Raw genomic sequence first — 218988 nt, forward strand, 5'->3', positions numbered from 1 at the left:
CGCTATTCATTCCGTCAAAATGATGGAACCCTTAAACAACAGTGAAACATTTGAAATCAATGGTGATGCAAACAGAAACCTATGGTTTTCGTTTGTTTGGATTCCGTTCATGGATTTTCCTGACAGAAAATTTCGACAGAACCCATGAACGGAGTCCTGACGCAGATGTGAACGAAGCCTTAGTCCTGACGCTGCTGACTTTCCTAGGGATAGACGTTCTGGCAAAAGAGAAGTATCCAATCCAAACTAACCTGACTGCGCACGCACGGTTTTATAAAATAAAAATGCCCGGTAACGTTTTTTAATCTTAGTGGGCCCCCAGTGTAAATGGCGGCTGGGCCGGGTGTTTACCCTACTATGGGTGTAACTATAGATGTAGCAGCTGCTATGGGGCCCGGAGGTTGAGGGGGCCCAATCAGGTGCAAGAACATTGTTTCTTTTTTGTGGGGAATAACAAGTTGTTGGTTTTCTGCGCCTTTACATGGGTTCTCTGATATTTGGCGCTATTATCCATACTTTTATTTATTGTTACTTATGCTCCTGTTTTCGTTTCCAGTCACTAGGTGATGGGGCCCATCTTATTTTGCTATGGGGCCCAATAAATTCTAGTCACGCCCTGTACCTTAGCTAAATCTACCCAACAGGACAGGGGTTGTCTTCATGAAACAAAGAACTGAGCGCATGTGTACGTAGTTGGCCATTACATTACATGTACCTTGCAATCTGAAAAGGGGTTTTTATTCGTGAAATAATAGCGAGTAAAAATAGGACTGAAAAAAATGAGAAGATTCCCTGTGTAACCTGCCATTCAGAAGTCTGGTAAAGCTGGGTGACTACCCACGTGCGGGCTGTAATGGTGGCCATATTGGTTGTCACCCAGCTTTCCCAGGAACAGATATAACTCAGATGTTACTTAGTTCTTTAAGTGAAAATGTAATTTAAAACCATAACATGTATTGAATGAACTACACATAAGGCCGAGCTATGGGGACTTGTGTGGTAGAGCCTGAGCGTGGTGGCTGCCGGGATTTGTAGTTCACAACGCGCGCAGGGCGGTGCTTGCGTCATTCTGCCGGCGGGTGGAGCTGCTGAGCTGCGGAGACCCGGAAATAGAGGAGAGGAAGGAAACCGGGGGAGAAGGAACCGGCGGCGATCGGACCGGTCCTGGCAGTCCCCAAGGTAGGTGGCATATAATGTGGATGAAATCACATTACTGATAGATCGGTCGTTATCTGTGCGGCTGTCAGGTGGATCTCACCTGCGGGTTATAATGATGACTCTGACTTCACCTTCTCGTAGCATAACCCTTGTATGGAGTATCCCTATCACCCCCACCCCCTGAATGCAAGACACCCCATGACCCCCCACCCCCTGAATGCAAGACACCCCATGACCTCCCACCCCCTGAATGCAAGACACCCCATGACCTCCCACCCCCTGAATGCAAGACGCCCCATGACCTCCCACCCCCTGAATGCAAGACGCCCGTGATCTTCTACTCCCTGAATGCAGGTTCCACATCACCCCCCTATATATAGGATACCCTCACTTCTTCCTCACCCTTCACCCCAATCAATTTACCCTGTTTTCATTACCATGTCCTATGCTGCGTCCCTTGCTCCTATGAATGGTTTCTATATTGTGTATATATACTGACCTGCTGTGTGACTTGCCCTGACATTTTATGGACCCCTGTATGGGTAAAGTTCAGAGAGCCATTAAAATCTTTGCCGAAACTCGGATCAGATCCAAAAGGAAGGCAAAAGTGTCAAAACCGAGGTGTGTGCCCCAGACCTTAGCCGTCCGCAGAGGTGTGTGCCCCAGACCTTAGCCGTCCGCAGAGGTGTGTGCCCCAGACCTTAGCCGTCCGCAGAGGTGTGTGTGCCCCAGACCTTAGCCGTCCGCAGAGGTGTGTGCCCCAGACCTTAGCCGTCCGCAGAGGTGTGTGCCCCAGACCTTAGCCGTCCGCAGAGGTGTGTGTGCCCCAGACCTTAGCCGTCCGCAGAGGTGTGTGTGCCCCAGACCTTAGCCGTCCGCAGGTGTGTGTGCCCCAGACCTTAGCCGTCCGCAGAGGTGTGTGTGCCCCAGACCTTAGCCGTCCGCAGAGGTGTGTGTGCCCCAGACCTTAGCCGTCCGCAGAGGTGTGTGTGCCCCAGACCTTAGCCGTCCGCAGAGGTGTGTGTGCCCCAGACCTTAGCCGTCCGCAGAGGTGTGTGTGCCCCAGACCTTAGCCGTCCGCAGAGGTGTGTGTGCCCCAGACCTTAGCCGTCCGCAGAGGTGTGTGTGCCCCAGACCTTAGCCGTCCGCAGAGGTGTGTGTGCCCCAGACCTTAGCCGTCCGCAGAGGTGTGTGTGCCCCAGACCTTAGCCGTCCGCAGAGGTGTGTGCCCCAGACCTTAGCCGTCAGCAGAGGTGTGTGCCCCAAGACCTTAGCCGTCAGCAGAGGTGTGTGCGCCCCAGACCTTAGCCGTCCGCAGAGGTGTGTGCCCCAGACCTTAGCCGTCAGCAGAGGTGTGTGCCCCAAGACCTTAGCCGTCAGCAGAGGTGTGTGCGCCCCAGACCTTAGCCGTACGCAGAGGTGTGTGTGCCCCAAGACCTTAGCCGTCCGCAGAGGTGTGTGCGCCCCAGACCTTAGCCGTCCGCAGAGGTGTGTGCCCCAAGACCTTAGCCGTCCGCAGAGGTGTGTGCCCCAGACCTTAGCCGTCCGCAGAGGTGTGTGCCCCAGACCTTAGCCGTCCGCAGAGGTGTGTGCCCCAGACCTTAGCCGTCCGCAAAGGTGTGTGCCCCAGACCTTAGCCGTCCGCAGAGGTGTGTGCCCCAGACCTTAGCCGTCCGCAGAGGTGTGTGCCCCAAGACCTTAGCCGTCCGCAGAGGTGTGTACCCCAGACCTTAGCCGTCCGCAGAGGTGTGTGTGCCCCAGACCTTAGCCGTCCGCAGAGGTGTGTGTGTCCCAGACCTTAGCCGTCCGCAGAGGTGTGTGCCCCAGACCTTAGCCGTCCGCAGAGGTGTGTGTGTGCCCCAGACCTTAGCCGTCCGCAGAGGTGTGTGCGCCCCAGACCTTGGCCGTCCGCAGAGGTGTGTGCGCCCCAGACCTTGGCCGTCCGCAGAGGTGTTTGTGTGCCCCAGACCTTGGCCGTCCGCCTTATTCTAGGGTGCTAAGAAAATCCATTATACCAAACCCTTAATCCTCCCCATGTTTACCTAATCCACACCAAATTCTTCAGAGTTGTCCAGAATTAAAAAACAGGCTCTGCTTTAGGGCTTGTCCACACGTAGCAGAATTGCGGACGGAAAATATGGGTGACATCTAATAAATCTCTTCCACGCGCTGCGTAAAATTTCCTTGCAAAAATTGACCTGCGGTGCGTATTTTTTGTCCCTCTTGAGGATAGTGGACTGACTTGCTGCGTTTCTCAGAGGAGATGTCACCATCTCCCAGCATTGTGAAAAACGCTTAATTCATTATTTTACTATGAGATTAGAGGGGTCTTTTCCAGAAACAGCGCCACTCTTGTCCATAGGTTGTGCCTGGTATTGCAGCTCGGCCCCATTTAAGTTGTAATACCAGACATATCCTATGGTCAAGAGTGGCGCTATTTCTGGAAAAGACCCCTCTAATCCAATACAACGCCTTCAAGCCCTGGTGCACGTTCCAGCCAACACTTCTGTCTTCTTGAAAGTTCTACAAGATGTAATTCTGCTTAATTGTTATCATTTTGTTGCCTTTTTGCCCCACGATTTAAGATTTAAAAATGTCATGTGGTACCAAGGGTTTCAGTAGGTCAACTACGTCGTAAGTGCCTCTGACCATGTGCTTCTTGCTCTGTCTCCTCATCGTGAAAGTTTTTGTATAGATAATATTCTGTTACCGGCGGATATGAAGGGGTTATCAGCTCGCTACAGGCCGTCAGTGGGTGTCTTTCATCTTCGACCATGTGCGTTCTCTGTCGGCACTCTTGGAGTTTTCGTCATTGTGTTGCTCCTTTTCTGGGCTTGAGTCAGTATCTTGGTCTTTACGGTCAATCTATAGGAGCGGTATTCTTATCTATCTATCCTGGCGGACAACGGGGCATTTTTATTAAAGGGCTTTAATATCAGACCCACAGTGACGATCTTCGGGTCCAGCCTCCGATGCCCCCACCAAACAGCTGGCTTGCTCGTAGAAGTTGGCACTGACTGCTCGTATGCTCTACAGCGGCCACTATAGGGGAAACGTAGTATTACATGGTGTCCATTGAAATTAATAGGTGACCATGTAATATATAGTCGTGCCAGTCTTCCAGAGCGGGGGGGGGGGGGTCACTCTTTGAAGCAGCTCTTGTTAAGAGAGGGGTACCTTGTTGGGCATTTGGTCAGGGTTGTCCTAGGCCTGTTAACGTTGGACCTTCAAATCTAGAAGTTGGGATGTGGGGAGTTGTTTAGCAAAGTCATCGGAGAACTGGTGGTCAGCGGGGGTTTTCCGACCAGTGACCGTCAGTTCTCCAGTGTGGGGGTCCTGCCAAACAACTCCCCATATCTCCGCTTCCTGGACCCCGTGAGTGTAACATAGTGGAAAATGGGATATAGGGAATTCGTTTTGTGAGGATTTAAACATATAGAGCTCTGCTATACGAACAGGAAATGTACTCTACATATTATCTGTCTTCTATAAAATAACGAGTCACTCGTGGACTCAGCTGACATATGATCTGTGAGTCCTCAGGACGTGTCTGCGGAAGAAGCGTAAATGAGGCTACTAGTATTAAAAAAAATAGTAAAAACATCTTTATTCCGAGTTCACGCGTAGCATAAATACTGCGGATTTTCCGCAACAGCATTCGTTCAAGAAAATCTGCAGCATAATACAGTAGCAGCAAAGTGGATGAGATGTGAACAGATCTCATCCACACGCTGCGGAAAATACTGAGCGGAAAAATCGCTCGGAAATGGACCTGCGGTACGAAGTTTTATTCCGCAGCATGTCAATTTATGCTACTGAATTGTTGCGGTTTTTCCCAATTAAATTCAGTCTGAAGGTAAAACCCGCGACAAATTGAAAATATAAAAAATGAGAACTGAAGGACGTGTCTCTATGGCAACATCTGTGAGGTAAATATTGTCTTTTTTGGTTTTTTTCGCAGTGGCGATTCCGGACAGAAATCGGCACCACAATTTGGTGCAGTGTTTCAGCCGGCATTCCCTGTGGGTTCTAGGTCGGATACGCTGCGTAGTTTTACGCTGCGTATCCAACCTGTGGGAACATACCCTAAGGGCCAGTTCACACGGCTGAAACCGCCTCCCATTCATTTCAATGGGGGACGGCAATGTTCTTTTTTTTTTTTTCGTGCGGTGGCTTTTAGTCGCTCGCGGGGGAAAAAAAGCAGCATGTTCTTTCTTGCTGCAAGTTCCGCCTCTGACCTCCCATTGAAATCAATGGGAGGCATTGAAAGCTGTCTCGGCTGCTTTTTTTGCCCGTGGCCCTCAATGGCCGCGGTTGAAAAGACGCTGCGAAAACCGCGGCAAGAGCGTGCAGGCAGGTCAAAATCTGTCTCAAAATTCCTCAAGGGCCTAAGGGTATGTTCCCACACACAGGATCCGCTGCAGATTTTCTGCAAAAAGAAAATCGACAGCAGAATTGCAAAAAAAAACGCTAGGAAGTGAGTTTTTGCTGCGCATATTCCTGCAGAAACGCTGCGTTTTTCTTCTCCGCGGTTTTACTAGCAGAATTAGTGTCAAGCATTGATTATAGCAAAATATGTGCACCTGCGGATTTCCAGCTGTTTTTACTGCGTTACCGCTGCGTAAATGCTGTAAAAACCGCAACAAATTTATGCTGCCCATTGTCTATGGGACAAACACGCAGCAGCTCCGCACAGAACCCGCAGCACAGTTGCACCGTAGAACACTTTCCACACGACTTTTCTGCGTTTTGTTTTTGCCCGCAGTTTGGGCATATGATTTTCTGAATCTCGTTCACTTTGCTGCTACTGTAAAGGCTGCAGAATTTCTGCAGCGTTTTTGCTACATGGGAAATCAGCCCAAAAGTAGAAAGTCCTGAGGAAAATGGACCAAAATAGCGTTGAAGTCATGTGCACACGTTTAGCTAAAATTTTCTGAAAATACGGAGCTGTTTTCAAGACGTTTCAGACGTTTTTTTTTTAAGCAACTTGCGTTTTTTCGTGGCGTTTTTTACGGATCTGTTTTGTTTTTTTTATAGTCAATAAAAAACGGCTCAAGAAGTGACATGCACTTATTTTTAGCGGGCGTCTTTTTACGAGCCGTTTTTCGAAAATGAGGCGTAAAAAAACGCCCCAACAGAACGCCGTATTTCCCATTGAAATCAATGGGCAGTTGTTTGGAGGCGTTCTGCTTCCGATTTTTCAGACGTTTTTCAGGACGTTTACGGCCTGAAAAACGTCAGAAAACAGGTTGTGTGCACATACCCTAAGGGTATGTTCACACAGAGTGTTTTCAGACGTAATTTGGACGTTTTACACCTCGAATTACGCCTGAAAAAATGCCCCTAATACGCCTACAAACATCTGCCCATTGCTTTCAATTGGAATTACGATGTTCTTTTCCCACGAGCCTTTATTTTACGCGTCGCTGTCAAAATAGGGACTGCCGACTTCTGAGTGGGCGGTGTTTAACCAATGGGTGTGGCTTAACGTTCCTGGTCTCCTATTGCAGACAGAGTAACGTGGGAGGGACTCCTCCTGCCGCCAGACACAATACAGCATGTATAGGATTGTGAGAAGGAGGAAAATGGCCGATCTACTGAGTTAGATATAGAAGAAAACTTTATGTATTTCTCAGTTTTAAAGAGGCTCTGTCACCAGATTTTGCAGCCCCTATCTGCTATTGCAGCAGATCGGCGCTGCAATGTAGATTACACTAACGTTTTTATTTTTAAAAAACGAGCATTTTTGGCCAAGTTATGACCATTTTTTTATTTATGCAAATGAGGCTTGCAAAAGTCCAAGTGGGCGTGTTTAAAGTAAAAGTCCAACTGGGCGTGTATTATGTGCGTACATCGGGGCGTGTTTACTACTTTTACTAGCTGGGCGTTCTGATGAGAAGTAACATCCACTTCTCTTCACAACGCCCAGCTTCTGACAGTGCAGACATCACTCACAGGTCCTGCATCGTGTCGGACGAGCGAGGACACATCGGCACCAGAGGCTACAGATGATTCTGCAGCAGCATCAGCGTTTGCAGGTAAGTCAATGTAGCTACTTACCTGCAAACGCTGATGCTGCTGCAGAATCAACTGTAGCCTCTGGTGCCGATGTGTCCTCGCTCGTCCGACACGATGCAGGACCTGTGAGTGACGTCACAGCGTGATCTGCCAGAAGCTGGGCGTTCTGAAGAGAAGTGGATGATACTTCTCGTCAGAACGCCCAGCTAGTAAAAGTAGTAAAAACGCCCCGATGCACACACATAATACACGCCCACTTGGACTTTTACTTTAAACACGCCCACTTGGACTTTTGCAAGCCTCATTTGCATAAATACAAAAATGGTCATAACTTGGCCAAAAATGCTCGTTTTTTAAAAATAAAAACGTTACTGTAATCTACATTGCAGCGCCGATCTGCTGCAATAGCAGATAGGGGTTGCAAAATCTGGTGACAGAGCCTCTTTAAATGTGACAAGAGACGAGATATAAATTGCTTAAATTTTTTTACGAATTTGTGTATTTCCTTTAAGATACTAAATTAACCCCGTCAAGCAAAATTCCTATTTAGCTGAATAACATTTACATTGATAGATTTGCGGGAGATCCACTAATTCAAATCTCTTTGTGGCTTTGCCCTTCCTCGTGTCCTCACAATGTCCCGTACTTCAGCACATCCCCCAGTGTAAAAATGAGGTAGTAAATAATGATAACGCAAGCAAAAAGCCCAAACAGGAAAAGAACAAGAGCTGCAGAGCGTGGAAAGCGGGAGTCAGGAAACAGTCCGAGGTCTTGACTGATTTATGAGGTGTAAGGCCGCCCCGATTGTTGGATGTAGACAAAGTATAGGCCTTATTTATCAACTCTCTAATAGAAAAACTGGTCATGTTGCCCATAGCAACCAATCGGAACACAGCTTTCATTTCTTAAACTACTCTGGAAAAATGAAAGCTGCACTGTGATTGGTTGCTATGGGCAACAAGGCCCAACAGGTCTTGATAAATGGGGCCTAGTCTAAGGAGCCTTCTAAAAAAAAACGTGGATGTGTTTTGGTCACAAGGTTTCTTCAAGGAATGATGCTGTCTCCGCATCTAAAATGTGGGCGCCATGGTCTGAAGAGGGAGAGGAGGACACACAGATGCCCAAAACCTTTTGCCTGTGGTCAAGAGGGAGTGTTTGTTGCTGTATCCTTCTGTTCACCACTTGGATGTGTCCTGATCTCCATAGTGACAGTTTCCAAGCCGAAGGCCCGTCCTCCTGACCACTCATTTTTGTTCGGTCTGCTCCAACTTCCTGCGGGGGACATTAAATTAAATCCTGGGAAATCACGCATGGACATGTCACGTAATATCAGAGCGGCTCGTAAACTAAGCATTGAGCTTGAAAAAAGACTATAAAACTTCAGTAAGTCTCCTGACGTTCAGATCAGAGGTTTCCAACAAGGACCCACTATAACGGATCCTGCTTTTGGGCAAACCACTTGAAATAATTCACTCTCGAGATATACAGATTGTAGAATGAATAGGGTATTTCAGCAGCACAGAGTGTTTCAGGAGAAGGAAACATTTCTCTTGTGCGAGGCAGTGACCTACCCACTTGAAGGGATTTTGTGAAAGGCCCTTTTACACAGGCCAATGATTGAGCGAACGAGCAGGCGATCATTGCCCTTTGTAAATAGGGCTGCGATCAGCCGACAGGATGCAAAAAGGTCGAAAAATCATATTGACGATCGTTCGTCCACATACGTTCCAATCATTGCTGCGTCTAAATGGATCAAATGAGCGCCGATTGACATGCCGTATTGTCGGCGCTAGTAAAATCTACTGTTAAAAGGCGTTGAGTGCGGGTGGGGTTGTATATGACGGGTAAAAGCAATTGTGGAAAAATTTGACAAAAACACACAAGTTTTTGCTGAATTTTTTTTCCTTTTTCTAGCTTTTATAGGGCATCGTACGGATACCATAATCTGAAGAGCGCCTGTCCGGGTGACAAGATATTTATTGCTTGACTCTCCCTTGTTTCTCTTGTTCTTTACAGTAAAACTGCTATTTAAAGGCACAGATACCATCTAAAGTCTGGTGTGGCTATTTCTAGATAGCAGTTGCTGATAACTGTAGACTTGTAGGGTCATAGGGTGCTGTACGCCGGGATTCCCTCTCACTTTTCCATCTCATTTCAGCTAATGCCCCAGACATCTTGGGTGTGTCATCTCCGTGCGGTTTACAAACGAGTTAAAGGAATAGTCCAGGCAAAGCTAATACAGTGTGTTCTGCCCAGCATAGGGCCTAAGGGGGCGGAGCATGACACAGGAATTCTTAAATACCAAAGAGATAATCCCTGTGTCATGCTCCGCCCCCTCAGGCCCTGCTCTGGAACGGAGTATCAGTTTTGCATGGAGTGTTCCTTTTGTTTTGTGGACTCTAGGAAGGCTGAGACCTCTCATCGGTGGTCACCCAGCTTTCCTAGAAGCAGATATAATTGTTATCCAGTTTCTTGAATAGAGACGTTTATGGCAAGAAGGGAAAAACCGTGCAGGTTTTTATTACCTGTAAACTTCCTGACACCTGATAGTCTGAGCAAATCATTTTTCTCACGCCCACACCTTTTACTATCCTTGGCTTCTAGGCCGTATGTAGCGTTAGGTGTACAGTACAATAAAATTCCTGTTATTTGGCATCAATGGGACCTAATTAGTGCCGGATTGTAAATTATGAAACAGTCTGACTTTCTGGTTTATCGGATTCCAGAGTAAAGGAATCTAAATAACATTACTTGGGCTTTGATGGAACCTGATAAAAGTCGGATTATCAGATAGTCTGGATTATCGGACAGCCCAAAACTGCTGATAAACTGCATAAAAACCACCCCAGAAGCTACATAACAAGACTAATATAAATGGACCAATTATGAAAGAGCTCCCCTTATGAAGAGGTTCTGCAGCAGCCAAGAGAGGGTGTGCATTGTAAGGTATAGTATAATTCCTAATAGGAATTATAACAATATTTGAAGTTGAGAATTCTACTGTTCCTACCCTTGTTGACGGAAACCATCAGCAAGCAGTCTAGCTGCTACTGGCAACTCATGAATATTCAGTCTATCATATCAGCAGCTTTTGGGATGCTCGATCTCCGGGTTTTCGGATGACACTCTATTTTGTCTGAACTGCGACCGCAACGTATGACCTTGCTCATAGTAAGGATTGAAGATCTGTCAACAGCAACTCGTTGACTGTTTCCATGTAGCAACCAATTTAGCTATTCCATTTATTTTTCTTTGTTTTTTTTTGTTTTTTTTAACACCAATCTTACCTAAAATATCTGATAAGTTGTACAGTGACACGTCGTCCTCCTTTCTGCTGCATGTGTAGGCAGATTTGACGTTCGGGAATAGGGATAACTTCGTAGCAGGAGTGTCGTAGACTGGGACACTGGCAGAGGGGGAGATATAATTGAGTGTGGTGATTGCTATCATAAGAGACCCGGGGCACGTGCCAGACGCTAGGAATGCCACGGCAGGGTAGCACACCTGGGAGTTGGCACAGAGTATAGTGCAGTAGATCGATCCCGTACATATGTGTCTGGTAATCCAGATTCCCTAGGAAACTGATTTTGGCAGTGAATGGAGTCGCACATCTGCCGTCGCTGCTGAACTAGCTGGGTCCCTGTGTTCTGAGGGTCCCGTAAGTTTAGGAAGACATCTGTGCCTGGTAATTGTAAGGAGTGCAGCGAGGGGTCAATTCTGTGAGTTGTCGTCTTACTGATCCACATTACATGACATTTCCAGCATTCATGAAGCTTTCTGGGTGTATTGACCCCTGTACAGATGATTGTGCCGGCTGCCTGATGCCATAAATAAAAAACTTGCCCTTTAAATGAATGTATGTCCTTCTATAAGTGTGGACCCCATACACATTTTAAGATTATACTCTGTGTCGGCTGGTGTTTTTTGGTCAATATTTATTTTATTTTTTTATTTTTTTTATTGCTCTGCATTAATTTGTTCTCGGACATCTGTATGTAAGAGACACGTCGGCTGCAGACCCAAAACTTGCAGCGTCATTACACAGAGGGCAGTAACATCTCCAGCTATGCCAGCTCCTGTCATACTTCTGTCAGGGGGTAATGCCAAGCTCTCTATTCTAATCGTGCTTATGTTGGCATTCCCCTCTACATGGCAGTTGACATAATCGTGTGACGCTGTTTTAGTTTTATATTTGTAGAAGGTCTGCCCTGGGCATTCCCACAGTCAGTGCCCACTCTGCAGGACGGGTGCTTTTAATTTGTGGGTTTGCAGACCTGGTGCCAACCTGTACATATTGTGTATCCTTGCCGGAATATAACGACTACTAAACTTTTAAAACGAAACTATCTTCAAGCCACTCTCCTTGGGGCATATGATGTCAGCAGGGCTCTCCTCTAGATACGTCCCCAGATGGCATAAGCAGCTATGGCACCTCTGAACCTTTAGGAGACTGTAATGCAAGCAGTTCCAGTCTATAATGATTATGTATCTGCTGAAATATAAATTGGGTCCCTATTTAGTGATTTCCTGATGAGCTTGTGCCAGGATTGTGTTTATAAACAGCCAATCTGAACAATTGTGGCTGCAGTGTAAAGCATGGGGGAGAAACAGCAGCAGCCTTAGTCTCTGGTGAGGCTTTACGTGGAGTTTAGACTGCCTCGGACTCTTAGTAGACAATGCAGCTAAGCTGGAGTCACTGGTCATAGCTTAGGGCCACAACTGGATGTCCACTTTAACGCTTTATGGTCATCGAGTAGGTCGCACTTCTGATGACAGATATGAGGACATGATTCATAGATATACGATGATATAACTGCAAGCTTTAAAGGGGCGTTCCCCTAGTATATATACGCTCTTAGATCTGCGGTGACTGGCGTTTATTAATGACAAGCCGTGGGATGTTTTGCGTACTTTAATACATCTACATAAGACTTTCCCATCACTCCCCATAGACTATAATGGAGAGTGCCACGCGCACGTTAGACTGGTCCGTGACTCCTATTCTTCAGAATAGCGTCTCACCATCAAGACCCCCCCCCTCCCCCATCAGGCATTACCTTGCTACGCCCCACTGAGTGAAATCTATGATTAACGCCGGTTTTCTGGCATAAATTATAAAAAGTTTGTTGGGCTGCAGTTGTCCCGCCCCCTTTTGTTAAGCCACTCCCCTTCCCCAAAAGCGTTTAGGGCGGCATAAACTGCTCTAAAGTCACAATTTTTAACACAAATTGCGACTTTTAGGTCTTTTGTGACTTTTCTACGCCAAAGATGTTGATGAATTCCCTCTGTAGAGTTAAATGATAAAATGTTGGCTGCCATCAGCCACCACTAGAGGGAGCTTACGGCATACTGTTTTATTTGAGTTCAATGTATAAGCAGTATGCTGAAAGCTCCCTCTAGTGGTGGCTAATGGAAGCCAGATGTTCATGAAGTAAATACCCAAAAAGTAGCAAGAGCAATGTCACCAATATAATAACCTTTAGATTAAAAGGGTTTTCCCGTAATCATAAATTGTCACCTTTTCACAGGATAGGTGATCATTTTTTGATTGCTAGTGGCCCCCACCAATTGTGAGAACAGGGGGTCCTGAACGCCCTTTCCTTCTCGTTGCTCAATCGCATTGAGGAGGACTTTGTATAGCGCGGCGGTCGAGCGTGCTCGCAGCCGCTTCATTTAAAGCCTATGGGAATGTTGGAAGCAGCCGAGCGCTGGAATATGGTGTTCATCATAAATGTCTTGTTGAGGAGTTTCCAAGGAAATCATGATGTTACAAGGACCCTGATTCCTAACATAAGTATCTGTGTAAATGACCTAATGCAGACAAGAAAGCTTCACCGCAGACCGCTCCACCTGTCTATAAAGATTGGGGGGGTTGGCTTGTGCAACAAGACTGTCGTTCACTTTGCACATAGGAGCTTTGGACATATAGTTCAGTTGAAAGGAGTGCTGAAATGGCACTGCTCATACTGGGCTTCCATGAATAGAATGCCACAATTGCAGTAAAGACTGACTGACAAATGCAAGGCGGCATGTCATTCAGGATGTCGTTGCTGGCACTGTAATTGTGGCCATTAGTGGTCATCTCCAGCATAGATTAAACCAAGATAACTCGGAGGTTGCTGAATATTAAAAGATGTCACACAATAGGACAACTCTATGGGAAGTGTTGAACATTGGGAGCTTTGGTGTTAGGATAAAAATGGCCGCTGTGTTGCTTCCGAGTATATACATTCCCGGAGACGAGAACCAGTCCCTGCGGTTGCTGGCGTGTGTGGGCACATTTTATTGTTGCTTAATGACTCCTTTTTATGGGTTCGTCTGTGGCCAAGGAAGTTCTATGTGTAGAGGTTTTTATTTGATTACACGTGTGACGTAATAATGTTTCAAGTCTTATAATTACATGTGAATGCCGAAAGACAAGTTCCAAGTCTTGCCCGTCCATCGCCCTGTAATAACATGTGGAGTACATGCCTTAAGTCCGTGTCACACTGTCACCTGGCAGCGCCAGAGCCGGCGTCGTCCTCACTACCGTATATTCTCGTCTCACTTCCCTCCCTCCCTCCTGCCCTGCATTCATAAAGGTGATCCCCTCAGCCTCGTGCCCTCCTTCACCCACCCTCCCTTTCATACTTGTCTGTCCCTCCCTCCCTGACAGCTGTGCCCTCCCTATGTTCGCTCTCACTCTCTCCCTGTCTCTTTCTGATGCCCTCCAACACCCCCTGGCACTCTCTGCTTGACGGATCTAGCCCTGGATAAGTTGTAACACATCGGGACATACAGATGGGGAGTTCGGCATCTTCCCTGGCATCAGAGGGCAAGTCACACCATGGCTCCATGGGAACTGCCTACCCTGGACTTAGCTTGTTGGGCTGGCATAGAAACGAGCACCCCAGGTCTGTATGCCAGGGCACAGTCATTCCAACGTACCGGACCCACAGGTAAGCGGCCGCTGTGCGTGGTATTTGCAGCTTTGCTTTGCTTTGTAGTGTCTTTATTATAGTCCCCTGTTTATTATATATAATTGGATGTAATCGTAGTATTACCTGGGTGCTGCGTGTAGTTTGTCATTAACACGTTACAGTAATGTGTAGGCGCCACGGGAGCTTGGCATGGGTGCCCGGGAGGGGGTTATTGACTGATAATAATGGATACGTACAGCTGTTAATGCTTTTGTTGGCCTATTTATAAGTGACTGACACATCCGATCGTCTGCGGGCGCAGCTTTGTTATTAAATATCAGGCTCTATTTAGTACTTGTTATTCATATGGCGCCAAAATATTCTGTCGTGCTGTATACAGAATGGGCACACATCAGTCATCTGTGGTCCAGTGCCTGTAATACAGCAGCTGAAAACTGCCCATACACATAAGGGTTTCCACTGCACACCCCATCATATGGGCATTAGGATATATCGATGATGCAAAAAAGTATAAGTGGCTCTGGAGGTGCCTGGCAGACTCTCCTACCCCCTGTAGATATTGACTGTGCCAACGTGCACGGCTTCAGAGATGATAGTTGTGATATAATGGGTATAGCAAGCTTAAATCTACCCATAGATTTTTGGTACCTGATCCCATTTCTCTCCGTACCACCCATTGGAAATCTGACGTGTGCGGAGGATGGCAGCCGTTTGTCTTAAGCTGGCAATACGCAAGATATGCCAGAGGAACCTACCTATCTTGGCTGGATTGGTCAAAGGTGTAATATGAATGGGTGCCTTCCGACCGCCCCCAATGGCAGATGTCAGAAGTAAAACAGATCAGGCATGTTGGGTTTCACCATGCCCGATTCTGTGCCCCTATAGGAGGGTTCTTGCAGCTGCGAAGTCCCCTCTCCCCATCAAATAAACCTGCTCGCTCGGCCGAAACAAGTGTGCATGTTTAGGTGGAGGCAGGAAAAAATAGATCGTTGATGGCCCAAACGATCATTCGGCCACCAGCAATCTAATATGTATGGCCAGCTTGAAGGGGTTGACCGCCTTGGACAATATCTACTTGTTAGAAGGGTCTCTTGACAATGGGTAGATCACAAAGTGTCCTACTGCTGGGATGCCCAGCGATCAGCTGTAATCCATGGAGAAACCAGGCAGTAAGTGTTGATTTTCCCTGCAGCGCCACAACAGGGAATATTAGGCATTACACAGTGCCCATTGAAATAGGTGAGCTGTCTGTGTAATGCAGGACAGGACAGGTCCTCCAGAGAGAGAGACGCTCTTTGTAACCGCTCTCCACTCTGGCCAAGAGATGAGGATCCTGAGCAGAAGACCCCACCCCCCCTCTATTAGCTCCCTTATAGGGTGGATGAAATGGGTTTCCTAAACTGGACAATCACTTTAAGGGGCGCTCTTGTTGGATTTACAGATTTGGCTGAGTATTTTTTTTTCTGTCCAACTATATTGTTCCTCTCAGATGGGTCTGTTCCCTACAGTGTTAACATACTGAGCCGTCTATGCACGCTAAGGGGGGGGGCACTATCTTTTTCTATTGACAACGATGGTGTTTCTTAAGACGAGGTCAGACTTCACTTGAGGAAACAATGAATCTTGTGTACAAGTGAATTATTTTCAGTATGACTAATCAGTGCGACGGACAACTGCCGGCTAAAGAGACAGCGTCCAAAATCAACAGTTGGTCTGAGAGTCAAGTGTGTCATTTGCTCCCATAGAGAGTAAGGGGAAACTACTACACCCAACATCACAATGCCAGCTGTGTAGCCATAGCCTAGAACAGTGGTCCGCAACCTGGTCACACTCCTGCTGTTGCAAAACTACAACTCCCAGCATGCCAACTGGAGAGCTACTGGTTGGGGTCCACTAACCTAAAGTCAACGGGGGAGATTTATCAAAACTAGTTTAAAGTAAAGGGAAGTAGTTGCCCATAGAAACCAATCAGAGTCCACCTTTCATTTTTCAAAGGCCCCTTTGGAAAATTAAAGCAGTGACCTGATTGGTTGCCATGGGCAACTACTCCACTTTTTCATTGCACCACTTTTGATAAATCTCCCCGCCGACTACGCCGAGTAGGAAAGTTTTCCAATTGGTCACCTCTGGTCATAAGAAGTCCAAAGTAGTTCACCGTACCCGGTGCGGTGCGGCCAGATCATCTCCTGGTAAATTGTGGGTTATGGCCCCCATGTCTTGGCATCTGAACATGTCTGTGATAGAAGATGATGATTAATTGAAGGGTAATTATAAATGTTATCAATATATAATCTACTTTAACGTTATATAATTCGAAATCTGAACCGCTGCGCGGTGTTAACCCTTCCCTCTCCCAGCTTCCATTTAATCTGATTATTCTGATCCCTACAATTGCTTACGTTAGGAGAAAGTTACACTAAGCCGTGACACGTGGGATCAACAGGTGCACACGAAGCAGTGATATTAGACTCTGATCTTCTTCTCATGTGGAAATATTGCTAAAATAGTAACTACGAGTTAGTCACTTCTCACAGGTGATTGAGGATTGGCTTAAAATTAACGTGTTCGCTCTCCTGACATGTCTGTTTTAGTAAACACTTATATTCCCCGGGAAATAACATTTCTGGATCATCTTTTCTTAGAACGTTGCATCGTTCCGTTCCTCAGTTATTCTTCCTGGAAATGTATGCATTAATCAATAAATAGGTATTACCATTCCCCTTGTAAATGTGGCGCGTCCCTACACAGTCTGACACTGACAGCACTAATTTATTAATACTTTTCCAGGAGGAATAACAGAGGAACAGCAGAGTACAGAGGTGCTTTTGTTATTTCATGGGAAATACAAGTATTTACTAAATCAGACCTGTCCGGAGAGGGGACATTTAAAGGGGTTGTCCACTTACAGCAAATTAATATTATTTTTCTTGGAAATGTTACACATTTTTCCTATATACTTTCTGTATTAATTTCTCACAGTTTTCAAGATCTCTGCTTGCTTTTATTCAGTAGGAACATTCATTGTTTACTTCCAGTGGATACAATTCTGTCCATGGTCATGTGATGGACACAGGTGAACAGCTCGTTACAGTATGTGTATCAGAGCTATGTCTTCTAACATTCCCAGCACCTGTGTGTCCATCACATGACCATCGACAGAATTGTATCCACTGGAAGTAAACGATGATTGTTCCTACTGGATAACCGCAAGCAGAGATCTTGAAAACTGTGAGGAATTAATGCAGAAAATTTATTGGAAAATTGTACAACTTTTAATCATACAAAAATAACATTACGTTTCGTTCACATCTGCATTGGGACTCCGTTCATGGGTTCCGTCTGAGGTTTCTGTCAAGGGAACCCATGAACGGAACTCCGACTGTCTGTCACCAATGTTTAGGGTTCCGTCGTTTTGACAGAGTGAATAGCGCAGTCGACTACGGTATTGATTCCGTCAAAACCCTTAAACAACGGAGACAAACGGAAACCATACCGTTTGTTTGTCAAGGCTCCATTCATGGCTTCCCCTGATGGAAAGCTCAGACGGAACCCATGAACGGAGTCCCAACGCAGATGTGAACGGAGCCTTAATTTGCTGGAACCGGTTAATTCCTTTTAACGTTCATGAATTTGGGTGCTATCCGTAATGGTTTTCATTCAGTTCAATTTCCAGGAACGGCCATAAGGACTGAATGGAGTTTTAACTCAATGACTGATCGTCAATTCATTAGGAACCAGTATTATTATGGAGGCACCGAGTACCTCATGCCTCAGTGATGCCCATTGTTATTCAGTACACAGTCATGTGTAGGTGTTTGGCTTCTTCCGGTTATTCTGATGCATTGCCTCCACCTGAAGAACGGCTGACTCTTAAGATTGTCTCGCTACAGCAGAGATGACCCATCCCGTGATATCTCACAGATCTCGTGGTTGAAAAAAAAAAAAAAAGACACCGGTTATTCAAGTTTGACCTTTTGGTATCTCCTTCTTGCTGTTGATTCTCAGGAAATCGTGAAATGCCAATGATGCCATTTTCAGTGTTCTTAAGGAAACGTACGCTCCTCCGTGCAGGGTTTATGTTTCTTTAAATTAACCCCCGAGGACTCACAGCTGTCGTGGTTGAGCTGTGCATATGGTGAGCACATAACGTTATCTAGTTCGGCTATCCTTAGGGAGTATTTACATCGTTTTTACCGCTGTGATTTTCTTCATTGCAAAAATGGCGCAGTTCTGCCGCGATTACAAAAACAGTGGCAAAAAAACGCAACCAAAAACAACTCCTGTACATACACCCCAATACAAGCCGGCCGCCTCGTATGTTTATAATATACGGACAAAACTATACTATAGGGTCACTGTAGAATGCGGATGCTGCAACTATTACCGGTTTTGCCGTCGCATTTTTCGTCGCAATGAGATCACGTGTACATATTGGATTTTTTGAGAACCCCATGTTAGATTACACAAAGCGCGATAATCTTTATGGAGTCTGGCCCTTTAAGCAGTCCTAAAAAAAAATGCCAGAAATCTTTTCGGACGCTGCAGTTCACACCGTTTCCCTTTGCACAAAGGAACTATTTTCTGCCGATCTCCCGTAGTACTAATTATCTGCTGTTACATAGCAGAAGAAGAATATCGGAGACACTCGGTCATAGATTTCCATTAAGCGTTCTGCCAGGAATAACACGTCAGCATTCCTGGAATATGAAAACAATTCCACCCAAGCGTGACATTCAATTAATAATTCCTTTCTAATGAATGGCACAATAAGGTTACAAAAATAATTAATAATTATAATCTATAGATTTAAATTCTTTCCCCTTTACTTTCCACCTATGGAACGTTAAGTTTGGGGAAATATGGGCGGGGCTTAATCTACTATGCCTGGGAAGCAGCTTGCTGCCGCAGAAATCTTCTCCACTGTTCTGTTTTCAGTTAATAACAAGCCACGCCCCTTTGGGTAAGCTCCACCCTTCCATCTCTTCAGACAAGAGGTCAAGGACCCCCCAGATTTCTTTAAGATTTGGTTTTGTTGCGTACATAAAGTCTAGACCGGTTTGTCGTTCAGGAGTCTCTGAAATCAGTAAGATCTGGGCGATATTACAGCTCTCACAAAGAAACGGCTGATAGAGTTTTTAAGACGACTGAAGGATTTTTTTCTTTTTTAGCTAAATATTCTGTAATTCCCACGGTCAATGTTGTACGGTGCCAGAAGTAGAAAGGTTTTTCTCGTCATGGACAACCCCTTTAATATGAGAGCCGCCAGGCCTGGCTCCCGAGGAAGTTGCTGTTGGCTTCATTTTTCCTGCAGCGACTACTACAGGGCAAATGTACTATTACATGTGGCCATTAATTTTAGTGGCCGCATGTAATACTACAATTCCCCCTAGTAATACATGGACGGACCAGGTCAGCTAGAGTTGCTGCTGCTTGTTAGCGGCTCTCCGCTATGGATCATGACCACCCCCCCCCCTCTATGACGTCCATATACCCTGGTAGGACATATGGACCGGGTTTGTCGAAATGAGACAACCCCTTTAAATGAAATACAGATATCTTGTGAATATCAGCAGCCTCATGGGAAAAACCTATTTCCTCACGCTACGTGTGAAATCCTAGTGGTTCAAGCAATGTTTGCCAAATCCTGCACCGTCCACACCCAGATTTATCTTATGGGATGACTGTGAACATGTAGATTAAATTCAATAAGATAAATAGATCTGTTTCTATAGACTCAGCGCGTGTTCCACAATGCCAAGTGCACTCGTGTGACGTGTCAACTGGGAACTTCGTTTCTAAAGAGTTGGAAACCTAAGATACGCGTTGTTCCTGCTACTTAAAAAAAACCTGACAGGCCTCTTTTCGCAAAAAGTCTTCTTATCGTTTTGTGTCTGAAACTCCAGTGCAGGCCTATGTGTCCCCATGGTTACAGACTACAAACAAAGCCCGTGTAGTCTGATTCTGCAGTTCTACTCCGTTTTATCTGCCCTACTTCTTGCTATCCTACATTCAGTGGATTACCAAAAAGTAGGGGACAGGTGGAAGATAGTAAGACTGCTGGTTCAGACTGCAGATAATTCTATGTAGTCTGTTACCAAGGAGACACATCGGTCTAGGGATGCATCTAAACTTCGATACCATTTAGATTCTATCCGCACAGCTTACTATTGAAATACATGAAGAGAAGATGGCGCACGCGCAGTACAGCGCCTGCGATTTTCTCTTCCTTCAGTGACCGCCCCGCTCCTCTTTAGTACTGGGCGCGTCACAGTAGGAGGGAGGAACGCTCCTCCTTCCTTTCCCACTGCCACCAATGATGAGCTGAGTCCTCCCTCCTTTTTTCCGCTGCCACTTCTGTGTGTAGGGGCAGGGAGGAAGTAGAATGGCGCGAGTGGCACAGGCAGTGGGTTCCTGTTGACGTGCCTGTGTCGCTCGCACCCTGAGCTTGGAATCAGGACCGCGCTGCTTAGTAGTCACTGAGAGGAAAACCACAGGCAGGTATTAGAGCAGAACAAAAGCCTAAAATAAAGGCACTAGTATTTGTATCAGCCAGCATTGAGGAACATTGGGGTTAATGTGACCCACATTAACCCTAATGTTGCCATTACTATTAAAGGGGTTTTCCCTCAAATCACATGAATCCCCTATCCACAGGATCGGGGATACGTGTGATTGCTGGGTGTCAGCCACTGGGACCCCCAGCGATGAGGAGAACGAAAGTCCCCCAAAGTGCTCCATGAGAATGGATCATTTGTGTGCGTGATCGGCCAGCGCTCCATTCATTTCTGTGGGTCTTCCGGGACCGCTGTCTCTGTAAATGGAGATCTGGCTGAACATGCTCTTTCGGTCTCCGTTCGCCTCATTGCTGGGGGTCCCAGTGGGTGACATCCAGCAATCACACGTATCCCCTATCGGATTCAATCCAATAAAAAAATTATGTTCAGAAAATGGAAAGTCTTTATATTTTTGTGTTTATTTTCTTATTGTTGGCATTGTTTTGGTATGGAGAATCGCAATACTACACGAAGTATCGGTATTGAAGTCCAAATTCTGGTATCGCCACAACCCTACATATTTATCATGGGTGCATTGGAGCAATAAAAAAATTAATTGGTTACAAAGGTGGACGTAGCCTTTAAGCCTATGAATCTTAACCTTTGGCAATACTACAACTCCCTACATGCTTTGACGGCTGTAGGCTTTAGGGCATGCTGGGAGTTGTAGTTTTGCAACGACTGGAGTGCCACAGGTTGGGGAACACTGCTTTATGCATTTATAGGGCATCTTAATATACCCAAATTTGTAAGAACCTTCTACGGGGCTCAGTTTCCTTAAAGGGTTAGTCCCATTATAGACATTTTTGGCATCTCTACAGAATATGTCATAAATGTTTGTTGCGGGATTCTGTAACTCCAATAGAAATGAATGGAGAGAGCTGCGGACCTCTATTTATTCTCTGCCTGGATGGGGTGGCCGATAACTGCTTCACCATAGGATATGCCATAAATTTCTATGATGAGTATACCCCTTTAAGAAAACCAGAGTATAAGCCAGTTACAGGTTTTCTTACATGTACCTTCACTTTTATAAAATATGCAACATAAATAATCGCATTATCCTGTATTTATAGCGCTGGAAGATATTGTAATCCGGAAAGTTCTGTATCACTGATTTATTATTTTGTGTAGTCAGCCGGATTATTACTCTGCACAAGGCCACGGAGATATGAACAGGAATGATATCTGGTCGGTCTTCATTCATTTCTCACATATTGTTAGGAGTACATTCACATGGACGGTTTTTTAGCTGTTGGGAAAAAGCTGCAACTCTCGGCATGGACAATGGGAGTTGTAGTTTTCCAGAAGTGCAGACCACAAGGCAGACAGTTTTTATATTTTATTTTCATGTGTTTTAGTTTTACGTTGTTGGTCCTGTTTCTATATTGGCGTTCGTTCGAGGCGATTTCCAGTATATAAAGTATTTTTTTTTTTAAGAATTGAATCGAAGAGTAAAATTTAGGGTTCATAATCCAGAAAGCTTTTTGTCCAAAATGTGAGCACAATTGTGAGTCTACTGAAACCGCTAACACGCTGCTGTTACTGGATCCTTTTCTGGGTTGTGTGTCTCTACTTAGAATAGCTCAGTCGCGTTGGGGTTGAGCGGCAATACCAGATGTAGCCTTTGGACAAGAGAGGCACTGTTTCTGAAGGAAAAAAAAAAAAGCAGACCCTTTTATTTCTACTCTGGGAGAACCCCCGCAGCCTTGCTCATTAATACCAGAATCTTCACACGTTGGCTCATTAACACATTAATACCTAGGGTATTATCGTATGTTAGTGATTCTCATGCATAGTCTATTCTTGCCAATGAGCCAATTGGATCCACAGACCACATCAGAATAATTCACCCTTGTGCACTCAAAGTACTAGAGATACAAGCTACACTTTCAAATGAAATAAAGTCTTTATAAGATCTGTCAGAAGAAACTAGCCTGCTTACTGACTGTTTCTATGTGGCCACAGGAAACCTTTCTACACCCTATAGAGTAAAAAAAAAAAACAACTGACTGTGAAAACCACAACATAGGAATTGAAGATACATTACAAGGAGGTTAGATGTCATGACTGTATAGCTAATGAGCAGGCTTTTGTGCTGACGCCATTACTAACTCTGATATGGTCAGCCATTTATTGCGCCGCTTGTCTTTACGACTACTTTTCGTGCAATGCGTTATGAGTGGAAAATATTTACCATTAAAGATAACGCAACTTATCAGTAAACTTTTGTGTATGTGTGAAGTCCATGGGTTAACCAAACTTTCTTCTGTCGTTCTCACCCTTAGGCTTCCAGTCCCCATGGCTGCCCCCTCCTGTGGGGAGTGGTCATGCTGCCGTTGTACATTCCTAAATCCCCATGGGCAGCGACATTGCTCTATATGTGAAGCTCCTCGCAATCTACCGGATCTCAACCACATCCTACGACTGAGCTCCGCTGAACAACATTGGTCCTGCAGCCGGTGCACCTTTTCCAATCTTACTCCAACCAACCCTTCACCTCCTCCAACCGGCTGTCAACTTTGCGGGTTCCTTCCACCTCCAGCCGTTCCCAATGGTATCCCCCGAGGACCGCAAGAAGAGGCAAGATCACCTGTCCAAGAATCGGACCCGGAGGATGTAACTAGTCCTACTCTCCAATCTGCATTGAACGCCGGTTGGAGTTGTCCTCGTTGTACTCTACATAACACTCCTGTGTCCACCTCGTGCTCGGCTTGTGGTGGACCGCGCAAATTGTCCTTGCCGAAAATTCCACCGGAGGCATTGGTAGTTCCAGAAATACTCCCACCTCCTGCTGCTTTTCAAGGCTCGGATGAACAAGCAACAGCTCCTCTCCGTGAGCCAGACTCTCCCAGACCCTTACCTGCACTACCACTTTCACCAGGACCACATAATATTCCTGTTCCGAGAAGCCGGAGAGAGGTGGCGCCAGATAATCCACTCTCTCCTCCTTCTGTCCCAAGTCGTCACGCTAAACGCCTCAGCGTCTTAGAAGAAGAGGTTACGGCAGCTGAAACTACTCCATCCGTTGCTGAGCCGCAAAATCCGGACACCAGTTGGTCATGTGGAAAATGCACTTTGCGTAACATTGGTAGTGCCGGTAAATGTTGCGTTTGTGGAGCGGTGCGGGCAAACGAGAGTGACAATAGTACAACTGGAACGGAGAGCTTACCGTCACCATCCAGCACGGTAGTCCTCCCCATGCCAGCTCCCCGTAGGACAGAGTGGGCATGCCCAGCATGTACCCTTTTAAATGAAACTCGTTGCACTAACTGCGTGGCATGTCACACACCGCAGGGCTATGTGGCCCAGCACCGGAATGTAGGGGCACGGATGCTGCGGCGCAGAGAAAGCGTTAGAGCTGAGACCAGGAGGCAAACGGATGAAGGCGAGGCTAAGGAGCTTTGGGAGAACATTGTATGCTTTTGTCGAGAGGTGAGCTCCATTATCTACAATATAGGCTAAGAAGTGAGCAAAAATGTCAAGTTTACCTGCTGTTCTATTTTTTTTCTCTGCTTACAAATGATGTCTTATCGACAGATTGGGCAGGCAGCCAATTTTGTGGAGTGGGTAGGTGTACTTCTATTGTGAGACATCTATTGCCCTTCTTCAAGAAATAGCGCCACTCTCGTCCATTGGCCAGTCCTGGTATTGCAGTTCAGCCCCTTTCCAGTAAACGGGGCCCGTGTTACAATACCAAACGCAGCAAATAGACGAGTTGCGCTGTTTCTGAAAGAAAATAGCCATGTTTTTCTAATCTCATGCAACCCCTTTAATTCCATGACTATATTATGTAATTGCTGTACTACTGCTTGTACAGCGGGATCGGTCACGTGACGAAGAGTCGTATCATCATCATCAAAAAAGAATGTGCAACTAGACTTCCGGTCCCCCGGGAGCGCTATAAAAATCTATGAAAATCTCAGAATCAGCGCGACGTGGGACCGGAATGTATATTAGCGAGTGTATCACATACTGCAGGGAATACACGGATGATAATTTTTGGTCTCCACACATAACCCCTTTAAATTTCAACATGCCCGATACTTTTGATTGTTAAAAGATAAGCCGAAGGCAGAGGCGTCTGGCGGGGACTTTCTCCCTGAGAACACCTGCTCGCTCGGCCGAGCTGATAGTGCATCTGTATGGGGGAGTCGGGAGGAATAGCTGTCGGTCAAACATGTATTTGTCCGACCGCTACCTAAGATGTATGGCCGGCCTCATCCTCTAGAGCAGCAGGTTGGGGTGTATTGTAATGATTAATGTAATGTCAGCAAAATAGCTCTCCCTCAATTTCAAGGGCCCTTGATGTGTCGGACGTTCACTTACAGGGGTGTCACCTATAGAGAGAGAGTTTTTGCAGATTTTTTATTTCCCAGGGAGCATTGCCCAAAAGACCAGTGTCCGTTACGGGTCTGAGTGGGTTACCCACATCTGCTGTGCCATCATCTCACCCCGAGTGACCAACCAGTGTCTGTTCTGTAAGATCATCATCTCACCAGTCAGTGGTAACGCATCCCTGGCACCGTCGGCTCTTGTTCATTGTTGCGAGCAGCGATCTTGGTAACAATCGTGAATGTGGCCACGTTTCTGTAAAGCTTCGTCACCTGCACTGGACGACATTGTCAACAAGGAGACGTTAGACCCTGACACCAAACACAAACCCGACGCTGACGTCTTCTAAAACCCTATACAGTACAGGACACAATAACACAATGGTTTCTATTTAAAGTGCACCTGCCCGTGTGACAAGTGACGGAGGCGTGGGGGATTAACCCTATGAGTACTCACGCAAAAATCCATCAAACTATCATCCTCCGAGAACAGCAACCGTCATATGATTTCTGCTACACCCCCAAATACTGATCCTGGGGACCATGGCTGAAGGAACGCAGGTTTTGTTTACAAGATTGATTAGTCATGTCTGTTGTATCGTATATACAGTACGCCTGAACTCCGGCGGTAAGATGAAGTGCCCAGAGCTTCAAGCTGTGCCTTTACCCACTCTATGACTTACCAGGGGTTCCCTCCTACTACAAGTATTCATCTCCAATCTTAGTGCCCCCTCAGGTGGCACTTGGCCATCTTGAAGTGGTTAACCGGGCTATTAAAATTGATCAATTCATCAATAGTAGATCGGTGGTGGTCACTCTGTCGGCAACCCTGCCGATTAGCTGTTTCAAAGGGCTGCGGTACCCGTATGAGCGCCGCAACTTCTTCATTCATTGTTTACATGGTTCTTCCGTGCCGTTAACTTTGTAGCGGCTGTGCAAGGTATTGCACCACCTTTCCATTTACCGGAGAGTCGCGGCCCCTATAAACAGCTGATCTGGGGTGCCGACAGTCAGACCCCCACCAATCTAATATTGATGGCCATCAATTTTAATAACACGGACTACCCCTTTAAGTATGGCTATGGGAACAGGAATATCCTATTCAGCCTATTTTCTTGATAAGGCATCATGCACACGACCGTTTCTGTTTTGCGGACCGCAAAACTGATCCTAGTGGCTTCCATGTTCTGTCTGTGTTTTGGTGGTTTTTTTGCGGACCCATACACTAAAATGGGTGAGGCGGACAAGAATAAGACATGTTCTATAATTTTGCGGAACGGACACACAGATCCGCAGAAGAAAACAGATGTGTGCATCAACGGTTGTGTGTATGAGGCCGAAGAAGCGTACAGCGGTCATGACTCCTGATTTAAAAAGTCCAAATTCTTTTTTCAGCGCAGTCCGTCTGTGTGTATGGATCTCTAGGACGCGAACATTAAAGGAGAACTCCATTCTTTTACACTATTTCACAGTTTACATCTACTTTAAATATATCAAATTCCATTGCTAATCTTGTACTTTTAATAGTTCAAAGTTCCATTCAAAATGGCGCCGGTTTCCTGTTACCAAGGAGCAGTGTATTGTGGGAGGTCTGGTGACGGGAAGACAGTACGACATAGGTTGTAAATTATCATGATACAGAATCCAGCAAATCATCAGATTGTTTCAACCAGCAGAATCTTTGACTTTGGATGTGAAGGAATCCTGATATTAATCATGATTGGTGTAAGATAAGTAAAGCATCGTATTTGCAAAATAAGTCCACTTTTTACATCCATTTGAACTAAAGTGTGGGAAAAATATTGTATAAAAGTGGAGTTCCCCTTTAAGTAATGTTTTACATTGTATATACTTGAATATTTTGCTGTAGCTATTGGGTTTTGATCTGGTATTTTGTATTGTTTTTATACCTTCTCATCCTTACCTTTGCTTTCCTCAGTCTTCCAGCTTTTTGTCCTATTCTGTAGACGTCTCGATCCGTCGATCGCTGCAGTCATGGACTCAGGTGCTCCAAAGCCGCATTATTCCCCGTTCATTGCACGCAGCTGTACGACTCTCGGTGGATCTTCCTCTCCTCCTGTACTCACCATCTCTCGTTCTTTTCCTCCTCCTTCCCCTCCTAACACAATATACTAATACCCTTCCTGACAGTTGTCCTCTTGGCTGTCCCCATCCCAGAACAGAGTGAATTTTGTGGATGACAGCTTTCCTCCTGGCCCTCATTCTGTCGGCTTTCCGGACTCTGATAGCGTCCAACAAAGGGTGAAGCAGTGGCTACGACCGCAAGTGATTAACGGTAGCATCTTCAAAGAGCACGGAGTGAAATGGTCGGTCTTTCGTACACCGAGACCTTCGGACATACTGCAAGGGCTACTGGGAAACTGCTGGTAGGTACATATATACATGACATCGTCCTCAGGGTTATTATCTTAAAATCTGGTAAATGGCACCTTGCCAGTCGTGAAATTACCAGATTATCAGTTTCCCAAAAAATTGGGATCCAGCCTAGTTAATGCGAATCCTTGTTGGATTTGCAATTGGCCAAGACTTAAAGAGGTTCTGTCACCACATTATAAGTGCCCTGTCTCCTACATAAGGAGATCGGCGCTATAATGTAGGTGACAGCAGTGCTTTTTATTTAAAAAAAACTATCTATTTTCACCACTTTATTAGCGATTTTTAGATTTATGCTAATGAGTTGCTTAATGCCCAAGTGGGCGTTGTACAGAGGAGTGTATGACGCTGACCAATCAGCGTCATGCACTCCTCTCCATTCATGTCCTCAGCGCATAGGGATCCTTTTAGATCGCTATGTGCTGTCTTATCCTAACACATTAACGATACTGAAGTGTTTAGACAGTGAATAGACGTTCCATGGGATGTCTATTCACAGTCTCTGCACTTCATTACTGTTTTTGTGGTAGTTACAGCAGAGCAAGCGTGATCTCGCTGTAACCTGTCATTTACTTCGTAATCTCGCGAGATTACGAGTCCTCTGTTGTAACTACCACAGAAACAGTAACGAAGTGCAGAGATTGTGAATAGACATCCCGTGGAATGTCTATTCACTGTCTAAACACGTCAGTATCGTTAATGTGTTAGTATAAGACAGCGCATAGCGATCTAAAAGGATCCCTATGCGCTGACTAAATGAATGGAGAGCAGTGCTTGACGCCGATTGGTCAGCGTCATACACTCCTCTGTACCACGCCCACTTGGTCTAAAGTAAAAACACGCCCACTTGGGCATTAAGCAACTCATTAGCATAAATCTAAAATCGCTAATAAAGTGGTGAAAAAGAATTACTGCCACCTACATTACAGCGCCCATCTCCTTATGTAGGAGACAGGGCACTTATAATGTGGTGACAGAGCCTCTTTAACCCCTTGAGTCACTATAGCTTTAAATGTATAATAATCTTTGTTGGGCCACATGGATGATTGGTGATTCTGCTTTCAGTTATGCCAATGATAACGAGGACTTTTCATTCGTATAGGTTTCTCAGTGCGCTGGCCGTGTTGGCAGAAAGACCTGAACTGGTGGAGAGGGTGATGATCACGAGGACAATATGCTCAGAAGGAGCTTATCAGGTGCGACTATGCAAAGATGGCACCTGGAGCACCGTCCTGGTGGATGACATGTTGCCATGTGATGAAGCTGGGTATCTACTCTTTTCTCAGGTGAGTGGAAACCAAAACCCTGCTGTACGTGATATAGAACTCCGTCTTTGTTACGTATATGAGCGGCATGTGATATGTCTCCCATACAGGCCCAAAGAAAGCAGCTCTGGGTGGCCCTGATTGAAAAGGCGCTGGCAAAGCTTCATGGCTCCTACTTTGCCCTCCAGGCAGGTCGTGCCATAGAGGGCTTGGCCACCCTGACTGGAGCACCCTGCGAAAGCCTAATGCTTCAAGTCAGCTCCACTAATCCCCGAGAGGAGACGGTAGACACAGATCTCATCTGGGCCAAAATGCTGAGCTCTAAAGAAGCTGGGTGAGCGCAATAAATCACTAGCAGAATTCTATCCTTGTCCTTTTACCATACACTTTACCATATTACTGCCCGCTGGGAAGAATGGCCACTTCTATGCCAAGCGTGCACTTTAAAGGTGGGGTTTCATAAAAAACATTTATCACCCATCCTGTCTGATCGGAGAGGGTCTGACCGCTGGGAACCCCACCGATCCCAAGAACACCGATCCCGTAGTGCCCGATGTGAATGGTATGGGACTGCGCACGCTCCATTCACTTTCTATGGCGCTGCCGGAGAGAGCGAACCTCATCGCTCGGCAGCCCATAGAAAGTGAATGGAGCGTTGGCCGAGCATGCACAGTCCCGCTCCATTCACATAAGGCACTCTGGGGCCCCCCATGTTCTCAGGATTGGTGGGGGTCCCAGTGGTCAGATCCCCACCAATGAGACATTTATCACCTATCCAGTGGATGTGGTTACATTAAACTGAAGCAACCATATACCCATCAAACTGTGTGTATTGGATCCTTTCAATTGCCCCAAAGCTTTGAATCTGGTACGTGAAGCTCATTTGTGCTTCTCTCATGTTACTCCAGGTTTCTAATGGGGGCATCGTGTGGAGGTGGGAACATGAAGGTGGACGATGCGGCTTACGAAAGTGTCGGACTAAGACCTCGACATGCCTACTCCATACTGGATGTTCGAGATGTTCTTAGTCACCGGTAAGGATACATTGATTTAAGAACAGTGAAGACTGAGACTTTGTTTTCCTCTTCTTCTTCTTATTTGGGCTCTTCTTTTTTGGCAGCCTTCTCCGTCTCCGTAACCCCTGGGGTCGCTTCTCTTGGAACGGAAGCTGGTCAGACGATTGGCCCTTGTGGCCCACTCCACTCAAACATGAACTGATGCCCCATGGTAGCAGTGAAGGCGTCTTCTGGATGGAATACAGTGACTTTATCCGGTAAGTGAGCGCTCCTCGTCTTGTATCTTCTTTCATTGATTTTGTCCACGTTTGCAGAATCCTGGAAATCCACGTTTAATGTGTTTGGGCAGGTTATGGTTTTCGATCTATCCTGTAATGAGGGGAGAATAAGAATGATCTTGGTCAATCCATTGGCATCTCACTGTCACGTTTGCCAGCTACATTTGAGCCGACCGTCATTTCAAACACGGCAGTCGCCTGCAGAGAAATGTCAGAGCACGTGATATACAGTCATATATATCCACTCCGCACACGCTTCATATGAGATCCCAGCATGAGAAGTAGTGAACGAAACAACTGATATATTAAATTCGTTCTCAGTTTTCATTATGCATTCAATTCCTTGAGATGCTTGTGAATCCTACATTGCTTAACCCCTTAATGACCAAGGTATTTTTTTAAGTTTTTCCATCGTCGCATTCCAAGAGCTATAACTTTTTTTATTTTTGCGTCGACATAGCTGTATAAGGTCTTGTTTTTTGCGGGACAGGTTGTATTTTTTAATAGAACCATTTTGGGGGACATATTATTTATTGATTAACTTTTATAGTTTTTTTGGGGGGGAATAGAAAAAACCTGAAATTTCGCCACTCTTTTTTGCGTCCTAAATTTACGCCGTTTACCGTGTGGTATAAATAACACAATCATTTTATTCAGCGGGTTGTTACGATTGCAACGATACCAAATTTGTATAGATTTTTTTTATGTTTTACTACTTTTACACAGTAAAAACGCTTTTTTTTTTTTCAAAATTATTTGTTTTTTTTTCTCCATATTTGAAGAGCCATAACTTCTTTATTGTTCGTTTTTATTTTTTGCGGGACGACTTGTAGTTTTTATTGGTACCATTTTGGAGTAGATGCAACTTTTTGATCACTTTTTAAGTCAGGATTCACAGAAAACAGCAATTTTTCCATTGTTTTTTATTTTATTTTTTATGGCGTTCACCGTGCGGGTTAAATAATGTAAGAGCTTTATAGTCGGGGTCGTTACGGACGCAGCGATACCAAATATGTGTAACTTTTTTGCTTTATTTAGATTTTTTTTTAATAGTAAAGCAGTTTGTAAGGGGAAAGAGTTTTTGTTTTTTTTTTTCACATTTTTTTTTCACTTTTTTATTTTTTATATTAAACTTTTTTTAACATTTTTACTAGTCCCATTAGGGGCTATGACCCACTATGGCCTAGCAGGCATTCACTACAGGCGGAACTGGGGGCCTTTATTAGGCCCCCGGCTACCATCTGAGACATAGACACTCGGCAATCTTCTTGCCGGTTAGATGAGAGGGAGCTCCCTCCCTCTCTCCAAAACCACTCAGATGCGGCGCTCGCTATTGAGCGCCGCATCTGAGGGGTTAAACGGGTGAGATCTATACTTCTATCGATCTCACCTGTTGGAGCAGGGAGATCTGACAGCTCCTTGCTCTGTTGATTTATTCTGATGCAGCGACGTAAAAAGGCTTATGCATCAGAATAAAGCCCATTAGTGGCCGCCGTGAAAAGGCGTATTGGCGGTCACTAACGGGTTAAAGATGTACTCCCATCTGAAACATTTATGGTATATCCATAGGACCCTGACCGCCATCCCACCTGGTGAGGCTGCCACCGCATGCAGATGGAAAATTGATGGAGAGATGGCCATGCATGTGCGCCTCTCTCCATTCACTTCTCTGGGAGTTACAGAAACAGCCAAACAAGCGTGGGGCGGACCCCCTTTCTCCTGTGGATATGCCATAAATGTTTGAGATGGGAATACCACTTTAAAAAATAAAGTTCCCATGTGAATTCTTACCTGAAACATGACGTCTGAACTCCAGGTGGTTTCGTCTGCTTTCCTGATATCTGCTGGGATTTGCTTTGGCTGTTGCATAGCAACAGGCCATGAGTGCATTGGGTGACTACATCAGATCTCCATCCAGCTGTGTGATCTGTTGTTGTCACTGAGCGCTTCCAGGCCACGTTCTTTCCCTGCAGATGATTAAAAAAAAGAGCTGAAAAACTCTGCCTGCAGCGTGCTTTAAATATATAAGAGCTAATATTCTCAAGGGTGTAGGAAAAAGTTCACATATGTTGGCAGCCTGCCCCATGATCACAACTTTTCTGCTTTTATATCCCACTTGGACATCAGGGAAGATTTATCAATGTATTTATATCAGTTTCGTATTGAAAAATACATTTTAAAAACACGGTGAAGCCCTGTGCCGCTTTCTGACACGTCGGTGTGGCTTCAGATTCATGCCAAGTACGACTCATTCTCAAACATTTTCCGAAAACGCCAGGCCCAGCCAGGTGTTTTTAGCCTACCTCGGTTTCGTGAACCGGGCGAGCTCCCTATTGATGAGTCTCCCCCAAAATTCTTAGTGTTGCTGTGTTATGTTGTCCTAGAAGCATGATATTAATGAAGACCGCTGACCATAGACCAGATGTCTCGCCATCATTGCCAGTGAGACATCTGCCCACGCTCTAAATCCTCCACAGTGGTATAGCCGATCCTTCAGTTTTTTGTCATTTTATACCTAGCGATGTAAAAATGTTACCACCATGTAGTTATGTCACCATTGTCCCATATGTTTAGCTAATGGGATAGAAATTATACACAGTCGAGTCCCATTATTATGACCACCTTCTAATTTAGACGTTGGCAGCGCTTAGCCCATGAAGGAAGTGACGTGTCGTGGGCTGGCTTGGTGGGTATGTAAGGTGTGCGATCGGCTGTCTGATCACAAATCACTGGTTGTTGTCATGGCTAAAAGGGGCGGTTTCCTTGATGATTCACGTTTTCTGCTTCATCGAACGGATGGACATTGGCGTGTCAGGCGAAAAATATCAGAGAACAAACACCCGGCAACCATTGCTGGAGGAACACAAGCCGGTGGCGGCAGCGTTATGGTCTGGGGAATTTTTTCATGGTGTTCTCTGGGCCACTCATCCGCGTGGAAGGCTCTGAACCAATCTGGGTATGAATCCATCGTTGCAGGTCACGTCCCCCCATACATGCTGTTTGTCTTCCCTGGGGCAGATGGAATCTTCCAGAAAGACAATGCGACACGTCACCCGGCTAGAAATGTCCGACAATGGTTGGAAGAACACGACCAAGACTACCAAGTACTTCCCTGGCCCCCTAATACGTCAGACTTGAACCCAATTCAGCATCTGTGGGACCTCGATCGTCTTGTTTGCTCTATGGATCCTCCCCCACGCACCCTCCAGCAAATGTGGGATGTTCTGCAGTCAGCACGGCGCCAGATACCGGAGACCACCGACCAGCACCTTATTGAGTCACTGCCCGCCCGTCTAGTGCTGTCCGTGCTGCACACGGCGGTTACTCTGGATATTAGCTGCTGGTCATAATAATGGGACTCGACTGTGTATAATCTTAATACTTTCTTTATTGGCTATTCTAATCTTCCTATTTTGACACCCGCAGGTACTTTGACTCTGTTGATATCTGCAAGATCCACACTGACTGGCATGAAGTTAGAGTTCAAGGCACTTTCCCAAACAAAGCCTCAACCCCCGTGACTATAACATCCCTCACAGTGGTGGAGCGCACAGCCTTGGAATTCTCACTTTTCCAGGAAGGCAGCAGGTAAAAGACAATAATGATGTACTGAAGTTTCTTAAAAGGGGGATTCCGTTTTGTTCAAAGAGTCTCCCGATAATAAGCTAATCATACGTTGTCCCGTTGCTCCGCCCTGTAGTAAGCGTTTAATTTCCCTGCAGCGCCGCCACAGGGGAAGTGAAGCATTACACCGTTCACGTTAAAAACCATGAACTGCACATGTAGTGTACGAATGTATTCTGCTGACAACACAGGAAGAACATCTGCAAGGAATGTGATTTCTCCATGACTGTTCTTCCCTGTGTTTTGCTTCCTCATGTTCAGAGAGAGATTCGAGTAATAGAAGATATTAGACAATGGCTGATAATGCAGCTCCTTAATATGCCAGTGCAGACATCACCAAAGCTAAATCTCTGCATTAATAATAAATAGTTCATACCTCTCAAAGGTGTGTTGGGGCACACACCCAAATGGCATACAGCAAACATGCATCATCTAAGCTTTCCTGCCACTTTACGTAGCTTAAAGGGGTATTCCCATGATAAAGGGGTTGTCCAGTGCCTAAAAATTGATGGGCTATCCTAAGGATACGTCATCAATATCTGATCGGTCGGGGTCCGACTCCCAGGACGCCCGCCGCTCAGCTGTTTTGAAGGGGCCGCAGTGCTCGTATGCCTTCCCCTTCATTACTGTCACTGCTCGGACCGGCGATTCACAGTACGATCAGATAAGCAATGAAGGGGATGCAGTGCTGGTACGAGCGCTGCGGCCCCTTTAAAACAAGAGTTGGACCCTGATATTGATGGCCTATCGTGAGGATAAGCTATACATTTTTAGGGACTGGACAACCTTTTTAAGTATTTATGGCATATTTACAGGGGATACGGGCCTCTACATTGAATTGTATTGAGCGTGCGACCCCCTGTTCCACTGGTTAGGGTTCAATAAGTGGGACCCACACCTATCCGATAATTATGCCATATGCTTATTTATAGTTAAAAGTTATGCACTTTTCTGATATACTTTGGATTAATTCCTCATGGTTTTCAAGATCTTTTTATTTTAAGTCCTTTTTATATCTTTTTATTGATATATTTTCCAATACAAAATGTTCATCTATAAATTTGCGTCACACATAAAATAAATCACAATACAAACAGTAGAACAATTTTTCCCCCTAACCCAGAGCGAAGAAGGACATTTTTAAAAATAAATAAATATAAACATATATTTATCAGTTCACATTTTCAACCAAGGAGCTTTGTCACACCTGTGGATACCTCATTGCACCATCTTCCCCATCGCTGAGAGAATTTCTAGTTGCCTTCATATTTTTACATGTGACTCCCTCAAGATGGATATACCTTAGGACCGCTGCCTTCCATTCTTTCCGTCTCAGGGGCTCATTAGAAATCCAATGTTTCAGTGTAATTTTTTCTAGCAATATATAAACTACACCCAAATGATCTCTATTGTGAATTCTCCAGAGTTCTACATATAACTGGACTGCGCTCTGTCGCAACGTTATAAATTCTATTCAAAGCTTCCATAACCCTATTCCAATATCTTCTTCGCTTTGGGCAGTTCCACATCAAGTGGATCTAATCTCCCTGCAGGCCCTTACATCTTGGGCAACCACCTGTCTCTCTGGAACCCATTGTCATCATTCTAGTCGGTGTATAATCAACTCTGTGTAACAATAAGTTGAGAAACCCTTTGGGCAGGAAATATGGACAACAAGGGAACCACCTCACACATATTTAGCCACTGTACGTTCTCAATTTTCCCCACATCATTCTCCCATTTACCCACTAGGGGTCCCCAGTTCACCTCTGTTTCGGTTTTCAAGATCTCTGCTTGTAGTAATTGAATGGCAAGCTTTGCTTTCTTCCAGAGAATGGAAATGTGTCTTGGTCATGTGATGTACGGCTCATACAGTTATCAAAGCTTTGTCTTGTAAGAAGCATGCAGCTGTGTGAGCGTCCCATAACATTATTCTGGAAGAAACCGAGTGAATACAAGTTATGCTATAGCCAAACTAGATGTGTATACTCTGCTGGGGCGTACGATCCTATGATTTATTAAGTATTCGTTCTGAATGTTCAGTTTATTCTGCGGCATTTCCTATCGTACATGGTCTTGAGTCCTTTCCTTGCTGTCTAATAACTGCTCTGCCTGTCTATAGACGGTCAGACACTGTGGACAGTCACCTACTAGACCTCTGCATCATGGTATTCCGGGCATCTCATGGCGGTACGGGGAAAGTGATGTTGGGGCGGCTGATGGCGCACAGCAAAAGGGCGGTAAAGAAATTTGTGGGATGCGACGTGATGCTGGAACCTGGAGAATACGCTGTGGTGTGTTGTGCCTTCAACCACTGGCAGACCTTAAATCTGGGTGGTTCATCTACAGTTCAAGGTAAGGACATGTCTGCTTTGATAGATTTGTGCGAGGAAAGACTTTAAGGACTTATTTGCAATCTGACCGATCACATTTGTCTTTGTATTTTAGCGTCCAGTCCCACAGGTAGCAGTAATAATCGCCACTCAGCTGCAGACCCCATGGGGTATGTCTTGGCCATTTTTAGTTCCCGGCTTGTCATGGTTGAGCAAGTGGAAGCACAACCAACAACGCTGGCCGATGCCGTTATCCTGCTGACAGAAGACAAGGGGGACCGGCACGAGGTAGAGACTTGCCGTGATAATTTACTGCCTCTCGGCAGAAATCGATAATTCATTATTTCTCACATCAGTCACTTTATTACCTCGCTCTATTTGGCCTTTACCTCACAGCCACTTTCTTCTGTCTGTCTAATCCTCCCTATGTGCTGCATGGAGTTTTTAGTATTCTTTGCTGAGGTGTTTTCTTTCCACAGGGTCGGGAGGGGATGACCTGCTATTATCTAACGCACGGATGGGCCGGGCTTATCGTGGTTGTAGAAAATCGCCATCCCAAGTCTTTTCTGCACATCCAGTGCGATTGCACAGACAGCTTTAACGTCGTGTCCACTCGAGGCAGCCTCAAAACCAGCGACAGCGTCCCCCCACTACACAGGTGAGCGCTCTAAACCAGCCAACCTCTTCATCTGTCTTCATTTCTTCTCTATTAAACGCCTCCTCGTCAATATAGGTGTAATATCAATGTGTATTGTATATACTGTACCCTTGAACAGTGCAACGAAACTGGTAAGCTGCCTCTGTGACACAGTCCTAAACCATAGCTAATGTATAAGTGGATCGCGCTAGGATTGGATGAATTGGATTTTATCCCATCTGACCCTTTGTTTTCCTAAAGGATAGGCGGCACCTGCTATGTCTGGCAGTCCCTTATCTAATTCACCCATCCCCCATTGATACAACAGGCCTGTTTAATGAACTGTATGGATATGCTATTGATATTTTATTCCAATTTTTTTTTTATATTCTTCTTTTCCATCTCAGGCAGGTGCTGGTCATTTTGTCTCAGTTGGAGGGAAACGCTGGCTTTTCTATTACTCATCGACTGGCACACCGGAAAGCTAACCAAGCTTCTCTGAATGACTGGATGTCCAGCAAAGGGACCCACAGTCCTCCATTGTCTGCGGAGGTGTCCGGCTTGCATGGTCCCCGACCTCTATGACAAATCCAGAAGGAGATATCCCCTGGGGGGGCTTGATTGCCCAAGTTCAGTGGGAGCACTTTACAGACTAATATACAATTCCCGGGAAACTACACTTGAAATCTACTCAGGACTTTTATCCTGTGTTGACAGGGACCCTATCCCATCCTGGAATCCTTCACCTGATACCTTTACCCCCTTTTTGTTTGCTTTTAATGTACCACACTGTAAACATGAAATTGGGACGATCTTGCGTTCTTACGCCTCAAAATTAAAGATTTGCCCCGTGTTCGCTTACAGTGCACACAGTAGAAGGTTTGGTCAGTATTCGGCCTACAAAATATGGTTGCGTTCTCATAGATATTGGTTCCATCTCCAAAATGCCTGTCTGCACTGTAAGTCGCTGAGTAGTATACTTCTCTCACTTTGTACTTTTTCCCTACAAGATACAGATACATTGGCTCTTCTTTTAAGATGTGCATTTTAATTTTTCTTGGATCTCTAAAACAGGATGCTATGGCTGCTAGTTCCCTTTCATGACCCTAAAGGACACCCCATTAATTCTTGCAATATGCATGGACGCAAGCTTTAACTTAGCAAGTGGTGGAAAAACGGAGAAAAAAAAAAAAGACTGCTGCAACAATTCTGTACTCGAAACGCACAGTGTAATATTCTGCCACATTCCTGTATCCGCATCCTACAGCCTTACCGAGTCTTAATGATCACATGGAGCTTACTTATCATACATCAGAATAAGGGCGATATTACCCACCGTCATGCAATAAATCCAAAATCATCATATTTTTTTATAGTCCAGTAAGGAAAATGCAGCCATTTTACCAGAGATACAGAAATCCTGCACGTTTGCAAAACAGGGTAAGTATGGAAACAAATCTGTATCCTGAAGAAAATCCATCTTTTTATCATGTCAAAAAGAAAATATAGTCTTTAAATGCAATTTCTGTATAGAAATTATGAACGTAGGCCTTTCCACCGCATCTTATAGTCATGTGACTTGTCAAGGCGGCGGACAACGAACTTATAGACTTCTGTTCTGAGTCGCCACTTGTCAAAGCCCCAGAAGGGAGACAATACCCCCGGTAGTCCGCTCCCCCTCAAATGTTTTATTCTTGGCTGCAGCTACCAATGAGCATCTTCATCTAGCTGCAAATGTGCTGGTTGCCTATGACCAAAAAGCGCCCTCCTGCAAACAGAGAAAATACAAATATTCATTAAGGAGGTACTCCACCAGCATGATATGGCAGAAGGAGAAAATGTCTAGAATTGCAAATTTTCTGTTCAGCGGCAATTCTGCATTGAGCTAAATACCCGAGTAATCTTGAGACAGACTAGTTGCTAGGGATGAGCTGCCTGACAACCCAGTATAAAAAGCTGTGGTTGTTAGGCAGCATATCCTTAGCAACCAGACAGTCAGACTTGACAAAACTGCTTGGCATTATGCCTGGCAGCAGTTATTCCATACTGATTTCCCATCTCGGCCTGTGATATTAACCAGATTTTTATATAAAAAAAAAAATCTCTTTAAACGTTTCAAATGAATAATTACAATGTGAAAATGCTGTTTAATGGAGTTTCCCTTAAAATGAATGTTATATGTACACCATTTAACCAAAAAATTGCAAGTATGCCCATAGGTGCCAGTATTGAGAGCTGTCGTGGTTTATCAACTGAGAAATGGAAGGGCCTCCAGATTCTGGACAGCATTCATAGATCCTGGGCAACACGTGGTGGCTTACAAGACTACGAACCCACTATTTCTATACTTTACAGGGAATTGGGGGGGTTTGCTACTTCACGCTTTAAGTCTCAGGGAAAGAAGGGCTGCTCACTCATTCCCATCCCTTATAGATTGACCCCTGGTCCGCCTTGTGCTCCCTAAAACATGCTGAATTCTAGTACACTGGGTTGTGTTTTTTTATACTATGTCGTGTTCATGAATATGATTTATGCTGAAGAGAACTGTAATTAAGGTACTGTATATAATCTGAGATTACGCCTGCCTGGTTTGAGACTGCCAACTGTGGGCACTTGATCAGTGCATTCATTGCTGTGAACCCAGGATTTGGGGAGGAACCACAATTTTTTTTCCTTTGTACAAATCTCATTCATTCCATATCTAGGCTCTGAATTTCACCACGACAAGTCTGTAGTCATTAGGGACTATGCAAAAAAAAAAGTCTGGACCATCTCGATACTTTCTTGGGTTGACCATGCTCCGATCCGTATGATCTGTTTGTGGCCGACCCATGGTGTAGGGGGCATTTCTTATGCATAAATAACGGGCTGCCTTAGGGACTTGTGCACCCTTCAAAATTATTTCCCCCTAAAGTCAGAAACAAACCCAAATATAAGACTCCTGTGAATGGTGACAATTTCTGTACAGTGCCGCAGAATATGTTGGCGCTATATAAGCAACAATTATATATATATACAAAAAAAAGTAGGCGCTTGCATTGTTCTCCACTTTTGAGGTGTTTAAAAATTTGTTTCGGCCGTCTCTTCAATATATCTCTTTCTGGGTGGCATGACCAGGCAAATGCGCCATTCAGAAGACTGAGAAGCTGGTGATGACCCCAGCTGTAATAGGGGGGCATATTTCCCAGAAACCGATATTACTCTGAAATGGATGAATAGAATTTTTAACAACTAGACAGAGGTAGACAACTCAAAGACTTTTATTTAATGTTGACTTTAGGGAGAAATTTCCCTTTTATCGTCTACTAGACCTTCCAAAAATGGTGGCACGGAATAAATGCCCATATTTTCTCAATGACAAGTAACCCTATAGCGCTTCTGTGTCATAAAGCACCTACTGCACCTTTAATAGTCGAGTGTCATTTTTTTTTCACCAGCAACGTATATTTGTCGCAAAAACAAAAAATAACATTGACTGACTAAATCCATTTTCACGTATTTCCGCTTTCCTTCATTTTCTAGAGCGCCAATTCAGTGTACAAACCCATCCCTACATACAATTTAACGTATGATAAAATATACATGGTCCCATGTGGTCTTGTAATTCATTCATTGGAGGGCATTTTTTAATAGTTCAAAGCAAAATGGTCACATTGCCGTTGGCAGCAAGTCTGATCACCAACTGGGCAACATAATTACTTTTAAAAAAACTGCACATGAGCCCAAAGGCCGCGATTTTATGCACAAAACCTCTTGTTATTACACAGCCTATTAATTTATTAAAACGAAGGAGTTTTGCTTTTCAGCCATCAGTTTCATCCCACAAAATGTCTGCCATTACTGTGTTTGGATGACAAGTGGCCCTGTTGCTCATAGCAACCAATCAGAGTTCAGTTTTCATTTCTTCAGTGCAGTTTATAAAATGAAAGCTGAGCTCTGATTGTTTGCTATGACTACAAGACTAGTTTTTCTGTGAGGTAGATTTGGTACATGAGGCCTAGTGTTTACTAAGAGTTTAGAGGGGACGTTTCTTGTATAACTGATATAATTTAGCTGATTTTAAATGTTTGTTTGTCATTTCTACCAAAGCTGCTAAATAATTTTGGGCTGTGTTCATTTACTTTCATTTATCATTTCAATCAATGGTAATGTTACAGTGCAAATGTAAAATTCAGTACATGTGATGCCAAAATGGCCCCTTCTTGTAGTTTCCTGTCGGAGTCCAACATGAGTCAATCCCATATCTATTGTTAAAGGAGTTTTCCGACCCCCTAAAAATCAATTCAAGATGTTTAATAATTTTTTTTTAGAGCTCGTTAAACCCTTTTAATCTAAGGGCCTTATGTCAAAACTGAAAATAATAATTTCCCTGTTGCCCATAGCAACCAATCATTTGCCAGCTTACATATTCCCATTGCAGTTTAGAAAATGGAAACTGCAATCTGATTGGTTGCTATGGTAGCACATAGGGCCCAGTGTCGTCCTGTAGCACAACTTAGGGGTTAGGAAATCCAGTGGTCGGCGCATCGAATTGTTACCGTTTTCCTTTTTTATGTTGAGAATTTTTAGAACTCCCTACAAAGCCTTTCTTCTCCCCTAAAGACATTTCCCTCGTCTACCCTGTCAGCTGTATATTAGGGTCCCTCGTCTCTCCGTCTGCCACAACTGGGAAATATTTGAAACTTGTATATATTGTTCAGCTGTAATAAATCAGAATGCTATTTTATCAACTTATATACTCAGATTGTATAGATAGATACATTTTGGGTGGCCTACGCTCCCATCTCAGGTTCTTTCGGACCAAATAAAGATTTTGTTTTTTAAAAATGTCTCATGGGTTTGTATTGACACATACTAAGTTACTAAGAGAAAGAGAAAATGGTGGGCCCTTGAAGGGGTTTGACTTTTAAATGATTGATATGGTGTGATTGAGTGGACTGATCACAGGGACCACCCACTGATTGAGAGGATCCTGATCGTCGTTCCTGCCTTGCTTCTTCTCTTGTGAACTCCTAATTAGTGCACAGGGAAAAAATGCAAGAAGGCTGAAATCCGCTTGTAAAGTCTTGTGGTACAAGCTACTGTCGTGTTTCTTTAGTCTAATGCCTCATGCACGTGACCGTTGTGCCACTCGGACCGTTTTTGAATCGGGTCCGTGAAAAATAGTCAGAGTCTCCGATCCGGGGAAAGATCGAACATGTCCTATCTTTCCTCGGATCACTGACGGGACTCGGACGGCGCAAGAAACAGAAGAAAAAAATTAACGAAATAATCAAAGAGGTTGGAACCTCTGGTGGATCACAGATTTTATATTCCCTTTAGGGGGGATTCACACGAACGTGTATTCGGTCCGTGCGGGCCGCGTGGTTTTCACGCGCCACGCAAAGACCAATACAAGTCTATGGGGCAGTACAGACAGTCCGTGCTTTTTGCGCAGCGTTTGTCTGCTGCGCAAAAAATGTGACAGGTTCAATATCTCCGCGTATTTCGCGCATCACGCACCCATTGAAGTCAATGGGTGCGTGAAAACCACGCAGGTCGCACGGAAGCACTTCCGTGCGAACCGACTGAAACAGCGCACCAGCTGTCAAAAGGATGAATGTAAACAGAAAAGCACCACGTGCTTTTCTGTTTCCAAACATCCAAATGGAGTGTCTTTGAGATGAGCGAACCCGGACAATCGAACCGAACTTCACCGGGTTCGGCCGAACTCGTTTTGGCCGAACCCGGCAAAAAAAATTCCGGTACGCGACGTCAGGAGATAGTCACTGTCCAGGGTGCTGAAAGAGTTAAACTGTTTCAGCACCATGGACAGTGACTACCGATCCCAATAAACATGAACCTGTAAAATAAAAAACCAAGTTCTCACCGATAACTCCCGGCTTCTTCCTCCAGTCTGACCTCCCAGGATGACAATTCAGTCCAAGTGACAGCTCCAGCCAATCACAGGCCAAGCACAGGCTGCAGCGGTCACATGGACTGCCGCGTCATCCAGGGAGGTGGGGCCCGATGTCAAGAGAGGCGCGTCACCAAGGACGCGTCACCAAGGCAACGGCCGGGAAGTTCTTGGTAAGTACGAACTTTTTCTTTTTTTTAACAGGTTGCTGTATATTGTGTTCGGCATTCACTGTCGAGGGTGCTGAAAGAGTTACTGCCGATCAGTTAGCTCTTTCAGCACCTTGGACAGTGACGGGCGTCGACTAGCCTCATCTCTATGATGGCGGCTGCGCGAAAATCATGCAGCCGCGCATCATACACGGATGACACACGCAGCTGTCAAATGGTTTTTGCGCGCGCAAAACGCTGCGTTGTTTGCGCGCGCAAAAACGCAACGTCCGTCTGTATCTGCCCTTACTGTGTGAGGAGCTTTCCATTGTTCCCATTGTCACCCCCTACTTAGAAATGCTCTTTGTATGGCCTTTCCAAGACAAGTGGGGGATGGGAAGTGAAAACTCTTCCGAGCACAATTCTGGTTCAGAACTTTGGGTGCCATGTATATGGCACAAGCTCTAACTACTAGAATACTACCCTGGATCTGAGCCGAATTTTGAAACGAACCAGAGTTTTTGAATGTATTAAAGGGGTTGTCTGCTTTTGACGATCCTTTTTGTACTCTGTGAGGGAACGTGTCAAGTATTCAATTCTTCTGCAGTGCCCCCATATGGAAAATTAAGTATTACACATTTAAAAACAATGCACATGTTGGATCCTCCAGAGTAAGAGATGCTCTTTGTAGCTGCTCTAGCTAATAGATGATGGTCCCTGAACAGGGACTCCGTTTTCTCTACTAGGCAGTAGTGTATTTCCAATGGAGGCAAATCTTGGAGCCCATGGACAGGGTGGTCCAGGGTCGAATGGCCCCGACCTGCCTCTTCCCACCCCAGTAATAGCTACTGGGCCCCTAGATTCAATTGTATCGGCGTCCCTAAGACACGGATACAACATTTGATAATGTTCTAGGCTCCCTGCACCACAACAGCGCCTACATTGTGACGCAGGAAGCACCATAACATTGCGGCGTTCTGCCGCAGCAGAAGGGCACAGAAGGCCAGGCCTTACCTGTGAGGCAGCAGTGCTGGATGCTTGGCCGGTGACTATTCCATTTCTTTCTAGTAGGGGGGGGGGGGTAATTCGGGGGGTATAAAGTGGGATGCTTAATTCAGGGGGCACATTGAGGGCCAAGTTTTATTTATGGGTACAGTGTTGGGCAACTTTTATTAAGGTGGCATATTTTTGTATTCAGGGGCACATCGTGGGGTATATATTTTATTCAGGGGCACACTGTCATTTTTTGTTCATGGGTGCTATATGTGAATTTTCAGGGGCACAGTGTGAGGATATGCAGAAAATGTCAGGAGTGGAAGACATCTGGGTGGTAAACTCTGCAAAGAAGTCTGGGGAAGCCATCATGGCGGTCTGGAACAGATGGAGAAGAAAAGCAAGGTGAACGGCTCCAGTCAAAGAAGAAGTCGCCTGTGAGTCACTGAATATAAATATTTATTCTGCCTCTGATCAGTGCTGTAGTCACCCTTATGGTCTACAGCGAGATGATGGGTTGTAGCAGTCGGAGGATGCAATTCTGACACATGCTATGTGATCCTTTTGATTTCTATGTACGCCCCTGCTAATAGGGTATTGAAAAACATGTCAGAAGAGTCTTAGAAATGCTTTTTAGTAGATTCTTGTAGAACTGGTTCATCCAGGTCACTCTGGATTTGTTAATGGCTGTAATAGATCAGATGATGGGCTTGTAACCATTAGAAAAATAATCCTAGCTAGGTACGCCGCTATCTAGTATAATCTCCACAGCGACGGAATAACTTCAGTATTCGAGTTCACCGAGCATCTTAAAAGCCTCTAAACCTAAACTAGGCTCTCTATATAAAAAAGTGGTCATCCAGTCGTTTAAATAAAGATTGCTAATTGTACAATGAAAAGTTCTGCAACTTTCTAATATACTTTGTTTCGATTCCTCATCTTTTTCAAGATCTCTGTTTGCTGTAAGTGAGTGGAAAAAAACTGTTTATTTTCAGAGGCTGAAAACCTGTACAGTCTTAATATTTCACAGCTGAGGGTTTGCTACAATGTGTTTTTTAATGTCACACTGCTAAAAATGCCCTGTTGCTTAGGCTTTACAACATATGTGATTCTGCATCTTCCCAGCAGGGGGAGCACTTGTACCGCAGAATATATTCTTAATCCATAGACAACCCAGAGTAGTCACAGACAGCATAGTATTGGAATTACTAGTATATCTGATCGTTAACCTTTTCCTGACTGGGATATAATGAATATAACCTGGTATTATTATGACGGTTAGCCTATGTCCTGTATGTAGACATGGTGTCATGTATGGCTTTGTGTCCATCTTTGCCATCAGCGGTGTTCCAGTTTGGTTGGAGGACAAAAGTATTGATTTTAAGGACATGGCTGCCCATGGGACTGACTGCCAGACTGGCATGCCAGCCTGTCCATGCAGCAATTATAATTGCAATGAGTGTGTTGAGTACCTAGAGGAATAAACGGAATCAACTTAAAGGGCGCAATTCACATCGGTAGAGGTGTTTGTGACTCACTATGCCCAGGAAATGTGATCTTTTGCCCACGGCACCTAGTAAGAGGCCAAATGCTATTTTGTAAGTGCAGGTTGGCTGCTATGGGCAGTACTACTTTAGCTGAGGATGTTAAGTAATATACAATTAAAGGAGTTGTCGGGGATTAGCAAAGACATGGCTACTTGGTTCTGGAAACAGCGCCACTCTTGTCCTTAGGCTGTGTGTGGTATTGCAGCTTCATTTGTTAATGGCGCTGAGCAGTAAAACTACACACATCCTTGGGACAAGAGTGGCACTGTCTTTGGAGGAAAAGCACTAGTATGAAAATTCCCCTTTGCCGATACCCTCAGCTGTAGCGCTTTGCCTGGCCGGCGTATACTTTTTCTAATCGTTTGAGGTACAGGTTCTGTATCATGTTTTCCGACTTGACAAAGCATAGCCCCCATGCTACAGAGTCCCAGAACCTGCTGCAAGTAGGAAAGTAGTTAGGTTAAATCTGGATTTCCCCTTTAAATAAGGCCCCATGCACACGACCGTAGATTTCGTCTGTAATTACAGTCCGCAATTACGGATCCATTCACTTCTATTGTCCACGGACACCTTCCTGTATATTAACGGGAAGGTGTCCGTGCCTTACAAACCTGTCCTATTTTTTTATTTTATGGACCGTGCTCTATACTGTAGTGTTTTCCTAGAACCTACAAACAACTGTGTATGGTATTTGCCTGGCAGAACCAAATCGATGCTTTAGTCAGGACTTAGGAATTATTTATACTATTGTACTAGACAGTATATAAATAAGATCAATCAGAAGATGAAAAAGAATCACCCAGAATAACCCTAAACTTCGAGAAGGTGAAAATAAGACGAGAAATGAATGCGGCTGAGCTGCAGTACCAGACACGGCCTCTGTACAACAGTGGCTCTGTTTCTTTAAGAAAACCGAAAAAGGACACCCCTATCTGCAAGAAGGCGCTCTGTCCATGCTATATATCTGGACACAACCACATACAGTCCGCATAATGTCTACAGGTCAAAGTTGAAACATTTTCTGAAAAAAAAAAAACATGACACCTGGGCACTCTCAATTAATAGAGAGAATCGCCTTTCATAAGTGCCAACAATTACCCGGAGCAATGAACAGCCAAAAAAAGCGTCTCTGTAATGCTTTACTTCTCCTGTGGTGGCGCTGCTTTGGAATTCAACACTTCCTGCTGGATTCCTGTACAGATTACAGCTGATCGCTAGGGGTCCCAGGAGCGGGATATCCTGTGATCACCTTATTGTCTGGGGACCTTTTAAAGAGAACCTTTCACCTCCCCATACATGTGCAGCATGTAATGGGCACGGCTGCACAAACCCTGGGGCACTTTACATTTTTTTTCTACCCTCCTCCGTTATCTAGATATCGGTGCCGTTATATTTGGCACCCGATATTTAAATAACTCCTTGAACTGCCAATTGGGCGTGTTACTATGGCTGTGACAGTGTCCAATCAGATATGGACAGTGTTACAGCAAGAGCGAGGATAGAGGTGAGAGTGTGCGTGCGTGCGTGCGTGCGTGCGTGCGTGCTCTTACTCTTCAGCTTTCAAGATCAGTCTTCTGCCGAACTGGCAAGGGGGCGTGTCACTGCTACGGACAGTGTAAGAGCTGGGGAGAGGAGAGCGCGCATGCGCGCTCCCATCTCTTCAGATCTTGGGAGAGATCAGTCTTGTAATTTGTCTGCCGAACTGTCAAAGAGGCGTGTCACTGCTACGGACAGTGTAAGAGCTGGGGAGCTGTTACACTGTCCGTAGCAGTGACACGCCCCCTTGCCAGTTCGGCAGAAGACTGATCTTGAAAGCTGTAGAGTGAGAGCGTGCGCGCTCGCGCACACTCTCTCCTCGCTCTTGCTGTAACACTGTCCATATCTGATTGGACAGTCACAGCCATAGTAACATGCCCCCTTGCCAGTACACGCCCCATTGACAGTTCAGGGGGTTATTTAAATATCGGGCGCCAAATATAACGGCACTGATATCTAAATAACGGAGGAGGGTAGAAAAAAAATGTAAAGTGCCTCAGGGTTTGTGCAGCACTGCCTATTACATGCTGCACATGTATGGGGAGGTGAAAGGTTCTCAAAGAGGGATTGTCTATTGTGGAGGACCCCTTTAAGAAAAAAATGTTTTAGTCATATACCTTCTGTGGAACATTTTGAGAAATATATAAAAAGCACATAAGGAATAAGGGAAGGTGGTCAAGAGACAGACAGAGAGGAAAGTCACAGGGAGCGAGGGAGGATGCTGGGATAAAGATGGGGTCCATCCTGGGAATGCTTGCGGGGTTCAGCAGACGGAGCTATGTCCTGTCTGTCTTAAAGCAACTTCTTCCCATGTTGTCTTCTTGAGAAAACAGATTTCCTGTCAGAAGCCTCTGTCATCTTCAATTATGATTAGTGCGAAAGACGTCCAGCTGGAGTCGGCCAGGCTAGGACATGAGAAGTTTATACGCGGAGTGTAGCTGTATATTAATATCATTATTATGCTCTTTACGCGCAGTAAATCATGGCCGGCGCTCATACAAATGAAGCCCCCTGTGTATACACCTGGGTTCCTGCAGGGTCATTCATAATCTGCATCTGTATACAGAATTTATCATTTTACAGGGCTGCAGATATAATTTCTTACATACAACTTCCTGTCCCAGGGAGCTTGCAATCGGATTGTTGGTGCTTGGAACACAAAGGAGGTTCTTAAAGGGACAATACAGTCAAAAATGATTACAAAATTGGCAAAATGGGGGAGATTTATTAAGCAAAATGCAACGCAACTCGTCCTTTAACATTATGCAGTTTTTGGTCCAAATTTCTGTGGTCGCTGCCTGCAGCCGCCACAAGATGGCGCATGGGAGCTTACTGCATGCTTTTTTATTATGTTCAATGTATAACCGTATGCAAATAGCTCCTAAGCTCCCTCTAGTGGTGGCTGCAGGCAGCCAGAATGTTCTCTTTTAAATCTGCTGAGCAGACGCCCCCATTGCATGTGAAACGCTTTGCGTCTTTTAGTGTACAGCACAGGTTTCCAATCCGCCTACAGCAACTTCTGAATACAGGGGATAGCAGAGGAGCAAATAGACCCATAGCAGCAGCAAAGGTAGAATGGAAGATTTATTATATGTTTGGCATAAAAATTAGTTCTGTTCTCCAGTCAATTAATTTTGAATAGAGAACAGGGGTGTCCGATGCTCGCTGTCACACTCCATTAAAGTCTATGGGAAACATGGAAACAGTCAAGCATGCTCCATGTTTCCCATAGTATGCGTGGCCACTTTTCTAATGACAATTGGAGCTATAACAGTCCTGCCTCCCTCTTTCTCGCCGTAAGTTAAGGCATGCACGGCCACTTCGCTGCCTGGAACTTGCGACCACTGGGTCTCTGACTGCTGGGAGAGTACTGCCTCCCAGTCTCTTCCTATAAAAGATAAAAATATAGACAGTACTTCCTCCTTGTGACTAATGTAAGCACAGATAGTACTGCCTCGTGTAAATGATGTAGGTACAGATAGTACTGCCTCCCTGTCTCTCCCTGTAAATTATGTAGGTACAGATAGCACTGCATCTTTGTCTCTCCCCGTAAAAGATGAAGGTACAGATAGTACTGCCTCCCTGTCTCTCCCCGTAAATGATGTAGGTACAGATAGTACTGCCTGCCCGTCTCCCCCTGTAAATGATGTAGGAATAGATAGTACTGTCTCCCTGTAAATCCTGTTGGCACAGATAGTATTGTCTGGTATTAGTGAGGTGCAGTCAATGGTGCCCCATCTATAAGGTATGGTGAGAATTTTGCTTCAAGTTGTACCCTTTCCTGGGCGCAATGGGGCAGCATTTTAAGGCCTTATTTACATGAGCGTATTTCACTTCCGTGATACGTGCGTGAAAACAACGCACGTCACACGGACCTATGCAAGTCAATGGGGCCATTCAGACAATCAGTGTTTTTCACGCAGCATGTGTCCGCTGCGTGAAAGTCACTGCATGTCCTATACTTGTGCGTTTTTCGCACATCACGCACCCATTGAAGTCGATGGGTGCGTGAAAATCACGGACGGCACACGGACGCACATCCGTGTGCTGTGCGTGATTTACGCAACAGTTGCTAAAGAAATTATGAAAAATAGAAAAACACCTCATTTAGTTTTTTTTGCTGACGTGATACACGTGACATACTCATGACATACGCGCGTAAAAAACGCAGACACACACCATACACTGATGTCACACGGAACTGCAATGAAGGAAAACCGCTGCGTTTTTTACATGCGCAAAACGGACACGTTCGTGTGAATTAGGCCTAACATCTGGTACATTCCTGCATTTTTCCAACCAATTTAGGGAGAGGAGATTGCTACTTCATCCTTTCGACTCAGGCAGTAAAATATCCATGAGCGCCCATATTTGCATGGAGTTCACGGTTTGGGGGAAAGCTGGATGACAAACTCTTTGAGCACTATAGTGGTGGCTACTAATAATCGTTTTCCCTGTCGCAGACTAAGGCTGCTGAATGGAACATACGTACATAAAATAAGAGTTAAGATTCGGCTGTGGGTACAAGATGTGTAGCACTAGCCTCAGGTGTTATATACATAAATGGATGATTTTATGGAAAACCATCAAATCCTGAGTAAATACTGTTCTATTCATAATATGATACTACAACTAGCGGCAGGTTTGCTCACCGGCACGTTTTTTTTTACTTTAAAGTGGTTGTCTACTTTAGAAATCCCTTTTTGTCAGATGGGTCCTCCAAATTTAAGCCCATCAAAGGGTGTCCTGCTGCTGGAACCCTTAGCGATCATCTGTAATATGTGAGGGCGACTGTTCAATTTCCCAACAGCACCACCACAGGGGGGGGAAAAGCACTGCATAGTGGCCACTAAAATCAATGCGATATCTGTATAATGCATGTATGTCCTGGGTCCTCCAGAGTGAGAGCTAATAGATGAGGATCCTGACCGGGCTCCCCCTTTATTGACTCAGAATTCCGTATTTAAAAATGTGTTTTCTAAACCAGACAACCCAAATCTAATCACCAGATAGATCTCTTTAAATCATCTATTATAAGAGTCTGCAACTGGCACCTCTCCAGCTGTTGTTAAACTACAACCCCCAGCATGCAGGGGGTTGTAGTCTCACAACAGCTGGAGAGACACTGGTTGCACACCCTCATGCTGGGTTCACACGTTGCGGTCGAAATTTGTTTTTTGCCTCATTTTGCTGTGATTTAGCAAAAATTGAGGCAAAAGGGAGCGGTTTCACCCAGTTAATGAATTATTGAATGCTCCCTGTTTCCCAGAAAACCCTGATAACGCGTAAAACAGTGTGGACCTCCCAGCTGATTGGCCAAGAGGCATCACATGACTGCTTCCACAGCACCTTTAAAAGGGGTTTTCCCATGAGAGAGATTTATGGAATATATACATAGGATATGTCATAAATGTCAGATAGATGTGTGTCCCACCTCTGGAACCCGCACCTATCTCTAGAACGGGGCCTCCTATACCCCGTTCTGCCGCTCTGTGTTGCGGCAGGAGCAGGTGAATGCTGACCATGACTTATGAAACAGCGTAGTTCGCTTAGCTGCGCTGTTTTCGTAACTCCCGACCATAAAGTTAGGCCGGGGAAGCAGAGAAAGGCAGAACATCCTTTAGGGGGCCCCGTTCTAGAGATAGGTGCGGGTCCCAGAGGTGGCATATGTCATAAATGTCTCTGTTGGGAAAACCCCTTTAATGGAATAAGTCATTACTTTCTGTAATACTGCCCCATGTTCAATCTCCGTTTAGGCGAAAAAAATAACTTCTTCCATTTGTCTAACAAATTATTGGGAGATTCATCAGATGAAGAAGAACCTTATAAACAGATGTAGTAGGGCTGAGTTTGTAATTTGGCACAACTAAGGGTATGTTCACATGGCAGCGTCCGTAACGGCTGAAATTACGGGGATGTTTTCAGGAGAAAACATCCCCGTAATTTCAGCCGTAAGGGCATGTGCAGGCGCTTGAACGCCGCGTCCATTACGGACGTAATTGGCGATGCTTTTCATTGGAGTCAATGAATAACGGCTCCAATTACGCCCCAAGAAGTGACAGGTCACTTCTTTGACGCGGGCGTCTATTTACGCGCCATCATTTGACAGCGGCGCGTAAATATACGCCTCGTGTGAACAGACAAACGTCAGCCCATTGCTTTCAATGGGCAGATGTTTGTCAACGCTTTCAAGCCGCATTTTTCGGACGTAATTCGGGGCAAAAACGCCCGAATTACGTCCGTAATTAGTGTGTGTGAACATACCCTTATTGTGATTATCAATGGTTTTGCATAGGACTGCAAGTAACCCTAATCGGTGTGATATGTCAATGCACAAATGTCGCAGTGCCAAGACAAATTCAGCTCTGCTACATTCATAGCTTGATTTTCCGCAGTCCTAGGCCTATAATGTATGACTGTGATCTCGGTATGGATTGTCTAGCTGTCTTCCCTATAATATTTAAACATGATTGCACTCTCAATCCCACGTACATCAGTCTATAACCTTTCCCATGTCTGACTGTTACACCGAAGTCTATTTCTGTCTGCTGCGCTCATTACTCCGGCCTGTTACTCCTCTTTTGGAGGCAGCAACTCTCGCCGGTTTGAGTTAGGTATGTTGGGGGCCACGATGTTGTGAGATGCACCCCCCCTCCTCCCTCTTGCTTTGCTCAGGTAGGGGTGCAGTGCTGTGGGGCGAAGCACAGCCAGTATGAGGCGCGGGGCTGCGGATTGGATGTGAAAGCAATTAAAAGGGCCGTGTTGTGGTGGCTGCAGGCTGGCTCCAGGCGCTGGGGGGAACTGCCAGGACCGATAAGGTGCTTCATTTCTCTGTCCTAAACACTCCCCTCTGAGGCCAAACTGCATCTCGCAAAGTCCTAGAGGTTCGCTAGTCCTAGACAAAGCTGAAATGTGGTCTCATTCACTCAGCACCTCTCCCCTGCCTTCCTTTTAATGCGGCCTTTAATTTTAACCATTTTGCTGCTAGGCCCCTATGTGTACAGCCCAGCGCTGCAGGACCCCCTGACAGAACCACTATTTTCGAAACCTTTTATATAGGACGCTCAGGTCCCTGTGTGATTGATTTACTTCAGCCGATGGGTTAAAATGAACTAGATTGTGAAGAGGTTATTTAGACTGACCGCCGAGTACTAAAATACGGGGCGCTATTTGAATGCAACCAACTTATCCCAATGGAAAATAACGCCCTTATATTCTCCTATAGGGTGCTAAAGAGACGGAGATCAGTAAGGTCAATGGGAAAAATTTACCAATAGTGTTCTAGGATGCGTGGATTTAGGCAGAAATTGGTGAAAATTGCGACAAATTTATCAAAATTGCGCACGGGCCATAATGTATTTGGTGCAGCTCGCCACCTTAAGGCTGTCTTACAGAAACACCAATATTTTGCGCTAAACCAAATGGCACAAGTCTTTAGGCCCCATGCACACGACCGTAAAATCGCCCGTAATTACGGACAAGTAATTACGTTCCGTAATTACAGGCCCATTCGTTTCTATGGCTGACAGATACCTTCTCTTATATTTACGGGAAGGTGTCCGTGCCGTAGAAACTTGACGAAAAAAATAGGACATGTCCTATTTTTTTTATTATACGGACCATACTCCCATATTCTATAATGGCCCATATAATTGCCCATGGTGCCTTAGTAAATTTAATACATTTTACAACTTAAACCCCCTATTTCCAGAACGTTTCCAGCTCTAATCTTTTAGGGTCCATGCACACAGTATTGCCACATGCACGGACCCTGTAAGATGGCTGACAGAGTCCCTTTGGGTTCACAATATGGACCTATAGGGCTTCTGTGTGCTGCCATAATATGACAAGCAATGATTATGGGGCATACCGTGGTTTGTTTTTTGTGTGTTTAATTTCTTTACTATTTTTTAAGATCTCTGCTTGCTGTCCGTGAACGCTAACATTCTAATTTACATTCGGAGGTGGAAAACTGTCCTGACTTAGATCTGCTCACACAACTGTTGGATTTGTTACAATGGTGCCGTTTAGGCAATCTTCTGTCTGACAAACTTGGTGCTGGTTGCAACACAAATTCCTCTCCTGTTCTGGCTTTCAGACTACACTGATACATTGTAACAAACCCTCAGTGAGGGTGAAAGCAAAGAGAAATCTTGAAAACGATAAGCAACTCGCACACAAAAAAATACGTCCCTGAAAATATAAGAGGAATTGGAATAACTTTTCCGTATGGACTTGACGATTCCGGCAATCAAGCGTTATTGCTATGGAAACCGTACATTACAATATTCATGATGTTTCTTCTCTTTTCACACCCTAAACTGAATCTAAAATATGCAGATGCAGAATATAACCGTGCCGCGGTTTTGCTGAGATTTCGCAATAAAACACAGTATTTTGCTGCGTTTCCGCGACTGTCGCTGTACAAAAAAACTTGACGTGACCGCACCGTCTGAATACACGCTAAAGAAGCTCGGTGTAGGAGGCTATGGCATTGTACAATTCTTGCCTAGCGCTATATTCTGCCCCAGATGTGTTGACTGCTTTGCCAAGGATCCCTGAGATGGGTGAATGTAGTCCATCCCTACCGCTGCTTTCTTCTGACGAACCCCTGACCAGGTTTCAGGGAACCCCGGTTGGAAAAACCTAAGCTTGGGAAAACACTTTGCCTACATTCAGACGAGCGTCGTCAACCTCGGACATGAAAAACACAAGTTTTTCACGTCCGAGGTGCACCTATGCGGGACGCGTTGTCACGGATACACGTGTCCTATTTTTTTTACAGACCCTTCACACACTCAGTTGAAACAACGGTCGTGTCCCATTGAAATAAATGAGCCCCTAGGGTATGTTCACACGCAAAATCAAAAACGGCTGAAAATAATGGAGGTGTTTTCAGGAATTTTGTAGCCGAAAACGTTTTTTGAGCCATTTTTTTGTAGCCGTTTTTTAAGCTGTTTGTCCATTGACACAATGAAAAACAGCTTCAAAAACATCTCTAGAAGTGACATGATCCTTCTTTTTACGGGATGTCTTTTTACGTGTCGCTTTTTAAAATAGCAGCGTAAAAAAAAAGCTCTGTCTGATCTAAATGCTGTTTTTCCCATTGAATTCAATGGGCAGATGTTTGTAGGCGGTTAGCTAGCTTTTTAGCTAGTGCATTTCGAGATGTTTACGCCCCAAAATACGCCTGAAAACGGCGGGTGAACATACCCTAAGCTAGAGAGCTATTAAATAACATGTCTGACAGCAGCTGGAGCTAAACTGTAGTCTGTTTCCAAGGGCAACCAGAAGAATTTTGAAAGCAGCTATATACATGAATGGAGCAAAAGTTTGCTGCCCCATCCCTGTATTTAAATGGTCTGGCCAAGGCAAAGTGGTTTGTTGGCAACTCCCCTGGCACCCAGCACCCAGGTCTCATGCCTTGGTACCCACCCCTAGATATTCTCCACTAATGGGGGCCATATTATAGATTTTTACAACATGCGACTGTGATACAGCCATGTGCGTCAGTCCTTATGCTCAGAGACTACTCTCTCCTATTAGTTATAGACTACTACAGTCCCTACTTTCGAGACCTGATCATTAATAAGAATAGGGATTCCTTGCAAGGCCAGGACTCCACGACAACCTTTCGCCATGCGCCGGTCACGCAAGTCGCCATGGAGACCTAGTCTATGATGTTTTTCACCATGATATTTTTAATCATTAGATAATTTGCTCATTATGGCAGTGAATACTTTGCAGCATGAATATACACGTCCTCTTGCCAAGGTGTTAAGCAGCAAGTGTAAGTTTCCTCCGGCAGGCAGAGGGTTAAGCAGAAGTTCAGGCGCACTGACTGTTAAACTCTTTCTCCAGGCGCACTTGGTGGCTCTTCACTTGTGAAATGTCCCTGTCACTTGACGTTAGGCTCCACATTACCAGAGCAGGCCGCGCTGTGCGCTCGTTAACGCCACCCCTGCTCTTGTCAGCGCTTGTAAACGAGAGGTCAGGGGCAGCGGCCTCAACAACATGGAGCCCCGAGGGAGAGTGAGAGGTGTCAGCGAGGATGCAGGAGAGGTGTGTGTAGAAAACGTCTAAAGTGAACTAATCTGTATTCTCTGTATTTGTAAAACAGCCGAGAAAACATGGACTCGTTTCTTACCACGCACCGTGTGAGTGTGTTGCATCTTTTTGGGAACTAAATATTCATTGGCGTATGAAGAAATCGTACCCCATAGCAAATGTTTTAAATGGTCCCTCCTGAGCTGTGGGAATAGCGCATACACACCTGCATATGTACAACACACATCATACACACACACACACACACACACACACACACACATTCATACACTTGCAACACACATCATACACACACACACACACACACACACGTATACACATACATACCCCTACCTACATACCTACACACTGACTTAGGAACACGCATATACATAAACCCATTATACATACACAAACATCATATGCATACTTCATACACATTCATAAGAGGACGCATATGCATACACACTTGTACATGCACAATACACATTGTGTGTACACACACACACACACACACACGCGCACACGCACACGCACACATACATCCATTTACATACATGCACATACTTAGGAAGACGTACATATATACATACACACATGCATATAGCACACACTCAAGAAAACACTCATGCAAACATACATACAGTTCGGTCCAGAATTATTTGGACAGTCACACAAGTTTTGGCATTTTAGCTGTTTACCAAAACGTATTGAATATACAGTTATATACTCAATATGGGTTTAAAGTGCAGACTCTCAGCTTTAATTTGAGGAAGGGTATAGGAATTACAGCTCTTTAAATGAAGCTGCCCCTTTTTTAAGGGACCAAAAGGTAATTGGAAAATTATCTCAAAAGCTATTTAATGGGCTGCATGGGCTATTCCCTCGTTAATCCATCATTAATTAAGCAGGTAAAAGGTCTGGAGTTGATTCCAGGTGTGGCATTTGCATTTGGAAGCTGTTGCTGTGAACCCACAACATGAGGTCAAATGAGCTCTCACTGCAAGTGAAACAGACTATTGTTAGGGTATGTTCACACGGCAACGCCAATTACGTCTGAAATTACGGAGCTGTTTTCAGGCGAAAACAGCTCCTGAATTTCAGAAGTTTTGACAAGTGCACGCGTTTTTCGCGGCATCTTTTACGGACGTAATTGGAGCTGGTTTTCATTGGAGTCAATGAAAAACGGCTCCAATTACGTCCCAAGAAGTGACATGCACTTCTTTGAGGCGGGCGTCTTTTGACAGCGGCGCGTAAAAAAAAAGCCAGTCTGCACAGAACACCGTAAGACCCATTGAATTCAATGGGCAGATGTTTGCAGACACTTTGGAGACGTTTTTTCAGCCGTAATTCGAGGCATAAAACGCCTGAATTATGTCCGTAAATAGGGCGTGTGAACATACCCTTAGGCTGAAAAAAATGAAGAAATCCATCAGAGAGAAAGCACAAATGTTAGCAGTGGCCAAATCAACAGTTTGGTACATTCTTAAAAAAAAGAGCGCACTGGTGATCTCGTGAACTCCAAAAGACCTGGACGTCCACGGAAGACAATAGTGATCGCAGAATCCTTTCCATGGTGAATAAAAACCCGTCACAACATCTACCCAAGTGATGAACACCCTCCTGGAAGTAGGGGGATCAGTATCTAAGTCTACCATAAAGAGAAGACTTCATGAGAGCAAATACAGAGGGTTCAACACAAGGTGCAAACCATTAATCAGCCTCAAAAGTAGAAAGGTCAGATTAGACTTTGCCAAACAACATGTAAAGAAGCCGCCCAGTTCTGGAACATCATGAAAATAAGATCAACCTGTACCAGAATGATGGGAGGAAGAAAGTATGGAGAAGGCTTGGAACGGCTTATGATCCAAAGCACAACACATCCTCTGTAAAACATGGTGGGGGCAGTGTGATGGCATGGTGGGGGCAGTGTGATGACATGGGGGCAGTGTGATGGCATGGTGGAGGCAGTGTGATGGCGTGGTGGAGGCAGTGTGATGGCGTGGTGGAAGCAGTGTGATGGCGTGGTGGAGGCAGTGGGATGGCATGTTGGGAGCAGTGTGATGGTGTGGTGGAGGCAGTGTGATGGCATGGTGAGGGCAGTGTGATGGCGTGGTGGGGGCAGTGTGATGGCGTGGTGGAGGCAGTGTGATGACATGGTGGAGGCAGTGTGATGGCGTGGTGGGGGCAGTGTGATGGCGTGGTGGAGGCAGTGTGATGGCGTGGTGGAGGCAGTGTGATGGCGTGGTGGAGGCAGTGTGACGGCATGGTGGGGGCAGTGTGACGGCATGGTGGGGGCAGTGTGATGGCATGGTGGGGGCAGTGTGATGGCGTGGTGGAGGCAGTGTGATGGCGTGGTGGAGGTAGTGTGATGGCATGGTGGGGGCAGTGTGATGACATGGGGGCAGTGTGATGGCATGGTGGAGGCAGTGTGATGGCATGGTGGGGGCAGTGTGATGGCATGGTGGAGGCAGTGTGATGGCGTGGTGGAAGCAGTGTGATGGCATGGTGGAAGCAGTGGGATGGCATGGTGGAGGCAGTGGGATGGCATGGTGGAGGCAGTGGGATGGCATGTTGGGAGCAGTGTGATGGCGTGGTGGAGGCAGTGTGATGGCGTGGTGGAGGCAGTGTGATGGCGTGGTGGAGGCAGTGTGATGGCATGGTGGGGGCAGTATGATGGCATGGTGGAGGCAGTGTGATGGCATGGTGGAGGCAGTGTGATGGCATGGTGGGGGCAGTGTGATGGCGTGGTGGAGGCAGTGTGATGGCGTGGTGGAGGCAGTGTGATGGCATGGGCATGCATGGCTGCCAAAGGCACCGGGTCACTAGTGTTTATTGACGATGTGACTGAAGACAGAAGCAGCCGGATGAATTCTGAAGTGTTCAGGGATTTACTTTCTGCTCAGATTCAACCAAATGCAGCAAGGACGTCACATCACAGAACAAATGGACAATGACCCAAAACAAACTGCGAAAGCAACCCAGGAGTTTATTCCGCAATGGCCAAGTCAACCACCAGATCTCAACCCGATCCAGCATTTCACTTTATTAAAGAGGCTCTGTCACCAGATTTTGCAACCCCCATCTCCTATTGCAGCAGATCGGCGCTGCAATGTAGATAAGAGTAACGTTTTTATTATTAAAAAACGAGCATTTTTGGCCAAGTTATGACCATTTTTGTATTTATGCAAATGAGGCTTGCAAAAGTCCAAGTGGGCGTGTTTAAAGTAAAAGTCCAAGTGGGCGTGTATTATGTGTGTGCATCGGGGCGTTTTTAATACTTTTACTAGCTGGGCGTTCTGACGAGAAGTATCATCCACTTCTCTTCAGAACGCCCAGCTTCTGGCAGTGCAGACACAGTCGTGTTCTCCAGAGATCACGCTGTGTCGTCACTCACAGGTCCTGCATCGTGTCGGACGAGCGAGGACACATCGGCACCAGAGGCTACAGTTGATTCTGCAGCAGCATCAGCGTTTGCAGGTAAGTAGCTACATCGACTTACCTGCAAACGCCGATGCTGCTGCAGAATCATCTGTAGCCTCTGGTGCCGATGCGGCCGACACGATGCAGGACCTGTGAGTGACGTCTGCACTGCCAGAAGCTGGGCGTTGTGAAGAGAAGTGGATGATACTTCTCGTCAGAACGCCCAGCTAGTAAAAGTAGTAAAAACGCCCCGATGTACGCACATAATACACGCCCACTTGGACTTTTACTTTAAACACGCCCACTTGGACTTTTGCAAGCCTCATTTGCATAAATACAAAAATGGTCATAACTTGGCCAAAAATGCTCGTTTTTTTAAAATAAAAACGTTACTGTAATCTACATTGCAGCGCCGATCTGCTGCAATAGCAGATAGGGGTTGTAAAATCTGGTGACAGAGCCTCTTTAAGACAATAAGAAAGACCCACAAACAAGCAACAACTGAAGACGCTGCAGTAAAGGCCGGGCAAAGCATCACAAAGGAGGAAGCCCAGCGTGTGGTGATGTCCATGGGTTCCAGACTTCAGGCCGTCATTGCCTGCAAAGGATTCTCCACAAAGTATTAAAAAAACCAACATTTTATTTATGGTAATGTTCATTTGTCCAATTACTTTTGAGCCCCTGAAATGAGGCGGCTGTGTGGAAAAATGGTGGCAATTCCTAAACGTTTCACAGGATATTTTTGTTCAACCCCTTGAATTAAACCTGAAAGTCTAAACTTCAATTGTATCTCAGTTATTTCATTTCAAATCCAATCATATGCATATATACTTAAACATTCATGAGCGCACACATTTACATACACAATAAACATACACACACGCACGCATATATCTATCTATATAAATGCACACACTCAGGAACACGCACATATATTTACATACAAACACACATGAATATAAGAACACACAAGAAAACACTCATCCAGACATACATATACATATACACACACGCATATGTACAACACACATCATACATAAGCATACATACATACATAGAGATATACACATACTGCACACACTTTTTGTTAGGTCTCATGCACACAACTGTATTGGTTTTGCTGTCCGCAGGTCCGTTGTGGTCCATTGGACCGCAAAAAACCCTTGTTGTGCATCCGTGTGTCATCAGGATTCACAGATCCACAAGTCACCAGTATTGGTGAATCCGCAAATCCGGACTGTAAAAAAACATGTCCTGAGTTTTTGCGGTCCGGATTTGCGGCCCCCGCACTGATCCGTGTAAACCACAAAAAATGAGGATAAATTACGGCTGCAAAAGCACGATCATGTGCATGAGGCCTTATTGTGAGTACTGATTATAGAGCAGACAGGCCGTGCTACACAGTGTTCCCTCTAGGCTTTGATGTAGTCATAAGGGGGCACGGAGCAGGGTTGCCAACCTGCACTTCAGTAATTTCTGGACAACTGAGGAGTGACTCACCAATCAGCCCCGCTTGGAGCTTTCCCCTCACTAACGTAGCAGGGGAAAAGATGTAAGTGGGGCTGTAAGTGGTGAGTCTGACTCACTCACCCCACTCCCTCACCACCGCTACGACATGGCCTGTTTTAGACAAAGTGTAGCCCAAATGCTGAATTACTCTATGAATAATGCTGTCAATTCAGAAGGTAGAGAACTGCATCTCTGATGTGTAGCGCGTCCAGGAGTGTTGTAAGCCCCAAAGCAAATGTCCCCCCTCTCACACAAAAAAAATCATCTTTATACAGTTATTAAATCATACAAACTATAGCAGATGAAATAATACCCCCATACTGTTACTGAAAAATACCGCCACACCATAACCACATAGTGACTGAATAATACCCCCATACTGTTACTGAATAATACTGCTACACCATGACCACAGTCACTAAATAATACCCCCATACTGTTACTGCATACTACCGCCACACCATAACCACATTGGGACTGAATAATACCCCCCATACTGTTACTAAATAATACCGCCACACCATAACCACAGTGACTGAATAATACCTCCATACTGTTACTGAATAATACTGCTACACCATAACCACATAGTAACTGAATATTACTACCATAATGTTACTGAATAATACCGCCACACCATAACCACATAGTGATTGAAATATCCCCCATACTGTTACTGAATAATACCGCCACACCATTACCACATAGTGACTGAATAATACCTCCATACAGTTACTGAATAATACCACCACACCATAACCACATAGCGACTGAATAATACCTCCATACTGTTACTGAATAATACCCCTGCACCATATACATATAGTGACTGAATAATACCCCCACACTGTTACTGAATAATACCACCACACCATAACCACATAGTGACTGAATAATACCGCCACACCATAACCACATAGTGATTGAATAATACTGCCACAACATAACCACATAGTGACTGAATAATACCCCTATACTATTAATGAATAATAACACCACACTATGACCACAATGTGACTGAAAAAAACCTCCATACTGTTACTGGAAAATACCACCACACAATAACAAAATAGTGACTGAATAATACCGCCACACCATAACCACATAGTGACTGAATAATACCCCTATACTGTTAATGAATAATAACACCACACTATGACCACAATGTGACTGAATAATACCCCCATGCATTTACTGAATAATACCGCACCACCATTACCACATAGTGACTGAATAATACCTCCATACTGTTACTGAAAAATACTGCCACACCATAACCACGTAGTGACTGAATAATACCTCCATACTGTTATTGAATAATACCACCACAGCATAACCATATAGTGACTGAGTAATACCCCCACACTGTTACTGAATAATACCGCCACACCATAACCACATAGTGACTGAATAATACCTCCATACAGTTACTGAATAATACTGCCATACCATAACCACATAGTGACTGAATAATACCTCCATACTGTTAATGAATAATACCGCCACACCATAACCACATAGTGACAGAATAATACAGCGACAACATAACCACAGTGATTGAATAATACCCCCACACTGTTACTGAATAATACCGCCACAACATAACCATATAGTGACTGAATAATACCTCCATACTGTTACTGAATAATACCACCACACCATAACCACATAGTGACTGAATAATACCTCCATACTGTTAATGGAAAATACAACCACACAATAACCAAATAGTGACTAAATAATACCTCCATACTGTTACTGAATAATACCGCCACACCATAACCACATAGTGACTGAATAATACCCCCATACTGTTACTGACTAATACTGCCACAACATAACCACAGTGACTGAATAATATCCCCATACTGTTACTGAATAATACCTCCACACCATAACCACAGTGACAGAATAATACCCCTATACAGTTACTAAAAAATATCCCCATACTGTTAATAAATAATAACACCACACTATGACCACTTTGTGACTGAATAATTCTCCCATGCATTTACTGAATTATACCGCCACACAATAACCACATTGTGACTGAATAATACCCCCATCATTTTACTGAATAATATCGCCATACTATAACCACAGTTACTGAATAATACCCACATAATTTTACTGAATAATAGCGCCACACTATAACCACAGTTACTGAATATTACCTCCACACCATGACCACATATAACCACCACATAGTGACTGAATAATACCCCAAATACTGTTACTGAATAATACCGCCACACCATGACCACAGTGATTGAATAATACCTCCATACTGTTACTGAATAATACTGCTACACCATGACCACAGTCACTGAATAATACCCCCATACTGTTACTGCATACTACCGCCACACCATAACCACATTGGGACTGAATAATACCCCCCATACTGTTACTAAATAATACCGCCACACCATAACCACAGTGACTGAATAATACCTCCATACTGTTACTGAATAATACTGCCACACCATAACCACATAGTAACTGAATAATACCTCCATAATGTTACTGAATAATACCGCCACACCATAACCACAGTGACTGAATAATACCCCCCATACTGTTACTAAATAATACCGCCACACCATAACCACAGTGACTGAATAATACCTCCATAATGTTACTGAATAATACCGCCACACCATAACCACATAGTGATTGAAATATCCCCTATACTGTTACTGAATAATACGGCCACACCATTACCACATAGTGACTGAATAATACCTCCATACAGTTACTGAATAATACCGCCACACCATAACCACATAGTGACTGAATAATACCTCCATACTGTTAATGAATAATACCCCTGCACCATATACATATAGTGACTGAATAATACCCCCACACTGTTACTGAATAATACCACCACACCATAACCACATAGTGACTGAATAATACCTCCATACAGTTACTAAATAATACCGCCACACCATAACCACATAGTGACTGAATAATACCGCCACACCATAACCACATAGTGATTGAATAATACTGCCACAACATAACCACATAGTGACTGAATAATACCCCTATACTGATAATGAATAATAACACCACACTATGACCACAATGTGACTGAATAAAACCTCCATACTGTTACTGGAAAATACCACCACACAATAACAAAATAGTGACTGAATAATACCGCCACACCATAACCACAGTGACTGAATAATACCTCCATACTGTTACTGAATAATACTGCCACACCATAACCACATAGTAACTGAATATTACTACCATAATGTTACTGAATAATACCGCACCACCATTACCACATAGTGACTGACTAAAACCTCCATACTGTTAGTGGAAAATACCGCCATACCATAACCACATAGTGACTGAATAATACCCTCATACTGTTACTGAATAATACTGCCACACAGAAACTACATATTGACTGAATAACACCCCCATACTGTTACTGAACAATACCACCACACTATGACCACATAGTAACTGAATGATACCTCCATACTGTTACTGGAAAATACCACCACACCATAACCACATAGTAACTGACTAAAACCTCCATACTGTTAGTGGAAAATACTGCCATACCATAACCAGAGTGACTGAATAATACCCTCATACTGTTACTAAATAATACCGCCACACCATGACAACATAGTAACTGAATAATACCTCCATTCTGTTACCGAATAATACTGCCACACAGAAACTACATATTGACTGAATAACACACCCATGCAGTTACTGATTGATACCACCACACCATGATTACATACAACTACCATAAAGTCACTGAATAATACCCCCCATACTGTTACTGAATGATACCGCCACACCATAACCACATAGTGAAAGAATAATACCCCCATACTGTTACTTCATACTACCGCCACACCATAACCACATAGTGACTGAATAATACCCCCATACTGTTACTGAATACCGCCACACCAAAACCACACAATGACTGAATAATACCCCCATGCTGTTTACTGAATAATACCGCCACACTATAACAACAGTGACTGAATAATACCCAATACTGTTACTGAATAATACTCCCATACTGTTACTGAACAACACCGCGACACTATAAGCACATAGTGACTGAATAATACCCCCATACTGTTACTGAATAAAACCGCCACACCATGACCACAAAGTGACTTACTAATACCCCCATACTGTAACTGAAGAATACCGCCACACCATAACAACATAGTGACTGAATAATACCCCCCATACTGTTACTGAATAATACCGCGACACCATAACCACATAGTGACTGAATAATACCTCCATACAGTTACTGGAAGATACAGCCACACCATAACCACTTAGTGACTGACTAATACCTCCATACTTTTACTGGAAAATACCGCCACACCATAACCACATAGTGGCTGAATAATACCCCATACTGTTACTGAATAATACCGCCACACCATAACCACATAGTGACTGAATAAAACCCCCCATACTGTTACTGAATAACACTGCCACATCATGACCACAAAGTGACTGAATAATACCTCCATATTGTTACTGAATATTACCGCCACATGATAACCACATAGTGACTGAAAAATACCCCCATACTGTTACTGAATAATACCGCCACACCATAACCCGAAAGTGACTGAATAATACCTCCATACTTTTACTGAATAATACCGCCACACCATAACCATATAGTGACTGAATAATACCGCCATACTGTTACTGAATAATACCGCCACACCAAAACAATGTAGTGACTGAATAATACCTCCATACTGTTACTGAATAATACCGCCACACCATAATCAAGTAGCGATTTAATAATACCTCCATACTGTTACTGAATACCCCCACACCATAACCACATAGTGACTAAATAATGCCCCCATACTGTTACTGAATACCACCACACCATAACCACATAGTGATTGAATAACACCCTCATGCTGTTACTGAATAATACCGCCACAACAAAACCACAGTGACTGAATAATACCCCCATACTGTTACTGAGTACCGCCACACAATAACCACATAGTGACTGAATACCCTCATACTGTTACTGTACAATACCACCACACCATAACCACATAGTGCCTGAATAATACCTTCATACTGTTACTGAATAATACCGCCACACCATAACCACATAGTGACTGAATAATATCTGCATACTGTTACTGAATAATACTGCCACACCATAACCACGTAGTGACTAAATAATACCCCGATACTGTTACTGAATAATACCGCCACACCATAACCACATAGTGACTGAATAATACCCCCATACTGTTACTGAATAATACTGCCACATCATGACCACATAGTGACTGAATAATTCTTCCATGCTGTTACTGAATTATACCGCCAAACCACAACCACAAAGATACTGAATAAAACCTCCATACTGTTACTAAATAATACTGCCACACCATAACCACAGTGACTGAATAATACCCCACATACGGTTACTGAATAATACCGCCAGACCATGACCACATAGTGACTGAATAATACCCCCATACTGTTACTGAATAATACCACCACACCATAACCATATAGTGACTGAATAATACCCCCATACTGTTACTGAATAATACCGCAGCACCATAACCACATAGTGACTGAAGAATACCCCATACTGTTAATGAATAATACCGCCACACCATGACCACAGTGACTAAATAATCCCTCCATACTGTTACTGAATAATACCGCCAACCCATAACTACCTAGTGACTGAATAATACCCTCATGCAGTTACTGGAAAATACTGCCACACCATAACCACATAGTGACTGAATAATACCCCCATATTGCTACTGAATAATACCCCCAAACTGTTACTGAATAATACCGCCACACCATAACCATATAGTGACTGAATAATACCCCATACCGTTACTGAATAATACTGCCACGCCATAAACACATAGTAACTGAATAATACCCCCATACTGTTACTGAATAATACCGCCACACCATAACCACATCGGGACTGAATAATACCCCCATACTGTTACTGAATAGTACCTCCACACCATGACCACATATAACCACCACATAGTGACTGAATAATACCCCCCATACTGTTACTGAATAATACTGCCACACCATGACAATATAGTGACTGAATAATACCTCCATACTGTTACTGAATAATACCGCCACACCATAACCACATAGTGACTGACTAATACCCCTATGCTGTTACTGAATAATTCCGTCACACCATAACCACATAGTGACTGAATGATACCCCCATACTGTAAATGAATAATACAGCCACACTATAACCACATAGTAACTGAATACCTCCATACTGTTAATAAATAATACCGACACACACTAACCACATAGTGAATAAATAATATCTCCATACTGTTATTGGAAAATACCACCACACTATAACCACATAGTGACTGAATAATACCCCTATACTGTTACTAAACAATACCGCCACACCATAACCACATACTGACTGAATAATACCCCCCATACTGTTACTGAATAATACCGCCAAACCATGACCACAAAGTGACTGACTAATACCTCCATACTGTTACTGAATAATAGCCCCACACCATAACCACCTAGTGACTAAATAATACCCCCATACTGAATAATACCGCCACACCATAACCACAGTGACTAAATAATATCCCCCATACTATTACTGAATAAAACCGCCACACCATGACCACATAGTGACTGAATAATACCCCCATACTGTTACTGAATAATACCGACAAACCATAACTACATAGTGACCGAATAATACCCCCATGCTGTTACTGAATAATACTGCCACGCCATAAACACATAGTAACTGAATAATACGCCCATACTGTTACTGAATAATACCGCCACACCATAACCACATAGTGACTGAATAATACCACCATACTGTTACTGAATAATACTGCCACATCATGACCACATAGTGACTGAATAATTCTTCCATGCCGCTACTGAATTATACCGCCAAACCATAACCACAAAGATACTGAATAAAACCTCTATACTGTTACTAAATAATACTGCCACACCATAACCACAGTGACTGAATAATACCCCACATACGGTTACTGAATAATACCGCCACACCATGACCACATAGTGACTGAATAATACCCCCATACTGTTACTGAATAATACGACAACACCATAACCACACAGTGACTGAAGAATACCCCCATACTGTTAATGAATAATACCGCCACACCATGACCACAGTGACTAAATAATCCCTCCATACTGTTACTGAATAATACTGCCAAACCATAACTACCTAGTGACTGAATAATACCCTCATGCAGTTACTGGAAAATACTGCCACACCATAACCACATAGTGACTGAATAATACCCCCATACTGCTACTGAATAATACCGCCACACTATAACCATAGAGTGACTGAATAATACCCCATACCGTTACTGAATAATACCTCCACACCATGACCACATATAACCACCACATAGTGACTGAATAATACCCCCATCCTGTTACTGAATAATACCGCCACACCATAACCACAGTGACTAAATAATACCCCAATGCTGTTACTGAATAATACTGCCACACCATAACCATGTAGTGACTGAATAATACCACCACATAGTGACTGAATAATACCTCATGCTGATACTGAATAATACCACCACACCATGACAACACAGTGACTGAATAATACCTTTGTACTGTTACTGAATAATACAGACACTCCATAACCACATAGTGACTGAATAAAACCCTTATACTGTTACTGAATAATACCACCACACCATAATCACATAGTGACTGAATAATACTCTCCATACTATTATTGAATAATACCGCCACACCATAACCACAGTGACTGAATAATACCTCCATACAGTTACTGAATAATACCCCCATACTGTTACTGAATAATACTGCCACACCATAACCACAGTGACTGAATAATACCCCCCATACTGTTACTGAATAATACCGCCACACCATAACCACAGTGACTGAATAATACTTCTATGCAGTTACTGGAAAATACTGCCACACCATAACCACATAGTGACTGAATAATACCCCCATACTGTTACTGAATAACACCCCTGCACCATAACCACAGTGACTAAATAATACCCCATTACTGTTATTAAATAATACCACCACACCATAACCACATAGTGACTGAATAATACCCCTATACTGTAACTGAATAATACCACCACACCATAACCACATAGTGACTGAATACCCCCATACTGTTACTGAATAATACCGACACACACTAACCACATAGTGAATAAATAATATCTCCATACTGTTATTGGAAAATACCACCACACTATAACCACATAGTGACTGAATAATACCCCTATACTGTTACTAAACAATACCGCCACACCATAACCACATACTGACTGAATAATACCCCCCATACTGTTACTGAATAATACCGCCAAACCATGACCACAAAGTGACTGACTAATACCTCCATACTGTTACTGAATAATAGCCCCACACCATAACCACCTAGTGACTAAATAATACCCCCATACTGAATAATACCGCCACACCATAACCACAGTGACTAAATAATATCCCCCATACTATTACTGAATAAAACCGCCACACCATGACCACATAGTGACTGAATAATACCCCCATACTGTTACTGAATAATACCGACAAACCATAACTACATAGTGACCGAATAATACCCCCATGCTGTTACTGAATAATACTGCCACGCCATAAACACATAGTAACTGAATAATACGCCCATACTGTTACTGAATAATACCGCCACACCATAACCACATAGTGACTGAATAATACCACCATACTGTTACTGAATAATACTGCCACATCATGACCACATAGTGACTGAATAATTCTTCCATGCCGCTACTGAATTATACCGCCAAACCATAACCACAAAGATACTGAATAAAACCTCTATACTGTTACTAAATAATACTGCCACACCATAACCACAGTGACTGAATAATACCCCACATACGGTTACTGAATAATACCGCCACACCATGACCACATAGTGACTGAATAATACCCCCATACTGTTACTGAATAATACGACAACACCATAACCACACAGTGACTGAAGAATACCCCCATACTGTTAATGAATAATACCGCCACACCATGACCACAGTGACTAAATAATCCCTCCATACTGTTACTGAATAATACTGCCAAACCATAACTACCTAGTGACTGAATAATACCCTCATGCAGTTACTGGAAAATACTGCCACACCATAACCACATAGTGACTGAATAATACCCCCATACTGCTACTGAATAATACCGCCACACTATAACCATAGAGTGACTGAATAATACCCCATACCGTTACTGAATAATACCTCCACACCATGACCACATATAACCACCACATAGTGACTGAATAATACCCCCATCCTGTTACTGAATAATACCGCCACACCATAACCACAGTGACTAAATAATACCCCAATGCTGTTACTGAATAATACTGCCACACCATAACCATGTAGTGACTGAATAATACCACCACATAGTGACTGAATAATACCTCATGCTGATACTGAATAATACCACCACACCATGACAACACAGTGACTGAATAATACCTTTGTACTGTTACTGAATAATACAGACACTCCATAACCACATAGTGACTGAATAAAACCCTTATACTGTTACTGAATAATACCACCACACCATAATCACATAGTGACTGAATAATACTCTCCATACTATTATTGAATAATACCGCCACACCATAACCACAGTGACTGAATAATACCTCCATACAGTTACTGAATAATACCCCCATACTGTTACTGAATAATACTGCCACACCATAACCACAGTGACTGAATAATACCCCCCATACTGTTACTGAATAATACCGCCACACCATAACCACAGTGACTGAATAATACTTCTATGCAGTTACTGGAAAATACTGCCACACCATAACCACATAGTGACTGAATAATACCCCCATACTGTTACTGAATAACACCCCTGCACCATAACCACAGTGACTAAATAATACCCCATTACTGTTATTAAATAATACCACCACACCATAACCACATAGTGACTGAATAATACCCCTATACTGTAACTGAATAATACCACCACACCATAACCACATAGTGACTGAATACCCCCATACTGTTACTGAATAATACCACCACACCATAACCAAATAGTGACTGAATAATACCTCCATACTCTTGCTGGAAAATGTCGCCACACCATAACCACATAGTGACTGAATAATACCCCCATATTGTTACTGAATAATCCTACCACACCATACTGTTACTGAATAATACCGCCACACCATGACCACATAGTGACTGAATAATACCTCCATACTGTTACTGAATAATACCGCCACACCATAACCACATAGAGACTGAATAATACCAACATAAAGTTACTAAATAATACCACCACACTATGACCACATTTTGACTGAATAATAGCCCCATGCTGTTACTGAATAATACCGCCACACCATAACCACATAGTGACTGAATAATACCCCCCATAGTGTTACTGAATAATACAGCCGCACCATGACCACATATTGACTGAATAATACCCCGATACAGTTACTGAATAATACCGCCACACCATAACCACATAGTGACTGAATAATACCCCGATACAGTTACTGAATAATACCGCCACACCATAACCACAGTGACAGAATACCCCCCATACAGTTACTGAATAATACCGCCACACCATTACCACATAGTCACTGAATAATACCCCCATACTATAACTGAATAATACCGCTAATCCATAACCACACAGTGACTGAATAATATCCCCCATACGGTTACTGAATAATACCGCCACACCATAACCACAGTGACTGAATAATACCTCCATACTGTTACTTGAAAATACCGCCACGCTATAACCACATAGTGACTGAATAATACCCCCATGCTGCTACTGAATAATACCGCCACACCATAACCATATAGTGACTGAATAATACCCCCATCCTGTTACTGAATAATACCGCCACACCATAACCACAGTGACTAAATAATACCCCCATGCTGTTATTGAATAATACTGCCACACCATAACCATGTAGTGACTGAATAATACCCCCATACAGTTACTGAATAATACCGCCACACATTACCCACATATAACCACCACAGTGACTGAATAATACCCCCATACTGTAACTGAATAATACCTCCAAACCATAACCACGTAGTGACTGAATAACACCCCCCATACTGTTACTGAATAATACTGCCACACCATAACCACAGTGACTGAATAATACCCCGCATACGGTTACTGAATAATACCGCCACACCATGACCACATAGTGACTGAATAATACCTCCATACTGTTACTGAATAATACCGCCACACCATAACCACATAGTGACTGAATAATACCCCCATACTGTTACTGAATAATACCGCAACACCATAAGCACATAGTGACTGAAGAATACCCCCATACTGTTAATGAATAATACCACCACACCATGACCACAGTGACTAAATAATCCCTCCATGTTGTTACTGAATAATACCGCCAAACCATAACTACCTAGTGACTGAATAATACGCTCATGCAGTTACTGGAAAATACTGCCACACCATAACCACATAGTGACTGAATAATACCCCCATACTGCTACTGAATAATACCGCCACACCACAACCATATAGTGACTGAATAATACCCCATACCGTTACTGAATAATACCTCCACACCATGACCACATATAACCACCACATAGTGACTGAATACCCCCATACTGTTACTGAATAATACCGCAAAACCATAACCACATAGTGACTGAATAATACCCCCATCCTGTTACTAAATAATACCGCCAAACCATAACCACATAGTGACTGAATAATACCCCCATCCTGTTACTAAATAATACCGCCACACCATAACCACAGTGACTAAATAATACCCGCATGCTGTTACTGAATAATACTGCCACACCATAACCATGTAGTGACTGAATAATACCACCATATAGTGACTGAATAATACCCCATGCTGTTACTGAATAATACCACCACACCATGATAACACAGTGACTGAATAATACCTTTGTACTGTTACTGAATAATACAGACACACCATAACCACATAGTGACTGAATAAAACCCTTATACTGTTACTGAATAATACCACCACACCATAATCACATAGTGACTGAATAATACTCCCCATACTATTATTGAATAATACCGCCACACCATAACCACAGTGACTGAATAATACCTCCATATAGTTACTGAATAATACCCCCATACTGTTACTGAATAATACCGCCACACCATAACCACATAGTGACTGAATAATACTTCCATGCAGTTACTGGAAAATACTGCCACACCATAACCACATAGTGACTGAATAATTCCCCCCATACTGTTATTAAATAATACCACCACACCATAACCACATAGTGACTGAATAATACCCCTATACTGTAACTAAATAATACCACCACACCATAACCACATAGTGACTGAATACCCCCCATACTGTTACTGAATAATACCACCACACCATAACCAAATAGTGACTGAATAATACCTCCATACTCTTGCTGGAAAATGCCGCCACACCATAACCACATAGTGACTGAATAATACCCCCATATTGTTACTGAATAATCCTACCACACCATACTGTTACTGAATAATACCGCCACACCATGACCACATAGTCACTGAATAATACCTCCATACTGTTACTGAATAATACCGCCACACCATAACCACATAGAGACTGAATAATACCAACATAAAGTTACTAAATAATACCACCACACTATGACCACATTGTGACTGAATAATAGCCCCATGCTGTTACTGAATAATACCGCCACATCATAACCACATAGTGACTGAATAATACCCCCCATAGTGTTACTGAATAATACCACCGCACCATGACCACATATTGACTGAATAATACCTCCATACTGTTACTGAATAATACCGCCACACCATAACCACAGTGACTGAATAATACCCCGATACTGTTACTAAATAATACCGCCACACATTAACCACATATAACCACCACATAGTGACTGAATAATACCCCCATACTGTAACTGAATAATACCGCCAAACCATAACCACCTAGTGACTGAATAACACCCCCCATACTGTTACTGAATAATACCGCCGCACCATGACCACATAGTGACTGAATACTACCCCCCATACTCTTACTGATTAATACCACCACATTATAACCACATAGTGACTGAATAAAACCTCCATACTGTTACTGAAAAATACTGCCACACCATGACCACATAGTGACTGAAAAATACCCCCATACTGTTACTGAATAATACAGCCACACCATAACCACATAGGGACTGAATACCCCCATACTGTTACTAAATAATATCGCCACACCATGACCACATACTGACTGAATAATACCTCCATACTGTTACTGAATAATACCACCACACCATAACCACATGGTGATTGAATAATACCCTCATACTGATACTGAAAAAAAAAAAACACTATACAAAGACCAATATTACCACCATGTAGTCACCATATAGGGGAAGATTCCAGTTTTACATAGGAGCTCTGCAGACCATATACTGTAAGTGATTACAGCCAATTTATATCCAGTGACTCACAGGTGATATTTTCTCTGATTAGTCATTTACTTTCCCTTTTTTTCTCTATCCAGCCAAGACCACTGTGACGACTTATTCCAACCATAACTCGTCTCTGCAAAAATTGACACACAGACATGTTGGTTTCTCGCTTTTCCAGCACCCTCCACACCTATACCCCATCCTCTATACAAACTCGTAATCCACAGTGCCCCAGTTGGTAATAATGATCCCTCAGTGCTTGACACAATTAAAGTGCCCCATCAGTATCCGTGCCCCAACACAGTAATAATGCCCCCTGTATATAGTGCCACACACCCCGTCTTGTAGATAGTGTCACACACCCCCTCTTGCAGATAGTGCCACACAGCCCTCCTTGCACTTAGTACCACACAGCACGTCACTGACGTGAGGTCAAGTAACAGATCAGGTAACTGGACTGGTCCACTCCCGGGCCGGCACTGACCTCTCTCAGACTGTCATTCACCTGGCGATCTGTATACTTTCAGATTCTGCAAAAGTCAAGCGGAATCTAAAAATATGCCCACGGCCTACTCTCCCTTTGCTCTGCGCATGTATATTTCGGCGCATGCGCAGTGCAAGGTTCTGGGAGAATGAGAAAAAATCCCGGATGGTGCTTTTTTCTGCCGGACACTACGGACGGCAGAACTAAACACCCTTTTTTGCGGACTGTCCGTAAATTTACGGACGGTTGGCAACCCTGGCACAGTGGCTGCAGTCACTGACAGGTTTTGGAGCCTAAGGTTGCAGTTACACGCGTCAGATTTTTTTGCAGAAATTTCTGCGACTGAAAATCAGCTCCATTTATCTGAATGTGGTTGTTTCTCCAGCAAGTGCATGGATTTCTTCAAGTTCCATTCAGGTCTGATCTTCTAATCTAAGGGGTCCATGCTGAGGGGGAATGGGGGCATTTTAAAGTGTGGCATGGGGCCCCACCCCGCACGGTCTAGTTATACCACTGCTAGGAAGAGAAATAAAAACTTGCCCACCAGCAATCGCCAAAGACTCATATCACAAGTTTGTTGTGTTTACATCTGAGTGGAAGAATACATGTTCATACTGGGAGATCACTCAGGAGTTCAGGCACAGATCAATTTTGTCAATTTTTGCAATGTTTCTATTATTCATGTTGAGATTTTTATAGAGTTCCTATAATACATTAGATGACTACACATCCCAGAATATAAATCACTAGAGCAAGGTCTACAGTATGCAGATACAGATTTAGCAGGGAAGTCCGAGAGATTTTAGCTCTGAAGTCAGCAGAAAAGTGAGTGCAGTTCTGGAGGATAATAGGGTCAGTACACGATAAGTAATGTCATATATGTACACAGTGACTCCACCAGCAGAATAGTGAGTGCAGCTCTGGAGTATAATACAGGATGTAACTCAGGATCAGTACAGGATAAGTAATGTAATGTATGTACACAGTGAGTCCACCAGCAGAATAGTGAGTGCAGCTCTGGAGTATAATACAGGATGTAACTCAGGATCAGTACAGGATAAGTAATGTAATGTATGTACACAGTGACTCCACCAGCAGAATAGTGAGTGCAGCTCTGGAGTATAATACAGGATGTAACTCATGATAAGTACAGGATAAGTAATGTAATGTATGTACACAGTGAGTCCACCAGCAGAATAGTGAGTGCAGCTCTGGAGTATAATACAGGATGTAACTCAGGATCAGTACAGTATAAGTAATGTAATGTATGTACACAGTGACTCCACCAGCAGAATAGTGAGTGCAGCTCTGGAGTATAATACAGGATGTAACTCAGGATCAGTACAGGATAAGTAATGTAATGTATGTACACAGTGACTCCACCAGCAGAATAGTGAGTGCAGCTCTGGAGTATAATACAGGATGTAACTCAGGATCAGTACAGGATAAGTAATGTAATGTATGTACACAGTGACTCCACCAGCAGAATAGTGAGTGCAGCTCTGGAGTATAATACAGGATGTAACTCATGATAAGTACAGGATAAGTAATGTAATGTATGTACACAGTGAGTCCACCAGCAGAATAGTGAGTGCAGCTCTGGAGTATAATACAGGATGTAACTCAGGATCAGTACAGTATAAGTAATGTAATGTATGTACACAGTGACTCCACCAGCAGAATAGTGAGTGCAGCTCTGGAGTATAATACAGGATGTAACTCAGGATCAGTACAGGATAAGTAATGTAATGTATGTACACAGTGACTCCACCAGCAGAATAGTGAGTGCAGCTCTGGAGTATAATACAGGATGTAACTCAGGATCAGTACAGGATAAGTAATGTAATGTATGTACACAGTGACTCCACCAGCAAAATAGTGAGCGCAGCTCTGGAGTATAATACAGGATGTAACTCAGGCTCAGTATAGGATAAGTAATGTAATGTATGTACACAGTGACTCCACCAGCAAAATAGTGAGCGCAGCTCTGGAGTATAATACAGGATGTAACTCATGATAAGTACAGGATAAGTAATGTAAAGTATTTACAAAGTTACTCAACTTTTTATGTAGATTAATTCTAAATGGAAACTGTAAAATAGTGATCTATGGTGGACATACCCTTTAAACCTCAATGCTGTAATAATTCCACAAGGCCCTCGAATTACTGGGATACATTTTTTTTTTAGATTTAAAAAAGGCAAATATTACTAGTTACACTGATATACAAGATCAGAAATGTATGTACAACATAATGCTGGGTGACAACCCCTGTGGGAGTTGTAATGGCACCCTTATTGGTTGTCACCCACCTTTCCCAGTAACAGATAGGATGTGTATAAGTTTTTTGCCATTTTCCATGACCGTATTAAGATTTCCTCGCCTCTGTTTTATAGGGGCTAATTCACCAAGGTTATTTTTGACCAGTCTATAACAGTAACAAATCTTGCAGTAAAGTGTTACCCCAACTGCTGCGCTGTTTGCCAAGCAGGTTAGTGGTCCCTCTAAACACATCTAATGGGTTCTGGCTGGCTAAGAGAGATATTGTTGTGATTTCATGCAATGCTACCAGCCAGGCAGGGAATGAGCACTGACAGTCTGACAAGGGTGGGCCCTCTGAATCCTCCGCAGGCCGCAGACCTCAGCTACAACATATGGCACCGCTCAGCTGCCCCCAGCCCAATAATTACTGCTAACCACCAAGCTGTAGAGGGGTGCGCCAAGCTCAGACACACTGCTATAGTGTGCTCAGAGCAAGAACACGAGGGGAGGGGGCGAGAGACGCAGAGCTAACCTATAGTGACAGAAATATATGTATGTGTAATAGCTTCATGTTTTCTAATGTACCAACGTAATCTGCAAATCTGCACAATGGGATGACAAAAATAACCATGTACAGCGCGCCGGGTACAGCACCGTTACTTAGGGCATGTGCCCATATAGAGGAAAATACGGAATGCAAATTATGTGAATAAATGAAAAAAAAAAATGGGAAAAAAAACCTCAACGTAAAGGGAAATGACACATTGATAAAAAAATATTTACTCTGCACAATCGTCCAGGGCCTGATCAAGGTCTGGGGAAAAGATAGCCATAGTCTCATCTATTTTAAATGTGCCAAGTGTTAGGCTGCTTGGCAGTGACTGATGGCGAAGAAGAAAGTGTTTCATTTCCTATTGCTTATATAAGGCCAACGTATTCGGCAGCGCTGTACAGAGATGATCACTGACATCAGTCCCTGTCCCCAATAGGGCTCACAATCTAACCCTGATATCATACGCACGCACTAGAGCCAATTTACCTCAGTTTTTGGCGTGTGGAAGGAAACGGGACAAACCCACGCGAACACGGGGAGAACATACAAACTCTACGCAGATGTTGGCCTTGGTTCCATTTGAACCCGGGTTCCCAGTGGTGCTAGAAAACAGGGCCCGTGCTACCCATTCTGCTATCAACTTTATTGTGGTGGTGGAGGTATACCCAGGCAACTGCCCATTCGGCACTCGCGATACTCTGGCCCTGTATGCGCTATATTTGCTGATCATACTTCCATTGTCCTCTCGGTTCTCTCCATTCTGTTCTATGGGCGTTCAGGAAACAAATTTTCTGCATAGACGCAGCGGCTGGCGGATGCTTCACAAGGCGGGTTTATGGCATAACCCGTGAATATGCCATAAATGTCTAAGATGAAAATAACACCTTAAAGAGGCTCTGTCACCAGATTTTGCAACCCCTATCTGCTATTGCAGCAGATCGGCGCTGCAATGTAGATAACAGTAATGTTTTTATTTTTTTAAAACGAGCATTTTTGGCCAAGTTATGACCATTTTTGTATTTATGCAAATGAGGCTTGCAAAAGTACAACTGGGCGTGTTTAAAAGTAAAAGTCCAAGTGGGCGTGTATTATGTGCGTACATCGGGGCGTTTTTACTACTTTTACTAGCTGGGCGTTCTGACGAGAAGTATCATCCACTTCTCTTCAGAACGCCCAGCTTCTGGCAGTGCAGACGTCACTCACAGGTCCTGCATCGTGTCGGCCACATCGGCACCAGAGGCTACAGTTGATTCTGCAGCAGCATCGGCGTTTGCAGGCAAGTAGCTACATCGACTTACCTGCAAACGCCGATGCTGCTGCAGAATCATCTGTAGCCTCTGGTGCCGATGTGTCCTCGATGCAGGACCTGGGGAAGTGACGTCACAGCGTGATCTCTCGAGAACACGCTGTGTGTCTGCACTGCCAGAAGCTGGGCGTTCTGAAGAGAAGTGGATGATACTTCTCGTCAGAACGCCCAGCTAGTAAAAGTAGTAAAAACGCCCCGATGTACGCACATAATACACGCCCAGTTGGACTTTTACTTTTAAACACGCCCAGTTGTACTTTTGCAAGCCTCATTTGCATAAATACAAAAATGGTCATAACTTGGCCAAAAATGCTCGTTTTTTAAAAATAAAAACGTTACTGTAATCTACATTGCAGCGCCGATCTGCTGCAATAGCAGATAGGGGTTGCAAAATCTGGTGACAGAGCCTCTTTAAGGTTTGTTGCACCGGACTAAGGAGTCATAGGCACTGCCCTAATGCCCCCCAACGGTCGGTCCGCTCCTGAATGTTGCACACTTTTTGATAAAGGTCTGTAATATTGCTACAAAATGGTGCAAAGCAGGCACAATGCTGTACCAGGTCCATTCTCTGTTTTATTAATACAGAGCTAGACCCTCCCAGGACTTTGTTTTTCCAGTTTTAGATCTGACACATTAATAAATCTCTCTTTCTGTGGCCAGTTAGATCCCTGTTTTCATAGGGAAATGCAGGGATGACAAAGATCAAGTCTCCCCTGCAACTTCCCAGCACACAATGACATCACAGGGTTTTCATAGAAACCTGTGTAAGCCCTTATTCACACGACAGGGTTTCCTGGCCAGGTGACGGCCGTTCATAAATCGGCCGTCACACGTCTGCATTAGGAACAATAGACCCCTAATGGGGCTATTCACACGACCGATTTTTTGACGGCCCGGGAAACCTGGCCGTCAAAAAATGGGACATGCCCTATTTTCGGCCGTTTACCCGGCCCGCCGGCTCTCATAGAAGTCTATGGGGCCGAGTAATACACGGCCATCTCCGGAATGTGCCCCGAGTGATTGCCATGTATTCCGTCGCTCGTGCTCTCTCTCCTCCTCCTCACAGTGCAGAGTGCATGTGAGGAGGAGGAGGGTCTTTTTTTGCTCCCTGTAGGAGTCGGAATCCCCAATCCCCGGCCGGGGATTGGGGATTCTGCTACGGGAGAAGTGAGTGACTACACTGTCCATATATGGACACAGCGACGTCACTCACTTCTGAAGCGGAATCCCCGACCCCATGGCCGAGGATTCCGCTACAGGAGAAGTGAGTGACTACACTGTCCATATATGGACACAGCGACGTCACTCACTTCTGAAGCGGAATCATCGACCTTGTGGCCGGGGATTCCGCTACAGAGGAAGTGAGTGACCAAACCGTCCATATATAGACACAGAGACGTCACTCACTTCTGAAGCGGAATCTCCGACCCCGTGGCCGTGGATTCCGCTACAGGAGAAGTGAGTGACTACACTGTCCATAAATGGACACAGGGACGTCACTCACTTCTGAAGCGGAATCACCGACCCTGTGGCCGGGAATTCCTCTCCAGGAGAAGTCAGTGACAACACTGTCCATATATGGACATTGAAGTCAGTGACTTCTCCTGGAAGGGGGGATGGGTGCAACCTACTGGGGGCTGTGTGGCATTACCTACAGGGGACTTGGTGGCATTACATACAGGGGGCTGGGTGGCATTACATACAGGGGGCTGGGTGGCATTACATACAGGGGGCTGGATGGCATTACTTACAGGGGGCTGGATGGCATTACATACAGGGGGCTGGGTGGCATTACATACAGCGGGCTGGGTGGCATTACCTGCAGAGGGCTGGGTGGCATTACCTGCAGAGGGCTGGGTGGCATTACCTGCAGGGGACTGGGTGGCATTACCTACAGGGGGCTGGGTGGCATTACCTACAGGTGGCTGTGTGGCATTACCTACCAGGGGGGCTGTGGCATTATCTACAGAGGGCTGTGTGTGGCAACAAATTTAAATTAAATTCATCCGATTTTAAAATGGACAGGGAAAAAACGGATGCAAAACGGGTCAAAATCGGCCGTTAAAAACGGCAACACGGCCCGGAACGGAATCGGAACGGATGCAAACTGGCCGGGAAAAACGGCCCAAAACGGGCGTTTTTATCGGCCGACACTCGGACCCTGTTGTGTGAATGAGGCCTAAGGGACACACAGGGCGGATATGTTGCGTAAAAGTACACAGCGTATCTGTCTTGGATATCACAGGGAATTCTGTTTGAATTTTTTTGGGGTCGGGATATCTACTGCGGAAATTCTGCAGAAAAAGAAAGTTTATACTTACCACCCAGGCGTTGTCATGGTGACATGTCCCTCACTTTCTGAGCGCAGCTCGGTTTCCTGGGATGACGCTGCAATCCTTGATTTATTTTTTTCTTATTTGCGATTTTTTTTTTTGCGGCCGATTTGCAGCGTTTCTGTTGCAATAGTTGCAACACGTAGGTCTTTGTTGCGGGTTTTAAACGCCCCCCACCCCATTGAGTTCAATGGGGAAAACCCTCAACAGAAGAGCAGCGATTCCGCAGGCCAATTTATGTATGTGGATGAGAGCTGTATATACCTCATCCGCACTGCTGCTACTGTACTGCACTGCCGATATTCCACAATGAAATCCGTTGCGAAAAATCCACAGTGTATACGCTGTGTGTGAACATACCCTAAGTCATGTTTCTTATTCAACATTTGTAGCATTGTGCTGGCTATTGGTGACATTGAATATATTACACTTTATTTTTATTTATTTTTAATTTTTCAGCTGATTTTCCATGACAATTTAGAGCTAGTTCACACGGTGGATTTTTTCTTTGTGGCAGGTCCCACCACAAAACCCGCTGCGGAACTATTCCTGCCACTGGCACGAAGATTCCTCCCTCCCATTGACATCCATGAGAGGTTCGGGCGGAAGCATACGAATCACATTAAAAATAATAGGAGGCGGAATTTTGCGGCGGAATCCGCCTGCAAAATTCTTTCGTGTGAACGTACCCTTACAGTGCAAAACTTGTGAATGTGTTTTCAATACGCTACCCACATAGTGGAAAAAAATTTATTCAGAATTCAGGGCATGCCCATTCTGTTGCAGATTTTATCCACGAATTTCACCCTTTGCAATGAAACAAATACAGATTTTGCCATGAATTCGCGGTGGATCCGCAACGTCGGGCCTCAGCCTAACGGTTACTGCACAACTTAGAATATAGGATCTGCCATCATACCGGGGATGTAGTTAACTGCCCAATTCCAGAGGGACACCTTGTTAAGAAAATCTCTCTCTTGGGTCTCTCGTCTATTAGCCAGAGAAAAGAGAAGGAGCGTCTGTCACCCTAGAGAACCCAGCACATTCATGTATTACACAATTTCCATTAAAATTAATGGGCTGTCTGTGTAATGCTTAATTTCCCCTGTGGCGGCACTGCAGGAGAATTGAACACTTGCTGATGGGATCCTGCGCGGATCACAGCCGATCGCTGGGGTACACAGGATGGGGGACACTTTGTGATCACCTTATCTAACAAGAAGTGATTGTCTAAAGTGCGTTCACAACTTAAATATGTCCATAGATCACTAAATCAAAATTTAGAAAGACAAACTAAAAATCCCCTGTTCTCATTTGTAGTATTATGATAGAAATCCTCTGAAATTGTCTTTAAATAACTTTCCTAATCAATTGCACAGATTTCCGGTTATTTCTGTCATGTTGTCACATGTCGGAGAATACTGCCCCACTTCAGAGGCCAGCCCTCCACCAATGGATGCATGCGTCTGCCCAGCCTGCCCTGAATCTTCTTCTCTCATAGAGCTGATAGAGAGTGACGGCAGTTTGTCTGGAGAGAGGTGGCTCAAATAGACAGCATCATTGGACGGGCCTCCCAACACTCAGCGCCCCCTCCACCGCCACACTCTGCACCCGCAGGAGAGATCATTTCCATTGAACAGATGTTCGGTGTCAGAGCGAGTCACTGTAACATTGCAAGACACACGGCACACAATGCATTGAGATTCCCCAGCAGCCATGATGCACCTCTAACACGGAAAGGTTCACATTCACCCAGGGTAAAAAAAAAAATAACCCCAGAAATGCCGGAATGTGCAACTTTATAGCACCGTGTGGTATTTATAATGCCATGTAGTAATACATGCCAACCATTCAAATGACTATGTAACGCATAAACGGACTGGGTCCGCCAGAACAAAATCTGGTCTTTGTTAGTGGCTCTCCTCTCTGGCTAATATAGGCGGTTGCTGTGTGAGATACCCCCTCCTCTATGACATCCATTTACTTTTATAGGGCATATGGAAAACCCTTTCAAGAGTGTCATATAGTCATTATGTAGGTTAAAAACCTCTTCAGACGTAACACTTCTCACAGCTGAGGGTTTGTTACAATTGTATCCAGTCTAGACAATCCCCTGTGAGGCCCCCTGCACACGACTATGCCCGGTCCGTGATTATGTGCACGGCCGGCCGCGGACAGCCACCTACTTTTGCGGCCCATGCTCCCATTATAAAGAATAGAAGAGCGGTCCGCAAAATAAAAAAAAAATAGGACATGTCCTATCTTTTGCGGAGGCTTTCTACAGCCCAGACACCTTCCCGTAAATATACGGGAAGGTGTCTGCGGGCAATAGAAGTGAATGAGTCCGTAATTACGGACAAATTCTACGGTCGTGTGCATGGGGCCTGAGCGAAATTTTTTACCTGAACTGATACATTGTAGTAACTATCAGGGCAAGAGAGAGATGTGCTGATGCTGAGGATTTCAGAGACTGGATAGAACTGTAGCAGCTTGGAGAAGTATTAGCTCTGTACAGGTTTTCAGTGGATTAACGTTCCCATTCACTGACAGCAAGCAGAAATCTTAAAAATAGTGAGGAATCGGGGCAGAAAGTTTATTAGGAAGTTGCAGAACCTTTCATCATCCAATCATTAAGCTTTATTTACATACATGGCTATATTGTAACAGGTTGTAGTGTTAGACTTCGCCAGACTTCTGTCTTAATTTGCGCCCAAAAATTGGAGTACATGCCTTGCACCACATTTATTATGTGTTTAAGACACTTTTTGCACCTCACCAGACAGTTTTGAAAAGTGTCTAGAAAATAGGGGATGGCTTAGTAAAAAGGGGACGTGACTTAAAATTTGGTGAAAAATATTAGTCTAAAGTAGCCAAACAAGAGCTGTCATAAAGAAGAGAAAAAGTCTAACATATTTGGTACATCTTCTGCCTGCCTGGTCTAGTTTTAGGCTGAGTTTAAGACAGTCATAATAAATCTGCTCCAGTGTATTTAGTGCAATGTATAATCAGTAAGCAGTAAGCTCTTAAGCTCCCCCTAGTGGTGACTACAGAGACACACAATTTAATCTATGGCCATGCGTGGATTTGTATCAGAAAAACATATAATAATATAATATATATAATATAATAATGTGGTGTTTAATAGTTTGCATTTCCTTTGATGTAGCTTCCAATTAACAGCTCCTCAGGGGCGGGACTTAAGTAAATAAATTCCTCCTCTTTTGTAATGTCGGATGTGACGATGCTATGTGAGGAGCAGACAATTACATACAAAGTAAAAAGTCTTTAGACTGTTTCTATATTTGTCTTGTCCCACAATCCTGCCTCAGACACACCAGATGGACCCTTACATATTTAAAGGACAGGGACCTGGCACACATCCCTTTGTATTTGCTATAATTCACTGAACCTGCATCCAGCACTGACGTACAGGGAGTTTGTTAAACTTTTCCCGATCTGCACCGAGTACACGGCCCATTAAGAAATGAAAATAATTCATTTTTCTCACAGAAATGCATGTTAAAAGTTCATTTTTGAAACTAACCTCAGTTTAAATTTTTCTTGTGACTGCATTGTTGTACTTACACCCGTCCATAAGGGGCAGTATTACCGGATTTACAGATGCAGCAGAGCTGAATTAGTCATTGACTCTTTAGGGCTGTATAATTTCTGCATCTCAAGTTCAACGGAAATCTGACTGTGGGTTATATAAAGTGGGAACACCTTTAGAATAATAAAGTAGCTATACCTGCAGATAATACAACATTATATCACAATGACGTGTGCCAAATGACAAGCTCATCTCTACTACATCAGACAAGTGAAGCCCTCTATCTATCTGTCTATGAACAATATCTATTTATAATCTAATCTATCTGTCTCATATCTATCTATCTATCTATCTATCTATCTATCTATCTATCTATCTATCTATCTATCTATCTATCTATCTATCTCATATCTATCTATCTATCTCATATCTATCTATCTATCTCATATCTATCTATCTATCTATCTATCTATCTATCTATCTATCCCATATCTATCTATCTCATATCTATCTATCTATCTATCTCATATATCTATCTATCTATCTATCTATCTATCTATCTATCTATCTATCTATCTATCTATCTATCTATCTATCTATCCCATATCTATCTATCTATCCCATATCTATCTATCTATCTCATATCTATCTATCTATCTATCTATCTATCTATCTATCTATCTATCTATCTATCTATCTATCTATCTCATATCTATCTATCTATCTCATATATCTATCTATCTATCTATCTCATATCTATCTATCTATCTCATATATCTATCTATCTATCTATCTCATATCTATCTATCTATCTCATATATCTATCTATCTATCTATCTATCTATCTATCTATCTATCTATCTATCTATCCCATATCTATCTATCTATCTCATATCTATCTATCTATCTATCTCATATCTCTCTCTATCTATCTATCTATCTATCTATCTATCTATCTATCTATCTATCTATCTATCTATCTATCTATCTATCTATCTCTATACCTCTGGCAGCAAGAATCTGAAAAGAAACTTTAGAATAAACTATTGCTCTTCTGTTTAGAATGGGTTAAAACAATGGTCACCAAGGACGGATGAGCATGCCCCCCTCATTTTCTTTTTTTTGCCAAACTCCTAAAACATGAAAGGAGGGCGGGGGGGGGGGGTCTTGGGTTTATTTTGTACTGCAAGGGGGATCCCAGACCCTTTTTTTCCTGTCTCAGACCCCAGTGCATTATTTATGAGAAACAGAAACCTTTACAACACGCTCCCCTTTATCTTCTATGCTCCCTAAAGCGTCGGTCCGCTCCAGTATCGATCCGGGGGATTTGGGATTTTAACATAGGCCTGTACATCGCAGATTCCCTCCCTGAAAAACGAAGAAACAAGATTTTGCTTCCCTGCTCACCTTGATGTTTGTGCCTCCTCCAATTGGCTGCGAGCATGAAATACTTCTTACAAGTTTCATTGAGAAATGCACAGTGCACTACACGTCTCAAGATGTCTGGAGTGCTGGTACCTAATAGACAGTCAGACACTCTCACATTCCCTGATCACTGTTACTATATGCAGATCTTTATAATGTGAACATTGTTTATAGCATTTCACATAAATATCAATAGAGTTTGTTATAGACGACCTTCAAAACTGCTATATAGTGCTCTGTGTAGTGCCCAAATAATAACGCCATACAGTGCCCCAATAACCGTGCCAGAACTTGCCCCGAAAAATGCCACAAAATTCCTGATAACAGCGTCATACAGTGCTCAATTTTAAGTTTTTTGTATTGCAGTAAGTTTTTTTTGTTTTTATTTGAAATGAGCAATGAGGGATCCTATTCATTTCTATGGTATCAGTTTAACTTTACTTAAAGGGGTTGTTCACTTTGGACAATCCCTACTTGTTAAGGGGATCTCACACTGGGTGAATTATCGGGCAGACGAGCGTTCATAGAACGCTCGTTGACGATAATTGCCCTGCGTAATCAGGGGAACGATCAGCAGATGAACCAGCAAACGCTCAATCCTCTGCTGATCGTATCGTTTTAAAAAACAAAAATATTATCGTTGTTGGCACCACATCTCCCGCTGTAAACAGGGAGAGGCGCTGGCGATATAATAATGTATGGGGACGAGCGATCGGAGTAACGACTGCTCGTCCCCATCCATAGCTCAGTGTGACAGAAGCAAACGAGAGCCGATCAACCAGCTGTCTCATTGATCGGCGCTCGCTGCACCGGCCAAAATCAGCCAGTGTAAAAGGGGCTTTAGAAGCGTCTGATAAAAATAAGCAGATTACAAAGATTCTTCCCTGCTGGGACCCCTAGCGATCAGCTGTTATCTGTGGGGAAATCTGGCAGCGAGTGTTTAATTTCCCTGCAGCGCCACCACAGGGGAAATTAAGCATTACACAGTGTCCATTTATATCAATGGGATGTCTTATAATGCAGGACAGGTACTTTGGAGCAAGGGAGACTCTTTCTAAACGCTCTCCACTCCGCTTGCCCAGAAATAGGGATCCTAAAAAGGGGACCCCCCTCTATTAACTTAGAATTCCCTCATATAGTATAGAGAAATGGGTTGTCTAAACTGGACAACCCCTTTAAAGTGATACCCTGAGCAAAAACAGGCTGATAGAAAATACCCGTGGATCCCTCAATCAACTGAAAACCATGTAAGCAAAAATGTGGTGCTGGGTTGGGCACCTCCAGCATTTGCCTGGAGTATCACTATAAATAGTGCCATATAGTGCCCAAATAACACCATCATATAGTATTAAATAATACTAACATATATGCTATAATGCCCAAATAATATTGCCATATAGTGCACCAACAATAACGGTATACAATGCCACAATAGCAGAGGTATATACTGCCCGAATAAGAGTGCCATATAAATACTACAGTGCATAAAAAATAGCTCTGTTTCCTATTAAAATAACAGTGCCATGCAGTGCCCAAATAGTGCCACGCAGTGCCCGAATAACAGCGCAATATAAATACTACAGTGCATAAATTATACCACTATTTAGAATTCAAATAACAGTGCCATGCAGTGCACAAATAACAGCGCTCGTTCCCCAAATTTACAAGTTTGTTAGTCCATGCTGTAAATTGTCCTTAAAGTGGACGCGGGGTCTTTTCCCCATTTTGCCCTCGCTATAATCAGGCCCATGACTATACCATCCAAATGCGTAGGGTCACATTTATGAATAAATTTGAGAATTGCCCAACAAAATCTTATTTCCAGCCCCATTTGTCGACACAGACCTATATTCTTCTTCATTTTTAGGAAAACGCCAAATCTTAAAGGGATTGTCCGGTTACAGCAAATTGTTTTTTGTTTTTTTTATCTGATGCCAAATTGTACAATTCTCCAATATACTTTCTCTATTTATTTCTCATTGTTTCAAGATCTCTGCTTGTTGTTATTCAGTAGGAACCTTCATTGTATACTTCCAGCGGATACAATTCTGTCCATGGTCATGTGATGGACACACAGGTGAACAGCTCGTTACAGTATGTGTATCTGAGCTGCGCCTTCTAACCATCGTAGCACTTGTATGTCCATCACATGACCATGTAACGAGTCGTTCACCTGTGTGTCCATCACATGACAATGTAATGAGTCGTGCACCTGTGTGTCCATCACATGACAATGTAATGAGTCGTGCACCTGTGTGTCCATCACGTGCCCATGTAACGAGCCGTGCACCTGTGTGTCCATCACAATACCATGTAACGAGCCGTGCACCTGTGTGTCCATCATATGACCATGGACAGAATTGTATCCACTGAAGGCAACAATGAATGTTCCTACTGAATGACAACAAGCAGAGATCTTGAAAACCGTGAGGAATTAGAGAAAGACTATTGGAAAACTTTTCATTCTAAAAAAACAAATGAACATTTATTTGCTAAAATGGACAACCCCTTTAAGCCTTGAAGAATCCCACTTATAGCTATAAGAGCGTGTTTCTGACAATAACATTATATTATGGAATTGCTATTCATGTAATGTCCTCATATATTCATGTAGGCTCCCCAGAGGTAAATGTTTTTGATAGACCCCCCCCCCCCATGTACAGATGTAGCCATCTTTATCATGCCTTCTAACGTATTAAATACAGTGTCAAAAAACTTTAACTTGACTTTTTCAATAGCTTTTGTTGTGTGATATCACGCTGCACGCTGAAGCAAGTTATCAGAGTCAAGATAAACTTGGCTACATCTGTACTTACTGTTAATTTTACTATTAGGGTGATCGACAGATCGTGGTGGGACTTTCGTTAATTGTCGTCCTGGATCATTAATTTTTATTTTATTTTTAGTTGCTGTCCTCTTGTTATTACACTCGCATTCGTCCGACCATGGGGAGGGTGTATTTTGCCATAAACACGCTCACCCATGCAGCTTCCCGTACATTATTTGTCCATGTGTAGAGATGAATGTATGCGGTGCATACACAGAGTAAGGTGAATAGATCCCATACTGAATCCCATGCCGGATCTTGAGAAAACTAGAATAACGCCACTTACCGCATGTCTGTGCCACGATCATTGGCCCATGGCGCTAAACTGCTGAATTTTTCGCTACACATAAAATGTATATTAAATTTAAAAAAAGGCTACAAAGGTTTACCTAGCCTTTAAATTCTTTAGTATGCATTACCTGCAGCTGCCAGTAGGGGAGCTCACTGCATATACATTTATACTGCTCCCAAAAAATTCATATGCAGTGAGCTCCCTCTAGTGGCAGTAGCAGGCAGCCAGGATTTTATCCTTCAAAGGCAATGTACACTTTTGAAAAACCTTTTGGGGCATTTTTATAAAAAAAAAAATGTATATCAGTGTGTTTAGTGCAACTTTGTAATTACTTTTTATTAAAAATAATTTTTACTTTTTGAGAACCAGTTGCTTTGTATCCTGTATCTAGCGCTGAGACCTGAATCTGGCAGGTTCAGTGACAGCGGGTCCTTCGTGTCTCCGGCATGCAGGATCCACCTGTTATTGATCAGATATAAGTTCATAACAGATGTGATCAATAACCGGTGGATCCTCCTGGAATCTGCCTTGTATACTGATCACATGATTTGCATTGTAAACTGCGCAACTAAATTGTATACTATTCACAAGGGTTGAAGTTCCGCATGCTCAAATTTTAATGGAATGTGATTATGGATTGTGAATTTTGAACGTCTGAAAAAAATTGGGGTTCCGCATTGTATACTGATTGACAATTTAACCAGGGATTGTATACTGCTTATACTGAACTGTATACTATTCACCATAACAGGGTTCTGTGCTATACAATAAAATCCAGAAAAAGTCTTTGAAGTATCTTAGGCCCTGTTCACACAGTTTTTTTTTGCAGGCAGAAAAATTTGCTTCAAAATTAGATTTTTACCTGCCTGCACTTTTGCGCCACGGGAAAAAAACGCAGCGAAAAACGCTTTCTCTGCCCCCCATTGATTTCAATGGGAGGTCAGAGGCGGCACCACGGCAAGAAAGACCATGACACTTTTTTTTTTACCCCAAGAGGCTAAAAGCCGTCGCGGAAGGAAAACATCTCCGCCTCCCATTGAAATCAATGGAAGACGGTTTCAGCAATTTTTTTGGGCGGTTTCCACATCAAAATATGCGTAAAAAAACTGTGTGAACAACATAGAGCTGCAAAAAAATCTGGAATCTTTTTCTATCAGGTTCAAATGAAACATTTTAACTATATAGTTACTGGCTATGGTTATATCCACGCAAACCGCTGCACGCCAAGAGCTATCAGTCCTTCACTGTCAGGTTACAACAGGTTCAGTTATCACATTATCAAGGTCAAAAAAGGAAAGGAGGGAGAGCAGACCCCCAGGAGCCTGGAGCATGAAGGTTTATGACCTGGACAAGTCTTGTGGAGCCGACTGCTGAGAACTACTCCATGTAGGACTGGTTATTCTCATTCTTCCACATCTACAGAACATCTTCCCCATTGAAGTTCATAGTAAAATAACTTGAACTTGGAGCGCCACACATACAGTTGTGGCTGTGTCTGGTACTGCAGCTCCATTCCATTCAAATGATTTGGACTGAGTTGCAATACCAGGTACAGCCACAACCATAAGTACGGCGCTGTGCCTGTGTAAACAATGCAGTGGATGCCGCGCTGCTGTTCCCTTTAGCTGCCCATAGATATTAGCAGATAGACCGAGTGAACTATTGGGGGTAAATGTGGATCTGACAGGATTGAATACATCAGAAATAAGTTTCTATATCGTAATAACATGATGAGCGTGTTAATTCTATGTTTATGGGCCCCTTGAAAGGTTGTGTAAACTTTCGCAATAATTATTAGTATTGCTCCAATTAAAAATGTCCTCCTATTTTGTGTATACAGTTCCTATGCATACCTATGTCTCTCCATGGTTACAGACTACAAACAAACCCTGTGTAGACTGATCCTGTAGCCAATCTACCTTATATCTGTTACATCACTGCAGGATCAGACTACATAGGATTTGTTTGTAGTCTGTAACCATGGGGAGACATAGTTCTGCATAGGAGCTGTATACACAAAACGGTAGGATATTTTTAATCAAGACTATCTGCAAAGTCGGTCATTCTTTTCTTTTTTTAAATGCATTGGAGCAATAAAAACAATTAGTTGCAAAAGTGTAAGGATCAAATAACCATCAAATCACAATGTAAGAAAAAAATTGGTCCAATCGAATCTGATTGATCGTTACAGATCGTTATAGCACCACAGATGTGATGATCGTCGTTTAAGAAAATTATTACTCCCCCCTCAGTAGATAATATGTAGAAAAGACTCTTATGTCGTCAAAGATCTCATTGGATAAGGGAATTAAAATGACCCTATGGCCAGCTTTATTTATAAAAAAAATGACAGTCCACTTTACAAAGATGCCTCCCTCTGACCTGCCCCCTACTGTACAGTCAGATCAGGACAAGAACTAGTTATGTTCTTAAAAAGTCCCTGAGCGAGAGTTAAAGAGTTATATATATATTAGCCAAGTAAATGATTACAACGCAGATATAATATTTTATAAACAGGGTTTTTGTTTTTTTCTCGTTCCGCTCCAGCTGCCGGTTGCAGAGAAGTGGAATGCTGTAAAACACATCATTTTAGGTGACCGGCCTAACAGAACAATACCTAGAGAAAAATAGGTCAGCAAGTCCGCCGGAGGAGCGTCAGCAGGTAAGTGCCAAATACGATGGGAAAAGCGGCAGGTTTTTAATATAAATTATTCCAGACCTGATATCCTCTTTACTATCTCATTCCGCACGGCTTTATTTAGATCAATGTTGTCTTAGTATTTCTATGGGAAAAGCACATCTACCTTATAAATGGTCAGGGATTGAATTATACTATGTACACCTTTGAAAACATTTATATATATATATATATATCAGTGTGTTTTGTGCAACTTTCTATACAGCTGCTTTGTTTCCTGTATACAGAGCAGCTGTATCAGTTCAGCGGCGGCACTGACGTGTTCAGTGACAGCGGGTCCTCCCTGTTATCGATCACATCTAAGTTATGAACTTAGATGCGATTGGTAACAGCTCGATCCTGGGTGTCAGAGACAAGAAGGACCTGCTGACCCTGAACCCGTCAGTCCCGTTGACCTGACAGATACAGGATTCAGCCCTGGATATAGCTGCTCTGTATAAAGGCTACAAAGCAGCTGTATCTCAAAAAGTGAAATAATTTTTAATAAAAAGTAATTAGAAATTAGCACCAATCACACTGATTTTATGAAGAAAAAAAAAGTTTTCAAAGGTGTACATAGCCTTTAAGTTATTTTGGTCAGAGGTGAAGGGGCAGAAAAGCATGGGGTCACTAGATCAATGGCCAGATCTGACGCCACCGCATACGTTTTCTATCTACATGATTCAAAACATAAATATTGTAATGCTTTATTTTTGCCGCTCCCTTTTAAGTCGTAGTCAAAAATTTCCAGCAGCTGAGATCTAGACTGCTGTTTAATAAGTCCTGACACTGTCTCTGTTTCTGCCTGTGGCACAGAGGGGGCGCTGTGGTTCATAGGCCTTTTAGTACTAGTCTCCCGATATGAGTTGTTAAAAAAAACCGATGTACTCATATGGGGCAAAGAGACATTTGGGCCCCACTCAATCTCCGCATTTCTATAGTTACGAGCTCTGCAAATAGAAGCACAACTCTCAGCATCCTTCACCTCCAAATCAACTCTCATTATGGTCATACAGTTTAGAAAAATTTTCCCGGTATCTAAACCTTCCCTGATGTCTACTTTTGGGGGGAAAAAATTATTAATAATGTTGGATCTTAAAATGTCAAATGTTTTATTTATTTTTTACAGATAAGCGGCATCAAATGTATTTTAGACGCATATCCCCTCTCTTGCGGCTATCAGTCACACCTATGAATGTTAATATCTCTAGAGGTTTGAGATATAAAGTACTGATCATGGGTGCAAGGATTTTTCAGGACCTCCTGTCAGTCAATCCATTGGAAATTAGTGCAGTCAGCCTCCCCTCCTACTGATGTGGCTGATAACAGGGAACAATAGATTGATTTCTGCAGCACAGCACACGGAGATAAGATAGACTTTAGGTTTCATGTCCATTTAAATGTCGGTGTCGGTGGTTATTACAAAACAACGGTTTATAAGAGCACTCAGAAGTTACTCTTGGCAATGCTGTAGTATATAGGGGGGATCAGCAGCCTCCTCCTATAGGTAGTGGATTGGGCCAACCAGCTGCACAGAGGGAGGCTCCACGCTTGTCCGCAGCTATCTTTCTACATTGAAAAATGAGCACATTTTTTTGTAAGGGAGAGGAGCCAGGGAAGGACTGAAACTGTGGATACAGCCGGCACTGTAAGTACTTAGACTGTCACTTTTTCAATCTTGTCAAATTTTATGTAACGTTAATACTGAGGAGATATCTGGAACATTAATAGGATAGGAATGGATAAATCAAAGTATGTGCATTATTCCGCAGTATTATAGAGAATCGTTTCTTCATGCTCATATGGGTAACACTTTGATGCTGCAAATTAAAAACATTTCCGGCTACATTTAGTCATTGTTATCAGATGTTCAAATTTGTCTATGTAAATATATCAACAGGAGTTATTAATACTTATTTTTTTTATTATATAATGATTTATTACAGGTTAACATTGGTGGTTGGCATAATAATAATTACAAATATTTATAGATTTGAAATGGGAATGAAATCGATAAATGACAGATATGAGATAGAAAACTTTAAAATAGAGAAATGTGAGACAAAAAAAAAGATAGAAAGATAAAAAGAAATAAAAAATGAAAAGATATGAGAAAAGAAAGAAAAAGAAAAAAGAGAACCTAGATAAAACTAAATAGAGAGAGATGAGGATAGATAGATAGATAGATAGATAGATAGATAGATAGATAGATAGATAGATAGATAGATAGATAGATATGGGATAGATAGATAGATAGATAGATAGACAGACAGATAGATATGAGATAGATAGATAGATAGATAGATAGATAGATAGATAGATAGATAGATAGATAGATAGATAGATATGAGATAGATAGATAGATAGATATGAGATAGATAGATAGATAGATAGATAGATAGATATGAGATAGATAGATAGATAGATATGAGATAGATAGATAGATAGATAGATAGATAGATAGATAGATAGATAGATAGATATGAGATAGATAGATAGATAGATAGATAGATAGATAGATAGATAGATAGATAGATAGGATATAAGTTTATTTTCTCACTCATATTCATGAGGTATCAAACAAATATTTCCTCCACTTTTATACTGACTTATATTTCATGAGAAAAGTGTAAAATATTATTAATAATAAATGGTGGTACCTGGAACGTTCCTCATCCTCTCTAGTATGAGGCAGTGGGAATCGTCACTATTCTCAGTTGACTTGTTTGAGATTAGCAAATGCCAATTTAAAAGATCTGATTGCCAAACAATCAGATTTCATGATAACAAAGTGTTAATGATTTAAATAGAATGAGTTTAATTTCTAAAGTTGATGGATAATTAAATTCTTAATGGATTTTTATTTTTTCTTTCTTTTCATATATATATATAGATTGGTATGGGTGATTAGTTATGGTCTCCACATCCACCACTTTGTGTACATGGAGAAGGTGCGGCTGGTGAGGATTATTATAGGGTACACCCTACATGAGAACACAGTCCTTACATTTATTAGACATTATCCTTTCTTAGTTATTGGAACAATCAAACCATGATCAATCTGCATATGCCACATGATCCACGTATAAAGGGTTCACTGAAATAACACAAATGGAAAATTTGGGTGAGACTTATAAATCAAATATTAACCAGTTCTGCTTATCTGAACATTTATTTTGTTGCGTTAAAAGTTAAATAAATAATAAACCTGATTATATAATTTAATCTAGTTATAGGTCAAAACTTTATATAACTATTCAAAGATAGATATGAGATAGATAGATAGATAGATAGATAGATATGAGATAGATAGATAGATAGAGTGGATGGTTGGTTGGTTGGATGGATAGATAGAAGATAGATAGATAGAAAGATAGTGGACCGACGGTTGGTTGGATAGCTATTAGATAGATAGATATTAGATAGATAGTTGGATGGATAGCAGATGATCGATAGATAGATAGATAGATAGATAGTGGACCGACGGTTGGTTGGATAGATATTAGATAGATAGATATTAGATAGATAGTTGGATGGATAGCAGATGATCGATAGATAGATAGATAGATAGATAGATAGATAGATAGATAGATAGATAGATAGATAGAAGATAGATAGAAAGATAGTGGACCAACGGTTGGTTGGATAGCTATTAGATAGATACGGTATTAGATAGTTGGATGGATAGGCGATAGATAGATAGCTATTAGATAGATAGTTGGATGGATAGCAGATGATCGATAGATAGATAGATAGATAGATAGCTGGTTGGTTGGATGGATAGATATGAAATAGATAGGTAGATGATAGGTGAGATGATGGATAATGGATGGTTGGATTGATAGATATGAGATGATAGAGAGAAACAGAGAGTTTCTACATTTCTGTCGGAAGATCTCAAAGACTAGAAGTTGCCTGGTCCCATAGCTGTTCTCGATAGATTAGTCTCAGTGTAGCACCAGCACTGGCGGCACACAGGATCATAGAGACCCGGTCTTGACACCTGTTGGCGGCAGCCGCACAATCCTGCATGTGTGGTGAGAAGCTCTTGGCGCGTGGATCATTGGTAGACATGTAAATGGATTGTTTGACATTGTTGGAGCTGCTGAGATCTTAAGTAGGTCAATTGTGAGATCTCTGATAATTATCTCTGCTTTGCACCAAACATCTCCTTCTGACTATCTCCTGCTGCTTGGGTTCCTGCCCCCCACTCCAATATATATAAAAATTTGGGCTAACCACTTTCTACCAATATGTTCCCAGAAATGGCCCAACTGTGTCCAGGATGATCATATGTGTAATTAATTTTTTTTTGTAAGTGCTCTGATTCGTTATTTAGTAGCTGAATCATCAATGGATTTTAGATAAATAGATACGATATTACACACACACACACACACACACACACACACACACATACATGTATATATATATATATATATATATATATATAAAGAAAGATAGTTAGACTTGTGGATATGAATTAGATAGATGGAGATATATATTAGATAGATAGAATGACAGATATTAGATAGACATTAAATAGATAGATACATTAGATAGATAGATAGATATGAGATAGATAGATAGATAGATAGAGAGATATGAGATAGATAGATATGAGATAGATAGATAGATAGATAGATAGATAGATAGATAGATAGATAGATAGATAGATAGATAGATAGATATGAGACAGATAGATAGATATGAGATAGATAGATAGATAGATAGATATGAGATAGATAGATAGATAGATAGATAGATAGATAGATAGATAGATAGATATGAGACAGATAGATAGATAGATAGATAGATAGATGAGATAGATAGATATGAGACAGATAGATAGATATGAGACAGATAGATAGATATGAGATAGATAGATAGATATGAGATAGATAGATAGATAGATAGATAGATAGATAGATAGATAGATAGATAGATAGATAGATAGATAGAGAGATAGAGAGATATGAGATAGAGAGATATGAGATAGATAGATATGAGATAGATAGATATGAGATAGATAGATAGATAGATAGATAGATAGATAGATAGATAGATAGATATGAGATAGATAGATATGAGATAGATAGATATGAGATAGATATGAGATAGGTAGATAGATAGATAGATAGATAGATAGATAGATAGATAGATAGATAGATAGATAGATAGATAGATAGATAGATAGATAGATAGATGTTTGACATAGTCTTTCCCCCCAGTTTAATGTTTAACCACACTCACATTTATTTACATATATTTATTTTTTTCACTCTTCTATTGACTTAAATCTAATAATAGGGGGAGAGAAAGAGAAGAAAGTCCATTCATCTCCGAGAAATATCTGTTGTGCTTTGTCATGGTGGGAGCCGGGTCTTCAGGTTGGCTGAGGCTTCCACCTCGTATATGTGGCGATCTTGAGAGGCCAATCTACTTGCTGGATTTATTACATCCCATTTATACGATTTCAAGTTCTCCTACCTAAAAAAGAAACACTGGGCAAGAAATGGCTGCTGTGGAATTCTGGGAAATTCATAATTTACAATATTTAATTAGCAACACAGCAGATTAAATAGATTCAGTGTAAATGTTCGCTCTCTTTCTGCACCCTGGATATGATGATTAGTAATTACTGGCAGGGAGAGGGTTAGCAATGTTCTCCGTTGGTGCTCAAGATGTAACCAGCAGTCTGTGCTCCCCCGGGGGTCTTTGTCTGGCCCTCAGGGGTCCCATACACAGGAGGCTGCACCATTTGGTTGTTGTTGGGAGCAGCCTGTAGCATCAAACTGTGGAATATGAAAAATGGGTCTGTACCAGGCTCTCTCACCAGCAGCTGCTGCGGGAAATGGGCATGTCCTCCCCCACCAACATCCGTGCCATCCCCCAGGGTGCAATCTGTGTGTACCAACACAACCCTCTACCAGGCTGCTCTAAGACTCCCTGCATTCACAACCCTTTACTTTCAGTTCATATTCCACTCGCTGTGTTAGTCCTTGAAATTTATAATCAACCTATATAATGACCTGGTAAGTCCTGCGTGGCCTATGCGGGCACTTCATTTGTCCCATCAAGCCTTCTACTCTGACTAGACATATGAAACATGGGCAGAATTTTTATGAAAATTGTTTCCAACCTGTAACCCGCAGCTGTTGCAAAACGACAACTCCCCAGCATGCCAACACCCAAAGAGGTGCCTCACCCAAGTCTTAAACTGGCCATACACTAGAGACTGGTCGTTCGCGGTTGGTCTGTGAAGATTGTCGTTTTAGTTGTCAACTCCATAAGTTAAAATGTGGAATTGCTGATCAATATCTCCGTTGATCTGTGACCTTGGCTTTTAGTGATCTGACGATTGGCATGAATAACCTTCCTGGTATTGCCAAGTACTGCACCCAACAATGACCCAAAAAATAGATCATGGCAGATAAACCTTTCCACAAATATCTGACTTCGGTTGGAGTCTGATGTTCTTAGAAGGTGCCAACAATTGGCAGAAAATTGTCTAAATCGGCCATCTCAAATCTCTAGTTTATGGCCAGCTTAAGGGGGTTGTCTGCAATGGAAAATCACGACATGTTAGAAGGGTCTCTTGACAATAAGTTGTTTACACAGTGTCTCCCTGCTGGGACCCCGAGCGATCAATGTAATCTGTAGGGAAAACTTGCAGTAAGTGTTACATTTTCCTACAGCGCCTCCACAGGGGAAATTAAACATTACACAGAACTCATTCATATCAATGGATTGTCTGTGTAATAATGGACAGGACAAGTCCTCCAGAGCAAGAGACGCTCTAATCACTCTCGACTCTAGCCAAGAGATGAGGAGAAACCCACCTCTATTAACTCAGAACTATGAAAATGGGTTGTCTAAACCAGACAACCCCTTCAAGCCCTAAGAGGAGTCCAGAAATGTACCTAAAAAAACTACAACAAAAGGCCAATAAGAGAACAAATAAGATGGGATGACGAAGACGTCTTACACTATGAGGTCCACGTGGTGTTTTCTTGGGTGTTCTTAAATTATCATTTTCAGATTTAACCAGTCATTGGGGGATAGATAGGAATAGGAAGAACTTTAGTGAAAACTTTCCATATAGACAATGAATAAACTTGACCTGATATTTATCATGGACTCCATCCTCATTAGATCACGGACCATCTCAGCACCATCTTGTCTTCATTTGTAACTTTTGTAACCTTCAATTTCTCCCTTATATTTCCCATGTTCTCAGCTTTGATATATTATGTTACATTTCCGCCATCATTTCTTTACACCTCGTTTTATCTTTCTCCTTTTTGTAACTTTTTGTCTCTCTCGACCTCTCCTGCTGCATGTTCTAGTCTTTTCTGTCTCTCCTCTTTCCATTTCTCCTCTCGCCTGTCTCTCCCCCCGGCTGGTTAGAGGCTGCCCTCAGTGTGAGACTGTGCAGTGATACAGTAATTCCCATGCACAGGTGCAGGGTCCCTGATGCTGTGTTACCCTGAGGCACGTCCCCCCGTGCCTTGCCTGACAGACCAGTGGAAGTAATGTCTTGTGGCAGGTAGAGGAATCCAACAGACCAAGAAGATATGTTAAGAAGTGTTTTCAGAAACCGCAGCTCAAACACCTGTCTCTTCCCCCTCCGTCTTTCATCTCTTCACCGTAAAACTCCATGAGGGATATTGAAATCAGGGGAGTCAAAAAGAAGTTCAGTTATCAAAGAATTCCATAGTTCTTGATAAATCCTGTGGGGTTGTCGAGTTTAAAAAACCCATTCTCATACACACACTTAGGGAATTCTAAGTTAATAGAGGGGGGTCCCCTATTCTGAATTCTAATCTCTTAGACCCCGTTCACATGGAGGATTTTGGAGGCAGACCAAATCTTTTGAACATTTTGACTTTCCTGCACTTTCTTGCCACAGTTTTTGCTGCAGTTTTAGCCTGCGGCCATGAAGGACAAAAAAAAGCCGCGGACAACACTTTCTCTGCCTCCCAATGATTTCAACGTGCAGCTTTTTTTCCCCCGTGTGTGGCTAAAAGCCTCCACAGGAAAATAAATGCCACCGCCTCCCATTGAAATCAGTGGGAGGTGGTTTTGGCAATTTTTTGGCGCTGATTCCAATGGTTTCTGCATCAAAAAATTCTGTGTGAACTGAGCTTTGCAAATAGCGTCTCTCACTTTGGAGGACCTGTCCTGTCCTGCATTACACAGACAACCCAATGATTTGAATGGGCACTGTGAAATACTTAATTTCCCCTGTGGTGGCGCTGCAAGGGAATTGAACAATTACTGTCAAGTTTACCCACAGATTACAACTAAGTGTTGGGGCTCCCAGCAGAGGGACACTTTGTGATCTGCTTATTGTCAAGGGACCTGTCTAATAAATTGGGATTGCCCAAAGCTAAGAACCCTTTTTTTCAATAGTCTTTTCCACCATCTTTGTTCATATGCACCTTTTTTTTTCTTCACCTTGCTAAATTCTACTTCTTTAATTCTAATTTAAGTCTTTGTTTTCCTTGTTCCATTTTTTTTATTTTTTTATCTACAATATAAGTTTCCATCTAGCAAATTCAATTTTTTTTGTATACTACATGTCCAGAATCTTATCTTGTTCCATTGTATTGTGTATAGTCTTGTTCATACAGACCTACCATGCTGATACAAATCTGCCTAGATTTTTTGGAAAAATGGCTCTAAATGTATTCATTTTCTCACTGCAGGTTAGTTCTTACTGAAACAACACAAAACTTCTAAATTTTGGTAAAGGAACTTTTAATTCATAACGTGATAGGCAACCACATTAGAAACAATGTCGAAAGATGAAGAAGCTGGATGTAAGTTGAACGCTACATGTAAACATAAAGAGCGGAAGCCAAAAAAACCTCATTATATCCCCAGGCCATGGGGAAAGCCATATAACTACAAGTGCTTTCAGTGCCCCTTTACTTGTATGGAGAAGTCCCACTTGTATAACCACATGAAATACAGTCTTTGCAAGAACTCCCTATCACTTCTTATAGAGTCCGACTGGCCCTACAAAAAGAACAGTTTCCTTGTCCCAGAAATGAACCTACATGAAACACATACAGATGGAAACCTAGACAAACAAGAGGCTTGTGATTCCACAGGAGTATCAACCAAGTCTAGACAGGTCGGTGAGAAGACTTCTTCGGATATCCAGAAATTCCTAGAAGAAGATGATGAAAGGCCAGAAGAAGAAGAAGAGGAAGTGGTGGGTCAAAGTCAAAAGGAAAAAAGCAGGAACATCCCATCTTCACATGCAACCATAAACAAAAATGAACCTGGACCAAAGGCCAAAAGAGAGACCGTGAACAAAGATGGAGAACCAGAGTTCATCATCACTGATGTGTTCTCATTAGATGGACAGTGTGAGAAGGAGAGGGAGGAACAAAGATTTGTCAAGGCTTCGCGGAAAACTTCAACCAATCTTGGAGGTTCTCGAGTGGATCAGTGGAAGCTATTGACCAGTACACTTAAGAAAGCTGGAGCAGATACTCCAGTTGGGTGTAATGGAACCAACATCATTCCTTGTTACCCACCACCAACATATTCTGATTACCAAGAACATCAAGGTCTTTCACTTTTGGGCCTTAATTACCCACTAAACACCAACCTTTTCTCATATCTGAACCCCACCATGACAAGCAGTACAGCTCAGCTTCCTTTTCTAGCTTCCACGGCTCAATTAATGCACACTCCACACTCCGCTCACTTCCAGACTTTACAAAATACAGAAAGAACATCATTCCTTCCTCGCTTCTACTATCCCTTGCTGTTCGAGCATGCGTTTAACACTGATGCGAAAGTAGCCGCAGGAAAGCCAATGAACCAAGGTCAACCAACAAACGCATCTATTGGTACTCCAAAGGCAAAGACACCTGTGGAACCTCTAAAGACCTGCGTACTCAAATCAGGAGAAGGTAACAGCACGGTCTCTTGGGTACCTGGAGAAAAGTTGCAAAACCAAACACTGGCTCATAATAAGTCAGAGGGAGAAGGAAAATGGGTTCCCCAGACATTAAGAGACATCATTCAACATCAGAAAGATATTTTAGGAGCTTATGGGGTGCAAACCACCAGAAATAATGAAGTCTCTACACACCAAGGTAATGTTGAGGTGTCTCCCTGGGAAAAAAGCCCTACAAGATGTGTGAAGAGGAAGCCTCGGTTGGACAGAGATGGACCCAGCGTAGCGAGTGAACAGACAACATCTTTGGTGGAAGGTGAAAGAACTTTCCATAATAGGTAAGAAATATATAGGAACTCTGGTTCAGATCTGTAGGACCAATAGAAGGTTACTTAGCCCCCCGCCCCCTTGGTTGCAGTTGCCAACAGGTCCAATAACCATCTCACCAACATCATTGATACTGTTACACACATTTTATACCACGTAGGTTGACTCCCATAGTTGTAGCTAAGAGAAAATTCAGTATTCTTGGAACACAATGAATTTGTCTTATACGTGTATGTATCTCGCCCCTAGAAAGTATAAAAACTAGTAGAAGACAATTTTGACTAACTGAACACATTAACTTTTTCTTATAATAGTTGATTGAAAACGAACTTAAAATAATCTTCTAATTTTCTTTTCCAAAGCACTTGTTCTCCCATTACATCTCCTGATCTCTGGAGAGAGAAGACTCCAATTATAGAGATGACTCCTTGCAAGAGAAGAAGAGCATCTGAGCCTTCTAGTGAAAAGTCAGAACCTGTAGTTGTCAATGCATCTCTGCTTATCGGGGACCTCTCAAGAACCCTGGAGGAGTATGGAAAAGTGGAGAGAAAGCTGGCAAACCTAACGTCCGATGACAGTGGGCGACAGAAGACGCTGGGAGAGCAACTTGGTAAGATTCGACTAGAACTCCTTCATATCCACCAGGCTCTAGAGAAGGCTACATGCTCACATGATGGGCCATTAGACCTCTCTATAAAGAGGGCAGAAGATATGGATAAAGAAGATACAGAAAAAAATATACTGAGAGGAGATCCCGAAACATATCCACCCCTTCAATGCCCATCCAAAGAGGTGGTAAAAGTGGAACTGTTGCCCGCAGAGTTGGTGACTTGTTATGCTCGTCCCACCAAATGTGAAGCCGACTCGAGTGTGCTACTCTGTCCAGATGGAAGAGTGGTGAGCACTGGGATTGCACAGACACAAGTTGCTCTTCAGGAGGAAGGGGGAGGTGTTGGTGTTGGATTTGGAAGAAGCCGACTACAAATGGAGAACGTCTGAAGTCAACAATCCTTCCACGGTCATCTTCACGCACTTACCCAAGCAGTTGTCACCTGATCTATGAATACTCCATCTGCTTTCCACCGATCAACTCAAAAGGCATGAGCTCGGCAGTCTATCAGTTCTGCATGAGTAAAACATTCAGACACCTCACTGTGACAGATTTGCAGAACACTGTGTTGATTTACTCGGCAAGAGTTCTGGAGATAATTCCCTTTTCCCAGGAGAAACTCTTCCCTATTGATAGTATGAGGCCTACAGAGGTGAGAGTGTACATACGCCAGTAGTGGCCCCTGTGGCTACTATGGGCCTAAGCTCAGGTTAGCGACATCCCCATCTCCATGGACAAAGTGAACTTATGCAAGGATTCCCCGCTCTACATACACTTGTCTAATGGTTATGCTACCCTACGTTCTTACAGGGATGGGAAGTAGGGACTAATAAACCCTTGGTTCTTCTGGAAGGTGTGCTGGCATGACTTAGCCTCAGGTCGGGGCCCTTTTTTTATTTTGGTCTACGGGACTCCATCTTCTCTATGTACAACCCTATTTAGAGATCTTTCCAACCTTTTTGAGGCCTCCTCAGACTGCAACTATATGTAGAAGTTCTTACTGGGTAACGTCCTCAAGAAAAGACACTACTCCAAGTGACATTTTGATAGTCCTCACACAAACAAGGTCCATTGAACGCAAATGTCATGCAAGGCGTTGCCGTTATTGTCTATTTATTGTTAAATAATCGTGGAATACGATATTACTGAGGTCTTAAAGCTACAAGTGTAAAAAGATATTTATCATATGTTGCTCACAACTAAAAAAAAATAAATCTTGGTTGATAGATATTTAATATTTGTTAGTGATCTGACCTATTAAAACAGTGACATTTCAGTGAAGACGTGTTATTTATTAAAATAATAATGACATTAACTCTATGCCCGCATTGTCTAAATGATAGGTGCCAACAGTCCTGATTTTCGTGGGACTGTCCCATGAATCTTACCACGTAGGGGGCAGATTGTATAATAAGATGTCCCATTTGGAGACGTTTCTGATCGAGTTTACAGGTGGAAAAGGGCGGGGCTTAAAGGGGTTGTCCAGGATTAGAAAAACATGGCTGCTTTCCTTCAGAAACATCTGGCCATAGTTTGTATCTGGTACTAAAGCTCCGCTCCATTGAAGTAAATGGGACTAAGCTGCAGTACCACACCCAACATGTGGACAGCTGTGGCACTGTTTTTGGAACTACACCGCCATGTTTTTCTAATCATGTACCACCCTTTCTATGTAAATTCTTAGGGATGGATTTAGTGACCGGTTTCTCTTGGTTTCTTGAGTTGTCCTTCAGAAGAATAGTCGTATCTATAGGTAAAGAAAACAAACTACTACTTATAAAGATAGAGAAACTATCCTTGTTGCCCATAGCAACCAATCACAGAGCAGCTTTCATTTTACCAGAGCAATATAAGAAGTAAAACCTGAGCTCTGGTTGGTTGCAATAGGCAACAAAGGCAGTTTCTCCGTTAGACAGAAAATTTACATAAATGAATGGCGCTCGCCGCAACTCTGAAGCCCCACCCACTTTTTCTGACACATTAGTAAGGAAAAAGTAGCGCAGGGGCCTTTATAAATACGGAGTTCAGGCCACAACTCATATTCTTTCATGTATTGTATGTAAGTTTTATACCTTATAGGGGTTATCCCACAACGACTATTGTTGTTAGTTAAATAAAGCACCAAATTTTAATGATATTTTGTATTTAATCCTATAAAAAAAAATTCTATCCAGAAATACAGTATTCAACAAGTTATAATAGCGCCACCTACTGTTTGAGTATTCTTCCCATAGGTTCTTCCACATTCCTGAATGTGCGGAGATGGACTCGCATGCGCCGTTTCTCTGCTCTCATCGGCGTAGCGGAGGGATCCGTGCCACTGCATCTGCAGCGTCTTCTCGGCTTGTCAGCGCTGGTGGAGTACTACTTTGTGCGCGGCGTGGGGGATGGATACTATTATGGCATCATGTGGCTTCTAGGGGACGGAATCATCAGTACAGTACCGTATAGAGAGTCCCACGTGGGACGGCGCTGCGTCCTGTCCACACTCGGAGTGTAGAAACTGCCTGGCGCACAAGATATTAGAAAATTCTGAACTAAAACAAGATTAAAGTTGTTTTATTGCTTAACCCCTTCCTGCATTTTCACGCAAATGAACATCACAGGAAGGTTCCCCATCCCCACATGCATGTATGGGATAGTGATCACCGCGGGAGCACAGTTGTGGCTGGTAGCCGAGCTCCTGCTGCAATGGCCGCGATCGGAGAACCCTTTAATCCCGGCCCTTTAACCCCTTAAATGCCGCCATCAATAGCACTGCAAAAGCGTCATTTAAATGCTTTAAAAGAGGGAGAATGCTCTATCCGTCACCTATCGATGGCCTGCGAACGCAATTATCGTCCGCCAATAGGTTGACATGGCAGCTGGGGGCCTAACAAAGGTCTGCAGGCCTGCCATGATTGTATGCCTATTACATTGCCGGTCACTTTTAGGGTATGTTCACACGAGGGCGTCCGTAACGGCTGAAATTACGGGGATGTTTCTGCTGAAAACATCCCTGTAATTTCAGCCGTAACGGCATGTGCAGGCGCTTGAACGCCGCGTCCATTACGGGCGTAATTGGCGCTGCTATTCATTGGAGTCAATGAATAACAGCTCCAATTACGCCCAAAGAAGTGACAGGTCACTTCTTTGACGCGGGCGTCTATTTACGCGTCATTTGACAGCGGCGCGTAAATTACGCCTCGTGTGAACAGACAAACGTCAGCCCATTGCTTTCAATGGGCAGATGTTTGTCAGCGCTATTGAGGCGCTATTTTCGGACGTAATTCGGGGCAAAAACGCACGAATTACGTCCGTAAATAGGCCGTGTGAACATACCCTTACACTGACAGTATACCAAACCATGACTGCCGGAGTATACCGAAGCAAAATATAAGCGATGAAAATATTGCATTGTGAAGTCGCCTAGTGGGACTAAAAAAAATTCTTAAATACAGCTAAAGAAAGTTTATTAAAAAAAGTGCACAGCAAAAAAAAATAAATAAATATTTTGTCTTCCATAAAAAGTGGGTTGATTTTTTAAAAGCATAATAATTAAATAAAATTACATATATAATATTGCCATGATCCGAACGACCCGAAAAATAAAGTTAACACGATATTCAAACCACATGGTGAACCCTGTACAAAAACCCGCAAGTATCAACAATAGAATTTATTTTTATTTTCAATCCCTAAAAAAGATAAAATTAAAAAAAGTTAATCAAAAGTCTCATTTACCCCAAAATGCTACCAATGAAAACGACATCTTGAACCCGTAAAAAAACAAGCCCGCATACGTCCAAAAACTGAAAAATACAAAAGTTATGGCTCTTGGATTGCGGCGATACAAAAACAAAATTATTTAAAAGTGTTTTTATTTTCCAAAAGTAGTAAAACCTAAAAAAAAAACTGAACATATTGGGTATCGCGTTAATTGTACCGACCAATAAAATAAAGGTAACACGTTATTTATGCCACACGGTGAGCAGCGTAAATTTTAAATGCAAAAAAAGCCACGGCATAATAGCGGTTTATTTAATTTCTTCCCCCCCAAAAAAGTTAATCAATATATTATATTATATATACCCAACAATGGTGCCATTGAAAAATACAACTTGTGGAATGCGACGATGAAAATACGGAAAAAAAACAACTTGATTGTTAAGGCCAATACAGGCCTGGTCATTAAGGGGTTAATGGCGTTCTGCTGCCTCACTATGTGTATGTCTGTTCTTTGCAGTCTAAGAGGGTTCGCGGTTTAACCCTTTAAATGCATTAATGATTCAGCCCCATAGACTATAATTAGAACGTAATAATAAAGAGCGCCCCTAGTGTTAGAACATGTGCTTTGCAAGCGCTACCGTCTGCTGGAGGTAATAAGCCGAATAAAAGAGGTTATTACGTGTTATTATGTTGCCATGCAGTGATGTGTGACATAAGATTACAGATCCTAGAGCTATGCAAGAATCTAGTGATCCACAAAGGGCAAAAGTTTGCAGAGATACGATAAAACTTTCCAACAGAAGACCAAGGGGCATACCTGTGGGCGTAAAAGGCACCAGCTCAGATTAGCCCCACCACCTTATACATGGGCCATGTGAATCTACACACCGCTCCTCTCTACTCATGCACCCCAACATTAAGGGTCAGTTCACACGTAGCGTAAATACTGCAGATTTTCCGCAACGGATTTTGTTGCGGAAAACTTGCAGCAGAATACAGCAGCGGCAGAGTGGATGAGATTTTAACAAATCCCATCCACGCGCTGCGTAAATGATGAGCGGAAAAAACGCTGCGAAATTGACCTGCGGTGCATTTTTTTTTTATTCCGCAGCATGTCAATCGTATTTGCGTAATCGCTGCTTTTTTGTTGCGGGTTTTCCCCATTGAATTTACTGGGAGGTAAAATCTGCAACAAATAGCAGATGGTTGCAATTTTTGAAGCGGAAATGCTGCGACCCGGCAACAAAAATCGCAACTCAGAAAAATAAATCTTATACTTACCCAGAATTCTGTGCTTCTTCGTCCGGGCCGGCCTCCTGGAATGACGTTTCATCCCATGCGACCGCTGCAGCCAATCACAGGTCACATGTGATGAAACGTCATCCCAGAGCTGCAGAACGTCAGGACGTCGGAGGGATGCGTCGCCACGGTAAGTATATTCTTTTTTTTTTTCATTGCAGGATTTCCACAGCGCACATTCCAGGCGAAAAACTGCAGCACAATTTGGTGCGGTTTTTTGGCCAGAATTCCCTGCGGGCAACAGGGCAGATACGCGGTGTACTTTTACATAGCGTATTCGTCCTGTGTGAACGTAGCCTAAGGCCTCATTCACATCACGTATGTGCAATCCACCGAGCGTCTAATTTTTTTTAATAAAAACGTGAACCATTGAAAACATATACAAACGTGTACCATTTTCGGTTTACGTCTGTGTTTTTTATAGCGTGTACGTTTAGCGTATACTCATACCTCGGTAAACGTTTGTCAGTTTTTTACCTAAAAAAAAAGGTATACGTTTTTTGTTTTTTTTAAGTGAACACTGATAGAAAAAAAAACAAAAAAGACGGATAATCTACTGTATGTAAACGGATACAAACGTACTCCATTACAATCGCATACGTCGTCCATTGAGATCAATGCTAAAGAAAAAAACACGTTACATCGCGTATACCTTTTTTTTGAAGTACAGAATAGCGTAGCAAATTAAGCTTTTCCGTACTTTCAAAAAACAGTATCCCAACATAAACCATGACAAACATGGACCAATCGGATGATATTTTGGTCTACGTTTGACCCATTATAGTCTAGGTATGCGCCGAGTTATACGTTTTCAATACTTTTTTTTAGTGTTTAAAAACGTATACGCCCGGCGGATAGCACAAACACAATGTGAATAGGGCCCAACAGACATTGGAGGAACTGGACTGAAAGTCATATCTCCCATAACCCCCACAAGGGAAGAGATGAGAAGGAGGTGGGGGAGGGTACGAGCTTCAGGCTCCGTTATCCTAGCATGAAAAATTTGGCAGTAGCGTACTTACAGAGGCAGAGCATGGCCCAGCACGGAGTCGATTCCTCTCGGTAACCTGTAGCCGCCACTAGGGGGAGCTGACTACACACAGATTTATATAGTTTTCATTGCGAACAATATTAGGGGGCAGATTTACTAATACTGTCTAATGTTTATACAGGGTAAACTTAGACCAGGCAGTCAGAAGATGCGCCAAATTTATCAAAGTGGTGCACGATGTATGATAAATTTGTTGCATCTTGTTAGACATGTTGGACACTTTTTTTTCGTTGTACCGCAGTTATTTAAGCCAACATTTGGTGCACATTTTAAGCCACACAAATATCTATTATTTTCGACTAATTCTTGTAATAGATGTCTAAAATGAGATGCAACATCGTGTAACACTAATGTGCCACGCTTAGTGCAAAATTTAAAAAAAACAAAACAGCCACAATAATACATCTGCCGGCAGCTGTATAAATCCATATACAGTTAGCTCCCCCTAGTGGTGGCTGCATAGAGCCAGAATTATATCATTTATCTGTCAGAAAAAGAGCACCCCTATACAGATATATCATGAACCTAATCAGCACAAAGTTTTGGACCTGAAAACGCAATGGTGGAAATATGGCCAAGCTTTCAGGGGGTCCATGGAGTTCGGCTATGAGGCTTTATGATTGCTGTGTAGGCCCCAGTCTATGGATCATCCTCACATATGAAAGAGGGAGGGTTGGTTGTTCTATTGGTATGTTGTAGGCTCTTGGGAGGAAGCGGGTGAAGAGGATGCCAAAAAATACTAAGAATATGCAGACGTTGCCCTGGTTAGATTCTCTCTCAACTCACCGATGCTGCAAGACGACTGAGCCACCAAGAAGACCCTCCTCACCCAGAGACGTCTTGTTGTTAACAGGTAAGAATATACCTATAGTCGCTGACAAAGGGAACAATCACCTAAACTATTCATTAGAGTTTTATTTTACATGCTATAGAGCCGTGGAGAGGGAACCCCGGCTCATGTTGGCCCTATACTTGAGAACCTACACAGGGCTCTCTCTTCTATAGACACCACAATGTTACCCAACATGGGGTAAGTCATATTTACCCGTTAGGAGCAGGACAGACATAGAGGAACGTGGGCCCCAAAGCAAAAAAAATAAAATACAGCCCCCTTCCTTGTGGTTGGTTCAGGTCATCGTGCCACCCTGTAACAGTCTGGTGCTTGTTGATCCATTCACCCATCTCTTGCAGAACAAAAAAGGGACTTGTGGCCGAGAAACATAGGGCAACCGGATTTTGGCCCCCTTCCCACATGGGCCCCATAGTAGCCTCCATGACTGTGTCTATAATATGTGCATGTGTTTGGAGCCCCAATAATTGGTGGGTCCTCTTGATCCAACACGAATATTTTAAGAAAAATGTAAGATTCGTCCTTTTATAAAACATTTCCAAAGTTTTCCCCGTAAGACAGTTCATGTGCTGATCATTAGAAGCGTCTTAGCCCTGGCATTTCTGAAATCAATCACATTGTGTTCAGTCACCAACACAACACCCCCTGACTCTGTGTTCTGAGCCCCCTCCAGATCACCATGTTATCTAGAGAGATCCTGCCTGCCAGTAGGATGTGTGCTTAAGCCGTGGCAGAGCCTCGCACCAGCGGGCACCGCTGCCAGCCCATGCAGATGAGTAAATAAGTAAGCCAGCAGAGTTCACATAACCCTGGGGACAGCCATAGGACACTGTCACCGCAGATCAACGTCACTGTCATTGGACCTCACTGCTGCCCCATTAAACACAGCTCCGGGCTCATGTAATTGGCTCAGACTGAGGGTTACCCTTAAACACAAGAGCATGGCTACCAGCACTCATTTACAGCAGGTCCTAGACTCTTAACCCCTTTCATGCCAAAAGGTCTGCAACTCGGCTGGATCTCATAACAAACAGGATATTGTGTAACACGACCGATCAATTCCAAGTCTAGATCTCCACACGACGCCTTGTTGCAAATGGTCACACTACTCACGTCGATCAAGTACAAGGGGCAGGTGTTGTCACCCTTCTAGCTGCCCCAGCCTAGATAATTTGCAAACATTGACGTAAAGTGGAACTCCATCTTCTGCCACATGATGGTATCAATTGCGGTTTGTGAGCTGGGACCATCCCCCCAAAGGTTTCCAGAACCAAAGGGTTTTTAAAGGAATATCTCATCATGACAATCACTTTCCATAAAGCCTATTAGGGTAATTAAATGTCGTAACAAGCAGTGGCTCTCGCTCTAGTGGACCTGCTTCATCCATGTATTGTATTACATTACAATGGCCACATGTAATACTACATTTCCCCTGTAGAGGCGCTGCAGGGGAAATAAGCAGCTGATGGCAACATCAAGTATTTACCAGGGGTCTCGAGAGTACTCGGTCAAGCATCCAAACCCCTTTTGTCATATTGATGATATACATTGGTACCAATGACGTCCTGCATGTGCAGATATATAATGGCACAAGAGAGCCTCGTTTCTTAAGAATGGTTGCACTGAAATTGTTTGTGCGCTTCATGTAAGACTGGTCTCTATCTACAGTATTAGACCAACGACGTCTTACATTTCCGTTCCGCCACTTTGAAATTCAACCTTCTTAAATTAAACTTTTCAACTTCAAGAGGGCACTGCTCCTGACTTACTGTATTTGGTCATTGTATGGCATATACATTATAAACTCTTTTAGTTCCTATTTATTCCAAGCTTTTTCAAGACTGGAAATGAATGACACAATGTGGGGTGCTGCTTCAATTTGTGCAAGCGATGTACGTCTGTACAAAATAAAAGATGATCGATAGATAAATAGATATAGATAGAAAGATGGACTCACATAATTTGATCAAAATGTGCGCTAAGAACCTCCCTATTTTAAGTAGATTATCAGTAATGCATATTTATTTATATTTAGTGGCTCAGGTGGCATTAGTGTTCGCAGTGTGCTGTCGACATTTTCTTGTGTGCTGTAGATAGGACATAGTTGATAGATAGCATATCTCCCAACCGTCCCGGATTCAGCGGGACAGTCCGCTCGCCGAGGACTCCCCGGGCACAGCGCTACTTTAAGCGCTGTGTTCGGGGAAGCCCTTGACGTTACTGTCCATATATGGACAGTGACGTCAGTGGCTACTCCTAGAGCGGAATCCCTGGCCAGAGTAAGCAAAGGGGATTCTGCTCGAGTAGCCACTGACATCACTGTCCATATAGGGACAGTACAGTGAAGGGTTTCCCCGAGCACAGCACTTAAAGCAGCGCTGTGCCCGGGGAGTCCTCGGCGAGCAGAGGAGCTCCCTCTGCTCCTCCACTCTGAACTAATTCTGAAAAAGGGAGCTGATGATTCCCTGGTTTAGAGTTAGTGGCTACTCCTTGAGCGGAATCCCCTGAGGTCATTGTCCATACTTGGACAGTGATGTTAGGGACTCCTCCTGGAGCGGAATCCCCGGCCAGAGTCGGCAATGGGGATTCTGCTCAAGGAGTAGCCACTGAGATCACTGTCTATATATTCACAGTGACATCAGGGCTTCCCTCTAGGAGCGGAATCCCCGGCCTATGCTCTGGCTGGGGATTCCGCTCCTAGAGGGAGTCCCAATGGCGCTACCTACAGGGGTGGTGGCGCTATCTTCAAGGGGGGTTTGGCACTATTTACATGGCCACTGTGGCACTATCTACAGGGGACACTGTGGCGCTATGTACATGGACACTACCTACATGGGCACTGGCACTAGGGGCAGCTAAGGGGGCATTATACTGTATGGGGGAATTTGGCCATTATACTGCATGGGGGCATTTGTATGGGCATTATATTGTATGGTGGCAGCTATTTTGTATTATACTGTGTGGAAGGCACTGTGGGAGAACGATACTGTCTGGGCTGAATCGGGTGTGTAAGGGCGGGGATTTGGTGGGATTAGAGGAGTGGCTTAAAAGAACCACAGATCTGTTGTCCCTCTTTGTGATAGTTGAAAGTTGGGAGGTATGTAGATACATAGATAGGATAGATAGTCTATACTATAACTTTTAGCTTGTACTTTTAAAGTTTCAGAACTTTTTGGCTGCACTTTTACATTTTCGTTACTTGGATAATTCCTCGGGATCATTATAATGGCAGCAGAGGTTGTGGGCCCCCCGGATCCCTATAATATCTTTATTACTATGTATTTGCTGTGTTTTCTCCTTCACGTCGTCCTCTCCTCCTTACCTCTTGCTCTCCCTTCGTCCCTCCCGCTTTCTCTCGCCCTCTCCTCTAGCTGGATGGATTGGTTGTGTCAGACTCAAACAGCCGTGTCCCTTCATCCCCCCCAGCTTGGTGCTATCATTTATCCCGATCACAGGAGAGAGGGGACCTGTCACATTGTGCTCATGTCTTTATTTGCAGGTCTGCACTGAGATGCAGTGACAGAGCTGTGAGTGTGTTATTATGTGCAGCGGGTTTAATGTGCGTCAGTATGTCTGGGTAACGCACTAAAAATCGCTCGCTGGTTGACATCAATCCTAATGGAAGAAGCGCGAGAACCTACATTTTCTTACCTGGCGTAAAATCTCAGGGGTGGTGTCATACCAGTATTGTGTGCCACCCGGTTCCAAGGCTCATAAAGGAAAAAAAAAAAAAAAAGGGGGACTTTTGGGCTTACGTAGGAGTTTTATTTTATTTTGCAATTTTGGATGTGCTTTAGGCTGTGTTCACATTTGAGTCAAGGCTTTCCATTGTTCTGCTTCGTCATAGGAGCAGGAGAACGAAAAACTGGAGCCGCCGGATCTGTCGCATGACGAAAACCAACGGCACCTGATGGAACCCATTGACTTTTGTCCGTAGGGGCTATTTTGTCTGGCGAAAGACAGAATCACCGACTAATCGCTGAGCCTCCAACATAGATGTGAACAGAGTCTTAAAAATTATTAGGCTATGTTCACACTTGTGTTCAGAGCCTCCCCATTTCACATTATGTCAAATCTAACGAGAAACATAGCGATTATTTCCGTCAAAACAATGGACAACTCGATGGAACCCAATGGACCCTATTAGAAGTCAATGGGGTCCATTGGGCAGCGATGGTAAACGGAAAACAGGACTCAAGTGTGAACAGATCCTTAGCTTTTTTTGCACTGGGCAGTGGCAAAAAAAAAAAGAGGGGCCCCCATAGCAAAGATCAAACTGGGCCCCCTATTATTGTACGGGGGTTCTGCCACCCGGGACAGAAGGTCCTATTATCTGTGCCCCCATCAACCCGCTTTCCATCACCCTTCTGGCAAGTCCTCACCTCCGTGCTTGATAACAATGCAGTTTCCTCTGGAGAGGGGAGGTTCTCCTCATCCAGTATCAAAGACGATGGGACCACTCAGGCCCGGGACCCTTCTCTCCAAATATGCAAAAGTTAAAAACACATGTAGACTCTGTTGGAAAATAAATAATCTTATAGGTAGTCCTATAGCGAAGGCTGAATTTACGCCGCGTTCGCAATTGTCGAACGGATTTACGAACATAAAAATATCTAAAACACAAAAAAAAAATTTTTTACTTCTCTTTGTTGTTACAATTTCAACTACAATAAGTAGCACCTTCATATAGTTAAAGGGTTTATATAAACAGTAGAAGTATTTTTTTCCCTTTCATAAACAGCGCCACTCTTTTCACTAGGTTGTGCCTGGTATTGCACCATTCAATTCAATGGGCCTGAGCTGTAATACCAGACACAGTCCATGGACAAGTGTTCAGGACAAGATATATAAGATTATAAAAATGGATCAGTCCCCCCCCATGATGTAATTTTCAAACTGAATGATACGTCCAAAAATATTAACTCCTTTACACCAGGAATATGGGATAATGGCAGTCGCTGCGTATTAGCTGTGAGAAGTATCTTGTCAGAATATCGCATTACCTATAGTAGAAGTTCCCGACTTATTACTAATCACAGCTCTGGTACAGTGTGTTTCTTCACATCCGACAAGCCTTCAATCCATACAATACCTTCCATCCAGGAGACATGACGAGACTATAGCTGACTGTTCACTACATGGATTAATGGTCATGATCAGAGTAGGGGGGGGGTCTATACTTTAGTGTATTATTTATAAATGCCGCCTGGCATCAAACCATAAATCCAGACTACTCTGCAGGGTGCAGCATTATTATGTCAAGGGACTTACAAGAGATAAAAGGAGTAACGAGAGGATTAATGGATATTAAATATAATGGTGAGCTTTGTGGGAACACTTGAAGTGGACCTCTAATTTTATAAAACTTGTGGCATGTCATAGAGACAGAACTTTCCATAATTGATGGGTCTGCAATCTCTGACCCCCATAGTCACTAGAACACATGGGCGCAAACGCTCTTCCGAGCATCATGCAAGGGCCTGGAGAGCAACCAAGCGCTCCTCTGGACACGATACAAGAGCCCAAGTGCTCTTTTGGCGACCATACAGGGGCCCAAGCACCCCTTTGAGAACCATACAGAGATCCAATCGCTCTTCTTCGCAGTATACAGAGATCCAAGTGATCTTCGGAGGGCCATACATGGGGCCAAGTGCTCTTCCAATCACATACAGGTAACGGAGCACCATACAGGGGCCCAAACACCCTTCTGAGCATCATATAGGGACCCGAGCAACCTTCTGGGATCCATACTGGGCCTTGAGCAACCTTCTGAGCACCATACAAGGGCTCGAGAAAAACTTCTGAGCATTATACAGAGGTTCAATCGCTCTTTTGAACAGCATACAGGAGTCTAAGTGCTCTTCTGGCCGTCATACAAAGGTCCAAGCAATCTTATGAGCACTGTACATAGGCCCAAGTGCACCTCTAACCACCGTACAGGGGCCCAAGCACCCTTCGGAGCACCATACAGAAACCAAAGTGCTCTTCGGAGCATCATACCCCTTTGGCTTTTAGGACAGTTATTCCGGACCTACTTTTTCTCTTGTATCTTGGTCTAGGAGGCAAGTTGACGCAATAGTAGCAATGGAGCTTAGTCACAGAGTCACTCAGGCTTCATAAAAAAAGCATAGCCCCTGCTCCATCTGTGGATCCTTGTCATATTAAATCAATAGAATGCCTAAAAGTAAAAGCTAGAAAAATCAGGTAAAACATTAGCATCTTACAAGAAAACCATAGCGTAATAATACAGCACCCTGAGGGACATCCCCACAAGAAGTCTTTGAGGTCTACCTCAATATAACATCAAAATGTTAACTGGATATTTCTACGCGCCGTATTACAGTCCAGTCCCAGTCATCGGCTCCATTGTTTACTGTCCACACAGCAGCCGCCGATCCTCTAACATGATATCAGTAGAAGAGCGTATTCTCCAATGTGACCCGAGTGCATTATACTGGTTCTGGCAGGGCTGGAGCAGCAGGGCGAGACCCGATAGTCCCAGAATAAAAAGATTAATGACCCATGGCAGATGCCTCTTCTCTGCCAGGCCCCTAGGCTTGATCTACTAGATACTGACTGATAGTCATCTGAATAGGTTACAGGTGAATTGCGGCATGATGCTGTATGATCGTTTTCCCATCGTTATGAATGCTTATTAGTGTGTGCGGATCAGTGCACCCTTCCCTGGCTCACGTCCACAAGTATTGTGAACAATTATACAGCATTTGCCTCGAAGGTCAGAACATCACCAATAAATACAAGTCCTTGACTAAAGTTATCTAAAGATTCCATGCAGTTCTTCCTAACTTAGATCGGTTTCTGGAGAATAGGGTGACCACCAAGATGACGACGACTACAGCGATCGTCACCCAGTTTTTTCAGACTCCTGAATCTAGTCTCGTTATGAAGATTCGTCATTCGGGACTTTAGGGAAGCTGGGTGACAACCCCTATGGGAGCAGTATTGGCGGTCCTGCTGGTTGTCACTCAGCAGTGGCCACTACAGGGGAAATGGAGAATTACATTCGGCTATTTAAATGAGTTAGTGGCTCTCTGATTTGGCTCATAGTTGGGGGGGGTGGAACCCCCCCATTTATAGTTATATGCACTAATAGGGCATATGCAAAAGGGTGGTAGAGCTGAGACAACCCCTTTAATAAACACCCACATGTTCTGGCTGCGGATTTCAAGCCCAGCTCAATGCACAGAGGCTCCGGGATATAAGGTAGAAGCAACTCGACTACTTGTACCTCTACTTCTTTCTATGTAGCATTTCTGTACAGCATATTGCCCGTTCTTTTGTGATCCTATAAGTATGTAGACGCCTGACAAGGTTATAGCGCTAAAAAAAAATAAACAAAATCGCCAACCTCTGCCCAGCCAAGGCCAAAAGTATATCTGGTATTAAGGGGTCAATACCGTTTAAAGTCAATCATTGAGAGTCTTCTGGTCTCATATATTCCTACATAAGTTCCCACTTTCACCGCCCTACATATCTCCAGTTCTTGGTTCATTTAACCTCTGCTGAGCCGGAAGACGGGATTTCTTACAGGGCGAGAGTGGGAACTGGGTGAGTGACAAGCGCATCTTCCTGGCTGAGGGGATTTCTGTAAAGGTCAATGAAGAGGGTGGAGTACGTGGTAGAATGAGGGAAAGCCCGGATACAGCCCATAGGGACAATCAGTTATTGTCTACAAAACACTTTGACCTTTTCAGCACAAACGATGCGTCCTATGGTAACGGGTGGTGAAAACCACGACATAAGGCTGGAGTCGCTGGTGGTTTGGACTGGGTTGACATAAATACATGAAACGATATAATATCACACGATTAATAAGGCTATGTTCACACGGGGTATTTTGCCGAGTTTTTTGACGCGGAAACCGCGTCGCAAAACTCGGCAAAAACGGCCCGAGAACGCCTCCCATTGATTTCAATGGGAGGCATCGGCGTCTTTTTCCCGCGAGCAGTAAAACTGCCTCGCGGGAAAAAGAAGCGACATGCCCTATCTTCGGGCGCTTCCGCCTCTGACCTCCCATTGACTTCAATGGGAGGCAGAGAAAGCGTATTTCGCGCTGTTTTATGCCCGCGGCGCTCAATGGCCGCGGGCGAAAAACGGCGTGAAAATCGCCGCGAAAATCGGCGTGCAGGGAGAGGAATATCTGCCTCAAAGTTCCAAACGGAATTTTGAGGCAGATATTCCTCCCCCAAAATACTCCGTGTGAACATAGCCTTAATAAGAGCGGTACGGTTTCTGGAGAAAAAAAAAATATTATAAAAGTGAGTTTTCAATCTGTATGCCTGTCTTTTTTTGCTGATGGGTCTCGGCCTGGTGATCTTTCATATGATCCGGGTGCCGGGTTTCAGTAATGTTATGACACCCCTGCATCTGTCAACAGGTAATGAGCCCGAGGGCCACAAGTGGCCCTAAAACCAACGCGTGGAGAGCACCGCCCTTCACCTTATGTCTTACTGGAGTTTGTGTTTTTCTATTTTGTCCTCCCCTGGTAGATTTACTAAAACTGCTGATCCAAACGGTTTTATGGAGTTTTGTCTTACGATTGTGTGATGTAAAGATCTCTGCTAGTAGTCATCGAATGGGAACCTTCATTTTTTTAAGCTGCCCACACACTTAAAATATCTGTCGGCCAAACACCCATTCGTCCAACAGCTATTCCTTCCGATGCCCCCATGCACATGCAGGCTCAGCCGAGCGTGTATTTTCAATATGGAGAGGCGACAAAGCCGCTGCTAGACTCCCGCGGCAACGGCTGATCTCCTACAGGAATAAAGGATCGGGCATGCTGAAATACAACAAGCCCGATCCTTCTTTCCTCTGCCGTCGGGGTAGGGTAGGGTTGGGACACCACCCCCCCCCCCCCCCCCCCTCCACCCCCATACACATTAGATTGTCGGACGGTACTGCAGAAAATGGTGGGTTTGGATGACTTTCATCTAGTGTGTATAAGCACCCTCAGATTTAGAGGATGAATATCTGTTCGGGTCATATGCTGATCACACGGGCACACGGCTCATTACAGTTACTGTACGTTATCAGATCTCTGTCTAGTAACGAGCTCTGCAGCTGTGTAAGCATCACATGACCAGGAGAGATTTCCAGCCCATGGAAATCAAAACAAAGTTTTCCATTCAATGACTACAAGCAGAGATCTGAAACTTTCTAATATACTTTTTGTGTTAAATCCTCACAGTTTGAGAACTTTTTATTATACAATAAGCTTACTTATCTGAAACTAGAATACCCCTTTAAAAATAAACGTTAAGGGGATATTCCCAACTTGTAAAGTGATGGCATTGCCTAGCGCTATGCTATCACTTTATGATCGATCTCTGGGACCCCCAACAATCTGGAGAATAAAAGGAGCCGCATCGCTGATTTAGCGCCATTGCTATACAAAGATGGGACCACCTTGTTAATGATTGTAAACCCCCTTGATCAGTCCTGTTACTTATATGGATTCTATAAGGGAGTAACGTCGGCCCAAACCAAATGTACATGTATGATACGTCTCAGGCTCTGTTCACACGCTTAACAAAAAACGTCTGAAAACACGGAGCTGTTTTCAAGGGAAAACAGCCCCTGATTTTCAGCCGATTTTTAAGCAACCAGCATTTTTTGCGGTTGTTTTTGGAGCGGTTTTTCTATTGATTCTATGAAAAACGTCTAAAAAAAACCCAGCAAGAAGTGACATGCGCTTCTTTTTACTGGGCGTCCTTTTATGCGCCGTTATTTGAAAATGAGGTGTAAAATAACACCCCGTCGGAACAGAACGCCGTATTTCCCATTGAAATCAATGGGCAGATGTTTGTAGGCGTTCTGCTGCCAATTTTACGGCCCGAAATACGACTGAAAATAGCCTGTGTGAACATATCCTTATTATTAGGTGGGTCAACATGTAAATGCAGTTTTACTGGATTTCCTTGACAGTCTTACTACAAACACAATAACATTCAGCTCCACATGGAGTTTCAGTCCAGTTTATTCTCAGCTGATCACTGTAGCAACACACACATGATAATTGTTATCGGGGTTGTCCAGGATTAGAAAAACATGGCTTTCCTCCAAAAACAGCACCACATCTGTCCACAGGTTGTGTGTGGTATTGCAGCTAATCCCCATTTACTTCAATACGAATTTGGCCTTGAATTGGAGACCTGACATATTGGATGCCAAGGAAAACAAAGATTGGTTGCTATGGATGTAAAAGAAGGACTGGTTGCTAGGGATGTAAAAGAAGGACTGGTTGCTAGGGATGTAAAAGAATGACTGGTTGATCGGAACGTAAAAGAATGACTGGTTGCTAGGTAAATGTTGACTGGCAACCGTGAAAGACTTGTTATGCAGTGTGTATCCATAGCAACCAGTCCGTCGAACATGACTTGGCTATTCTGATGAAAGTCAGATTGACACTGGTAGTATCTGGAGTATCTAAGTTTATCTAATGATGAACATCCTAAAGGAACAATTTGGTTATGTGAGCGTCACACGTTTTCAATCTTCTTTTACCAATCGCGGAGAATTAAAAAATAAATAAATATCTGATTGTAACCAACAACCCCCTCCTGTCCCGTGGTAGCCATTCCAGCACACAATAGAACAGCCATCCTCTGGTCAGAAGGACAACGTCTTCCTTGTTAAATCAAGTCTTCAGTGATAGGTCTCACGTCTACATGACTTCATCCAACCGGTGAGCAGAAGACATAACATGTGGTCTTCTGGGAGGTCAAGAATACAGGATCCTGGAGAGTTGGTTCCCCGGACATCGGTTTTTCTGAGGTATCTAATGAATACTAGAGTATCTCGCACATATAGGAGTCATGGCCGTCTGATACACTGTGAAGGCAAGGAGGTCTTCAGTTGAAGACCGGGTCCACCCCGAGAGACGACATGGAGGGTCAAGTATCCAGTTGTAGCGAGGTGGATCCAGCAAATGTAACAGTTGTGACTTTATTGAACACACGTCTGTGAGGAGATGTCACTCGACAAACATTTTTGTTGTAGGAGTATACCGCCATAGTTGGCACCCCGTTAGGCCACACCCGGCTTAAAAATGAAGGTGTGGTCTAACCAGGTGCCAAGTATGCCGGTAATCTGATACAACAGAAATAATTTTTGACCGTACCCGCCAACTGTAGTTTTGAATATAGTTTTAACTTTTCCATTTTTCTCCTGCTGGATCAAACTTGCTGCAACTGGATACTTACCTTTATTCGGAGTCCACCGAATTATCCATGCGCCCCCCCCCCCATGTACTATGACGACGCCGACACCCGTGGCTGAGCGGTGATCCAGGCTGAGCTGATAACTTTTGCTTCTTTGTATAGATGGTCAATGTTCTTCTTGACATTTTTTATGTCTATTCAGTGCAACAGGAGAACATAGTCCTGTATGGATTTAGGAATAGGCAACTCGGTCACCACCTGAGACAACTGGCAATCACCAAGACTGCCCCTCACCACCCGCCTTGCCAAAGATTTCAAAGTGCCCGGGACTGAGCACAGTTTGACAAGACGTTGACAAAGTTGGGTATCTCGGGCAGCCTCAGGGGGCACACCTCCTTCTCTTCTCAACTGGAGGGTACCACAAGCCCGGTGTAGCAGTTCAAGGCATTCGTCCTCCCTCTCACCGCCCAGGCCTCTACCCATCAGAACCGCAAGCCGCCCAGCTGGGTACTGACCTTTGAGGTTAGCGGTGTCGGGCTGTGCCCCATACTCCAGGAGCAGACGCACGCTCTCTAGGTTGCCTTTCATGACTGCCCAGCTCAGTGGAGTGTCCTGGTTGTAGTCTTGGACATTGACCTTCGCACCCCCCTCTAGTAACGCCTGCACACAGCCGTCCATATTTTTGAAAGATGCCCAGTGCAGGGGGGTGTCCTGATTCCCATCCGGAGCATTGGGGTCAGCGCCGTATTCCAGGAGAATCTCAACACAGGTCTCGTCTTTTTCTGCTGCATAGTGCAAGGCTGTGCGCTGGTAGCCATCGAGTACATTCACCTGCAGGACAGAGGAACAGTCATTGACTAGAAGAGCGTACAAAGCTATGAAAAGAATATGATCTTTTTGACATGTTCGCAGCTGAGGATTTGCTTCAGTATATCCAGTCTAGACTATCCTCCGTATCACAAATCCCTCTCCTGTCCTGATAATTTGTAACAATGTATCAGTGCAGGTAAAAAGTTAGCCTTGAGTCCAAACTATCTAGATTCTCTAAACTGGATACATTTAATGCAAACCCTCAGCTGCGAGAAGTGTTATGTTTGGATTTAAAGAAGAATGTTTCTATTCACTAACAGCAAGCAGATATCCTGAATATGTTGAAAAGTTGAAACAAATATTTTAGAAAGTTGCAGAAATTTTTATTACAAAATAATTAAGCTTTATGGGAAACGGGAAACCGTCTTTAAGAAGGTAAAGTCTACCGACCTGAGCACCGTTCTCCAATAGCAGCTCCACGCAGTCGGCATCGCACACCATACAGGCGCTGTGTAGAGGCATCAGGGTATCATGAGGACTATTGACATCGGCCCCCTGTGGACGGAGAGAAGACGGGTTTATTGAAGGAAATTTTGAAAAACTGGCGCACAGAAAAAACGGTTTGTAACGTATCACGTTGCCATTTCCACCCACCTGAAGCACATCAAGTAACAACATTCAGAAGTTCAGGAAAGCTGAGTGGCAACTGCAGGCGGCCATATTGGTTGTCACCCAGCTCTTCCAGATGTAACGAACAGAGACGTTTGCGAGTGTGTGGTATAGTGACAAGCGCCATGTCTCTGCCCTCCTGGCATCACAGATCACACACGGCTCCCTGGTCGCTCTACTCACCTTGCGGATTAGGGACTCTACGGTGTCTCCAGGGAGAGATCGGATGGAGGAGATCGTGCGGATCAACCTCTCGGAGAGGGACGACTTCCTGTACATGTGGAGCATGGCCGGAGACCTAGGAGAGAACATATACAGAAAGGGTTAATTATAACTTAGTAAATATGGGCCCTTGACATCGATCCTATCTGTTCCTAGGAAAGCTGGGTGACAACCAATCTCCTCCATTCCAGCATACACTGCTTTCTTAAACCCTGAATAGCAAATCTGCAGTAAACATGGGAACTTGACTTACTCCTATTTGTTATATCTGTTCCCAGGAAAGCTGGGTGACAACCAATATCTGATCCATTCCAACTTAGGCCCCGTGCACGCGACCGTATTTTGAATCAGTAATCACGGACCCATTCGTTTCTATTGGCCACGGACACCGTTCAGTATTTTTACTGATGGGTGTCTCTGCCTTCCATTGAAATCAATGGGGAGAAATTTGGGCCGTTTTTTGGCGCGAGTTTGGACAGCGCTTTTTGTCGCTAATTTTGACGTGGGAACCGCATTGTCAGCACAAAAAAAAAAAAACTGCCGAAATCTCCCCCCATGGATTTCAATGAAAGGCAGAGGGTGATCACTCAGCGGAGTCATATTAGTTCTCACCCAGCTTTCCCAAAAACAGAAATAACTAAGAAATGGCTGAAAAGAATAAGACGACGACTCAGGATTTATATTTACTGTACAGGAATGCAGATGAAGGACATGAATGATGTAGAAAGGTTCCTCGTCTTGGCCGCTTCTCCCCTCTCCGCACGCCCTTCCTCCCGACCCCAGGGAGAGAGCCGAGGTGCTCTTTCCTGCCTGCACTCACCCTCGGGCACTCAGCGGGCACATGAGACGGACCAAGGCGATGCCTCCTAGGGCTGCTTTTAACGGATGAAGAGCAGAGAGCGTCTCCTTCCATTAATTCTTCCTCAGATGGGATGAAATATTCAGCAGGAGCAGCGAGGAGGAGGAGGAGGAGGAGGGGAGGGGAGATAGGACCGGGCTTCCTCGTAGGCAAAAACAGCGCTCTGCCAAATCCTCACACACTGCAAATATTAGGGGGGACTTTAACCAGTTTGTTGCCAGGGGGACCAGCTGTGGATTGTTAGTCCCGTAGTAGATAACATGAAAGGACTGGGAGCGATGCGCGAACGTCAGCAGCTGGAATCTGTCATCTCCATGACGGGAAATCGGCCACTTACGCCGCGCTCCCAACTTTTAGCCGCGTTTAGAAATGTTAGCACATGTGACACAGAAAGTGAACGTAAAGCCGCGTGCGATCTAACCTGACATACAGCAGATGCTACGCCGCAACAGCGGATCGTAGGCGCGGGGACAGGAAATCGATCCCATCGGCAGCGACGTTTTAAGTCTATTATAACAAAATGACGAATTAATTACGATACGATGTACCAGTCAGGCTTCATGACCACGACCATAGTTACGGATACGAAATTGCGGATAAAATGCTGACATTCATTTCTATCGGCCACAGACACCGTCCTGTATATTTACGGGTGTGTGTCGCAAAAAATGGGACAGGTCCTATTTTTCGCATTTACGGACCGTGCTCCTGTACTTATTACTGTGAGCACGGATGACGCTCCGCGGCCCAGTTACTGACCCTAAATACCGCACGGTCGTGTGCATTAGGGCTAATGCACATGACCGTGGTTTTATGTCCGTGTGCCATGCGCAATTTTGCGGATAGAACACGGACCCATTCATTTATATTGCCCCATCCACATCACGGATCCGTGTGGGGGCCGCAAGTCCAGGCTGCAAAAAACGTATTTGTATCTGCAGATCATGTGACTTACTCAGAAGGCTGGGACTAATTCCAGCCATACTTTTTCTTTTTTTTGCGTGGATCCGTGACTACTGATGACAACAATGCACGATGGAAGGTTTTTTATCGCGGACGAATGGATCTGTGGTTTTGCGGCCGCTTAGAAGCACAAGATATAATGCTTGGTTACCAATCCTAACAATGTCCAAAAAAGAAACTGAGTCGTTCAAGGGCAGCAATAAAAACACTGCCCCCTGCAGGTCAACATCATCTAAAAATAAAAAATGTTTTAAAACAATTATTCTGCACCCCAAAAAGACAGTTACAAAAAGGGTCTCACCCTGGAGGACCTGGACTATCTGTGCGTTACATAGACAACACACTGATTTCAATAAGAACTGTGTAATGCTTAATTTCTCCTGTGGTGGCGCTGTAGGGGAATTAAACACTTGCAGCCGGGTTTTCTCCAGATTACAGATGATCGCTGACAAGCCCAGCAGCGGGACACCCTGTGATTAAGGCCTTATTTACATGAACGTGTGCATTTTGCGTGCGTAAAAAAACGCAGCGTTTTGCGCGCGTTGCAGTTCCGTGTGTCATCAGTGTTTGGTACGTGTCTGCGTTATTTTCGCGCGTATGGCAGCCTTATGTCACGCGGTTTTGACGTTTACAAAATGAAATGAAGGAGTTGTTTTTCTTTTTCCCATCATTTCTTGAGCAACTGTTGCGCGAATCGCCCGCAGCACACGGACGATGTCCGTGTGCTGTCCGTGATTTTCACGCACCCATTGACTTCAATGGGTGCGTGATGCGCAAAAAACGCTCAAGTACAGGACATGCAGTGAGTTTCACGCGGCGGACACACGCTGCGTGAAAACCACGGAATGTCTGAACGGCCCCATTGACTTTCATAGGTCCGTGCGACGTGCATGATTTTCACACGCGTATCACGGACGTGAAATACGCTCGTGTAAATAAGGCCTAACGAGGAGGCGCTTGAATGGAGCGGCGATCGGAGTATGTGTCGTGCCATTCCACTTAATGTCTATAGGACTGACGCAAATAGTCAAGTGCGGTCTCCGTCAGTCCCTTAGACTTTGAAAGGAGCGGCAACGTATATTTATACCATATATCTATCATCTTACGCTCTTCGTTATTGAATGAAGGATAGATATACAGGTAAGCAAAATAAATCACCTCAAATAATAAACCAGCCACACACCCCAGAACATAAACACTCATGTCATACGGTGAGGAAAAATCAGCAGTGCCATCTGGTGGAGGGAAGGGGCATTGCATATAAAATATACCAAAACTAATTTACAAGGTTGTAATGTCTATCGACGATTTTTTTTAAAAAAAATTATTTATTAAGCGTGGCCTCTGTACAGCCCCTGAACCGGAGAACTTGATAATACCAATAGGGCTCGTCTCCTGCTGCGGCCCCTGGCCGAAAAAGTTGGACGAAAAATGTAGCATCTAACTCCGTTTGAGGGGGCTGCACTGCGAGCGATCTGGCTATATTCACACGTTGCGGTTGATGCATTAAAAAAAAAAAAAAAAATCAGACGTATGCGGTTTTCCATGCGTTTTTATTTTAACCGTAACGTCTGAATAAATTAATCATGTTGATGCCCCGATTTAAAGGGCACCTGCCTCACAACAAATAGTAAAAAAAATAAAAAATCATAATCAATTAGTGGTGCTCAAAAAGAGCGCAACTTTCAAACAAGGTCTAACCGGTGTCGTACCATCTGTTGTGGAACTACAAGTGCCTGCATGTCCACGGGCTGGCAGGGCATGCTGGGATCGGAAGATTAGCAACAGCTGGTAAGCCACATGGCCGAGCTTCTGAGACCTGATGTAAAGATCCTGAACCACGTGTGGACTAGAAAACCTACAACTATTTGGGATTACTATAAATGTTTTGGAAAATACCAGCACATCCTAAAAATGTGCAGATTTGTTTTGTGCCATGTGAATGGGATTTTGAAAACCTGATACTTATACATTGTGGGATCTTCAATGGTCATTTTCTAGGCAGAATCCACGGCAAAAATGTGCAGCGCGGTCTCCATACATAACTCCATGTAAGAAACGAGCACCGATCCACGTGCTGAATCATCGATCGCTGTCAGTTGAGGAAGTCCGGCCAGGACTTTGTTCACACACTCAGGTTGTGCCATAGGCATGGATTTTTTAAAGAACCCGTGGCATATATCTGAGGCTGACACTCGGATTTCTGCCACGGATGTGCCAGTGGATACATCCCATTGTGACTTAATGGATCTAATCCGCGGCTTTTCCATGCGGAATCGGCACCTATAATGACTGCGCTGCAGATTCTGAAATTGCGGTCATTATTCCGCATTTGATGTGAAATTTCAGCGGATTTGATGAGGATTTAGGCGCAGAATCCTGGACGTGCAAGAATGGAAACTTTCGCCATAGGAGCCTCAACCCGTACGCAGCGTGCAATGTTGCCAGCATGCGACTGTGGCGGCGGGACGACCCACCATTACTTTGCGCGGCCCTCACACGACTATCAGAGGATCCAGCGCGGTGATTCGCTATAGTCGTCGCAGCTCAGGCGACATACGGCTGAACCCTCATGCAACTTTAGTGCATCTCAATGGAATGTGAGGTCGCACAATGCCGCCAAGTGCACAGCAAATAGTTACTGTAGCACCAAACAGTTCAAGGGGGGCCATAGAAAGGCTAAGATTATGAATGCACCCCTTCCTCATATCCCTTTGGTCATAACATGACACCACAACTCCCATCATACTGTGACCACTAATACAATATCGTTCTATAGAGCCACTGAGGATCATATAGAATCACACTCACCTATAGCACTGCTCTAGTAAACTCAACGCCGCTGACGTTGTGGACACAGACTCAGCCAATCAGGATCCTGCAAAACCTGATTAACGGCGGGACGCACCAATGAATATAGTCGCTGGTAAATAGGCGGAGCCACTTAGTAGGAAGGATATTTGACGTCGGAATATGTACGTTTTCTCACTATTTTGGTCAATGCGGAACACCGTACGTCGCCATATTTAGTATTGGCAACTAGTGAGTAGATGGTTTCCGTAAGGTTTAGCTGCATATATTATCCAGTACAATACTTCCTTGTCTCTTTATATTCTGTGTTCATCTACGGTAGTATGTGAATCTGTTATTGAGAGGAATGATTTGAAATGAAAACTTACAGGGAGACACAAAGTGCGCTATGGTACTGATGAAAGTGGCAGATGAAAGAGCAGTTGCTTGTAGCGACCAATCAACTTGCTTCTTTCAATTTCAATTTCAAGCCACCTCTGGTATAATCATGTAAGCTGGAATTTGGTTGCTATGGGCAACAGCGTCACTTTATTCTACACTAGAGGTCCTTATGGATCCACATTTCAGCCTCTTATGGCGGAAATACATTTCCAATTAGCACATTTTTCTAGTCTGCACTAGTTTTTATCCATGCGATGGGACCAAAGTCTCCTGCTGCCCCCTCCTCAGTAGGACCCCTGCAGATTACATCAGCTCCCATCAGCGAGATCCCTAGCAAACTTTATGGAGAAATCTGTGTCTGGCAAATTGCCATTCAGCAGGACAGTCCCGGATTCCGGGTGGTGTCCCACTGTCCCGGGAGGCCAGGGGTATGTCCCGCTGTCAACGGTGTCTGCGTCCTCAGGACGTAGATACAGTTGAACCCAATTCTGAAGCAATGAACATCAGCTCCCTGATTCAGAATTAGTTCAGAGCAGAGGGAGCTACTTTAAGCGCTGTGCTCGGGAAAGCCCTTGACGTCACTGTCCAGATATGAGCAGTGACGCCAGTGGCTACTTCTTGAGCAGAATCCCCATTTCCGTTGCCTATGATCTGGCGGGGATTCCCCTCCTAGAGGAAACCCCTGAGGTCACTGTCGATATATGGGCATTGATGTCAGGGGCTCGTCCTGGAGCGGAATCCCCCGCTATAGTCGGCAACAGGGATTCCGCTCAAGGAGTAGCCACTGACATCATTGTCCATATATGGACAGTGACATCAGGGCTTCCCTCTAGGAGCTGAATCCCCGGCCTATGCTCTGGCTGGGGATTCCGCTCTTAGAGTCCCAATGGCGCTATCTACAGGGGGGGTGGCGCTATCTTCAAGGGGCTGTGGCACTATATAGGGACACTATAGGGGACACTGTGGTGCTATCTACATGGGCACGATCTACATGGGCACTGTGTCACTATCTACCAGGGCACTGTCGCTAGGGGCAGCTAATGGGTGCATTATACTGTATAAGGGCATCTAGGGGGCATTATACTGTATTGGGGCCGCTATGGGGGATTATGCTCTATGGGGCAGCTTTGGGGGCATTAAGCTGTATGGGGGCAGCTATGGGGCAATATACTGTATGGAGCAGCTATGGGGGCATTATACTGTATGGGGGCATCTGTATGGGCATTATACTGTATGGGGGCAATATACTGTATCGGGCAGAAATGGGGGAATTATGCTACATTGGGGCAGCTATGGGGCATTATGCTATGTGGGGGAATTTGTTTAGGCATGATACTGCATGGGGGCATCTGTATGGGCATTATACTGCATGGGAGAATCTGTGTGGGCATTATACTGTATGGGTCATCTGTGTTGGTTTATACTGTATGGGTGCATCTAAGGGGCAGTATACTGTATGGTGGCAGCTATGGGGGCATTATACGGTGTGGGGGCAGCTATTTGGTATTATACTATGTGGGAGGCACTATGGAAGCATGATACTGTGTAGGCTGAACCGGGTGTGTATGGGCGGAGAGTGGGTGGGATTAGAGGCGTGGCTTAAAAGAAAAAAAATTGCCATGACGCGCTGTTGTCCCTCTTTATGATACTTGAAAGTTGGGAGGTATGACTAATTGCTCAGTACCTATCCATTGTGATTGCCCCCTTCAGGATGGAGGGGTTGTACTTTTTTTCTAAATGTTGAGCTGGCCATACACATCATATCAAAATTGGTTAAACCCACCGATTGGATTGGGCAACGTCCAAGCCAGTCAATCCTTTTAACTTCATCCTAAGTAACTCAACATAAGAACACAAGATTGAAAACACCATAAGGCCAGGGTTCCCTGGCGATTTTACACATGCCATGGTCACATGCATATGATGCATATGCCCGGTAAACGCATTTTGATATTGCATTTAATGTATTCCTATGAGCCCATGATGGGTCATCATAATCACAATAAAATCCAAGTGCAATTATCACAGAAAAACAATGAAATACCCTCCCGCTACTATCGCAGCTAGCATATCGCATGTGAGTTTACACTGCGATCTCTAATCGATAGGACGCCGTTAAGCCCCAACCTTTAATATACTGTACTACATCATTTTTTGTGATACTGTCTCTTTAAAAAGTATATATAAGGCATTGTTCACATCTGCGTCAGGGTCCCATTCTGACGTTCCGTCGGAGCTTCCCGTCAGAACGGGACCAATGGAATCAATACCGACTACGCTATTCATTCAGTCAAAACAACGGAACCCTGGCACAACTGAGACAAACGGAAACAATTGTCACCGGATCCGTCACCATTGAAATTAATGGTGATGCAAACGGAAACCTATGGTTTCCGTTTGTTTCACTCAGGGTCCCGTTCTGACGGGAAGTTCCGGCGGAACGTCAGAACGGGACCCTGACAGATGTGAATGAAGCCTAAGAAAAAGGCTTCCTTATCTGAAATACTGTAAATGATTCACGCCAACTTTTGAAACATTTCCTCCTATTTTTAAAGTGGCCATACACATTAGACTAATGTCGGCCAAACCCACCGTTTGTTTGGCAGATTTCGGGGGGAAAAAAGAATCGGGCATGAGGAATTTCAACATACCGGATCTTTTGTTCTCAAGGGAGATAAGCAGCCGCCAGGGGTGGTTATTTCTCACGACCCATTGAGAACACAGGCACGGTCAGCCGATCCAAGCGTGCACAGTATGGGGAGGTCGGGAGGAATAGATATTGGCGGTGTATGGCCACCTTTAGTAGTATTATATATACTACCTTACCTTTATTTGAATCAATACTGAATAGAGAAGTTCTCGGTTAATCAGTAATGAATCCCATATCAGAATGTGAGAGAAGGAATTCTAATAAACCTTGGAGCGAATGTCCATCGTGTTTATTTAGTGATGTGTTAATAGGTGTTGCTTAATCTTGGTCTCTAACAACATTATATCCAGGGAAGTGGGTTTAGTAGATTAGATTGCAAGAGGCGGATTATAACTCACTTTAATATTACACGGGAGAATACAGAAGAATATACCTGGGGTTGAATTATCTATCGCTTGTAAGTACTGAACTGTAATAGCTTTTATGTCCAGATTTACATACTTATAATTTACATGGATATAAGACAGAGACGGGGTAGGAATTACAACTATAAAGGGGATTTCTCATATGATATCTCAATAAGGGTGTCATTGTTTGGGGTCGAGGAGCTGGGACTGCCGCCATTCATGAGAATGAACACGCCCTGACACTGATTTCAATGGAGAACTGACCACGTAAAAAAATCAATAGTAATTACACAAACCTACATGAGGGTTGGCTAGGGATTTGCCCATTAACGGCTTGTTTACCGATGTGAATGGGGACCGCATACCCATGATCATGAGAATGTTGGGGGTCTGAGCATTGTCAAACTGGGGTTCTTTGGCCCACTAGAGGCAATGACTCTGAGGATTCACCTTCATCTATACGGAACATATGTATGAGCAGTTCTTATTGCATTGCAAACTTTGTTGTTACCAATGTATACTCAGGACATACCAACAATAGGTAAAATTGGTTATTTGTGACTCAACCCATAAGAAATAGACCCTAGTGGTAAGTGATTGGCTCCAAAGTGAGCTCCACATGAGGTCGTCTTCTGCTGGACCTAAGGGGCTCATTATTGCGTAAAATCCTGGGTCCACCATGGGATCATTTGGTACTAAGGTGGGCCAGTCTGACCCTGGGGTCCTGGATCAGACATTTATGGCATATACTATTGATAGCCATAAGTGACTTGAAATATCTACTACCTATTCACATCCATATTCTTCTTTTAGAGGGCAAAATTATGGTCGTGCTCTTACGGGAAATTCACCTCAGTTCGTCAGGATAGGGACTAAATGGTTTTTGAAAAGTGACAATCACTTTCCTGGGACAAAAATATATTGACAAAGGTTGTCACTTTCCATCCCCCACTGCTTGTAGTAAAAAGGGCAAAACAATGTGAAATCTTCCCCAAGTGTTAAGAGAATATGAATTCTCTGCTCCATCTTGAGGTATAATAGGAGTGATACCAACAAATAAATAAATTACGAAAAACGAAAATTTGTAATTGCCTTTCGATGTTTTATCATTACTTGAATATCAATTATGACAAATTGGCGTGGAAGTAATTGACCTGCAGGATAATTTTTTTTTTTTCAGAATTATGGATAGCTCTTTGGAATTTTCTCGTCAAAAGGAAGATCTAGTCCGCACAGTAAGGAGTCTTCAAGTAGCTTCACAAAACACTCTTCAAAAAACCGTCCCTCTTCTGTCTTCTCAGTCTGGACTTGGTCTTTTAAAGCCTTCACATGTCCAGCAACTCTCCAAAAAGACCACTCAAGTCTGCCGGGACCTTGAAGATGTGAGTAACCTGCTCCTGTTCCGCCAGAATGAACTCACTCAGAAAATTTCGGTACCTGGAAAAGGGGGGGCATCTTCCCTTCACTGGTGTTCAGATGGCTCTCTCTATGTGTGTGGAGATAATGGTCCTTATATCCATTTACTGAATAGTCATGGGAAACCCACCCAGGTCTTTCATTGCTGTGATGATGTTCTCTTTCTTCCAGACTGTGTTACCATGACTCGTTTCGGGGCTATAGCCGTCACTGACATAGCAGAGGGTATAGTCCGTATATACAGTCCAAATTCACAACCACCTTGGACTAAGGTGGGTGGTAATTTTAAATCTCCAAAGGGTATTGCTGTGGACTCCTCTGGACGGATCCTAGTTGCCGAATACACCTCTGGGGAAGTTCAAGCTTTCCACATGGATCGAGCATGTCGCATTCACGGAGTCAAAAAAGCCTCAGGACTCAGAGGGCCTCAGTATATTTGCGCTACACCCGATGGTGGTTTTGCAGTTACTGAGGAGTGTGGAGATGTCAAGTTATTTACAGCCAATTTAAAATTATCTGGCTCCCTTTCATCCCAGCATGAGTTTGGAAATCCGTCAGGAATATGCTCCGATCCTGAAGGAAATATTTTAGTAGCAGATGTCCAGAAAAGAAACATCACCCTCTTTCCACCCAGCGGGTCACCCATTTGCATTGTTTCCCAGGGTCTTTGTAAACCAACAGGAATAACATGTTCCCCTTTTGGGCTTTTATATATAGCTGACTCTGGAGATAATTGTGTTAAGGTTTACAAATATCGTGCAAAGCCATACTACACTCCCACCAGCCCTCGTAGATCGGGAGAAGCCCCGTCATAGATGCCAATGTGTTAAGAATGACTTGAGTAGTCCCCCTGGGACATGTCTTTGCCGGATGTCCCTGGTCAGATAAACCATCTGCCGTTCTATGCAATTCCAGTCACACTACTAGTTACATAGTTACATAGTTAGTACGGCTGAAAAAAGACACATGTCCATCAAGTCCAACCAAGGGAAGGGAAAAGGGAAGGAAAAATTTCTACACATAGGAGCTAATATTTTTTTGTTCTAGGAAATTATCTAACCCTTTTTTAAAGCCATCTACTGTCCCTGCTGTGACAGCTCCTGCGGTAGGCTATTCCATAAATTCACCGTTCTTACTGTAAAGAAGCCTTGTCGCCTCTGCAGCTTGAACCTTTTTTTCTCCAGACGGAGGGAGTGCCCCCTTGTTTTTTGAGGGGGTTTTACAAGGAACAGGATATCACCATATTTTTTGTATGTGCCATTAATATATTTATATAAGTTAATCATGTCCCCCCTTAGTCGTCTTTTTTCAAGGCTAAATAGGTTTAATTCTTTCAATCTTTTCTCATAACTTAAATTCTCCATGCCCCTTATTAGCTTCGTTGCTCTTCTTTGTATTTTTTCCAACTCCAGGGCATCCTTTCTATGAACTGGAGCCCAGAACTGAACTGCATATTCTAGATGGGGCCTCACTAATGCTTTGTAAAGTGGCAATATTACATCTCTGTCCCGCGAGTCCATGCCTCTTTTAATACACGACAATATCTTGCTGGCCTTTGAAGCAGCTGATTGACACTGCATGCTGTTATTGAGTTTATGATTTACAAGTACACCCAGATCCTTCTCAACAAGTGAATCCGCCAGTGTAGCTCCCCCTAGGACATATGATGCATGCAGGTTGTTGGTACCCAGATGCATAACTTTACATTTATCTACATTAAACTTCATCTGCCAAGTGGACGCCCAAACACTTAGTTTGTTTAAATCTGCCTGTAATTCATGAACATCTTCCATAGTCTGAACTATATTACATAGCTTGGTGTCATCTGCAAAAATAGAAATAGTGCTATTAATCCCATCCTCTATATCATTAATAAATAAGTTGAATAATAGTGGTCCCAGCACTGAACCCTGGGGTCACCACTTATTACCGGGGACCATTCAGAGTAGGAATCATTGACCACAACTCTCTGGATACGGTCCTTGAGCCAATTCTCAATCCAATTACAAACTATATTTTCTAAACCTATAGTCCGTAATTTACCCATTAGGCGTCTATGGGGGACAGTGTCAAATGCCTTTGCAAAGTCCAAAAACACTAAATCCACAGCGGCCCCTCTGTCTAGACTTCTGCTTACCTCTTCATAAAAACAGATTAGGTTAGTTTGACAACTTCTGTCCTTAGTAAAACCGTGCTGGCTGTCACTTATAATGCTATTTATTGTCACATAATCCTGTATATAGTCCCTCAATAGCCCCTCAAACATTTTCCCCACGATGGATGTTAAGCTTACTGGTCTATAATTACCCGGGGAAGACCTAGAGCCCTTTTTGAAAATAGGCACCACATTTGCCCTGCGCCAGTCCCTTGGCACTATACCTGTCACTAGAGATTCTCTGAATATTATGAAAAGGGGGACAGAAATAACTGAACTAAGCTCTTTAAGAATTCTAGGGTGTAACCCATCTGGTCCCGGAGCCTTGTGCACATTTATTTTATTTAATTTAGCTTGGACCATCTCTACATTCATCCAATTCAGTATATCAGCCGATATATTAACAGCACTGGCACCAGCTACATCAGCTGCTCTTTCTTCAGTTGTATATACAGAGCTAAAGAACCCATTTAGTAACTCTGCCTTCTCTTGATCCCCTGTGATCAACTCCCCATTACCATTATCTAGGGGTCCTACATGTTCAGACCTTGGCTTTTTTGCATTTATATGCTTGAAGAATTTTTTAGGATTTGTTTTACTATCCTTGGCCACCTGCCTTTCATTTTGTATTTTTGCTAATTTTATTACATTTTTACAGATTTTATTAAGCTCTTTATATTTTACAAAGGCTACAGCTGTACCCTCAGATTTGTATTTTTTAAATGCCCTTTTTTTGTCATGTATTGCCCCTTTCACAGAAGGTGTAAGCCATGTGGGGTTTAATTTGAGTCGTTTATACTTGTTACCTATAGGAATAAATTTTGCACTATAATAACTCAAAGTAGATTTGAAAATCTCCCATTTATCATTTGTCCCATTATTTGACATTAGTTCTTCCCAGTCTATATCCTGAATTGCCGCCCTCATCCTGGGGAAATTGGCTTTCTTAAAATTAAATGTTTTTGCCCTCCCAGCCTGCGTTTGTTTTTTACAGTATAGGTAAAATGTAACTATATTGTGATCACTGTTACCGAGGTTTTCACGAACATTGACATTCCCAACAAGATCTGCATTATTAGAAATGACCAGATCCAACAGAGCTTTACCTCTAGTCGGGTCTTCCACAAACTGGCCCATAAAATTTTCCTGCAACAGGTTGAGGAAATGTCTCCCCTTTGCAGTTGAAGCCGAACCATGACACCAATTAATATCCCGGAAATTAAAATCTCCCATTATCACTACAGTACCCGCCTGTGCAGCCCGCTCCATCTGTTTATATAGCTGAACTTCCATCTCCTCAGTTATATTGGGGGGTCTATAGATTACACCAAAAGTAATTTTTTCAGTGTTTACCTCCCTTTCTAGTTCCACCCACAAGGTTTCAACCTCCTCACAGTCTTCACCCACTATTGTCTCTTTCACACTCGCCTTCATATCACTTCTCACATACAGACATACACCACCACCTTTCCTATTTGTCCTGTCTTTACGAAAAAGTGTAAAACCCTGTAGATTTACAGCCCAGTCATGTGAAGAGTCCAGCCATGTTTCAGCAACACCAACTATATCTATATTTTCTTCCAGTATCAAGGCCTCCAGCTCCCCCATTTTACTTGCTAGACTTCTGGCATTTGTGAACATACACTTTAACTTGCCTGTCAGTTTTTCACTTTTATTATCAGAAATGTGATTTGACATTAATCGGTCCTTTTTATTTACACTGATGTTTTGTAACGAAAGGATCTCCTTATCCTGTTGTCTAGTCCTCTCCCCACATTCTGTTTCTCCCCCCACCAATATAGTCTGACCCCTCTCTAACCTGGCTACCCCTTTTTTTTCTACAGTTTTATACAGTTAGGTTCAGAATTATTTGGACAGTTAGGTTCAGAATTATTTGGACAGTGACACAATCTTCATGATTTGGGCTCCGCTGCCACCACATTGGATTTGAAATGAAACAACGGAGATGCAATTGAAGTTTAGACTTTCAGGTTTAATTCAAGGGGTTGAACAAAAATATGCTGTGAAACGTTTAGGAATTGCCACCATTTTTCTACACAGCCGCCTCATTTCAGGGGCTCAAAAGTAAATTGGACAAATTAACATTACCATAAATAAAATGTTTTTTTAAATACTTTGTGGAGAATCCTTTGCAGGCAATGACGGCCTGAAGTCTGGAACCCATGGACATCACCACATGCCGGGCTTCCTCCTTTGTGATGCTTTTCCCCGGCCTTTACTGCAGCTTCTTCAGTTGTTGCTTGTTTGTGGGTCTTTCTGCAAGTAAAATGCTGAATCGGGTGGAGATCTGGTTATTGACTTGGACATTGCAGAATATTCCACTACTTTGCCTTATAAACTCCTGGGTTGTTTTCGGAGTATGTTTTGGGTCATTGTCCATCTGTCCTGTGAAGCGACGTCCAATCACCCTGCTGCATGTGGTTGAATTTGAGCAGAAAGTAAATCCCTGAACACTTCAGAATTCATCCGGCTGCTTCTGTCTTCAGTCACATCATCAATAAACACTAGTGACCCAGTGCCTTTGGCAGCCATGCATGTCCATGCCATCACACCGCACCCACCATGCCATCACACCACCCCCACCATGTGTTACAGAGGATGTGTTGTGCTTTGGATCATGAGACGTTCCAAGCCTTCTCCAAACGTTCTTCCTCCCATCATTCTGGTACAGGTTGATCTTATTTTCATGCTGTTCCAGAACTGGGCGGCTTCTTCACATGTTATTTGGCAAAGCATAATCTGTCCTTTCTATTTTTGAGGCTGATTAATGGTTTGCACCTTGTGGAGAATCCTCTGTATTTGCTCTCATGAAGTCTTCTCTTTATGGTAGACTTAGATACTAATCCACCTACTTTCAGGAGGGTGTTCATCACTTGGGTAGATGTTGTGAAGGGGTTTTTCTTCACCATGGAAAGGATTCTGCGATCATCCATCACTATTGTACTCTGTGGACGTCCAGGCCTTTTGGAGTTGACAAGATCACCAGTGCGCTCTATTTTTTTTTTGTCTCTCTGATGGATTTCTTAATTTTTTTCAGCCTAACAATGGTCTGTTTCACTTGCATTAAGAGCTCCTTTGACCTCATGTTGTGGGTTCACAGCAACAGCTTCCAAATGCAAATGCCACACCTGGAATCAACTCCAGACCTTTTACCTGCTTAGTTGATGATGGATTAATGAGGGAATAGCCCATGCAGCCCATTTTGAGATAATTGTCCAATTACCTTTGGTCCCTTGAAAAAGAGGCAGCTACATATTAAAGAGCTGTAATTCCTAAACCTTTCCTCAATTTAGAATGTGAATAACCTCAAATTAAAGCTGAGAGTCTGCACTTTAAGCCCATATTGAGTATATAACTGTATATTCAATATGTTTTGGTAAACGGCTAAAATGACAAAACTTGTGTCACTGTCCAAATAATTCTGGACCTAACTGTGCTCCTCTATGGGGCAGTATTGTAGTAGTGTTGATGTATGAAAGATATTCCCCTAAGAACAGCAACTACATAGGTCAAAAACATGACAACCACTTTACTCAAGCAAAAATATGTTCAGAGTACGGCTAGTTTCACATAAACATAATATGGGCGCACTTCTGTGACCGTATTACGGATGCAAATTCCGGCCTTAATACGGGTCTAAAGACCTGAACTAACTGCATCATTGGAGACCTATGATGCTGTTCGTTCAGGTCAAGAGACCCACTGTCGGCCATAAAACAGGCGCAGAAATGTGACCGTATTGTGCTTTTGAGACCATACTGATCCAGAGTATCTTCATAAATATAAAAAAAATAGAATTTTAGTATATATATATTTGACATTGTTATACTACTTATGATTTTATGACTCAATCATGTACATTTTTTGTATTTTTACTTGTTTATGTGTTTCTGTATTAAAAAAAAAAAAGAATTCTGTAAGAAATAAATGTAACATTAAATATATGTTCATCTACAGTCTTGTGTGATTTGTGTTTATGATAACAGTGGGAACAGGTTATGTCATAGGTATTAAAAATTCCATTGTCCATATTGGTGTCCATCTAGGAAAAATACAAAAGATATAGAATTTTTTTTAAAATAAGCACTGCTCTCATACACAGACCATGGCTCTATAAAGACAGGCAGCATGCCCCCATGAATCGTGCCAGCCGGAGTTCCACTATGATCATTCCAGCAAGAGTACCCCCATGAGTGTACCAGCCAGAGTACCCCCATGATCGTGCCAGTCAGACTCCTATTCAGAGTTTTCCCATTAATAGTACAATCCAGAACACCCATATGAATGGTGCCAGCCATAGTGACTACTTTGATTGACTTTTCTGCCAGGAGTGTTGGCAAGTACAGGTAAAACAGCTTAAACGCAATTGTGAACAAGGTTTATCACATGGTTGTGTAACATTTTTACACAATCAGCACATCGGCAGCCCTGGGCGGTTGCTCAGTAGTCCTCGAAGGAGGGCGGATTCCATTTTATCAGTAGTTCAGGTCTGCTGTGCCGTTACATTCTCTCTGCTGTCTGTGAGTATCTAATATATATACTGTAAATGTATTACTATAGGACACAGTCGTCCATTTATAATACCACGCTATGTGTCAGTGAAAAGTTAGTAGGCGCACGACTGGTGTTCAGCATTGTGTAGAACAGTTCAGCTTTATGGGATTACTAAGCAGTCCATTATTAAACGACTATAAAGTGTCATTATAATGTTCGGCTTGTAATAAGGTTACTGCAGTATTACTATCTGCCTTTATAAGATTAATTTGGGCTTATTATCAGCCCACACTTTGCATTGTATCTGCTTAATATCATCGTACTGTACAATACTGTCATACAGCGCCACTAATGCAATTAGTATATACACCATTACTTTTATTGCGATTTCGGCAAACTGCCAGTGCAATTGCATTAATAATTACTCGAGTGTTGTAATGTGTTCTGGACGTGGCTGATGGGGGGCACTCTGTGAAATGCCCCCATCTGGACTTTAAATGTTGTCCATTTATTCAAGCTCTCCTGGAACCCAAGGCAGAGGTTTCCGAATGCGTCCCACCATGCTCGGTCCCTGAAGTTCAGCATTAGGGGGCTCTGGTTCAGGGGGAGGACACAGATACAATCGAATCATGTGATCGCTGGTGCCAAAAGACCCAGGGTTCTTGACAAAAGACCTAGGGCACGTGCCCTTGGTAACAGGTGCTAGCCACGCCACGGACTGTTCAACATAATGGCCGTCGGATGGACAATTATTCATTTTTTTCACCCACTTTCTCAATAAAGGACCAATTTGCCCTACCATTTATTTATATTAGTGTCTGCCGATGGCTCCTACAGCTCCTCTACCCATTTCAACCCTCATATTTATTAATTTTTATAATTCTTAAACTGCGCTCCCCCCCCTTTAATGACGCCCTTGGCGACCGGCTATTCTGCCTACCCCCATTCCTGCCTTGCATATAAATAGTATAACACATGATTCCCATATAATAAATGACAGGGTCTCTTTTGGGGTAGGAGTTCAATAATAATTTATTAATAATAGATTGTGTATTTTATCACAAGAAGAAATTCTGAAGTATAGATAACACAGGAGAAATCGAAATGTCAGCACATGTTGGGTTCTACACACGTGTGCTGCCTCGCATAGATATCATTTTGAACTCGGAACTTTACATCACGTTCACATTTCACCCGGACGTATTAGACGAGTACACAGCGTCTCCTAGTAACGGAAGAAGGGACAACCGGAAGTGGATTTGAATGACAGGTTGCGGGGAGAGTGACCTCTCGATGCGGGTAATTAACCCTTTAAGAGGGATGCCAGTCATGTGACGGATGTATAATCTGTCCACATCGGAAAGACTCCCGGCGCTGTCAGTCCAGGTGAGCCGCTTGTTATTGTTGATATTTCCACAGTGTATAAATAGAACATTTCTGCTGCTTGGAGCGATATAATCAGTCATTGGAGAGAGCAAAGAAAAGGAACTAGAAGTCCCAGCACGTCTTGTCAGTGTCTGTCTTTTAATGCATGCTGGGGCTTGTAGTTCTGTAACAGCTGAGGAGACCGTTGTCTACCTCTCATCAAGGCTGGCTAAGGGGGGTGTATCACCTTCCTCAAAGGGGGCACCATTGGCATGTGTACACATGGGCACCTGTTGCTTGCCAACCTTGAACCAAACAGAAACCCTGCTACATAAAGTGAAACTGCATAACCTCCAAATGTACCTGATCCAGCAGTAATACCCTGATGGGGGCATCTGAGGTCGTCTTAATCATGAGGTGCTTAGAGAGGTTGTCAGAGGCCATCAATGTTTGATTGGGGGGGGGGCAACCTCTGGGGCCCCTGCTGATCAGCACATTGATTATGGTGGCTGCGCCTGGTACTGAAGCTTGTCCCATTGACTTAAAGGGCTATTCCCAGAAACGCTAATGACCAACTATCCACACGATAAGTGATAATTGCCTGATCGCTAGGACCCCAACCAATCGCAAGAGCAGGGGTCCCGAACTGCCCATTGAATGCAGCAGCGGTCCAGCTTGCACTCCATTCAAAGTCTATGGGAATAATGGAAACAGCCGAGTACAGCATTCGGCTATTTCCGTCGACTACCGCTCCATTCAAGTTCCTCCTACTGCAGGGGGGGGTACAGTGAGGGGCATCTGTGGGTTCTGGGCTGTCGCTCTCGCGATCAGACAATTATTTTGGTGATCTGTTGATTCTAGGAGTACCCCTTTAAATGATCGAGCTTCAGGACCAGGCACAGCCAGCTGTAAGGAGAGGCCGATGTGCTTGTGTAAACAATGAAGGGCATGCTGGGTTCCTTCACTGTGCTCATCGAGGGGTTCTGGAGATTAGACCTCCACCGATGAAAAATTGATGGCCATCAATGTTTATGTCCCTAAGAACTCCTTTAACCCGGATGCAGCCAGTTTTTATTTTTTTCAATTTTGGTTTCCCTCCCCACTTTCCAAGAGCAAGAACTTTTTTATTTTTCTGCCGCTAGAGCAGTGTAAGGGCTAGTTTTTTATGCAGAACTGTAGTTTTTATTGGTAAAAACGACTTTTTGATCACTTTTTATTCCAATTTTTGGGAGGCGAGACGACTAAAAAACAGCAATTCTGGCACCATGCGGGATAAATAACATATTGTAATAGTTTAAGTTGATTTCAATAATGTTTATTTTCTTAGGTTTCTTTCACACTATCGTTACTATACGTTTACCTCTCTTCCGTCAGAGGAAGAGGGGATCGAAAGATTAAACGGAAAGCAACGGTTCCGTTAGATTTACCATTTATTTCAATGGTAATTCTTGTCTTTCAGTTGCTTTGCGTTTTGTCTCCGTTTGCTAGGTTTCCGTTATTTTTGACGGAAGCAAAAGTGCAGTCTGCAGAACTTTTGTTTCCAAGAAAAAAAAGCGCAAACCAAGTGAACGGAGACAAACGCAAAGCAACTGAAAGACAAGAATTACCATTGAAATAAATGGTAAATCTAACGGAACCGTTGCTTTCCGTTTAATCTTTCGATCCTCTCTCCCTCTGACGGAAGAGAGGTAAACGTATAGTAATGATAGTGTGACAGAAACCTTGTTTGCTATTTTTGGACCTATATATATATATATATGTTTACATTTTTTTTTTTTAATATATATTCTTAAAAACTTTATTAAAATAACATTTTACGTATTGCATTGTATTGTGTATTCTATTAAGGGTTTAATAGGGGCACGAAGATTGAAGATCAAGGGGCCTTTTTTTTTATGCCCCTGGCTGACTTGACAACCCATTGGCACCCCAAGATCATGCTGCTGGTGGGCACAATGGGATGACAGAGGAATCCCTTCTCTGTCTTTCACTTTAGATGTGGTCTCTATTGACAGCAGCATCTAAGTGGTTAAACGGACAAAATCTGAGTTCTCTCCGATCCTGGCCGTTAGAGCCCACTCCATACACACGCCGTCGCCAAGGGATTAAGATTATCTTCTGTAGCTAACTCTCAAGAATGTTGGAACCAATAAAGGGTTACTCACATCAATGATATTTATGGCATATTCACGGGATGTATTCCATAAATGTCTGAAAGATGTGGGACGTGCACCTATGTAAAAATGGGGGTCCCCCTGACTCCCATCCCAACTTGTCAGATGGAGAATGGATGGAGAGCTATCCGTACGGCTCCCTCCATCCTGTTCTACAAGAAATTGGCACGGCCACCTCTCCTTCATCCTCTGCCTGGCCGGCGGACCCTCGTTCTTGATGTTGGTGCATCACGTGGATATTCCAAAAATGTCTTAGATGGGAATAAATTTGGGTCCATACACCTTAATATGGAATATAGAAAGGGGACGTCATCATACAAGAACCCCATTATTGTGGATATGGTTTATCCAATATGTTTTTGGTAAACACGTGAAACAGTTTTAAACCTTTGTATATTTGCAGTCATGGCTATTAAGATTTTCTTTCCGACCGCCTGCTCCGCATCAGAGAATGGACTCCTCATCGGGCGCTGGATGGAGGATCACAGGTCTGCCGTCATCCTGGCTACACTGCAGTTCCCATTCATTCCTGCCAGTGTGAAGGGATGCCTGAGTCGGCTAGAGAAGAAAACGGGGATGAGCCTCTCTGTCCTGGGAACCTGGAGCCATAGCAAAGCAGAGGCAGATGATAAGATGGAAAACTTTCTGGGGGAGCTGAGCAGCATCTTCAGGCACCAGCCCTGGCTGCGCATGGCGAGGGAGTCAACCAGCAAGTTCTTTGACTGTCGGGTAGAAAGTCTGGGGGATGACGCCTCGGAGGACGTGGTCTTAGTCTACTATGATCAGCGGAAGGTCATGTTATCTGAGCTGCATTCCGCATCTGAACATTCGGAGATAGCTGCCATGTTTAATGCGGTGGCCAAGAACCAGCCTCTCTTTGCCAATGATAAGTATGATGAGGGTCCGGTGAGGTTAACTCATTGGCAGTCTGAGGGGATGGAGGCCAGTATTCTTGTGGAGCTGGGGAAGCAAGCGTCAGTGCCGGTGTGCGCTGTTCTTTCTTTTTTCGTCTCGCTGATCACCAGCATCTGTAGCCTCAGGTAAGGGCGTAAAGCAAACTCCTGAAAGTGCCTTGTATTTCAGCTCATCTCAGTCACGCCATATCTTTTGTGGTCAGCAGAAGGTTCAGCCCCCTGCAGACCAGACTACAACACGTGCGCCAAGTCCTGCGATCGCTATACAGTTCGTCTATTCGTACTTTAGAGATGTGGCCCTTTGGTGTCAGGGCACGCTTCTTAAATACTTCCATTGATTCTAAAAGCTGGTTGTGAGTTTAGAAGCCACCACTAGAGGGAGATTACTGCATACTGGTTATACATTGAACTCCGTAATAAAACCGTATTCAGTAAGCTCCCCCTAGTGGTGAGAGAAGTCAGACACAATTTTCTCAATTAACTCCATGGGTACTGAGGATTTGGAGCACTGTGTTATTAGAACCACAGGGTCCAAGAGTTGTAATATGGACGTTTAAAATGCATCTGCGTTCGTGATGTCTCAAACCAGATTAAACCTGGAGCAAACGGTGTCCTAGCTGGAGAGAGACCTAAAACCTTAAATTGATAATATGGAGACTTTGCGTTGCAGGGTTCTTAGTGGGAAACCGCTCTCCTTCCTGTGGAACAAACTGTCTACTTGTGAACAACTCGGGAAACGTCTGGAGAACCTACGTCTTATCAGCAGTTCTGAGAAGGCCCAAGACCACACAACGTTCATAAGGTATGCGCTGCTTGTCTTACAGGACCACACACGTTCTCATCTGTTACATGATCACTCTAACACTCAAGGTCTATTTTACACCGGCCAATATCTGCTGTGAAAAAAAGCGCCGATCAACGAGACAGCTCATTGATCGGCGCTCGTTTGCTCATTTCACAAGGAGCAATGATCGGTAATGTATGGGGACGAGCGATCGTTACTATGATCACTCGTCCCCATACATTTCTATCATGTCGGCAGCACATCTCACTATTTACACAGATAATTTTTATTGCTGCATAAACTATCCGATCAGCCGATGAACATGCGTTTGGTCACATAAACGCTCGCTTGCCCAATCATTCGCTTGTGTAAAAGGGCCTTCAGTTACTTACTTTGTCATTCTGGTGATTGACTATTCATGTCATCATGTGACTTATTTTTGCTTTGTAGAAAGGCTAACACGGTCCTGTCGCTGTTTATTGACTTTGTACTTGGGATCTTACTCATGTCCTGGCTCTATCGGGGGAACCATATAGGTCAGCTGGCTGATGCTCTGATACCTGTGGCTGACGTGAGTCATTTTTATTCTTTATGACAACTCCTAAGAGGGTCTTATATCCGTATAATAATCTATTTTGCCTCTTTTTTTTTGTTCTATCCTTCCTCTACCATAGCGCGTGGCTTTGGAACTTCAAGGCCTCCTGCAGTGGCTGATGGGAGCTCCGGCCGGGCTGAAAATGAACCGGGCATTGGATGAAGTCTTGGGGCGATTCTTTATGTACCATATCCACCTGTGGATCAGTAAGTTACATTTACAGCATTGATATTTTATAGCAACAGGTGACAAGGGCAGATTTGGAATCGAACATTGTCATTGAGGGATCCTCCAAACTGCTTCCTCGTCCCCACTGATGACATATGGCTATTGCCATACAATCATCTATGTACCCACCCCCCATCCTGACGGCTTGGTGTTTGCACACTGCCTGTGACAGACTCCGTCCTGTTGCCAAATGAAGTGTGGCAGCTGAAAGATGGATTCAAGATCCAAATAAAGTGGCTTGGTGGAAAGATGGCAATGAGGGTTAGGGTTAGTGGGTTACATTTTATATGGCTGGTGTGGGACATTATCTACTTTATAGCAATACAACGCCACATGGATGGGGTAAGGAATGAATAGATGACTTGGAATTAGGAAGTACTGGTATCCTGATGGCAGAGGCACAGGCAAAAATACAATCTTGCATGTTTTCTACAATGTCATGACTCCTTGTATCCACCGTATGACGGCTCACCCATTCACTCGTGTATTTGCACAGAGCCAGCATGTAGTTCATTGCTTCTTCACTCCCATGCCTGACCCTCGTTCACTGCTTGCAGGTTACATCCGCCTGATGTCTCCATTCATTGAGGTTATCCTGTGGTACATCGGACTGTCGGCTTGTCTTGGTCTGTCCGTGGCGCTCTCTATTCTGTCTGATATCATTGCACTCCTCACCTTCCACATATATTGCTTCTATGTGTATGGGGCCAGGTAAGCAAACCACCCACCTAATAACCTCTCACATTGGTAGTGACATTCGGGAGATTTTGACTTTAGCATATTATGACATTGCCTATAATACACGTCTATTATCAGAATGACCCTTATGGGAGGAAGAGGATGGATAATTGAACAGGGGAAACAGAGGTTAAAGGGTAACGAAACTTTCAAAAAACTAGTGACGTGTCAGAAGTTTTGATGGGTGGGGGGTCCAGGCACTTAGACCCCCACCGACCGCTAAAACGAAGCTGCAGAAGTGCTCGGGTGAGTGCTTAGTTTCTGATCGGCTTTCCTCGGCGCAGTGTACGGGCTCAATAGAAAGTCTATGGGTCTGTACACCGCTCGCTCAGCTTTCCGAGAAAAGCTGATCAGAAACTAAGCAGCGCTCTGCCGCTTCATTTTACCAATCGGTGGGGGTTCCAGTGCTCCGACCCCCAGCGATCAAAACTTCTGACGTGTTTTTTTGAAAGTTTAGTTACGCTTTAATGAAGTTCTCCACTGTTTTTCTGCAGGCCTCCAGTAGGCACTAGCTGTTTTATGACAGACTGGATCTGCCGCTCCATCGGCAGAATATAGGGGGGGGGGATTATAAACCGCATTCTGTACTCTGCTGGTCTTACAAGGTAACGGTTGAGTATTTGATTTGCTGTTGTTGCTCTGCCATATTATCAGATTGCTCCTTCTCATAAGATAATCTTCTAGTTCTATATTCAGGTATCGCCGTTTATGTAATTCCCTTATATACAAGCTTACATCTTGAATCCTTGAAGGAGCTGTTTTTCCAGAAACATCAGCACTTCTGTCCATAGGTCGAGTCTGGTATTGCAGCTAAGTTCCATTTAGGTGAACGGGTCTTGGGTGCATTACCAGACATAACCCTTGGCCGAAAGTGGCGCTGTTTCTAGGGGGGGGGGGGGGGGTGGCGGATGCTGTTTTTTGTTTTTTTCTAATCCTGGACAAGCCCTTTAAATCTGATCCACATAAATATAATATGGTAGTGGTGTCTGAGTTGATACATCTGGAATTAAGGTTGTCATCTTACAAATAATCGTCTAATAAAATGTACCGCAAATGCTGAGGTGTCTGCTTTAGGGGCACGCTAGTAAAATCTCAGGTGGGTAGATTTTTGCAGCCCAAAAAGTTGAAACTTTGCGGCCGTATTGAATCATTTACATTTCTATGCCTCTTGCACCAATGCATGCCTTTAACTGCGATGTTCACCAATGCATGTGGTTGAAAGAGGAATTCATCAGTTTTCTAAAATATCAGATGGTTTACAAGTGCCTTTATTTTGACGGCTCTTTTCTCATCTGTCAGACTGTACTGCCTGAAGATGCATGGACTTTCCTCTCTCTGGCGTCTGTTTCGTGGTAAAAAGTGGAACGTCCTGCGACAGAGGGTAGACTCTTGCTCATATGACTTGGATCAGGTATTCATTCTATACGTGCACTCACTCAGGTCTACCAGCAGAGGGCAATGTCTTCTTCGTGTCAGTGGCTCTCTGCACTGTCACAAATTTCCAGTATCTGAATTTTTTGAATTGCACCAAAGCGGTTTGTGGGTTCTACATAGTAATGACAAGGGTCCTCGCCAATAGACCCACCCGAAAATGTCAGATCATGTTCGCTGTATTCCTCCCCTTTAAGTTCACTGCTATCTTGTAGCTGAGTGAGCAGGACTACTGAGTCAGCATCAGTTTTTAGCCTCTAGATGTAAACTAAATTGTTTCTATTCCCTGACGGCAAGCAGAAATCTTGAAAATATTGAGGAATTAAAACTCCTATCAGAAAGTTGCTTACCTTTTTATATACAGTGAATTACATGTACTGTACTCTTCTTCTATGGTTTGAAAAATGTATGATGAATGTATCCTGTTTTAATCAATATTTCTATCCTGAACGAAAATCTTCTTTTTCTGCTGCAGCTGTTTCTTGGGACCCTGCTGTTCACAATCCTGCTCTTTCTACTGCCGACCACTGCCCTTTATTACCTCGTCTTTACCCTGGTATGTACTAATCACTACCACAACATATTGCACACAGGCCTGCATGTCGATTACTACAGGGGTTGTCTCCTAATTATTTTTTATAACTGGAAATGGAATTTAATCTTACACCCTATAAGGGAATTCGGAGTTAGTAGAGGAAGGTCCCCCGTTCAGGACCCTCATCTGGCCAGAGTGGAGAGCGGTTACAAAGAGCGTCTCTTGCTCTGGAGGACCTGTCCTGTCCAGCATTACATAGACAACCCATTGATATGAATGGACACTGTGTGTAATGCTTAATTTCCCCTGTGGTGGCGCTGCATGGAAATTGAATACTTACTGCCAGGTTTCCCCACCGATAACTGATCACCAGGGTCCCAGCAGGGGGACACGTTATGATCAGCTTATTGTCAGGAGACAATTTTAACAAGTGGGTATTGTCCGAAGCGAACCTTAATATCAGCAGAGACTGACCACATGTGCTCAGCCACCATTAATCTGGAACCAGGCACGGTGCCGTTTCACTATTGATGGGGGTCCTAGCTGCCTGCCCTTCGCCTTATTGGAATGTCACAAATGCCGGTTATAGGACAACCCTTTAAATGATACTTCTTACCCTTTTACGTGTTCGTGCGGTAACGGACAATATGTGCAAATATTCACATCTAATGATGAACAAAGGAAGCATCTAATATTTACCTCTCTGTTCCAATGTCAAGATTTGTAAAGCCTGATTGCATTTTATTAAAGAGATATATATATATATATAATTCTGGCAGCAACGTTGGTGGCACTAAGCCTGTCTGCAAATATTTACCCAGTGATGCCATCCTTTACATAGGAAGGTGCCCAGTCAGGAACTGAAAGTTTACTTTATAAGAAATTGGCTCTCGTTCGTCTATCTTTAATCTACTATGACCAAATACCCCAGGAAAACGTCTTCATGAAAATAACATTTCTATTGGTTTCAAGATTTGGCTTAGCTTAAGTATTCCAGCACCATTAGGGCATAGCTATGATCATTGACTCCAGTCTAACTGCACTGTCTGCTAGAAGTCTGCGGTAGTCAGAACTCCACTTTGTGTCATGTAAGAGACTTGTGCTGCAGCTCTCTTTCCCCTATGCTTTACACTGCAGCATTGTTTTAATGAAAAAAAAAAAAACACCACGTATGCAGTAAGCTCCTGAACTCCCCCTAGTGGCGGCTGCAGGCCATCTGAATTTTATAATGGAATTGTCTGGATAGGATATTTTTAGCTCTGTGTCAGATATACAGAGCCCCAACCCCTATGAAGATGTATTAACCCCTTAATGACCGGGCATGTTTGTACCTTAATGACCAAGCCAGATTTGTCAAATCTGGTATGTCTGACTTTATCAGAGAATAACTCTGTGAAAGTTTTGAATATCCAAGTAATTCTGACATTGTTTTTTCGTCACATGTTGTACTTTATTTTAGTGGTAAAAGTAGACTGATACGATTTGCGGAAATTAATTAAAAAATGGAAGAAATTTTGTAAAAATTACCATTTTCCCCTATTTTTAACTGCAATATATCACATATGTACACACATACTGTACAATTTTTTTAATTAAATATATATTTCTATCTCTTTACTCTATTTTGGCAGCACTTTTGAAAAAATTAAATAAATTTTCAGCAATTTAGAGGACTTACAAATTAAATAATAATTTTATAAATTTTGAAGTACATTTTGTTTTCCTGCACCAAGCCAGGTTTTCAGAGGCTCATAGGTGTCAGAATGGTGGAAACCCCCACAAATGACCCCATTTAGAAAACTAGACCCCTTAAGGTATTTACCTAAGGGTATAGTAAGTATTTTGACCCCACAGTTTTTTGCTAAATGTAATACATAGCAGGTGAAAAAAAAATAAATTTCACTTTTTTTCATAAAAGTATCAGTTTGAAGACCAATTTCTTTGTAAAGCGACCATGAGAATGAAGAAACACACCACAAAATCTATCACCCTGTTTCTCCTGTTTTCAAAAATACCAACATTGTGGCCCTAATGCGCTGCCTGGACACACGGCAGGACCCAAAAGGAAGGGAGCACCCGGAGGCTTTCAGGACTCATATTTTGCTTGAAAATGTTTTAGGCCCCACTGTATATTTGGAGAGGCTTTGAGCTGCCAGAACAATAGAAACTCCCCATAAACGACCCCATTTAGAAAACTAGACCCCATAAGGTATTTATTTAGGGGTATAGTAATTATTTTGACCCCACAGTTCTTTGCTAAATGTAATACATAGCAGGTGAAAAAAATAATAATTTCATTTTTTTCATAAAAGTATTTGTTTGAAGACCGATTTCTTTGTAAAGCGACCATGAAAATGAAGAAACACACCCCAAAATCTATCACCCTCTTTCTCCTGTTTTCAAAAATACCCACATTGTGGCCCTAATGCGTTGTTTGGACACACGGCAGGGCCCCAAAGGAAGGGAACACCCGGAGGCTTTCAGGACTCATATTTTGCTTGAAAATATTTTAGGCCCCAATGTACATTTGGAGAAGCTTTGAGCTGCCAGAATGATAGAAACTCCCCATAAACGACCCCATTTCGAAAACTAGACCCCTTAAGGTATTTATCTAGGGGTATAGTTAGCATTTTGACCACACAGGTTTTTCGCTAAATATATTGAAATTAGTCTGTAAGAATTAAAATGTACTTTTTTTTCTGAAACAACATAGAAATCTTTATTATTTACAAGGAATAACGAAGAAAATGCACCCCAACATTTGTAAAGCAATGTCTCCCGATTACGACAATACCCCATATGTGGTAATAAACTGCTGTTTGGACCCACAGCAGGGCTCAGAAGGGAAGGAGCGCCATTTGGATTTATGATTTTGCTGGAATGGTTTTCGGTGCCATGTCGCATTTGCAATGCACTGGAGGGACCAAAACAGTGGAAACCCACCAAAAGTGACCCCATTTTGGAAAAACCTTCAAGGAATTTTTCTAGGGGTATAGTGAGCATTTAGACCCCACGGGTCTTTTGCAGAGTTTATTAGAATTAGGGCGCGAAAATTAATATCAACATTTTTTCCACTAAAATGTTGCATTTTCTCATTTTCACAAGGGATAAAGGAGGAAAAAAACAACCATTTTTTTATAAAGCAATTTCTCCCGAGTACGGAAATACCCCACATGTGGTCATACGTTTTTTCATTAGAAATGAATTAACCCTTTCAGGACTGATCCATTTTTTGCTTTCATATTTTAGATTTTCACTCCCCGCTTTCCAAGAGCCATAACTTTTTTTATTTTTCCATCAATAGAGTGGTGTGAAGGCTTATTTGTTGCGGGACAATCTGTAGTTTTCATTGGTACCATTTTGGGGTACATGCGATTTTTTTTTTTTTTTTTTTTTTTTTTTTTTGATCACTTTTTATTCAATTTTTTTGCAATCCTGAACAAAAAACAGGAATTCTGACACCGTTTTTTAGGTTTTCTTTTTGCGGCGCTCACCGTACGCTATAAATGACAATTTTACTTTATTCTGCGGGTTGGTACGATTACGGCGATACCATATGTATATAGGTTTGGGCCTTTTTTTTAGCGTTTGCGCAATAAAATGACTTATTTATAAAAAAAAAAAATTCTGTATCACCATATTCTGAGAGCCATAATTTTTTAATTTTTTAGTCAAAAAAGCGGTGTAAGGGCTTGTTTTTTGCGGGATGGATAGAAGTTTTTATTGGTACTATTTTCGGGTACATGCGACTTTTTGATCACTTTTTATTCTTTATTTAGGGAGCGGTGGTGACCCAAAAAATTGCGATTCTGTCGTAGTTTTTTATTGATTTTTTTTTGGGGTGTTCATCGTGCGGGAAAAATAACATTATAGTTTTATAGTTGGGTTCGTTACGAACGCGGTGATACCAGATATGTGTACTTTTTTAACGTGTTCATTTTTTTTCTATAATAAAAGTCTTATTATAGGGAAAAAAAAGCATTTTGTGTTTATAGAACTTATAACTTTTATTTTTACACTTTTTTTAAAACATTTTTATTACTTTTTTAACTTGTCCCACTAGGGGACACTTAGACTTGCAGCTTTGATCGCTGCTAGAGTACATTACACTACACACGTAGTGTAATGTACTCTAACTGTCATTGTGACGTGACTGTCACACTGACAGGAAGCAGAGGAGGAACGGCCGGAGGCTGTTCCTCCGAGGCTTCCGTGCATGGCAACCCGGAGGTCATTATCTGACCTCCGATTGCCGTGACAAGCATTGGTAGCCCCCACGATCACTTCGTGGGGGCTGCTGATGTGCTTCAAACCACTTAAATGCGGCGACGGCAATCCGTCGCCGCACTTAAGGGGTTAACTGCCGAAATCAGCGGCGATGGTCCGCTGTCCGGCAAGACTGATGTCTCAGCTGTCGGGGACAACTGTCAGCGCGGGTCTGTCACTCTGTGTTTACACCGAGTGACAGTTTGAAATGCGGACGAAAATGAACGTCATGGTGCGGGAACTAGCAGCCGACCAGGACGTTCATTTTCGTCCTTGGTCGTTAAGGGGTTAAGAAATTAACCAGTGCAGAAAGTTGGACCTAAAGACTACATGGTGTTAACTGGTGGGCCTTCACTTTAAGGCCTTAGTGATTTATGGGCTGTGTTCTGGTTCAGTAAAGATCCGCCTGTCTGTGCTGTGACACTACTTGATAGATGGCCCTATAATGGTGGCCACACGGGCTAAACTGGAAGTTCTAGAGTTCGTTCACAACTTAGAAACCAGTGCAAGTTGTTTAGTGACTGGTGTGGTGTTGAGTTATCTCACATATATTCAGTCTTCTCCCCAAGAAAAGGAAGTTACTGTGTAAAAAAAACAAACAAAAAAAACTTTATAAAAAAAAATGGATGACACACGGAAACCACACCGATATTCATATACATGAAAAAAAGGTCTGCTTTTGGCGGACGCAAATCAGACGCGCTCGTATGAATAAGGCCTGACTGATCTGTGTTTTTCACGCACCTATAGACTACATTGGGCGTGTCTGGTCTGCAAAAACGGACCTGAATATAACATGCTGTGAGTTACTTGCAATGGACACGCTGGAAAAACACGGACGTGTGAATAGCCCCATTGCCATGCATGGGTCCGTGTGTGGTCCACTTCATGGACGAGTAATACGTTTGTGTGAATAAGGCCTAAGGAGTAGTGATCAGAGGGAGGGGAGGGGGGAACAACACATTTGTTTGAATTTTTTTAATTTTATATACAGGCCATAATCTAAAGGGAACCTGTGCCGGTGACAGATTCCCTACAAAACCACCAATTCTATATCGCCAGGTACTTTATATTTCTTGCTTTTATCCTCCTCTCCGACAGCTGCGGCTCGTCATGATCGTGGTGCAAGGTGTGATCCAAATGACCATAGATCTCCTCAGCACCCTCCCTTTCTATGCACTTTTACAGCGCCTATGTCGATCGTACCGATTGGCAGGTAAGTTTCTGCAATTTTCATTAGCTAAAGGTAATACGAACTATCCAGTATAGAATGTGTCTGGTGGTCTGCTCGCTCTAGTAATGGCGCTCTCTTATGTCTTCCAGCGGGTGTAAAATTTCACATGTTGGAGCAGAAAAGCGGTAAACCTCTCCGATTATTGATGCAGGTAAAGTATGAATTGTTCTACTCCGCAACACTTTTCCTCCAATGACCTGCACCTAATAAAAATGCTGCACGGTAACATTTTGGACCAGTCATTCGGGTGAAGCTCTAGTCCGACTCCCACACAATACAGACATAGATTCAGCCAAGCAGGTTCCTGCACAGTGAGTGGGATGGGAGGAGTTTCTTGTGATTGGCTGCCAGGGAGATCCAAGATGAATGGGGGGGACCCTCTGGGTGACCAGTTGACAGAAATCAGCATTGTGACAGCTAATATGGTTGACAGTGGTAGTTGTCAGACAGCTACTTACATTTGAAGATGCTGAAAGAGCATCTTCCACATGACGGTGTTGTTAAAGGGGTGTCAGATGAAGCACCAGAATACACCAAACAGAACCCTGAAAGGGGGGGGAGTGTGAAAGATTTTCTAATGCAGATCAGTTCATGTGAGCTCTCTGGCCTTCTCAGGGGCTGTAGGGGTAGATTTCAGTCGTTGAAATCCAACCTGCCCGAGCCATCTGCTGTCAGGAGAAATCCGGGACTCCCCTATACACACCAGATCGCGGCGGGTTCGGCCGGCTGTCATCTAATGTGTATAGGCACCTTTAGTTATACGTCTTCATATGGTATTGGCAGGTTTGTATTGATGCAGAACTGAGGGTAGAAAGTGGATTTTTTTTATCAAGTATTTTTTTTTGCAATAGATCAATCCGTTACCCTATGGACAAGTGCTGCAAACCTACAGACTGCCATCCAGTAAATGTTACCCCAAAGATTCCTGGGGTTCCTTATGCAAAAAACTGTTCATTGGAGAAGTGATCTACCCCTGGAAGCAGAAGAAGAATAAACAGCATTAAGAAAGTATCTGAAACATTACCATAATCTGTATCTGACGGGGCGACACGTTTTCATTCCCTACAGATTAATGGGAATTATTTTCCGTAAAAGCGATTAGACCCAATGTCCGCAATACAACGTGCCATAACTCTTGCTGCGTTTTCTCCAGAGTCTCCATACCTGCATATACAGTGGGAGCAGGAGTTCCCAAGCAAATGAGTCACCTTTAATTGAATGTGGCTCTGCTGCAATACCAGACACAGCCTATGGACAAGAGTGGCGCTGTTTCATGGGAGTCAGACTTTTTTTTTTTTTTTTCTAGTCCTATTGTAACAGATTATCTGTTCAAGTTGCTCTCTTTTAAAGACTTGCTATTTTATATATTACAACATGGCAGCTATGCACACGTTATACTGCAGCAAGAGAGACCTAAGGGTCTGTACTATTGTTACGTGTATTGTAACATTTTCAAGGAGGTAATCCGAGGCCAAAGTAAAGGATTAAGAAGTGCCACATAGAAACTTTATGTTTCAGCTGGATTTAGACACTCACTTTTTGAAGATTTTAGAAACGGATATTCTAAGCCTAAGTAACACGTGAACCGCACCACATAGAGACCTGTGATTGACGTCCATAACTAAATACCTAAAGGGGGTTTTCTGGTTTTATGTAACGGTCATGTATGCGTCAATGCCACTTTGTCTCCTGTTGGCTCCAATCCGCCTTTTCTGGGCAGCGGCATGGTCAGCCATGGACTAAATGACATGCGACCCCCCTGAAGAAAGCCAAGCAGAGCCAACAAGATGCTAAAGAACGGCCGTGACACTTCATTCTAGCAATCAGTGGGGTCACAGCCATAGGACCCTCACAGATCAAACATTGGAGACATATCGTAGCGATACGCCGCCAATGGAGGTAATTTATCAACATTTCTATGCCAGTTTTCTGGCATAGAAAAGTCGCATTTTGCGACTTTTGGCCTTTTCCGCCACGTTCTACACTTGTAGACCGGATTCACACGAGCGGGTTCGGTCTGTGATATACGGACCATATGTCGGCAATATTTCCCAGACCGAACACTTATCAGGGAGCCGGGCTCCTAGCATCATCGTTGTCTATTACGCTAGGAGTCGTTGCGGGAAAACTGTCCCGTACTCTAATCATGGTTTCAGTACGGGACAGTTTTTTTCCGCAGCGAGGCAGGGACTCCCAGCATCATAGATCATGATGACAATAGGAGGCCCGTCTCCCTGCAGTGTGTTCGGTCCGGGATATACTGCCCACATACAGTCCGTATATCACAGACCGAACACACTCGTGTCAATCCGGCCTTATAGGAAGGGGCGTAGCCTTAGAGAAAGGGAAGTCCTCAAAGGGGCCCAACAAATTTATTCGAATTTAGACAGAAAATTATAATGGAAATCTATGGGGCGTAGTAAAAAAGTAAATTAAAAAAAATTAAATATATATATATTTCACCTCCTCCTTTTTCCCTCATCACTCCACCGCTGTTCATACAACAGAGTCAGGCCGGGCAGCGTCGGAAGGTTGTATGTGACGTTGAAGTGCTGGGTGGCATATAAGGCCCTGATGGTGCTTGTCGTCCGGTCCCTGTACGAGCGGCGCTGGAGTGATGAGAGAGCCGGAGGACTGGAGAGGTAAAGTGCTTTATTTACATGAAACTGGAAAACCAATTATAAAACCAAGTGCAGTTTTTGGTGCCACGTGTTTTGGTTTTTTATTTATTATTATTTTTTCCCCATTTTGAGGTTGGACCAAAAATCAAGAAAAGTATAGATCATTCCTTTTTATGTCTCCTTGGGCCCTGTTCACATTGAGCGCCACAGGCAAAGCGTAAAAAAATGCTTTCTCTGCCTCCCATTGATTTCAATGGCAGGTCAGAGGTGGAACTGCGGCATGCCGCTTTTTTTTAAAATTTATTTTATTTTTTATACCACGAGCGGCTAAAAACCGATTCCGAAGCGGATTCTGTGTCAAGAAACCGTGTGAAAGAGTTGACATTTTCTAGCCTCAAAGAAAAAAAAAAATCTGAAAATGCTGAATAGATTCACAGGACCAAGGAGCCATTCCACACTGGATTAGGGGGGTATTCAGACGTTGCAGTTCAACCCGCATCTTAATCCGCACACATTTCGATGTGTTGTTTTTTTTTACAGCTGAAACACATTTAACATGTTTTATCTGTAAAAGCCACAAACGCGTTAAAAAAACGCAGCAAATCACTGAAAAAACGCTTGCGTTTTTTAATACGGTTTCAACTGCAGTGTCTAAATACACCCCAAGAAGAGGATTTTTTTTCCTTTGCCATTTCTCGTTAATCATTTGTTTTCCTTCCTGATCATCTATAATTACAACCTGACCGTTTATTACACAATCCTTGTGTGTTGATTCTAAGAAATACCCGATAATAATCCTGATCCTACTAAATGACATTCTATATTCTTGTATTTATATTTTTAAATGTCTTAAATAATTTACCTTCACATAGATGCAGATTTATCTTTTAATTATTCATGACTTTTGTGAATTTATTTTTTTTTTGTATCATTTTTAATTGTGGTAATTCCTAAAGAAAAAATATAATTTCACATTTTATGCAGAGCGGCTGTGATTGATTCATTCATTATGTGCGGAATTATAAAGAGAAATATATATATATATTTTTACATTTTTTTTTTATTTGCTGACGGCCGTTCTGGATACGGGAGCCATGGAGACTAGCACGACGCTCTTTTGTGTTGTGAGCCGCCGGCAGCAATGACTTTACACAATCCGTGCTGTATTTAGAACCCGAATCGCTAATACAAGTTATTTAGAAAAACGATGATTCTTCACACTCCTGCACTATAATCATTTTTCCATATAACGTCAGTTTAATTGGAGGGAGTATGCTTTAATGTTTACCCAGGCACAGCGCCATACATTTGATTGTGGCTGTGCTTGGTACTGCAGCTTACAGCCACCTGGTCCCATTCTGAGCTGCAGTACCAGGCCCTTTCTTTCAGCCGATTGGCGGGGGTACTGGGAGTCGGACCCTTAGGCTGTATTCAGACGACCGGTTGTCAAATCACTTTTCACGGCCGATTTACACCGGTGTGAGAGTTTTTTTCTACTGATCTCTCATAGACTTGAGTCTATTGAGGGATCTGGGAAAATGAGCAAAAATAGGACATGTCCTATTTTTTTCCCGGGCCGTTCACACAGTCAGTTAAAAGAATGGCCATGTGAAATACCCCCATACACATGCATTAATTTTAATGCAGCCGTCTGACGGCCGTTAAAAAAAAAAACATGTCCGTCACACGGCCGGCAAACCCTGTCGTCTGAATAGGGCCTTACAATCAGATATTGGATAGGCTATCAATATTATAGTCTCAAGTCCTATAATCTTCTCAGCATTCTTACTATGGGCTGTGGGAAAATCAAAACTTAAAATTCCTATGTCCCTGTGGTTCTCACCACCACCACCATCATCAATCATCATCATCATCATCATCTAGAAACAATGCAACGACGCTTCAGCTCTTTCACATTTACTGACCACAGCGGGAACATACAGCAGAGCTCATTCAGAAAGGCCGCTCTTCCGACATGTCTTTTTGTAAATACTTCAATTCCCCAAGAAATACCAATTCTAGATCACATTTTCTTAGAACTCTGCATTGTGCCGTTCCTCTGTTATTACCCCTGGAAATGTATGCATGAATAAATAAACAACTGGGTGTTACCGTTCCCATTGTAAATCAGGTGTGTGTTTGACACAATCCAGTCAGTGTTGACAACGTCAGTACGTAGGGACATGCCGCATCGACAAGGAGAATGTAAACAACCAGTTGTCAATTTATTCATATGTATCAATTTCCATGAGGAATAATAGAGGAACGACACAAGGTAAAGTTCTAGGAAAGGAAGTGTTATTTCAGGAGAGCTGACCGCTCCTCTTCATTGACCTATGGATTATTGATTTGTATGGCTGCTGTATAAAAAAACAATGCCGCTGTTACTTAGATCAGGTGGTTTAGGGCATGTTCACACTGAGTTTTTTTGCAGGCAGAAAATTCTTCCTCAAAATTCAGTTTGGAATTTTGAGGCAGATTTTGATCTGCCTGCACGCCGTTTGCCGCGTTTTTCGATCGCGCCCAATGAGCGCCATGGGGAAAAAACTCTGCGGAATACGCTTTCTCTGCCCTCCCATTGATGTCAATGGGAGGGCAGAGACATAAACGCCCAAAGATAAGAAGCGACATGCCCTATTCCCGCGAGCGTTTCTTTCCGCTCGCGGGAAAAAAAATGCCTCCGTCTCCCACTGAAATCAATGGGAGGCATTTTCAGACGTTTTTTTGGCACGTTTTTCGTATCTGCGTTGCCACCGCGCGGGTCCTGTTTTCATGGATCCCCCTAGACTTGAGTCTATGGAGGGATCTGTGAAAACGGAAGAAAATAGGACATATTCTATTCTTCATGGACCCTTCACACGGTCCGTTGAAACAACGGCCGCATGAACGGCCCTATTGAAATACATGTGTCCCTGTGATGGCCGTTGTATTCTACTTTCGTCTGAATAAGGCCTTATGGTGAGAACACAAAAAAAAAAAAATAGATGGAAATAGAAATGCGTGGTGATTTTTTTTCATGCGTTTTAAAAGGCTGGGCAAAAAGTGTGTGAAGGGGGAATTAAAGGGGTTCGCTGCTTTGGACAATCCCTACATATTAGAACGGCCCTTGACAATAAGCTGATCACAAAGTGCCTACCTTCTGGGACCCCCAGCGGTCAGCTGTAATCTGTGGGGGAAACCTAGCAGTAAGCGTTCAATTTCCCTGCAGCGCCACCACAGGATAAACTAAGCATTACACAGTGTCCATTCAAATCAATGGGTTGTCTGTGTAAGGCCTCATTTACACGAACGTAATATACGCGCGTGCGACGCGCGTGCTTTGCACGCATGTCGTACGCACCTATATTAGTCAATGGGGCAGTTTAGACGATGCGTGAATTGCGCTCAGCGCGTGTGCGCAGAAAAAAACTCACGACATGTTCTATAATCGTGCGTTTTTCGCGCACTCACGCACCCATTGAAGTCAATGGGTGCGTGAAAACCACGCATGCCGCACGGAAGCACTTCCGTGCGAACTGCGTGATTCGCGCAAGAGCTGTCAAACTCCTGAATGTAAACAGAAAAGCACCACGTGCTTTTCTGTTTACAAACATCCAAACGGAGTGTCAAATTCGAGATGAGCGCACCGAACTTCACCGGGTTCGGCCAAACTCGTTTTGACCGAAACCGGTAAAAAATGTTCGGGTACGCGACGTCAGGAGACAGTCACTGTCCACGGTGCTGAAAGCGTTAAACTGGTTCAGCACCATGGACAGTGACTTCCGCTCCGAAAATCCATGAACCTGTAAAAAAAAAAAGACGTTCTGACTTACCGATAACTCCGGTCCGACCTCCCGGGATGACAGTTAAGTCCAAGTGACAGCTGCAGCCAATCACAGGCCAAGCACAGGCTGCAGCCAATCACAGGCTGCAGCGGTCTCATGGACTGCCGCGTCATCCTGGGAGGTGGGGCCGGATGACAAGAGTGGGACGCGTCACCAAGGCAACGGCCGGGAGCCCGGACTGGGGGAAGCAGGAAGTTCTTGGTAAGTATGAAAGTCTTTTTTTATTCACAGGTTGGTGTATATTGTGTTCGGCATTCACTGTCGAGGGTGCTGAAAGAGTTACTGCCGATCAGTTAGCTCTTTGAGCACCTTGGACAGTGACGGGCGTCGACTAGCCTCATCTCTATGATGGCGGCTGCGCGAAAATCACGCAGCCGCGCATCATACACGGATGACACACGGAGCTGCCAAGTGCCTTTTGCGCGCGCAAAACGCAGCGTTTTTTGCGCGCGCAAAACGCACACGCTCGTGTAAATCAGGCCTAATACAGAACAGGTCCTCCAGAGTGAGAGACGGTCTTTGTAACCACTCTCTACTCTGGGCAGGAGATGGGGAACCTGAACAGAAGACCCCACTTTCATAAGCACCTAATAGGGTATATGAAAATGGGTTTTCTAAAGTGGACAATCCCTTTAAGTAAATCTCCCAAAGGTTAAAGAATTTTTGTCTAAAGGCAAAAATCCCAATTCAGTGAGCTGCAGTACCCGACACAGCCTATGTACAAGAGTGGCGCTGTTTCTTGTACAAGAGCAGCCATATTTCCCTAATCTCAATATATTATATATAGTACTTGTATGTCTAGAAGGGATTGGGAATGAATCTATAGACTCAAGTATGATCGATGTAGATAATCTCAAGAATTAAAATCCCTGCAAATCTCAGGCCGATTATTACTGAAAATCAATAGATTTTCTGTTGAGAACAATGGAAACATTGAAGCCGGCCGCACCAACCAGGATGTGATGGACTCGACCGTGACTACAGGGAGTGTCTCCTGCAGGATCCGGTTACCTTCACTTTCTTACAAAAGATCCCAAGAGTCACCTGAGAGTTGTGCAAATACGGGAATTAGTTTATTCTGGGCTCGGCTCTTCTGACCACGAAAAAAACAAAGACTAGAAATAATGTTTGTTGTGCATATTTGTAAATCAATTATAATATTTATGCATAATTTATCCTTCAAAACGGAGCAGGTATGAAAGAATTGTGGTGCATGCCAGGATTTGCCCGTCCAAAATATGCTTAGCCCTCCCAGCACCAGGTAGAGAGAATCACACTTGTCCAGGCAGAAATTGTTCTCTTTGCTGCGGGGACTTTTCAGTAATACACATAATAATGCCAATTCCAGATACCCAGATTTACTATACCATAGTGCTCCATAACTGTGCCAACCACTTTTCTAGCCCCAGTGCCATACAGACCCTATTAACAGCCATAGTGGCATCAGTGCCAGCCACACTGCTCTTAGTGACAGCCACAGTGCCAGCAACACTGTCCTCAGTACCAGCCACAGTGTCCCATAAAACAGCCACGGAGCTTAAAGTGCCAGCCAAAGTGTCCCACATTACCAGCCGCAGTCCACCGTGCCAGACACACTGCCTCCCAGTAAAGGTACGTTCACACAGGGTGGATACGCCGCAGGGAATTCGGGCCGAAAACTGTGGTGCAATTTCTCGACCAGAATGTCCGCTGCGGAAAACTGCACATAAAAAACAAAGTTGGATACTTACGTAGCCATGGCGATGCGTCCCTCTGCCGTCCTGCAGGCCGGTGTGCCTGTGATTGGCTACATCGGTAACATGGGATGAAACGGCATCCCAGGGGGAAGAAACACAGAATTCTGGGTATAAGATTTTTATTTTGCGTTTAGTGTTTTGTTGTGGATTTTACCTCCCTATTGAATTCAATGGGGAGAATCCGGAACAAATAAGCAGCGATTATGCAAATACAATGGACATGCTACGGATTAAAAAAAACACACCGCAGTTCAATTTCTGAGCGTTTTTTTCCCGCAGGGTGTGGATGGGATTTGTTCAAATCTCATCCACTCTGCTGTTACTGTATTATGCTGTCGATTTTTTGCAACAAAATCCGTTGCAGAGAATCCGCAGTATTTACACTAGGTGTGAATTTACCTTACAGCCACAAAGCCTGTAGTGACTGCCATAGAGCCACCGTCAGCAGCGCTATTTTTTTTCCCATCTAAATAACGGAACCATGACGGATCCCACTGCAAGTCTGTAGGGTGCTGTTGGTATCCGCCATAGGACGGATCCGGTAAAGCATTGTGGTTCCGGTATAGATGGAAACCACGAGCAAGTGGGAACAAAGCATAACAGTTCTCCAATGCCAACCACAATGCCCCATGCTAGACCCACTGCCCCCAGTGACGTACCAGTTCCATGCCCGTTGTCTTCTGCAGAGGGCAAGACTATCCGAGCGACAATAAAATTGGCAAAACCCCCATGTTTATAGATGTGTGGGTCTTTGATTAGTAAACACTGCTTTTAATGCCGCGCGCCCGACACGTTGCAGATTCTGCTGGCATTACCCTTTACAGTGCATGGTGGTAAATCCACACGTAACACATTTTTCCTGTAATTTGCAGTCAAATTCATAGCAAAAAATTGCTGACGCATCTGAACACTAAAAGGGTTTTCCCACTTCAGACAAGATATGGCATAAGTTTCCCACCTCTGGGAACATATTCAGCAAGCCAAGGCGGCCACATATAGGAGATGAAGTGGGCACGCCCTATAGATCTATGGGAATTATGCAAATATACGAGTGCGCAAGCAGTGCCCAGTGACTTTTATTGTATATTAAGAAAAAAGGTACCTTAGAATATGAAGGATTTTTTTTGTGGTGCAAAATAACACAGTGCCATCCAAAAACCGGTATCCAGGTGTAAACCTGCTAAAAAGACACTCCGTGGGTTTACATGTGCCCCATTACAGGGATGGGCGAATTTAAACTTGATTTGCGCAATGTCTTGATTCGTAAACTGGCGAAGCTTAAAACGGTTGAGAATTATCTTCCCCCTAGCTACAGTATACATTTGTATATCATCCAAATAATGATGTGAACAGAGCCTTAGAGGGGAAAAAAACACAGTGACTCAGTGATAAACCAGCTGCTGCAGGGACCGCCATTGATGTAATTTAGGGACTGCAGGATAGATCAACGTTATAGCGAATGATTGGTGCCGCTGATCGCTGCCCTTTTTTTTATCACTTCCACGTGTCCACCAACAACACACCACTAACTTCCGGGTCTGGACGGACACACCCCCTCTCCTCGTCATTGGCCGAATAGAATGTGTGGTCTTCCGTGATTGGTCAGAGCGCGCAGTGACGTAGATGGGGAATCCTCTGGACTCAGACAGGTGGAGAAGTGTTATTCTATCCGAGATCCGCCTGACACCCGGAAACTGACACCCAGCTCACCCTGTACTGTGTATACAGCACTCAGCCCACCTCACCCGGATTATGGAGGCGGGACACTAACTCACTCACTGCGGCTGTATCTATTGAGGAAGAGGATGAGTAGACCGCCAGAGACCCCCCAGAGTCTGCAGGTGACAACCCCCCCAACAGTATGCACCCTGCTTTTTGGCTGGCACTGGGCCTGTGCCTCACACAGCTTACCCAGGTGAGTAACTAAGATCTAGAATAGTGGTCTTCAACCTTGTGAAACGACAACTCCCAGCCTACAGGTGTCAGGGCATGCTGGGAGTTGTAGTTTCACAACCACTGAAAAACCACAGGGTCAAGATCTGTGATCTAAGATAGAACAGCGGTCTTAAACTCACAAGGTTTGCTGGGATCTGTAGTTCCACAACTGCTGTAGAGCCGCAAACGTTTTAATTCCTATCACTTTTGTGCGCTGCCACGTTGCGACAGGCTCCGATTAGCACAATGGGGGGGGGGGGGGGGGTAGATATATATGAATTATCACTATGATAAATATATGGAATTACATGTGATGGGCAGAACTGTCATAGCCCCTTTATAAATATGGGGCATAGAGATGAGCGACACGATTTGCCAGTCCCTAGAATACAATGGAAGAATCAACTCATTTCTAAAATTTGAGAATTAATTAGCCAGTGCGACCTTATGGCCAGCGAATTTGCAACTGATTCATGTATTGTCGCAAAACTAGATGGGGCATAAAAAATAAAACAATTTCATGTTTCTCCATTTCAGTTAGTGCCAGACATGTGCCCCAATGTGTCCGGGAGCCCTCTTTAATCGTAATTTTACGTCACTGTCAGCAGCACTGGGCTTGGTTTAACCCCTTTCACTCCATCCTCCGGTCTCTGAGGAAGTAGTTTTTTAACTGTAATTTGACTCTGCTCGGCCAATGCAACTTTCTTACCGTAGATGTTTTTATGATGGGATTTCTGGTTCTGTGATTTGGGGGTGTCATCGTCCCCCATTGACGATGGAAAAACCCATCAAGTGTAAAAATGCTTATTAAAACCACAAATGCAATTTTTGGAGGGGTTTTCCAACCTGGGGGGGGGGGGGGGGGCTTCCAATAAAAATTTATAGTGTTAATTGTATTGCCGTCTCTCGCCGCTGATCCCTCTCGGTGCCATGTATTCAGAGCCAGCTTGTCCAGTCGCTGTGGCCGGAGTGATGTTTCACGCATAGTAATGTACTGTCCAGAGGCAGCCATGGATGCAAAATTACTGTAAATCCACAAACAACAAAAGGGATCAGCGGTGAGGGACAGGAGAATTCATACAGTAAGTGTATTACAATCTTTTTTTTTTTTTCTTACATTTTTCTCAATTTTTTTGTACTACCACTGCCACTGCCACACGCATGTCCTTTCTCCTTCCTGTTTGTCATCTGTACAGTATGATGTGACGTCGTGCCATGTAATCGTGGCAGCCAGTTGAGGCCTACCTACCGCTATGGAGTTCTGTCCAAAGTGACATCATGTTATAGGGCAGTGATTGACTGTCACAATCACATGACGTCATCGCATACAGATGATAAACGCCTTTTTTTTATTACAGTAATGGCGTCTACATCATCCGTTCGCGTCTCCATAGGCCATTTATTTGTAGCACGCTGCGCAATACAAATAGGATCCGGTTCTCGAATGGAAACGCTACTGCCCGAATCAATATTTGCTTCTGTCAGTAACAGGTGTATATCACATAACGTATTGGAATTCACACCTGCAGGCCTAATGTTCGTAACTTAACCTTGCTTAAAGGGGAACTCCACCTGCACTGTGTGTATACTGTTATACCGTTAAGATGCGTCATATACGTTGGGACCAGTAGAATGAAGAGGCAACTCAGTTCTCCTCCTTAGTCCACTACATGTACGTCAATTTTTTGCAGTCCATAATAAATTTGGCGCAACTATTCAGAAACATTGAATCGGCTGCGAGTCGTGGTAAAATTGCGGCGTTATTGCGACTTGTCCAACCTCAATGTTTCGGTATGGTACGAAGGCGGAGTCGTGGGTCGATTGTAAGAATTCCATTGTGTTTGTCGCAAGTCGCCTGAAACATTGTGCTCCACCTTTCTGGGGCATTTTTTGATATGTGCCCCTTTTGTGTTTTACTGATGGACATGGGCGGTGGGAATGTGCTCTTAAAGGTGCGGTGTCTCTTTTTATATACATGGCTCTGATAGTCACTGAAATTTCTTGCGCTCCTTCCTAGCAATAGGCGGCAGCCTACAACTTTGTCATCAAGTATTGTCATTTAAAAAGGTTTTTGGACTCCTTGTCTGAGGATGCTGGTACATGTAGTTCCTCAAAGCGTCTACCACACCAGATGTGAAGAACTACAAGTCCCAGCCTATCCTAATAATCATTTTTTTATAGCGATTTATATAGTTTTTACTCAGTTTATTATATATATTTTTCTGACCCCTTTGTGCCGGAACTATCGTTGCGCATGGTCTTGTGAACGCACCGTGCACTCGAAGGGAATTTACTGGAATGTGTCATTAATTTTTTTTCTCCTGGCTGCAGACACGAGTCTATATCATGATGGCAGGGGGCTTCTGGGGGCATGGTCCTGCTTCCACAAGTCATATGTGTTGCACCAGTCCAGTTTCACGTGTGTCACCCTGCGTCATGTGACTCTTGTGCTTTCTATTGTTGAAGGCGCCTGGATTAATCCACCCATTGTGTAAACAGTGCAGCGGGCAGGTGTGTCAGCCATTACTATAAAGTGCATGATCACATACAGGCTAGTGTATTTGGGGGATGGGGAGCTTTTACCGTAGCTTTCAGGTGTAGGAGTGGTTGTAGCTCCCTGTGCACTACTACTACTCGCCAGGTGTGTCTCACTACAGGTGAGCAAGGCGAGTCTTGTCATTTTAAAAAATGCACTTTTAAAAATACATCTCCCCAATGAGCATCTGGAAAGGCCTATGTTGTGAAGAAATCTAGTTCTATAGGGGAAGATATATACAGAGCTGAGCAGCCCCTCTAGTGACAAGTTATTATTTTTTAGTTTCTGGCATTTGACAGGTGCCCAGTCTTGTCATATAGACATGCTCATCTTTAAATATTATTTTACAGTTCATATATAAAATTACTCTACATAAAGAGTTGAGTAGCTTTATAAATTCATTACATTACTTATCTTGTACTGATCCTGAGTTACATGGTGTATTATACTCCAGAGCTGCACTCACTATTCTGCTGGTGCATTCACTGTGTACATACATTATATTACTTATCCTGTACTGATCCTGAGTTACATCCTGTATTATACTCCAGAGCTGCACTCACTATTCTGTTGGTGGAGTCACTGTGTACATACATTATATTACTTATCCTGTACTGATCCTGAGTTACATCATGTATTATACTCCAGAGCTGCACTCACTATTCTGCTGGTGCATTCACTGTGTACATACATTATATTACTTATCCTGTACTGATCCTGAGTTACATCCTGTATTATACTCCAGAGCTGCACTCACTATTCTGCTGGAGTCACTGTGTACATACATTACATTACTTATCCTGTACTGATCCTGAGTTATATCCTGTATTATACTCCAGAGCTGCGCTCACTATTCTGCTGGTGGAGTCACTGTGTACATACATTACTTATCCGGTACTGATCCTAAATTACATCCTGTATTATACTCCAGAGCTGCATTCACAATAAAGAAGCTTGGCAGACACATCCTCGACAGTCTGAGTTTTTCTTATGTCAGATTACTATTCAGTACCTGGTGTAAAGACAAGACTTCCCAGAATGCAAATCACCAGAGTATTCTCGGTGCAGCCATTGATCCAGCTAGAAATGCTGGGAAATGTCAGCTCTAAAGCCTGTAGAATTGCGAATTCAGCTGTGGAGTATAATACAGGATGTAACTCAGGATCAGTACAAGATAAGTAATGTAATTTCTGGTTCTTATAGGGTATGTTCACACGACAGCGTCCGTAACGGCTGAAATTACGGTGCTGTTTTCAGGCGCTTTTTGCTGCGTCCGTTACGGACGTTAAATGGAGCTGTTTTTCCATGGAGTCAATGGAAAACGGCTCCATTTACGTCTGAAGAAGTGACAGGCACTTCTTTGACGCGGGCGTCTTTTTTACGCCCCGCCTTTTGACAGCGGGGCGTAAAAAAAATGACCGTCTGCACAGCACATCGTAAGACCCATTCTAATGAATGGGCAGATGTTTGTCGACGCTATTGAGCCGCTATTTCGGACGTAATTTGGGGCAAAAACGCCCGAATTACGTCCGTAAATAGTGTGTGTGAACATACCCATAGTCTTCCTGCTGGACGTGTTGTAGACAACAGCCTGAATGTATTTGGGTACTGCTTTGCAAATCGAGTACTAAAAAATCCTTAAAGGGATTGCCCATAGCAACCAATCATAACACAGCTTTCATTTTTCAAGAGCCCTATAAGATGTGAAAGCTGTGCTGTAATTGGTTGCTAGGGGCAACAAAGACTGTTTATTGTTAGACCGTTTTGACAATTTTGCCCCATAGTTTTTTGAGGTTGCAGATCTCTCACAACTAGTGCAAAGGAAAGTGGAAGTGTTGCCCATAGCAACCTGTCAGATTCCAGCTCTCATTCTTCAGAGGCCCTTTGGTTGCTATGGGCAACTGCTCCATTTCTCCCTTGCACTAGTTTTGATAAATCTCCCTCACCTTGCCTGGACAGTTCCTTTTATACTATGTGCCCCATTAATTATAATTTTGTCAGGACTAATGATCGTGGTGTTTTGTATTGCAGTGTGACACAGGAGCCTCCGTCTCTATCCCGGAAGCGATGCTCTTTGTTTCGACGCTGGATGGGAAATTTCACGCTGTAAGTAAGAAGACCGGAGATGTACTATGGACCTTGAAAGACGGTAAGTGTTCTGGGGTAAAAGACGACGGCCTTACTCACACGAACATGTCCATTTTGCATGCGTAAAAAACGCAGTGTTTTTCTTGCGTTGCAGTTCCATGTGACATCCGTGTACGGTGCGCGTCTGCGTTTTTTACGTGCGTATGTCATCCGTATGTCATCCGTCTTTTACATCACCAAAAAAATCTGAAGGAGGTGGTTTTTTCCCCTCATCAGTTCTTTAGAAACTGGTGCGTGGAAAACACGGATGACGTCTTAAGGCCTTATTCACACGAGCGTATTTCACGTCCGTTTTTTTCACAGACCCCACACGGACCTATGAAAATCAATGGGGGCTATTCTGACATGTGGTGTTTTTGCACGCAGCGTGTGTCCGTTACGTGAAACTCACTGCATGTCCTATTTTGGTGCGTTTTTGCGCACCACGCAGCCTATTGAAATCAATGGGTGCGTGAAAAAAAAACGGACAGCACCTGGACGACATTTGTGAGCTGTCTGTGTTTTTCACCCACCAGAAATGCTAAAGAAATGATGAGGAAAAAATAAAACCCCCTCCTTAGTTTTTTTTTTTTATTATTGACGTAAAAAACACGTGACATATGGATGACATACGCGCGTAAAAAACGCAGACGAGCACTGTACACTGATGCCATACGGAATTGCAACGCAGTAAAAACGCTGCGTTTTTTTACACGTGTAAAACGGACATGCTATATGTGCTATATTCAATGTGGCCGTTCACACCACCATTGTTGCAACGGACCACGTGAAGGGTCCGTGTGAAAATAGGACATGTCCTATTTTTTCACGCATCCCTCCATAGACTCTAGTCTATGGGGGATGCGTGATAAATGCATCTAGCGTTATTACGGGGTTTAGGGGGGCCCCGTTCTGGAGATAGGTGGGACCCGCATCCATCTGACGTTTGACATAGCCTGTGGATATGTCATAAATGTCTCTCATGGGAAAACCCCATTAAGGCTCATTTTCAGAATCCCCGCCCCTTTTGAGGTTTGTATTGCGGGACAGTTCTGCAAAAAAAATGGGGCGGCTGGGAGGAATGCCTATAGCTACGGCCTGAATGCATCTTTAATTAATGAGGATTTCCACCCAAATTGTAAGATGTCCATACAGGGCCGGCATCCGCACCCGGCGGACACGGGCAAGTGCCGGGGCCCACTACCCTCGGGGGTGCTGTCGCTGCCGTCGTCACGGCATCACTGTTCATATATGGGCAGTGATGTCAGGACGAGAGAAGGAGTCCTAGGCAGAGCACTAGCAGCTCTGCTCCAGGACTCTTTCTAAGGGGAAGCCCCTGACATCACAGTCCATATATGGACAGTGTTGTCAGGAGCAGAGCAGTGTCCCAGGCAGAGTGCTAGTAGCGCTCCGTCCGGGGCTTTGGCTCTGGGGTTGCACCTGACATCACTAGCCATATATGGACAGTAATGTCAGGGGCTTCCTCAGAGCTGGAGTACCGGAGCAGAGCCTTTACTAGCGCTCTGCCCAGCAGAGCAGGAGTCCCAGTCGGAGTTCTAGTAGTTCTCTGCCCAGGACTATAGCTCTGGGGTTGCCCCTGACAACATTGCCCATATATGGACAGTGACATCAAGGGTTTCTCCCGAAGGGGACTCCCGAGCCAGAGCATCGGCAATGCTCTGGTTGGGGATTCCACTCCTAGAGGGAACCCCAAAGGCGCTACCTACAGGGAGGGTGGCTGTGTGGCACTACTTGAGAGGAGGGTAGCCGTGTGGCACTACCTGAAAGGAGGGTAGCCGTGTGGCACTCCCTGAGAGGAGGGTGGCTGTGTGGCACTACCTGGGAGGAGGGGGCTGTGTGGCACTACCTGGGAGGAGGGACTAAATTTATGGGGGTACGAACTGGGGACCTAATGTCTATATGGGGGCACAAAGTGACGTTTTCTACTGTTGTAAGTTCCCCCGCAAAGTATTAAGTCTGTCGCCCAAGGGCCCACATAAACCTGGAGCCGGCCCTGTGTTCATATACTAGTAAATCAGAAGTTAGAGCAGCAGCCAACGTTTGATATTTTTGATTTTATTTTTTCTTCCAGGGATATTGATATTTTTCTGTGTTGTTATGGCGGCCATTTTTGTTAAAGTGATAACAGGAAGTGCAGCCATATTGGTTGTCTCCATTGAATTCGCTTTTCAGCAGCTGGTAATATTGTTGACAAAATGGCAGTAGATAGTTAGTTTCTGAGAAGCAATTGAAAGATGAAAACAAATATAGCAGCACTACCTTTTGTCACTTTTGCAAACATGGCCGCCACGACAACACAAGTAAGTAAAAGAAATATAGTCGCCAAACTGCGTCTCTCCAACTTCTTGTTTTGAGTGGAAATCTTCTTTACAGTGCATGATGGAAACACTTTAAAGGGGTTTTCTGGGAGTCAACTATGATAGGCCATCAATGTTTAAGCAGTGGGGGTCCGACATCCGGGACCCCTGCCAATCAGCGGGATGAAGGGGGAAGCAGGACAGCACTGTACAATCTAGTGTGGCTGTGCCTGGTACTGCAGCAAAAGAGCCGCTGTGCCAAAAATAACGAAGGGGCCGCAGCACATCGTGGTCTCTATATTTCGCTGACCGAGAGGAGAGTTAATCCAGGTGGCCAGAACCCCACTCATGGAAAGCCCCTTTTAGAGCAGACAATATAGTTAGATAAAAATAAGAAATTTCTACGGGTTTGGTTTTATAAATTAAAATGTTGAAAATTGGTCTAAAAAAGTGAAAATTCTTTTTTCTTTTTTTTTTTTTTTTTCTTCACAACCTTTCTGTGTGGTGTTTTTCTTGTCTGGCTAAAAAAAAAAAAGCGTTTCAAAAAGTTTGTTTTTTTTAGAAAAATGCTACATGCGTCTTTGGTGGCATGTTTTCTAAATAGTGTTCTATTACCGGCGTTTTTCATGCAAATCATGTGATTCAAAGATTATCTGATGCAAAAATTCCTCTTTGCAACATATGATTTATTTTAAAAACACCCCAAAAAACCCCATTAAGAAACGCAACGCACACTGACATCTTTTTTTGAAGAGGGAAAATAAATCTACAAAATGTTTGAAAAAACGACACCTACTAAAACCCCACCACGTTTGCAGTGCATTTTATGTTTGTCCATTAACTTCGAGCTTACATCTGGCCACAGCGTTTTTTCTGCAAAAAATCGCCCGGTAAAACGGCACAAAAAGTGTCATTTTTCTAAAAATCGCTGCATGTGACGCCACACTAACAAGGACTATAGTAAACCCTGTTGCAGAGACCGTATCAGTACGTTATACAGGAACTCTTCTTGTCCCTGGTGTTGTCACTTGATGCCGTCCTCACACAGGGAGAGTCCTTCATCTTGTTGCCAGGGAAACCCTACGAGTCCTGTATTAATCGCCTCTATTCACCCGAGCAACCGGCGCCGCTTCTTCTAAACATTCTCATGGTTTCGTGACTCTTCGTATCCAAAACGGCAGCCAATACAATCTGCAGCCGTTATCTTGACTGACTGCCCGCTGTTTGTGCCGTCCTTGTACTGTGTTTTAGCAAGAGACTGGCTACATAATCTGCAGGTTTCCTTAGATTAAAGAAAAGCTCTAATCTGGAGCCCGTTTAAATTTTATATTTGGGAATTGCATTTTGAGCAATTCTCCTATTTTAAAGGGGTATACCCACCTGAGACATTTATCGATCCTATAAGTGCTGGTCCCACCTCTGGAACCCCCATCTATTGAACTCCGTGCGGGGTGGTAATCTGCATCCGCAGCCTGAATGGAGAGGTGGCTGCACAAAATCGGCCAAATTTTCCAAAAATCGTTTATATGATCATTTCCCTGTGCAAACAGGGCAATGAACGAGCGAACACTAGTTTATCGGCTGATCTGCTCGTTTATGCAGCAACAAATATTATCGTTGTCGGCAGCACAATTATCTGTGTAAACGGAGACGGGCTGGCGACGTGATGGAACTCTATGATGATCAGCGATCGTAGTAATGATCGCTCGTCCCTATACATTACTGACCACAGCTCCTTGTGAAAGGAGCAAACGGTCCTTATCGGCTTGTGTAATAGGACCCTTCTGAAAAGACCCAAGTAAGTCCACATTCTCCGAATAGGGGGGCATACCCCTCTAATGTCAGAATTACTGCCTTTACAATTCGGAGCGATGATGTTCATATTTTGCGTAAATTTAATATATGGCGTTTTTCTTTTAATGTAACTTCAATCTCTTCACTGGAAATTTTTTATAGGTGCTATCAAGAATTCCTGTTCCTATCTCCTTAACATCATTGCACAACGTGGCATAGTGAAGTTTACTGCTGCTCCATCAGTTTTCCCCATTCTTCTATAGTCTTAGGACTTGTCCACATGTAACGGAATTGCTGTAGAAAATTTCGTTGAAACTAGCAGACATTCCACTGCGGAAAAACCGCACGATTTCCTACGTTTTTGACTGCAGAAAATGGTGCGGATTTTGCAGCGTTTTTCTCAATGTTGGGAGATGGTGACATCTCCTCTGAAAAACGCAGCAATTCAGTCCACTTTCCGCAGCAGGAATTGACATGCTGCGGTCCGAAAAATACGCACCGCAGGTCAATTTCGGGTCAGAATTTTTACGCAGCGTGTGGATGAGATTTGTTAAATCTCACCCACTTTGCTGCTACTGTATTCTGCTGCGTGTTTTCCGTCCGCAATTCCAGACGGAAAATATGCAGCAATTCCGCTACGGGTGGACGAGCCCTTAAAGTGAATGGCCACCTAATTTTCGGTCCAAAATTCTGGGCTAATTAACTTCATCATACATCTTTATAAAAATTGGGGGCTCCGTTTTCCTGATACAGAGATCCAAATCCTCTGCTTTCACACAACCAAAGTGCTAAATGATAAAATTCTGGCTGCCTGCAGTCACCACTAGGGGGAGCTTACTTTATATGGATTTATTATTGAATTTAATGGGATCTATATAAATCCCATATGCATTTAGTTTGCCCTAGTTAATAATCGCATGTGCTTTATGCCACGTTTTTTTGGTTGTGCCACTAGTGTTACAGCTTTTTGAAGAAATAAGTACAAATCTGTGTATGTTACTGTATGTACAAGGCGTTTATGTCAATATTATACGATGATAATTGTCTTCCTTGTATCTTCTCTTTCAGATCCTGTGATTCAAGTACCGATCTATGTGTCTGAGTAAGTCCAGTGTTCACACTGATTGGGGAGAGTGATTTGTGCAATAACCTGTCGAGCAGTTTTCCACCTTTAGAAAATAAATCATAACTCTTCCATTCACAATAATAGTACTTCTAGAGGACCGGTCTCCTCTCCGGACATGTGTATTCTAGTAAATACTTGTCTGTCCCATAAAATCGCAATTCTAGAAAACATTTCCTTAGAACTCTGAGTTGTGCCGTCCTCTGTTATACCTCCTAGAAATTTATGACTAATTAGATAACTGGGTGTTACCACTCCCCTTGTCAAAGGGGCGCGTTTCTATAGTCTCACTCTGTCTGCACTGATTGGTCAGTCTTAGTCTGTGTAGGGACACTCCCCCCTAAATGGTGACACCCTGTTGTCCGTTTTTCATGAAGTTCTAGGAGGGATAACAGAGGAACGGCATAACATACACTTCTAAGAAAAGATGCTCCAGAATAGTTATTTCATGGGAATACAATTATTTATTAGAACAGACATGTCAGGAGAGGTGACAGGTCCTCTACTTTGGAGGGACCCCCTCTCCTTTTAAATTACCTTTAGGCAGTCCGTTTAGTGGCTCCCATTAAAAGGGTTGCCCTAGATGGGGGCTTTATTCCAACAGGTTGTGTGTAGTATTGCAGCTCAGCGCCACTCACTTTAATGGAGCTGAGCTGCAATACCAGACACAACCCATGGACAGGTGTGGCGCTGTTTTTGGAAGTAAGCAGCCATGTTTTCTAGTGCTGGACAACCCCTGTAAGCTTTCTCTATAGACTTAGACATAAAATATGATAACCTAGCTTTTCTAGTATTTCAAAGCCTAGTTGTTTATGCTGAAACTTGTTGTTCCCCAACAGCCAAAGAGACACATGATTCATTGACCTAATATATTTTGTCTCATAGACCAGCTTTCCTGCCTGACCCCAGTGATGGGAGCTTGTACATCTTGGGTGGAAGGAATAAGGAGGGGCTCATGGTAAGAATGTGATGTATTATTGTGTAATTAATGATCGGTCACAGTGGGGCAACTTATTTTATTAATGAAGTGTGTCTATCCATGACTTGAGAGGTACCGCTATGGGTGCCAACCCTGGTGTAGCAGATGCTTGCCCACATGCAAATGACTGACCTGTTATATTCACCTTGTATAGTCTACCACTTGTATATCACTTCTCTTGGTACACAGGCTCATTTGCATATACAGCAACTAAACGTCTTGGGGGGGTTCTGAGTCTTTGGACTATGGCTGGTACCCATGGCAGGACCCGGAGATTAATGGGACATAATTAGTTTCAATTGAACACAAATTCTGAAAGTGGATATTATAGGGTTATTCGATGCTATATGTGGAACCCAATATGAATGCAGATCCTAAAGAAACTATATGAAACGAAATGGCTATAATAATTTATAAGACGAATACGGTTCTTGTATGGCTATTTCGTGGACTATCTACTCGTAAACAATTTGTGGAGAGGTGAAGGTGTCATTGTAACTTCTGTTCTTCCATATTCCCTAGAAATTACCATTCACCATCCAGGAATTGGTGCAGTCCTCCCCCTGCCGCAGCTCTGATGGAATCCTGTATACAGGTAACAGCTGACTTGTGCGTGCATCTGTATAATGTATACCAGGGATGTCCAGATATTTGATGGGAAGGGGCCACATTTACTGAGTAATGATCTTGATGGGTATTCTGGATTATCCAAATAAAGGTTATATTTTTGTGGAAAGTTATACAATTTTCCAATATATTTTCAGTATCACTTCGTCACGAGTTTCAAGATCTCTGCTTGCTGTCATTCAGTAGGTGCCTTGCATGTTTATTATCAGTGGATACAAATCTATTCTAACCATGTGATGGACACACAGGTGCACTGCATGTTACAGTACAAGGTATCAGAGCTCGACCACCAGTGTGATCATCACATGGCCAGGACGGATCTTAATCCACGCTGAAGTTTTCTTTTGAATGACAGCAAGCTGAGATCTTAAAAACGGTGAGAAATGAATACAGAAAGTGTATTGAAAAATGTTATAACTTTTCATTATACAATGAATAACCTTTTTTTTTTTTTTTTTTTTTTTTTTTTTTATTGCTGAACCTGTAAAATCCCTTTAAATAATAAATTGGGGTTCATAATTCGATTTATCAGTAATCCTCTTAAATGCAAATAGTTATTTTCTGCCTATGAATATATTTGGGCAGGGAAGAAACAGGACTCCTGGTTTGTTGTGGATCCAAAGTCAGGAGAAAAGCAGACCACGCTATCCACGGAGTCATCTGACGGGTTGTGTCCTTCCACTCCTCTCCTGTACATAGGACGGACACGTGAGTGTTATACATTTATGTAATTTTTGCTATAGAGTGTTATGTCCTTTTCTGGTTTTATATAAATAAAGCTTACTCGTTATGTAATAAATAGTTCTGCAACTTTCTAATACACTTTGTGTTTTAATTCCTCACCATTTTCAAGATTTATGCTTGCTGTCAGTGGATGGAAACATTCTTGTTTACAGCCAGAGGCAAAAAAAACTGTCCTGATCACATACAACTGACAGTGCACAATGTAACCAGGGCTAGGTCAGGTTTCCAGTCTCTGAAAGGAAACAATCCATGGTTGTATTTGTCACAGCAAGCAGAGATCTTGGATATTTTGCAGAATTGAAACACAAAGTATATTAGAAAGTCTCATAAATTTTCATAAGAAGGCCCGAAAACCCTTTTTATAGGCCTGTACATATGTGTTGCCTGCTATGTCATATTGCTTTGAGGATAATCATCCGTTTTTACCATGCAGAGTACATGATCACAATGTATGACACAAAATCCCGGGAACTGCGCTGGAATGCCACCTTCCACGACTACTCTGCTCCTCTGTGTGATGAGAACTATGACTACAGTGAGTGTGATAAGACATACAGGGCAACGTTTTTGTAGAGTGACTGTATATGTGTTTGGGACGTTGTATTCATTGCATGTGATTCTTTACCTATATTGCTATATGGTAGGCTATGAGTTCTCCTTGTTTACCATAGAGATGGCTCACTTTGCCTCCACTGGAGATGGGATGCTGGTGACCGCCGACCAGGGGAGCGGAGAAGTGTTATGGATGCAGAATTACGGATCCCCCGTAGTCGGGCTTTTTATGTGGCACCAAGACAGCTTGAGGCGAATCCTGCATCTGAATGTCGCACTGGAAACCCTCCGTTACTTGACATTCAATTCCCATGACATCCGTCTCCTCAAACGGAACTACCAGGCTGTGCAGGATCTGAGCAGCACCAAGACTCCCCTACTGTGAGTGCTCCTAACGTCTAGACTCTTCTCCAAACCTCTAGACCCCTATCAATTAACCACAGCAGAGAGTGATTACAAAGAGTGTCTCTTTCTCTCTGGAGGACCCAACACGTCCATGCGCCACATGAAAGGCCCATTGATTTCAATTGGCACCATGTAATGCTTCATTTTCCCTGTGGTGGCGCTGCAGGGAAATTGAACACTTGCTTTTAGGTTCTCCAGACGTTGCAACTTTACCTTCTCCCCTCTAGCAGCCACTACTTTTATTTACTTTTTGGGGGGTATATATAAAGTTTCTGTTTTTTTTTTTACAGGCCGTCTCTGTATGTGGGGAAGCATGCCAGTGGATTCTATGCTTCCACATCGCTGATCCATGAGGGAGTCTCGGTAGTGGTGAGAATATTTTATATATACGTTTGCTGATGTCCATCCAGTTATAACTGATCTTACAAGGAAGTTTTTTATTGGTCGTCCTAACGCTGTATATAATAGCACAAAGGTAATGTGAAGGGTTAATACTCCGCAAAACACTACCTGGGTTCTGGTCTTGTTCAGCCTTGTCATAGGGACATTGCATAAATTAAAATCTATCGACTTTAATGGGATTTTCAGAGACTTTTATATTGATGTCCTATCCTTTGGAGAGGTCACCAATATCAGATCAGTGGGCGACTGCCTTCACCCCCACCGTTTTGCTGACTAAAGTGGCGGCGGTGACTAACACAGAGGGCTCATCATAGTTTACCAGGCACAGCGGCTGTGCATGGGATTTCAGTTTTCTCCGGCCCGGTCCTATTCACCTGTGTTCTGTTTTAGTTACCGCAGCTCCTCAGGTCCGCTGATCGGTGAGGGTGCTGGGAGTCGGACCCCCACCAATCTGATATTAATGACCTATCCTAAGGATTGGACTTCAATATAAAAATCCCGGAAAATCCCTTTAATGTAGATGGATTTTGATTTATGCATTGTCCCTATGACAAGGCTGAATAAGACCAGAATTCCGTAAGTGTTTTCATAGGGACATGAATACTCCGCAAAACAGCATTTTAACTTTTAACCTGTTTCCTTTGTGCCATTGTATACAGCATTATGATAACACACGAGCCGTCAATATAATCGGCCTGGAGAACCCTTTTAATGTATCCGCATAACACTGTCAGCTAGGGTGTGGGCATTGACGAGTCCCAAAGTTAAAAAAGCCAGAAGACGGGTAGTAAGTGTTGTCATGGGACTTCTCCCACTGATAAAGTCAGTATTTCCATTCTTCATGTACTGTATATTTTAGATACTCCTTTTGCTATTCCGTGTTTTAATAAATCATCCTTTGGTATCCCTTCTAGCCCCGGGGAATCACACTGGCCCGGATAGAGGGTCCCACCACTCAGGATGTCACACTGAAGGAGTCCACTGAGTTTGAAGTAACACCGACCACAGATGTCAAGTACCCACTCGGAAGCATTGTGACTGCAAATCAATGGCTGCTTATAGGTAAAAAAGGGGGAAGGCCAGATGTGTGAACGTTGTCATTTTCCCCTGTTGTGATTTTATATATCTCAAATAAGAAGATGGCTGCAGCACTATGGCGTCATTGTTCATGGTGAGCGCCTTGTTTTTTTGGTTATTTTCTATTGATGTATGTGAACGTTCCTAGTGCCAGGCGACTAATAGCGTGAGATTGGCCCCTAGAGCGGGTTAAATGGCCCAAAAAGACAACAGAGTTTTGTCTCTCCCTGTTCTATGACTGTGTGTTTGGTGTATTTTATACAGGGCCAAATTTTAGCCTAGGACATTGAGACAATGCAACTGGGGCCTACACCATCTTTCACCCACCAGGGCCTAAATTTACATCATAACACGAGCATTGACGTTGTTTTTATCCAGGGGTCTCCACAGACCCTCATCCGGATATATAGAACTTAATATAAATGACACTTTCTCTTCACATTTCTTCCATCAAGGACACCATGAAGTTCCTCACGTTGTTCACACGACCATGCTCCGAGCTTTTCCAGAGACCCTGAGGAGAGATACAGAGAACATCATTCGCGGACCAGTACCCAAGACCCTATTCGACGATGTAAGAATAATCCAGAATATCGATAATCTGGCACCTGTTATTGATAATACTGCGATACTCTGACAACATGTACCCTTCAGATTCTGGTTGTCATGGAGACCAAATCACCATCTTCATCAATATCTACATCATACCTGACTTGAAAAGAGCCAGTTCTGTATGTATATATTGGGGACAATGTATTTTTTCATTCAAATCCACACAAGGTCTCCATGACAACACTGCACCTTACAGAAATGAGAAGAGGACATGATGTCATCAGAATCTCTCAGTAGTGCAGCCTCAGGCTTTAGGCCTGTAACTACAATGCATTATATCTCCGCATAGAAGTAAGATATTGAAAATCGGTTTTCACATTTGTACTTTACACTAAATGGACTTGTCTATTTTCTTCTGGTAGGTCTTCCTTTTAGGTTTTCAGTTTGGTTAGTGGCATCTCCTATAACCCTTCACCTTCCCTCCCTGCAGTTTCTGGCCCCGCAGAATGAAGGAGGATTCCCCCAAGGTGACACAGAGGGGCGTGTAAAGATGGAAACGACCACAGAAGAAGCAGGAATTGTCCTCCCAGACTCCACAATAACCAATCTGCTTGTCACGGGTATCATCACGCTTCTACTTGGAGGATGGGTGCTGTTTGGATTCACTTTTCCCAAGGTGAGAGGATGTAAATTCTTGAGGGAGAAGTGACATAATTCTCTCGTTAGGTAGTTGGATTAAAGCTGTTGTTTTCTGTTGTCAGCTAATTGAATGGATTAAAGGGATTATAATGACGTCTTAATTTTTCAGATGTGGGAGCAGCAGCGCAGACAGCAACAAGAATTACAGCAGCAGTTTGAGGAAAAGCTTCAACAGCTTCAGAATCAGCAAATGGCATCTGAGGCCTATCCACACATGACGACTACTGAAAGCCCAGTCACGACCGGAGAACAAAGCTCAGGGAGCAGCAAGCGGAGGAGCGGAGAACAGGAATATAGTCAGACCAATGGCACAAAGAGGTTAAGCAATGGCGAGCCAGAAGGTGAGTAAAACTGCAGGTTCATCATTGTGGAATTGTATTTGCCCTACTGGTCTCCCCCACTCGTGTTAACATGTTTTTCCTTAGGCTATGCAATATATATCCGCCTCGCCGGACATATATCTGTTTTAGTAAATAATTAAATTCCCCACAAAATAACAGTATCTTTTCTGCATTGTGATGTTCCTCTGTTATCCCTCCTGGGAATATATAATAACTGGGTATCACCATTCCTTTTGTTTATTCAGCATGTCCCTGCACAGTCTGACACTGTCTGCTCAATGCTAACCGTATAAGACTGTATAGGGACACACCTTATTGACCCTTCCAGGAGGTGTTACAGAGGAACAGCGCAATGCAGTGTTCTGAGAAAAGCTCTCTAGCATTGTTTTTTCATATATACAAGTATTTACTGAAATAGACATCAGGAGAGCTGATATGTCCTCTTTAACTTTAAAAATGCCTACAATTTTACACTAGCCCTCTGTTCTCCTCCATTTTTGTCAGCAGGAAACAGACATATATAAATGGACCTTATTGGTTTCAATGCAATCCTGTGTTTATATTCCTATTAGCAATGCAACATAGCAGAGCTTGTGCCTGTTCTAAAAGTCATGTGACCGCATCGGCCAATGTTTCTATGTCTGTGGTTTCAGCCGCAAAGCCATTGGACAATACGGTCATGTGGTGTCACCATGGACGGACACCGGGACTGAATTTTCAATTTCAACCTATGGGCAAGTTTCTGCTTTTTCGACATGTAGCAGGTTACCGGTCATAATATGTCCAGACTCCAGGAGAGCCCCTGTCACGGGCACAATATTTCTGTATGTACATTATATGGTTAACAGCTGGTGGTCGCCATGATTCCTCTTCTCTCCATTTGCAGCTTCCAATGAGGATGAAATAGAAGTGGGTAAAATTTCCTTTACCCCCAAAGAAGTTTTGGGTCATGGAGCTGGTGGAACGTTTGTATTTAGGTGAGTAGAAATCATTGTGTGAATAATGAAAAATTCTGCAACTTTCTATGATACTTTGTTTCGCAGATCTCTGCTTGATGTCAGTAAATGAAAACACGTTTGTTTACATCCAAAGACTGAAAACCATTACTGACCTCATACTTCTCACAGCTGAACGTTTGTTACAATTGTATCCAGGCAATCTATCCAAGCAATCTTCTGTAATCTAAACACAGCAGCAACACAAACCTCTCTGCTGTTCTGTGGGTTTGTTACAATGTATCAGCTTGCAGCCCAGACTGGTGACAGAGGATTGCCTCGAGAGGATAAAGAATATCTTAAAGCAACGGAAATCTAACACCATGTTTAACTTCTCCTGTACAGGTTTTTAGCCTCTGGATGTAAAAAAAGGGTTTTCCTTTTTCCTAACCGCAAACCAAAATCGTGAAAATGCCAAAGGGTTGAGACATAAAGTATATTCTGCAGTTGCAGACCTTTTCATTGCACCATGATTAAAGGGGTTTCCCGCTTTTAGAAGTGATGGCATATTGTTAGGGTACGCCATTATATCCTGATTGGTCAGGACCCCACTAATCCTCAGGATGAAGAGACCCCATTGCTTTGCTTACTTCTTCACATTCTTTACCTGCACAGCAGCGCTCCTGTCCACTCGCTAAAACATAGCCCCATTAATTTGGATCAGTAGGGATCGGACCCCCACCACTCATATTATGGCATATACTAGCGATATGAAATAACATTATATGAATATAATGTCCTACCTAATTTCCTCGCTTTTCACACCCAGGCTGTCATAGATCAGGCCCTTTATAGCAGGTAGAGAGGGAGGGCAGGTGGGAGAATGATCCATTCATTTCTTTGAGGAATCTGTGACCCGTTGACAAGACTAGAGCTCCATAGGGGCTATAAATGGCCGCTGTAGGTAACTACTTCCTGGGCACATCTAAAAGAGGGAGAACAAAAACTAAAAATCTGTATTAGTAATAAAATAAGGTGTCTTTTCTTAAAGGGGAAAGTTTGACGGCCGTTCAGTGGCTGTGAAGAGAATCCTACCAGAGAGCTTTACGCTGGCCGATCGGGAGGTGCAGTTACTGCGAGAGTCTGATGAGCATCCCAATGTGATCCGCTATTTCTGTACAGAGAGTGACCGGCTGTTCTATTACATTGCCCTGGAGCTGTGCGCGGCCACCCTGCAGGAGGTAAGAGGAAGATGGGAGGGAAGGGACACGATGGTCGTCAGGAATCACTTATAGAAGATCTTTCAGAATATTTCTTTACTTTGCTTGAACATCAGGTAAAATAAACTAACAATGAAAAAAGTTCCAGCCATTTCTAACTCCTCTCCAGATCTATGGCGTTAGTAAAATGGGTTCATGAGAATACAATCTATTGGTTCAATCCCTCAAGGATGTCATTCTTATTAAACGAGTTGGTAGGGGAAAGCCATACATCTTTGTGCCTACAGCAGGATTTTGTCAAATAGTACTGCCTTCTGGTTTCCCCTGCAAATTATTTAGTTACAGTTAGTACTGCCTCCCTGTCTTTATCGGTACCGATAGTACTGCCTCTCTCCCTCTCTCTCTCTCTCTCTCCATATATCCCTGTTAATGATGTACGTATAGATGATACTGCCTCTCACTCTGTAAATGATGTACATATAGATAGTACTGCCTCTCTCTCTCTCTCCCTGTAAATGATGTACATATAGATAGTACTGCCTCTCTCTCTCCCTGTAAATTATGTACATATAGATAGTACTGCCTCTCTCTCTCCCTCTCCATCTATCCCTGTAAATGATGTACATATAGATAGTACTGCCTCTCTCTCTCTCTCTCTCTCTCTCTCTCTCTCTCCATCTATCCCTGTAAATGATGTACGTATAGATAGTTCTGTCTCTCTCTCTCTCTCTCTCTCTAAATGATGTACATATAGATAGTACTGCCTCTCTCTCTCTCCCTGTAAGTGATGTACATATAGATAGTACTGCCTCTCACTCTGTAAATGATGTACATATAGATAGTACTGCCTCTCACTCTGTAAATGATGTACATATAGATAGTACTGCCTCTCTCTCCATCTATCCCTGTAAATGATGTACGTATAGATAGTACTGCCTCTCACTCTCCCTGTAAATGCTGTACATATAGATAGTACTGCCTCCCACTCTGTAAATGATGTACATATAGATAGTACTGCCTCTCACTCTGTAAATGATGTACATATAGATAGTACTGCCTCTCTCTCTCTCCCCATCTATCCCTGTAAATGATGTACGTATAGATAGTACTGCCTCTCTCTCTCTCCCCATCTATCCCTGTAAATGATGTACATATAGATAGTACTGCCTCTCACTCTGTAAATGATGTACGTATAGATAGTACTGCCTCTCTCTCTCTCTCTCAATGATGTACATATAGATAGTACTGCCTCTCTCTCTCTCTCTCTCTCCATCTATCCCTGTGAATGATGTACATATAGATAGTACTGCCTCTCTCTCCATCTATCCCTGTAAATGATGTACGTATAGATAGTACTGCCTCTCACTCTGTAAATGATGTACATATAGATAGTACTGCCTCCCACTCTGTAAATGATGTACATATAGATAGTACTGCCTCTCACTCTGTAAATGATGTACATATAGATAGTACTGCCTCTCTCTCTCTCCCCATCTATCCCTGTAAATGATGTACGTATAGATAGTACTGCCGCTCTCTCTCTCCCCATCTATCCCTGTAAATGATGTACATATATATAGTACTGCCTCTCACTCTGTAAATGATGTACGTATAGATAGTACTGCCTCTCTCTCTCTCTCTCAATGATGTACATATAGATAGTACTGCCTCTCTCTCTCTCTCTCTCTCCATCTATCCCTGTGAATGATGTACATATAGATAGTACTGCCTCTCTCTCCATCTATCCCTGTAAATGATGTACGTATAGATAGTACTGCCTCTCACTCTGTAAATGATGTACATATAGATAGTACTGCCTCTCACTCTGTAAATGATGTACATATAGATAGTACTGCCTCTCACTCTGTAAATGATGTACATATAGATAGTACTGCCTCTCTCTCTCTCCCTGTAAATGATGTACATATAGATAGTACTGCCTCTCTCTCTCTCCCTGTAAATTATGTACATATAGATAGTACTGCCTCTCTCTCCCTCTCCATCTATCCCTGTAAATGATGTACATATAGATAGTACTGCCTCTCTCTCTCCCTCTCCATCTATCCCTTTAAATGATGTACATATAGATAGTACTGCCTCTCTCTCTCCCTCTCCCTGTAAATGATGTACGTATAGATAGTACTGCCTCTCACTCTCTCTCTCCCTGTAAATGATGTACATATAGATAGTACTGCCTCTCACTCTCTCCCTGTAAATGATGTACGTATAGATAGTACTGCCTCTCGCTCTGTAAATGATGTACATATAGATAGTACTGGTTCTTTATCTATCCCCATGTGGTTAAACTCTGCTACATGTCCGTTTAGTGGAGTCTTGATCCAGAAATTTAAAGGGGAATATTTATGAAAGTATACAGCTTTTACTTTTATTCCAAAATAGGAAAGAGACCAGAGACAAAAATAAAAGGCTTATAACACAACACATATTAACCCCATATTTTATTTTTTTCGCTGCAGTATGTGGAGAATCCCACTTTTCCTTGCGCCGGCCTCGATCACGTCACCCTTCTCCATCAAGCTATGTCTGGACTCGCCCATCTGCACTCTCTAAATATTGGTGAGACATATTGACTTTTTTAAAAAACCTTGTTCAATAATATCTAAATCTTATATAACATATTAGCAAAAAGGGGAGTGACTTTTTGTGTCACTTAATGGGCGGGGCCTACGTTTTTGAAGATGACAAACTATATCACAAACACAATAGACTTTCACAAACTACCATATAGTGCACAAATAATGCCACCATAATGCCCAAATACCAGAACTATTGACTAAGTAATAATGCTATACAGTGCTCTAATAATACCGCCATAAACGACCCAAATAACAGTGCTATACAAGGCCCGGAGGACAGACCGCGCACTGCTAGGAATCCTCATGGTGGCCTCCGGATGGCAAAGGGCATTTGCCCATTTTGCCTTTTCTATAATCTGGCCCGGACTGAGTATATTGTTGGTTACTTCACAGTGCACAGAGACCTCAAGCCGTGTAATATCCTCATCTCCCTGCCCAATGCCCAGGGCAGACAGAGAGCCGTTATTTCAGACTTTGGTCTCTGTAAGAAGCTGGGAGTGGGACGAAACAGTTTCAGTCTGCGCTCCGGTATCCCCGGTACAGAGGGCTGGATCGCACCGGAGGTTCTACGTGATGGAAGGACGCAAAATCCAGTAAGTGATTACAGGATTGTATCCGATACGGGAAAGCAGGCGCGCAGTTAGGCTGGATTCACACGAGCATGTTCGGTCCGTAATGGACGGAACGTATTTCGGCCGCAAGTCCCGGACCGAACACAGTGCAGGGAGCCGGGCTCCTGGCATCATAGTGATGTACGACGCTAGGAGTCCCTGCCTCTCCGGGGAACTTCTGTCCCGTACTGAAAACATGATTACAGTACTGGACAGTTGTCCTGCAGCGAGGCAGGGACTCCTAGCGTCGTACATAACTATGATGCTAGGAGCCCGGCTCCCTGCACTGTATTCAGTCCGGGACTTGCGGCCGAAATACGTTCCGTCCATTACGGACGTAACATGCTCGTGTGAACCCAGCCTTACAGGGAGGATTTGTGTTTTGTATTCTCAGACCGCTGCGGTGGACGTTTTCTCTGCTGGTTGCGTATTTTACTATGTCCTGGCAAGTGGACAACATCCTTTTGGAGACCGCCTGAGGAGACAAGGGAATATATTAAATGGGTCATATAATCTGCCGCAGCTTCAGGAGGAGACGCATGGTAAAAAGCTGTAGAATATCTTCATATTGGGTGTTATGTATATAAAATATGGCCGTGATGTTGACCAGAGCAACCAATTCGATGTCATTTGGACAGCAAGGGTACGTTGACAGGGGTACGTTGACAGGGGTACGTTCACGCTTTTGGTACTTCAGTTCTGTTTCATACCCTAAACATTGCGGATTATATATATGGACCATTATGTTTAATACCTGGACCTACTATGGCTACCAACTATGTAATTCCCCCGAACTGTATCTGCAGACCACGTGGTAGCGCGGGATTTGATTGAAGGCATGATCAGCAGTGACCCAAAGCTCCGGCCTTCAGCACCTCGCGTTCTGAGACATCCGTTCTTCTGGGCCCGTGAAAAACAGTTGCAGTTTTTTCAGGTCTGATTGGCAGAATGGTTAAAAAAATTTGTCTATTATATTATGTCATTATATAGACATCTAAAATAGATCCAAATTACTGTGCTGAATCATTTCTTAAAATATCTTTATAGGGGTCGGAACTCAGTTTTTCAGCGCTACAAATCCCCCGCTCTCCTTCAGATAAACGTAGAGTTAAATAATTAAATTGTAGCTGCTTGCAGGAGGAGCGTAAGCTTTCTGAAGACTGAAGATTTATCATTGTGTTCAATAGGAGCTGTGTCAATCCATCTTCAGAAAACTCCCCCTTGTGGCAGTGGCAGACAAACCAAACCGTAACGAGTGATTTTTTTTAAAATTTTTTTTCTTCTTGCCCCTTTAGGATGTCAGTGACCGCATTGAGAAGGAGCCACAGGAGAGCCCCCTGATTATCAGCCTGGAGACAGACGCTCGTTCTGTTGTCCGAGTTAACTGGAGATTACACATATCTGTTCCCCTACAGACAGGTGACATCACAGTGGCTTTTTTTATAAAAAAACTAGTGCTGGAAACAAGCGGGGGATGTCAGCCATATTGCAACTAATACGGTTGTAGAAAAGTGACAGCTGAAATGTGATTAGTTGTTTAAACAAAACCTCCATTTTTGTTTCAATAAACAGCTTTTCGATTTCAGCTCTGAAGCCTATAGAATTGTGAATGTAGCTCTGGAGTATAATACAGACTGTAACTGCTCGGTACAGTATAAGTATTTAATTTATTCAACTTTTATGTAGTATAACATCCACATGTAAAGTATAAAACCAGCCACAAAAATTATTCAGTGTGTGCCTGTTACCTTTTTCAATATTGCAAAGTAATTTCTATTCTTTTTTTTTTTTTGTTTTTTTTTTTTTTAAATAGACCTGAGAAAATTCCGTTCGTATCGTGGAAATTCCGTACGAGATTTACTCCGAGCCATGAGAAACAAGGTAGATTACACCATAGCAGACTGAATTATAAGCTGCTTGGGAATTGGTTATTTTCTACAATGCCAATCGCACCTCCCCCTCCTCGCAGAATGAGTGACACATCCAGATCTCCGTGTGTGTCATCTGCTATGTCGCTAAAAGGGAAATTGCTGTTTTCACAAATAAAGCTTATTCATTGTATAAGAAGTTTTACAATTTTCTAAAATACTTTGTGCATTAATTCCATACAGTTTTCAAGATCTCTGCCTACAGTCATTGAATGGGGATCTTTGTGGTTTGTTTATTTACCGGGGCTGAAAATGCTGTCCAGGCCATGTGATGATCATACAGGTACATGGCTTCGATAATTGTACTGAAACAAACGGTGCAGCTGTGTGATCATCACTTGACCAGGACAAATTTACATATCTAGGAACGATTCCGCTCAATGGCTACAAGCAGTCTTCAAAACAGTGGTAAAATGATGCACAAAGAATATTATACAATTCCAACTTTTCACTAAAGAATAAATAAGCTTTTTCCTGAAACCGGAATATTCCTTTAAGCGATGGGACAAACATTTGGCCAAAGAAACATACATTTGGGAGTATGAAAAAAAACCCACAAATGTGGCCACTATTCCTTCCACCGGTTCTCTATTTTGGTAAACTACTAAATGGGCATTAGCAAGAAGTAAGGAACCGATGGAAGGGAGTCAGACTACACAGGGATTGTTTGTAGTCTGTTACCATGGAGATGCAGATTTGCATAGGAGTTGTATACAAAAACAGTAGCAAATTTTTACTAAAGAATTGGAAAGTTGCTTCTTTTTTTAAAAAATTTTAAATACATCTGAGCATTAGAAAAAAAAAATTGTTTCAAAAGTGGACATAGCCTTTAACTATAATGTGGTCAATGTTTACTGTTCCTCCAGAAACATCATTACCATGAGCTGCCGGTTGAAGTCCAGGAAACACTCGGCTCTGTCCCGGATGACTTTGTGGCTTATTTTACCTCACGTTTCTCACTTTTGCTCCTACATACGCACCAGGCTTTAGAACAGTGCGCACGTGAAAGACTTTTTCACCCCTATTATCATTTGGAGCTCGGACATTGAGGCTGCAGCTAGAAGTAACCGGACCAGGCCTGTATCTTGGGGGTCATCAGCGCTGGCACTAGCCGAAGAGAACTACATTGGGACCAGGCTCTGTATTTTTATACAATTTATTGCACTGCCTTAGGGATTTGCACAATTATTTTATCATCACCTTTTGCTTTTAGATAATGTGCAAACACAAAGGCGCCTTTTTCATATACGGAGTTGTTGCCCAGTCCGTTCTAGCTAGCGGGCTCCTCTCAGAGACTGGTTTCAAAAAACAGTTACAAATCCCATTAAGGCTGGGTTCACACGACCAGATTAACGTCCGTAATGGATGGACGTATTTCGGCCGGCAGTCCCGGACCGAACTCAGTGCAGGGAGCCGGGCTCCTAGCATCATAGTTATGTACGACGCTAGGAGTCCCTGCCTCGCTGCAGGACAACTGTCCCGTACTGTAATCATGTTTTCAGTACGGGACAGTAGTTCCACGGGGAGGCAGGGACTCCTAGTGTCGTACATAACTATGATGCTAGGAGCCCGGCTCCCTGCACTGTGTTCAGTCCGGGACTTGCGGCCGAAATACGTCCGTCCATTACGGACGGTAATGTGGTCGTGTGAACCTAGCCTAAAGCAGGAGTCTTCAACTTGTCACACTGCAGCAGTGAGACACTCCAACTCCCAGCCTGCTGAGAGTTGTAGTCTTATAGTAGCTGCAGTGCCACAGGTTAGAGATTAGTATAAAAACTGTTTACTTTTCTGAAATCTGTTCCTATTTTGGTGCAAATTAAGAACCGTGATGTGGCACTAAAGTCTCTTACTGGAGGAAAAAGTTGTCTCACTTGTCCTATTAGGGCAAATGGAGGTCGTTAAGAACTTGTCATGACTGCGTGGTTCACCATGAACTGATCATTGGAGGTTCCAGCTGCTGCCCCGCCAAAACCAGCCAATTGCCAAACATCCAGTTAGTAACAGTGATCGCGATGAACAAACCCTTTACATATATGAATACTGTGGAAACACTCCATTCTCTGGGGCAGTCACTTTACATTCCATCTATGCAGGAGTTTATTCCTGTGATATTTACAGGGAAAAAAAAAAATAGCACTCAGATTTTATTTCCCTCCCCCCCCCCCCCCCCCCTCCCTCATCTTAGGGTATGTTCACACGCAACGGCAAATTACAGTGCTGTTTTCAGGCTCAAACAGCTCCTGAATTTCAGTCAATGAAAAACAGCCCAAGAAGTGACATGCACTTTGACACAGGCGTATTTTTAAATGCCATCTTTTGACTGACGTGTAAATTTACACCTCTTTTGAACAGATCGTAAAACCCATTGCAAGCAATGGGCAGATGTTTGCTGACGTAATGGAGCCGTCTTCAGGTGTAATTTGCCAGAATTACATCTGAAAATAGGCCGTGTGAACATACCCTTAGGCTTTGTTCACATCTGCATCAGGGGTGGCCATGGATATAAACCAGAGCTTTCAGTAACGCTGCTGTTGTGAAGGGTTTGTCTGTCTCAGTTCCGTAAGGCTTTTTTTTTTTGGTGGAATCAAACAGTTGACTATACTATGGATTCCTCCCCCAAAAACCACAAACACCTTATGGAACAAACAAACCATTTGCAACAGAAGCAGAACCATTGAATTCAATGGTACTATGGTTTCCATTTGTTTCTCCATTCACCGGTTCCCCTGACAGATCTGATGGAAACCCGGCACAGATGTGAATGAAGCCTTAACAAATGAAGTAATTATTTTTAAAAGGACTTTTTTTTTAAGGATGTAATTTATTTTGTATTTGGTTGGGGAGTGTGTACATAGTATTTTTAATGATAAACTGCATTAAATGTGCCAATATCAAAATTGAATTTCTGCCTTGAATAATCTGGAGTTTTTGAAAGCACCCCCTTTAGATCTACAGTATGCCTCAGTAGTGGCTCCTGTCTTGAGGCTTCTTGCCCCCAGATCAGTGGTTGTGCAGGTTTTAGGTCTCCATCTGTTGTGAAACTACAACTATGCAGCTGTCGTGGCAGCCTGGGAGTTGTAGCGCCACCCTGCAGATCTTGACCCAAGACTTCATTCCTACTTCTTCGCTTCCCTAAAAAGACCCTACGTTCCAGCAATAAGGGGTCTTAGGTTAACTACTATTTTAGAAAAACAATCATTTGAGTTATGACCTAAATTAGCTTAATGCTTTACTTTTTGACCAAGTGGGCTTTGCCAAGAGGTGTATGACGCTGACCAATCAGTGACCAATCAGCGTCTTACACTTCTCCCCATTCATTTACACAGCACATACTAATCTTACTAGATCACTATGTGCAGCCACATACTCATTGTTACTCAAGTGTCCTGACAGTGACTAGACATCACCTCCAGCCAGGACGTGATGTGTGTTCAGAATCCTGACACTTTGGTAACATTTGTGGGAGATTTACAGCAAGGCAAGCGTAATCTCACGAGATTACGCTGTAAACTGTCATTTAAAATGATTACGCTTGCCTTGCTGTTAATCTCATACGAACGTTACCGAAGTGTCAGGATTCTGAACAAACATCACGTCCTGGCTGGAAGTGATGTCTATTCACTGTCAGGACACTTGAGTAACACTCATGCATATAGTGATCAAGTAAGATCACTATGTGCTGTGTAAATGAATGGGGAGAAGTGTATGACACCCACTTGGTCAAAAAGTACACACCGTTGTCCATTAAGAAAGTCATTAACATAAATCTAAGGTCATAACTCAGTCAATAATTTTTCGAAATAAAAAAACCACTGCTGTAATCTAAATTACAGCGCCGATCACATATACAAGACAGGCCACTTATGCTGTGTGAACATGGCCTTTAAAGAGGCCCTGTCACCACATTGTTACAGGCTCAAAAATGGGGGAAAAATAAGCCTCGGTCAGAGTTTACAGCTGGGTTCACACAGTTATTTTTTTTGCAGGAGGAAAATCTGCATCAAAATTCCATTTGGAATTTGAGGAAGATTTCCTATGCCTGCATGCCGATTTGTGGTGTTTTTCGCCCGTGGCCATTGAGTGCACAAAACGCCACAAACTACGCTTTCTCTGCCTCCTATTGATGTCAATGGGGGGGGGGGGGGGGGGGGGGGGGTCAGAGGCGTGCATGTCCTTTCCATGAGCCAATTTTTAAAATGCCTACGCCTCCCATTGAAACCAATGGGAGGCATTCAGCCGTTTTTGGCACGGTTTCCGCATCAAAAAACTGAACTGGCCCTAATCTTGTAAGTGTAGAGGGCTGTAACTAATGGGGGAAACCCAAAACCACTTCAAGCAAGGACATGTCACGACCATAAAAACGTATTTTGTTAGAGCATCTAGATCGGCCACAGGTGTATTTCACATAGGAGTGTTTTACACAAACTACATTGTGTGAACATGGATTTAATGGGGTTGTAGCGTTACATTTTAATATACATTTTCCAAAGTGGCCCTGTTTCCAGATGCCATCATGGGGTGCTTGACTGGTGACATCCTCTGGCCGCTATGTTGATCTTCAATTCTTTTGCGGGTATGTGACACGTCACTTGTGACATGCCGTGTATGGGCTGTTCTGCTGTACAGCCTGTAACATGCATGCGCAGTCCCTGATGTTCGAGATAACAGCAGGGACCACGCATGCGCTTTACAACAGAACAGCCCATGCACGTCACAAGCGACGTGCCGTCTACCCGGAAAAGACTTGAAGATCAGTGGCCAGAGGGTGATGTCACCAGTCAAGCACCCCATGACAGCATCTGGAAACAGGGCCACTGGAGAATGTATATCACAAATGTATTTACATTACAAGCATTAACAGCCATTTTATCTCAGACAACCCCTTTAAAGCACAGGGTACACTTTGAGCCCATTTGCGATGTGACAATATATCCATTAGTACCTTTGGCACTTTAGCAGTTGAGGAACTACAACTCCCAGGATGCCCTGACTGTTAAAGACTTAGTCAAAGATGGTCAGGGAATGCTGGGAATTGTAGTTTCACAGCAGCTGGAGTGGTGACGGTTTCCATCACCTTCATTAGTCTGAGGCCAGTATGGGCCCCTATTTGATAACCATACCCTAGTTGGTCAAACGTTGACCTATATGAAAGATGAAACGTTCTGGCTTTTAAGACAAGAATGAATACATATACAAAGAACTTTAATCTGATATTAATATACAAAAGTTATAAAGTTTGATATTTTACATTAAAACCTGACAACATTGAGAAGTGGCGAACAGGACAGGTTCTTGCTCAGGGAGTAAGATTCATGATATCACCCAATTACGTAGAAGTCACGCTCTGCACTAGAAATAAGTGCATTTTATGGGCAGGCGGGTGCGTTGAATGTACAGTCAGACATCTAGTTTAATATGCAGCTTGGCACTTCTCGGCTCTGTATTAAAAACAAATTGCTGCGGTCGCCAAGGTCTGCGTTAACCTCCTACTATAATACATAAGCCTTGTGCCCCGGGCGCAGAGACGAGGAGATGGCATCCATGTTTCTGTAGCGCAGCTACGCTGAGGCCTTGACATTTATGGCGGCACCAGATTTTGTGTTCTGCAGTTTCTCCACCATAGTGCGGGCATAGCGCAGCCGGCTCGCCAGTTCTTTGCAGCAGCCAAATTCTTCTATTAGGCTCAACTTGAATGTGTGGAATTCCCGTTTCTCATCAATATAGGAGACGGCAGCCATGAGCGGACACAAAATGATCTTTGAGTGATCCTGCAAAATGGAGAAGGTTAAGCATTATGAGGTCAATGCTTTGAAATAAGTATTTCATGGGTTTCCCTTGTTAGAATTGCAGAGGTGGTTGGTGGGCATTACGCCATATTATAACCCTGGATGTTATAGATGGTGGCAAATGCCATTTGGCCAATGTATGGACAACCTTTAGTACAATACCAATGGCCAGAATCCAACTGGGTGGGTGCAGTGTTGCAGAAATTCATGCCAAGAAGCGGTTGCCGCCTCCTACATCTTGGCTGGGGTCAAGCTTACAGGGTAACTAAACTTTTAACATGTCCGAAGTTCGGATTGGTGGGGGTCTGAGCACAGAGACCCCTACCGATCGCTAAAACGAAGCGGCAGGAGTACTCGGGTGAGAGCGGTGCTGCTTAGTTTGATAGACTTTCCTTAGAGCAGGGGGAACGGGTTCAATAGAAAGTCTGAGACCACACATCGCTCACCCGAGTGCTTCTGCCACTTCATTTTAGCGATCGGTAGGGGTCTCTGTGCTCGGACCCCCACCGGTCAAAACTGGTCACTGACACATCAGAAGTTATGTTTAGTTAGTTTAAAGGAGTTTTCAATAAGTGGCATATAGCCAACATATATCACTCCCTAATCGGTTGGGAGTCTGGGCAGTCAGTGCAACCATCTACCCGCTGTGCTGAGAACAGAGACCATGGATCATAGGGTTATGGAAATATGCACGAGATATTCAAGAACCGTTCGATAAACCCATCTTAATATGAGGGCACTAATAGGAACGAATACGTTACATCTGCATACCTGGAAGAAGTTGATCTGGACAGTTCCATTACTCAGGTGAAGGATAATGGCGCTCCGTGTCCTGAACCAGGTTCTCAGGAAGGGAAGGCGAGCCAGCTCATCTCCATCCCGCGGGGTAATGTTGGCACCGGCTTTCAGCAAATGCTCGCTCATGTAGTTTCGGAAGTATTTCAGTAGTGTAATCTGCCGACAGTAAGAAGCACGATTGTTAGATCGGGGTTTATAAAGGATCTATTCATCTTTACACAATTTCTGCATTAGAGAATTACTACAATGTAAAATGACATAAGCCAAGGTTATAATACCACTGGCCAAACTTGGCTAAAACGGCACATGATTAACTCAAGAGGACTTTCCAAAATTGTGCCAACGCACCCGCTATGTACTTTAATTCAGTTGCATTATTCAGTCTCGCAGCCAAATGCAGTGGCCAAGTTGGGTGGCACAAGATACCATTTATTGCAAGAGTTTGTGACACTTTCTTAAAGGGCAGACATTGACGACCTCAGAGCTGCTCCCGCTTTGGAAGGCTCAGGCCAATTATTTGAATGGGAAACCATGTAATACAATATTTCACGCAGAATAAATGCGCAGACATCTACAATTTCCCCCGGTGACGATCAAATGGCAGAGATACCAGCAAGAAAAACCACGTTTGATCAGTTGGGAGTCTCATATTAGAGAACCTTTCACTAGCCAATGTTTAGCCGAGTGCCCCATGTTATAGGTGCTGCTGCACAGACCCTGGGGCACTTTAAACTACCTGTCTAGTCTCCTCTGTTTGAGATATCAGTGCCCGATATGTAAATGACCTCCTGTACAGTCCTGCTGCTCTTCATGGGAAGAACGTGATACTTTGCGCACTGATGCGGTCTGTAGCCGATTGGATAGTGTCTGAGCGGCTCGTGCTGTGTGGTCTCGCGAGATCAGTCTTGTGACAGTCGAGGAGGAGGAGAGCACAGCTCAGATGCCACCGCTATGGAACAGAAGAATTCACTTTCTCGTCTTCCATGGCGGTGGCGCTCCGACACGGTCCTTAGCTGATTGGACAGTGTTAGAGCGCTGAGTATCGTGCCCCGCTGCCCTTTCCATGAAAAGAAACACCCCACTCACAGTACAGGGGGTAGTTTACATATCAGGTGCCAAATATAGTGACAGATATATCAAAAATGGAGGAGGGTAGACAGGTAGTTTAGGGTGCCCCAGGGTCTGGTACACTCATCTGCACATATATGGGCAAGTGAAAGGTTCTCTTTAAAGATGTTGTCCCAAGACCCAGACTATTTGTGTTGGGAAACCGCAGCCATTTAAATGAACAGCCTCCCATGCGATACATACAAGGACAGGGTCTGTCAGAGCGGGGTCTGTGGCTTGTTATCAACTCGGACCCCTCTGATGTAGGGCATACATTGTAAAGGGGTTGTCATGACAAGACATAACGGTTTCATAAAATTTGACATGTCAGTGCCAGACACCCCCCCCCCCCCCACTGATCAAAACTTCAGAGAATTCCTCACAGGGCACTGAAGGGGGAGGAGCCCTCAGCTGAATGCAGTGCCCCTTCAACTACAATGGGATTTCTTCTGCTCTTCAGAGGCAGGGTTAGGGTATGTGCACACGCCCCATTTACGGACGTAATTCGGGCGTTTTACGCCTCGAATTTTGTCCGAAAATACGGCTCCAAACATCTGCCAATTGAAATCAATGGGGGTTACGATGTTCTATGCCCACAGGCTTTTTTTTTTTTACACGCCGCTGTCGAAAGACGGCACGTAAAAAGACGCCCGCGTCAAACTGCATGTCACTTCTTGAGACTTAATTGGAGCAGTTTCTCCTTGACTCCATTGAAAACCAGCTCCAATTACATCCGTAATTGACTGCGCAAAAAAAGCGCGAGTACGAGCAATTACGTCTGAAATTCAGGAGCTGTTTTCGCCTGAAAACAGCTTCGTAATTTCAGGCGTATTGGACGCTGCCGTGTGAACATACACTTAGGCTGAAGACTGGCCCAGAAGTATACAACTCAGTCTTTCAGAAAAGAGCAGAAGTTATCCCATTACAGCCAAAGGGGCACTGAAACGGAGGTAGAAACACTCAGCCGACCGCAGTGATCAGTGGTGGTCTCGGAAGTTAGTCAGTGGGGGTCTGGGTGTTAACATGTCAAAAGTTTTACGAAAAAGTTATTTTAAGTGCATAGTTATAGATTCCAGTACAAGCCGCATTATCCAGTAGCATAGACCTCCAGACCTTTGCTCGTGTCTCATGTAAGAGTCCGGTAACTTCTATAAGTCTTACCTTCTTGGTTAGAGTTGATGGGTAGTTGCGCACATTCAGGTAGGACTCGGCATTATTTCTTTCTATGTACTGTAAACTGTCCCCATCATCATACATTATCAACCGAGTAGAGTCATTGAACAGAACACCAACACTATTGTCGCAGAGCTGGTAACCTGGCAAGGAACAAGATGCCATTAAATAAGGTCTTCTGTTCTACCAGGAGACAACGAGGGCTGGCGGCAGAGCCTTACATACCTAATCCATACTTGTCAGAATAATCCACCCATTTACTGACCCAGAAGATCGGATTGCAGGCTGGATCCTCCGCTTCATCTGGAATATAAATACGAGATGAAGGCGGAGAAGGTTCTTAGTTATAAGCAGAAAAACGGAGGTCCAAGTGTTCACATTGCCCGCCATTTGCCTACAACTCACCTTGACGAACCACAGCCTTTTCTGACGGTTTAGCAGCATTGACGCTAGTGAGCTGCAGCATCATATCAGACAGATAGCAATCCGCAGGCTCCGCAAACTCAGATGGCACCATGTCTTCATCCTTGGCAGGAGCAGATTTCTCTACCATGGGCGAGTCCTGGCCTGTGAGCGAGACAGAATGTTAATCAATGGGACTAGCGCAGCGATCTACATGGCGGAAGGCCTGCTGGGGACGGGGACTCACCTTTATTTATAGCAGTAAGTGGTTTCCTGAAGCTTGGGTCAATGGTACTAGGGGCTATGGAGAACCGTGGGGGTACAGTCAAGCAGGTAGTGGGCAGGCGGTTGGGGATGTGACCAGTGGTGAAGAACTCGTCGGTGAGAAGTTCGTCTATAGTTGGTCTGCTGGTCGGGTCGGAGCGCAGCATTTTCTGAATGAGGGCTGCAGCCAGTGGGTTAATGTGCTGGAAGACCAAACAAAAAGACGTCAGCTGAGAGCGCTGTAAAACTTTATACGAGTCAATGTTTATATGACCCCAGGGGAATGTTTTGGGACGTCAAATTCACTGCTGAACAGTGACTGATCGGTCAAATCCCTCACTGAAGATACAGACTATAGACCTGCGGCCCCAACCCACCAGCATGTGCTGGCAAAACCAGAAAGCCACAGGTTGGGAACCACCATTAGACTTTACGCCAACATAAATTTCCTGAAAAAAGTGACCAGGCAAAGACACTTCACTCCGGCCCAATTCCCAAATGTTTAGACAGCAGGCTACAAAGTCCCTTGCTCTTGAGGACTGAGTGCATTGGTGAAGTTGGACAACCTATTTAAAGGGGTTTTCCCATGACATTTATGACATAAGCTGAGCTACGCGGTTTCCGTAAGTCCCATAGAACTGAATGGTAGTTACGGAAACAGCGTAGCATGCGAGTAAGGGTATGTGCACACACACTAATTACGTCCGTAATATATGGACGTATTTCGGCCGCAAGTTCCGGACCGAACTCAGTGCAGGGAGCCGGGCTCCTAGCATCATAGTTATGTACGATGCTAGGAGTCCCTGCCTCGCTGCAGGACAACTGTCCCGTACTGTAATCATGTTTTCAGTACGGGACAGTTGTCCTGCAGCGAGGCAGGGACTCCTAGCATCGTACATAACTATGATGCTAGGAGCCCGGCTCCCTGCACTGTGTTCGGTCCGGTACTTACGGCCGAAATACGTCCGTCAATTACGGACGTAATTAGTGTGTGTGCACATACCCTTACAGTTTCCTAATTCATGGTCAGAATTCACCTGCTTCTGCCACAACAGAACAGCATTTGGGGGCCCCGTTCTAGAGATAGGTGGTGGTCCCAGAGGTGGGACCCACATCTGTGATTTATTGCAAATCCTGTGGATGTCAAAGGTTTGATGAGAAAACCCCTTTTAAATGGGCACTAACCACGGGGGAAACGATCACCTGCTGTAATCTATGGGGGAATCTGACTGCAGATCGCTGGGGGTCCAGTGACCAGCTTAGGGCCTGTTCACATCACCGTTCGCGTTCCGGGGTTCCGTCAGGTGAACCCCGCAACGGAAAGTCAAACAAACCACAGCTTCCGTCGCTATTGGTATCAATGGTGACGGAAACATTGCTAATTGTTAGTCAGCATTCCATTCCGGCTTGTTTCAGTTTTTCAGACGGAATCAATAGCGCAGTCGACTCCGCTATTGATTCAGTCGTTAAAAAGGAAACCAGCCGGAATGGCGACGAACGGAAACCATTAGCAATGTTTCCGTCACCATTGATATCAATAGTGACTGAAAATGGAAGCTGTGGTCAGTTTCACCCGACGGACGCCTCCGACGGAAACCCGGAACGGAACGCGAACAGTGATGTGAACAGGCCCTTATTGTCATGAGACATTTGCACTCTAACATCAATGTTGCACCAGGCACAAGCCTTAGGGTATGTTTACACGACTTCTCTTGGGCCGTTTTTCAGTCGTAAACTGCAGAAAAATCAGAAGCAGAATGCCTCCAAGCATCTGCCCATTGATTTCAATGGGAAACACAGCATTTTGTTCCCACAGGCTGTTTTTTTTTTACGTGGCCGCTTTGAAAGACTTTGAAATAACAAAAAAAAAAAAAAAAAAAAGCCTGAAAAAAAGTTAATGTTACTTCTTGAGCGGTTTTTGGAGCAGTTTCTCATGGACTATAGAAAAACAGCTCCAAAAACCGCCATAAAAAAAAAGCTGCGAAAACCCGTTCGATTTAAAAAAAAACAAAAAAAAAAAAAAAACCAAAACAATTAGTAGCCGTTTTCCATTGAAACCAACTCCGTATTTTCGGACAGTTTTTGTTAAGCGTGTGAAATACCCTTATTGATAACCTGGGAGTTCTCAAGTTAGCAATTTATAAATAAATGCTCTAGTGTTGACACGCCCCAACCCAGTCGCCGCTTCAGGGGCACATGACAGCCGAGGCCAGCGATAGGCTGCAGCAGCAACTGATGCGGAAGCTTCTAGAACTGGAGCGGTGTCAAACAGGGGCGTCAGTGCTGAAGCGGGGAGGGGTTTGAAGGGCCGGCACCTGTTTGTTTATTTTAGACCCTGTCCGCAAAATTGTAAAACACTGAGAACCACTTTAAAGGGTTTTTCCAGCCAGTAAAAATGTATGGCCTATCCTCAGGCTAGGCCATCAATAGCTTATCGGTCAGGGTCCGATTTCCGGGGCGCTCACCGATCAGCAGTTATGAAGGTGCACAGCGCTCATTTCAAGTATTGAAGCCTTTTCTCCCGTTCACTTCAATGGGAGAAGGAGGCTGCAATACTGTGAATCGCCACTAAATGCATGTCAAAGATTCAGTGAGCAAGAAGAAATGAAGGGGAAGCAGCGCTGGTACGAGCGCTGCACCACCTTCAAAACAGCTCATCGGCAGGGGTCCTGGGAGTCAGACCCCAACCCATCAGCCATTGATGGCCTCAACTTCTACAGGCTGGAAACCCCCTTTAAAGAAAACCAGGGCTAGTGGAAAAACGCACCGAACGTCACAGTATAAATAACTTGCTCTTGCCATGTAAACCTGCGCTTCATTGCCAAGACATCGGATCACAGAACAATGTTGACAGTAGTGACGGATGACAGGTACACAGGCCGCCTGTCCCTCTTACCTTTGGAATGGAGTATTCATTCTTTTTAATCCTCAAGTAAGTTTCCTTTAGGCATGACGTTTCAAAGGGAGGTTTACCAACCAGCAGCGTGTACCTGTAAGGATAGAGAGCTTTAATCACTGCACTATATACAGGGTGCCAACCTTTACAGTCCACAGCTCCAAGCGTAATTCTACAACCAGCCACAGGGTGGCAGCCACATACATTACAGCATGCAATATGGTGCTATGCTGCCTGCCGCAGGAGGGCGCAGGTATAAGCTTACTCTGCATTTCATGCCCACCATGTGTCCATTCTACTTTCAGAGCAAATAAGGGCATTACAGGTCACTTAATGACATGGGGCACTGAAACAGCTGCAGTGGCCTATTACGCATCTCACCTATTGCTGCCCCTTATAGATGTGCCACCACCCTCCGATTTATGACATGTTGCCCATACTTACATAATACATCCCAAGGACCAGATGTCCACCTCAAAGCTGTGTCCTTTCTTGCCCAAAACTTCCGGTGCAATATAATTGGGGGTCCCACAAAGGGTTTTCTTTCGCTCCCCATCAAATTCCACTTTGGTTGCTAATCCAAAGTCACCTGAAAAGATGAAAGGCGTTAGAAGTCCGACCTGCCAACAACTCTGGTACAGGACGCCAGCAACGCCATTCTAATGGGTTCAGTCCATGAATAGAGCGCTGCAGGTCTCCAAGCTGTAGCGTCCCAGTGGTTGCAAAACTACAACTCCCAACAAGTACTGACAGCTGCTGGGAGTTAGTTTTGCAACCACGAGAGCTACAGATTGGAGACCACTGCCAGGAGATGCGATATATAGTGCTCGACAGCTGTACACAGTAGAACGCAGAGGCCTCATTCATTACCTATTTTGACCTCCATGTCATCGTTGAGAAACAGATTCCCCAGCTTGAGATCTCTATGGATGACTTTGTTGCTGTGCAAATATTGACATCCCTGGATAGTCTGCCGCAGGTAATAGCGCGCCTCCGGCTCCGTCACCGCTTTTCTCCTTTTGTGAAGTTCCAGCAAGGACTGAAGAGGAAGATCAATATATAAAATGAAAACACAAAACCCCCAGAAAAGCATTGGACCTACCACAACTCCCAACATGCCCTGACAACCTGAATCTGTACTCCGCTACTAAACATGAGATGACAATTTGTGCCCCTTCCTAAAACGTCATTCCAAATATCGCGTCGGGCATTTTTTCATCATAAGTAATTTCGATCGTTTTTTGTATTACATACCGACGGCTTACTGGTAAATTAGGATGGATACCACCCATCAGGCACAGAAGATTGTACCAGCAGCTGCAGCTCTGCACAGACCAATGACCCATTTTCATATAAATCCACAAAAACCCTTAAATAAAATATTTTAATGCTGGATAAACCTTGAAGTCACCAAGAATCTCCCTCCACAGCAGCAAAGTCTGAGACAGAAGCCGAGGATCTGGAGGAGACCCCTGCCATAGAACAAACGGTCCAAGGCTGCAGTGCAAGAGAGCAGCCAGCAGGTGGCGGCAGAAGGCAGGGACAGCTCCTTGCAGTCGGTTGGTATATGGCCTCAGGCCATAGAACTGACACTGAAGTCATTGGATCTGGAGCCTGAATTCTAGAACCTACAGAGACCCCCCCCCCCCTTATGTGTAGCAGATCCCACATTTATATCCCTGATCACCCCCTATTCGTAAAGGATAAACACCTCCAAAGGCCTAGCCGCTGCAGCACTTCCTGAAAGGGCAAACTGTCAATCACGCAGCTCAGATCATACAATAACCAGTGATCCTACTTATAGAAAGCTAAGAACTGAAGGCCTGCTGGGATCTGTAGTCCTCCAACTGGAGCTTAGACATGGAGGCATACAAGGAGCAGGGCACAAAGGAATTAACCGTTAACCCTTTGAGAGAGATCATTCTCCTGAGCCAGATTTGGTATATATGCTGGGACCTATGGTTCCTATATTATATGGCATGATATAGTATAGATTACTTGGCATGGGTGGGTGCCCAGTTGGCATGTCCCCCATCAAGAGCTGCTAATGCCAGTTAGGACTGTATAGCAGTGGAGCGATCAGCGCTGGCTGTCGGGGATGCTGGGATCTGTAGTCCCCCAGAATATACATAGACATGATGCAGACATCTTACCCTCCGCCTGCAGAGCTCCAGCACGACGTAGACGAAGTCGTTGTCCTCGAAGAAGCCGTGGAAGCCGACCACATGCTTGTGTGCCAGGCTGCGCTGGATGGCGATCTCCATGGTCATCTTCTCCTTCTGGTGCGGCTTCAGCAGCATCGTCTTGGGGACGATCTTACCGGCGAATACCTCCCGGCTGTCACGATCGGTGATCTCGTAACACTTAGCAAATCCGCCTTTACCGAGGAAGCGACCGCGGACGTAGCGGCGCCGGGTACGGGGATCTATTAGGACTTCTGGGATCTCCTTCACTACAGATGTACCCGGAGGCTTGGCTGGCTGGGCAGCAGTCCTGGCGTCCACTTGAGCCATGACTACACTGGATACTGAACGGTGACCCGGTATACGTGCTACTCCTCCCGGCCCTTTAATCCTTCTGCTCCCGGCCCTGCAGCCGCCGTTGGTTTTGAAGCAGAATGCGCGCTCCTTATTGGCTGATAGGATTTAAATTCTAAAGCCTTCCGCGGAGCATCATGGGAGGCTGGCGATTTAAAAGGACTGGGGGTGGGTTAACAAGCTTTATTGATAACGGTCATGAAGACAAACTGACAAATCTTGCTGCAGATTGCTAGTCATCAGACAGGGAGGGGTCACGGGGCGGTTTGGTATCTGCGGCAACGTAAACAGATCAGGAGATGCGGCGCAAAATGAAATCCTGCTGTATTCCTGTAACGCAGCGTATGACGTCATATATAATCATTAGAATCATTTTCTCCTGTCTTTATAGCTGATATTTTGTCAGGGGGGAGGGGTTCATACATATAGAAGTAGATACGCAATCCTTGCCCTCATAAAGTGAATACATGATGATGTCATCAGACAAGTCTGCCATAGACCCCACATAAATAATGCTGCTATACAGTGCACCAATAACATGCCCGTATATGACAGCCGGGGTACCCCTATAAGCTGTCAGGTTAGCGCCCCCTGTATATACTCATGCCTACAGCCTTCATAAACAATAGTACTGGCAGAGTGCCCCCTGGACATTGTAGTGTCAGCAGAGTGCCCCCTGGACATTGTAGTGTCAGCAGAGTGCCCCTTGTACATTGTAGTGTCAGCAGAGTGCCCCCTGGACATTGTAGCGTCAGCAGAGTGCCCCCTGTTCATTGTAGCGTCAGCAGAGTGCCCCCTGGACATTGTAGTGTCAGTAGAGTGCCCCTTGTATATTGTAGTGTCAGCAGAGTGCCCCTTGTACATTGTAGTGACAGCAGAGTGCCCCCTGGACATTGTAGTGTCAGCAGAGTGCCCCCTGGACATTGTAGTGACAGCAGAGTGCCCCCTGGACATTGTAGTGTCAGCAGAGTGCCCCCTGGACATTGTAGTGTCAGCAGAGTGCCCCTTGTACATTGTAGTGTCAGTAGAGTGCCCCTTGTATATTGTAGTGTCAGCAGAGTGCCTCCTGGACATTGTAGTGTCAGCAGAGTGCCCCTTGTATATTGTAGTGTCAGCAGAGTGCCCCCTGGACATTGTAGTTTCAGCAGAGTGCCCCCTGGACATTGTAGTGACAGCAGAGTGCCCCTTGTATATTGTAGTGTCAGCAGAGTGCCTCCTGGACATTGTAGTGTCAGCAGAGTGCCCCTTGTATATTGTAGTGTCAGCAGAGTGCCCCCTGGACATTGTAGTTTCAGCAGAGGGCCCCCTGGACATTGTAGTGACAGCAGAGTGCCCCCTGGACATTGTAGTGTCAGCAGAGTGCCCCCTGGACATTGTAGTGTCAGCAGAGTGCCCCTTGTACATTTTAGTGTCATTAGAGTGCCCCTTGTATATTGTAGTGTCAGCAGAGTGCCCCCTGGACATTGTAGTGTCAGCAGAGTGCCCCTTGTATATTGTAGTGTCAGCAGAGTGCCCCCTGGACATTGTAGTTTCAGCAGAGTGCCCCCTGGACATTGTAGTGACAGCAGAGTGCCCCCCGGACATTGTAGTGTCAGCAGAGTGCCCCTTGTACATTGTAGTGTCAGCAGAGTGCCCCTTGTACATTGTAGTGTCAGCAGAGTGCCCCCTGTACATTGTAGTGTCAGCAGAGTGCCCCCTTAGAAAACAGTGCTGGCAGAGTGCCCCCTGTACATAGTAGTCCCAGCAGAGTGCCCCCATAAACAACAGCGCTGGCAGAGTGCCCCCTTAGACAATAATGCTCGCAGAGTGCCCCTTGTACATTGTAGTGTCAGCAGAGTGCCCCCTGGACATTGTAGTGTCAGTAGAGTGCCCCTTGTATATTGTAGTGTCAGCAGAGTGCCCCTTGTACATTGTAGTGACAGCAGAGTGCCCCCTGGACATTGTAGTGTCAGCAGAGTGCCCCCTGGACATTGTAGTGACAGCAGAGTGCCCCCTGGACATTGTAGTGTCAGTAGAGTGCCCCTTGTATATTGTAGTGTCAGCAGAGTGCCCCCTGGACATTGTAGTGTCAGCAGAGTGCCCCTTGTACATTGTAGTGTCAGTAGAGTGCCCCTTGTATATTGTAGTGTCAGCAGAGTGCCTCCTGGACATTGTAGTGTCAGCAGAGTGCCCCTTGTATATTGTAGTGTCAGCAGAGTGCCCCCTGGACATTGTAGTGACAGCAGAGTGCCCCCTGGACATTGTAGTGTCAGCAGAGTGCCCCCTGGACATTGTAGTGTCAGCAGAGTGCCCCTTGTACATTTTAGTGTCATTAGAGTGCCCCTTGTATATTGTAGTGTCAGCAGAGTGCCCCCTGGACATTGTAGTGTCAGCAGAGTGCCCCTTGTATATTGTAGTGTCAGCAGAGTGCCCCCTGGACATTGTAGTTTCAGCAGAGTGCCCCCTGGACATTGTAGTGACAGCAGAGTGCCCCCTGGACATTGTAGTGTCAGCAGAGTGCCCCCTGGACATTGTAGTGTCAGCAGAGTGCCCCTTGTATATTGTAGTGTCAGCAGAGTGCCCCCTGGACATTGTAGCGTCAGCAGAGTGCCCCCTGGACATTGTAGTGTCAGCAGAGTGCCCCTTGTATATTGTAGTGTCAGCAGAGTGCCCCCTGGACATTGTAGTGTCAGCAGAGTGCCCCTTGTACATTTTAGTGTCATTAGAGTGCCCCTTGTATATTGTAGTGTCAGCAGAGTGCCCCCTGGACATTGTAGTGTCAGCAGAGTGCCCCTTGTATATTGTAGTGTCAGCAGAGTGCCCCCTGGACATTGTAGTTTCAGCAGAGTGCCCCCTGGACATTGTAGTGACAGCAGAGTGCCCCCTGGACATTGTAGTGTCAGCAGAGTGCCCCCTGGACATTGTAGTGTCAGCAGAGTGCCCCTTGTATATTGTAGTGTCAGCAGAGTGCCCCCTGGACATTGTAGCGTCAGCAGAGTGCCCCCTGGACATTGTAGTGTCAGCAGAGTGCCCCTTGTATATTGTAGTGTCAGCAGAGTGCCCCCTGGACATTGTAGTGTCAGCAGAGTGCCCCTTGTACATTTTAGTGTCATTAGAGTGCCCCTTGTACATTTTTGTGTCATTAGAGTGCCCCTTGTATATTGTAGTGTCAGCAGAGTGCCCCCTGGACATTGTAGTGTCAGCAGAGTGCCCCTTGTATATTGTAGTGTCAGCAGAGTGCCCCCTGGACATTGTAGTTTCAGCAGAGTGCCCCCTGGACATTGTAGTGACAGCAGAGTGCCCCCTGGACATTGTAGTGTCAGCAGAGTGCCCCTTGTACATTGTAGTGTCAGCAGAGTGCCCCTTGTACATTGTAGTGTCAGCAGAGTGCCCCCTGTACATTGTAGTGTCAGCAGAGTGCCCCCTTAGAAAACAGTGCTGGCAGAGTGCCCCCTGTACATAGTAGTCCCAGCAGAGTGCCCCCATAAACAACAGCGCTGGCAGAGTGCCCCCTTAGACAATAATGCTCGCAGAGTGCCCTATGTACATTGTAGTGTCAGCAGAGTACCCCCCATGAAAAGTACCAGCTGAGCGCCCCATTCGAGGCCTGGCGCTATGATGTTCTGTTATGCTCCCGCCTATCACATGATGTGGGTCATGCTCCGCCCCCTGATTGCATCTGTTTCGCCTGGAGTGCTCTTTTAATCAGATCACAGTGATCTCTATGATTCTAAATCAGGAAATGAGATTATGGGAAAAAGAAAGAATTATTCTCCAAGGACAGAGACATATTTACATGAAAAAATCATCTTCTTTCTAAAAATAAAATAAAATTGGATAATTTGCCCCCCCCCCCCCACATATACAGTATTTGCGCTGCACTACCGTCAGGACGCCATAAGTGTGTGTACTGTATATGAGTAATAGGGATCTATACACACTCATCCTGTAAACCCTGGTGTATCGGTAAACACTGTACAACCGCAGGGGGTCATTTACTGTCAGCCCCCAATGAGTGACCGTCCTCCTTTGTGTTTGCACAGTAGCACTCACTCTCACTCTCACTCCAGGGGATGTGATTACTTATGCAAACGCGTCAAGTAATATAAAAAAGACGCAGATCTCTATATAGAGGTTTATAAACAGAATAAATCTACAGAAATGGTTGAATCACTGTTTATATATACACTACATGGACAAAAGTATTGGGACACATCTCTTAATCGTTGAATTCAGGTGTTTCCTTCAGTCCCATTTTCACAGGTATATAATGTCCAGCAGCGGCCATGCAGTCGTCTTTACAGACATTTGTGATAGAATGGGTCATTGTAAAGAAATCACTGAATTCCAGCGCGGTCCTGTAATAGGACGTCACCGATGTAACAAGTCAGTTCATGAAATGTCTTCCTCCTTAGGGCTTGTCCACACGTAACGGAATTTCTGCGTATTTTCCATTGGGAATTGTGGACAGAAAACACGCAGCAGAATACAGTAGCAGCAAAGTGGATGAGATTTAACAAATGTCATCCACACTCTGCCTAAAATTTCCCAATCGAAAATTGACCTGTGGTGCGTATCTTTCGTATCCCAGCATGTCAATTCCTGCTGAGGAATGTGGACTGAATTTCTGCGTTTTTCTCCCAGCATTGAGAAAAACGCAGCAAGATACGCAACATTTTCCGCAGTCAAAAACGCAGGAAATGGTGCGTTTTTGCTGCAGCGGAAAGGCTGCTACTTTCAACGGAATTGAGGCAGAAATTCCGTTATGTGTGGACAAGCCCTTAGATATTCCACCATCAACTGTAAGTGATATTATTGCTGACTCAACTGCAGAGTATGAACCTCCTCTGGTATTAACATCAGCACAAAAACTGTGCACCGGGAGCTTCATGGCATGGGGGCCGAGCAGCTCCATCCAGCCTTACATCACCAAGCACAATGCCAAGTGTCAGGTGGAGGGGTGTAAAGCCACCGCCAGTGGACTTTGGAGCGGTGGAAACGTGCTCTGTGGAGTGACGCTTCTCTATGGCCGTCTGATGAACGTTTCTGGGTTTGGTAAATGCCAGGAGAACGTTACCTGCCCGACTACATTGTGCCAGCTGTAAAGTTTGGTGGAGGAGGGGTAATACTATGGGGTTGTTTTTCAGGGGTCGGCCTCGGGTCCTTATTTCCAGTGAAGGGAAATCCTTATTCGTCATCATACCAAGACATTATAGACAATTGTAGCTTCTAACTTTGAGGGAACAGTTTGGGGTTCAGCCCTTTTCTGTTCCAGCATGACTGTGCCCCAGTACACAAGGTTCATAAAGACATGGTGGGGGAGTGTGGAAGCATAGAGCCCTGACCAGTGGCATAACTAGTGCTGTAGCAGCCATAGCGGCTGCTACGGGGCCCACGGCATGAGGGGGCCCGTGCCGCCAACCAGCATGGACCCCCCCCCCATGGCCGGAGGCTCCGCTAGCAGCCACCATGGCTGCTACAGCAGTAGCAAAGCCACGCACAATAGCAGGGGCGTAGCTAGGGGGGGCAGGCGGGGCAAGTGCTCCAAGCGCAACTCGTAGGTAGGGAAGAAGGGGGCACAGCAGAGCAGCCGTATCAAAACAGCTGATCGCTGTTGACAGGCACCCTCTATGCCAAACGGCTGCAGCAGCGATCAGACTTAGGAGGAGGCAGGAGGTCTTGCAGCAGCGTTCTGACTGGGGTCGGTGCCGGCCCAGGAATGGACCAGTCCAGTCACCTGACCTCATGACACTGACGTGAGATCAGGTGACAGGTCAGGTGACTGGACCGGTCCACTCCCGGGCCAGCACCGACCCCAGTCAGAACGCTGCTGCAAGACCTCCTCCACCCTCCTAACGGTGAGTTATGTTAGTCAGAGCGGAGAGTGGTAGTGGTAGGTTACCGTTCTCCGCTCCACAGTGTGGCACTAAGTGCAAGGGGGAGGGAGGTTCATGGGCACTAAGTACAAGGGAGGGAGGGGTGTTGTGTGGCACTAAGTACAAGGGGGGGTTGTGTGGCACTAAGTACAAGGGGGGTTGTGTGGCCCTAAGTACAAAGGCGGAGGGGTGTTGTGTGGCACTAATTACAAGGGGGAGGGGGGTTGTTTGGCACTAATTACAAGGAGGAAGGGGTGTTGTGTGGCACCAAGTACAAGGGGGAGGGTTATGTGGCTCTAAGTACAAGGGGGGCTTGTGTGGCACTAAGTACAAGGGAGCAGCGGGTTGTGTGGCACTAAGTACAAAAGGGGGAGGGGGGTTGTGTAGGAACTAAGTACAAAGGGGAGGAGGGTTGTGTGACACTAAGTACAAGGGGGGAGGGGGTTGTGTGGCACCAAGTATAATGGGGTTTGGCACTAAGTACAGGGTGGGGTGTGGCACTAAGGGAGGGCTGTGCGCAATATCTACAAGGGTGCTGTGTGTGGTGCTATCCACAAGGGGGACTGTGTGTGGTGCTATCTACAACATGAGGGCTGTGTGGCGTTAACTACATGAGAGGGACTGTGTGTGGCACTATCTACAAGAGGGGGGCTTTGTGTGGAGCTATCTACAGGGGGCTGTGTGTGGAGCAATCTACAGGGTGTTGAGTGGCGTTATATACAAGAGGGGCTGTGTGTAGTGCTATCTGTGTTTGGCGCTATCTTCAAGGGGGCTGTGTATGGCGCTATCTACAGGGGCTGTGTGTGGAGCTATCTACAGGGGGCTGTGTGGCGTTATATACAAGAGTGGCTATGTGTGGCGCTATCTACAGTGGGGGGCTGTGTGTGTGGCGCTATCTACTAGGGGGCTGTGTGTGGCGATATCTACAAGGGGGCTGTTTGTGGTGATATCTACATGGGAGCTCTGTGTGGCGCTAAGGGAGGGCTGTGCGCAATATCTACAAGGGGGGCTGTGTGTGGCGCTATCTACAACATAAGGGCTGTGTGACGTTAAATACATGAGAGGGGCTGTGTGTGGCACTATCTACAAGAAGGGGCTTTGTGTGGAGCTATCTACAGGGGGTTGTGTGTGTCGCTATCTACAATGGGGGGCTGTGTTTGGCTCTATCTTCAAGGGGGCTGTGTATGGCGCTATCTACAGGGGCTGTGTGTGGAGCTATCTAGAGGGGGCTGTGTGGAGTTATATACAAGAGGGACTGTGTGTGGCACTATCTACAAGAGGGGCTTTGTGTGGAGCTATCTATAGGGGGCTGTGTGTGGCACTATCTACAGGGGAGGCTGTGTGTGGAGCTATCTACAGGGTGCTGTGTGGCATTATATAGAAGAGGGGCTGTGTGTAATGCTATCTACAAGGGGGGGCTGTGTTTGGCGCTATCTTCAAGGTGGCTGTGTATGGCGCTATCTACAGGGGCTGTGTGTGGAGCTATCTAGAGGGGGCTGTGTGGCATTATATACAAGAGGGGCTATGTGTGACACTATATACAGTGGGGGGCTGTGTGTGTGGCACTATCTACAAGGGGGCTGTGTGTGGCAATATCTACAAGGGGCTGTGTGGCACTAGCTACAGAGGGCTGCGTGTGGCACCATCTACAAAAGGGGGGCTGTGTGTGGCACTATCTACAGGGGGGCTGTGTGTAGCACTATCTACAGGGGGCTGTGTGGTGTTATATACAAGAGGGGGGCTTTGTGTGGAGCTATCTACAGGGGGCTGTGTGTGGCACTATCTACAGGGGAGGCTGTGTGTGGAGCTATCTACAGGGTGCTGTGTGGCGGTATATACAAGAGGGGCTGTGTGTAGTGCTATCTTCAAGGGGGGCTGTGTATGGCGCTATCTACAGGGGCTGTGTGTGGGGCTATCTACAGGGGCTGTGTGGCGTTATATACAAGAGGGGCTATGTGTGGCGCTATCTACAGTGGGGGGCTGTGTGTGTGGCGCTATCTACAAGGGGGCTGTGTGTGGCGATATCTACAAGGGGGCTGTGTGGCACTAGCTACAGGGGGCTGTGTGTGGCACCATCTACAAAGGGGGGGCTGTGTGTGGCACTATCTACAGGGGGGGCTGTGTGTGGCACTATCTACAGTGGGCTGTGTGGTGTTATATACAAGAGAGGGGCTGTGTGTGGCGCTATCTACAAGATGGCTGTGTGGTGCTATCTACAAGGGAGCTCTGTGTGGCGCTATCTACAATGGGGTGTGGCACTATCTACAAGGCGGGTGTGGTGCCATCTACAAGACTGGTGTGGCGCCATCTACAAGGGGGCGGTTTGTGGTGCTATCTGTAGGGGGTCTGTGTGTGGCACTACCTATAGGGAGTCTGTGTGTGGCCTCTTTAATTTATTTTCTTTTAATTTATTGTTATTGTTATGGTGTAATATGGTCCATATATGGACAGTGACGTCAGTGGCTACTCCTTGAGCGGAATCCCCGTTGCCGATAATCTGGCCGGGGATTCCGCTCCTGGAGGAAACCCCTGAGGTCACTGTCCATATATGGACAGTGACATCAGGGCTTCCCTCTAGGAACGGAATCCCCGGCCTATGCTCTGGCTGGGGATTCCGCTCCTAGAGGGATTCCCAATTGCCCTATCTACAGAGGGGGGCGCTATCTTCAAGGGGTGTGTGGCACTATCTACATGGTCACTGTGGCACTATCTACAAGAGCACTGGCACTAGGGGCAGCTAAGGGGGCATTATGCTGTATAAGGGCAGTGTTAGGGATCTGCCAGGTACTTCATCTAGCTATACTCCTGGGATTAATCAATCCACACCTGAGGCCAGACCTGCTCGACTGACACCATCTCCCACCAACCAGGGTGGCTGGCTCAGGAGTGGGAGAGCCTATCGCGGCCTGGTCTCTCGGAGTTAGCTCCGCCCCCTGCCCTTTATTACCTGCCCTGTGCTCTCCCTCAGTGCTTGTAATTCTTTTGGATTCCTGGCCCCACTGCTGCTTGCTCCAGCCTGCTTCTGCCGTGCTTCTGCCTTGCTGCAGTTCTGCTTGACCTGCTTGCTTGCCCTGGCTTGCTTCTGTCTCCGTGCCTGCTCGGGTGTACTCACTTCGTCCTGGTCCTGACTGTTCGTTCGCCGCCCCGTTTCCTCGTGGCGTTCCGTGGCTACTGCCCCTTCCCTTGCGTGTTCCCTGTTTGTCTTCCTGTGCACTTAGCCAGCGTAGGGACCGCCGCCCAGTTGTACCTCGTCGCCTAGGGCGGGTCGTTGCAAGTAGGCAGGGACAGGGCGGTGGGTAGATTAGGGCTCACTGTCCCTTCACCTCCTTCCTGCCATTACATAATTACAAGCCCTTACCTAGTCTACCATTTCTCCTACGCTGACGCTATCATGGACCCCCTTGAGACCCTGACCCAGCAGATGCAGGGCCTCTCCCTACAGGTCCAGGCCCTGGCCCAAAGGGTCAATCAGGGTGACGCTGCTTTAGTAGTACCCCTCACCTCACCTCTAGAACCCGACCTCAAGTTACCTGACCGGTTTTCAGGGGACCGTAAGACGTTTCTCTCCTTCCGGGAGAGTTGCAGACTGTATTTCCGCCTAAAGCCCCACTCCTCAGGTTCCGAGAACCAGCGGGTGGGTATCATCATATCCCGACTCCAGGAAGGGCCCCAAGAGTGGGCCTTCTCCTTGGCTCCTGACGCCCCTGAACTTTCCTCTGTTGATCGTTTTTTCTCTACCCTCGGACTCATTTACGACGAGACTGACAGGACTGCTTTAGCCGAGAGTCAGCTGGTGACCTTACGTCAGGGTAGGAGACCGGTTGAGGAATACTGTTCTGATTTTAGGAAGTGGTGCGTAGCTTCTCAGTGGAACGATCCGGCCCTAAGGTGCCAGTTTAGGTTAGGATTATCTGACGCCCTGAAGGATCTGCTGGTTAGCTACCCCTCGCCTGACTCCCTTGACCAGGTTATGGCCCTAGCAGTACGACTTGACCGACGTCTCAGGGAACGTCAGCTAGAACGCTTCAGTGTGCTCCCCTCTGACTTTTCTGCGATTCCCCCCGAGGTCCCGTCTCCTCTCCCCTCCACGGGGGACTCGGAGGTACCTATGCAACTCGGGGCCTCCATGTCCCCTCGACAACGTAGAGAGTTTCGCAGAATGAATGGTCTCTGCTTCTACTGTGGGGACGACAAGCATCTACTGAACACCTGTCCCAGGCGCAAGAATAAGAAGCCGGAAAACTTCCGCGCCTAAGTGATCATCGGGGAGGTCACTTGGGCGCACAGGTATTTCCCGTTAATGTGAAACGCAATAAAATTTTGCTTCCCTTTCAGGTCTCGTTTGCTGGCCGGTCTGCCACGGGCAGCGCTTTCGTGGATTCTGGCTCATCTGCTAATATCATGTCTGTGGATTTTGCTATGTCTCTAAAGATGCCTTGTATTGATTTACCTTATCCCATCCCTGTAGTAGGAATCGACTCAACCCCCCTTGCTAATGGTTATTTTACTCAGCATACTCCTGTTTTTGAACTCCTGGTTGGCTCCATGCATTTGGAGCAGTGCTCTGTACTGGTGATGCAGGGATTATCGTCTGATCTGGTATTAGGTCTTCCCTGGTTGCAGTTGCATAATCCCACATTTGATTGGAATACTGGGGATCTCACCAAATGGGGTAATGAATGTCTTATGTCATGTCTTTCTGTTAACTCTATTTCTCCCCGGGAGGAGGTAAACACGCTTCCTGAGTTTGTTCAGGACTTCGCCGATGTGTTTTCTAAGGAGGCCTCCGAGGTGTTGCCCCCCCATAGAGATTACGATTGCGCTATCGATTTGGTGCCTGGTGCCAAGCTTCCTAAGGGTAGGATATTTAATCTTTCATGTCCTGAACGTGAAGCGATGAGGGTGTATATCCAAGAATGCCTGGCCAAGGGTTTCATTCGCCCCTCGACTTCTCCTGTAGGTGCTGGCTTCTTCTTCGTGGGGAAGAAGGATGGTGGTCTTAGGCCGTGCATTGATTATCGTAACCTGAATAAGGTCACCGTAAGGAACCAGTACCCACTTCCTTTGATTCCGGATCTTTTTAATCAGGTTCAGGGAGCCCAATGGTTTTCTAAGTTCGATCTACGGGGGGCATATAACCTTATCCGCATCAAAGAGGGGGATGAGTGGAAAACTGCGTTCAACACACCCGAGGGTCATTTCGAATACCTGGTCATGCCCTTTGGGTTGTGTAATGCCCCTGCTGTCTTCCAGAATTTTATTAATGAAATCCTGAGAGAGTACCTGGGTAATTTTCTTGTTGTGTACCTTGATGACATACTGGTCTTTTCCAAGGACTGGTCCTCCCACGTGGAGCATGTCAGGAAGGTGCTCCAGGTCCTTCGGGAGAATAATCTGTTTGCTAAGACTGAAAAATGTGTCTTTGGGGTACAGGAGATACCATTTTTAGGGCAAATCCTCACTCCTCATGAATTCCGCATGGACCCTGCCAAGGTTCAAGCTGTGGCGGAATGGGTCCAACCTGCCTCCCTTAAGGCGTTACAGTGTTTTTTAGGGTTCGCCAACTATTACAGGAGATTTATTGCCAACTTCTCGGTCGTCGCTAAGCCTCTTACGGACCTTACCCGCAAGGGTGCCGATGTCCTCCATTGGCCCCCTGAGGCCGTCCAGGCCTTTGAGACTCTCAAGAAGTGCTTTATCTCGGCCCCCGTGCTGATTCAGCCCAACCAAGAGGAGCCATTTATTGTGGAGGTTGACGCTTCCGAGGTGGGAGTGGGGGCCGTCTTGTCCCAGGGTACCAGCTCCCTCACCCATCTCCGCCCCTGTGCTTACTTCTCTAGGAAGTTTTCGCCCACGGAGAGTAACTATGATATTGGTAACCACGAACTTCTAGCCATTAAATGGGCTTTTGAGGAGTGGCGGCACTTCCTGGAGGGGGCCAGACACCAGGTAACGGTCCTTACGGATCACAAGAATCTGGTTTTCCTAGAATCGGCCCGGAGGCTTAATCCTAGACAAGCTCGGTGGGCACTATTCTTTACCAGATTTAATTTCTTGGTTACCTATAGGGCTGGGTCCAAGAATATTAAGGCTGACGCTCTGTCACGTAGTTTCATGGCCAATCCTCCTTCCGAGAAGGATCCCGCTTGTATTTTACCCCCTGGTATAATCGTCTCTGCCACGGATTCTGATTTAGCTTCTGATATCGCGGCTTATCAGGGTGCAGCTCCCGGGAACGTCCCTGGGGACAAACTGTTTGTTCCCCTGCAATACCGGCTGAGGGTACTCATGGAAAACCATGACTCCGCTCTATCTGGTCATCCTGGCATCTTGGGCACCAAACACCTCATTACCAGAAACTATTGGTGGCCTGGGTTGCCTAAAGATGTTAGGGCTTACGTCGCCGCTTGTGAGGTTTGCGCTAGGTCCAAAACCCCTAGGTCCCGACCTGCGGGCCTACTACGTTCCTTGCCCATTCCCCAGAGACCTTGGACCCATATCTCCATGGATTTTATCACCGATTTGCCTCCATCTCAGGGCAAGTCGGTGGTGTGGGTGGTAGTCGACCGCTTCAGCAAGATGTGCCACTTTGTGCCCCTTAAGAAGCTACCTAACGCCAAGACGTTAGCTTCTTTGTTTGTGAAACACATCCTGCGTCTCCATGGGGCCCCAGTCAATATCGTTTCTGACAGAGGGGTACAATTTGTTTCCTTATTTTGGAGAGCTTTTTGTAAAAAGTTGGAGATTGATCTGTCCTTCTCCTCCGCCTTCCATCCCGAAACTAATGGCCAAACGGAAAGGACCAACCAATCCCTGGAACAATATTTAAGGTGTTTCATCTCTGACTGTCAATTCGATTGGGTCTCATTCCTTCCCCTTGCTGAATTTTCCCTGAATAACCGGGTCAGTAACTCGTCAGGGGTCTCCCCGTTTTTCTGTAATTTCGGGTTTAACCCAAGGTTCTCCTCCGTCTCCCCTGGTTGTTCCAATAATCCTGAGGTAGAGGAGGTTCATCGGGAACTGTGCACTGTCTGGGCCCAGGTTCAGAAGAACCTAGAGGCGTCCCAGAGCGCACAAAAGATTCAGGCGGATAGTAGACGTTCTGCTAACCCCCGGTTTGTCGTCGGGGATTTGGTCTGGTTGTCGTCCAGGAACTTGCGCCTTAAGGTCCCGTCCAGGAAGTTTGCTCCCCGATTTATTGGACCTTATAAGATCATTGAAGTCCTCAACCCTGTATCCTTCCGTCTGGAGCTCCCCCCATCCTTTCGCATACATGACGTCTTCCATGCCTCCCTCCTTAAACGCTGCTCCCCGTCCTGGTCCCCCTCGAGGATACCTCCTGTTCCCGTTCTCACCCCTGAGGGGGTGGAATTCGAGGTGGCCAAGATTATGGACAGTAGGATGGTCCAGGGCTCCCTCCAGTACCTGGTCCATTGGAGAGGATACGGGCCGGAGGAGAGGACTTGGGTACCTGCCCGTGATGTTCACGCTGGGGTATTGATCAGGAGGTTCCACCTCCTCTTCCCCACTAAACCGGGTCCCCTTAGTAAGGGTCCGGTGGCCCCTCATAAAAGGGGGAGTACTGTTAGGGATCTGCCAGGTACTTCATCTAGCTATACTCCTGGGATTAATCAATCCACACCTGAGGCCAGACCTGCTCGACTGACACCATCTCCCACCAACCAGGGTGGCAGGCTCAGGAGTGGGAGAGCCTATCGCGGCCTGGTCTCTCGGAGTTAGCTCCGCCCCCTGCCCTTTATTACCTGCCCTGTGCTCTCCCTCAGTGCTTGTAATTCTTTTGGATTCCTGGCCCCACTGCTGCTTGCTCCAGCCTGCTTCTGCCGTGCTTCTGCCTTGCTGCAGTTCTGCTTGACCTGCTTGCTTGCCCTGGCTTGCTTCTGTCTCCGTGCCTGCTCGGGTGTACTCACTTCGTCCTGGTCCTGACTGTTCGTTCGCCGCCCCGTTTCCTCGTGGCGTTCCGTGGCTACTGCCCCTTCCCTTGCGTGTTCCCTGTTTGTCTTCCTGTGCACTTAGCCAGCGTAGGGACCGCCGCCCAGTTGTACCTCGTCGCCTAGGGCGGGTCGTTGCAAGTAGGCAGGGACAGGGCGGTGGGTAGATTAGGGCTCACTGTCCCTTCACCTCCTTCCTGCCATTACAGGCAGCTCATGGGCATTATACTCTATGGGGCAGCTTTGGGGGCATTAAGCTGTATGGGGCAGCTATGGGGCATTATACTGTATGGGGCAGCTATGGGTGCATTATACTGCATGGGGGCATTTGTGTGGGCATTATACTTTATGGGGGGCATTATACTATATGGGGCAGCTATGGGGCATTATAATATATGGAGCAGCTATGGGGCATTATGCTGCATGGGGGCAGCTATGGGTCAGTATACTGTATGGTGGCAGCTATGGGGGTATTATACTGTGTGGGAGGAACTATGGGAGCATGATTCTATGTTGGCTGAACCGGGTGTGTATGGGCGGGGATTAGGTGGGATTAGAGACAGGTTTTTTTCGTTGTGCACCGCATTGGTTGTCCCTCTTTGTGATACTTGAAATTATAACACTGTCTACCAGAGGGGGCTGTATGGCACTATCTACAAGGGCGGGCTGTGTGTGGCACCCAGGGGAGGGGGGGGGGCCCAGTCAAAAGTTTGCTATGAGGCCCCTGGTCCTGACCTCAACCCCATCAAACACCTTTGTGACGAACTAGAACAGAAATTACGAGCCAGACCCAACATCAGCGTCTGACCTCACAAATGCTCTTCTGGATGAATGGGCAAAAATCTCCACAGACCCTCCAAAATCTTGTAGAAAACCCCCAGAAGAGTGGAAGATGTTTTACTACAAAGGGGGGAACAACTCAATATTAATGCCTATGGATTTAAAATGGGATGTCATAAAATGGGTCATCAGTATGACAAACCGCCCTGTGCCTGGACAACCACTTTATAAGCACCAAGAGAGTTTCAATGGGGAAAATCCATGGCAGTGAAAAAATTAAAAAAACAAACAACTAATTACTTTCTATAAAAAAATAAATAAAATGGTAGTAATGGCGCAGACGAGCCCTCCCCCCACAGGCAGCCCCCACAAGCACCCTGCACACAACCCCCCCACAGACACCCCCGCATGCACACACACCCCCGCACGCACCCCCCACAAGCACCATGCGCACAACCCCCCCCACAGACAACCCAGCATGAGCACCCTGCACGCACCCCACCACATGCACCCTGCACGCACCCCACCACATGCACCCTGCACACAACCCCCCCACCCACAGACACCCCCTGCTCGCACACACACCCCCTGCACGCACGCGCACGTACGCTCACACGCCTTACCTGCTATGCTGCTGGGCTTCGACAAGATGACGTTGGCTTTCCCTCTACAAACCAACTTCTACACTAGTCACTGTGAACTGAGCATGCACAGTTCAGCGTTAGAAAGACAGAAGCATAGCAGATAGGGACGGGAGTCGTTACCTATGTCCAATGCCCTGTAGCTGCTGTATTGCATCTGTGTATGTGTCGTGAAGAGACACATACACAGAAGCAATAAAAAATGGCAGCCCCATAACAAAAAAAAGTGTTAATAAAAAAAAAATGTAATGTCAAAAAATAAATAAATGAAATATAATATTAAAATAAATAAAAACACATAAAATAATAAAAAAATTAAAAAAACATTTTTTTTAATGACACCTTTCCTTTAAATTGATGGCCCAGGTGCAAACCGGCAGATGTAAGATGAGCTTTTAGCCGTTTTAGGAGATATTTCGAATATATCAAAAGAAAATGGAATTAATAATGTAATTTTATGTTTGGGTAAATTCAGACGCTGCGGAATTGTCAGAAATGAAAATCCGCAGCAAGTTAGGCTGGATTCACACGAGTATGTTACGGATGGAACGTATTTCGGCCGCAAGTCCTGGACTGAACACACTGCAGGGAGCCGGGCTCCTAGCATCATAGTTATGTACGACGCTAGGAGTCCCTGCCTCACTGCGGGACCACTGTCCCGTACTGTAATCATGTTTTCAGTACGGGACAGTAGTTCCCCGGAGGGGCAGGGACTCCTAGCGTCGTACATAACTATGATGCTAGGAGCCCGGCTCCCTGCAGTGTGTTCGGTCCGGGACTTGCGGCCTAAATACGTTCCGTCCATTACGGACGTAACATGCTCGTGTGAATCCAGCCTTACAGTACAATACATATGGACGAGATTTTCAAAACCCTATCTACATGTAGTGTACAAAATCCACACAGAATTAAAGGCATGCTGCATATTTTTTTGCACATTTGTTGCAGATTTTCATCTCGGAATATATCCACCACATCTGGTCTCGCCTTCTTTGTACAACACTATGGGACATGGTATCACAATAATTCTTGATCATGTCAATGCCTTGAAGTTCCACTAGAGGGCAGTAACGAGCTTTGGTGATTGTAGGGTACAGGGACAGCAGACTTTGCCCAGTGACACGGAGATCCTGCTGTTTTGATCATTGGACTGTCAATTAAACATCATAAAACAATTCTATCTATTTAAAGGGGACATTTGTTAAACACATTAATGGTAAAGGTTTTGATCACAGGTGACATCTTCTGCGACATTCAGTCTCCCTCTTCTTCTCTATCCGGCCCAGACCGCCATGATTACTTCTTCCAGACATGGCTCGTCTCTGCAGCGTTCTCTGCCCTGACTTCTTTGGCTCCTTGTTTTCCCAGCACCCTCTGCGCCATATCTCACCCTCTATGCAAACTACCCATCCTGCTGCTAGCCCTAATGCTGTAACTGCTGCTGCCCCATATGCCCCCATTACTGTAACTACTGTGTTGCACAGTGCCCCAAAATACAGTGAAAAACTTGAGAAAATTCAGAAATATTCATGTCATCGCTATAGTTACCCCAAATAATATTGCCACACAGATAGTGGCCCTAAAATGGTAGTGCCAGACTAACCCAGATGGTAATTGTGCCCCAAGAGTAGTGCCCCATATGGTAATAGAAGTGCCTCCGTTTGTGATCCACACAGTAATAATGCCCTTTAGGTCCCACACTGTATGAGGGCTCCTTTTTGTGCCCCACACAGTAACAGTGTTCTTCTTTGCGCCCCCACAGTAATAATGCCCCCTCGTGCAACACACAAAAAGGGAAATTTTACCTGTGTGGGGGGCACAAAAGGGGTCATTAGTGACCCTGCAGTCAAAAGTAAAAAATTGACTATACATTGCAAGTGTATAATCAACAAGCCTGATGCCCTCCTCCTGAATGATCCTGCTGCCGTTCCAGCGTTCCGGTCCCTCGTGTCATCTTTCCAAGATGGCCACCACAGTCTCAGACTTAGGCGGGATTCACACGACCGGGTCGTTCCCGAGCCCGAGTGTCGGCCGGTAAAATCGGCCATTTTGCCCGGCCGGTTTGCATTAAGTTTTGCATCCGTGCCGGGCAGATCCGGACAGTGACATCAGCGGCAACTCCTGAAGGGGAATCCCCATGTGTTCGGGGATTCCGCTTCAGGAGTTTCCCCTGATGTCACTGCCCAGATATGGACAGAGACATCAAGCGCTCTGCCCAGGAGCGGAATCCCCGAAAACACGGGGATTCCGCTCCTTCAAGGAGCTAAAGTGCGGCTAGCACATAGTAGAGCGGGGAGATACCTCCCTGCTCTGCTATAGTGGCGTCGCTGCAGTAGTAGCAGCAGCTGCAGCTGATAGCGGCGCCATCGAAGGTGTTGCCGGGCCAGGGTGCTTTTAACAAGCAGGGGAAGGGAGCCAGCGCAGCGCTCCCTCCACCTGCTGTACACCCCGGCCCTGCCACACCGTGTACAGCGATGCCATTCGTCAGAATGGCATAAACTCCTCCTCCTCACATGCACTCTGCGCTGTGAGGAGGAGGAGATAGAGCGCAAG

The 218988-nt window shown here is 44.2% G+C and overlaps 7 protein-coding genes and 1 long non-coding RNA gene across 15 annotated transcripts; 5 read left to right on the forward strand and 3 right to left on the reverse strand.

Moving 5' to 3' along the window:
- Window positions 1–1083: 1083 nt before the first annotated feature.
- Window positions 1084–41358, forward strand: CAPN15 (calpain 15). Of its 2 annotated transcripts, none has more exons than XM_075830487.1 (12): window positions 1084–1179; window positions 22939–24085; window positions 27163–27371; window positions 28481–28664; window positions 28754–28977; window positions 29552–29677; window positions 29764–29916; window positions 33364–33525; window positions 35684–35916; window positions 36010–36182; window positions 36374–36552; window positions 36939–41358. In XM_075830487.1, the coding sequence occupies exons 2-12, from the start codon at window positions 22952–22954 to the stop codon at window positions 37114–37116; spliced, it is 2955 nt and encodes a 984-aa protein (XP_075686602.1). In that variant the 5' UTR covers window positions 1084–1179; window positions 22939–22951; the 3' UTR covers window positions 37117–41358. The 2 variants fall into 2 exon arrangements, with proteins under 2 accessions (XP_075686602.1, XP_075686601.1); XM_075830486.1 differs by lacking the exon at window positions 1084–1179 and adding an exon at window positions 13957–14114.
- ASB8 (ankyrin repeat and SOCS box containing 8) lies at window positions 34671–130835 on the reverse strand. 4 transcript variants are annotated; one of them, XM_075830493.1, is made up of 5 exons: window positions 122964–123043; window positions 122105–122219; window positions 121703–121807; window positions 120958–121273; window positions 34671–38299 (listed from the first exon to the last, which is right to left on the reverse strand). In XM_075830493.1, the coding sequence occupies exons 1-5, from the start codon at window positions 122984–122986 to the stop codon at window positions 38256–38258; spliced, it is 603 nt and encodes a 200-aa protein (XP_075686608.1). In that variant the 5' UTR covers window positions 122987–123043; the 3' UTR covers window positions 34671–38255. The 4 variants fall into 4 exon arrangements, with proteins under 4 accessions (XP_075686608.1, XP_075686607.1, XP_075686606.1 ...); XM_075830492.1 differs by lacking the exons at window positions 34671–38299; window positions 122964–123043 and adding an exon at window positions 130797–130835 and having other exon boundaries at window positions 119247–121273; window positions 122105–122188; XM_075830491.1 differs by lacking the exons at window positions 34671–38299; window positions 122964–123043 and adding an exon at window positions 126777–126876 and having other exon boundaries at window positions 119247–121273.
- On the forward strand, window positions 93065–103579 carry PRR35 (proline rich 35). The gene is made up of 3 exons (XM_075830488.1): window positions 93065–93143; window positions 100207–101752; window positions 102104–103579. The coding sequence occupies exons 2-3, from the start codon at window positions 100296–100298 to the stop codon at window positions 102738–102740; spliced, it is 2094 nt and encodes a 697-aa protein (XP_075686603.1). The 5' UTR covers window positions 93065–93143; window positions 100207–100295; the 3' UTR covers window positions 102741–103579.
- NHLRC4 (NHL repeat containing 4) lies at window positions 130171–132650 on the forward strand. The gene is made up of 2 exons (XM_075830489.1): window positions 130171–130264; window positions 131395–132650. Exon 2 carries the CDS (start codon window positions 131399–131401, stop codon window positions 132443–132445), a length of 1047 nt encoding a protein of 348 aa, XP_075686604.1. The 5' UTR covers window positions 130171–130264; window positions 131395–131398; the 3' UTR covers window positions 132446–132650.
- A 6861-nt stretch (window positions 132651–139511) lies between these two features.
- On the forward strand, window positions 139512–156076 carry PIGQ (phosphatidylinositol glycan anchor biosynthesis class Q). Its single transcript, XM_075830494.1, has 11 exons — window positions 139512–139686; window positions 142243–142879; window positions 143424–143555; window positions 143988–144108; window positions 144212–144338; window positions 144918–145071; window positions 146398–146509; window positions 147005–147085; window positions 152432–152546; window positions 152654–152715; window positions 153416–156076. Exons 2-11 carry the CDS (start codon window positions 142245–142247, stop codon window positions 153566–153568), a joined length of 1692 nt encoding a protein of 563 aa, XP_075686609.1. The 5' UTR covers window positions 139512–139686; window positions 142243–142244; the 3' UTR covers window positions 153569–156076.
- Window positions 156077–162375: 6299 nt separating this feature from the next.
- ERN2 (endoplasmic reticulum to nucleus signaling 2) lies at window positions 162376–187600 on the forward strand. 4 transcript variants are annotated; one of them, XR_012849561.1, is made up of 23 exons: window positions 162377–162660; window positions 167248–167365; window positions 172524–172557; window positions 173464–173536; window positions 174080–174152; window positions 174770–174892; window positions 175362–175463; window positions 175600–175861; window positions 176176–176254; window positions 177202–177349; window positions 177820–177938; window positions 178407–178592; window positions 178725–178956; window positions 179843–179933; window positions 180943–181132; window positions 183589–183688; window positions 184102–184301; window positions 184714–184861; window positions 185126–185253; window positions 185615–185738; window positions 185906–185966; window positions 186133–186200; window positions 187114–187133. XR_012849561.1 is itself a non-coding variant. In XM_075830497.1 (22 exons), exons 1-22 carry the CDS (start codon window positions 162607–162609, stop codon window positions 187294–187296), a joined length of 2835 nt encoding a protein of 944 aa, XP_075686612.1. In that variant the 5' UTR covers window positions 162377–162606; the 3' UTR covers window positions 187297–187600. The 4 variants fall into 4 exon arrangements, 3 of the variants coding, with proteins under 3 accessions (XP_075686614.1, XP_075686612.1, XP_075686613.1); XM_075830497.1 differs by lacking the exon at window positions 185906–185966 and having other exon boundaries at window positions 187114–187600; XM_075830498.1 differs by lacking the exons at window positions 186133–186200; window positions 187114–187133 and having other exon boundaries at window positions 185892–185966.
- LOC142655862 (uncharacterized) lies at window positions 183568–185698 on the reverse strand. Its single transcript, XR_012849562.1, has 3 exons — window positions 185607–185698; window positions 185074–185255; window positions 183568–183678 (listed from the first exon to the last, which is right to left on the reverse strand). It is a non-coding gene; the product is annotated as an uncharacterized LOC142655862 (long non-coding RNA).
- A 3832-nt stretch (window positions 187601–191432) lies between the features above and the next one.
- PLK1 (polo like kinase 1) lies at window positions 191433–201322 on the reverse strand. The gene is made up of 10 exons (XM_075830500.1): window positions 200827–201322; window positions 199544–199712; window positions 199118–199262; window positions 198674–198767; window positions 195761–195980; window positions 195517–195678; window positions 195337–195414; window positions 195100–195254; window positions 192805–192987; window positions 191433–192015 (listed from the first exon to the last, which is right to left on the reverse strand). Exons 1-10 carry the CDS (start codon window positions 201184–201186, stop codon window positions 191806–191808), a joined length of 1776 nt encoding a protein of 591 aa, XP_075686615.1. The 5' UTR covers window positions 201187–201322; the 3' UTR covers window positions 191433–191805.
- Window positions 201323–218988: the final 17666 nt, after the last annotated feature.

This window comes from Rhinoderma darwinii, chromosome 6, assembly GCF_050947455.1.
Source record: "Rhinoderma darwinii isolate aRhiDar2 chromosome 6, aRhiDar2.hap1, whole genome shotgun sequence".
NCBI classification, from domain to species: Eukaryota; Metazoa; Chordata; class Amphibia; order Anura; family Rhinodermatidae; genus Rhinoderma; species Rhinoderma darwinii.

Bases quoted from the DNA above. Each gene is read 5' to 3' on its own strand.
- PIGQ (XM_075830494.1), top strand. From the start codon at position 142,245: ATGGCTATTAAGATTTTCTTTCCGACCGCCTGCTCCGCATCAGAGAAT. The intron at 145,072-146,397 runs GTAAGCAAACCA...CTCATCTGTCAG, and splicing joins TTCTATGTGTATGGGGCCAG to ACTGTACTGCCTGAAGATGC. The intron at 152,547-152,653 runs GTAAGTTTCTGC...TATGTCTTCCAG, and splicing joins TCGATCGTACCGATTGGCAG to CGGGTGTAAAATTTCACATG.
- CAPN15 (XM_075830486.1), top strand. From the start codon at position 13,957: ATGGGGAGTTCGGCATCTTCCCTGGCATCAGAGGGCAAGTCACACCAT. The intron at 14,115-22,938 runs GTAAGCGGCCGC...TCTCACCCTTAG, and splicing joins CCAACGTACCGGACCCACAG to GCTTCCAGTCCCCATGGCTG. The intron at 24,086-27,162 runs GTGAGCTCCATT...TCCCCATCCCAG, and splicing joins TTGTATGCTTTTGTCGAGAG to AACAGAGTGAATTTTGTGGA.
- ERN2 (XM_075830497.1), top strand. From the start codon at position 162,607: ATGCACCCTGCTTTTTGGCTGGCACTGGGCCTGTGCCTCACACAGCTT. The intron at 176,255-177,201 runs GTGAGAATATTT...TATCCCTTCTAG, and splicing joins ATGAGGGAGTCTCGGTAGTG to CCCCGGGGAATCACACTGGC. The intron at 178,957-179,842 runs GTGAGTAAAACT...CTCCATTTGCAG, and splicing joins AAGCAATGGCGAGCCAGAAG to CTTCCAATGAGGATGAAATA.
- PRR35 (XM_075830488.1), top strand. From the start codon at position 100,296: ATGTCGAAAGATGAAGAAGCTGGATGTAAGTTGAACGCTACATGTAAA. The intron at 101,753-102,103 runs GTAAGAAATATA...TCTTTTCCAAAG, and splicing joins GAAAGAACTTTCCATAATAG to CACTTGTTCTCCCATTACAT.
- ASB8 (XM_075830490.1), bottom strand. From the start codon at position 122,986: ATGTGCCCGCTGAGTGCCCGAGG. The intron at 122,220-122,963 runs GTGAGTGCAGGC...GTTCTCTCCTAG, and splicing joins TGCCCGCTGAGTGCCCGAGG to GTCTCCGGCCATGCTCCACA. The intron at 121,274-121,702 runs GTCGGTAGACTT...TCTGTCCTGCAG, and splicing joins TATTGGAGAACGGTGCTCAG to GTGAATGTACTCGATGGCTA.
- NHLRC4 (XM_075830489.1), top strand. From the start codon at position 131,399: ATGGATAGCTCTTTGGAATTTTCTCGTCAAAAGGAAGATCTAGTCCGC.
- PLK1 (XM_075830500.1), bottom strand. From the start codon at position 201,186: ATGGCTCAAGTGGACGCCAGGACTGCTGCCCAGCCAGCCAAGCCTCCG. The intron at 195,981-198,673 runs GTAAGAGGGACA...TTGGTCTTCCAG, and splicing joins ATGAATACTCCATTCCAAAG to CACATTAACCCACTGGCTGC. The intron at 195,255-195,336 runs GTATGTAAGGCT...GTTCCTTGCCAG, and splicing joins TTCTGACAAGTATGGATTAG to GTTACCAGCTCTGCGACAAT.